Source organism: Felis catus, chromosome B1 (assembly GCF_018350175.1).
Source record: "Felis catus isolate Fca126 chromosome B1, F.catus_Fca126_mat1.0, whole genome shotgun sequence".
NCBI lineage: Eukaryota > Metazoa > Chordata > Mammalia > Carnivora > Felidae > Felis > Felis catus.
The window spans coordinates 57,892,655-58,175,069 of NC_058371.1; the positions used below are offsets into that span (position 1 = coordinate 57,892,655).

General features: G+C 37.2%; 2 long non-coding RNA genes and 1 pseudogene across 2 annotated transcripts; 1 reads left to right on the top strand and 2 right to left on the bottom strand.

Annotated features, from left to right (window-relative positions):
- Window positions 1-73,188: 73,188 nt before the first annotated feature.
- LOC123384878 lies at window positions 73,189-243,177 on the bottom strand. Its single transcript, XR_006596590.1, has 3 exons — window positions 243,032-243,177; window positions 78,357-78,456; window positions 73,189-73,546 (listed from the first exon to the last, which is right to left on the bottom strand). It is a non-coding gene; the product is annotated as an uncharacterized LOC123384878 (long non-coding RNA).
- LOC123384877 lies at window positions 187,642-188,465 on the top strand (annotated as a pseudogene).
- Window positions 243,178-266,978: 23,801 nt separating the features above from the next.
- On the bottom strand, window positions 266,979-277,729 carry LOC102901947. Its single transcript, XR_002741731.2, has 5 exons — window positions 277,328-277,729; window positions 276,794-276,977; window positions 273,137-273,322; window positions 272,909-273,035; window positions 266,979-267,248 (listed from the first exon to the last, which is right to left on the bottom strand). It is a non-coding gene; the product is annotated as an uncharacterized LOC102901947 (long non-coding RNA).
- Window positions 277,730-282,415: the final 4,686 nt, after the last annotated feature.

Genomic DNA, 282,415 nt, shown 5'->3' on the forward strand with positions numbered 1-282,415 from the left:
ACAGAAATAAGAGTTAAAAAAAAAAAGTAAAACAGAGATGAAGTATACAATAAATAAGATCGGAAGCAGCCTTCATGCAATGAAAACCAGGGTAGAAGAAGCAGAGGAACACATTAGTGACCTAGAAGACAAAATAATGGAAAATAATGAAGCTGACAAAAGAGAGAGAAAAATTATGCAACACGAGAATAGCTTCAGGGAACTCAGTGACTCCATCAAATGTAATAACATTCATATTATAGGAGGCCAAGAAGAAGAAGAGAGAGGAAAGGGGGCAGTAAGAATATTTCAAGAAATAATAGCAGAAAACTTCCCTAATCTGGGGAAGGAAACAGATATCCAGATACAGGAGGCACAGAAAACTCCCATCAAAATCAACAAAAGCGGCCAACACAAAGACATAATTAAATTTGCAAAATATAGGGATAAAGAAAAAAATCCTAAAAGCAACAAGATAAAAGACATCCCTAACTTACAAGGGGAGCCCCATCAGTCTACCTGCAGATCTCTCAACAGTAACTTGGCAGGCCAGAAGGGAGTAGCATGATATATTCAAAGTGCTGAATGGGGGAAACCTGCAGCCAAGAATACTCTATCCAGCAAGGCTATCATTCAGAATACAAGGAGACATAAAAAGTTTTCCAGACAAACAAAAACTAAAGGATTTCATGATCACTAACTCAGCCCTAAAAGAAATATCATAGGGGAATCTTTGAGTGCAAAGGAGAGATCAAAAGTGACAAAGAAAAGAAAGGATCAGAGAAAATCTCCAGAAACAACAAAAGAAGTAATAAAATAGTACTAAATTCCTATCAATAGTTACTTTAAATGTAAATACAAATGTATACAAATGTATACAAGTGTATACGGAATGTAAATACATTCTGACATAGAGTGTCAGAATGGATAAAAAACAAAAACAAACAAACAAAAGAACAAGATCCTGGGATATGCTGCTCATAAGAGACTCATTTTAGACCTAAAGATACCTGCAGGTTGAAAGTGAGGGGGCGGAGAAACATTTGTCATGCAAATAGATGTCAAAAGAAAGTCATGGTAGCAATATTTATATCAGACAAAATAGACTTTTTTGTTCTTGTACTGTTTTTATCCTGCTTTGGTACCAGGGTAATATTGGCCTTATGGAATGATTTTGAATGTGTTCCCTCTATTCCATTATTTGTAAGATTTTGATAAAAGTTGTCATTAACTTTTTTTTCTAATTTTGATAGAATTCATCAATGAAACAATGAGGTCTTGGGCTTTTCTGTGTTGGATTTTTGATTCCTAACTCAACTTCCATTCTTGTTACTGGTCTAAGAAGATTTCCTATTTCTTGGATTCAAGATCCATGATTCAATTTTGCTAACTTGTGACTTTTGGAAGAATTATCTTTTTCTCTAAGTTATCTGATTTGTTAATTTATAATTGTTTATAATAATCTGTTATCACACTATGTATTTCTGTGGTTATAGGTCATATTGTTTTCTCTTCCATTTCTTGTTTTGGTTTTTGAGTCTTCTTTCTTTTTTTCTTCTAAGTTAATGTAGTTAAAGCATTGCCAATTTTGTTTTTGTTTTTTTTAAACTGGTCATTATTCAGGGATGTACACTCTTGCCACTGTTATTCAACATAATATTGGAAGCCTTAGCCTCTGCAATCAGGAAGAAATAAAAGGTATCCAAATTGGCCAGGAGGAGGTCAAACTTTCACTCTTCGCAGATGACATGACACACTATATGGAAAACCCAAAATATTCCACCAAAAACTGCCTGGATTGATTCATGAATTCAGAAAAGTTGCAGGATATGAAATCAACGCACAGAAATTGGTTGCATTCTTATACATCAACAATGAAGCGACAGAAAGATAAATCAAGGAATCAATCCCATTTACAGTTGCACCAAAAACCATAAAATACTTAGGAATAAATCTAACCAAAGAGGTGAAAAATCTATACACTGAAAACTATAGAAAGCTTATGAAAGAAATTGAAGAAGACACAAAAAAAAAATGGAAAAAGATTCCATGCTTCTGGATAGGAAGAACAAACACTGTTAAAATGTCGACACTACCCAAAGCAATCTACATATTCAATGCAATCCCTATCAAAGTAACACCAGCATTCTTCACAGAGCTAGAACAAATAATCCTAAAATTTGTATGGAACCAGGAAAACCCCGAATAGCCAAAGCAATCTTGAAAAAGAAAACCAAAGCAGGAGGCGTCACAATCCCAGACTTCAAGCTATACTACAAAGCTGTAATCATCAAGACAGTATGGTACTGGCACAATAACAGACACTCAGATCAATGGAACAGAATAGAGAACTAAGAAATGGACCCAGAAACATATGGCTAACTAATCTTTGACAAAGCAGGAAAGAATATCCAATGGAATAAAGACAGTCTCTTCAGCAAGTGGTCCTGGGAAAACTGGACAGAGACATGCAGAAGAATGAACCTGGACCACTTTCTTACACCATACACAAAAGTAAACTCAAAATGGATGAAAGGCCTCAATGTAAGACAGGAAGCCATCAAAATCCTCAAGGAGAAAGCAGGCAAAAACCTCTTTGATCTTGGCCGCAGCAACTTCTTACTCAACAAGCCTCTGGAGGCAAGGGAAACAAAAGCAAAAATGAACTACTGGGACCTCATCAAAATAAAAAGCTTCTGCACAGTGAAGGAAACAATCAGCAAAACTAAAAGGCAACCAACAGAATGGGAGAAAATATTTGCAAATGATATATCAGATAAAGGGTTAGTATCCAAAATATATAAAGAATTTATCAACACCCAAAAAGCAAACAATCCAGTGAAGAAATGGGCAAAAGACATGAATAGACACTTCTCCAAAGAAGACATCCAAATGGCCAACTGATACATGAAAAATGCTCAACATTACTCATCATCAGGGAAATACGAATCAAAACCACAATGAGATACCAACTCACACCTGTCAGAATGGCTAACACTAACAACTCAGACAACAGATGTTGGTGAAGATGCAGAGAAAGAGGATCTCTTTTGCATTGTTGGTGGGAATGCAAGCTGGTGCAGCCACTCTGGAAAACAGTATGGAGGTTCCTCAAAAAATTAAAAATAAAACTACCCTATGACCCAGCATTTGTAATATTGGGCATTTATCCAAGGGATACAGGTATGCTGTTTTGAAAGGGGACATGCATCCCCATGTTTATAGCAGCACTATCAATAATAGCCAAAGTATTGAGAGAGCCCAAATGTCCATCAATGTGTGAATGGGTAAAAAAGAAGTAGTGTATATATATACAATGGAGTATTACTCGACAATCAAAAAGAATGAAATCTTGCCATTTGCAACAACTTGGATGGAACTGGAGGGTATTATGCTAAGTGAAATTAGAGAAAGACAAAAATCATATGACTTCACTTATATGAGGACTTTAAGAGACAAAACAGATGAACATAAGGGAAGGGAAACAAAAATAACATAAAAACAGGAAGGGGGACAAAACAGAAGAGACTCATAAATATGGAGAACAAACAGAGGGTTATTGGAGGGGTTGTAGGAGGGGGATGGGCTAAATGGGTAAGGGGCACTAAGGAATCTACTCCTGAAATCATTGTTGCACTATATGCTAACTAATTTGGATGTAAATTTTAAAAAATTTAAAATAAAATTTAAAAAAAAACAAAAAAAAGTCATTACTTTCAATGTTTTGCAATTGTTTATTCTGGCCTCTATTTTATTTATTTCTGATTTTTCTTTGTTATTTTCTTCTTATACTAAATTTCAACTAAGTTTTGTCTTTTTCTAGTTCCCTGTGGTATAATGTTGCTTGTTTAAAGTTTTTAAAACAATTTTTATGTTTATTTATTTTTGACAGAGAGACACAGAGTGTGAGCTGAGGAGGGGCAGAGAGAGAGGGAAGCATAGAATCCAAAGCAGGTTACAGGCTCTGAACTGTCAGCACAGAGCCAGTCACAGGACTCCAACCCATGAACCACGAGATCATGACCTGAGCTGAAGTTGGATGCTTAACCTACTGAGCCACCCATGTGCCCTAAACATTTTTTTTTTAAATACAAGCATTAATAGCATAAATTTCACTCTAATGTCTGCTTTTGCTGTATCCCATAGGTTTTAGAATATTATGTTTTCATTTTCTTTTGTTTTCAGTCATATTTCAATTTGTATTTGATTTCTTATTTGTCCCATTGCTTGCTCAGTAATGTGTTCTTTAATATTTTCATCTTAAATATTTCATATTTACATTGTAGACTTCCAGCTTTGTTTCATTGTTGATCTTTAGTTTTGTACCATTGTAGCTGAAAAATATACTTGGTATTATATGATTCTGGTCTTCTTAAATTTATGTTTGCTATATCTCTTTTTATGTGATTTAATCAGGGTATTCTGTGTGTACGTGAAGAAAATGTGTATTCTATATTTCTTGCATGGAATGCTTTTTATATATCTTTTAGGATCATGTATTCTGAAATAGGCTTCAAGTGAAAAATGTTCTTGTTGACAAAAAATTCAAAAAAACAAAACAAACAAACACAAAAACCCCCAAAAAGCACACACACAAAAAACAAAGTTGGGTATCTTTTTCCTATAACCATTGAACATTTGGGAGGCTTGGGAACAGTGAAAAATTTGGTCACTTTTAGTGCAAATCGTTTTTGCCTTTCAAAGTTTATATATATATACTATATATTATATATATTATATATATATACTATATATATACTATATATATAGTGTATATATATATATATACTATATATATATATATATATATACACTATATATATAGTATATATATAGTATATATATATAGTATATATATATATTATATATATAGTATATATATATATACTATTCCCCCACAAGAGGTGGTGCCATTTCTGGAGATAAGTCAGTTTCCGAAAACGAATTGAGTTTTCTATGCTGAAAGCATAAAAGGTATCACTCTAAATAATGGCAAAACATCTGGTCAACTCAACAAGAAAGTAACCAGTTCAGGGGCACCTGGGTGGCTCAGTAGGTTAAGCATCCGACTTCGGCTCAGGTCATGATCTCACAGTCCATGAGTTCGAGCCCCGCAACGGGCTCCGTGCTGACAGCTCAGAGCCTGGAGCCTGCTTCAGATTCTGTGTTTCCCTCTCTCTCTGACCCTCCCCTGTTCATGCTCTGTCTCTCTCTGTATCAAAAATAAGTAAACATTTTTTAATATTTTAATTAAAAAAAGAAAGTAACCAATTCATTCAAAATAATTTTTCTGATATTGTCCAGAGCAGGTAAGTCCATTTTCTGTTTCAAATTCTATCATTATTTGCAAAATTTGCACCACAAAGAAGATCCATTCCAAATCATCAATTGAAATACTACTATAATTTTTCAATATTGATTTTTCTAAGTTTTCTGATTGAAAGTCTGGGGGGAAAATAAGGTGAGAAGGCTACAGATAAGTAAAACATGTTGATTCTTTGCCAAGAGCCAAATGTAATAGATTTAGTAGCAGTATATTTACTTGCCTCCCTTTACCAGGTTAACTAACAGCAACACTAGGTTCAAACTGTTTTCTTAGAAGATGATTAAGTTTTACTGTGATCAGTAAGTCAATTTTCTTTTAGTCATATTTATTGTTTAAGCAAATTAGCATAGCTTAAAAATATCCCTTTATGAAACTTAATAGAATCAGAACAAAATGAAAAATATAGTGACATAGTATACTAATAAAATTTTAATAGCAACATAAAAATGATACTTAGGAAAATGTAACATAAATCTTTAAGCAGGGTATAATTACACAGATTAGGATAGACTGGAATATCATTTAAATGAATGGTCAGAAGGAAATTTTAATATCAAGTGTTAAAAATTAAAATTAAGTAAAAAAGTTTAAAATTATCTTTAAAAGGCCTCTAGCAATCTGGAATATATGGACCAAAATCCCTTAGCTTTTCTCATTTAGCTAAATAAATCAAGAAAATGAAAGTATTAGGAGCTGATGTGTCCTAAAAATGTAAATGTTAAAGAAAAAAAAAACCTTGCCTTCTCATTTTCATCTACAACACATGTAAAATTGAATATAGCAGGCAAGAGAACCTCAACACAGAATCCAAAAAACCCATGAATTTTAGCAAAAGTGTTTGCTGACCTCTGAAATTTACTAAATTTAGGTAAAGATGGACAAGACATTATTCAACTTAACTTTCATAATTATCTTTGGAGGTGGAACTATCCTGCTCTTATGTAACCTATATTTTTATCTGGGGAGATGCTATAGGGATATGGAAACTGAGCCAGGAAGGAGTGAAGTAGATTCAACTAGTTAATGGAAGAGCTGGGCTTCCAAGTGTTGAAACCTGACTCCAAAATCTTGGCATACAATGATAACACGATAACACGGCACTGAGCAGGAAAGCTAAGCAACAGTCTTTGACTTGGAGAGTTCAAAGTTTACAGATTAGTTTCTGCATATTGAATGTTTCCTTGAAAGCAGCGTAAGAGGTCAATTAGGAGACAGCCAGTGTCACGGCGACATTTTAGCAGGGAACATGAAGAAGCGCTTTGTCACCAACAGGTTCACCCAAACTGACAAGTTAAAGAAAAGATTGTTTCTAGAAATTCCTTAAATGTTCCTGTTGCTTTAATCCTTTAAAGCAAAACAAACAAAACCCAAAATAAACAAACAAAAACAACAACAACATCAATAAATCCTGTATATCAGAAAAAAGTTTTAAAAATAGACTATTATTGTAAGGGGGAAAAAAAAACCTAGGTGAATTGATTTCAGTGGATTATGTGACTATTCAGCATGTGTCCGATATTAGCTGGGCTTTCAACATCAGTATTACCACCCTTGATCCTAACTCTCTAGATGTTTCATCCGTGTTAACACTAATATTATGTTAATGACGATACTGTTAATATTAGCATTGTGTTAACATTAACACTATTTACTAACATGATTTATAGTACAGTGAAATTTGAATAGTATTTTCTTAAGTAAACATCCTTCAAATACAAAAAAAATTCTATTAGCAATGAAATGCCATATGCAAATGGTATTTTTCCTTTGCTGGTTTTTTTAAGGCAATTGCATTCTGCTGTAGAATTAAAAGAAATGGGATAGAAGACACTCTTGATAAATAGTAAGCATAGATAGTAAGTAAACTAGCAGCATATGGAATTTAAGTGAAGCTCATAGACTATGTCAAGAGACTGAGCAAACAAGTAAGTAATGAGCCATAGGAAGAATCTATCAGACATGTTAAATGTACGTAAATTAGTAACTTATGAAACATGTTAAAGGTAGACCACATAAACAGAAAGTATAGTGGAACAAACAAAAATATTACATATAAATAGGCAAGAATGAAAAGACCAAGTTATGATCAGGCCAACTCTAGTCTGACAGCTGTTAACTCTGATTCGTCATTCCGAGGAGGTGCCCGTTCTAGCCCCATGTATGTCTTGACCAGACCCAAAAATAAAACCCTTGGCTATTCAACAGTCTAAGTTGTGCCTGGCATTGAGGCCTCTGCTTTCCCTCACAGGCAAGTTTAGGTCACTGGCTCAGGACACCTTCCATTCATGGGCCTCATTGTTTAAACTTCCACTCTGGTGTCTGTAACCACACCATCAGCCAGGAAGGCTACATAAGGCAGAGGAAGAAAGAAGACTGAATACTGCATACTCCAAGAGTCAGGCTTCTACTGGCTTGTAGCCTATCCTAAGTGTTGTTAACCTATTCAATTTCTTTGTCCTTGCTTTTATTTTTCAAATTTTTATTTTCAACCTTCTATATAATTTCCATTCTTTTCATTGCTATAAAAGTACTAAAGTAGTGAAAAATTTGAAGATATTTTAAGATTTAATAAACAGTGCCATTCAAGCAATTTTATATTGTCTGTGAAATTTCCTTTCTGTGGTCTCAAATTACTTGCTGGGTAGTATCCTTTGAGGCTAAAAATTCATCAAGGAAACTTCCTATATGATCCAAAATTTCTTTAATAAAATTAAAATGGCTTGCTGCATATCGATAAAAAAATTGACACATTAGAAAAATGTGAGAAAAAAGATACAAAACTCCTAGTTTAATTGTCCAAATAGAGTAGAATCTCAAAGCTATTTAAACAATTTGAAGAAAGAACATAATACCAATATCACAAACTCTCAAATGTATAAGCTTTAGGGAAAAAAGAGAAGACAATAAAAAACATAAAGAAAGCATTATAGGTCAAAAATATATTTTAAAATTATCTTTCTTTCTTGCAACTTTCAAAACTTCCTAACTTGCATTTTTAAGTGTTTGTGTAAAAATCTGAAAGTTCCCAACAATGGCAATAAAATTTGTCTAAATGTGGTTTTATAAGTGAGCAGTCATTTAGAAGCAAGCTCCATTGAACTGATGCTGCTCTTCCATACTTGCACCCTGGAATCAGGTTGAAAACAAAGGCTCTTTAGTTTATTTATGTAACATCACCCAACCAGATGTCCATCAGCTGGTATCAATATAAATTCTAGCGGGAAATCTTATTCTATCTCATGCCTGACCCTTCTTCCAAATCGCTCATATTTAATCACTGGCTTCCCTAACAATAGTTGACTTTGGGTTATTAAGAAATTACCTCAATAAAAATGTCAACTTTCTTGGTAATTTGCCTTTGCTAAGCCTGGATAGGTACAAAAATCTTATCATGAACTTTCCTTCTTAATATGAAGTTTACCTGAAGTTGGGAACTTTATCAGATACTTTCTCACCTTGACAGTTTGGACAACACCCATGTAAGGAAACAAATGATAAGGGTTGAAAGAAAGGAAAGAAGGGAAGGACATATTATGGGAAAATTTTAATAAGTGTGCTGAGCATAGAAAATCCAGAACCCAACCAAGTTAACTAACTAAGCATAACCCAACCTGTAATACCTTTGTGTAGATGTCTGGTCCCTTCCTATAAGTGGTTTCTACTTCCTTGGCAGCAGGACATGAATTAATGCAGAGCAAGTCCTTTCTAGCCCTCCTCCTGTGTTACAGCAGTCCCTCCACCCACCATTTCTGGTTCCCAAATACCAAACCACATTCTAGCTTCAAAGTTTCAATGAAGGTAGTGGGAAAACCTCAGAGAAACAGAAAAAGTTAAGTAATATTGCCAAGTTAGAAAACAAAGCTAAATTTTTATGGTTTTACGTTTACAGAAGCAAAATACATTTCCACGTAAAAGATCTCTTCTAATGAATAGAGAACAGGTAAACACCTTAAAGAGCTACCTCAATCCAATAAGGAGTTTGTATTCAAAAAGCAAGAGCAAATGCAGCCTGTGAATAGACATAAGAGAGGAAGCTATGAAAATACGCTGGATATAAAGAAGACTCCCAACCGTCCAATGAGCAAGTTTTAAGAAGACTACCAAAACTACTTGATCGCCAAAAAAAAAAAAAAAAACAAAAACAAAAACAAAAACAAAAACACAGTATGAGAGGTTATCACTTTATTTATTTTTATTTTTTTTTAATCTTTATTTATTTTTGAGAGGGAGAGAGACAAGCAGAGCATGAGCAGGGGAGGGGCTGAGAGAGAGGGAGACACAGAATCCGAAGCTGGCTCCAGGCTCTGAGCTGTCAGCACAGAGCCCAGCACAGGGCTCGAACTCACGGACTGTGAGATCATGACCTGAGCTGAAGTCGGATGGTTAACTGACTGAGCCACCCAGGAGCCCCATGAGAGGTTATCACTTTAAAAAAAAAAAAAGCTTGCACAGTTTTTCCTCATTCCTTCATTAATTTACTAAAACCCACTTATTAACTTATTAAATTCATTCATATATTTATTAAATGTTTACTGAGCTCTAATTACATTCCAGGTTTACTGCTAGGCCCAGGAGACTCATTGGGAATATTGTTCTCACACTCAGGAATCTACGTACCTCAAATTTGTGCTTCACTTGTCCACAGATTTTCCCTTCATGTTTTTTTTTCAGTGTCCAATTGGAATTTTTCTCTATACTATAGTGAATGCTGTACAATAAAATCTTAGGGAGCAGTAACAAAAGCACTATAAGAAATATGAAATGTCATGAGTGATGGAATTCTTTACATTGTTGACCAAAGGAGAAAATTATGTTTGTCCAGTTTAGAGTGATACTTCTCGAACTTTAATGTGTTTAATGATCCCCTGGACACCTTGCTGAACTTCTCATTCTAACTTAGTAGGACTTGATTGGGCTCAAGACTGCATTTCTAACAAGTCCCAAGGTGAAGCTGAGATTGCTGGTCCATGGACCACACTTCTGGTAGGAAGGTTGTAGTCTATGGCATTTTGTATCTTTTGCTAAAACTGCCAGTTGATGTTGAGCATGCCCATAATCCTGTATTAGTGCATACTAACCTTGTCTCCAAATATATCTATTCAACAAAATCCTATAATCACTTTCCATGAACCATGCACTCTGTACTTTGCCAGACTGTGGCAAATACAGAAATAAGCATTTCATCCAGCTCTTTGTATTGAGGAAATCAGAGCCCAGCAATGGGACTGGAAGTACAAACAAATAGCTGTATTAAAGTATCATTGTTACAGGGTCGAAAAGTATTATTTTACTGTTCATACCCTGGCCCCTTCTGATCCCTTTTTAAGAATTTCTGAATTTCCTAGGTTTGCATACTCAGTAGCTAGACTTTGTTACCCTGATCAAAATAGTAGGCATAGAAAAAGAACAAGAGAAGGTAGATTCATATACATCATAAAGAATTAATCCTATGTAAACAATTAATAGGCGATAGAGTTCTAACATGCACTGAAGATCAGAGATATTTAACAAGGCGGCAGTCAATGAAAAGTGATTCTAGTGGAGCAGTTACGTTAGGAGAAAAAAAACATTAAAAAATAGAAAAATTTGAGTTAAAAAGAATGTAGATAGATCAAGAGCAAAATTGACACTGTGAAATACTCAATAATGCGATTCTCACATTCATATCCCCTTAAGCAATTTATATGTGGACTTAGATGGATTTCAAGAGTTTTTCCAGTTTATATGTTCACATTTTGAAGCTGACAGCACATTTTACCCCAATCACACAATTAAACAACTGAAGCTGGTACTGTCCTTCAGTTCAGGCTTTCAGGATGGCTATTCTTTTCTCTTTTTATTCTTTTTATTCTTTTTTCTCTTTCATTTATTTACTATCCATCTAAAATTGTCAGCTGCAATCAGATCTCCTCAGCCTGCTTTAAGATGTATTTTTCAGACATAAATGTATTCATTTTGAATCCTCCCTCACAAAAAAATAGTTATTCTGAGTTTTGAATAAATTTACAGTCATTTTAAGTATCATTCACCAATTTGAAACTCCTTAATTACACTCAATATTTAGAACCAAATATAGCAATGCTTGTGAGGATTTGTAAAACAGATGCATGATTTTCCTTGATTCAGAGCAAAGCTCACTACAAAACAACCTGATTTTTAAATGAGGCTTTACCTTTCCATATCTCTAGAAATCTCTAAGCTGTGGCCCTGAAGACACAATGCAGCAAGAAGAAAAAGGACGATTTTGTTCTGCCACTACGTGCTCAAGCACAGCAGTGGTGAGGTTGGGGGTGGGGGTTCTCTGAACTTACATGGACTACCAACTTCATGTTCTTTGCTAACGTGGAAGAGTGTACAACCTCTGCCGTGGCACTCCTATACCATGGCAAGTACACAAAAACATTTCATAGTGCTGTCTTGTGTCCAGCAGTTTCTCCTGCACTACCAGGTCTGTCCTAGGCTGCATAACCACATCTTTCTACTTTTAAATATTCACTGGAGGGGAGGGGTGCATTTTTGAGCCTCAGGAGCCAGAGAATATAGTCATCTGAAGCATCTTATTGTTCTCTTTTATATAAATCTTGGCAGTATGGTACAGAGGGAAAAAAAATACAATTTAAGTTTAAAATGTGTTGTCAGTTTCTAATCATGTGACGCCAAATTTCAGTTTTCTCACTTAGTCTGTGTCTAAAGCAACTCTAGACCAATGCTTCCCAAACTTTAACGTGCATAGATACCACCTGGAAATCATTTTGAGTGCATATTCTGTTTCAGTGTCAAGTGGCCAAGATTCTACATTTCTTGCAAGATCCCAGATAATGTCAATACTGCGGGTCTGAATAACACCCTCTATGTAACAGGATGTGAAACACTCATGTATAACTGTAGTTCTTTCAGGAAGCTATGAAATTTCTCATGAAATGAAAATTACAGGGGAAACTTCAGATGTTAGTATTAATTACCCTCAGAGATGAGTCAAGATGAAGATTGATATTGAGATTTTCAACAGCCAAAGAAAGGATTTAGGACTATAATGGCTTGTGATCAACCCCTGTAGATCTGATAGGATCCACCAGAGATTACGGTAGTGAGAAAGTAAGAGAATGATCTGGGTCTTTGTCACAGAAAAGTCATCATGGAGGGCTAATTTTGGGAGCCACTGCCAACAGAGAAGCTGCTACTGCTGCCAGAAGCAGCCCTATGAAGGAAAGTTTCTGAGAACCACACATGGGAAGCCACCAAAGAGATCAACCAGTAGGAAAAACACTTATAGTGTTGTTTGGGAAGGCCTGGTTTTTCAGAAGTATTGGCCTCATCTTATTGTACGTTACCCTTGAGAACCAAGAGGCCTCTGGGCATCTCAAAGCAGAGTGAGGAGTGCTGGTCTTCCATTAGAGGGCTAAATGACAGGACACCAGAATTTTCTTCTGTCAAACACTTGATGGAATTAGAAGCCCAGAAATTTCATATACCAATGAGAGTGCTTAAACTAATAATAGAGGATCCCAAAAAATCCCCAGCCTTTAGATTTTCAGTTGTAGAACACAGCCCGGTCCACGACGGTGACATCTAGCGCTACCTAAACTCTATGCAACCACCTGACTCTACCTCGGTTATTTCACTGTTCACTTACTGAGCTGCTTCTTTAGTTGAAACTACATATTTAGATTCTGATCTTGTTTTGGGGACCTACTCGTTCACCCATCCCTGTTGCCCATCTTCCTCAGAATCATAGACTACTATCTATGAGTCATCAGCAGATTGCACTGCTGGCACACTGTGAACCTATTGCTAAATTAGCAACATAAATCTTATTTAAAGTATTCCCGAACTCTGAGCCCATGGGAAACCTGCTTGTCAACTCTGCCCTAAAGAATTATTGTCCTTGTATGATTACCTTCTCTAGTTTGCCAGTTAGTCATCTATTTTAGCAATCCTATGCTAATGCCAGTATGTTGGGACTTATTCACAAGCTTTTTGAGAGACGCTTTATCAAAAGCATCGCTAAAATCAAGATAAATTATGCCTTTTCATAAATTAACTTAGTTACTTCATCAAAAAATTCAGATTAGCCTGACATAATTTATTTTTAGAGAATCCAGGCTAACACCTGCTCAACAACCCAGATAATTGATTTCGTTATTTTAGAAGAGATTTAACAGAGTAGCTCAGTTCTGAGGAAAAAGTCAAATAATTGACCAATCACCTTCTCTCGTGAGTCCACAAAAAACACAGAAAATGCTAGTTATTAATTGTATGCAAGAATAGAGTTTTGAATTATTTCCTAATTGCTATCTTTAGTAAACTTCAGATGATAGTACACATCTCAATTACTTTGAATATAGTGAAAATTTTTTACTCTCCCATCAAGAGGTAAGTGAGTCTAAGAGAAGAATCACTGTTTCTATATGTCTGCATGTCACTCATCATATTAGAACTAGTGGGCTATTTTGTGAAATCTTTTCAATTCCTGGGTCTTGAGGGAGTGAATATAGAGGGCAGAGCTGGAATTATTTATGAGTCAATTTGCATATGTTTCTGAGAGGCTGAAATTATGGCTGCACTGTGAATTTAAAATCAGAAAGAAAGGAAAAGAACCATATGATCCTGTCAATAGATGCAGAAAAAAGCATTTGACAAAATACAGCATCCTTTTTTTAATAAAAACCTCAAGAAAGTCATGATAGAAGGAACATACCTCAACGTCATAAAAGCCGTGTATGAAAAGCCCACAGATAATATCATCCTCAATGGGGAAAATCTGAGAGCTTTCCCCCTGAGATCAGAAAACAGCAAGGATGTCCACTCACACCACTGTTGTTTAATATAATGTTGGAAGGCCTAGCCTCAGCTATCAAAAAACAAAATGAAATAAAAGGCATCCAAATTGGCAAAGAAGAAGTCAAACTTTCACTTTTTGCAGATATCATGATACTCTACATGGAAAACCCAAAAGACTCCACAAAAAAAGCTGCTAGAACTGATACGTGAATTCAGCAAAGTTGCAGGATACAAAAACAATCTACCAAAATCAGTTGCATTTCTATACACCAATAATGAAGCAACAGAAAAAGAAATCAAGAAATCGATCCCATTTACAATTGCACCAAGAACCATAAAATATTAGTAATAAACCTAGCAAAAGACATGAAAGATTTATATGCTAAAAACTATAGAAAACTTATGCAGGAAATTGAAGAAGACACAAAGAAATGGAAAAATATCCCATGCTCATGGATTACAAGAACAAATATTGTTAAAATGTTAATACTACCCAAAGCAACCTAAACATTCAACACAATTATGGAACCACAAAATAACTCAAATAGCCAAAGTTATGTTGAAAAAGAAAACCAAGCGAGATGCATCACATACCCAGACTTTAGCCTGTATTATAAAGCTGTAATAATCGAGACAGTATGGTATTAGCACAAGAACAGACATATAGACCAATGGAATATAACAGAGAACCCTGATTTGGACCCACAAATGTATGGCCAAATAATCTTTGACAAAGCAGGAAAGAGTATCCAATGGGAAAAAGACAGTCTCTTTAACAAATGGTGCTAGGAGAAATGGACAGCAACATGCAGAAGAATGAAACTAGACCACTTTTTTATACCATACACAAAAATAAACTCAAAATGGATAAAAGACCAAGAAACCATCAAAACCCTAGAGGAGAAAGCAGGCAACAACCTCTTTGATCTCAGCTGCAGCAATTTCTTGCACAACACATCTCCAAAGGCAAGGGAAATAAGAGCGAAAATGAACTATTGGGACCTCATCAAGACAAAAAGCTTCTGCACTGCAAAGGAAACAATCAACAAAACTAAAAGACAACCGATGGAATGGGGGACAATAATTGCAAATGACATATCAGATAAAGGCTTAATATATGAAAATCTATAAAGAACTTACCAAACTCAACACCCAAAAAACAAATAATCCAGTGAAGAAATGGGCAGAAGACATGAATAGACATTTTTCCAAAGAAGACATCCAGATGGCCAACAGACACATGAAAAGATGCTCAACGTCACTCATCATCAGGGAAATGTAAATCAAAATCACGATGAGATACCACCTCACACAAGTCAGAGTGGCTAAAATTAACAACTCAGGAAACAGCACATCCTGGCAAGGATGTGGAGGAATGGGAACCCTCTTGCACTGTTGGTGGGAATGCAAACTGGTGCAGCCACTCTGGACAACAGTGTGGAGGTGCCTCAAAAAATTAAGAATAGAACTCCCCTACGACCCAACAATAGTACCACTATGAATTTATCCAAAGGATACAGGAGTGCTGATTCATAGGGACACATGTACCCCAATGTTTACAGCACCACTTTTAACAATAGCCAAATTACGGAAAGAGCCCAAATTTCTGTCAACTGATGAATGGATAAAGAAGATGTGGTTTATATATACAATGGAATACTACTTGGCAATGAGAAAGAATGAAACCCTTCTATTTGCGACAAAAAGGATGGAACTGGAGGGCATTATGCTAAGTGAAATAAGTCAGTCAGAGAAAGACAGATATCATATGTTTTCACTCATATGTGGAACTTGAAAAACCTAACAGAAGACCAAAGGGGAAGGGAAGGGGAAAAAAATAGTTTCAATCAGAGAGGGAGGCAAACCCTTAGAAACTCTTGAATGCAGAGAACAAACTGAGGGTTGATGGGGGGAAGGGGGAAAATGGGTGATGGGCATTTAAGGGGGCACGTGTTGGGATGAGCAATGGGTATTATATGTAAGCGATGAATCACGGGAACCTACCCCCAAAACCAAGAGCACACTGTATACACTGTATGTTAGCTAACTTGACAATAAATTTAAATAAATAATAAAATAAAATAAAACAATCAAAACTCTTAGTTGCAGGTGACAGAAATGTATGCCACTTTAGTTAGAAGGAGATGTTCTTGGCTAGGGTGCTGAAGTCTAAGAAGAGCCTGAGTGGACTCAACAACCTACAGATGACTAGAACCGCCAGAATGAGAAATACAAACACTAGCGGGATCTTCTCTTGTCTGATAACTTGTTTGCATTTCTCTCTAAAATCAGCTGCACTGTCTCAACCACACAGCTATAGACACGATCCCTTGCACCTCACAGACTCACATTAGCAGCTTCACTACAACTAAGACAGTGATTTGCTACTGTTTCCAGCTTTTACAAAAATGGAGGTTGTTATTGGGTCTAGTTTGAATCAAGATTCAATTGGGTCTAGTTTCAATTATCTCTAAGCCAATGAGTGGTAATTGTAGGGAAGGATTTCTAGAAAACTTGGAAACCAGGAGCTTTCAGCAAGTTCTCCCCATATTAGAAGCTTAACCATATACAGTAATTCTCAGGTAAACATTTCACCTGCCTCTCACCTTCTGCACAAAAAAGTTATCAGTAAAATAAACTATAAATAATTTCCATAGTCCATATCAAGAATAAACATGTTTAGGGTGGCTCAGTCAGTTGAGCATCTGACTCTTGATATGGCTCAGCTAATGATTTCATGGTTTGTGACTTTGCACTGGCAGCACAGAGCCTGCTTGGAATTCTGTCTTCCTCTCTCTCTCTGTCCCTCTGCACCCATTTTCTCTCTCTCTCTCTCTCTCTGCCTCAAAATAAATCAATAAAAACTTTTTTTTTAAAGAATAAACATGTTTAGACTCGTTCATGATAAAATGAGGATTTAAAAACACACATTTAAAATGGTTTCGTTTCCCAGATTCAGATTACATTGATAACAAATTAGCAAATTAACTCCCAATTTGAGATGGCAAAAAGAACACAAATCTCACTGAAATGAGACAACAAAAATAAATTTGGAATAATATTAAAAGAGTGAAGAAAGTCAAAGTCTGCATCATCAGGATTAAGGTCATTTGACAAATCTCCAAAGGCTAGAAGGTTGGTGGGATAGTTTTACCAGATGGAAACACACCTGAGAAAGCAAGCGACAGACGAGTACATACCCTGGGAGGGTTGTGGGCTGGAGGAGAAGTCCATCTAACGTAGCCTCTGACAAAGATACTCCAGGCTAGAACTCACTGACTAGAAATGAGGCTTGGAGTTAAAGCAAAGCCTGAAACAGGTGGCTTACTTGAAGATCTGTAATCTGAACACCTGATTCCTCTTTCTCACCCCTAATGCTGAGTGCAAACAACAGAGTTTAACTACAAGCAAAACATCAGACAGCTCATCCCTAATAAATTGAACACATAAGCTGGGAAGACTGAGGATTTCTTGTGAGGAGGGTGGTACAGCAGTATAAAATCCTCCTGATGCTTGCATTTGAGAAACCAGTGGCTTGATAATCCTGATCACCCTGTTGATCTAGCAATTTAAGAATAACACTACAGGAAGAGACTACAAGAGGCCTTAGAACAAATGTATATGGTTTACTCAAGTGTAAACAGGTGTGTGAGCAATAAAGGATGGCTAGACATAGGAGGAAAGCCATAAAAATGAAATAACTAGAGAGTTTTTTTTTAATTCTGAACTAGAGGTAATTCAAGAGAGAGAACCTTTTAAGTAAAATTCTACTCTGTGTATTCAATAGGTGTAAGAGGATATTTAATTCATAAAATAAAAATCAAATATTATCAGAAGTAATAGGCAGAGAACAGGTAACAAGTACTAAAAGTTGAAAAATATGCTTATGTGGGGCACCTGGGTGGCTCACTGAGTTAGGGATCTGACTTTGGCTCAGGTCTTGATCTCACAGTTCATGGGTTTGAGTCCCGTGTTGGGCTCTATGCTGACAGCTCAAAGCCTGAAGCCTGCTTCAGATTCTGTGCCTCCCTCTCTGTCCCTTCTCAGCTCATGCTGCCTCTGTGCCTCTCAAAAATTAATAAACGTTAAAAAAACGTTTTTTTAATATGCTTATGAAATGAAATAGTCAATAACCTCTCTAATAAATAGTCAATAAACTTTAAAAAATCTGGAATATATGGGGCGCCTGGGTGGCGCAGTCGGTTAAGCGTCCGACTTCAGCCAGGTCATGATCTCACGGTCTGTGAGTTCGAGCCCCGCGTCGGGCTCTGGGCTGATGGCTCAGAGCCTGGAGCCTATTTCCGATTCTGTGTCTCCCTCTCTCTCTGCCCCTCCCCCGTTCATGCTCTGTCTCTCTCTGTCCCAAAAATAAATAAATGTTGAAAAAAAATTTAAAAAAAAAAAAATCTGGAATATAGAAAACCAAAACCAAACATATGAAAACTATGAACTGCATCATTTTGCATAGTAAAAATTGATATGAGCTATTTATTAATTTTTAACATTCATAGCCAATATATAAATACAACATGAAGACTTAACTTACAATTTATGGAATATAGATGCTGACAACCTTGACAATGTAAAAAGGAAAAGGAAGTAAAATTACAGCTGTCAGAAAAATGAGTATGAAATATGGAGGGAAGAATAATGTGAAAATCGTCTTATATAAAATGATATCACTTGATCAAAATGATAGGAGCAAGAAATACAGAAATATTGTATGTTTACAGTTATAGAAGTAAACCAGAAAAGAATTAAAATGATAAATACAAGGATCAAGAACATAGAGAAGAAGGATGTGGAGCCAAGAAGATATGAACTGAATTCCCATCTTTCAGAATAGGAAACCATTAGCGTTTAAGGTGATTAAGTTCAGAAATGGTGGCATAAACATATTATCTAGAGTTATTAAGGCAGTCACCAAAAAGCTGAAAACAGAAGTGGTAGAAAATATTTGCCTCTGAGGAGTGGGAATGAGATTAGGAAGCATAAGGCAGGAGACTAGTCCTTTTTATCAAAAACCACTCATGCTATACTAATGGGTGTTTTGCCATGTGCCCATATTATTCTGATTTAAAATAATTACAGGTAAATATTGTCCACACAGATTATACATAAAGTCAATTAACTTTATGGAAGTTCAGCTTTAAATGCATTCAAGTGTTCAGTTCCGTAGCAAATTCATTTAGAGTGTGGAATCAAGAAGCAATAATTTAAGCAACCTTTAAGAAAGCAATAGAAAAATAGAGAAATGTCAACAATCTATGGGGGAGGTAACATATCATAATTTGCAAAAATAGAGTAATAAGATTTGTGAATTCTGGATACCTAGAAACACCCAGGAATACATTATTATTTATAATCCTAGGGCATTTCCAAAGGAGGAGGTCTGTCACTAAATACCTGATAACTACAAGGCAGACAATACTTGAGAAAACAAGATCCAGGAAAAGACAGAATGAGGCAGATTTGAGACATAAACATGGGACTACAACTCACAGAATATTATTATGGAGATATGCATGTGAGTCAGGCAACCCTGCACATAGGCCCTCTACTATTGGTTAGTGCACTACCCCTTCTCCGTTTACTGGTAACAAACGCCTCCTTTTGGCTGACTCCATCTCCAGCCACATGTGTAAGTACTAATTAGGGATCAGCCTGTAAGATGGAAACTTCCTTTATCACAGTATTGGTCTTTATACCAATAGACCTCCATTAGAATTACACTCCAGGTTCTCCTTGCCACCTAATTCACTCCTCCTGATGGGAAAGAGGGTGCCACTTACCTGAGTGGTCAAATCCAAAGGAAGAATTAGGGCATGGGTGGCCCTGACCCCTTCCTATCACATTGTGCATCAGAATTTGCCTGCTTGCAGAGAATGTGTGTATAGCCCTGCTCTATTTAGTGAGCTAATGTGGTCCCACCGCCACCAGAAACTCCCCTGGTTTTCCACACTGCCTGACTGGAGGGAAAGTTCTGCCTAATTCTGGAGGAAACTATTGGAAGGGCCATTGTTGTGAAATACTCCAGCCACATTGTCTAATAGCTCTGTTTGTAATAAATCTTCCATTTAAGGAAAGAAAGGATCAATATATATCAGTTATGCAAATACCAACCGGAGGAGAACTGACTTGGTAGCAAGGTATATCAAAAGGCTTTGGGATTTTAGTTGACCAAATATACACCAGCAGCTACAGACAAAATAACATTAGTTATATGGTATCAAAATCCCTCTCTAGGAATATAACCTACAAAAAAAAATGATAGAAACACGGTAATGAAGCTGGGGTACAACACTGTTTGCAGCAGAAAAAAATGTTGCCCTAACATTAAAGGAAAACAATATTGATCTGAAAATAATCACAAAAAGAAAAACTTTCACTTATTCAGTGGTTTTTAACTGAATCTCACAGAGCCCTGGGGGTCCTTGGTGCTGCCTCAGGATGCACGCAGGCAGCCAGTAGGGAGAACACAAGAAACCATGGTCCCAAGACCTCCATGCAGCTTCCCAGTCAGACTGTTTAGTAAAAGATTGCATTTGAAAAAGGCATAGCTTGTCTTTTTTATTATAGGTTTGCATGATCTGGCTCCTGACTCTGCCTGAATTCACCTTCTGTTTCACTCTGCTCACTAATACTACCCTTTGAATTTGAATTCCTTCCCTCCTTCTTGCTTCCTTCATTCCTTCCGTCCTTCCCTCCTTCCATCCATCCTTCCTTCCTTTCTCTCAGCAAGTGTTAAAACAGTTATCTCAGACAAAATAAAATCAATTCTAAAAATAATTATTAAATGCATATTAAAATAGCTAAGTTGAGGGGCACCTGGGTGGCTCAGTCGGTTAAGTGTCTGACTTAGGTTCAGGTCATGATCTCGCATGAGCCCCACATCAAGCTCTGTGCTGGAGTCTGCTTCAGATTCTGTGTCTCCCTCTCTCTCAGGCCCTCCCCTGCTCACACTCTGTCTCTCTCTCAAAAATAAATAAACATTAATTTTTTTTTAACGTTAGTATTTAGTTCCTCTCTAACTCATTTTGAGCATTCTCTTCTCAAAACCATTCAAGGCCACCATATTGCTTCTTTGTTACCAGGGTACCTTTGCTCCAGAGTCCCAATAGAACTCACATTTTGTGACTCCACTGTTGGCTTAACCACAGAAAATTAGTAGTACATTGTCTTATTCCCTCAGTGCTATTCTCATCAGCACACTTAAGCTAAATTATTGATAATATGATTTTTAAATGCACCCAAATAATATCATCATATTAAGAGCTAACTCTACTGTCTTGATCATGCAAATCTAGAATTTTAAGGAGTCCTTGGGAAGGAGAGATTTATAGACAAAGAAGTTTGGTTACTTTTCATATTATATCAATATGGGTGGTTGCCTAGTATTGTAATGCATTTCCCCTTTCCTACCCAGAAAGAAAAGCACTGAAAAACTGCGATGATACTGAGCTAGTTTGTGAAGAGCACCATAATATGCTTATTTCACAAATATTATATCCCATTTTTTTACCAAGAAGGAAGCCTTTTATTAATGAAATATGTAATAACTTCTAGCATCTAATTGGGTCTAGTTTAATCCTTTTTCATACCCCATAGCATGGCAAGTCTGAGGTAAATAGCAAGCTTGGCTTAATAAAACTGCTTTAGGAGAAAAAGGAATGTACAACTTCAAAGCAATAAAGTGTTCCAATTGATACTTCTTCTACTGCAGACACCTCAAGGAACTTTTGAATCGAAGTCCTTTCGGGGAAAAAAAATTTCAGAACTCTGACCTTGTGAATATACTACTTGCCTTTGATAAAGAAAGAAAAGAATATTTTATTACCATGCTCTCATCCTTCACTTATATCTTTCTGGTGAGGAGGTGAGCGGGGAGGAAGCAGAGGCAGCAGACTGAAAAAGCCATCCACAGAACAAAGAGAAAATGCGACTTTAGATAAGTTCACAGAAATGGAGGAAGCTGTCAGTACGACGGTTTCTGGCACTCTGTGACCAGAAGAGAGGGAAGAGCACTGAGAGAATGGGGGCAGGGAGGAGGCCGAAACTGAGCACACACAGCGTGGATCCCTTCTCCTGGCGCCCTGACCTTGTGAGTGCTGGAGAATACTCTAGATGCAGGCTGCCTGCAAATGTGAGTAAGCTGGAGTGGCACTTGTACTCTTCACGCACACTTCAGCCTAAAAAAAAAAGGGAAATACTTCAGCTGTGATGAATGCATGTCTGAATTTAGCTTGCCTTACACACAAATCAATTAAGGCAGGTTTAGTGACTCCGGGGACGTTTCAGATTTCTGCTGCATAATCAGAAAATATTAATAGCATTTTGAAAAAAAAAGTTATGAAATAAATGTACTCATGGGGGTTTGTATGTTGAATTGATGTGAGCTAATGAAATGATAGGCTTAAGGGGATATTTTGAAGAGAGAGGATAGCCTTGAATTGTAATAAAGTTTTTATTTCTTAGGTAATAATCAACATTGTAAAGACTTTCTTTTTAAAATGCATTGTTTGCAGAATGTTTCACATACGTGTGGATGAAGACAGAGTAAAAGTAGTGACATGTAAATATAGTTCCATGGCAGTATAAGCTAACCGTTCTAAATTTATGGTTAAATTAAAATGTGTATTTAAATCTCATTCCAATGTCTAAAATTAGAGCATGTCAACAATTCCTTCTTTTAAAAGCAAAAACATGTATGTATTTTTAAATATATAATCCAGGGGCACCTGCGTGGCTCAGTTGGTTGAGCAACCCACTCTCGATTGCAGCTCATGTCATGATCTCAGGGTCATGGGATCAAGCCCCATGTTGGGCTCCATGCTGAGCTTGGAGCCTGCTTAAGAGTCTCTCTCTCCCTCTGCCCCTCTCCCCCATTCATGTGCTCTCTCTGTAAAAATAAAATAAATCTTTAAAAAAAATAACAATAATAAAAATATAATCTAGGTGGCATTGCTCATTCAAAGAATATGATCATCTCTATACAGTTTTTATCTATAGGAAAATATATGTGCCCTTCAAGGTCAGCTCTTCTCTCCTAAAAGAAAGTGCAGAGGGAGTGAGGGTACAGGAGAGAAAGAAAGGTGCTTTCAAGTATGGGTGCTCTTGAAGGATCCTTTAGATGTATCATAGCAGAGATCCTTAGTCCAAATAAGTTTTTAAGTGTAAATTATGTTTTTATTTGTAATAAATAAACATGAAATCTAATTTTTACAAATTTTCCAAACCAGGTGAAAAAATTGCAAGATAGGAAGGATTTTCTTTTAAGAAATTAGTGAAATGCCGCATGTGTTTCAGTACAGCAACAATTCCCAGCTTGAATTACTTACATTCTTTTGAGCAATAATTTATAGATTCAGGGGAAAATATTTAGTGCCTACTACATCCTAAACATTTAGGAAACAACAATGACTGAAACATAAACATCCCTGCCCTCACGGGAGCTTAGTTTCCAGCAGGGGAACAGGAAATAAAAAATAACTACCATAAATGAGTACATCACATAGCGTGTAGAAGGTGATAAGTACTATGGAAATACATAGAGCGAGTAAGAAGATCAGTTATCAGAATGGGAAGGCATTTTGCAATTTTAGAGAGGACTTCCACTGTAGACATCATTTCAAAAGTGATAGTTGAGCAACAACAGGAAGTGAGCGAAAAGAGGGGGAGGGGGAAAGCCACAGTTTGAAAAGTCGGGTCTTAAATGGGAAGAAAACCATTCACTGTAATCACAGTTGTGAAGATAGAGTGTGTGGTTGCAGATGCTATTCAGTGACAGATGTGATGGTGGCAATCTGTGGAGCATCTTTAACATCTGGTTGCTTTAATCTCAGTGAAATAGGGAATGAAGTAATTGGCTGAAAAAAATACGGGGAAGGAAAGTCAAGAGTTTGAGGAGCAAGAAGGGATGCAATATCTGTCTCGGAGAGGGGACAAATGCATGGCCTAGGGAGATTGTCAGGTAGCAGAAAGTTCCATTGGGTCTCACCACGGCATACCCGACGTGTCTGTGCGGTCTTCAGCAGCCACCACCTGCAGCATGAGTTCTGGTACAAAGGAGACAGGGCTATGATTTTGCCAATGGAGTGTGATGAAACAATGGACTTCGGGGGTGAATGAAAAGAACTAATTTAGATAGATTACTAAGGAATTTATGTTCACTGAGAAGAGAGAACATGACAGGGTTACAGAGCAACAGAAAGCTGTGTGGTCAAAGGATTGAGATCTTGGTGGAGCCAAAGGACTGCCAGAGCCAGAGTAATTGTGGGAGTTACTTTTAAACTCAGGCAGTGGAGGTGAGATGGGGCTGGATAAAATTTAGACAGTGGAGGGAATGCAGTCCTTGGCAACGACAAGGTCCATGATACATGGCCATGGGAGTGCATGACTTCAGAAGATAAGACAAGAACAAAAATAAGTGAAGAGGCACTGAAGTAACTAAGAGGCCAGATTTTTTGAGAGATCATCCACATGTATTTCCAGGTATTTCCAGAATTAACACGGAAATTGTATCGGAGAGGACAGTGATCCAGGAATTAAAGTGTAAGGAAATGAGAGAGAATGACTCTGGGACCAGCAAACGACAGCCACAGTTAGGGATGGTGGATGACAAATTTCAAGGACAAGAAATCCAATGCTGGGAGTTTCAGGGCGGAGGGAGAGAGTGGTCTAGAAGCAGGAATGTAAAACAATAAGGTACCTACCCCACTTTTAGAACCAGGCTGGGAGGAGAAGGGCTAGAGTAGCTGCAGCGGAAGGACTCCTCTTGTTGGATGCTGGGCTGGGTCTGACTCACAGTTAAAATAAATATTTTCCATACTACAAACTTTATCCTGCCTAAGGGGCCAGATATGGTACATACAAATTGAGACCCCTAGAAAAAACAAGTTTCAATTCAACGACTTTTTCTTCTCTCTCTCTCCATGTGCCACAGTGTTAGAAATTCTTCCACAGTGGCCTTAGGAAACCACCTAGCATTAAATGCTGATGGCCAGAGAAAAATCATAGTCATTGGGAGGATACACCCATAGTCACAACCTAAAAGAGCACTCTCCCCTGTTCCGTACAAGCCTCATCATGCTGTGCTGCATATATATGGAGACATAAATTTCTCAGAGAATACCAACGGAACACATCGACACTAATAAAAATTAGCCATCAAAGTTCAAAAGTGTTTCAGGAAGCATATCAGAAATGGGCAAAAATAAAGTTCCCCCAGACTTGTATGGGCCTTGCACAAGATAAATCACCTTTCAGGAGCAGAAGTTTTATTTTTTCATATGGCAGAGAACAATCAGGGCCGCTCTGCCATTTTTTTAGAATTGGAACTTATTTATTTATTCCAAATTGCACGATCTTATGTAATATTTATGCTACTTTCAGTTTTCTTTACATGTGAAGAAAGGTTTAAATATCTCTCTTTAATTTCATTTCACTGATCAGTTAAATGAATACAAAAGTAACGAGAGACAGTCAAGAAATAAATACAATATTCATGTTGGAGAAGGCTGATTAAAATGTTGACAGTTTCTGTAAAAACAATATTTTTTCCATAGCTTCTTTTTGCTCATACAAGTGTATCTCCATAACAAAGAAAAAATAAATTTTCCATGCCTCCCAGTAAAATGATAAATTTCTCAGTATCTTCATAGCCTTAAGAGATTATCTTCCAGTAGCTCTACAATAAAAAATCCAATTGTACTTTCCTTTTAATGTCCCTACCACTTACTTAATACTCAATAAGGTAACTCTAGCTTATACAGTAACTAGATAGGTTTTTTACATTTCTGAAATGCTGAGCAACTTTCTTTAATCGAGTTACTATTATATATGAATTGATAATGAGATGATAGTAAGGATTTGTTCTAGAAATTCAACAGAGGTTCTCCCCTGTTAGCATTTGATTTTTTTTAAATATCTTCTTCTGTACCCTTCTTTTGCCATAATTTCAAAGCAGCTTTATTATATGCTTAAATATAAATAAATAAATAAATAAATAAATAAATAAATAACAACTTCACTTTTGAATTCCCAGTTTTTTATTCAAAACAATCACAATTGGTTTTATCTTGCTATTTGAGTTAATCTCCAGATTTTTACTATATCACTTAGAAGAGTTCCACATCTCTAATCTTGAACCCTGAACTTACATTTTGCAGATAAAACTTTATCTCTGCAACTCTCTCACAAGTAAGCTTTGTCCTCATTGAGACTGGAATTCTCAAGTTGGCAGAGTAGAGACACATTCAGCTCTTCTCTCTTCTATTTTCTTCATGCGCATTTGATTTTTAACACCTGTTTCTACCAAATTTAAAAAAAAACACTAATTTTTAATAGTCAGTGAATCACTATGATCAAATGAAAGATAAAGACCCACTCATAAACAATGAATAAGAGGTTTCCCATATATTATTCTTCTTAAATCATGACTTATCCCTAGAGTTACATATATAGAAATAGAAAAAACATCTTGATGGAAAACCAGTGTGAGAAATTGCTTAGTTTCTATTGAGCCAACTGAATTCAGTTTCAGCTTAAAATCTGTATAAGTTCTTGTGCCCTAATCATTAAAGCATTATTTTATTTTATTTTTATTTTTTTTAGAGAGAAAGCACGTTTGAGTGGGAGAGAGTGGGAGAGGGAGAAAGACAGAGAGACAGAGAGAGAAGGAGAATCTTAAGCAGGATCCACATTTGAGCACAGAGCCTGACCCAGGGCTCGATCCCATGACCCTGGGATCATGACCTGAGCCCAAATCAAGAGTCAGACACTCAACTGACTAAGCCACTCGGGTTCCCCTAAAGCATTAATCATTTGAACAGTTCTTTGTAACAAAATAATATTTATGTGATTATGAAACTCTATCAACATATTTGAAAAATATCTATAGAACAGTTGAATAGATATAGAACCAAGATATTTGTTCTACTACACTAGTAGAAAAAAACAATATGCTTATGATCTTTCCACATGAATACTGTTCATAATAAATAAGCCGAGCCCCAGTTTGCACATCTGTAAGCAAAATAAGAAGTATCTCTTTCTCACAGAATAATTGTGAGGATCAAATGAAATAATGCTCATAAAATGCATAGCAAATTGTGTCATACATATATTAATCAAATTAAACATTAGCTACATTAACCACAATTAAATGTTAGCTATTATTTCTACCTATATTATTACAAATGTGTCTTCCCAGTCCTAGCTTGCAAGATTGTTACAACTTATACCTGCGTGTGTTCCTCAGTATTCCATGGTATTCCTTCTCTACTTTAGCCCAGAGATAACTACCACTTCCTTGACTTTGTTTGTGCTGTTTGTTGATCTAAAATATTCTTCCTCACCCTGATCATTCCTATTTATGCCCATTCTTCTAGATCAACTCTTTCTATCTCTCTTAGTTGTCTATCACTGCACAAGGAACTATTACCCCAAAACCTGGTGGCTTGAAAGAACATTCATTGTTTTGTTAGTTTCTGAAGTTGCAGAATTCAGACATGGCTTATCTGGGTCCACTGCTTCAGGTTATCTTACAGGCTGCAATTAAGGGTTACCGGAGCTGTATCTCCTCTTGAGGCTCAAGCCGGTGAGGTTTCACATCCAGGGTCTCTCTGTGGTTGTTCACGGTATCCAGTTCCTCACAGGGCTGTTGATTTGACAGCTTAACCTCTTCAGTGTTTGTTGGTCAGATGCCACTCAGTTCTTTGACACCATGAGCATCTCTAAAATGGCAGTTGTTGTTTGTTTTTAATCCAACTGCACAAGCTGAGAAAAAATAGACAATGTCAGCAAGATCAAAGTCAGTCTTTTGTAATCTAAATAAACCGGTAAAATTTCATTACTTTGTCTTATGTTAGTTGCAAGCCACTAGTCCCGGCTCACACTCAGCAGAAGGGTGTGGTGACTAGGAAGTGGGCATGACGGAGGACCATCTGTCAAAGCTGTCTACTGTGTCATTTCACTTCCAACTACTTCCAACTACTCAGCTACTATAAAAGTTTATGAAAATAATTAGGGAATTCATGATTAATTCCCAGTGTCCAAATTCTAATCTTAACGGATCTTGTCCCCTTAGAACTCTGAAAGCACTAAGAGCTAGATTCAGTTTTTTTTATTCTTCATAAAAAAAATTCATGTTTTTTTTGAGTCTCAAGCTCTACTGACTGAGCTAGTGGGGCATTGCATGTTGGGTTTGTTTGGTTGTTTTTTCATCAATATGATACCTTGTCATGTGTTTCTATATCTCTGAGAGAGCTTAGGAAAAATGGTATATTAAATAAATATTAGTTGAAAGAACAAATATTTTTCACTGATAAACAATCTAGATGATGGAATCCTAATATACTCCTATGACAGATACTTATATCTCTGTAAAGAGAAAAACATATTTCTTTTTAATATAAAAATGCTACATTAAACTTGCTAATGCAAAAGCAGACTGGCCTATATTCCCTGGTCTTTGCAACACAATATGTTTTCCATAAAAACAAAACTATGTGACTTTGGGGCACCTGTGTGGCTCAGTTGTTTAAGTGTCCAGCTTCAGCTGAGGTCATGATCTCACAGTTTGTGAGTTCGAGCCCCGCATCAGGTTCTATGCTGACAGCTCGGAGCCTGGACCCTGCTTCAAATTCTGTGTCTCCTTTTCTCTCTGCCCTTCCCCCTCTCACACTCTGTCTCTGTCTCTGTCTCTGTCTCCTTCTCTCTCTCAAAAATGAGTGAAAACATTAAAAAATTAAAAACAAAACTGTGTGACTTCAGCTATATTATATATTATATATAATTTTATATATTATATGTATATATTATATTGTCATTGTTGAAAGAACAAGAGAACAAGGAAGATAAATGACTTTTAAAGATTTTAGAATTATTTTGTGATAATAAGGATGTAGATCTTCCTACAATTTTCCTTTTGTATTTACAGAAAAGAAAATTTAAATAAATCACCTTTAAACAGTATAAAAACCATGTATAATATATGTCACCTATAAGGATTATTTCTTCCAGATGATAAAAAAAAGATTAGCATGAATTACCACAGAGATTTTCCCTCTAAAACATTAATCTCCTATAAACATAGCTTTAAATAAACCTATAAATTAAAAGAAATTAGTCTTAAATTAAGGCTAAAATCTTTTTTATTTTAAATAGCCTAATGACCTACTTTTCTTCTAATAAGCAGATTTGGCAAGTAATACAAAAATCAGATGGATTGCTTCATATGAATCTAGGCTGGACCGTGTAATTGGAATTTGACTGATTAGAGAAGTAAAATCAATAAAATCCCTTGAGTCATACGTATAGACATATTAGGTTTTCAAAACTTTACCCTATTCATTTCTGATGACATTTATACTGGGATTAAGTAATCCACTTTAAATTCCTTTTATGTTGCTAAAAATTGGAATAGTGCTGTCAAACTCTTAATTAGTTCAGATGAATTCATGTAATCCCAAGGATGTTAGAGAATTATTATAATCTAAAAATATTTAGCAATAAAAGAGACTCTTATTAAAAAGAGCAAAATCAAAGCATTATTTGTCCTTTTTCTCAAGCCCAATGAAAATAAGAAAAGAAAAACATATATAAGGGTAGGGACCACCCTCAATGAAACACAAAATATACATCCCTCAAGCTGATATATCGTCCTCAAACCTCAAGTAAAATTAAAGTTTCATTAAAGTAATTTTTAAGAAACAATGAAACTCTCAGAAGAAAAGAGGGGTGAATAGCTTTGTGTCCTTGGAACGGGCAAAGATTTCTCAAAAAACACTAATAACCTAACTATAAAGAAAAATTTGATAAATGAACCACTCTAAAATCAAAGTGCTCTTTTCATCAAAAGTTACATTGTGATTTCCATGTCTATTTTCAGCAATGAAAAGCAGAAAAAAAAACTGTCACTCTTCAAACAAGAACAAGCTAACTACAAATTCATTTTTCAAACCCATTTGAGATCTGAGAATCCAAAGAAACATGCATTTAAACTTGAATTTGCTATAAGCTGAGGACAGGGAAAATATTAGAGAAAATCTTTCAGCAACCCCACTCAATACTAGGGAGAGGAAACATCTGGCTGAGAGAGAGGCAGATGAGCTGAGAGATACACCATCTATGAAACAGACATCATGTCTGTAGAAGTCTTAGGGTAAAGCAGTAGGCAATAAAACCCTCAGGCACTCTAGTCCCACACAGAGAAGGTCCTCATCCTAACTTCGTATTATTTGAATCCAACGGTGAACAATCTATCTAAAGTGACCAGAAAATCCAGCCCCATCTTGGCTACAAATTTAACTCAACTCCCCACACTAATACTCTTGACAAAAGGGGAATGCTCACTTCTGAGCATAAATATCATTTACTTCAGTTTCCACTGATCTTTAATATATGGTGGAGAATAAAATATTATGAGTCATACTAAGCAAGAAAATACAACAAATCAACAAGAGAATTATAGCACCAGACTGAGTCTTTGAAACTGCAATGATAAATATGTTAAAGAATCTATTGTAAATGTGGACAAGATGAATGAATAAATGTAAATTCTCAAAGAGAAATGGAAACAATGTAATAAAGCCCAATGGAAATGGCAAAATTAAAAAATATAATATCAGAGATGAAGAAACATTTCAATAAGTTTATCAGCAGTTTGGCACATTACAGAAAAAAGATCAGTTAATTTACACTGGGTTAGTAGAAGTTATCCATGCTGAAATACAATGAGCAAAGAATACTAGGAAAAAGAAGATAATAAAATATACAATATCTGTGGGAAAATATCAAATAAACTATCAAGTGTATAGTTGGAGTCAAAAAGAAAAGAGTTTAAAAATAAGACAAAAGAAACTTTTGAAAACATAATGGCCAAGGATTTTCCAAAACTGATGAAATACATCAAACCATACATCAAAATTCAGTAAAATATTAAGCAGAAGAAATAAATTAACCTAGGACCATCATAGTCAAAATGATGAACTCCAAAGATAAAGAGAAAATTTTTAAGTCAATCAGAAAACAAAAGATATATTACATTGTCACATACTACAACACAGATACAAAAATGACAGGTGACGTCTCAACAGAAACAATTGGGGCCAGGAGAAAATGACACAATTTCTTTATATTACTGAAAGAAAAATATTGTCAACCTAGATTCTATAATTAGTAAATTTCCTTTCAAAATAGAAGAAAATGAGAAGATTTTCAGATTAATAACTTTTAAAAATGATTTTTGTCACTTAAATAATTATAAAGAATATTTGTATTGATGTCTGTAAAATATGATGTCCATATTTATCTTGGGGCCATTACTCTGTAATGACTTCATTGTATCAGGAAAATCTTTTCACTTTTATACAAACCTGAGTTCTGCAGCATTTTCCACTGATAAAGTAAGATTCTGGAGAATGAATAAATTTTTTCCAATGTCCCCAAAAAAGTTGCACTAAAGAACAATAGAGAATCATGAAGAATGAGGGCATTTAATTGACTCAAGTTTTATTCCCTTGACTTTACAATAACTATACTATCATTGTTTATTTTGAATCTACTATTTAAATTCAGAAATACGTAACTCCACAGGATTTAGAAACATGAACTACATCTGAAGGGAGTCAACAATCACAGACTATTAAAACTTACGGTTAAAATAAATATATATATAGTTGATTCCAGTTTTAGGAGCCTATTCCATAACTAGGGATTCTCTAAATTGAATCTATGTAGAATACAATGTTAATTAAGTGATTAGTAATAAAAATGTAGTCATCTGACTGTTTAGCCACAGAAATTCTTTAGAAATTAGGCCAGCATATTTTTTTCTAACATTTTTTTAAACAACTTAGACAAATGTTGATAGAATTTTCATTCATTGCTTGATAGTACTCTAGGAATTTGAATCAGTCAATATAATTCATCATGTTAATAGTCTTAAGGGAAAATCAATTTTATTATTTCAATAGATGCTGAAAAAGCACTTAACAAAATTCAGAACCCACTTGTACTACACTCTCAGAAAACAGGGAAATGAAGGAAACTTCCTCAACCTGAAAACAGCCATCTACAAAAACCTATCAGTAACACCAAATGTTAATGGTAAAGACAGGATTTTTCCCCCTGGAATTACAAACAAGAAAGGCTAGTTCTTACCCCTTCAATTCAACTTACTGGGAGTTCTAGATAGTGGAATAACGTAAGAAAAAGAACTGTAAGTTATAGAGAGTGGAAAGGAGGAAATAAAAGTTTATTATTTACAAATGACATGATCACATTTACAGAAATCCTAAAAATCTACAAAAAAAAAAGCTGATATAACTAATAATAAGATTTAGCAAGTTCGTAAAAACTAAAAAAATCTTGAATAACTAACATGGCCTGATTACAGGGTTTATAATAAAGCTACAGTGATTAATACCATGTGGTATTGATATAAGGATAGACATGCAGATCAACAAAAGACAACATAGGGATCAGTAAACCGTGGCTCATGGGCTGAATGTGGCATGCTGACTTTTTTATAAATGAAATTTTATTGGAACACAGCAAAGTCCATTTGTTTACATATTATCTATGTGGCAGAGTTAAGTAATCGTAACAGAAACTGAATGGTCTGAAAAGTCTAAAATTCTTACTCTCTGTCCTTTTACAGAATAAGTTTGCCAATAGCTGCAATAAAGTTTTCATAAACATACTCACATATATACAGTCAAATGATTTTTGACAAAGATGCAAAGACAATTCAATGGGGAAGTGATATTATTTAAACAAATGGTCTTAGAATGTTTGTATATCCATATGTAGAAAAAAATAAATCTTGACACTTACTTCATCATATTATTTTGAAATTTCTTTGAAATTGAAATTGATCATAGGTCTAATTGAAAAAAACTAAAGGCATAAATTTCTAAGAAAAAGCAGTAGATACTGTTTGTGACTCTGGGTTATTTCTCTCATAAAAGACACACACACACACACACACACACACACACACAATCATGACATAAGTAATTAATAAATTAGACCTGGTCAAAATTAGAGATTTTTGCCTCTAAAATATACTCATGAGAGATTAAAAAGGCAAGCAAAGATTGGAAAAAATATTTGAAAGATACATATATGATAACTTGTATTCAGAAACGATAAATAATTCTTATAACTCCATAATAAAAAAAGAAACAATTCAGTTCAAAAAGATAAAAATATTTAAAGGCACTTCACCAAAAATTAATTAAAGGTCAAACACATAAAAGGATGCTTGGTATCATTAGTTATCAGGGCAATTCAAAGTAAAAGTACAATGAAATTCTATCATATATGTACCAACCCAACAAAATGTCCAAAATTAAAGACACTGTACTAAATGTTGACAAGAATGTGGGACAACTGGAACACTCCCACATTGCTATTGAGAGACAAAATGGCAGTCTCTTTGGAAAAGAGTATAGGAAATTCTAACAAGATTGAGCACATATTTACTTTATGACCCAGTAATCCTACCCCCAGGTATTTCCTCAAGACAAATGAAAACATATACATACAAAGTCTCCTATGTGAATGTCCCTATAAGCTTTATCCTCGGTAACATCTTAAATGTCCACTAACAAGTAAATAGATAAACCACAAGTGTCATGACCATTCCACGGGATAGTGTTCAGCAGTAGCAAAATAATAAGCTATTAGCACCTAGACAACATGGTTAGATCTCAAAAACATCACACTAACTGGAAGAAGCCAATATAAAGGAATACATATTGTATGATTTAATTTATATAAAATTTTAGAAAAACATGAATCAAATAAAGTAAACAAAGTATATATCAGTGGTTGCCTGGTTCTTGGAGCTAGGGTGATGGGGAAAGATTGATGGGGATGGAATACACACAGGTACTTTTTATGTTACAGACATGAGCTGTATTTTGGTTACAGTAATGAGCTACACAGAAATACATAAATTTGTTAAAACACATCAAATATATACTCAAAATGAGGGAATTTTATTGTATGTAACTATATCTCAATAAAGATGATTTTTAAAAAACGCCTGAAAAGCAATGAAATAAAGAATACCTCTCCTAATGAGAACCAGTGATACTTTTGTTTCCTTTTTATCTTTAAACACAGAGGAACATGAAAACTAGCTAAGTAGAAGGGAACTCTAGTATCTTTTTGGTTTCTTTTAGAATATTTGACATATTATTATGGTGGCGATATTGGCTAACTTTAATTGAGAGTGTGCTCATTGCCAGGCACTCGCCACATCCTATACTGGGGGGAAAAATTTCAGACCACCCCCCCGACACACACACATTATCTCTACCTGTTTTACACACAAGAAAACTAAGGTTCGAAAAAACATATTTTACTAGCCAAAGGGGAGACCCTGACATTAAATCCTGGACAGAGGATTTGATCATTTGATCTCAGGTTTGTCTAACTCCAAATCATATTCTTTATACTATATTGGCTCAGGGATGCCAGCATAGGTCATGAGCTGGTATAATGACAGTTAAAACTCTTGGTGAACATTAACTTTTATTACAGTAAAGTTCTAGTTTGTTTCTTTAAACATTGTGCAACTTATCAGTAGCTTTTAGTGTATAATTTCCCATCAAATTTCAAAATTAACCTACTTTTATAATCATTGTACCATATCTATAAAGGAAGGAGATATGTCTAAGTGTGCTCTAAGCTCTAAACTTTGAAGTTGGTTCTTTTAAATGCCATTATCAACCTAGTAGAACTATAAAAGAGTGGTTTTTTTTTTAATGATTATTTATTTGAGAGGAGAGAGAGAGAGCACAAGTGGGGAAGGGACAGAGAGAGAAGGAGAGAGAATTCCAAGCAGGCTCTTCTACGCTCAGCCCAGAGCCCGACATGGGGCTTGATCCCCTGATTGTGGGATCATGACCTGAGCTGAAATCAAGAGTCAGGTACTTAACTGACTGAGCCACCCAGGTGCCCCAAAGAATGTTTTAATACATGTCAGTTTAGAGGCGCCTGGGTGGCACAGTCGGTTAAGCGTCCGACTTCAGCCAGGTCACGATCTCGCGGTCGGTGAGTTCGAGCCCCGCATCAGGCTCTGGGCTGATGGCTCGGAGCCTGGAGCCTGTTTCTGATTCTGTGTCTCCCTCTCTCTCTGCCCCTCCCCCGTTCATGCTCTGTCTCTCTCTGTCCCAAAAATAAATAAAAAAACGTTGAAAAAAAAATTTTTAATACATGTCAGTTTACTGTGTCCCCTGTATGATGAAACCATCTAGGTTGATGAACCCTCCCCATATCACTTTAAAATAAGGAGAAATCATTTTTAGCCAACCTTATTCTGAAGCTTGTTATAGATTTTATAATCACTGCTAATTATTTTACACAAAAATAGAGGAGAAATTATTGCCACTGATTCAAGGAGTATTAACTGGGCTTTTAATGGGATGTCATTTTGCATAATTCAGTTACAGTTTGTTGACATTAGCAAATAATTTAACATTTTGTAGTCAGCTTTTATGGTCAGTTCAGGATCTTCACTTTAACATAGTACTTTGGGTACAATTTGACTTCTTTTCTCCACACGCTTTTTGTGCACTATTCATTTCCAATTAGTTCTTAATTGGACAGTATTCTTCAGGTGTTTTTTATTCTTTTTCTTTTTTGCCCTTAATTGAGATAAGTTGCCTTCTTGGGCTTGAGCATTCTCACTTGCCACATGCTTTTGCACTCACGTCAATTTATATTTTAATTAGTATTTGAGAGGGTTTTTTTTTTTGGCCTAAATTTATAGGAAGATTTGACAATAAGATGATGACGAATACTTTATATGAGAACAAAGTGAAATAAGTTACCAGAAATTAAGCCCAAGCAAAGCAGAACCTGTTAGAAATGAGACAGAGAATTGTACATTTGTAAGACTGCTATTAAATCACTATCTCAGATAAGAGATATCTGGGGCATAAAATAGAGAGATATATCAGAGTCTTCCTGGCTCTCTTTTGAGGAGCTCTAAGTTCCTAATGATTAACAGTGAGGAAAGATAACCAGTTGGTATATCTCAGTAATTACTTAATTCAACATTTGACACATTTCTACTAAAATGAAGACTGTTTCAAATGCTGGGGACACAGTATTAAATAAAACAGAAAAAGTTCTTGCTCTTAGGAATTTATGTTTAAGAGGAGAAGTCAGTAATAAACAAACACATGCACAAATATATATCTACTATTGTGGAGAATAAGCTTATAAATTTCCTGGGTTCACGCCAATGGGTTAACAAGGCATAAAGAAGTGCAAAGCCATAAGATGCTCACACCCAAGTTTCGGTAAACAAGATTAGGTAAATAAGTATACAGAAGGCAGGGCAGAAGCCCCAGTATAGAGAGGGAGGGCCAAAGGCCCCAATATAGAACATAGGTAGATGAAATAACCAAGATTAGGTATTCAGGCCAGAAGCGCCCCCCAATTTAGTACTACAGCAGAAAGCTGCTTTCACAGGAGGGAAGGACCAAGTTAGGTAAACAGGTAAATAGGGCTATAGACTGCTGCACTGCACTGTGGGTGAAGCAGCCCAGAGCAGGAGATGATTAACCAAAGAAAGGTGCCTTGGTAACCCTGAGCTCTCATGTCCTTTCTGTCTCATCCCCTAGGCTAGCTAAGAGAAACAGAGGTGGTGTCTCGTGTTCTTTGTAAACAACCTTCTACCTGGCTACCCGGAGTCAGGATTTTGTTTTGTATTAACCCAATTCCCTAAACCCCAAATATCTTCAAGACCCCCTTTCCCTCACATCCATGAGTTAATGTTCACAGATTTATTGTCTCTTTGTGCACGTTCACCACCATGTTTGTAAGCCTGCTGATTCTAATAAAAATGGGGCAAGGACCCTTATTCATGGCTCTTGTCATTTCCCAGACAGCCATCTCTCAGTTTTAATCCTGCGTCCCACTCTCTTGCTAGACAAGAGAGAACTCTAGACCCAGAGTCTACGACATACTATGCTAAGTGCTCTGAAGAAAAGTATAACATGGAAAACGAGAAGTCATTCTGAGGAGAGACGTGGACAAAACACAGTAAGCACAGGAAGGGTGGAGAAAGGTGAAGCTGGACCCATAACCAGGGATCAGATCATGTTTGCTTCGAAAGACATGGGAAGGATTTTGGATTTTGTCCTAAGTCAGATGGAAAACTATTGATTGAGAACAAATGAGTAGATTTCCTCTTCACTCCATTATACTTCACCTGTAAGTCTGTTTACATAAAGGCTATGTCTGAAACAAATTGATAGGCCTAAGCTAATCATGCTTACATTTTGGTTCTAAAGCTAAGTGAATGGTATCTTTTGCATCTCAAGTACATATCTGGCTAGATTTATTATATTCCCTGCCATATTAAATTATAATTAAGTTGGCATGTCTGTCTTTCTGCTAGATTATGAGCTACCTGAGCATAAAACCTTCAAATAATGCATTCCAGAACTCAGCAGAGGGCTTGGACATGTTTTTGAAATTGATGGGATGCCTTTGCCAAGATGCTTTGTCCCTCCTCAGGGCAACATGCCGGGCTTTTCTTTCACAATCTCTGCAGAAGGCCCTCCTGGCTGTCCAATGGAACTCATCTGGCCTTTTGCATGCTCCCCACGAAAACTGAACCAAACAACTCAAAATGAAAGTGAGACCCTCCAGGCTCAGGGATATCATCTATTCCTTATTTTGTTAATTCAAAGGGAAATAAGAGAATCATCCGACTGCCTATGATGGTGGTGTTTTCTAAAACAGGTCTCTCATTTACTTCTCAATAAACAAGCCGATCTCAAAAACCTATTATTGAAAGTGAAAGATGTCATTTATAGATATCAAATTAGATTAATTGACCTTTTCTAAAACACTAAAAGGCTGTTGTTTTTCTCACATTCAAATTTCTTAAATGTCAGACAAAAGCAAATGCCAAATGTGAAAAATTAAAAATAGTAGGGAAACATATGCTATTTATAATTCTTAAAGAACAAGTACTGTCTTTTATCAACTTGTTATGTAGTTAAAACCTCAGAAAATCATTTGTCATAGTTTTAAACACATGACACTATTTTATTTTTTAACATTTGTTAAATTCATTTATTTTATATTCTAGATACGCATATATCCCTGTTACCTTATTTCATGTTTAATTATTGTCTTTTCATTTAACCCACTGAGAAATACAAAGGATCTATAGTTAATAATTTTAAAAATGTGTGAAGGAAAATTCATCCCCAGAGCCTCCAGAAAGGAATACAGGTCTGCCATCAACTTGATTTTATTTTTGAGAAACTTTAAGCAGAGGATTCAGTTGAGCTGTGCTGTACCCAGGCTCCTGATTTTTCAGAAGTATAAGATTAAAAAAAATTACATATATATATATATATATACACACACACACACACATATATATACATATATTTACCATGAGAAGACAAAGGAGAACAAACATGCTTTTGTAAGTAATATAAAGAATATATTTTCTTACCATCTGACTATAAACATATACTTAAAATTAAAAAATAAACTCCCTTGTGTATTATATACTTAAATACCATATATTCAATTATATTTCCTTGATTATTCATCTCAAGTCCTTCTAAGCTTTTAAGTTATTAATTCAATCATGCAAAATACTAGTTGAGATTATCTACTGTGCCTTCTGCCACATACTGGGGAAAATAAACTTGAAGAGGTGAGTGAAATCTTATATCCCAGACTTTCAAATTACACAGAAATTATGTTTGAAAAATGTGTTGCTATTTTTCTCAAAATGGTAATGCTCATGATACAATTTGCAACTCAGAATATTCACCCCACAATATATAATTTAGCATTTAAACACTGAATAATGGAAAATTTACAGGATTGATTAACTTTTTCCTTACTGAAGTTAGGTGCCAAAGATCCATAAAATAATCCTTAACTTTTCAGGTACAAGAATAATGCTTTCTAGAAATATCCTTTTGTTGTTGAAATGAATATATCATTTTTAAAATGTCATGTTTTTTATGTCCTACTTAGAAATTTTTATATACTGCAAATTCACTAAGATTGTCTCCTATGTTTTCTTCTAAAAATTTTATAGTTTTATTGGTTACATAGGTCTTTGATCCATTTCAAATCAATTTGTATATATATAATATAAAGGTAAGTGATCATATTGTTTCACATAGATGTTCAATTTTTCCAGCACCTCTTGTGGGGAAAAAAAAAAAAACTATCATTTTTTCATTGACTTACCAGGACACCTTTGCTGAAAAGCAACTGGCAATATATTTGGTCCATTTTTGTAATTTTCATTCTGTTCCATTGATCCTTTATGTACAATCTTGTCTTGATTAATGTAGCTTTAAAAAAAATCTTGAAATCTGGTAATTGAATTCCCTTTGTTCTTCTTTATCAAGCTATTTTGGTTATTCCATGCCTTTTTTGCTTCTGTATAATCTTTAAAAAAGCTAATTTATATAGGGGAAAAAAAAAGATGGATGGGATTTTTTTTTTTTATTTTACTTTGGCGAGAGAATGAGCAGGGGAGAGGGGCAGAAGGAAAGAGAATCGTAAGCAGGTTCCACACTCAGCACAGAGCCCCATGCAGGGCTGGATCCCATAACCCTGGGATCATGACCTGAGTCAAAATCAAGAGTCAGATGTGAAATAGACTGAGCCACCCAGGCACCCAAGACTGATGGGATTTTTATCTGGCTTGCACTTAACTATAGATTGACTTTGGGATAATCAACTTCTTAATACTGTTGGGTTTCCTCATCTATCAGCATGGTATATATCTATTTTTTTAGGCCTTCTTTAATATATCTTAGCATTGATTTGTAGTTGTCAAAGTCTTACACATATTTTGTTAAATTTACCTCTAAGAATTTCATATTTTTAATACAAGTGTAAATGGTATTGCTGTCAATTGACTTTTCTTTTAATTTGGAATTAAGAAGAAAACTTTACCCACAGAGTTCTCATGCTGCAGAACAAGAACAACCCCAGACTCACTACTAGAACTTTTCTGTGTAGCCACAGAGGCAATAAAGCACATAGACACAACATTATCCTACAGAACTCTCCCAGCGTTTCTCTCTCAGACTCCTACCTTGGTGACTGTCTACACTTGGCGTCTTGAATTTCCTTGCAAGGTCCTGCAACTTGCCCCCTGTTTCTGTGTTTCAGGAAGATTGGTTAGTGGCTCTTTATCTGATCTTCTGACCCTCTTTATTCATTATTCATTATCCTTTCTGTGAAAGCCCTTATAAATTTTAAAACAACTCAAAACAATCTTAACCATGTGATCAAAATTAGTATCACCATTAATAGAACAAATGACATCATATGGATTCTTATATAGTGCACTGAGGTGGATAGAAGAACATTTCTAATGTATTCCTACCAAAAATGCATAATCTGAATCTAATCATGAGAAAAAATTCAACAAGCCCAAATTGAGGTACATTTTACAAATAACTGAACTCTGATATTAAAAATATATCACAGGGGCACCTGGATGGCTCAATCAGTTAAACGTCCACCTCTTGGTTTTGGCTCAGGTCATAATCTCATGGTTGTATGACTTCAAGCTCCACATCAGGCCCTGCACTGGCAGCACAGAGCCTGCCTGGGATTCTCTCTCCTCTCTTCCTGCCTCTCCCCGACTGGCACTCTCTGTCTCTGTCAAAATAAATAAACAAAAAAAATGCATCACAGTTATAAAACATAAAGAGAAGTTAATAAAGTGTTCCAAAGTAAACTAGAGACATCATAATTACATGTAATGTGTGGTCATGAATTAGACATTGAATAAAGGAAAAAGCCTCTTTCTATAATAGAGGGCATTAGTTGAACACTTAACAAATTTTATTTACCTATAAATTTAAGAATTGTTTCAAGGTTAATTTCCTAATTTTGATTATTGTAAAGTTCTAATATAAGAGAGTGCCATTGTTTTTAAATAATGCACAATGAAGTCTTTAGAGAAAAAAAAGGACATCTTGTCCGCAACTTTCTTTCAAATATTTCAAAAGAAAAAGTAATGCAAATGTGGTAAAATGTTAACATTTGGGGAATCTAAGTGAAGGGCATTTGAGAACTCTTTGTGCTATTTTTATAACTTTTCTGTGAGTCTGAAAATTTTTTCAAAAAAAAATTTAAAGAGACCTCTGGACCAGGACTGCAATGAGCATATGCTTTTATCTCCTCTTCCTGAGCTACGTTTAGAATGTAAGGAAAAAATATATATATAGGAAGGAATGAAGGAAGGAAGAAAAGAGGAAAAAACATGAATCTATAACAAGTTACAGACACACCTTTGCTTAGGAAGCTTTTTGAGGCTCTAGAAGAAATAAACCAAGGAAGAGGAAATGGGAACAGTGTACCCAATACAGAAGGGCAGTCACAGGGAATATCCTGCCCAGTTTGAAATAGGGAAGATGAAGAGATTGGAGGTAAGGTATTATAAAACACAAAGAATACAAATAAGTGAGAAGTTGAATAAAAATAGCCATCTGACCAAAGTCAAGAATACTTTATTTTTAATGTAAGTAAACCACAAGTTCCATAAAAACAAAAATTTTCACAAAAATAATTATCCACATGTGAGATAAATAGTCCAAATAAGAGAAAGTCAATGGAATTTAAGTAACAAATTAACTATAGCAAAAGATAGAATAAAGCTGAAGAATATTAAGGTATGGCAAGAAAGCATATATTTCTTTATCCATCCAAAATTTTAAATACAAAGCACGATCCAACACTTCAGCAAAAAAATAGTAAGCAGACCAACATACAAGAAACACATGCAATAAAGAAACAGACCTCATATATAACATTTTAATTGGAGTTTATCACAAACATCTATGAAAATAATATGAAGACATTCATGAGAATTATGACTATAGGAAAGTAGATACCTGTGTGTGAGGGACAAAAATAGATGTGATTAGGGTGATTACAAAAGTGTCTTTAATTTTTTGGTGATATTTAGAACTTTGGCTGGTTTATGGGGATCCCTTGTTCTGCTTGGCTATTCTGATTTTTATTATGTGTAATATTTCATAATAATTTTTACAGAATAAAATTGTCAAAACATAAAAGAAGACATTTGTGTGTCTTTGTTGGTCTCCATTTTCCCAACAAATATAAAAGCTATTGCCAAAGAGGAAGTAGTCTCCCTGGACTGAAAGATACTTGACCCATGCAGGTTGTATGTTGGAAAGACTTGCTTTCCTTGATAATGACACTGACACTAAATAAGAACTTGATTTGCTGATTTATCAAGTTAAAGCAAGGTGCTAATAAGACTAAATTTAACCATAGTCTGCTCTATATTTCATGAATCAGACTTTTTCCATTTGTGATATCTTTCCAAGGATATTTGAGTCCAATTTTATTATGACAGCTATATCCTTGATGTATCTTCTAACCTCCATCATTAACAGAATTTCTTAGGTGTGAGAACAATCCTTTTTTTAGGAGATAGTGTTAGTTAATAAAATATGTGCAGATAAATTTATACCCTAAGTGGGAATGACATTGTGTATCTGTTTTTCCCTCTACATTTTTTGTTCCTCAAAATGTCAGAAAAAGCCACAAGAGCATTTTTGTGTTGACTGTTTTCCATTATCAATCTCACTTTTGCAAAAGACTAAGCAAATCATAAAGAGCTCCTGACAATTATAAAAATGGACATAACACAATGGAAAAACTTTGCCCCCAGCAAAGTTTTGCTATCATTTATTTTTTCAATTTTGTTTTAATATTTACATTTATTTTTGAGACAGAGAGAGACAGAGCATGAGCGAGGGAGGGGCAGAGAGAGAGGGAGACACAGAATCCGAAGCAGGCTCCAGGTTCTGAGCTGTCAGCAGACAGGTGCCCCAGTTTTGATGTCATTTAAATAGCAAACTGGCAAGACAGCAACCATTGTGAAACCCTCAGCCCCTAGGTTAGGTTCCAAGTCTCCAATGGGAATTTTAAGAATAGAATTGAGTATTCCTGTCAATTTTCCACTGAGCACTGTGGTCCTGAGTGTGCTTCCCTCTTTTTTTTTTTTTTTTTTTTTGCTTTTTCAGCATTGCTTTTATTTTTTTTTTCTGATGAAAGATTTTTTTTTATATATGAAATTTATTGACAAATTGGTTTCCATACAACACCCAGTGCTCATCCCAAAAGGTGTCCTCCTCAATACCCATCACCCACCCTCTCCTCCCTCCCACCCCCCATCAACCCTCAGTTTGTTCTCAGTTTTTAACAGTCTCTTATGCTTTGGCTCTCTCCCACTCTAACCTCTTTTAGAGTGCTTCCCTCTTTGTTACTGAACTTGTAAGAATTATATCTAAGATAAAATAAAGGAAAAAATTTAAAAAGTATTGAAAATTATTGGAAAGAAAATGTAACACATTTCTATATGGTCAGATCAACATAGACAGGAAAATATGTCCCCTCCAAGTGTGGGTATTTTTTTTTTCTTTCTTTTATATGAATCAACTTATGAACTGAAGTTTAATTGAAATTGAGTTTATTGCCACTTGGTAAAAGCCATTCTGTCTCAGAATGAATGTGTTTTCAAGAGAAAAGATATCCTCTGTTTTTTATTCAATTTGCAATAATGTAAGAGAAAGGCCCTGTCTTGCATTTTTGCATATTTAAGTGCCAAGATCTAATCAAGCTTTACTTTATTTGGGGGGAAAATATCTTAGTATAATTTGGTATACACAATCTTGCCTTGACAAGTTGTAGATCTCTTAATGTGCTGTGAACATCACTCTAAATTTGTAACTCTTGAGAACTAAAATTAAATACTAGAGGACAATTCAGTAAAAACAGTTCAATACCTAAATAATGACTCTTAATTTTCTAGGTTATTCAAAGTTTATATTAAAAGATGTAAAGAAAGTGTACCCATACTCAGTTGGCTAGAGAATAAGGGTCTGGACAGATATTACCAGAAAACTTTATGTGGAGACAAAAGCTTAATGAATTTTATTCTTTTTGATCCTTTTTATTTCTTTTCTTCCTCATATAAATCTTCAGGTCAACTGGAGAATCTGTAGTGACAAAAAGGTCAATGTTTCATGCGTGGACAAAAGGTCAGTTGATCCTTTCCCTTCATCCCATTTAACCATAAAAAACATAGTTTTTTAGGCAAGTAATTTAAAAGTTTCTTTATTTTTCTTTGTTTGGATTAAGCTTAAATCAGGCTCTACTTTAAATGCTTTTGAATGTCAGATCTAGTTTTGGTTTAAATTGAGCCCTACCTTAAATCATCGACTTTTGAATTTTACATTTCATTTGGTTTAAATACACTAAGTATCCCTTCTGAATTGTAAATTAAGCAAGTGGAAAAACTCAGATTTTCAAGGGGACAACATGATAGTAAACAGTAGTCATGAAAAAGCCAGTTGTGCAAACACTGTAGAGTGTTTGAAGGCTGCTCAGGCCCAGAAAAGGTCTTTCCCAGGATACCTTTCTTTAAGTAAAGGGTAATTCTTTTGGAACTTATTCTTACAAATTAGAAATAATTTCCAGTTGAGAAATCTTTAACTTTAATTTTAAATTTAAAGTAGGTGAAATTCTATGTTAAAATCAAGGAAGTTTAATTTAAAATTTAGATAATTCTCCCAGTCTAGAAATGTCCTTTTAAGAAACTGAATTAAGAATAGTATCGTTATGGGGAGCCTAGGTGGCTCAGTCGGTTGAGCATCGGACTCTTGATTTCAGCTCAGGTCATGATCTTGTGGTTCATGACATCGAGTCCTAGGTGGAGCTCTGTGCTGACAGCAGGGAGCCTGTTTGAGATTCTCTCTCTCCCTCTCTCTCCCTCTCTGCCCCTCCCCTGCTTGCATACTCTCTCTTTCCCTCAAAATAAATAAACATTAGAAAAGAAGAATTACTACAGATTACAGTAAAAACATTCTCATTTTTCTAAGAATTTGGATATTTGCACAAAAGAGTTAATGAAAGAAAGTCTTCTGATGTCAAAGTAGTTTTGATTTATTTTGTTTTGTAGTCCTCATCACTAATAATTACTAAAATTACTACAGATGTGTCTACAACTAAATTAAGTAGTAATCTAAACAATTAGTAGTTTGTTTAAATTAATTTCTTTAAAAGTCAAATGATATATGTGGCATTTTATTAAATTTTGAGTACTTACACTAATAATAATTTTTGTATATTTCTAGATGTTTAAATATTTAAAAGTTTAAATCCAGACATTAGTATGTATGTAGATGGCAGTTATATCTGCAATTCTAACTAATAATATACAAAAGTTTAAAAATTTTACACAAGTCTGAAAATTTGTTTATATCCATCATTTTACTATTTAGTAATCATATGTGCTATCTAAACACAGTGTTATCTTCCCTAATGGATGTCTCAGGAAATTTAAGGACTTTCATTGGAATCACACTAACCAGGATATTTAAATAAATGTATATACCATGAATTTTATTTTAAGTTCTTAGATTAAAATAAAAATAAATATGAATACATAATTCCAGTACACAATTCACATTATCTGACTGTAAAGCAACAGTTTCTTTTAAGGTCTATTAATAATAATAATGATAATAAATGGTAAAATAATTTATTGAGAGTATTACATACTCAAATTTTAATATGTTTAAAATCTAGAATATTATTTAAAATTGCAAATTAAACATTTAATTTGTCATATATGTAAATAGAAATAATTCCTTATATATATATAAAGAGACACAGCCAAAAGCTAATATGTAACTTAAAATGGAATACTAAAATATATTCAAATATTCCAAAAGACAGAAAGAGGGAAAAGAGAAACAAGAGAACAGACAGAACAGAAAATAAATAGTAAAATTGGTTAATTATAGACCTAAATCCAACCATATCAATAATTATATCAGAAATCAGAGATTGACAGAATATATATATATATGTGTGTGTATATATACATGTATATATATATGTGTATATATATATACATATATATGTATATATATACATGTATATATATATGTGTATATATATATACATATATATATGTATATATATATACACATATATATATGTATATATGTATGTATATACACATATATATGATGCTAGTACAGGCTGCCTTTGAGAGATGCAGTTAAAAATATAAAGACAGGTAGGTTGGGGAAAAAAAACACAAATAGCAAAAAAATATGCAATGAAATAGTAAGCATAAGAAAGCTGGAGTAGATATTTTAATAGCTGGTAAAATAGAACTCAAAACAAAAAGTATTAACAAAAATAAAGGGGACATTTCACAAATATAAAGGACCAATTAATTAGGAAAGCATAACAATTATCAGTGTATATCTACTTTAAAGAAATTGTAATGTATTTAAAAATTAAGCTTCATGAAACTTTAAAGAATATAATTAAGATTTAATTTGGCAGGATAATATGTACATATATAACTTTACATAAAATCAGCAAGAAATCCTCTCTCTCCCTTAAAAAAAATTTTTTTTAAGTGGGGTGTGCCTGGGTGACTCATTCAGTTAAGCATTCAACTCTTAGATTTTGGCTGAGGTCATGATCTTGCAGTTGTGGGATCAAGCCCTGCATCAGGCTCCACATTGGATATGGAACTACTTTAGATTCTCTCTCACCCTCTCCCTCTCCCTCTGCCTCTCCCCTGCTTGTCTGTGTGTACACATGTGTGCACTCTCTCAAAAAAAAAAATCAAAGAAAATTTTTAAAAATACGTTAGGAAAAAAATCATGTATCATGATACGATGTGATAATTATATGATGAAATCATATATGACAGAGAATGAAAAAGCTGGTAACTGAAGAGGAAAGACTATTTTAAAGGTTTCTAATGTAGAAGAGATGAGAAAGGACAAAAAGTTAAAACAGATATATCCAAACTTTATTTTAACAACATATGAACAGTTACATTTTTGCTTAATCCTTAAACCTGGGACAAATTGCCTATGGTACTCCAAATTTATAATTAAACATCTAGAAGGTGACTTTTTAATGTATGTAGAATATAATAACAATAATAGTATCTTATAATAATCTGTTTAAAATAAATTAGGTGTATTCAATTAAGTATGTCTGTGACTAAAATCATATCATTTCTGGTGGACCAGAATGTGAATGAATAAAATCTTCCACATGGGTTTAAAAATAAACTGCTTATGTCTTTCATCTTTCTCTGAGTAGACTAGAAAAAAACAGACATCTCCTAAATCCCAGAAATTAGAAGCCTCCACAAAATAAAAACTTTCCATTGAAACACTATTACACATCATATAAACTTTCTTAAAAAGTCAATATAAAAATATGACAAGAATTTTATATAATAACCACTTAAACATTATTTCATATGACATTAGCAGCACGTTATTACTGAGATATATTCAAAGGATGGTCATCAAACAACTGTAGTAAGTGTTATTTACTCAATAAATTATATCGTTAGCTCAAGAAATAGAATCCTTTTGCATCAACTTTAATATTATTTTGTTAACTCATAAATGAATAATTATTTCAGTTCTCTTAGAAATTATTTCCAACAAAAAAAATTGTATAGAGGAACAATTCACCAGTGAAAAAGAGATTCAATTATAATTTTTTAAAAGTTACATATTTTTAGTAGGCAAAATAATATTAGAGCTAAAATGAAAATGTAACTATAATATTTGTAATTTTTTAATGTACAATTTCTAGTTTTACTAATGGTGTAACCTAAAAATATCGTTGCCCCAGCTCTGTGAGTCTAACATGGAGACTGGTGAACAGAATTTGATTTTTCAAATTATTTTCTTTATTGAAAGAAAGCAGAGTTTTTCTGAGGACAGGAAGTTTTGGAGCATAAGTCTAGGATATACTACTGTGTGGGTATTGCAGGGGTTCTGTGTTGATGCTAAATAACACAAGATCCAACATAAAAGGGTAACTACTGTTCAAACTGTGACCATTTAAGCATCTATGTGAAATAGGAATTGTAATTAATTACACTCTAAAGACTTTTGTATCCATGCTCTTACTATACATTTTTAAATTATTAGTAATATAATTACTATTAATTATTAGTAGTATAATTACTTAAAGATTGTTAGTGATATATTCAAGTTGTTTTAATCAGCTAAAATATCTTCTTGTGTTTAGTTATAGGTTTATTTTTAGAGCTGATCAAATCATTTATGTACCAAGCCTAACACAACTAGTATTAGAAAAAGACTTAGAACAACCTTAGCTATCTACAGAAATGAAGATACTATTTTTATCTGTGTAATTACAAAAAAATTCTATGTCAACTTATAGGTTCAATGAAGAAATTTTGAAAAATAAAGCATGCCAGGGAGCCTGGGTGGCTCAGTTGGTTAAGTTTCCAATTCTTGATTTAGGCTCAAGTCATGATCTCAGCATTGTGAGATCAAGCCCCATATCAGGCTCCAGCTGGGCATGGAGCCTCCTTAAGATTCCCTCTCTACCTCTCCCTCTGCCCCTCCACCATTCACACTCACTCATGCTATCCCTCTCAAAAAGAATAAAATAAAATAAAATAATAAAATAAAATAAAAGCATCCCAAATTTTGTACAGAAACATTACTTAAATATCCATATACTCTGCTTATTACCACTTTTAAATGTGTGTTATATACACAATGTTAATGGGGAAACCATAAGGCAATCCATCTATGCAAAGTTAGGTATAAAAGGATTCTTTAGTACTACATACAGATATACTATAATAGTACAAAGCATGAACCATAATTGTCAAGTTATTGCAGTCACAGATATGAAATGCCTTACCACTGTGTGCAAATGAACGATGTGGTTATCTACTGCCTAGAGATTTAATTCTTTCAAAAATTCATCAGAAAGACATCACAGAAACCACATATGAGCTCCTACTCCATACTACTCCAGTGACAAGATGTCAGGGTCTCCAGCCTTGAATATGTGCTTTCCACTGTGAGGAGACATCTGCCCTGGACATATAAGAGCTTTTAATGTGTCAATTACATTTTATAAAACAGATTTGTGTATATATTCTGTGAGCCTACAATTTACCTTGTAAAAAGTCAATTAGTATTAGCCCTCACAAGTGAACCTGAAACTGTTTGCCTTGCAAACAAAATTTTAGAACTACAAACTATACTTTAAAAACAACTTAAAATATAGGTAACCTCCCTTACACTAAATTTGATGTCTACCAGATAATAGCTTCAAATCATTATCATACCAATCACATTATTGCCATATTTTTACTCCTGAGTATTCTAACATAAGTAAAGATAAATATTTTGCCCTGTCAGAGGGAACAAGCCTGACAGAAATGGAAAAGGCAGGATCAGCTTTAAAAACACACACACACACACACACACACACACACACACACACACACACACACATAAAGCTTCAAAAGATGTTGTGTAGTTACTGTTATTACTTAATGGCTTCTCAAAAAGAGTCTGACTCCATTTTGATGTTTGACTTCTGACAGCTTTCAAGTTCCACCATTCCCATTTACCTTTCTGTTCCAAATTTGGGTAAACTGATAAGAAAGATTATCATGCTATTCTTTAGCACTGGAGACTGGACCTTTCCAAGTTCAAACCACACAAGTAACCAGCCTCTATACAAATCCTTGCTCTAGCTCTATCTCTTACATACCACACAACCCCAGGCCAGTCTCCTCTACCTGCCTTCTTGAACCATTTTTGGACCTGCTCGGAAACATTCTCTGCCCTCCCAGAAAGCCTCATTCCATGATTAATAAACCTTTCATAACATGTGTGGCATCACCAGTCTCTACCTCCAAAACCAGATTTTGAAGGTAACCATATTGACTCCATACCCTTGATTGAGTTCATTTTCTACATGATTCCAATGAAGAAACAGTGCTTTCAATGAGAAAGCCACTGCTCATACATTCCAAATTATTTAGGGTTTATTCAAAACTTATTAAGAAAATTAATACATTTATACAAGATAAATGGGACAGAGGGAGTTTTAAAAAGCAACAAAGGGGAAAAGGATTGAATTTAATGATGTGTTGAGAAATTATATACCTGAATATGTCTTTTACTCTCAAATTTCATTGATAATTTGACTATATAATTCTAAATTGGAATTATTTCTCTTTCAGGATTTGAGACCATCAGTATATTCCTTCTAACTTCTAGTATTGTTCTTCATAATGTTTTAGCTAACTTTTTCAGTACGGGATTAAATAGTAAACATTATTCTTTGCAGGTCATAATTTGTCAGAACTACTCAACTGTCATTGTAAAACAAAAGTAGCCATAGACAGTAAGCCCATGGGCCATAGTTTCCTAATCCCTGATCTAAATCAGAAATCTGTCATTCTGATTTTTATCATTTGTATAAAAAGTTGCATTCCTTTTGGAAATTTGTCTTCAAGTTTCTTATCTGTTTTAATTCTCTAAAATGTTATAATTAAGTGCCCTGGTGTGGATATGTTCTTACTTATTGTCTTGGATTTTTGGTGAGCCCTTCCAATCTGGAAACTCATGTCATTCAGTTCTGGAAATTATTCTTGGATTATGTCTTTGATGACGTCGTTTCCCCTATTTGCTCTTTTCTCTCTGTCTTTGGACTCTTAGTATTCATATATTGGAATCTCTCTTATATTTTACATTTCTTTGTAATTTTCCATTACATGCCACTTGATATTTATTGATTTCTTCAACTTTAACTTTCAGTCCTTCCATCAAATCTTTTCATTTCTATTTCTACTTAATTTTTAATTTAATGATTCTAATTTTTTCTTCTTTAGCAAATGACTAGAAGATGTGTTCCAATATAAAGAGGAAATTAATGAAGGAAAATAACAACTCAATGCCTAAAACTGGGGGAAGAAAGGAAGTAAAAATGTAACAATGATATATGGTGGCAAATAGCAGAAGAATTAACTATAGAAGTGACACAGCAAAAATAAAAAAAAATATGTGTGTGTGTGTGTGTGTGTGTGTGTGTTAACTACTCTTGTGGTGAGCAGAGTATAGCATAACTCATGGAGATGTTGACTCACTATGATGTACAACTGAAAGTAATGTAACATTATATGTCAACTGTACTCAAATTAAAAAGAAAATTAAAAAGAAGTGATGTAGCATCATGACTGTGTGAGTTGTTCTTTTTTTTTCCCCTCCCTTTTTATTAACACCAATTGGTCATTCACAACCAAAGACAAGTGCCACTGCACATTATACAAGAATGCCCAGGAGATTTCTAACAACCTGTGTTTGGAAAGTAGGTGGATAGTACCTAGTCTACCCCACCCCCACTTGCCACAACTGGGAAAAAGTAAAATTGAAGCATGCAAAACGAGATGAACTTGCAAGGGAGACAGAGAATTTGTGGAGGTCCAGCCAACCTGATGGGAGAACCAGGCAGGCATTGGAGTAGGATAGAGGAGAATTTGGAGGCAGAAGAGAAGGAAGAGTATAAGAAGTCAGCCTTCCTCCCCAGGTGACATTGTAACATGCTGAGCTCTTGCTGCAGTGACAAGGACAACCTCCTTCACAGAGTAGGTGGAAAGTGAAAGCAGTGAATTACTGACTGCCTGTCTGAGTAAGTTGGAGGAACCAGTTTCTCTCTAGTGGCAGGAATTTTTGATGGGGTACATTCACAGGAAGGAGAAAAAAGGGAAAGAGGCAGACAAGAATAACAAAGAGCATTCAAGACAGTCTTGCTGTCTGCTTTAGTATTTCAGCAGTAGGTCCATGTATGGGCCTCTTGGAGTACCCCCACCCAATGATCCCCCTACTGACCATGGGCACCCACAAAGCTCCTGGTGCTTTTCCCACTCTACTCTACTCTCAGCTTTTTCTACACCAGCTTTCTTTACAGAGCTTCCAGAGTGCAAGCCTAGAGCCAGACCAGTTAAAGAGAAACCACAAACTTGATCTATGGCACCATTTTCTAGAAAACGAACAAATAAAAATCCTTCTAATTGACAGTATTTAACTGTGAAGATCAAAGTAAGCAATTAAGAGAGGTAAGTGTTGCTTCAAAGGCAACACCGAAGCATACATCACCAAAGACCATGAAGAATCACTGTAACATAGTATCACAAGAAGAAAACTATAATTCTCCAGCAACCAAACCCAAAGGCACAAAATATTGAGAACTCGGTGATAAAGAATTCAAAATAGCTGGTATGAAGAGATTCAACAAGTTACAAGAACACACAGAAAGCAATTTGATAAACTCAGGAATAAAATTGTGGAACAAGAGTTCCTTACCAAAGAGAATGAAATTTTAAAAAAGAACTAGAGAAATTCCAGAGCTAAAGAACTCAATAAATGAGATGAGGAATACATTCAAGAGCTTCGGAAATAGAACAGATCACATTGAAGAAATAATTGGTGATTTAAAGGACAGAAATTCATAAATGACTCAGAAGAAAGAACTAAGATTTTTAAGAAGTGAAGAAAACATATGGTAGCTATCAAATATAATGAAAAATACAAATAACAAAATATAATTGGTCTACCAGAAGGAAAAGAAAGAGAGAAGGGAGCAAAGAGTGTATTTAGAAAAATAATAGCTGAGAACTTCTCTAATTTGGGGAAGGAATTAGACAAGACCAAGAAGCTAATAGAACACCTTATTATCTCTTTTTCTTCTTTTCAAATTTTTATTTAAGTTATAATTAGTTAAAATACAGTGTAATATTGGTTTCAGGAGTAGAATTCAGTGATTCATCACTTACATATAACAGCCAGTACTCCTTATGGCATGTTCCCTCCTTAATACCCATCACTTATCTAGCCCATCCCCCACCCCCTCCCTCCATCAACCTTCTATTTGTTCTCTATCAGTGAGTCTCTTATGACTTGTTTCCCTCCCTCTTTTTTCACCCTTCCCATATTTTCATGTTTTGTTTCATAAAATTCCACATATGAGGAATACCCTCTTATCTCAATGCAAAATGACCTTCTCCAAGACACATTGTAATAAAATTGTCAAAAATTAATGATAAAGGATCTTAAAGGCAGCCAAGGAAAAAAAAGAAAGCAACCCACAAAGGAATCTCCATTATGTAGTCTGCTGATTTCTCAGCAGAAACTCTACAGATGAGAAGAGAATGAAATGACATGTTCAAAATGCTGAAGATACCCACCAACACTGCTGGTAGGAAAGCAAACGGGTGCAGCCACTCTGGAAAACAGTGTAAAGATGGGGGTTCCTCAAAAAGTTAAAAATAGAACTACCCTAGGGGCACCTGGGTGGTTCAGTTGGTTAAGCATCCAACTTCAGCTCAGGTCATGATCTCATAGCTCGTGGGTTCAAGCCCCACTTTGGGCTCTGTGCTGACAGCTCAGAGCCTGGAGCCTGCTTTGGATTCTGTGTCTCCCTCTCTCTCTGCCCCTCCCCTACTCGTGCTCGCTTGCTCTCTCTCTCTCTCTCAGAAATAAACATTAAAAAAATTTTTTAAATAAAAATACCCTACAATCCAGTAATTGCACTACAAGGTATTTACCCAAAAGAAGCAAAAATACAAATTCAAAAGGATACATGCACCCCAATGTTTATAACAGCATTGTTAACAATAGCCAAATTATGGAGAGAGCTCAAATGTCCATCAGCTGTTGATAGAATAAAGAACTTGTGGAATATTACATAATGGAATATTATACAGCCATAAAATGAATAAAATCTTGCCATTTGCAACAACATGGATGGAGCTAGAGAGCATTATGCTAAGCAAAATAGGTCAGAAAAAGACAAATACCATACGATTTCACTCATATGTGGAATTTAAGAAAAAATGAACATGGTGGGGAAAACAGAGAGGCAAACTAAGAAACAGAATCTAAACTATAGAAAACAAACTGATGGTTACCAGAGGGGAGTTGGGCAGGGGAATAAGTTAAATAGCTGATGGAGATTACAGGGGGCACTTGTTGTGATGAGCACTTAGTATTGTATGTATTGAATAACTAAATTCTACACCTGAAACTAATATTACCAGGTATGTTAGCTACCTGGAATTTAAATAAAAACTTTTTTTAATGCTAAAAGATATACACACCTAACATCAGAGCACCAAAACATATTAGGCAAATATTGACAGATCTAAGAGGAGAAATAGACAATAATACAGCAAAAGTAGAAGATCTCAATACCCTGCTGTCAGCAATGAACAGATCATCCCATTAGAAAATCAACAAGGAAACATTAGAATAAACCATACAGCCGAAAAAATGGACTTAGAGACATACAGAATATTCCATCTAGCAACAGCAGCATACACATTCTTCTCAAGTGCACATAGAACATGTTCCAGGATAGATCATATGATGGCCCATAACACAAATCTCAGAAAATTTAAGAAGACTGAAATCATGTGAACTATGTTTTCTGAGCACAATGGTATGAAACTAGAATACAATAAAAGGAAAGTTGAGAAACCTGAAAATATGTACAAACTAAACAAAACACTTTAGAGCAACCAATGGGACAAAAAAGAAGTCAAAGGAAAATTAAAAACAATCTCAAAACAAATGAAAATGGAAACATAACATATCAAATCTTATGGGATGCAGAAAAAGTAGTCTGAGACAAAAGTTTATACCAATATATATATATATATATATATATATATATATATATATATATACACACTAAAAAATAAAAGATCTCAAATAGACGACCTAAATTTATGCCTCAAGGAACTAGAAAAAGAAGAACAAATTAAACCCAAAGTTAGCAGAAGAAAGAAATAATAAATATCAGAGTAGAAACAAATGAAAGAGACCAAAAAAAAAAAAAAAAAAAAAAAACAAAGGATCAACTAAACTAAAAGCTGTCTCCACAAAAAGATAAACAAAATTTATATACAGTTAGCTAGACTAAGAAAATTAGAGTGAAGACTCAAATAAATAAAATTAAAAATTAAAAAGGAGACGCTACAACTGATACTACAGAAATATATATAACCATAAGAGTTTATTATGAACAATCATATGCCAACAAATTAGCTAACCTAGAAGAAATGGATAAATTTCTAAAAACACACAACCAACCAAGACTGAATGAGGAAGAAATGAAAACACTGAAAGGGCCAATAACTGGCAAAGAGATTAAACCAGTAATAAAAAATCTCCGAACACAGAAATCCCCAGGACCAGATAACTTTGCTGGCAAATCCACCAAAGCATTCAAAGAATTGATTACAATCCTTTTCAAACTCTTTCAAGCAATTGAAGAGGAAAGAATATTCCAGATTTATTCTATAAGGCCAGCATTACTCAGAAACCAAACCCAGATAAGGATACCACAAGAAAAGAAAAAATAGATCAATATCACTAAAATAGGTGTAAAAATTATCAACAAAATATTAGCAAACCAAATTCAAGAATACATAAAAAGAATTATACACCTGATTAAGTGGGATGTATCCCCACAATGCAAGGATGTTTCAACACAAACAAATCAATAAATGTAATACTTCATATTAATAAAATGAAATACAAAAATCACATGATCATCTTAATAGATGCAGAAAAAGCATTTGACAAAATTCAACATCCTTTGGTGATAAAAATCCTTGGCAAATTGGGTATAGAAGGAATGTACCTCAATATAACAAAGGCCACATATAACAAACCCACAGCTAACCTTATACTCAATCGAGAAAAATTGAAAGCTTTTCCTCTAAAATCAGGAAAAATACAGGATAGCCACTCTCACCACTCTTATTCAATACAATACTGGAAGTCCTAGCTAGAGCGATTGGACAAGACAACGAAACAAAAAGCATCCAAGTCGGGAAGGAAAAAGTAAAATTGTTCTTATTTGCAGATGATTGATTAGATGAACTAATCAATGATTTCAATAAAGTTGCAGGACATAATATCAACATACAGAAATCAGTTGCATTTCTATACACTAAGGATGAAACATCTGAAAAAGGAATAAATAAAACTATCCCATTCACAATAGCACCAAAAACAATAATTTATTTAGGGATAAATTTAACAAGAAAACAAAAGATCTATACAAGAAAAACTGTAACACTTTACTTAAAGAAATCAAAAAAGACACAAATGGAAAGACATCACATGTTCATAAATCATAAGAATTAATATTGGTAACATGTCCATATAAACCAAAGCCATCTATAGACATCTATAGATTTAAAGCAATCCCCATCAAAATACTAATGGCATTCTTCACAGAAATAGAAAAAATAATCCTAAACCCTGTATGGAGCCACAAAAGATCCCAAAGACCAAGAAATCCTGAGGAAAAAGAACAAAGCTGAAGGTATCATACCTCATGATTTCAAATTATATCACAAAGCTATAGTAATAAAAACAGTATGGTACTGGCACAAAAATAGACATATAAACCAATGGAAAAGAATAGAGAGCTTAGAATTAACCTCTGCTTATATGATCAACTAATATTTGAGAAGTGAGCTAAGAGTACTCAATAGGGAAAGTATAGTCTCTTCAATAAACAGTACTGAGAAAACTGGATAAACACATGCAGAGCAATGAAATTATCCTTACACCATTCCCAAAAATTAACTCAAAATGGATCAGAGTCTTAAACATAGACATGATACTGTAAAACTCATAGAAGTAAACATAGGGAAGAAGTTACTCAACATTGGTATTGACAATGATTTTTTTAGGTATGATCCCAAGAGTACACACACACACACACAAAATCAAAAACAAGTGAAACTGCATCAAACCAAAAAAAGCTTTTACACAGAGGTAATTAACAAAATTAAAAGGCAACCTACAGAACAGGAGAAAATTTTTGCAAACCATATATTATCATCAGTTAAAATCTAAAACATATAAAAGCTCATTAAACCAATAACAAAAAAATCTGATTAAAAATGGGTATAAGAGGGATGCCTAGGTGTCTCTGGCTAAACTTCGGACCCTTGATCTCAGCTCAGGTCTTGATCTTGGGAGTTGTGAGTTCAAGCCCTGCATTGGGTTTGGTACTGGATGGGAAGCCTTACTTAAAAAAAAATAAATGGGCAGAAGAACCAAACACACATTTTTCCAAAGACATCCAAATGGCCAACAGGTACATGAAATAATGTTCAACATCATTAATCATCAGGAAATGCAGATTAAAACTACAGTGAGTTATAACTTCACACCTGTTAGGATATTATCAAGAGACAAGACATAACAAGGATTAGCGAGGATATGGGGGAAAGGGGAACACTTGTGCACTATTGGTGGGAATGCACACTGGCACAGCCACTATGGAAAAGTATTAAGGTTCCTCAAGAAATTAAAAATAAAGCTACCATATAATCCAGCAATTATACTTCTGGGTATTTATCCAAAGAAAATGAGAACACTAACTCAAAAAAATATATACATAGCCATATTCAATGCAGCATTATTTATAACAGTCAAAATATAGAAACAACCTAAATGTCCATTAATGGATAAAGAAGATGTGAGATATATAGAGATAGATAGATAGATAGATAGATAGATAGATAGATAGATAGATAATCATAGATATGCCAGGACATGTAGCATGGGAAGATATATATAATATATATTCTATACGTATATGTGTGTGTGTGTGTGTGTATAATATATATATATTTTTTTCAGTCATGAGAAAGGAACACATCTTACCATTTGTGACAACATTGGTGGTCTTTGATCACATAATGCTAAGTGAGATAAGTCAGAGAAAGACAAGTACTGTATAATATCACTCATATGTGGAATTTTAAAAAGCCAAACTTGTAAAAACAGGGAATAAAATGGTGGTTACTGGGAGACTGGGTGTGGGGACACAGGACAGATATTATTTTTTTAAATAATTAGCTATGAAAATAATGGGGGGCACGTGGGTGGCTCAGTCGTTTAAACATCCAACTTCAGCTCAGGTCATGATCTCACCGTTCCTTGAGTTCAAGCCCTGTTTAGCACTCTGTGCTCACAGCTCAGAGCCTGGAGCCTGCTTTGAAATCTTTTCTCTCTCTCTCTTTCTCTATCTCTGCCTCTCCGCATTCACGCCCCCATGCACGCATGGTGCTCTCTCTGTCTCTCTCTCTCAAAAATAAACATTAAAAAATTTTTGAAAGAAAATAATGGAAAATTATTACATCTGAAGAGGTTAGAGGAAGTTTTATGCAGAGTATTGCAACATTTCATTACAAGTTTTATAAAACTATTAGACTTTTAAAAATAAGCATGGGTAAAATTTTGACAAAATAAAAACTAAATTAAAAAGCCATTAAACAAAACTTCTCTTTTTAAAAAATAGAAAGTGTTGAAGAAGAAACAGAGTCCACAAACAGCCAACCTATATATGGTCAACTGAATTTTAACAAAGATGGCAAGATAATTCAAAGAAGAAGCAAAATCATTTCAACAAACTGGTATTAAACTAGATATTCATGAAGGAAAAAAATGAACTTGAACCTTACCTCATGCTGTACATAAAATTTAAGTTGCAAAGGATCAAAATCTTAAATGTAAAATCTAAACTTATAAAATTTGCAAAAAAAATACATAGAAGAAAATCTTTGCAATATTTAAGTAAGCAAAGATTTCTTTATAAAAGACACACAAAACACAAAAGACACAAAAATGCACAAGCTCACTCTGAGCTAATAGTAAAACTAAAATTAAAGAATCTTGTTAACATAAATAATCAAATTAAATGGAGACCTCCGAAAGGCAAAATGTAAGTATGCTCTATTGTCCCAAATGGCAAAACTCATTAATTCTTTCTATTCATGGTAAGTACTTGTTCTCTTTCGTCTAAATTCATTAAAACAATTATATCTGCAAGATAGCCTTTAATTTGTAAGTTTGAAATAATTTCAAAGAGGTATGAAACAAATTTTTGTAAGAAAACTGGGTTAGTTCATGGAATATGTGCTTAGTGGGTAAATAACATCACTCATTGTTTTTTCCTTTTTTTGTTCTCCAAAATACTTCTGAAAAAAACAATTTTGGAGGGATAAAATGACTCTATGATTACTATTTCCCTTCACAAAGTTACTAAAGCAATTTGTGGTGAAGTTACTAAAAAAATATTAATTGCTTCTGATAATTTTCAAACATAGAAGTTTCTTTATGTTGTCACATAGCTATATTTAAAGTCATGAGCCTATATGAGATCATCCAAGGAACCACCCTTTGAAGCCATCCTTTGTAAGTCAGGTAGAGGAGAGGACAGGAAAAAAAAAAGGCTGAGAAACAGCATACAGAAGAGAGAAAAACAGGAAAGTGTGGCATTATGGAAGTCCAAATGAATAAAATATTTACAAAGGAGAGAAGAAACAACTGGATTTAATGCTCTTGAGAATCTAAGTTAATGGCTGAGATATGGCAAGATGTTGTTTGTGGGTAGCCTTGACAAAGAGGAATTTCAATAAAGCAATGGAGACTGAATCTTATTTGGACATTGTTTCAAAAAGAGAACAGAGAGTGTGAAGATAATTTGGGGTAGAGAAAATTAATGAATAGCTTTGCTAAGAAAAGCATTGAAATGGGGGTGTCTGGGTAGCTTAGTCAGTTAAGCGTTTGACTCTTGACTTGGGCTCAGGTCATGATCTCACAGTTCAGTGTGGAGCCTGCTTGGGATTCTCTCTCTCTCCCTCTCTCTCTCTGCCCCTCCCCTGCTCTCTCTCTCTCTTTCTCTCTCTCAAATAAATAAACTTAAAAATAAAAAGGAAAGAAAAGCATTGAAATGTGATAACAGAAGGATATGGGGTTGGGGATTCTTTTTTATGATAAGTGGTATGGGAGTGTTTGTACACCAATAAAATTTTTCCAGTAAAGAGCAAGAAACTTAGATCACCAGATGAAGGGGATATGAGCACATGTGAAGGGGTCAACATTTTACAGGAACAAAAACAAAGAATATGGGTGCACACACAGATATGCCAGGACACGTAGCAGTGGGAAGATAGGAAAGAACCTGTAGAAACTGCTTGTATTCTCTCAGAAAAGCATGAGGAAAATGTTATCAGCTGATCTTAAAGTGGTGGGTTGGAAATTTGAGAAGAAACGTGTAAAATGTTCATCTTTAGAGAGTGAGAAAACAAATTTACTAAGGAGATATAGTAGCATTTCCAGGCAGTGTCAATTGCTTATTTGAAGTTTGAGGTCACTGAAGTTGAAACAAATCAACTTGGTTGTCAATTTTCTCTAGCATTGCTCAACTGCTTGGGTATGGAGCATTGTTGTTAGAAATTAGGTTCATACAGGGTTCTGGCTTTGAGAAAAATTTTGACAGTAGTAAAGAAAACCAAGTTTGAAGGTAGTTTTTAAGAGTTTTTAAGGGCATGAACACATGAGGGGTATGGTATCTAAGATGCAAACAGGAAAGATGAATAAAAATGAAGCACTGAAGAACAAAAAGTGGAAGTAGCAATTGACTGAGAAGCCTCAATTCGTCAAACTATTGTTGAATTGAGAGTACTGCAAAATGTGGGAGAGAATAAGATGCTTAAATTTGGGAATTTGAAATGCGGTACCTTCCACATCTAAGATTCCATTACTGCGGTAGAAGAAAGTTTATTATTGACAAAAGGGTCAAGAATATGGGATGCCAAAAGTGTTCAATGAATCATTCATATAAATTTTTAAATTTCCAAAAATGATAAGAAAGTACTGGTGGGAAAGGAGTCCATATTAAAGTTATCATTGAGGGTAAGTGGGAGGGAGAGCACTAACAAGTTGAACTAGGTAATGTGGGCTAAGAGCATAAGCTTCAAAAGTAGTTGTGATTTTGTTAAAGAAGGAAAGGGGGAAAGTGGTTTGGAAACAGCACTGAAGAGCTAAGAAGATATTTACCTCAACATTAGGTCCTGTGGCACATGAAAAACAGGATATAAAACATCTTTCACTTGAGATGGCTGTTGGAGAAGTCATGTCCTCAAGAGGAACAGTCAAATTTCAGCTAGATGAAAAAAGTTGAGGGGTACCTGCGTGGCTCAGTTGGTTGAGCATCCAACTCTTGATTTCAGGTCAGGCCATGATCCCAGGTTCATGGGATGGAGCCCCATGTCCTCGGGCTCCATGGTGAGCATGGAGCCTACTTAACAGTCTCTCTCTCTCTCTCTCTCTCTCTCTCTCTCTCTCTCTCTCTCAGGAAACCTAGGTGGCTCAGTCAGTTGAGCATCCAACTTCTGCTCAGGTCATAGTCTCAGGGTTCATGGGTTCGAGCCCTGCATCAGGCTCTGTACTGACAGCTCAGAGTCTGGAGGCTGCTTCAGATTCTGTGTCTCCCTCTCTCTCTGCCCCTTCCCCAGATGTGCTCACTCTCTCTGTCTCTCTCTCTGTGTGTGTCTCTCTCTCTGTCTCTCTCTCTCAAAAATAAATAAATAAATATTTAAAAAATATATTCTCCCTCTCTCTCTTCCCCCCTCTGCCCCTCCCCTGTTCTTTCTCTCTCTCTCTCTTGAATTACAAAAAAAGAAAGAAAAAAGTTGAGAAGCTGAGGTTATAGGTTATAGTTGAGATTTTAGGTTGTATAGTTTACTCATGTTATAAAACTTCAAATCCAGAGGGCATAATGGAGGGCAGTGAAGAGTTGGGCATTAGAAATATGAACAGCATTGTGAGGCTAAGTATCTAGGTTATGATGGAAGAAGTAGAAGATGATGACTTCTGGTAGCAACTGAGGTGAACAGTCTCTTAGGGAGAGCTGAGCAAACAGTTCAAGATGGCCTCCAGAACTGCACTGCCCAGTGTGGTAGTCACTAACTACATGTGGCTATTTAAATTAAACTCAATTAAAATGAAATAAAATTGAAAACTCATTTTCTCAAACTAGCCACAGTCGAGTGCTGGCTATCATACTGGCCATTGGACAGATGTAGAACATTTCTATCATAGTAGAAAATCCTACTGGACAGTGTTTCTACAGAGTATTCAGTCAGAAACTATAAGTCACTGGAACATTTCTACAGCTTTGGCTGGAATGGCCAGCTAAGGAAAGGCTGTATAATGGGAACTAATAACACAGTACATGTCTTGAGGTAGCTGATGTACCAGGAACCTTTGATGGGTTAGTAGACACATTACTTAGTGACTCAATAGGGAATAATAGAAGCAAACTTACTAAACTTTAGTGCCTAGTGCAGTGTGAGAACATAGTGAGAGCAAAATCATAGTCTTAATATATATATCAAGACACCCATAAATATTTTCCCAGGAAGTGTTATTCAGGCATATTTAAATCAAGAATCCTCTACATGTATAGTCCTGTTTCCTCCATTTGTCATCATATTTAATTTACTCATTGTGAACTGGCATATAAAACACATCTAGTTTTTCTCCACAATATAATAGTCTCAAAAAATGCTATTTTCTGTGTAAAAGAAAAACATGTTACCGCAATGCTCTCATGAATTTATATATTTAACAATTAAGAGGAGAGCTAAATCACTATCATAGCCCAGAAAGTAATTTAATATAAAATGAGAATAGAGCAAAGGTTAGTACTGTGGCACAAGCTTGTATGGGATTGTGTAATAGGTTCAACTTTCCCAACAACAAGTAAATTGAATCTTGTGGCCCCAAATCTTTCAAACTCCATGTAGGGCAAAATAATATATGCCAAATAATTCAATGGCTCATACATACAAATTACTAACCTTAAACTTGTTTGAGTTTATTTGTGTTGACACCACACAGAAGTGAGGGACAAACAGGAAGAAGGTAATAAAAGAAAAAATGAAGCAACTGAAATATGATACAATGAGACTCAAATGTACACTGAGACAATAAAAATTTAAGTTTTGAATACCTCTTTTTTAACAGAAAACTTTACATTTTATATTTTAGTACCATGCATATTAATTCTTTGTGTATTTCATGATAGTTATTTCAAAGATAATGAATATTCCCACGGCGCAGTAGGCCCATATTCTTCAGAGTCCCATGGTTTCCCCAGATGCAAGTCAGTAAGGATTACTGATTACGACTATAATTCCTTTCAGAGAAAAAAACTTTTATTAATAGTCCATACTATTAGATCATACTAAATAGATCATTTTCCAGCAGATTTTAATTTAAATCCATGATTTCTCAATTCCCACCTTGCCAATGTTAATTGAAAGAAAGACAGAGATGGATCCATCTCTGGACAGAGAGCATCCATCGTTATGTAATAAGATTAGTCCCCAAATGTCTATGTGGTCCCACCATGCTCACCTTCAGTCTTCATGCCTAGGACCAAGCAGATTTCAGTGGATTTTACCACCATTAGCCAAGGGACCTCCTTCCCTCTTTCTTTCTGGGTTTATCAACTCCCAAACTTATTTTTCTGACAACAAAATGAGAAGAATCCATGGGAAACTACCAAGAAGAGGCTTGGCAATCTATATGTAATGTTTGAGGCTTCTGACTAGAGCCAACAGGCCTTGCAGAGGATGGACTCAACCTTGTTCAGTTAATCTGGGTCTATTCTTAGAAACAAGTCCTCAGCAGCTTTTTTTCTTTTCTCCAAGACTGGTAAATCTACAGGTAAAGATGTCAGTATCAGATGAGAATTGAAATGTCAATCAAATTCTAAGAAGCTTTCTTCATCAAGAATCTGTGAGTCTCTTTTTTTCCATCAAATATGTCATAGAAAATGTACTACACAATGTATCTACTCTACTGGGACTTGTACCAAGGAGCGATGGGGGCAGGGTGGCAGTGTGATAGGAATAATCATATTTCCTCACCCAGGATACCTAGTGGAGAATAGAGTAGACAAAGACCAGACTTGAGTCAAGAAGATCTGTTAAGAGGCTGTTTTACAGTCTTCTTAAGACAAGTGGTAATTTGGATTAGAGATAAAGATGGAAAATAGTGGTTAGATTGGGAGATATTTAGGAGCTAAACTGAGAGCACTTGATGAAGGGTTAGACATAGAGACCATAGTAAATAACAGCATCATATCCTAGTTTTTCATATAACAAATAATTATTTAATATTTACTACATGTTGAACATTATTCTAGGTGTTAGGAATATAGCAGTAAATAAAAAAAGAAAGACAAAAAACTACCTTGCCATCATGAAGCTCACAACAGGATGCTTTTCTGAATAAGAATTATTTGGGAAAATGCTCAGTGACTTTACACCAATTTCAGGATGTGTAGACTGTGAGTGGCAAACTTGGGTGCCTATAGATTGCAAACTCAGATGTTAAATGGATGTAAAGAATTCATTTTTATCTTAACTGCAGGATGAGGGCAACAGTACTAGTACAGAGGTAAATGACAGTGACACTTAGCCTCAATACCAAGGACCAACGGGAAGGGGTAGGAACCACTGAAAATTGCTTATATTCAGCCACATAATCCATGTGGGCATGCAGGTCAGTGTCTAAAAAAGAAGAGTCCAATAATCCATATATATATATATATATATATATATATATATATATATATATAATCTACTAACTTAATAGTTTGATGTTGGCAATCAATTAATAGTAGACATTTTCAAAGCAAGGTATGATCCAATACTGTGCAAGCCAAACAAATATCTGCTAGCCCACAACAGGCACATGGGCTCCCCAGTTTCCAAAGTCTGTCTAGAAGTCCTGGAAGGGAATTAGATTTTTCCAGGGCTAAATGGAAATCATCATATATAAATGGTGAAGAATTAGCATGCTCGTATCTAGCAGCATATTTATATGCTGAATAAATATTTAAAAGTATCACCAAGACTCAGCCTCCATTCAGTGACTGATGAACCAAATGTTTGGAGATACGAGGAGATGCTAATTAATTTAATCATCATAACTGTATGTGGAAAACCTTTGAACATGATTTTCATCTCTTTAAGCCGTAAGAGCTCTTTGTATATGCTGGTGGTGTCTTTTCTTTACCCTTCAAAGTGTTTTTTTCTTTGCCATTGTAAACACTTCAAAGAGAGACTAGAAGTTATATCCAGTTTTGCTGGCCAAACACTAGTTTAAAAAAAGACAAAGGATTTTAATAGACATTGCACCAAAGAAGATGAAAAGATGCTCAACTTCATTAGTCATTAGGGAAATACAACTTAAAATCACAAAATAACTTATCACATCCACTAGAATAGCTATAATTTTTAAAAAAACAGACAAGAATAAATGTTCCCAATAATGTATAGAAATTGAAATCCCCATACATTTCTAGTAGAAACATAAAATGATACAACCACTCGTAGGACTGAATTGTATCCCCTCGAAATTCATATGTTGAAGCCCTAAACCCCAGGACCTCAAAATGCAACTATATTTGGAAGCATGACCTTTAAAGCAATGATTAAGTGAAAATGAGACTGTTGGGAGGGGGACCTAATCCAGTATGATTGGTGTCAATAAAAAGAAGAAATTCAGACACAGAGAAATACCAGGAACACACACACACACAGAAAAGTCCATGTGAGGACACAGCAAGAAGGCACAATCTGCAAGCCAAGGAAAGAGATGTTAAAGGAAACCAATTCCGTCAGCACCTTGATCTTAGACTTCCAGCCTCCACAACTGAGAGAAAACAAATTTCTGTTGTTTAAGCTATCTAGTCTGTAGCATTTTGTTATGGCACCATAGCAAACTAGTACAGCAAGTTTGGAAAATAATTTGGAAGCTAATCAAAATGATAAATGGAAATTTACTACATGACCCAGGAATTCTCTTCCTAAGGCATCTACTCAATAGAATTGAAAGCATGTATCTACAAAAAAAAAAAAAAAAACTTGCACCCAACATTTCTTAGCAGCATAATTCATAATAGCCAAAAATTGGAAATAATCTAAATGTCTACCAATTGATGAATTGATAAATATGATATATCCATACAACAGGATGCTATTTGGAAATAGAAAGCAATGAAGGACTGATACAAGCCAAGGTACAGATAAAACTCTCAAAAGCATTCCTAAGTAAAAGAAGCCTGACACAGAGACCATATATTGTATGAGTCTATTTATATAAAATGTTCAGAAAAGACAAATCCATAGAGATGGAAAGTAGATCACTAGTTGCCTGGAGTAAAGGCAAAGGGCAAATACAAGAGCATGAGAGATCTTATTGGCTGATGGAAATATTTGGAAAACTGATTTACATGATGGGCAAACATCACACGATCAGTTTACTAAAAATACTGAATTCTACACTTGTGTTTGTCAATGATAAAGCTATAAAACATTATAACTTATTTTAAAAGTTATAAAGTCATGTCTCAGAGCCTGGAGCCTGTTTCCGATTCTGTGTCTCCCTCTCTCTCTGCCCCTCCCCCGTTCATGCTCTGTCTCTCTCTGTCCCAAAAATAAATAAACGTTGAAAAAAAAAAATTAAAAAAAAAAGTTATAAAGTCATGCCTCAATAAACTTATGTTTTTAAAGTGCCTTAATAAAGTTATTTTTTAAAATATTGTTTCCAGAATGAAAAAATGAAAAGAGAGGCAGACAGCTTGTAGGGAACAAAACTAAAGATCACTCGTATGAGAATTTCAAATAAAAAGAAAAATTATTAGCGGTTGGCGGGGAATTAATTGAGGAAAAACTATGTTTAATTGCTTTAAGGCTAAAGAGTAGCATTTTTTTAATGTCCCAAGATAAGTGAAAGATGTAGTTTGTGACACCAAGCCTCTTTCCTCTGTGTAACTTCTAAAGAATCAAAAATAAAATTTGAAAAGATAGATTTTGAGTTGTATTTGACCAGCATAACTGAATATATCTCTCCTAATCTATTTCTAGAAAAATTAGGGAGAAATTCTGAAAAAATAATAAATTATTGGGGCTCAGTCAGTTAAGCGTCCAACTCTTGATTGCACCTCAGATCACGATCTCACGGTTTGTTAGTTCAAGCCCTGTGTCAGGCTCTGCACTGACAGCACAGAGTCTGCTTGGAATTCTCCCTCTCTCCCTCTCTCTCTCTCTAATTAAACACAAACATTTTTTTAAAAACTAATAAATTACTACATGTCTATATCTGTCATCAGCTGCAGTACCCTATGGCAGAGTTTGTAATTTTCTCCAGACATCTCTTTATTCTGAAATAGCATTATCCTTTGCAGCTAAATGTGGCCATTAGGCTAATTTCTGGCTAGTGAAACATTAGTGGATACATCCTATGCAGCTTCTAAGAGCCTTCCTTAAAGGAAATCTGGTACATACCCTTTTCTTTCTTCTTCCTTTTCTCCAACCTTCTTAAAATGCAAATGCCACCATCTTGGACCATGAGGGAAATTGCGACACCCTAGGAATGGTAGAATAGAGAGCTGGAAAGAGCATGGCCTTATGGAGCAGCCGTTGTTCACGTACCTGCAGACTTTTACATGAGAGAAAGAATTTTCATTCTTGGTTAAATTAAACCGAAACACACTTTTATGTTCCATAACTGAGCTCATTCTGCTGTAGCATAGGCTCTAGGAGGGTTACTCAGAGAGACTTCTGGGTCTGCCATTTAAAAATAAGTCTGTCTTCTTAGGAGAAATTCAGTCTCTATAGGGGAGATGCTCAGTTTTCATGGCTCCTTTCTCACTCCCTTTTCATTCTCCCAAAATGACATCTCCTCCAAAAGCAAATAATTGTCTTCATAGAAATGGAATAAGGGGGCTCTGTTCTATGTGCTTCCTTCTGGATTCTGGGTGTCCTTTGGGTCACTGTGTTTACACTCATGGTCTCCCCCAATATTGAGATGTCTATCCACCACTATTACTTGTTGAGGGCAAACACTGCCATTGCACCTCCGTGTTCTCTTTGTCCTAACCCCAGGCCTCTGCCAGTCCCTCAGGACTCTGTCCACCTCTGTTCCTTGTGAGGCTCCTGGATTTCCTGAACACTCTTCATAGGCATGGAAAATCAGCAACTTTCATTTATTACAGACCTCCTCCCTCCACTGATAACTGTTCTGCCTGGTGATGCATTATCAAATGTGCAGTGAGTAAGCCAACTACCATCCCAGATGTTCTCAATTCTCCCTCAACACATGAGGGTTTCTACTGATCATAACCTAGGCAGGTGTTTTCAAAACGCATCTGCCCCACTTATTACAGCAAATTGCTCTGACCTCCTGGCCTTCCTCTGTTTTTCCAGCATTCATCCTCTCAGAGGACTTCTCTGGCTTCTTGCTAGTCACTTTCTCATGCCCTGAATGTAAAGTAAAGCTCTTTAGTCTGATTCTAGCATGAAGTCTCTTGATATATTCAGGGAGAAATTGTAATTGAGATACAACTTTTTTCTCTCTTTACGAAGTCTAACTCTCAAGACTATTGTCCTAAATCAGCGCTGAGATATAGACTGATGGCTGGCTTCTCAAAACCTCTCTGTTTCAGGCGGTATCTGTCCTCTCCTTCCCTGGGAGGCAATAAGCCTTCTTGGTGGTTTAATAATTTCACACCATTAGATTCATTTACAATTGAACCGCAGGCCAACGGATACACATCGATGTGGAAATGAAGGAGACAGAATCCCAAGAAGCAAGATACTAGAAAAATCCAAATTGAGAGGTTTGAGATATTGCAGACAACTCTACTCAGAAGCTACCTGAATTGTGCTCGGAATCTTGGGCACATCTTTAATTCATTTGCTCTTTCACTTGGTATTTGTAATCATGGATGTTTTATCACAGGCTCCAAGCTTGGTACTAAATAAAGAAAAAAGTCCTCTGACAGCTGCACAAGGAGCTTAATTAGGAACCTCTTTAAGTTTACTTTAAAATGCATAATTGATGTAGAAACGTGTGAAGCAAATAGCACCCCCTTAACATCTCCACAATATTTTCAAAGTTGCTGATTGTCACATTTGTTTCATATCGTTTAGAAGATGTCATTTTCTCACTCCTTTTTATCTTAATCCAGGGCCACGTTTTGGTTTAATAATTCATTAGCAGCTCTTTGGAACTTATTGCCTGCTGAGTTTACTGAAGACTGATTAGCAATTTTATCATTTCTAAGTTTTTGTATATATTTTCATAAGTGTCACCTCCTGCTGATTCTAATACTTTCTTATTTGAAACATCTTTTTTCTCATTTTTTCTGCTTTGCTGCTGTGCATCTATCAATCATTTCTGTCCCCCTAGAGTACACATCACTGAAGTCTGAGATCCTGTTGGTCATTCCACATCATTGCGCAAACCTGTTTTCATATTTCATATTTATATTTCAGATGAGCTTTATTCTGTCTTTTATCCAACAATCACCAATCTAAATCAGGTATGCACACAGTTACATAAGGCATAGTTGGGCAAAACGTGAGCACCAGAGTAAAACCTACCTGGAATTTGAAGTTTGCCTCTATCACTTTCTATATGATTAACTGTAAACCAATTTTTTTTCATTTAACTTTTCTAAATTTCCATATATTTGTCTGAAAAATTGTAACAGTAACTCTTCTTAGTGTTATTATCACAAAGAGGTGAGACTATACATGTAAAATATACAATAATATCCCTGGAAAATAATGGATATTGTATTAAAATGTTATTTATTTATACTCTTCCTTTTTCTTCTCACTCTGTTTTAATCAAGCTAACATTAACAAAGTCTTCTTCACTGGTTTCATTCTAACATACATGGCTATTGAGACTCTGAAATAGTTCTCACTTTAAGCCCTAGGTATTCCCAATTTTGTTGGGCCATGTCAATCTTGTTTCTGTTACATTGAGAGAATTTTATTTTTTAAAAAGAACTGCTTAATAAGGGTGCTTCATGGCTCAGTTGGTTAAGTGATCAACTCTAGATTTTGGCTCAGGTTACGATCTCACCGTTCGTGGGATTCAGCCCCACATCAGGCTCTACGTTGATAACTGACAGCAAGGATTCTTCTTGGGATTCTCTCCCTCTCCCTCTCCCTCCCTCCCTCTCTCTCTCTCTCTCTCTCTCTCTCTCTCTCTCTCTCTCTCTCTCCCCCTCCCCTGCTTGCATGCACACTTCCTCTCTCTCTCAAAATAAATAAATAAATAAGATTTAAAAAAAGAGAACTCCTTGGGGTGCCTAGGTAGCTCAGTCAGTTAAGTATCAGCTCTTGGTTTCAGCTCAGGTCATGATCTCAGGGTTCATGAATTTGAGCCCCACATCGGGCTCTGTGCTGACATCGAGGAGCCTCCTTGAGATTCTCTGTCTCCTTCTCACTGCTCCTCCCTCCCTCTCTGTCTCTCTTAAAATAAATAAGTAAACATTGAAGGAAAACAAAAGAACTACTTAATAAAGCTAATGCTGATCTCTCCAAAGCTCTCTAAATTGCCATTTGCTCACTCATTACTCCACTAACATCTAAAAAGCAAAGAAAGAATGGGCAGGATTGACACATGTAAATCAGAACTCTTTGCAAAAGTATAGATAAACTATGCATTTGAATTGGAAGATCATTTATAAAAAATTTATGAACCTAGACTAACCCCACCACAATTGAACATTTGCATTTAACTGCTCTAATCTGATAGGATTTTGCACTATAGCTAATCAGAAAACTGATCATTTAAATCAGAAGATGTCAATCACACTTGTTTCTAGAGATTTCTGGTTGTTAGTACAGTGCTGCATAGTCCAGCTTTTGTTGTAATATTGATGTGCCATTTTTAAATTGTGAACACCACCCTTTAGGATTTTCTGGCTCTTCCTAATAAATGCACTACATGTTCATTTTTGCAAATTTAGAAAATTCAGGGAAATAACAAGAAGAAAGCAAAAACAAACAAACAAACAAACACCAAAAAACGGCTTGATGTCTTTTGCACTCAGATGTATTTCTGTTAAGGGCAGAGCTGGCCTTAGAAATTTCGTATTTTGGTTTGTGTGGGAGTTATAGCCATTCTTATTTAATGACCTCACCTCCTTATTTCTCAACTTACTCTCAAAGAGTGGCTTGCTCCCAAGGAAGAGTTCTGTGAGAGCACATATAAGAGAACAATGGTAAGAAATACTTACCTTGGGGGAAGTGCGTGTTTCCTAGGCCCATCCAGAGGACGAGCTCAGGACAAGACAATCCCCCTCAGAAGCAGGATGACTGTCTCAGAGATACATGCTAACATCCTATTTCAATGAAACAATAAAGTCAGACTTCCTCTGACGGAAATTATGTCTGATTTGTCAGATCTTTTGATGATGAGAAATGTGTTCAGAATATAGATCATCCAATAAATCTATTCCATAAGCTAAATGACCTACATATGCAGCTCCAACTGTTTTGAAAAAACACATTGAAAACATAATAAGGCAAAAGCATTTTGGTCAAAATGTCTTTCTGCAAACTACATTTACATGACAATACTTTTCTCAGTCTTTTCTAGATACAACAGGTTAAACGTGGTGTCTCCAAATGAATAAAATCTATCATGTATACACATTTGATATGTCTTGACAAAAACATTGTTATACTCAGAAACTGAGAAACTAAATGGCAGTAGTACTAGGCAGCAAATACTTTTGTAAGTCGGGTGGTTTGCAATTATTTGCCTTCAAGAATATTTAAGGGAGGCTTAATCAAGTTGCTAGCTAATAGATCATTCATTAAAAAATTTTTTTGATTACCCTAAATTGGTTGCAAAGAAATAGGATAATCTTTAAACAGAATAATGTAAAAATTACTCTGTGTGTACATGTGCATGTGTTTACATTATAAATTGCATTTCTGATAAGTTTTTTGTTTAATAATAATTTATCAAATTTTAATATATTTATGCTTTGATCCATTATGTAAATAAATGATGGCTATGATAGAATATTTTAATATCTAGAGTCTAATGATCAAAAATAAAACATTGAAAAATTCACACCTGTATATATGTATATGCATATAGTATATATGAATAATAGTATAAATAGATGAGATTATATGTACATTATGCATATATGTAAATTAAATTATGTATATATGTATAGAACTCAATATACATATAAAACATATATGTAATACATTATTATGCTTAGAATTTTTTTATTGATTATCCAATTTTTTTGCAACCAATATGTGATAACCAATAGCACATTTAATCAAAGCAATATATTAGTGTGAAGAAATTTTTGAAGGAAAAGAAATGAAACCATAATTTCAAGGAGAAAAAGGAACAAGGCAAAATTTCTGATTTAAAAAATGAGCTTATTGGGACACCTGGGTGGCTCATTCAGTTAAGTGTCTGACTTCAGCTTGCATCATGATCTCATGATTCATGAGTTCAAGCCCCATGTCAGGCTTTCTGCTGTCAGCACAGAGCCCTCTTCAGATCCTCTGTATCTCTCTCTCTCTGCCCCTACCCCACTCATGCATGGGCGCGCGCGCTCGCTCTCTCTCTCTCTCTCTCTCTCTCAAAATAAACACTTTTTTAAAATGAGTTTCTCTATGTATTTTTTAAATGAAAGATGATGGGTCATCAAATCAGTATGACATTTATATTCCATTGGTACATTTAAAGAATGTCAGTTTTATTTTAAATTGTCAAAAAGCACTGTAAATTACAGTCCTTAGAATTATTTTAAAGCATGATTAGAACTTTTAGATATCACCATTAAAATATAGAAGAGCATACAAAACTTCAAAATTCTGTTACAGGGTAAATAAACACAAATCTTGAAGTCTATTGCTATAGCATACTCCCCAATATTTATAATAAACAGGGCAATCTGGTGGTTTTCTAGAGATGACATTTCATTCTAAACAAATATTTTTGCTAGCATCTAAGTCCTAATCATTACACTAGGCCCTAACAATGCAACAGAGGTAGAGCGTTTTCTAAAGGGCTGTAATTCTAGCAGGGTAAATACAAGTAAAATAGAAAAATTTAACAGCAAGAACAAGTCCTACAAGAGGGACATATTTAGGATCCTGTAGAAATGTTTCCTGTGGGAGAGAGGAAGCTTCTTAGATAAGCTTACCTCTAATCTGATTCCTGAAGAACAAGTCAAGTTTATCCAGGTGAAGTGAGGAGAAAGTAAAAAATGAGATTCCCAAAAGAAGATACTGCATATGCAAAAAAACAAAATGGCAAAAAAAGAAGTAAATAGAGGAAGTGTGAAAGGAAAGAAGAGATGAATGAAGAAAAGAGGGAGAGAAGGAGGGAAGGAAGGAAAGAAAGGAGGAAGAAGATAGTCATTGAGGGAGAATGAAAGAGGGAGGAATGGCATTTATATAAAAAAATTTCACAAAGAATATTAAAAGTTATTATCATTTAATACATGAAAATATAAATAGATGAGGTCACAACAGAATGAGAACACACAGTCTGTGACACCTATTCCCATATTTCAGAGGTAGGACCTAGGATGATGATGCAGAATAGTGAGAGGAGCTGGTCAAAGAAACAATTTTGCACGTGTAGCCCCAAGTCACTTCAAAAGTATAAAAGGATCGAGGTTAAAGAGGTTCACTGTCTTAGCCTTGCTGCCATAAAAGATGAACCCAAAATTTTAGTGACTTACAAAAAAAGCCAGTGTGTATTCGTAGGAGTTCTCTTTCATCGAAAGACTCTAAGATTCAGGTTTCTTCCATCTTGAGCTATCAACACCTTAGCAGCAGGCCTTCAGGTGACCACCATAAGAGAAGAGAGATAAATGAGTAACTTGAAGCTTTTAGGGAGCAGTCATGGAAGGGTCTAAAGGAATTTCAGTCAACATTCCAAGGCTTGAACCCAGATACACAACTTTAATCCAGTTGTAAGGAAGACTGGGAAATGTATTCTTCCTACGTCCTCAGAAACAGGAAAACAAAGCTGGATTTTCCCATGAATGGGCTTCAGGGAGGCCCATCAGAGAGCTTAATATGTGTCTCCTAGAATTACAGGACTGAATGAGACTACAGCCTGAGTTTCCTCAGGCCCAAAAAGGATGAAGAGAGATGCAACTAAAAACCAATCTCCTCATGATGGAAATAACAAAAAGAGAAGTCAACTATGAGGTAAGTATTTTTCCCTAGCATGGAACAAATGCATGAGCTTCCTGGGGACAAATACACTCCATGGAAGATAAGCAAGTTAGAGAAATTTTGAAGGGAATCTTGATGGTGATGCTTGCCAGTAAGAGGTTAGTTAGTGTCCCAAGATGGCAGCCAAAGAAATATCACATATGATAGATTACTTTAACACGTGTGGGCTTGAGGGGCTCCTGTGTAGCTCAGTCAGTTAAGTGTCTGACTCTTGATTTCAGCTCAGGTTATGATCTCACAGTTCATGGGTGTGAGCTCTGTGTCAGGCTAGGCAGTGACAGTGTAGAGCCTGCTTGGGGTCCTCTCCCTGTCTCTCCACCCCTCCCCCATGCATTCTCTCTCTCTCTCCCCCTTTCTCTCTCTTTCTATCTTCACCCCCCCACCACCACCAAAAAAAAAAATAAAGTTAAAAAAAAGGTATGGGCTTGAAAAGTCAAGAGTAACCTTAAATGTTATTTAGGACAGGAAAAAAGTAGCCCCATTGCACAGGTCTGCAAAAACTATAAAGGAACACAGTGAAATTGCTTTATAATTGTACTCTGTTGATTTTTGCTCTTGAACATAAGCATCACATTGATATCAACTATTGTTTTGTTCTCCATATTTTGGGGCTTTAAACAAATCTGAGACAGAAAGATTGATTCAGTATAATATTTTATGATATCAACCACCTGCAGGAGATATCCAGCTTGCTGTAAATCCCATCCTTAAAAACAGATATTGCTTTTTCATACATCTTAAAATTCCTGTTAAAAGGATAGATTTTTAAACACTGATATTCATAACTTCCCCACAGCATGACTATCCTAACTTTTATATCATGTGCTTTAATATTTCCTTACACTGTTGAAGTAATCTTGCTCTATACTTGAAACAGTATGCTGCAAACAAGGGGAAAAAATACCACAGGCTAGCAAAAGGGCTAGGGGCCCAGTCCCTTCCTTTGTTTCTGTTTTCGTGGAGTCTTCTCTTGTTCATGAAGTGACTCGGGGGTTGGGCTGGTCTTTCCTTCCCTGGGTCCCAGCATTTCTGTAATCTCAGAGGTAAAACCAGGACCACAAGCAGAACAAGAAAGAGGACAACTAAAAAAACTGGCAAATACTGAGACTGTATTTTTAGGGTCACAGCTAGGAAGTTAGAGAGACAGACAGATAAGATCGTAAATAAATTGAAGTCCCAATGAACAAAGTCTTCAGTCAGGAACACAGGCTTCATAGGGGGACACAGAGACACAGCAAAGAAATGGGACAAGTAATAGATATTAGGAAAAAGGAGGCAGGTAAGAGTCCAGGGGTTTGTCTGGACAAACCTACTTGTTTGTTTCCACATAAACCAGGTTGGCTAATCTGACTAGCAGATTAGCAAACTGAGACAGGAACACAAGCAGATGTAAGAGTACAGTGATGAGGTCAGACACCAGGAAACAATGAAAACAAAGAATACAAATGCATCATCGGAGGAACTGAAATCTAAAGCCAAAGAGCTAGGTGAAAGATGAGAAATTGGAATTGCACCTGGAATTATATTAGAACTGTGTTCAGAAGAAAGGTGTTAACGATTGTTTGTTTGTTTTAATTTTTTTTTTCAACGTTTATTTATTTTTGGGACAGAGAGAGACAAAGCATGAACGGGGGAGGGGCAGAGAGAGAGGGAGACACAGAATCGGAAACAGGCTCCGGGCTCTGAGCCATCCGCCCAGAGCCCGACGCAGGGCTCGAACTCACGGACCGCGAAATCGTGACCTGGCTGAAGTCGGACGCTTAACCGACTGCGCCACCCAGGCGCCCCGTTAATGATTGTTTGTACCCCATTCCTCCTCAAGACCAACCCCAGTCCCCAGAAAAGCATGATTTAAAGAAACTTTGGGGCGCCTGGGTGGCTCAGTCGGTTAAACGGCCGACTTCGGCTCAGGTCACCATCTCGCGGTCCGTGAGTTCGAGCCCCGCGTTGGGCTCTGTGCTGACAGCTCAGAGCCTGGAGCCTGTTTCAGATTCTGTGTCTCCCTCTCTCTGACCCTCCCCCATTCATGTTCTGTCTCTCTCTGTCTCAAAAATAAATAAACGTTAAAATAAAATAAAATAAAATAAAATAAAATAAAATAAAATAAAATAAAATAAAATAAAATAAAATAAAATAAAATAAATAAAAAGAAACTTCAAGCCCCCTGTGAGGCAAAGGCTCCCAGGTTGGGTAGTCTTTGCAGAAGTCTCAGCTAAATGGTGGAGAAATTCAAGCAACAATGAAGTTCCAGACAACCAGAAAAGATTCTGAAAAGATAAATTCTGATTTTTTGTTAGTCAAAAAATCATACCAAACTGTTTGCCTTTTCCCCCTCTAGAGGAACAAATGTTATTTTCTCTTCGTGTGTCAAAATATCTTTACAGAGCAATTATATAATAAAAGATTGGAGACAACTTCACAAACGTTAAATTCCATAACATTATTCAGAATCTTATAGCATTGGTTTCAGACACCCCCAGCCCTGAGCAGCAGAATGATTTAAGAATTAAGGCATGCCCACTGTGAGATGTATCATCGATTATATGAGTCAGGTTTCTGAAAGTTAACTCTCTGCCTTTGACTCCGGAGTTGCAGCTCATCCTTGCTGCTAGAGAAGATAATATTTTGGAAGATAAGATGGCAGCAACCTCAGATACGGCAAAATTCATTTTCTAAAAGCCACATCTCTCGTAGATAGGTGAAGCAAAAGCCAGACAGGAAGGTTAGAAGGTGAGATTCTTTACACTTGCTTCTCTATTCCACCACATTTCTGAACTTGGTATTCGGTCACTGTGCAATGTGATCAAGGATACACTCAGACTCAGAGAATATGTATTCACTTTCCCTTTGGAAATTGGATCCTGCATGTCTCTCATTACCATGTCACTGACACTACTGGCAGAAGAAAGGGTCAGCTCCTCTTGGCTAAGATATCACATAATGTCTCAGTGCATTGTAGCTGGGATGAGTGGGGGCAGTGAATGGACTTTGTGTTCCATTCCACCACCACCCCCGAGAAAGGAGGGTTTTAAAAGGGAAGTACTTTAAAGAAAGTGCCAATTATAGTCTAAGGCTGGGATTATATGAGAGTCAGATTAGAGAAGGGATTCATCTGGTGGCAAGAAATATGAGGGGCAGCTCTCCCAGGGAGGAGGATGATTAATGTTAATGGATAACAAGACTACCAACAGGTCAGATTCCACAGAAGAAATAAGATTCTCAGCTGCAAAAGTGCTCAAAGAACTGAACAAAGGAGGAGATGAGCTGAGAATGCTGAATGACAGGGAAATTATCCAAAAAAGATCTGTATAAGGAGAATCCAAGTTTTACTTCTATACTCAAAACACTCCTTGTAGTGTTGCCTCTGAAAAAGTCCAAGAGGGGCCTCAGACTAATGATGGTGGTCAAAAGGAATGTTAATATAATCTTGAGCTATTTCTTGAAAGAAGAATATGTCTGTGTATAACTGGTAAAGTAAAAATAAAAAATAACACTGAAAGAACTAGTTAAAGGATGTTGCCAAATTGTTTTGAGTAGTTCAAAACTACACAAGATAGCCTGTTTTTTCTTAGTGGTTTTGAAAAAAGAATTTATTAATATCTTTTGACAAAAGGTCTGATGTTTTTTGTGAGTTCTGCAGCTCTCCCTAAGGGTCTTTGAGGGTCTTAAAGCGTCACCGTGGATTTAGGGGAAGCAGAGACAAGACGATTAAAGAGATCTCTGGGAACAATCTTGACACCTGACAGCTTCACCTTTGCTTTCATACTAAAAGGACAATGAGAAGGCTCCAAGAAAATATGGAACTTTATAGAACCCTACCAACAGGGGAGCTGGATCAATGCAGTTCATATCTATTTAAGAGGAAGGGCATGGTATGAAAGACTCAACTGTTTAACCAAATAATGTTTTTTATTACAGGTTTCCGGCAGCCCAGGTAGACAAAGAATTCTAGGACTATTTTGTCTCTGAAGTGCCAAAGTGTTTGTGCTTAAGTTCATCTGTGGACATGGTTCCCAATCAGGCTGAGAGTCTCAGGTGATCTTAAGACAGTATGTGATTTCAGATGCCTGCATATCAGGTGGCTGTATACACAGATCTCTGAGCCAGAAATATACATTTCTTGACTCCCAGGACCCGCACACCTTCAGCCTTCCCTAATATGTGAGTCAGATGAGGCTGAAGTCTATGGCAATAACAACTCCAAACTATCAAAAGTAGGTGCTTTGGTCCGGAAAGTATAAATATCACCTCAAATAGTTTATCAGCCCAAACTAGTTATATGGCCCTACTCAACCACAGAGGGCAGAAAGTTCAGTCTTCCTAGCAGCTAGGAGATAGGAGTCAGTGAGCAAAACCACTAACTACCACACCCAATGAGTTAATCTCAGCTAATTCCAAAGAGCTTACCTGGTATTAGAGAGAGGCCTTTTAAGGATGCTAACAAGCCTCTGAAGGGGAATACGAAGCCTCTTGATTGTTCCACTAGATGACCACCAGTTTGTTATTGCTTAAAAACAAAAAACATACATTACAGTGAGGCACTACATGGCAAAACAAAAATATTTGAAATAGCATAAAGGTCTTTGACAGCCAAGATCAAAATATAGGTGCAGGATACTGAATATGTTTCCATTTGTATATAAAAAGAACAAATGGCAAGCACATAATTGAGCATCCATGAGTAAACTGTCTCTGGGAAGATACATGAGAAGCTGGGAAGCCTGATTACCTCTGGGAAAGGAAAGGAGAAGTTGGGGAAGGAGGGGAATGGATTTGGGAGGAAGACAACTGTAGGCCCTTTCATAACTTTTGAAAATTGTGCTGTGGCTATAGCACCTTATCAATAAACAAAACTTTTTTTTTTTAAGTTATAGATAAGAATTTCTACACCCAAGGGTAATTTGACTCAGGAATTCTTAAGAAAAGAGGAGGTATTCTTAAGACAGGAATGAAAGTTTCAAGATAGCATGTTAGGCAAAAAGGTATTGGTCCTAGTCTCTCAGCTAACAAATCAGAATCAAGAATATGCAATGTAGCTTCAATTGCCACATTTAGATTGGAAGCTCATAAATTGTCACTTGTCACATAAATTGTACACCTACCATATTCCCAAGTTTTCCCATGTAACCAGCTTATTGAAGAGTCTTAACTCAGTGAGTTACAAATGTGTAATGATTTTGCTTGTTTACAATCATTAACCATGCTCTGTTGAACTTCCGTTTCTCATCCCCCTTAATGGCATCCTAAATAAGTCCTAAAGCTTCTCATTCACGTGTAGTTAGTAAAAGCTCCAACACAATTAATTACAGTTTAACACTTCATTATATCAACATTATATTTGATTTAATTTCCATCCTCTCCCCCTCTCCAGCATTACCCTGAGTTTAGCACAAAGGACTTGGAGGGGTGGGTGCCAAGGGTTGGATCATTTTTTACATTGTTCTTCTGCCAACAAAGTAGTCTAGATCCCTCCTTCTAGAGCCTTTCAGTCTTCATGAAGGATTCTCCCTTCTGCCCCTTCTCTTGGTGTGCTGGATAATCTCTGTCCCTCCAGCTCCACTCTCAGCTTCTCTGCTCTGGGCCCCCAGGAGGCTGACCTTTATATAGTGCTTCAGCGGGGCTCTTTTGTTTGCTGGCTCCTGGTTGGATTGGGCCAAAGAGTGACACTGGTAGGAGATCAGAGGTTGGAGAAAGGTACCGAGGTATTTATTTCTTTGACCCCTCCTCCTTGCTGGGCTCCAAATTGCCAGTGACTGTGGCCCTCTTCAAAAGGCCACAGGTCCTGGAAGGCTGCCTTCCTTTCTGCCTACAGCTGTGGGTTCTACTAACCATGTCCTCTCTTTGCCCCTCTGGGGTGGTGGTGATTCCCACTATGGTCATGTCTAGGATACTTCATGACGCCTTGTTGGCTCCCCTTGACACTATTCACCTTTGTAAGTTGTCCCTTCAATAATCTCTCTTCAATTGCCTTACTTGAATGTACCATCTGTTTACTGCCGGGATGTTGAATGGGAAAGGGACCAGCCAAAATGAAGGGACGGAAGGCCCCACCCAGCATCCCTCTGTGCTGAAGACTCATAATCTGAACGATGTCCTTCTTTGACCCTGTGCGTCCCCCTAAATTGTGTGCTTATTAAGAAGAGCATGGAGGCTTGTGATAAAGAAAGCAGGGCCCATTTTAAAACCCCATTATAAGCCTACAGGGAGTTTCACATTTTAAATGCAAGCAGCTTTCTTTAGAAAGTAGATCACTTTGTACTTCTTTGTCCTTAATTCAGCAATTTTCAATTCTGGGGCAACAGAAAATAGTCCATTCAACACGTTGAAAGACCCACATTTATCAGTTTACAGTAAAAACCCAAGATAAAAACAAATTATTATAAATTGAACTAATCTGCCAGGACTGCATAGATCTGTAAGTTTGGATCCTCACTATCTTGAATAATAAACAGTTAATGGATACTTGAGGATTTACCTTTATCTGTCTCATTACCTTCCCAAGAAAATAGCAAGTTATTCATACAGAATTCTAGCATTTGTTCTCTGAAGCCTTTTATTGTGTTTTTAACACACATCCAATGTCAAAACAGTACTCCCAGGACACTAATACAGAGATTCATCTAATGGCATATTTAACAAAATAGCTGCTTTGAGAAAGAACAAGAGCATGATCCTTTAGAGGCATTGTGCTGTGTGTTTCATTTAGTTGTAATAAAACACTACCTGAGAGCCATCTCCAGCTAACCTTATGCTTTATTTGCATTTTTTTAGCTTATTAAATGTGAAGGCATTCAGAGGTTGAGTGAAATTGCCAGCAAACTGTATTTCATGTTGAAGATCAGCAGGGGCCTTTTGGAGGGCTTCAATTTTTCTCTGAGTGTCAGGAAATCAAATTATTGCATCCAGCTGCAAGCTGTTTTGATTGAACTGAAAGTCTGATTTAATTTGGTACAAATGGCAAATTACTCCTCTATTTATCCTTGAACTACATGTACCCACAAAGTACTATATTTCAGGATGTTCTTAAAAGTTTACAGTGGAAGTGTGATTTTGAAAGTTTCCCTCCCCATGCCTGGACCGATATAAAATTCCAATATATGTTGAAGGTCCCAGCAAAGACAACATATATTTCTGCACTCCCTGTTGTCATGCTGTTTACAAAATATGTATATTGATTCAGTGGATATACGCATATTGTGAAAGATACATGAAGATTCTTTCGAAAATGGAAAAAAGCCTGGAGTTTATTTGTTAATACCACTTACAGGGGTTGTAAGATTATGGTATACTATGAGCAATTCTATTGAAAATGCTAAGCAGTGCTAAGAAAGAAAATCTTTAGAGTATGCCCTTTAAAGCGTAGTATTTTTAAAAGGAAGCAAAACAAGTGTTTGGTTTTGTTAAATCTTCTTGTACAGCACAACTTTCAAGAACCACTTCGTAGAGGAACACATGTAAAAGAAACCAAAAAACCTAAAAATTATTGTATTATTTCAAGACTACACTTCAGAAGCCATTCACAATATCTGAGGTTTCCCACTCAGAAAAAAATACAGCTTCAAAAACACACAGGTTAAGATATTTCAAGGTGGACCAAAGCAAATGTTTATGTGGAAACAGTAATATTCATTATGAAGTAAGAATAGTATAAAATGAACTGCTAGATGGTGTTCTTTTAAGATTTAAATAAGAAAAGTGAATGGGTTACATTTAGTCACATTTAAGGGCAACAATGATAATAAATTTTTCCCCATCGCTCTTTAAATTTTGTCCATTTAGCACAGTCATAAATATATTCAGAAATATAAAACCATAAAGTCTAGGCAGACAGCAAGTCACAATACAATCTTTAAGTCATGAGACTTCCTGTAACGTTTTCCTTTCTGATACTAAGTATGCTTCTGTGCTTCTTCCACTGGGCAATTTCCTTATCTTCCCTTTCTTCTTTTCAAATCATGTACATCTTCAACTCAGCTACTGTGTTTATTCAGGTGCCATCCCTGTACATAATGCTTACTTGATCTTAACAAATTGAGAATTTTAGATTAGATTCCTTATCTGAGCCAAGAATCACACAATACTATACACTTTTTACTATGCCTGTACCTTACCATCCAATTATATTATGAGGGTAAGAGCCAAACATTCTTTGCTTTTCACTCCCTCCCCAAATCTGTGATACTATCACACTTCATAAATGCCTACTGCATGAGAGTGGGTATGAGCTCTGTGATGTCTTCACAACCTTTTTTTTTTGTGCAATACCGAATTCAACAAATAAAACTTTTTTAAAAAATAAAAAGTATTTTGTTTATGTTCCAGAATCGTGGGTTCACATTTGGAAATTATCCTATATCTTCTTATGCTGTGTTTTAAAACATAAAATACAAAAAGTGATTTAAAATAAGATTATTCCCTAGAAAATACGGTTATCGTAGTTGTATAATACAGAATATATTATGTAATATAGAAATATGATGTCCAAAGATTTGTATTCTATCGAGCCACACTATAGTCTTTCTTTTACCTTATTTATTTTCAAACCTTATAATTTTTAAAGGACTCCTGGGAAAATAATGGGAATTACTGAGGCCAGCAATTCCTACTGAATACAGCATTTAATAATATGGTTACTACTCTGATATCTAAGAAAAGAATTAGATATGATTTTCTGTTAAGGGAATTTCAGGCTAATACATGCTAATAAATGCTGAACTGAACTTATTAAGATAAAATGTTCTTGTAAATCAAATGATAGTCATTTTCTTAAAAAATGATGATAGCAGGTGTTCCAATCTGAACCATTCATTTGCAGCATGATTTAAAATTAGCAAATGTCAACATGATGGAGGGTTCGTTTCCGAAAATACAGATTACACAGACCATGTTCAATGCATGCATTGAAGCATAAATAATAATCCTTCATGGTGCTTTTTGGTTTGCAGTATGCTTTCACATACATTAAGTTATTTGATGCTTATTACAACTTCGTAACATTGGAAACAAGAATATTTTTATTATCCCCATTTTTCAAATGGGGAAATCAGGGTTCAGAAAGATTTAATGACTTACCCAAGGTCACATAATTTATACATTGTAGACGATAGAGCAGAATTAAAAAGCAAGTCTTTGGACAAACAGTTCTATACTTATTTCAAAATATCATGAAAAATCTCCACCATTTTGAATGTCTACACAGAATAATGGATCTTAAATGCAGACAATAGGACAGACTTCATGTCTCCTGCATTGGAAGACACCCAGCATATGAAGTAGAGGCAGTGTAGAGAAAAAGATAATCCACACTATTTTCTATTCACTTCTCCTTCATTGTTTTCTCAATGATTGATATTTTTTAATTAAAAAAAATACATTTGGCCTGACTATGCATTCTAATTTTATTCTTCTAATTGTATTCTCTTGATTAATATTTTCATATACCTAGTTTTGTCAAAAGTGAATTCAAATATAGGAAAATCTGGATCAGTCTTATACCAGATACAAAAAAAAAAAAAAAAAGAAGAAGAAGAAGAAAGAAAGAAACTCCATTAAAAGCATAAATGAAAAGAACTGAAGGTGCGTAGTGGCTTTTTACTGTGGTTCAATGTATAATGGCCCACTTTGACAGATAAATGGCCAATATTTCACAAAATTGTCTATTTTCTCAGTGAAGCAAGATATCTCTTCTTTGCACATGGCTCAGGAATTACAAATCTGTTCTGATTGCTGGTAATGTTATAGACTGGATGATTAAAAGAACATTTGAATGATAATGCTTTTCCTTGTTGTAAACCGAAAAAGGAAGGAGAAAAATACACCCATGACTCAAGCCCTAAGTTTCTTTTCAGGAAATAGAGGTAACGTCAGACCGATGATTTTGGTATGAACAGCAGGAGATAAAATACAGGATTTAAAATGAATGATCACCTGTCACCCAAATAAGAGTCCAATCTAAAGTAGCTGGGCCTCCAACCCTACAGAGACCCTACAGAGTCTTCAGTGTAGACTGCCCAACGTGCAGCAAAGCTGGAAGGTCCAGAGGCACCAACATCAACTGTTTGTAACAATTTGAAATTTAGTATTTGAGAAACAGCATTGAAACAAATCATGTGAAAACTCAGAACACTTAGGATTTCTTACAAATTTTATGAGTTTACTTTGATTTTGTTTTAAGTTATAAATTAAGGGTTTGGGGCAACATAATATTTTCAGGGCTTATTGAGAACTCTGTAGGTCTCACCCAAACCATGCTTTTATTAACCTGCTGCATTTTTTGTCTTGAAGTGGAAACATTCTCTAACGAAAAAGGCCATCCAAAAGTCAGGGCCAAAACCTTAGCAAGTAAAAGAATGGGACTCTCAAATAGAACTCCAGTTCCTTATGTGTCACATTTCTGCAAAACAGGAATCAAGAGATGAAGGTGGCCAAGATGTCTTTACCATTTCCCTTGGCTCGACTAAAATTTAGACAGCCTTCTTCTTCCTGTCTCAAAGCCTCTGACCTCCTTTTTCTCATAGAATTTGTTTTTAAAAAATGTGTCATTATAAATTCCTTCTCTATCCTCTTGAGGTGTAAACTTTTTAAGAAGCCTGCTGCCAGGGTGCCTGGTGCCTGGGTGGCTCTGTTGGTTAAGCAGCTGACTCGATTTCAGCTCAGGTCATGATTTCAAGTTTCCTGGGATCCAGCCCTGAACCAAACTCCCTGCTCAGGATTCTCTCTCTTCCTCAGACTCTGCCCCTCCCCTGAATTCATTCTCTCTCTCTCTCTCTCTCTCTCTCTCTCTCTGTGTGTGTGTGTGTGTGTGTATCTCCCCTTTCTCTCTCTCATATAAATAAACATGAAAAAAATAAAAAATAAAATAAAAACCTCCTGCCAGTTTTACTTCCCAAGAATGTCTTTCTCAAGGACCTAGGGGCTATTCCTTGGAAATGTAATCATCAAGAAAGTTAGCACTCCTGTCACCCAGGCTCGCTTCCTAACTTCCAGTGGTGCCAATTAGCAAACAGCCCAGTCACAGAGAAACACATTTAGGAATAACAATGTGTCCAACATATCCCATCCATGAACCTCTCTCCTACCATTCTCCAGTACTTTTCAACTAGCTCAACCCAGCCCTTAAAACCCCTCCCAAGTTTTGTCTCGGCAGTTGGGTGGGTAAAAGGATTTGGAAAATATTGAGAAATGTTGAAGCTGGGTAAGTGGTAGGTACATAAGGTTTTGGTTTTTTTTTTCTTTATATAAGCAATTTTAGGTTAACAGAAAGTACTCTCATATACTCTCTCTACCCATATCCCAGATTCCCTGATTGTTAACTTCTTATATTAGGTAGTACATTTGTTACAATCGACAAGCCTATGTTGATACATTATCAAGTAAAGTCCTTGGTTTACATTAGGGTTCACTCTGTTTTGTGTCATTTTGACACATGCATAATGTCAAGATAATGGCATGTATCCACCATTACAGATCATACAGAATTGTCTTGCTACCTTAAAACCCACCATGTTCCACCTATTCATCCCTCTCCTTTCCATCAGTCTGCCTGACGACCATTGATTTAAAAAAAAAAATTAACGCTTATTTATTTTTGAGAGAGAGAGAAAGAGACAGCAGGAGCCGGGGAGGGGAGAGAGAGGAAGTCACAGAATCTGAAGCAGGCTCCAGGCTCTGAGCTGTCAGCACAGAGCCCAATGCAGGGCTGGAATCCATGAACTGAGAGATCATAACCTGAACCAAAGTCAGACATTTAACTAACTGAGCCTCCCAGGTTCCCTGATAACTGATTTGTTTTTTGTTGTTGTTGTTGTTGTTTTTTACTATGTCTAATTTTGCCTTTTCCAGAATGTCATTTAATTGGAATCATACACTATGCAGCCTTTTCAGACTAGCTCATTCACTCGGCATTATGCATCTAGGTTTCTCCCAGGTCTTTTTGTGGGTTGATAGCTCATATCTTTGCACTGCTGAATAATATTCCATTGTCTGGATATAACACAGTTTATCATTTCACCTACTGAAGGACAATAAGTGCTTCTGGTTTGGGGCAATTATGAACAATTGCATGCTAGTTTTGTGTAACATAAGTTTTCCAGTTGGGTCAATATCTAGAAGCGTAATTGCTTGATCACATGGTAAGACCATGTGCCTTTTAAGAGGCTGCCAAGCTGTCTTCCAAACTGGCTGCCTCATTTTGTGTTCCTACCAGCAGTGAGTTAGAGTTCCTATTGCCCTGCATCCTTGTATGCTCTGGGTTGATAAAATAAAGAAAATATTCAACTTTCAATGGGCTTGCTCGTGGGCTCTCAGGGATGCCATACTCTAACCTGAAACAGAATCAGCAAAACCTTGAAACATGTGCTCAATTTCTGCCCCCAGCACATATTGTGCATCTGTTTTGTTTATAAATAACAGAAAAGCCAGCATCCCAGGCAAAGATAAGAGAAAAAACAAAACAAAACAAACAAATAAACAAAACCTCCCTGCTTCCCGTAAGATTAAGGTCATATAGCCCTGTATGTACTAAAAGCTTAAGATAAGGTCTATAGCTATCTGAAATGTCTCTTGTCTAATGATTTATAACTTTTTATGTAAAAAAAAAAGCATATAACCCAACACCAAATGTTCCTTCCCTAGACCATTTTCCTATTTTAAAGATTGTGTAGCCCAGGCAGCTGTCCTAACTTGGACTTGAATAGAACTTTGTTCCTTTTTCTTTAATTTTTTTTTTAAGTTTTGTTCATTTGTGTCAAGAAGGTATTGTCTGGTTTTTTTGGATTTTAGCCATTGTGATAGATATAAAGTGGTATCTCTATTTTTTTTTCATTTCAATTCCCTAATGATAAATGATTTTGAAAATCTTTTCATAGGATCATTTGCCTTCTGTATCTATATGCTGAGGTATCCAGATTGTTTGCCCATATTTTAATTGAGCTGTTTGTTTTCTTATGGTTAAGTGTTAAGAGTTCTGGGAATCTTTTAGGGTGCCTGGGTGGCTCCGTCGGTTGAGCGTCCAACTTTGGCTCAGGTCATGATCTCACGGTTTGTGGGTTTGAGCCCCACGTCGGGCTCTGTGCTGACGGCTCAGAGCCTGGAGCCTGCTTCGGATTCTGTGTCTCCTTCTCTCTCAGCCCCTCCCCAACTTGTGCTCTGTCTCTCTCTGTCTCTCAAAAATAAATAAATGTAAAAAAAAATTTTTTTAAAGAGTTCTGGGAATCTTTTAGATATAAGTCCTTTAACAGACATGTGTTTTGCAAATACTTTCTTCCAATCTCTATCTTATCTTTTCATTCTCTTAATAGTGTCTTTTCAGAACAGAAGTTTTTAATTTTAGTAAAGTTCAGCTTATCATCTTTTTCTTTCCTGGATTGTGCTTTTGCTGTTGTATCTAGAAACTTATCATCAAACTCTAAGCTATCTAGATTTTTCTGTTTTCTTCCAAAAATTTTATAACTTTGCATTTTACGCTTAGATCTATGCTCCATCTTAACCTGATTTTGGTAAAATGTTTAAGGTCTATGGCTATATTTAACTTTTTGGGTACAGAAATCCAATTATTCCTGCACCATTTGTTTAAAAGTCTATCTTCTGTCCATTGACTTGCCTTTGCTCCTCTTAAAACACTAATTGACTATATGTGTATGGGGGTTATATTTCTGGGCTTTCTTTTTTCTTTCACTGATCTATAATTCTATTCTTTAACAAATACCATGTTGTTTTGAATACAGTAGCTTTATAATACTTCTTCAAGTCAAGTAGTATCACTCCAACAATGTTTTTCTTTCATAGTGTTTTGACTTTTGGGGGTTTTTTGCTCCCCCATACAAGCTTAACAGTATTGAGTCTTCCAGTCAATGAACATGGAACTATTCCTCCATTTATTGATATCTTCTTTGATTTCTTTCATAATTTTCCACATGTAGATTTTGTACCTAGATTTACCATACCTATTTCTGTGTGTGTGTGTGTGTGTGTGTGTGTGTGTGTGTGTGTGTGTGTTATTGTGAATGGTATGGTGTATTTACTTTCAAATTCCATTTGTTTACTGCTGTATAAAAGAAAGCAACTGACTTTGTCTATTAACCTTGTATCCTATGACATTGCTACAATCAGTTTTTGATTCCAGGAATTTTTGTTGTTGTTGTTGTTGATTCTTGGAGATTTTCTACTTAGACAATCATGTCATCTGCAAACAAATACAATTTTATTTCTTCCTTAAAAACCTGTATACCTTTCATTTCCTTTTCTTATGTTATTGCATTACTAGCACTTCTAGTACAGTGCTGGGTATGAGTGGTAAGAGGGAAAATTTTTGCCTTTCTAATGATTTTACTGGGAAACTGTTCAATTTTTCACCATTAAATATGTTAGCTGTAAATTTTTTGTAAATGTTCTTTATCAAGTTGAGGACGTTCTCTAAATGTAAACTTTTAAATATGCATCATTGTGCAAGGATATCATGAATATTTTCTTTTGGACTCTATGGTCTATATGATATATCATATGTATGGTAAAATGGTAATATCGAAAACAGAGTACTTTCAAATGTATTTAGGTTGTTTCCTGGACAACTATCCAGTATGAAAAAAATTTTTAACTTGCTACTATTTATTTTCATTTCTAAAATAACTACTTTTATATATTATTTATATTTTAAGGCAAGAACTTAAAAACTAAAAGTAACAACCAAAGTAACTACTTAGTGCATAAAACACAGCCATTGTTTCTTGATTCAGAGTGTGAATTTATAATAGAGAAGCAGTAAAATCTGAGGTTGTCATGTATCAAAAATATAAATAACAAATTAATTTCTAGGTACAAATGCAACTTTAGAAACCAAATATCTTGGAGTGACTGGGTGGCTCAGCTGGTTAAGTGTCTGACTTTGGCTTAGGTCATGATCTCACAGTTTGTGAGTTTGAGCCCTGAGTTGGACTCTGTGTTGACACCTCAGAGCCCAGAGCCGGCTTCAGATTCTGTGTCTCCCTCTCTCTGTTCCTCCCCTGCTCCCATTCTCTCTCTCTCTCTCTCTCCCTCTCTCAAAAATAAATAAACATTAAAAAAAATTTTAAACAACCCACATAACCATATCTGTTGGTGACATAAGGCATGAAACTAGATTCTAGAACTAGTACGCATTTCCTAAGAAATCCCTTTTTTGAGGAGTTAACACTCCTGATTCTCTATGGTGTCACATATGTTTAAGGTGTACAAATAGCTTTCTGCTTGAAGAATCCTGGCACTAAATTTGTACTAAACCAGAAGGAACTTAATTTTTATCACTAGGAAAATTTTTTATTTTCAAGTATATTTAATAAGAATAAACACATCTCTTAACTAAGGAATAGGGAAAAACATTAAATGAGTATGGATAGGGCACCTGGGTGGCTCAATCAGTTAAGCATACAACTCTTGGTATCAGCTCAGGTCATGATCTTACAATTTGCGAGTTCAAGCCCCGCACTGGGCTTCAGGCTGTCAGTGCACAGCCTGCTTGGGATTCTCTTTCTCTCTCTCTCTGGCCCTCCCCTTGTATTCCCCTTCTCCCTCAAAATAAATAAATAAATGTTAAAAAAATTAAGTGGGTATGGAAAAATAGAATAATCTGGGTTAAGGCAACTTCCAGACTTGCAGAGGTACTATAGTGCATGTTCAAAATCTTTATTCTTTACAATTTTCAAAGGAACCAAGCAAATAATCAAAATGTCCTATCCGGACATGCAAGTATGATCAGTATAAAACATCATAAGTTTGTTCATAGAACTAAAATTAAGACCAAATTATATTTAACCGAGGCCAAAGCAGTCAATGCTCTGAAGGATTAACAAAGTCCAGATTTTAAGATCCCTGGATTAAATGGACTAATGATGAAGATCCTTTAAATCCAGACTTGAAAAAAATTGAGATACCACTTCTCAAAAATTTGCAATGTATAGTGTCTTCTTGTTTGTGGAGTTAAATGGGAGAAGGGCAGAAAAGATGGAGACATGACAAGTGGCATAGGACAAAGAGTCAGATGGAAAGAGCTATACCTGATGGGTAACCAATGAGGACACACTTTTCCATGTGGGAACCAACTCACGAATTGAACAGTCCTACAAAGCTAGTCTGTTCTTTGCTCTCTTTTCAGAAAAAATTGCTGTAAAACACTTCAACAGCATTCATCCTTTCCTTTCCTTTCTTTTATTTCCCTTCCCTTCCCTTCCCTTCCCTTCCCTTCCCTTCCCTTCCCTTCCCTTCCCTTCCCTTCCCTTCCCTTTCCTTTCCTTTCCTTTCCTTTCCTTTCCTTTCCTTTCCTTTCCTTTCCTTTCCTTTCCTCAGATCTCCAGGGTATGACTCCATATAGCCTTTCTTGGTAGCTAGCATGTAGCCTAAGCCTTCACCTCTGTGACGTTGTATAAGACACCTTATCAGTCATGTGGTTTTTAATATTAAAAGGCTGCACATGACATTTTCAAAAGGTGAAAAGAAACAAAATGTGACTCACTAAAAAGAGAATTATATGTACCCTTCAAAGTGAACATGGGTATAAATTAGAATATTATGTCTTCTAGCACCTCATGACACTGAGAGCAAATAAAACTTTAAAAGAGTCACAAGCCTTTTTCTATTACATTCATGTAATAAAGAAGTAAAAAAATCATTCTGATGTTTAAATATCAGATACCTGAAATGTTTTAATGGACTTTAATCAATTACAGAATGGTACTTACTTGTGAAAAAGAAAGTGAGTCTCCTTTTGAAGCAAAATACAATAAACAGAACAAAAAGATTCTTTTATGCTGCTGTTTCATTGATGGCTTTTACATAGCCCACAAACTCTTTATAATGAACTATCAATAAAGTTCAGCTTCTAAATGTCTCCCAGCATGGGGATGGATGCTGAGCTATGTATGGGACCTGAAAAAAAAATTGATCAGATCTTGAGTTTCAAGGCAGGCTGTGTGGTAACCCTAGCTTGTAGGCTGCTGATCAGTCTGAAAGAGGATTTATTTGTATACTTCTGAATCTCTTACTGGCTATAAACAATGTCTGTGAATCTAGGACTCTCCATGCCTCGCAGGAAAATACACAACCATGGATTCTGTCTTACTAGTTTCCTGCATCAAGGGATCTTAGCTGCTTCTCTTGATCATGAGTTCATCCTTGCTTGAGTCTTTTTTGTTTCTAAATACCATGTAAACACCACACTGCTTAGCTATACTCCAGATCTATTTGATTATTAAGTATGACTGGAATAAATTTCCAGAATTCAACAGGCAGAAGGCTAAGGCAGCAAAAATTTCAGGGTGACTTTTAATCTTAGAAAAAGATTATTTTCCCTCTGCCAGATTTTAACCACCACTTTAGGCCTACTCTCGGGAGGAGATAATTTCTAATTTGTCTATGGATTGCAAGAGTACTGGTTTTCAATGTTACTCTGTAAAACTCACCACTAGGGTTTGATAAACATGCAGATCCCAGGCTCCACAGTTACAGATCCAATTCGATAGATCTGGAATGGACTCCAGGAAACTAGAAGCTGAACAAACTACTACAGGAGATTTGTAAACCATTTGGAGAAACATTGGGCAGTCCCTTAGGATACATGACTCACTTAGAAGATGTTTTGTAAATGCTTGCAGGTGAATGAGTATTAACATACCTATTATAACCATTTATCATTGCTCTCAGAAATTATTAAACAAGTAGGAAAGGCCAGTTTGCCACAAATATTTTTAAACAACTAGTTATTTAGCTAAACATTGCCCTTTTTGCAATTCTACAATCCAAATATAAATGAATTATTTTAAAAGTAAATACACTTAATATCCACGAGCCTAAACAATGCCTCAAAGATTTAATGTAGTCAGTTCAATGTATGCAGAATAACAATCACCAATAACAGGTTAAACATAACGAGCATGGAAACCACAAAAGACCCCAAATAGCCAAAGCAATCTTCATAAAGAACAAAAAAACTGGAAGTATCACAATTTCAGATTTTAAGTTATGCTACAAAGTACAGTAGTAATCAAGGCAGTATGGTACTGGCACAAAAAAATAAACCCACACTTATATGGTCAATCAATCTATGATAAAAGGAGCAAGAATATACAATGAGGATAAGAAAGTCTCTTCAATAAATGGTGCTGGTAAAACTGGACAGCTACATGCAAAAGAATAAAACTGGAATGCTTTCTTACACCATATAAAAAATAAACTCAAAATGTTTTAAAGACCTAAATGTGAGATCTGAAAGCATAAAAATCCTAGAATAAAACACAGGAAGTAATTTCTTTGACATTGACCATAGAAATATTTTTCTATATGTATCTCCTCTAGCAAGGGGGGGGGGGGTGGATGAAATAGACAAAGGGGATTAAGAGGTATAATCTTCCAGTTATAAAATAAACAAGTCGTGGAGATGAAAAGTACAGCATAGAGAATACAATCAATAAGATTGAAATAACATCATTTGGTGATAGATGGTGACTACACTTCTCATATTGAGGACTGATTAATGTATAGAATTGTTGAATCATTATGTTGTACACCTAAAGCTTATGTAACACTGTATGTTAGTTAAGCTTCAATAAAAAATAATATAAACAAGTAAACAGAATAATGAAAATGGAGGGAAGAAGTGCATAGAATATTTTTAGATTTCTTCAAACAACATGAACTGCTTTACAAGACCAATATAATCCAAATTCTAATCTAAGTGTGACAAAATTTGTGTGGGCATAAATAATTACTTTATAGAAAAACTGAGAAAAAATTGAGTGGAACTTATGGGAGAGAAAACTAATTTTTATTTCTTAAAGAAGCAACTTGAAATTTGGAACATTCTCTTCTCTTGCTCTTATAATACATTTGCATAAATCTCTTTCTAAATCATGGTTCCTAATACTTGCAAAAAGCAAAACTGCACTAAAATATTTTAGTTCTCCTAACAGAAGAATTATTTCTACTCAAGACAACCTCCTCAGTAGCACATACATTGTACACAGGATGAAAATTATTCCCTGGACCTCCTCCCCATGAGAGTGACCAAAAGCATATGAAAAGCTTATGTAATTCACCTCTGGAGCATTACTCTGGGATTCAGATAGCAAGTGATGCTGTGCTGTTCCAAGGGTCTCGCAGTATACACCAATATAGAGACCAGCATAATCAACTATAATGCATATCATTCACTTAACTGACCTTCACTAAATCAAATGACTAGATTAGTCCATGCTCTCTAGTCTTCTCATGAACTTAAGCAAGTGCTATCCACAACATGCTGCATCTTGTAACTAGAAGCATAATCTTTATATTCTTGTGCATTCATGCTCCCGTCTACTGAACCGAATAGTTGCCAGGAGTCAATTTTATTTGTTCCCAAACTTCTTCAGGCTAGTTTTATTTTACATTATAAGTATATAGATTAAATGTTACGTAAACTGATGAAATGAGAGTGTGAAAAGAAAATGGATTCTAAGAAAATGAATTTAAATGTTTTGGTTAATGCTTTTGTTAAAGATGAGTCACTAAAAATAATACAGTCTCATTTGAGGACAAGGTAGTGTGCAAGTTGGAAGAAAGTCGCACAATTTCAAAAGGATTCTGCACTCAGCCTGTCTGGCAAGTATATACACTTCTCCCCTCACTTTAAGAAAAGGGAAACTGGGAATGGAGGACAAAAAAACTATTCTTTTTCCTACATAGGAAAAAGAATCCAGCAATCCAGTCAGTAAACTTATATCCAGAAAAAAAGGCCATGCTGCAACCCAAACAGGTTGGTCAAGGACTTAATTTATATGTTCTAAGTTAACATAATATGTTTGACACATGCATCATTTTGTATTATTCTATGAATTTCATAACACAGGTCAATAGTCTGTTTTGATTTGCCACATTGACTGACTCTCCTAAGTAACTGACCAGCTACCAATGTTGATTAGGTCACAGGAAAGAAATCATACATCAACAACAACCAAAATCTCTCTAGGGCCAAGATTGCAAACTAATAGTGTAGCCTCCAGGAAAAATTCAGCCTGAGTGGGTGTGTAGTTTTCCCTGTCAAATTCTAGGGGAAAGAATATTGGTTATTTCACATAAAAATTCAAATCTCCATCTCACCTTGAAAAATTAGATCAGGCAACAGTAGACTTGAAATCCCATGCTGCAGCCAGAGGCACTGCTGAGAAGCAGCTGACTCCTTTGGAAAAGACAACAGCTCTCCAGTTAGATTGAGACTTCACCTCTCCAACCTGCCCAGTTCATTCTTTTATCTGATCTACCTGGTTTCCACAGTCATTCACAGTTCCTGACCATGTTTTCTAAGGCATTGCTTCTGACAAAGAAGCATTTCTGATTTGCCTAAGCTATTCAGCAAGAAAAAAACACCCTCCTTCTCAAATATGTAAGTTTATGCAATGCATTTTTCTCAAGCACCTAACACTATGAAGAAATGCAAAAATACATATTCATACACACAGAATATAACACCTGTCCTTTTAGAAGCTTAAAATATAATTAAAACAAATAAAAAAAGAAACACATACAATACATAAAAATATACCAGATACTTACGTTTTCGACTGTTGGAAATTTACAGACTGGAGCAGACAATTTAGCACTTAATTCTATATTTCCTTGCTATTTCAACTATACTAAAAGCCCCTTGAAGAAACCACATAATAAAGTACTTTTGAAATTTCCACAGCCCCACTATCTAACATAATATTTAACAAATTTAGCAGCATGAAAGAGTTAAGAGATCACTGATATTTGCTAGTTTTTCAAAATAATAAGAAAAGCAATGTCTGAGATGTGAGGTCACTTTGTATTGAAAGTAGATGTCATGATGTGTTTTATGAATAGCAAAAAAAAATTCACTTGGTGTGAATGAAGTGTTAGTTCTGTTCAATATTTGGGGAAATGTGTGTGAAAAGGTAGCAAATGACAGATTGTGATAGGCTTTGAGTGCTACACTAAAGGATTTGGATTTTATCTTGTATATAATAGGGAATGACTGAAAGTTTTAGAAACATAGTGATGACATGAATGTAGGTACTTAGAGAAATACATCTGCCAACAATATGCAGTATTAGTCTAATTGGGGAAAGAATATAAATAAGGAGATTAATTAAAAGGCAGTAGAAAGAGTGCCTGAATTAGAACAAGGCCTGAGGAGGAATAGTTTTTGCTGTTGTTGTTTAATTATTTGAGAGGCACTTGAATGTAAAATTGGCAGGGCTCGGTAACATTGGGTATAGGTAATGAGGAGAAAAAAAACCTCAAAGACAATTAATAGATAAGGTTTCAGAGGTTTCAAACTAGTGTCATTATGGACAAAAGGTACTTGAAAAGAGTTACTTTGGGGGGGGGGGGCAATGGTGAAATCAATTTTGAAGAATGAGGTCCTGTTAAAAATAGAAAGTTAACAGAACCCAGGAGCAAATAACCATATGATGACATAATTAACTATTACAAACACCAGTGAATGAAATTCCTAAAATCCCAGAAATAAGAAGTTAAAGAATGTAATAAGTTAACTATGGGTACATAAATTTCAGTGGCAGAACTAAAATTGAATTAGAGACTTGAGATCTACCATGATTTTTCAAAATATAAGCTTGAATGGGATTTTTCAGAAAGTTCGTGAGCTGATTTTAGTTACTTTTCAAGAACTTCTGAAAGTTGACTTTCAGAGTCAACTTCCAAGACAGAGTCAATAAAGTCCGATAATTACAACCTCCATTGTTATTTTCATTCCAATAAAGATTGGCCACAGCAAATGGGATTGACAAAATCAGTTGAGATACTGTAAAAATGAATTAAACTCCAGACAATCTCTGGTAAGAATTTCAGAATCTGAAGAAATTCACCTTTTACCTGTAGCTGAATCAAAAATTATATTGAGGGGCGCCTGGATGGCTCAGTTAGGTAAGTGTCTGACTTCAGCTCAGGTCATGATTCTCATGATTCGTGGTTTCAAACCTCGCCTTGGGCTCTGTGCTGACAGCTCGGAGCCTGGAGCCTGCTTCAAATTCTGTGTGTGTGTCTCTCTCTGCCCTTCCCCTGCTTGTGCTCTCTCAAAAATGAATAGACATGAAAAAAAAAATATTTTAATTATATTGAAGACTCGTTGGAGTACGTAGGAGTCAGGTTACCTACCACACAAATTTAATGTTGAGATTGGAAAGACTAGAATAAAATGTGTAGCTTAGATGCTCAGGACCTAAAGCTCATCATTTATGAATTACTTAATCAAACATGTCTCTATTAACAAAATCAGTATTTCCTGAAAAGAGTATATTTATGCCTTCAGTATTATATCCTCTTAAATGTAGACTGCAATGTCTACCTTATCTACACCAGAGATTAGAGATAAAACAGATTACCAGAAACAGGTCTCTAGAGGTTACAATGATTATAAACCAGGATGAGATATCTATCCTATTAAAATCCCTGCCCAAACTATCTGAAATAAAAGAACTAACTTTTTAAAATAGGCTTTTTTAGACCAGTTTTAGATTCATAGCAAAATTGAGCAGAAGATACAGAGATTTCCCATATACACCTTGTTCCCACAAATACATACCCCCCCATTATTAACATCCCCCACCAGAATGATCCAGTTTTTCCAATCGATGAACCTACATTGACACATCATTATCACTCAAAGCCTATTTTTGACATTAGGGTTCACTTGATGTTGTACATTCTGTGGGTTTGAACAAATGTATAATGACATGTAAAAAACCCCTGTGTGTCATCTATTCTAATATACTTTTTTTCAAGAGAATTCTTGTGAAAGCCAGAAAATTGTAAGTGTTCAATAGTACTTCTTTTTTTCCTCATCTGTTAAGACTTCCTAGTGTTGTTGGGTACTATGGATTTCATGGAGCATGGTTAGCTTGCCTTCTGTCCCCCTTCATCTCCAAAGCCACCTAAATTGAAAGGTTTCTCAGGAGGCAAGTAAAGGTTTGAAATACACATCATACACTACTCAATGGGATCTGAAGTGGCTACCACATTAAAAGCCCAAAGTAGACTAACATGAAATTCTAATAAATAATGCTAAAGCATATAAAATTAATACATAAACCTGTTAAAACCAAGGGCAAATAGATTTTCAATTTGATATTACTCAATATTTTTATGAGTAGAGGTTGGCATCTGGTCATCGGGGAAACAATAATTGCTTTGACGTACATATTGTTTTAAATATAATTGTGTCAATTAATGAGGTTTTAGTGCACTGACATGTAAATTAATTTAAAATATGCACCTGATTCTGGCCTTCATGGATAACTCTATGTAACTAAATCCTGCTTGAATTTCATGCATTTAGGGGTAGATTTATGGTAACATAGCCAACTCTTTGCCCTCTGTGCCATTCACTGAGGCATAAAATGTGTATCTCCTGTTTCAACATAAGAAATAGCTCATGCTTGGTCTTGGACTCCTGCTATGGAGCTTAAAAAAAAAAAAGAAATAGCTCATGCAAACAAAGCACAGTCTTCTCAGTTGTGCAGTTCAGTCGCTTTTTGAGACTGTTTCAGAACATTCAAAATGAGTGTCAGAAACAGAAGGAACACAAGAAATGTGCTTGCAGTGGCTTTGTGACTTCTGTGACTAAGTCTACAAATCAGCGTAACTCAGCTGATCTCAATGTCTGAGACACATTGGGTTATCACCTGACTGAGGTGGAGGAAGGGGAAAGACATCTAATTGGTAGAGGCTAGGGATGCTGATAAGCATCCTACAATGCACAGGACAGGTCAAGGAAAAAAAGAATTGTCCAACCCCAAATGTCAACAGTGCTGAGGTTCAGGAACCCTGTGTAAGTTCTCAAAGACCCTCCTGGATTCTTTCTATAGGCAGCAGTCAGTGCTCCACAAAGCAAGATGCGCAATGTGCTTCTCCGTCCCATGAAATAGGCCTGCCTGTTATCGCACAAATAAACGAGATGCATGCAGTAGGTGCTTCTCCTGTTCTAAGTTTGGGATAAAATGTAATTCACATTAAAGATATTGCAGTCTCATCCAATAAAAGTTCCCTTTATGAAAGTCTGAAAGCAGAGCTTCTTATTTTGCTACTTTCTTTACTGCTCACAAGAAGAGAAATCTATGTAAGGGTATGTCTTACAATAACCCAAGAGGTTTCATTTCTATCTGGCCAGCCAGGCCAAACAACACCTTGTTCTCAGTATGTCACGTCTCTCAGTTATGATGACCAGCGTGAAGTTCACATGCACTGACAGAAAAATCCATCTTTCTCAAGGGAAAAATTCTTTGAGGTAATCATTTCAATTTGTGTTTTTGCCTTAAATGAAAAAGCCTATCTTATTTTTAATAACTATCAATATCGGCAATATTCTAAGAAGTATAGATGTGAATTATTATCATCACTTTCCCTGTCTCCTCATTCTCCCTTGCCATTATATGATGGTTTAGAGTCAGACTTTAGAATATAAAAAACTTGGCATAGAAATTGCTCTCTTGGCACCTTCTATCTATGCAATCTTGGCCAAGACAATTCTCAAAACTAAGTTTCTCATACACAAAATGAGAATAATAATAGTACCTATCCCATGGGTCACTAGAAGTGTGCAGTGGGATAATGTATATAATAGTCTCAATATAATGCCAGTGATGAAAAAGCTATAAAAAATGTTAACTGATACTATTGTGATTACTATTATTTTTGCTGTGTTGTAAGAAGAATCAAAGTTTAAGTTTGAATAGCAATCTGAGGACTTGCTATTTGTAGCTATGCCCACAGTGGACACCAAACTCCCTGCTGTCCAGGACTGTCTCTTTTATCCCAATTTCTAGCAAAATGCCTGACACACAGCCAGGTCTCTCCAAATTCAAATGACCAGATGAATAAGCACCTACAAGCTAAGATCAAGAAAACTTAAGAAATATTCACCTTATACTGAAAGAAACATTTTAGGAACACTTCTGTTCATTAACATGACAAAATATTTTAATACAATCTCATTTCTAGAAAATGTCTAGGAAATGGAAAATGTCTGGATAATCAGATGTTCCACGAGGAGTGTACTCTTAAGCCATCCCATCTCTAACATGCATGTTGTTTGTGTATATAGTCACACATACATATTCCATATAGTATATACTATTAGAGTATAAAATAAATTTTCTGACGCTTAAAATTCATTTAAGATCTTTATTCTAAGAGCTCTCTGAGAAGTCATTTTACTGTTTCATGCAGGGCAGCAACATGGTAAGAATGCATTTTACAAGAATCACTATTGCTACACTGTGGAAGATGCACTGTGGTTAACAAGACAAAGAATAGAACTAGTCAGAAGGCAATTTTTGGTAGTCCAAGAAAAAAGATGATGGTGGTCAGGACAAGGTTAAGATTAGGAGACAGGATATACTTGGAAAGTCAATTAATTGACTAGTAGGGGTGGGAGATAGATCTGGAGCTTAGACAAGGGTGGAAGAACTGAAGGAAAGAGAGTAGCCAAGGGAGACAGCAGGGCTTTGGCGAAGCAATAATGTGGATAGCGGTATCATTTCCTCTGAGCAATAAGGGTGTGGGGGAGAATCAAGGCTCCTCATTACATTAGTCAATTGCTAATGATCCCCTCAGCCTAAAAATTCTTATTCTAATTTCTTCTTCCAAGAAGAAAAGCTGGATACTGTTGGTTTCTTTCACTTGGTGAAGTCTCTCTCTCTCTCTCTCTCTCTCTATCTCTTTAAATTTTTTGTTTTATTCCCTCTTGCCTCTTCTGCTTCTAGTTAGAGAGCTAAAGGTTCCCAAGAATATAAAAGAGAGATGTAGATTTTCCCATAAATACCCCTCTCTCGGGAAAAGGTCATTGAGCCCAAGAAGAAGAGGGAACAAACTACCTTGTAAAACTCATCATTAAACTCAGTTTACTTAGCCCCACTGCACTATTTATGACAAGTCACTAAAACGTCAGCCTATTCCTCAGTGAAATGAGTCATTCTGTTTTATAGTTAAGCTTTTCCTGAAAATGTTTCGGTGAGTGATGTATATTGGATACATAACAGCTTTATTTTCTCAGTACCCAAAGCATTTATAAAAACCCTGGATTATGCAAATAGTAGGTAAACAAGGATACTTTTTAAACAATCTCTTCATGGCTTGATTTTAAAACGTTCCTCCATAAACACACTAGGCAGGAAGCTTTGCGTTCATTTCCTGAGCAGTTACTCTAGGGTGCCCATTATTGGATGATGGGAGTGCTGAGTTAATGAGCCTTAGAATCACCTCTTGAACCAGACTAGCTAACTTAACCAGATGCTTTCTCAGCATCACTTCTAAAAAATACCTTCACAGCAAACATCAATAATAATGTCAAGGAAAAATAATAGAAATGCCTTATAATAAACCATTGAAGACACATCTGGTAGGCAATGATCTCAGCTAATCTTTGCTAAAAATAAATAAATAAAATAAAACAAAGCAACGTGAAATGGAACAAAATAGAATGAAAGGGAAAAAAATCCAAAATCAAACAAAAAAACTTGACTGCTGAATCATTTAAGAGCTGCTGAAGTATTTCTTCCGCGCACCTGCTTGGCCACTGTGGCAGAAGTTTTAGGCACTGGATGCTTAGATAAGACATGATATATGAAATGCTAAACAAGTGAAGTCCCCAGTGTAGAAAACTGCTCTAGGGTGAGACAGGTGACAGCACAGAGTGGATAATAAAAGGTGAAAATCACTTTCCCATTTTTCAGCTGAAAGGAGCAAGCGGAATGAGAACAGTCTCATTTTAACATGCACTGTTGGGACTTGATCAGCTACCCTGATGTAAGCACGGATTGAACCTTGTTATTACATTAGCTCCGTGGTGAAGACATGCCCATTTTCATCCTACCTGAGAGATGAGGTTTTCATGTCACCTGGGAACTCATTATAGGGCAAACATTGTGCAGTTACAGTTGCTGAATTAATTATAGGCACAGACCCTAACTCAGAGGGTAAAGAGAAGTTTGGGAATCAGATAACATGATGACACGGAGCTTTCCATAACCAAACCAATAAATCATCCAAATTATTAAAAACAAAGGAAAAACAAAAAACAAAAAACAAAGAGGCTTTGTGAGTGCGACATCGTGAAACAGTGTCGCAGTAAAGACCAAACAAGCCTTGGAACAGCTGAATCAAGCTTCAGGGAGTAGGGGAAGTACATCTACCCGGAATCTCCGTTTCCCTAAGAATGAAAGATTTATAGGATTCTTTCACGCCAAAACCTAAATAAAACTCTGCTTAAGAGAAAAATCAGGATAAGACATAAGTGTGCCAGCAGAGTGATTTTTTTTCCTATCTTACCATCTATTGGCTCATATTAATTTTATAGTCTTTTGTAGATTATTATTTCATCACTAATTCTCAAAACTTTGAAGTTGAATGTCATGCTACATCACCTTACTAGAGTGCAAAATGAGAAACAAGAAGGTCCCTCGGTCAATGTTTTATCTTTCTTCCTTGCAAATCCTTTACTTCTCTATAGCACTTATTAGTAAAATTTTCCCATATCTTACTCTAGATCTGGAATTCCTCTGATATCCTCACCCTTCTTCAACCTTTTCTTTGTCAGCATCCTGAGACTTTACCCAGACATGCCAACATTGGAGGCAGTCCAAAAGTGAGCAATAAATGTGATTAAGTGCTTGGGAAATAGGATGTATAAAGAAAGATGAAAGGCAGCATTTTAGATAAAATAGAAAGCTGCTATCAGAATATATTCAGTAGCAGTTTTCCAGGACAAAGTCTTGAATTTCAGTGACATTTTCTTAGGCTTAATTCAAAAAGAAAATGTAAGTAAAAATTATAAGAGCCAATCCTCCAAAATTCATTTGCCTGCTGTCTTCAACATTATTCACATCCTTTATCACATCTCTCGTATCATACGTTCCTCAGGCTACCTATCATATACACAGAATGCTGGATGCTTTCGTTTTCTATATTACAGTCTGGGAGTTATTTCTGACTGTAGTAAAGGATGTATAATATAGAACAGAGGTTCTCAGTCGCAGGGGATTTTGCCATGTCTGGAGATCATTTTAGTTGCCACAGTCAGGGGTGGGAATGCTACTGGCATCTAGTGCATAGAGGCCAGGAATGCTCCTAAACATTCCACAGAGTGTAGAATGGTCCCTAACCATGAAGCGTCAACCAGTCCGAAATGGTTTACTCCACGACAATTGCCAGATAATATAAGCACTGGCTATGCTCTAGGTCACTAAGAAATCTATGGCTCTTGAGGTAGGAAATTTTCACATGCCTCCTGATGGTGGTGAGAGTGGGAAGGCTGAGATGGAGGTTATCAGCCACAGTTGAACTGTCTGCCCAAGCTGCTCTCATAACACTTTTCTATGCAACTTTCCCCCTCTCTACACAGGATGAGAAGCCATCTCCCAAATGACCACAGCCCTGGCTTTGTTGTAGGCAATGCAGTGTGTGTGTGCATGTGTGTGTGTGTGTGTGTGTGTGTGTGTGTGTGTGTGTGTGTATGTATTCTGGACCCACTGAACTCAGATGTGTGAATCTGCAACTAGATTTTTTATAACTAAATATAGTTTCTAACTCAAGTTGCCATTATAACCATTTGCAGAAAGCTTTACTGTATTAATCAAGGGAAAATTCAGTCAATTTAAGATTGTTTTAATTTTATGTAAATGTATACAAGGCTCATCCCGCTGGCCTCTTTGAGGCTTATGTGGTAGCATGCTGGCATCAGGGTAGGCATCTGGTTCTTGGTCATTCTCGATCCCAACTGGCATCCACCAATGCATCCTCCCTCTCAGCAGAATCTGATTTGTTATCTATAGTCCTGCTGTCCCTACTCATTCCACTTGCCAGATCCCCTCAGGTCTATGTGACCTCTAACACATGTGCTCTCCTTCTCTCTCACTTGTTCCTCTCTCCTTCTCTTGCTCTCTCACTCCGTCTCTTTCTCACCATACTTCCAGGCCTTTCTCAAGAGCATGGAAAGTTTCAGCCACACAGCTTCAGAGCTGAGACACTTTGAGCAGAAAGTGTCTCCAAGACCAGACTTCCCTGATTTCCTCCTAGGCCATCTTCAGTTCACTGCCAACAGACAATGGAAGCAAAGATCCACCCAAGATGCCTGACAGCAAGCAACATGGTCCTTTCCTACTCTCAGGGTGGCCAGACTCTTTCTGATCCTCGAGTGCAGGGCATCCTTCGCAGAGACTCTCATTGGCAATGAACCCATTTAGGTCCACTGTAACTTTCTTCCTACCTCCTCAACAGGGTTGTTCCAAGCATATCGTTTAGGCCAGGCCTTTGGCCTTTGAAAGTAAAAAGGCTTTTGCTTTTCTTTGCATTATTGAAATGCTCTCTCCTCCTATGACATTAGAAGCCATGCTTTGGGGTGTGTGTGTGTGTGTGTGTGTGTGTGTGTGTGTGTGTGTGTCTAAGAGGGAACACAATAAGGTAAACAAAGGGATGTTTGGGACCAAACCACTTTGTTGATATAAAGTTATCTTGCTACTGAGAGCTAAAAGTTGAGTCATAATACATGATTAAGTTATTATTACCATTATAGCTCTTTTCAACTTATAATTTTTTTTTCTCAGAAGATCTATTTTATCATAGATTTAGATGGAAATTTAAGATTTATATACTTAAAATCATTGATTTTCCCATCATTTAAAATATCATAAGTAAATGTTTCTCTGAGTTCTGTGAGCCATTCTAGCAAATAAATCAAATCCAAGGACGGGATTGTAGAAACTCCCATTTACAGACAGTTAGTCAGAAGCACAGGTGACAATCTAGACTTGTGATTGTCATCCGAAGTGGTGGCTGTCTTATAGGACTGAGCCCTTAACCTGTGGGATCTGATGCCATCTCCAGGTAGGTAGTGTCTTAAGTAAATTACATTCACAGAACACCCAGTCAACATCCACTGAGATTCAGAATTGCTTGGTGGTGTTGGAAAAAAGATATATATCAGAACTATAAATTTACCACTTGACTAAAAGCTCCCTAAGAACCAAATGTTTTTCCCTGGCACCTCCTGCATGTATTTCCCAAGAACTTACTAAACCTTTGCCAATTCCAGATTCCTAGAGGTCCAGCATAGATGTGGTATAGAGGCAAAGCAGCCCTTAGCGAAAGTCCATCCACACCTGGAGAGTGCCTCTGACTTCCCTCTTCTCTGTGGTCCAGAAAAAGGAGTGGTCTTGAGTGTTTTGGAGGTATGTCTGCTGAGTGAGTTTCATCTCTTCCTATATAGAACCTCTAACCAGAAAATGTAATAAAAAATTTAAGTTTATCTACTGAACAGAATGGATCCCATAAATTTTATTTTGTTATATTAGGAACAAAACGTACTTTCCTAGAACAGTAAGTATGAGACTTCTTTTCTACCTGTTCTAAGTTGGAAATATAATAAAAATTTCACATTTGAGAGACACCTTGGTGGTTCAGTAAGTTATGCGTCTGACTCTTGATTTCAGCTCCAGTCACGATCTCACAGTTCGTGAGATGGAGCCCCACATCGGGCTCTGCACTGGGCATGAAGCCTGCTCGATATTCTCTCTTTCTCTCCCTCTGCCCCTCCCCCACTTGCACATACTCTCTTTCCCTCTCTTAAAAAAAAAATTACATTTGAGGTATTCATTGCCTCCTTCAGTCAAATACTCTCAATTTTATACAAATCCTTTCACAATCTGCATTCCACTTATTTTCTTTATTTTCTTCCTGGATCCTGTAAGCTTAGGATAGGGCACATTTGCCTTCATTACTTCAAACAGGTGACTGATATTTACATTTTTTGTCTTTTTGTGAGAATCTCTACTGATTGCTAAATATGTGGGCTCCCCTCTGGTGCTTCTCCCGAGGGACAAGCCCTTATATCAGCAAGAAGGCAAAACAACAGTAGCAGTTTCTTGGGCACTGCAGCAGGAGACAGCAGGTGGAAGAATATGGATTGATTTGGATTGAACAGCACAGCAAAACTTTTGTGCCAAAAACAGAGCCTGCAGTCACTGAAATAGATTTTTCATAGAAATAGATATAAAACTTTAAATAAAAAGTTCTCTAAAGATTCTTTATGTGAAAGTGACATCATGTTATGGCTGTAAAATCTGAGACTATAAAGACTTAAATAGATTAACTTGATTTTTAAAGATTAAAAAAAAAACTTATTTCCTCCAAGGGATTCCTCTACTATCATTACTGGCTTTGTAAACCCCCACAAAGACCCCAGTCTTACTTGGGAGAAAAATATACTGGCATTTCACTTAGAACAGAGAAAGTGGAGCTTCCAAAAGAACCCTACAAAGAGACAGAACATTCTAGCACACTCTACACTGCAGTCTCTTAAAATGTTCAGCTCTGTTAAGCTAGGTAATTCCCAAAGGTCATTTTGGCCACTTTAGTGTTATATTGATCATTTCCATACCAATATGACAGGGAAAAGATAGGATAAAATAGGCAGAGAGGGAAAGGTTAGGACCTGAGGTCCCTAGATGGAGAAAAACACATACTTTGGAAGAATGCTGGGAATGGCTGACCACAACAAACCCCCTCAGGCGTAAAGTTCCTCTTAAGAATGTAACAGACACCACCTACTCCCTCCCCCTCAGGTTCCCCTCAGGAATCTGACAATCAAAATATCTAACTAAAATAAGTAAACCATAAAACCATTCATGTCATATGGGAGACACTGTGACCATAGCCTGACTCCTCACACAATGGAATCGGGCCAATCAGGAATGGACAACCCAGGACCTGGAGTTATCAAGCCAATAAGGGTAGAACTTGAGAAGGAACAAGGGGGAAAGAAAAGGGGGCCAACCAGAACCTTATAAAACAAAGTCTCTTGCCTATAATAGGGGGCATTCACCTTCAAATGCCCTCTGTCTGCAAAGAGAGCTTTCATAGTATGCTTACTTTCTAATCTTATATTCCAATAAATTTTGCCTGCTGCTCATTTTTTTCTGTGTCCACCTCTTCATTCTTCAAAGCAGCAAGACAAGGAGCCCCGGGTATTGAGGTAAAGAATCCTGCAACACCAACTCTACCCACCTAAACCATTTTCTGGAAGAAAGTCTGGTACAGATTGAATATTTGTATACCACTCAAAATCATATGCTGAAACCTAATCCCCAAATGTGAGAGTATTTGGAGGTGGGGCCTTTGGGAGTTTATTAAGCCATGAAGGGAAGCCCTCAAGAATGGGATTAGTGCCTTTATAAAAGAGCCCTTAGAGAGCTCCCTTGTCCCTTTGCCATCTGAAGACAGAGTGAGACGATAGCTGTCTTCAAACCAGGAAGCCTGTGGTACTTTGTTATAGTGGCCTGAACAGACTAAGGGGTGTTGAAGAAAACCTGGTCCCACTAGACAGCAACCTGAGGACAACCTACCCTCAACAGGGAAATCTACACTTCTTCCCTTGCATCAGGAAACCCATGTATATTTCCATTGTCACAAGAGCTCTGCTGCATAGTTAAGATGGGTATTGTTAAGCAGCCCAGAGGCAATAGAATCATGTCCTTTTTTCTCAGCTAGAGACCTATTAACCCATTCTGTGCAGCTTCTGATTCACTGCATAGTTTACATAGTCACGTTAGAAAATTTATTATCATAATTTCCTTCTTTGTTATATAAGAAAAACCAATATGTGTCTTCAAAAGCCTAGGAATGGGAAGAAAAGTATGAAGGAAGTCAGAGAGTTAAGTCCTTGTAAAAGACAAAGTAAGAGAAGAACGGACAATTTCCAGCATACTCTACTAGGAAAAGGTCAACACTCACAATGATCTAACTAAATCTAAGCCCCTGTACCTACCAATGTGTAAAATTTCTAGCACTGAGTAGTTCAAGCAAAATTCTGCTGACTACAGTTTTATCCTTTGGCACAACCTTTATCTATTGACAACATAGTTAGCCCCAAATACCAATATCAGTGATATATATGCCTCACAGGGTTTTGGAACATTTTTAAATTCCTTAAATCCTTGGATAAGCTCTGTCAAATCTTCCTTGATATCTTTTGATCTACCATGACCTCACTATAGCCATCTTCAGGAACATGAGCAATTTGAGAACACTTCTTCTGCTATAGGTATCATTTTTGTAAGCTTTCAAAAGAAAATATCACTTTGACAAAGAAAAGTCTTTTAATAAAAATAAATATAATTCTATCACTCGTTCTACCTAAGCTGTATGTAAAACCATGAAACATGGTGAGGGCATTAAAATCTCATTAGATGTAGCAAAATACACAGAGTTCCAATAGTCTGATGCCAAGTTCTTCCTAAAAATTCTGATTCACCTTAAAACTCAATGAAAGACCCACGTGTCCCACCTGGGGAAAAAAAGAGTTAGAATTTGGAAGATTTGTAATATTTGGACTGTTATTTTCAAATTTATACAGTCACATGGTCTAGCAAAGGCTTTTAGCTTAGCATTTGTTTAGAAAATGTCAGGATATTTTAAAAGCTAATTTAATAATATATGATAAAACAATATTTTCTATAAGTTCCTAGAGAGCAATTTAAGAATATATGACAACTACCATTTTGGAAGGTACTTGGAGGACAAGAGAGGTAGGAAGACTCACAGGTCAGATAGATAGTCCTTTCTTGTAATGATATCCAACCTTCTCCTCCACCCACAGTAACTTGTGCCTTTCTTCAGACATCTGCAAAGACACTCCACTTTTATCAGTGTTTCTCTCACTGACCTCAAAGACAATGACTCCTATTCTTCAAGTCACACTTCGGTAGTTTTGCGCAATACTTGGACCCTTATCATCTCCTTAATTTCGTCTTACCTTAACAGTTTTTAAAATTTCATGTCTTTTTTGTGTGTTTCTCTTAAATTCAACTTTTACTTCCAACTACATTCACTTTATAGTTGTCTGTCTCCAAAGAACACTTCCACATTTGCTAAGATAGGAGTCCCAACTAGCACTAGGAAAATCAGAAGCAAGTACAAAGACCAAAAGACACAATCTGATTGAATCATATGTATTCCCCTCTCTCACTCCAGAGTAGGAGAAATCAGAATAGGAAGACTTTGTGGTTGGTTTATGTAACAACAGTGGAAACACAATGTGGAACACCACATAGAAATAGCATAATCAGTTTATGCATATTATTGATCCCACCACCAACAAAGATAAAATTCTTGTCTTAGTCAGACTTCTAACTATGACCCTGGAAGGAAATGAAGATGTACTCTGAACAGTAAGAAAAATAATGACCCCAAACTTAGCCAGAGCACATCAATTTACAATAGAGGTAAGAAGCTCCCCTTTGTCCATTATAACAAAGTAGATTGTGGTCATCAGTATTGAGCAGAAGACAAAGTCAGATAGGATGTGATCAAGAGGACATATAACTCACAAAGGGCTTAAGAAATCAGAACAGGGTAATATGTTCATCAAGACTGAGGCAGATGGCCTCATAACTAAGAATCCCAGTGCGAGATCAATGGACAAGGCAGAAAGAAGGTTAATCAACTGGCATAAATTAGAGTCTGAAGAGCATTTAAGGAAGGCTCTAAGGTTAGGGCCTAAGACAAATAGCAGAGATTTCTCGAACTGAGAGGGGCTGACCAGGGATAATTAAAGCAACTGGTCTCTTCTTATTTTGGATTGCTAAGGAATTTCTGGTCAGACCATCTAGAGACGTATATTATATGATGATTTATATTGGCCTATGAAGGCATGTTGTAGTCACTAAAGATGTGTCTGTCCTCATCTACTCAGGAGTCTTTGGTTATCAGGTTGAAAGCACGGTAGCTTCTGAAAATACTTGGGTATGTGGTGGGGGGAACAGTCCAATGGAATAAACTTTAGGGGTTTGGCATCACTGAAAACTAACCCATAATTCATACTAACTCTTGTTTCTTCTACTATCAAATCTGTTGCTCATTTTTTTTATTCTCTAAATGGGCACATTTTGTTTTCCAAATCATCATTAAGAAATTACATGTTACTCACTGGACCTGCCTCTCTGTTCTAGAATTCCATCCTTGAAACACATCTCTCCCCACTTGGTTTGTCTCCCAGACTCTCTTACCTGAATGCTACCACTGCTGTACTCCTGGGAAGACTGAAAAGGAGCAGGAGTCAGATAGATATGGATATTAGAACTTTGAGAGACCAATGGCAGATAGCAAAAGAGAAGACTAGAGAAGCTACATAAGACCAATGATTAAGTAGCCTAAGATCATCAAGAACAGGATAAGCAGCCTTAAAAACCTAACTATCCCATGGGAGCCTCATTATATTATAAACAAGAGTGTTCTGTTTTAAAAGCGATATCTCTAAGCATTTTAATTCCCAAGGGAAATAAACAGGTCAAAAGTAAATTTTGTTCTTCGTTCTCAACAATCCCTGACACATGTAGAAACTCAATAATGAATTTTGATTGAATGAACAATTAATGTCACATAAGCTGGGTGTCAAACATGATAAATAATTCTTGTTTCAAGTGTCTACACAAAACATCAGTATACTCATTAAAAAATCTTATCTATTTGAATGTTTCTAAATATTATTTTCTACCAAGAGGTAGAATCACTTTATAAGGCTATCTTTATCCAGTGCAGAATAATCTTGTAAGTGCTGTTTATAAAGGAGGCTATGTAAAATAAATAGAAAAGGGAAACTTCAAGCATATTAATAAGACAGCTGCAAAATTCCTTTGCGAGTTTTTAAAGTAAGTCAGCGTATCACACCGCATTATAGTTTTTGCCTTTGTTTGCTTGACCACAACAAGAAAGAATACAAAGGCAGAGAGTAAAGTACTGGGAAGATCAAATGGACACATTTCTCTGAAATGTTGTAAGTAGTCATTACTTTTTTGCTAAGTGGTGACTAATAGAAGTGAAGTCTCAAAAAAAATAAAATAAAATAAAATTATATATACATAGTGAAGTCTCCTACTGGAGGCAAAACATAACGCAGAGATGAATCTAAAAAGAGAATGTGAGTTCTATCAAGACTAGAATTTGTGTCCTGAAAGGTCAAGTAAAGAAATATCTCAAAGGGGAAAGGGAGAAATGGAAAGATGTTGGTCAAAGGGTACAAAGGATTGGTTATAAAGGATAAATAAGTCCTGGAGATCTAAGGTGCAGCATAGTGACTACAGTTAATAATTCTGTGCTGTAGACTTAAAATGTGCCAAAAGAGCTTATCTTATGTGTTCTCCCTATACACACACACAAAAATAGTAGCTCTGTGAAGTGGGGTTTTTTAAATTTTTATTTGACTGTAGTTGATGCCCAATGTTACCTGAATTCCAGTTATACAACGTAGTGATTCAACTTCTCTATACATCATGCTATGCTCGCAAGTGTAGCTACCTTCTGACACCATACAACACTATTACAATACCATTGACTCTATTCCCTATGCTGTGTGCCTTTCATCCCTGTGACTTATTCATTCCATAACTGGAGGCCTCCATCTAAAGTGATGGATACGTTAATTAGCTTGATTGTGGTAATCATTTCACTATATATATATATATATATATATATATATATATATATATATATATATCAAATCATCATATTCTACACCTTAAATATATACTATTTTAATTCGTCAGTTATACCCCAATAAATCTGAAAAAATAAACAAAACCAGAAAAAAACACAAAGAAATAGGAAACCCAAGATCCAGGAGAACTAATGTGCAATGGAACTAATGATCTAGACTGCTTCTGATTTCACCCCTCCACCCACCTACTACACCCACACATTTCCCACCTCATTTAATGGCAATTCTTTCCTTCCTGTTACTCAGAACAAAATCTTAGAAACTTCCCTGACTGCTCTCTCTCATACCCCACATGGAATCCCTCAACAAATCCTCATCTAACTTCAAAAGCACTTAAGTTCAGTACTGACCACTTGTCAGTAGCTTTATTGTTACCACTGTTACCCGTTCACTGATATCTCTTGCCTGGGTATCCATGAAAGCCTGCTAACCATGTCTCCCCTTTTACCCTTGCCAACCTGCAGTCTATTCTCAATCCACCAGCCAGTGTTATCTTTTAAAATTAGTTCCTGTCGGGGCGCCTGGATGGCGTAGTCTGTTAAGCGTCCGACTTCAGCCAGGTCACGATCTCGCGGTCTGGGAGTTCGAGCCCCGCGTCGGGCTCTGGGCTGATGGCTCAGAGCCTGGAGCCTGTTTCCGATTCTGTGTCTCCCTCTCTCTCTGACCCTCCCCCGTTCATGCTCTGTCTCTCTCTGTCTCTGTCCGAAAAATAAATAAACGTTGAAAAAAAAAATGTTTAAAATTAGTTCCTGTCATTCTGCCATTCAAAACCCTTTATCACTCACTCAAAGTAAAACCCTAAGGTGTTACAATGACCCATAAGGCTCTAAACAACCTGGCATCTCATATTTCTCTGACCTCATCCCCTATCATTCTTTGCACCACACTCCGTTCATGGTGTTCCAAAACCACCAACCTCCCAGGCACTGTGTCTCCCCAAATTCATATAGTGAAGTCCTAACTGCCAGTACCTCAGACTGTGAACCTCCTTTGAAACAGGGTCAATTAGTTAAGATGAGGTCATACTGGGGGTAGGGAAGGCTCCTAATCCTAACTGGTATCCTTATGAAAACAGGAGATTTGGGCAAAGACCTGCAACAAGGGAAAATGCCATGGGAACATGAAGGTGGAGGCTGAGGTGATGCATCTCCAAGTCAAGAAACACCAAAGATAATTGCCAGGAAACCACCAGAAGCTAGCAGATAAATCTGGAATACATTTGTGGATCCACAGGTGAGGCAGCTTCACTACAAAGACCTAGAGTCCAGGTGCTTGTAGGACCTGAGTTGTGTTTAAGTATTTTCTTTTTTAAATCATGTCTTTCATTTATAGTTAAGCACTATCCCCTTTGCACAGCTAAATATTTCCATTTGTTGGTATTCTGCTGTGCAACAATAAAAACAGAACAGAGGAAAAAAAAAAAAAAAAAGCAACATAGCCTCAGAGGAAGCCAAGCCTGCCAGCACCTTGACCTCAGATATCTAAACTCCAAACTTTGAGAAAATAAATTTCTGTTTAACCCATTCAGTTTAACCTACTCAGTTTGTGGTGCTTTGTTAAAAGCAGTCTTAGCAGCTTTGGGGCTGTTGGCCATGTTGTTCCTTCTGGCCAGACTCTCCTGAGAGGCCAGAATGTGGAAAGAGCTCCTGAGAGTCAGAGGTCTGACCGTCTTGCAGCTACTGGAATCTTTAATCCAGATGTTATCTTCCATGGCAGAGATTTCCTGCAGCTTCCTGGAGGTCAGAGAACCCTTCTCCTCCACACAAGGACAGCTACACAGCCTCCTCCATCTCTAAATGCGTCAAAAGCTTCTGCATTATTTGTCATCAAAGGAAACTTACATCCTTGAACTGTATTTCCAATTCTGTCAAGCACATCACTGTCCTGTATGACCCACTTACATTAGTTAAGTGAGCGATGTTCTTCATTTCGTTACAGTTAACACAAAATCATCACACATTACAGATATGATCAAAGTCTGGAGAGAAATATTTAAAGGTATAGTCTTCAAAGACAAGGGGAGAAAAATAGGAAAATCAAAAGGAAGAGATGAGCAATGAGTTAAGTTTAAAAATATAAAACCATACATATATTTGAAACTCTCAAATAATGACATTTTGTAACCTCTTTATTAATATTTTAATAATTAAATGTTTTAGACATATGTTAACATTTAAAAGTCAATATTTTGAAAAATTGCATTGCATACTTAGATATTTTTTAGAGGTCCATGGGTCTTCTAAGACTTTTTAATGCCAGATAAGCTACAAAGTATCTGAAACCTTCTAAAGCTTTTGAAACCTCATTTTTTTTTAAAAAAGGTTACAGATGAATGGCATATCACAATTTACAAAGGAGTTTCTTATATATTAAACCAATTAATCAGTCAAAAGTGGGCTATTTCTTTTATAGTACAAATTAAAATTGCTTTAATATTATATTACATTATTTTAGAAATAAATGTGAAATGTTCAGAATAATATTAATAAGGCTGTAATAGAGAAAACTAATTTCAATATAACATGCTATCTTTAAGAATAAAGTTCTACAGTTCCTGGGAAGATGGCGACGTAGGAGGACTCTGGGCTCACCGCGCGTCCTGCTGATCATTTAGATTCCACCTACACCTGCCTAAATAACCCAGAAAACTGCCAGATTAGCAGAACGAAGTCTCTGGAGCCAAGCGCAGACGAGAGGCCCATGGAAGAGGGTAGGAAGGGCGGAGAGGCGGTGCGCGCTACACGGATGGCGGGAGGGAGCCAGGGCGGAGGGGTGGCCCGCCTGCCAAGCAGAGACCTCGAGTCTGGCTGGCAAAAGTGGAGGGGCAGAAGGAGTGTGTTCAGACAGCAAGTGGGACTTAGCATCTGGGAGGTCATAAGTAAACAGCTCTGCTTGGAAAGCAGGAAGGCTGGAGGACAAAGGGAGGGAGAGTTGCTGAGCCCCTGACGACAGAGCTCAGCTCAGCGGGGAACAAAGGCGCTCGCCAGTGCCATCTCCCTCGCCCATGCCCCAGCCAAAATCCCAAAGGGAACCAGTTCCTGCCAGGGAACTTGCTTGCTTCAGGCAAACACCCAACGCTGTGCTTCTGCGGAGCCACCCCTCCAGCAGCAGGTCTGACACCCTCCCACTGCCACAGGGCCCCTCCTGAAGTGGATCACCTAAGGAGAAGCAAGCTAAGCCTGCCCCTCCTGCCCCCGTGCACCTTGCCTACCCACCCCAGCAGATCCCCAGCACCACAAGCCTGGCAGTATGCAAGTAGCCCAGATGGGCCACACCACCCCACAGTGAATCCCACCCCTAGGAGAGGGGAAGAGAAGGCACACACCAGTCTGACTGTGGCCCCAGCTGTGGGCTGGGGGCAGACATCAGGTCTGACTGCGGCCCTGCCCACCAACTCCAGTTATACACCACAGCACAGGGGAAGTGCCCCCCAGTCCCCCACCACTCCAGGGATTATCCAAAATGACAAAACGGAAGAATTCCCCTCAGAAAAACGTCCAGGAAAAAACAACAGCTAATGAACTGATCAAAAATGATTTAAACAATATAACAGAAAGTGAATTTTGAAAAATAGTCATAAAATTAATCGCTGGGCTTGAAAGCAGTATAGAGGACATCAGAGAATCTCTTGCTACAGAGATCAAGGGACTAAGGAACAGCCAGGAGGAGCTAAAAAGTGCTATCAATGAGCTGCAAAATAAAATGGAGACAACTACAGCTCAGATTGAAGAGGCAGAGGAGAGAATAGGTGAACTAGAAGATAAAATTATGGAAAAAGAAGCTGAGAAAGAGATACAAAAAATCCAGGAGTATGAGGGGAAAATTAGAGAACTAAGTGATGCACTAAAGAGCAATAATCTACGCATAATTGGTATTCCAGAGGAGGAAGAGAGAGGGAAAGGTGCTGAAGGGGTACTTGAAGAAATAATAGCTGAGACCTTCCCGGATCTGGGGAAGGAAAAAGGCATTGAAATCCAAGAGGCACAGAGAACTCCCTTCAGACCTAACGTGAATCGATCTTCTGCATGACATATCATAGTGAAACTGGCAAAATACAAGGATAAAGAGAAAATTCAGAAAGCAGCTAGAGATAAATGTGCTCTAACATATAAAGGGAGACCTATAAGACTCATGACCGATCTCTCTACTGAAACTTGGCAGGCCAGAAAGGAATGGCAGGAGATCTTCAATGTGATGAACAGAAAAAATATGCAGCCGAGAATCCTTTATCCAGCAAGTCTGTCATTTAGAATAGGAGAGATAAAGGTCTTCCCAAACAAACAAAACTGAAGGAATTCGTCACCACTAAACCAGCCCTACAAGAGATCCTAAGGGGGATCCTATGAGAGAAAGTACCAGAGACATCCTAACAAGCATGAAACCTATGGGCATTACAACGACTCTAAACCCATATCTTTCTATAATAACACTGAATGTAAATGGACTAAATGCACCAACCAAAAGACATAGGGTATCAGAATGGATAAAAAAACAAGACCCATCTATTTGCTGTCTACAAGAGACTCATTTTAGATCTGAGGACACCTTCAGAATGAGAGTGAGGGGATGGAGAACTATTTATCATGCCACTGGAAGTCAAAAGAAAGCTGGAGTAGCCATACTTATATCAGACAAACTAGACTTTAAGTTAAAGGCTGTAACAAGAGATGAAGAAGGGCATTATATAATAATCACAGGGTCTATCCATCAGGAAGAGCTAACAATTATAAATGTCTATGCGCCGAATACCGGAGCCCCCAAATATATAAAACAATTACAAACATATGCAACCTTATTGATAAGAATGTGGTAATTGCAGGGGACTTTAACACTCCACTTACAGAAATGGATAGATCACCTAGACACACGGTCAATAAAGAAATAAAGGCCCTGAATGATATATTGGATCAGATGGACTTGACAGATATATTTAGAACTCTGCATCCCAAAGCAACAGAATATACTTTCTTCTCGAGTGCACATGGAACATTCTACAAGATAGATCACATACTGGGTCACAAAACAGCCCTTCATAAGTATACAAGAATTGAAATCTTTCTTGTATACTTTCAGACCACAATGCTATGAAGCTTGAAATCAACCACAGAAAAAAGTCTGGAAAACTCGAAAAGCATGGAGGTTAAAGAACACCCTACTACAGAATGAGTGGGTCAACCAGGCAATTAGAGAAGAAATCAAAAAATATATGGAAACAAACGAAAATGAAAATACAACAATCCAAACGCTTTGGGACGCAGTGAAGGCAGTCCTGAGAGGAAAATACATTGCAATCCAGGCCTATCTCAAGAAACAAGAAAAATCCCAAATACAAAATCTAACAGCACACCTAAAGGAAATAGAAGCAGAACAGCAAAGACAGCCTAAACCCAGCAGAAGAAGAGAAATAATAAAGATCAGAGCAGATATAAACAATATAGAATCTAAAAAAGCTGTAGAGCAGATCAACGAAACCAAGAGTTGGTTTTTTGAAAAAATAAACAAAATTGACAAACCTCTAGCCAGGCTTCTCAAAAAGAAAAGGGAGATGACCCAAATAGATAAAATCATGAATGAAAATGGAATGATTACAACCAATCCCTCAGAGATACAAACAATTATCAGGGAATACTATGAAAAATTATATGCCAACAAACTGGACAACCTGGAAGAAATGGACAAATTCCTAAACACCCACACGCTTCCAAAACTCAATCAGGAGCAAATAAAAAGCCTGAACAGACCCATAACCAGCGAAGAAATTGAATCAGTCATCAAAAATCTCCCAACAAATAAGAGTCCAGGACCAGATGGCTTCCCAGAGGAGTTCTACCAGACGTTTAAAGCAGAGATAATACCTATCCTTCTCAAGCTATTACAAAAAAAAGAAAGGGAAGGAAAACTTCCAGACTCATTCTATGAAGCCACTATTACTTTGATTCCTAAACCAGACAGAGACCCAGTCAAAAAAGAGAACCACAGGCCAATATCCCTGATGAATATGGATGCAAAAATTCTCAATAAGATACAATAAATCAAATTCAATAGCATATAAAAAGAATTATTCATCATAATCAAGTGGGATTCATTCCTGGGATGCAGGGCTGGTTCAACATTCACAAATCAATCAATATGATACATCACATTAATAAAAGAAAAGATAAGAACCATATGATCCTGTCAATCGATGCAGAAAAGGCCTTTGATAAAATCCAGCACCCTTTCTTAATAAAAACCCTCGAGAGGGTCAGGATAGAAGGAACATACTTAAAAATCATAAAAGCCATTTATGATAAGCCCACAGCTAACATCATCCTCAATGGGGAAAAACTGAGAGCTTTTTCCCTGAGATCAGGAACACGACAGGGATGTCCACTCTCACCACTGTTGTTTAACATAGTGTTGGAAGTTCTAGCATCAGCAATCAGACAACAAAAGGAAATCAAAGGCATCAACATTGGCAAAGATGAAAGCAAGCTTTCACTTTTTGCAGATAACATGATATTATACATGGAAAATCCGATAGACTCCACCAAAAGTCTGCTAGAACATGAATTTAGCAAAGTTGCAGGATACAAAATCAATGTACAGAAATCAGTTGCATTCTTATACACTAATAATGAAGCTACAGAAAGACAAATAAAGAAACTGATCCCATTCACAATTGCACCAAGAACCATAAAATACCTAGGAATAAATCTAACCAAAGATGTACAAGATCTGTATGCTGAAAACTATAGAAAGCTTATGAAGGAAATTGAAGAAGATATAAAGAAAAGGAAAAACATTCTGTGCTCATGGATTGGAAGAATAAATTTTGTCAAAATGTCAATACTACCCAAAACTATCTACACATTCAATGCAATCCCAATCAAAATCACACCAGCATTCTTCTCGAAACTAGAACAAGCAATCCTAAAATTCATATGGAACCACAAAAGGCCGCAAATAGCCAAAGTAATTTTGAAGAAGAAGACCAAAGCAGGAGGCATCACAATCCCAGACTTTAGCCTCTACTACAAAGCTGTCATCATCAAGACAGCATGGTATTGGCACAAAAACAGACACATAGACCAATGGAATAGAATAGAAACCCCAGAACTAGACCCACAAATGTATGGCCAACTAATCTTTGACAAAGCAGGAAAGAATATCCAATGGAAAAAAGACAGTCTCTTTAACAAATGGTTCTGGGAGAACTGGACAGCAACATGCAGAAGCCTGAAACTAGACCACTTTCTTACACCATTCACAAAAATAAACTCAAAATGGATAAAGGACCTAAATGTGAGACAGGAAACCATCAAAACCCTAGAGGAGAAAGCAGGAAAAGACCTCTGACCTCAGCCGTAGGAATTTCTTACTTGACACATCCCCAAAGGCAAGGGAATTAAAAGCAAAAATGAACTACTGGGACCTTATGAAGATAAAAAGCTTCTGCACAGCAAAGGAAACAACCAACAAAACTAAAAGGCAACCAATGGAATGGGAAAAGACATTTGCAAATGACATATCAAAGGGCTAGTATCCAAAATCTATAAAGAGCTCCCCAAACTCCACACCTGAAAAACAAATAACCCAGTGAAGAAATGGGCAGAAAACATGAATAGACACTTCTCTAAAGAAGACATCCGGATGGCCAACAGGCACATGAAAAGATGTTCAACGTCGCTCCTCATCAGGGAAATACAAATCAAAACCACACTCAGATATCACCTCATGCCAGTCAGTGTGGCCACAATGAACAAATCAGGAGACTATAGATGCTGGAGAGGATGTGGAGAAATGGGTACCCTCTTGCACTGTTGGTGGGAATGCAAATTGGTGCAGCCACTCTGGAAAACAGTGTGGAGGTTCCTCAGAAAATTAAAAATAGACCTACCCTATGACCCAGCAATAGCACTGCTAGGAATTTATCCAAGGGATACAGGAGTACTGATGCATGGGGCACTTGTACCCCAATGTTTATAGCAGCACTCTCAACTATAGCCAAATTATGGAAAGAGCCTAAATGTCCATCAACTGATGAATGGATAAAGAAATTGTGGTTTATATACACAATGGAGTACTACATGGCAAAGAGAAAGAATGAAATATGGCCCTTTGTGACAACATGGATGGAAGTGGAGAGTGTGATGCTAAGTGAAATAAGCCATACAGAGAAAGACAGATACCATATGGTTTCACTCTTATGTGGATCTTGAGAAACTTAACAGAAACCCATGGGGGAGGGGAAGAAAAAAAAAGAGGTTAGAGTGGAAGAGAGCTAAAGCATTAGAGACTCTTAAAAACTGAGAACAAACTGAGGGTTGATGGGGAGTGGGAGGGAGGGGAGGGTGGGTGATGGGTATTGAGGTGGGCACCTTTTGGGATGAACACTGGGTGTTGTATGGAAACCAATTTGACAATAAACTTCATATATTGAAAAAAATAAAAATAAAAATAAAATGCCTATTTAAAATGAAAAAAAAGAATAAAGTTCTACATTAATTACTTTCATTACTTAAACAATCACCCTTGTCTTTTTAATAGTGTATATTCCTTATTTATTTCTAATATGATTGACAGTGGTCTGGTAGTTCAGACTATATTTAATTCCCTTAAAACATGATGCTTATTGAATTTAGCCATGAAAAATATTTTCATTTAATACAAACCACTATCTGTTCTTTTACAGTTCTCTCCATTAGGAGCTGTCATTTTCATCTGCTCCAAATAATAGGATAAAATAATGAATTATATAAACAAGCCGATGTTTTGCAATAATTTTCATTATTATATGTTCCAGGTGCAGTTCATACATCATGGCCCAAGGACCATTTCTCTTATATCTCCTCCAGCTTGTTTATATATCCTTGTCAGCAACTGACAGTTTCACAAACTGAGTTTGGAACTGCATTTTTTTCTGGATGCCTGTAAAGCCATATCATCATCACCCAGGTACCATCTAATGATGCTGACCTACTGATAAACTAATGTAAAAAAAATCGAAATGTAAAGATACTTATATTCTCTTTCTCTCTCTCTCTCTCTCTCTCTCTCTCTCTCTCTCTGTCTCTGTCTCTGTCTCTCAAGCAGCTCTTTTGCACAGTCTTGCCTGGAAACTGCAAACCAAAGAGACAGAAGTTAACAACACACCTCCTAATGATGGACACATGTCTAACGAGAATGTCTAAATATCCTCATGATTTTTGTTTCTGGAACTGATGCAGTTCAAAGTCACCTGTGTCAATGTGTTGTGCTGGTTTACCTATAACTGCCTGGGGCTATCCCTCATGGGGGACTTTCCACTGGAGGTGTAACCGGTTTTGCAATTATATATTTTTGTCTCTTTGGTTTGATTCATGGATGGTAAGGCACTACAGTGTACAGAAGATGATGGTACTTGTGACAGCCCTCGTTTGTATTCATACCTGAATCATAAACATCCATAAATCACCAAAATACCATAACCACCAACCTGATGAATTTAACCTTAAAGCAGCAATCTCCCCATTGCTAACTATGGATGATTAAGTAGTAAGACTATGTCATCTCCGAAACAGAAGAAAAAGAGACCAAATGGAGACATACTAACATGTAGGAAAGAAAATAAGGTAAGATACAAAAGGAGACAAAATCTTAAAGTTCTCTATTTTTCCTATATCTTAGAAAATATTATTAAAGGCCACATAATCTTCAGAGTATATTGCTTTTGAATGCTTCTAATCTTAATAACAAACTTATGTAAGTGAATTGCACCTGACAGCGTACAAAGGGCTTTTCACATTCTATGACACTTAATATTTTGTGATACATTAGGCTATTTTATGACATGAAGGAAAAACATTACAGTAAATGTCAGCAAATTTAGAAACAAATTGAAAATTATTTTTGTACAACGTTAAAGAGGCTACCACATAGATGGAAGTATTTTAAGTTTGTCTTATTTTTATATAAAGTAATTAGAATTATTTCACAAATTATTTAACATTTAATATTTAAACATGTAGGTGGCAACAGGAATATCCATGGGAAAGGAATATCCACTGGAAAGGAAGTTAGAAAATATGTAAACATATTTAAATTTTCATTTTTTTAATGTTTATTTATTTTTGAGAGAGAGGGAGAGGGAATAGGGGAGGGGCAGAGGGAGAGGAAAACACAGAATCAGCCTTCAGGCTCTGAGCTGTTCAGCACAGAGCCCCACTTGGGGCTCAAGCTCACACACTGTGAGATCATGACCTCAAAGTTGGACACTTAACCGACTGAGCCACCCAGGCGCCCCCATAGTTAAATTTTAAAGTACCTACAAGATTCTACGTACCAACAGTTACCCAGATTTACCCAGCCAGTTACAGGCAGCAGAGATCAATCACATGACATGAGGAGTAAACCAGAACGTGTTTCCAATAAACAAATATCATCCAAAAATAAGAGAGAAGAGACAGATCAGCTACCTGTGTTCAGGTCCTATTTCCAAAACTACCCATTAAAATTCCTCCCTCCACCTCCATCAGGGAAGAGCAGGAGCAGAGTCCAGAAGTGTCTGACTAATCAATATCCTTTCACTTGAGAGAAATCTCAGAAGTTGGTTGAAAAAAGTTCCCTCCCACACAAACAAGATTTATATAGGAAAACAGTATTAAGCCAGTTGGGCACCTTGAGTATCAGAACTTCATCATGTAAAAATGGATAGTCATTACGTTGAGTATACAGTGTGCCATTCTTATATTGTTTCATTTAATCTTTGATCATGTACATATACAGTGTCCTATACCATGACCTTGGAATGCATGGTTGAAGATACATGACCCTCATCCAAAAGGGGATTACAGGTAAGTGTAGGAAACAGATAAAAAAAATAACTATCATACCACATGAGAAATACTATCAGGTTTCAGAGATATAAAGTATAGTATAGTAGTATACACGTAGTATAAAATACGTGTATACCTTACCACCACATCCACAGGAGTCCAGTGTTAGTAGTAAGGTAGAATATGGGATGCAGTGGTCAAATCTGCCTGGAGAGGTCAGGGAGTCTACCAAGAAGCAAAGGTGAGCTAAAGATGAGCATGAAATCACCAGGGGAATAAAATCAAGGAAATACATTTCATAGAAAAGGAATAATGTAGATATAAACACAAATTGGGTGCAAAAGACTGGTGTAGACAGTGAACTGAAGAGGAAAGATATGGATGCGGGCAGGAACACCAACAAGGGGATGATTAAGATAGTTCAGGGATGCCTGGGTGGCTCAGTCGGTTAAGCATCCAACTTCGGCTCAGGTCATGATCTCACAGTTCGTAGGTTCGAGCCCTGCATCAGGCTCTGTGCTGACAGCTCAGAGCCTAGAGCCTGTTTCAGATTCTGTGTCTCCCTCTCTCTCTGCCCCTCCCCCACTCGCACTCTGTCTCCCTCTGTCTCAAAAATAAATAAACATTAAAAAAAATTTCTTTAAGATAGTTCAAACTTTGAGGGTGTAAGGGTTTGCCTAAGGGTGTAGGAGAGCAATTGTGGCAATGAATGAGAAATATTTTATGAACAAGGAATTAAAATTGAATTTGGAAAGAAGGAGAGAGCTTAAGAAACAAGAGGAGTGAAAATAACAGATTTTAAGCCTGGATGATGAAAGGGAAACATCCTTTGTCTAGAGAATAGATAGGCTTTCTAGATAAAATTTATTTAGAAATGGGTTTTATATACATGGCTAGTGGGAAATGGCTCAAAAATTAAAAGTGATAAATTGTTCTTTTGCATAAAACTAGCAAAGATTAGATAAATGTAAGCTGAGGTTCAGAGGAGTTAAAAGCATAGCAACTAGGACTTACAAATCAAGTTCAAAACTTACTTACACTTAATAGGGATTCAATAGCAAGATACATTAAAACCTTGGTTTGTGAGCATAATTTGTCCCAGAAACATGCTTGTAATCCAAAGCACTAAGATATCAAAGCGAATTTCCCCTAAGAAATAATGGAAACTCAGATGATTTGTTCCACAACCCCAAAATATTCATATAAAAATTATTACAATACTGTAATATAATACAAAATAATAAAATACAAAATATAAAGAAAAATAAACAAATTGACCTGCACTTAGGTATAATTTGTCCTATTTCTTTTAATTTTTTATCATGCACACAAATAAGCCAGTAAAATTAATTATTTCCATCTAAGTAACCTGTATAGAAGCTTTATAGCTGGTTCTGCTACCCTGTGTCATGCTCTTCCCAGAATAAAGGTTTTTCTAATCAAAAACAGTATTTACCACATCCAATTTCCAAACTTTGTCATGGGAAAGAATTGACATCGGTTGATCTGATACGATGTTCTAGACACACTGTCACCTCATTGATCCTAATAAAAATCCCAAATTCAGACTTCCGAGGCATGTGCTACTGCTTAATAGTTAAGGAACCAAGGTCAGAGAGGTTTAGCTACTTGATTAAGGTCACTTGGACAGCAAATATTAGAGGTGGGAACGGAACCCAGTCATGTGTGGTTTCTAAATTCTTGTTTTGTCTTGTTTTTCCACTCATAATAATATCCACAGGGTTCAGCTCCCCTTCAGGTAAGCACCTTTTCATAATATTCCTTTCGATAAATGTGCAATATATTCTCCTGTGTCCAAAATGCTCCTCTCGCTCAACCAATTTAAACACATGTTGCAATGTTCTCTTATCCCTCACCATAACCTCTTAAGAAGAGGAATATTTTTCCACACACATCAATATTCTTTTTCCTTTGTGCAAGTCTTCTCCTAGCGCAAGCATCATTCTTGCACATCTTCCAAGCCAGGGTTTCTCGGCTCATTACAACTGACCTCTGGGGCCCAAAGTCTTTGCTGGGAGGAGGTGGGGGAGCCGTCCTGTGCAATGTGGGATATGCAGAAGCAGCCCTGGTCTCTACCCACTAGACACGAGTAGTACAGTAGCACTTATCTCAATTCGTAAGAACCAAAAGTATCTCCAAGCATTGCCAATCATACTCTCAGGAGCAAAGCCACCTCAATTTGAAGACCACTGACCCAAACAAATATTGAATATATATAAAAAAAAAATGAGGCCTCTTGACTGGTGATCCTTGAGGAAAAACAAACAAAACTCATGGCCACCCGAATACCATGCTCAACGCCATCAGATGAAATGTTCCCAGGATAGGTACTGCCACATTTAACAGCTGAGAGAAGGCAGCTTAGAGAAAATAAGTATCTTGCTAGGCCTCCAAAATGATTATGCCCTGGAATGGAATTCCTGCTCAGATCTGACTCCAAATCCCATGTTCTTCTTGCTAGTTATACCGTGAGGCAGTAATGCTCTGTATCAGAACACTTCTCACCTTCATTAGGAAGAAAAGCCATTTTTAGCAGCGACATGGGTAGACAAATGTTAGAAGAAACTGTCATATAGCAGGCATATCAATCATTAGAGAACAAAAATACTGGCAAGTGTGAGAAGTTTCTCTCTATGCTTTGTTTTCTGAATTTTCATTATACAATTTCTGAAATATATTAAATTAGCTTTAGAGTTTTAATACAAAAACTTTAGTTTTTATGTGATCTTTTTCTTCTGGACTACATTTTCACCTGAAATCTGAAAGCTCGCTAATAATACCAGGTACCTCTGGAAACACCAGCATCCATCCATGTTTCATGGATAGAAATTCTTAACTCCTTCGTCTCAGTATGTAATAAAATACAAGAAATAAAATCAAAGGCAAGTGTTAGGTTGGCAATTGCAAAGAGTAGCCTACCACATTTTCCCTTAAATGACTCATTCTGAGTTGGCAGAAACTGGGGGAAATGAGTCCTCTCCAAATTGATACTTAATATGCTTATCCCAGGAGAAGATATTGAGGGCAATGACTCTGGAGGCATTTCCCACAGGATGCTCTATCTGGATGCTAGTTGTTTCCATCAGCTGCTCCTCATGTTGGCAGTCACCCCCGGGTGGCTTTTACCAGCTGCCTAAGACAGCTGTCACTGGGTCTCTGGTGCCTCATGTTAATCAGAGACCTGCTCCTCTACGACTGGGGAGTGAAGAGTCTCTCACACCTCTACTGGAAGACAGCACCTACAGACCTCTGCTGGGACCTCCAGGGACCACTGTAGTATACCAAGAAACATTATTTCAAATTATTCAAAGACTTCTAGATTGCACAGGGCAGCTAGTCTCTGTAACACATATAACTGACCCCTTAGCGCTCTTTTCTGCACAGACTTCATTCTGGTCCAGGGAAAGCTATCTTGTGTGTCCTTTAATGATCAGAGTGTGACAATTTAGAGCTCATTGGCTCTCCCTATTTCTAATGTCAGATATAATCTCAGGTATTTAGCAGACTTACTAACAACCCCCCAATTTTTTGTATTTTTCTTTTCTTTAAGTGTATTTATTTTGAGAGACAGTGCACACGCGCAGGCAGAGAGAAGGAGAGACAGACAGACAGAATCCCAAGCAGGTTCTGCACCATCAGTGCAGAGCCTGACATGGGCTTGAACTCCCAAACTGTGAGATTGTGACCTGAGCTGAAATCAAGAGCTGGACGCTTAACCAACTGAGCCACCCAGGCGTCCCTGTATATCTTTTCATAAAACACAATAACATGCATGTAAATGAAGCCATAAGAACATCCCTGGATAACTCACACGCTGTCAAGGAATAATATTCAACTCTTAAATTTACAGGAATCAGAAGTCTGTGGCGACCAACTCTTAACTTTCAGCCTGAAATTCTTGCTTGGGTAAAGCTAACTCTCTTTACCTGAGGGCAGCTAAACTAAATAGAGAAACTGGCAAAATCCCAAGTAACTAGAGCACTACCTTGTAATGAAAGTCAATAAAGTCAAATTCTGGCATATAACACTAAGATAAAACAAAACCTCTAATTATTCTAACCATTTGCTATTGCAGAACACATAAGAATGAGCTGAAGAAGTGTGATTATCTTGAAGACTCAGAAGAAATACAAAGCCAAACCCAAGTGTTTATAGCAAGCTGACCAAAATCCTTTTTTAAAATAGATGTAAAATAAATATATAATAAATCAAACCCAGTCACTCTAGAAAACGGTCTGGCAATTCCTCAAAATGCTAAACAAAGAAGTTGCATATGAGCCAAAAATTCCATTCCTAAGTATATATCTGAGAGAAAGGAAAACATATGTCTGCACAAAAACTCATACATGAAAAGTTCATAGCAGCCTAATTCATAAGAGCCAAAAGGTGGAAACAACCCAAATTTCCAACAAGTGAATGGATAAACAGAAAATGGTGCAACCATTTAATGAAATACTATTCAGCCATAAAAAGGAATGAAGTACCAATAAGTACAACATGGAAGAAACATGAAAACGTTATGCCAAGTGAAAAAAAACAAGTCACAAAAGATTACATATTATATGATTGCATTTACATGAAATGCCCAGAATAGAAAAATCTACAGAGACAGAAAAAAAAATTAGAGGTTGCTTAGGACTGGGGAGTGGGCAATGGCCGAGGAGACATGGGAAGTGACTACTCATGGGTAAGAGGCTCCTTTTTAGGGGTGATGAAAATGTTCGACAACTAATTGTGGTGATGGATGCACAACTTTATAGATATACCAAAAAACATCAACTTAAACAATGTAAATTGGTGAATTAAATGGTATGTCACGTATATCTCAATAAAGCCATTTTAAAAATAAATAAAAGCAAAGCAAATGAATAGAACAGCACGACATCCTCACCAAGTCCAGAGGCAAAAAAGACAGTAAACTCTGAAACTTACCATGACATTAGTACCATTGGCCTTTGTGGATAAATGTAATTGTCAAGAGCAACCTTGGCACACAAAGGAACAAAAGCTATAAATCCCTTTATGCTTGTCTTCTTTACAGCTCTTGAAAGTACAAAAAAAGGGGGGGAGGGGCATTGATTATGATCCCTTTTGTACTTTCACCATATGGGAAAGAAAATATATTTGATTTAAACAAGATTCAAGTAGTGTACCCCTAAGGTTTTAAATTAATGAAATGTTTATTTTTATCTAAATTATTTCCCAATAACTGTATCAATAACACTTGGTATACATGCTTACAACATCTGCATGTATTAAATGTTAATCTGCATGTTAAAATGTAAAAGTTCTTGTCTCACATGACTTACATTCTGCAGAAAAGCATGCAATGTTGAAGGTAAAAAGCAAGTATTTTTTATGAACACTTAAAAAGAACAGAAATATGGTGAAATGAGTAGCATATCATTATTTGTAGAATATAAAAAAGTATCAATTTATACAGCATAATCTCAGATTTTCTTGTTCTGAAATATATTATTAAACATGAGCTGTCCACTTGAGCCTACAGACATATTATTGAAATCAATTTTAAAAGCTCCCATCTATAATCAACTCCCTATAGTACATGCAAATATAAAAAGGATATTTCCAATTAACATAGTCAATCTCTATAAAGAATTCCCTTGTCTATATACAATATGCATGAATATGACTGTGTAAGTATTCCCTTCTAGAAGACATAAGAGAATATCTTATAGTCTAAGATTGACTATATATTAAAATAATAGACTTAAAATTAAAAGTTGACAAACTGGGGGGTGCCTGAGTGGCTCAGTTGGTTAAACATCCGACTTCAGCTCAGGTCATGATCTCACAGTTGGTAAGTTCAAGCTCTGCATCAGGGTCTCTGCTGTCAGCAGAGATCCTGCTTCAGATCCTCTGTCCCCCCTCTCTCTGCCCCTACCCCATTCTCTCTCTCACTCACTCTCTCTCTCTCAAAATTAAATAAACATTAAAAAAAATTTTAAGTTTACATATTAGGGCTTCATAGGAAATAAAAGTTCAAAACGCCAATAATAACATGAATACACAAACCACGGGATAGACGAAAACATTTGTAATACATATATCTGAAAAGAACTTGAATTTAGAACACCCAAGTAATTCCTATAACTTGAAAATAAGAACAACAAACTATTTTTTTTATGAATGAACAGAAAACTGGGACATTTCACAAAAGAAGGCATCTATAGGCCAAAAGAACACAAAACATTCTTCAGTATCATCAGTTATTAGAGAAATACAAACTAAAACCCCCATGAGATACCAATTCATACACATTAGAATGGCTAAAAGTAAAAGGACCAACGACAATACCAAATGTTGTTAACAAGATCGTGGGGGCCACCTGGGTGGCTCAGTCGGTTAAGTGTCCCACTTCAACTCAGGTCATGGTGTCACAGTTTGTGACTTTGAGGCCTGTATCTGGCTCCATGCTGACAGCACAGATCCTGCTTGGGATTCTCCCTCTCTCTTTCTTTTTGCCCTTCTCTTGCTCTATCTCTCAAAATAAATTTAAAAACTTAAAAATTATTAAAAAGAAAAAAAAAAGGTCCTGGAATGACTGGAACTCTTCATACGTTGCTGCTGAGCATGAAACGATGCAACCTCCTGGAAGATTTTTCCAGTTTCTTATAAACATCATCCTCTCCTATAATCTAGCAATTCTACTCTTAGGTATCTACTCAAGAAAAATCAACACATATGTCTGCACAAAGACTTTTACAAAAATGCTACAACCATTTCATTTCATAATAACCAAAAACCAAGAACAACCCAAATATTCATTGCTATGGTCTGAATGTCTGCATCCCCCCCATATGTTGAAACTTAACTCCCAAGGTAATAGTATTAGGAAGTATAATTACCTTTGGGAGGTGATTCGATCATGAGGGTAAACCTTCAGGAATAGGAGTAGCATCCTTACAAAAGCCACCCAAGAGCACTCCCTTGCTCCTTCTGCCATGTGAGGACATACCAAGAAGACAGCAGTTGGCAGTCCAGAAGAGGACTCTCACTGGAATCTGACCACCCTGGCTCCCTCATCTTGGACTTCCAGCCTCCAAGTGAGTAATAAATTCCTGCTGTTTATAAGCCACCCAGTCTATGATATTTTGTGATAGCAGCCCAAACCAACTGATGTCCATCAGTAGAATAGACAAATTGTTTCATACCTTGAAACGTGTCTTGCCACGATGTGGTACCACTTCCTTAGTGTCATCTTTCAATGACTAATTTTCTCTCTGAATGGGTCCCATCCAGTTTTATAAATCTGTTTTCCATTAGTGATTCTATTATTTATTTCTAGAATGTCTAACTTTTAATCTTACGTATTTATCTCTTCTATTTTTCCTCCGTGTTTCATAATTTCTTTCCCTTATATAAATGTCACCCCTTTATTTTTTTATTTTTATTTTTTTAAGTAGGCTTCATACCCAGCATAAAACATGACTCCGAGATCAAGACCTGAGCCAAGATCAAGAGTCAGATGCCCAACCAAGATAATCACGTGCCCCAACTCTTTATTTTTTATGATCTTGACCATCACATTCTAAAATTAGTAGCAAATTTTGGTTTTTTTTCATTTTCAGTTCCCTGTTGTGGACTTTGTTGGAAATATTCCTTAATATTAGCTTTTCTGATATGTTTTAGTAACTCAGCACACAGACTCCCTTGAAAGAGTGTCTTTCTTTCCCTTTCTCTTCCTCCTCCCTGTTTCTACGTGCTTCCTTATCTAAACGTTTGTAATCGTCTTTACCAGGTCTCTCCCTGAAGGCCCCAATTCAGGACAATGGCTTATATTTGAAGTACAGATATTGCACAGCCAGTGGACAGTTTAGATTTGGTTGAGGGGGCCTGTCCCTCATACCTTCTTTCTCCCTTTGTAGGTGTGAAGCTTTATAGAATCCACAGACTTTAAAAAAATGTTGCTGCCTTCTTTTTTAAACTTCCTCTTCTAAGGAAGGGTACCTCACCTCAGTCCCCTGTTTTAAGAAGAGATCAGGACTAACTGTCTACCTGAAAGGTGTCATTTTAATCCTGAAGAAGTTCAGACCTTAACAGACTTTAGTCTACTTGCCACTTTGTTTAACTGTTCCTGTCTACGAAGAGGTATACCTTGTTTAAATATACCTATATATTTTTTAATTTTCTTCTTTTTATTTTACATACCAATTGTGTTTGCAGTAGAATTTGTATAGAAAGTCTATTGGGTTTGTGCATTGGGAGGTTACTATTGGCCTTTGCTATTACAGCTTAAGTAGATAACTCATTTGGCAATCAGTCAACACAGGAATCCTCTTATAAAAAGCTCCTGCCCCTAGTGCATAGTATAGTGTTGGCTTAAATTAGATGTTTATTAATGTTTCATGAAAAAATGAATAAATGAGCAAATGAATAAGCTGTTATGGTCAGAGTTTTGAGATGAGATGGTAGACTTTTGAACCATTTTGAGAAAGAATTATCACCATCAAGGAAATTTGGCACATAGTGGACCTACAAAATTAGTATGGGTCCTTGTTTACTTCCTATAGGAAATCCAAACTTACTACAATATATAAGATCCATCATAATAAAACTCTCCTACTTCCCAAGCTTCACTTTCCCACACCACCCATACACACCCATATACAGTTCAAGAGTAGAGTCTCTCAAACCTCTGATTCTATAAATCATCTTCTCTGCCTGGAGGATCATTCCCTTATCCACTTGGAAAATTCTTCAATACCCTTCATCAGAGAATCTCTGTTAAGTCATCCCTCACCACCCTTTCTACTCCAATCTGCAAGCTCAGGCAACATTTATTTTTTTTATTTTTTTAAGAAATTTTATTTTATTTTATTTTATTTTTAATATATGAAATTTATTGTCAAATTGGTTTCCATACAACACCCAGTGTTCATCCCAAAAGGTGCCCTCCTCAATACCCATCACCCACCCTCCCCTCCCTCCCACCCCCCATCAACCCTCAGTTTGTTCTCAGTTTTTAACAGTCTCTTATGCTTTGGCTCTCTCCCACTCTAACCTCTTTTTTTTTCCTTCCCCTCCCCCATGGGTTTCAGTTAAGTTTCTCAGGATCCACATAAGAGTGAAACCATATGGTATCTGTCTTTCTCTGTATGGCTTATTTCACTTAGCATCACACTCTCCAGTTCCATCCACGTTGCTACAAAAGGCCATATTTCATTTTTTCTCATTGCCACGTAGTATTCCATTGTGTATATAAACCACAATTTCTTTATCCATTCATCAGTTGATGGACATTTAGGCTCTTTCCATAATTTGGTTATAGTTGAGAGTGCTGCTATAAACATTGGGGTACAAGTGCCCCTATGCGTCAGTACTCCTGTATCCCTTGGATAAATTCCTAGCAGTGCTATTGCTGGGTCATAGGGTAGGTCTATTTTTAATTTTCTGAGGAACCTCCACACTGCTTTCCAGAGCGGCTGCACCAATTTGCATTCCCACCAACAGTGCGAGAGGGTTCCCGTTTCTCCACATCCTCTCCAGCATCTATAGTCTCCTGATTTGTTCATTTTGGCCACTCTGACTGGCGTGAGGTGATATCTGAGTGTGGTTTTGATTTGTATTTCCCTGATAAGGAGCGACGTTGAACATCTTTCAGGCACCATTTAATACACTCTTTTCTGCACATCCATAGCACAGTATGTGTTGTTCTGTCATAGTTCACTATATAATGGTTTACATGTGTCTTTTCTCTGTTGGTCAGAGAGCTGTTGAGTCCTGAGATTAAATGTCACTCCTCTTGCATCTTTGGCAGGGGGGTTGAAATATTACAGATGTTTAATAGATATCTGATGACTGCTCAGTGAACAGGGTCATAGTACTTTGTTTGAGATACCCGGTGCTTGAGTAGATGCTTAAGGAATTTATAATTCTCCTGAAATTTGAAGTCAATTTAAGCAAAAGATACAATCCCTGCTTCCCAGTGCATTGAAACTTGGCTCCTTGGGGAAGTTCTTTATTCTGCTACTTGGCAAATGTTTATTGAATGGCAACCACCTGCCAAACCTTGGGGTGGGGAAGGGGGAGAATATTATGGAAGATCTTCCCCTGTGCTTCCAAATCATTGTACAATTACAAACCCCTGATGACAAATGAAATTGTTTCTGTATGTCACTCTAATAGATTTCTTACCTGGGAACAGAGAATTGCAGACAGCATAGAGACCAGAATATACAAAGAAATCACTAAATGCTGAACATCTAGTTTTACACGTGTATAGCTTGCATTTATATGGGAATTTGATACTTTAAATCCTCTAACACATGATGATGTTGTCTCATTAGGTAAAGCATTTTCTTGGGCCGTGTGAAGTGCCAATTGGATTCAATTAATAGAATACTACTTGGCAATGAGAAAGAATGAAATATGGCCTTTTGTAGTAACATGGATGGAACTGGAGAGTGTTACGCTAAGTGAAATAAGTCAGACGGAGAAAGAGAGATACCATTGTTTTCACTCTTATGTGGATCCTGAGAAACTTAACAGAAGAACACGGGGGAGGGGAAGGGGAAAAAAGTTACAGAGAGGGAAGGAGACAAACCATAGGAAACTCTTGAAAACTGAGAATAAACTGAGGGTTGATGGGGGTGGGAGGGAGGGGAAAGTGGGTGATGGGCATTGAGGAGGGCACCTGTTGGGATGAGCACTGGGTGTTGTATGGAAACCAGTTTGACAATAAATTTCATATTTAAATAAATATAATAAAAAGATGCTGCCTGTGAATTTCACTGGATAAAACCTATAACAATGCCAAAAGTATGACTGAAGCACTAGCAGCAGCATGAGTGCTGATTCAACTTTCATTATTTTAAATCTGTGATCAATGAATAATGATACTGGAGACTAAAACACCTTCAAAAAATTGATAAGTCCATCAAATATCTTCATACTAGATAAAGCAGTAACATTGTTAAGATCTTATATGATAAATTTCAGGTGCCTCTAGGCAGTCAAGAACATACCTTGCGAGTTTCAAAATATATTGAAATTCCTTCTCACTATGAATTCTAGGAATCAACCTGTCATCAAACTTGTCATTGAACCACCCTTAAAGCAACATTCAAAAGGAGACTACGTGCGGGGCGCCTGGGTGGCTCAGTCGGTTAAGCGTCCGACTTCAGCCAGGTCACGATCTCGCGGTCCGTGAGTTCGAGCCCCGCGTCAGGCTCTGGGCTGATGGCTCGGAGCCTGGAGCCTGTTTCCGATTCTGTGTCTCCCTCTCTCTCTGCCCCTTCCCCGTTCATGCTCTGTCTCTCTCTGTCCCAAAAATAAATAAAAACGTTGAAAAAAAATTTAAAAAAAACAAAAGGAGACTATGTGCAATTGCTTATCACGTGTTGATAAGTGTGATAAACCCACTTGAGAGTGGGTTTACACAGTCTAAACTTGTCTGGTTTCCTTCTTAATAAAATTGAGTACCCATCTTGATTTTCTGGACAGCAGTAAAAAAGGGTCCAACTGATCAGATGATTTTCAGTGAGAAGATTCTTAATTTGCAGAATTGTGCTAAACCTAAATCCAAATTAACCATATCATCTAAGAAAACTGAAACTCAAACCACTGAGTCTATGAAGTTTATAGCAGCATTATCGATGATAGCCAAATTATGGAAAGAGCCCAAATGCCCATTGAATAATGAATGGATAAAGAAGATGTGATGAATATATACAAGGGGATAGTACTCAGCTATAAAAAAGAATGAAATCTTGCTATTTGCAATGACATGGATGGAGCTAGAGTGTATTATGCTAAGCGAAATAAGTCAGTCTGAGAAAGACAAATACTGTAGGATTTTACTCATATGTGGAATTTAAGAAACAAAACAGATGAGCATATGGGAAGGAGGGGGAAAAAAAAGAGAGAGTGAGAGAAAGAGAGATGAAAACCATAAAAGAGACTCTGAACTATAGAGAACAAACTGATGGTTACCAGAGGGGAGGTGGGCAGGGGATGGGCTAAATGTGCAAGGGGCAATAAGCAGGACACCTATTAGAATGAGCACTGGGTGTTATATGTAATGATGAATCACTAAATTCTATTCTGGAAACTAATATTATATTGTATGTTAACTAATTGGAATTTGAATAAAAACTTGAAACTACACACACACACACAAAACCTGCTTTACTATAAATAAAAATAAGTAGTCAAGGTTTATTTTATAATGTAAAATAAAAATAAATAAGTTAAGATATTCATAGTTGCCTTTACAAAATATTTAGATTCTCAGGGTGCCTGGGTGGCTCAGGTAAGCAGCTGACTTCAGCTCAGGTCATGAACCCGTGGTTTGTGAGTTCAAGCCCTGCATGGGGCTCTGTGCTGACAGCTCAGAGCCTAGTCTGCTTCAGATTCCGTCTCCCTCTCTCTCTGTTCCTCCTTCACTTGCACTCTGTCTCTCTCTCTCTGTCTGTCTCTGTCTCTCTCTCTCTCTCTCTCTCTCTCTCTCAAAAATAAATAAAGATTAAAAATAATTTTAAAAAATATGTAGACTTATTTCACTTAGCATAGCACTCTCCAGTTCCATCCATATTGCTACAAAGGGCCATATTTCATTCTTTCTCATTGCCACATAGTACTCCATTGTGTATATAAACCACAATTTCTTTATCCTTTCATCAGGGTTGATGGGGGGTGGGAGGGAAGGGAGGGTGGGTGATGGGTATTGAGGAGGGCACCTCTTGGGATGAGCAATGGGTGTTGTATGGAAACCAGTTTGACAATAAATTTCATATATTGAATAAATAAATAAATAAACATTTAAAAATTTAAAAAAAAGAAGTCAAGAGAACCCCCCAAAAAGTATGTAGAATCTCATTCAGTGTTTCAAATGTAAACTATACAAAATATTTTGAAATAATAGGTTTTATTTTTTAAAGATTTTGTTTTATTTATATTCCAACAATGATATTTCTTTCTCTTTTAGCTAAAATACCCACCCACTAAGCCAAGATTAATAGCAATTGAAGATGAACCAACTAAACTGGTTCTCTTAGATTCCAAAGGGATTGATTAAATACATATAAATAAAATTTCTGTTTCAATGGTTATGACATTGATCCTCCAAAAAATGACATTTTCAAATTCAACAAATTTTATTCAAAATACACATTTTTTTCAAGACCGTGACCAGTAAATTTTTTTTTTTATTTCTTATTTTAAAACAGGAAGACCCCAATAGACATGTTTCAATAAACCTATATCAAGTTATTTCAGGGATTCCTTATGAAAATAGGCAATAATAATAATAGGAAATAAAGTATCTTCTTTAATTACTGACAGTCTGAGAATAATGATAAAATGTGTGTGTTTCAATAGAGTTATTCGAACACAGAGATGGGCACATTGCAAGCTAAGTGTCTTATCTTTGCTTCTGCTTGTGCTGGTGTGATGCTTGTTAATTCAATCAGTTCTCATCATTCCTTTAAACTTCAACTCATGAGCTCTCCATTCCACTCCAAGGGGTGTGTATTAAGATTTAAACAGCAGTCTGTTTCAACATCCATTGCAATGCAGTCACACAAGAGATCAAACAGACACAACTGCTTCATACTCTTAAGTGAAGGAAATAGACAAGGCTGTCCCGTTAGGAAAATACATGAATGATTTCAAAGTAGGAAAAAAAGCTCAGAGGAGAAAGATGAAAAGACTGCAAAAAGAAAACTTAGAAAATGTGGACATCTGTCATTCAAGTCTCATTGCTAGATGAGCAACCAAACCTGGATTTCCTTCATTCAACTTTATCCTGTTCGCTTGCATATCACCCAGAGAACACAGAGACATCAAGCCCTGGGCTGTGGCAACCACAGGGTTCTGGACGGTCTGGCATTGGAAGCATCAGAAAGAAATGACTTCTGCACAGAGGGTAGGTTTTTTTCAGGTCTTACTTAGTCTGGAAGCTGCTCTTTTGTCTGCCAAAAAGCCAAGGTTATCCATAACAACTTCTTAGTGCCAGTGAGAAAAAGAAGGAACAAAAAGCCAAGAGAGGATTTCAAAGAGACAGCAGAGCATACCTGGTAACTGGCAGTGCAACTGGCATTTTCAGAGCCTACACTAAGAGAGCACAAACTTTTTTTAACAAATCAGGAACACAGGTAGGTAGAGCTGTAACATGTAGTTGATAAAGTCTTTAGAATAATGAGTAGCAGGATGTTGCATACAGAGAGAATTAAAACGCTCTTCTGTCAGGAAAAATATCCTAATAGAAAAAGAAGGACACAAAGGAGTAAATAATATCAGATTCTGACTGGACTCTGCACACCAGAGCCCCAGGCTCAGTGAGGCCCCCGTGCCCCGCCAGGCAGGCTATAGTGAAAACGCCCACCTTAAGAATTGTGACAGTCATGACAGAGTGACAGTCAAAGGCCTTCTCCCATTTCCCTATTAACCTGTAATTTTGTAGATGCATATACAACTGGCGTCCGAAAGAGAACATTCACTAAAAATGTATCAATTTCTCACTAATTTGAAAGTGGCAGGAAGGGGAGGATTGGCTATTTAGTTATATTTACAGAAAAATAAATATATGGCTGTCCGCTTTTTCACCCAGTTATGTGTATAAAGTACAATTCATGGCGAGAGTGTAAGTAGCTAATTATTCAGTAAACTACACTGTCCATAGTATTTTTTTTGCTAATATGAGTTTAACCCTTCACAAATGTCTTTATAAATCCCAACCCTCCTTTGAAATAGTTTTTGAGGAGTAACTGAATCAGAAGACAAACTCAACAGATATTTCTTGTGCAGACAACCAGAGCTCCCTGAAGAAAAGTGCCCACGTGGGGCACCTGGGTGGCATAGTCGGTTGAGCGACTGACTTCGGCTCAGATCATGATCTCACGGTTCGTGGGTTCGAGCCCCACCTCAGGCTCTGTGCTGACAGCTCAGAGCCTGGAGCCTGCTTGGGTTTCTGTATCTCCCTCTCTCTCTGCCCCTCCCCCGCTCATTCATTCTCTCTCTCTCTCTCTCTCTCTCTCTCTCTCTCTCTCTTTCTCTCCTTCTCCCGTGTGACTCATACCATAAGATGAGGGACCCTAAACAGGTCCTTGCAGAGACTCTGGTGCCTTTGGTTTCCATCTGAACTTGGCCTGGTACACACCACACATTGACTTCCTTCTGTTACATCCCTAAGGCCTAAATTGTTTTAGACAAGTTATATTTGCTTTATGCTTTAAAATCCTATACTACAAACCAGGATCTTAAAATGAAATTTCTTACTGTTGTTATAAAAACAATAATAATAATAATAACAATATGCACATAATGTTTGCCACATATCTGGATTAACACAGGCTTTTTATAACTTCTTTAAGATGGCAAGGAATGGAACTCAGTGTGAACTCATGCTTATAACAGGAATCCAGGTCCAGGTGACATTTCTATGAATCCCAAGTTACCCATGTTCACAATAAAAACCTGCTGACTATTTTTTCCTTTTTTTTTCATCTAAACCACAAAAATATTATACAGCTGCAGTTAGACAGTACTTCGGGTTATGGCTAAATTTCTCTATGTGTTTCTAGCACTGCGTAAAGACAAGTTAAGTGGACTCTGAGGATTTGAGTGACTGTTGATTAATTCTTTGTATATCTTCCTGCTTTGGTCCTTACCCTGGAACACCAGTTCTTGTACGGACCTCGGGCTTTCAGATGTCCATGGTCTTTTTGGCTTCAATATCCAGGCCAGATACTTCTAATTAGTAAATGAAAGGGCCCAGTAAATATTTGTCATTTGTGGAATTAGACTCAGATGGGGTATAGGATTAATGGTTGAGGCAAATGATGACAAAGTCTCCATCAAAGCCCACTCTAATAATGTTTAAAGATACAAATAACATCTATATATGGGCCACACTTTTTTTATATCAGGAAACTAAGTCATTACTTTTTAATGTGTTCATAGTCAAGGTTTCACTATATATCAGACTTCATTTGTAATGCTCTATGTTATAATGGTAACATTAAATCAATAATTATCAAAGAGCTTGTGAAACAGACATGGTTTAATTATGTCAATGAGGTTAGAGACTACAGAATTCTTAATTATCTTATGTCTCCATTTGTTTCCTGTAAAAAAAAAGTCTCCCTTGACATTTTTCTAACATTCCTATGAACTAAGTACTGTTCTAAATGCTTTATACATATTATCTCATTTAATTCTCATGCCTCCTTAAATAAGCTCCACCATTAGCTCTGTTATTGGTGCAAAACTGAGGCATGGGGAAAGGCTAGTGATTTGCCAGATCACCCAGCCTAGAGCCTGGCAATAGAGAGCTGGGCTTCCAACGTAACCAATCCTCACCCTTAACTCACTCAACTTACACATACCCTTTCTATACAGTCTCTTTGACCATTAAATGAAGAGTTAACTCTCAAAACAGGATAGGCTTTGTTACTTCATTTTCTTTTTTTTTTTAATGTTTATTTTTGACAGAGAGAGAGAGACAGAGCATGAAGTAGGGGAGGGGCAGAGAGAGGGAGACACAGAATCCAAAGCAGGCTCCAGGCTCCAAGCTGTCAGCACAGAGCCCGATGCGGGGCTCAAACCCACGGACCACGAGATCATCACCTGAGCCAAAGTCGGACACTCAACCGACTGAGCCACCCAGGCGCCCCTACTTCATTTTCTATTGTAAGAAAATCCTGCTGCTCTCCACAGGAAACAGAAAACCACAGGAGAAATTTGTTAGCCCCCAAAACATCCCACGACAAGCTAAAAAGATACTTTAGAAGCCACCTTATCTTAGCCCAGTCCTTTTGAAATCATGTGGACTGCAATTCCCGAAGTTTGGTGTTTCTCTCCCCAGCTTTGCATAAGACCAAGATTTGTGACAGTGACTTAGAGAGTTGCTTCTCCACCAGAGGCATTTTTTGTCTCCCCTACCCCTTGGGAACATTTGTCAATGTCTAGAAGTCTTCTGATTGTCACAACTGGGTGGATCTACTGGGTAGAGGACAGAGAATGTGGCTAAGCATCCTTCAGTGCAGAGGATAACTCTCCAAAACAAAGACATATCCAGTCCAAAGTATCAATAGTGCCCCTTAGAGCATTCCATCCCCACAACCCATCTGGATTGGATGTAGTGCATAGTACTAGCAAAGTATATCTTGTCTACTGCTCAGTCTCCCAGCCACCTCACATAACTTTATGTGGCCATGGTGAGTTACAGGACTTAGGAGTCTAAAAACTTTGGAAACTCCTCAGGAAAAAAAACTGCTGTAATTATCACATAATTGTTGAATCATTTAAGAAGAAACGCTTTGACAAGGAAATGCTGTCAAATTAAGAAAAAAAAATCCATTTACCCCTTGTCAGGAAGAAAAAATAGAGATTTAGCAGCTATCAAAATGTCCAATTGTCACTTTCATCTATAAGTTCCTAAGAATAAAAAAGTTAAGGGAAACGAATTTGACTCACACGGTGATGCTGAACAGTTACTGACAGGGAAGGTATGAAAATAAACTCTATGCATTAATTTGAAGACGGTTACAAAAAGAATTTTGTCCCTGCAGATACAGACTGTTGTGTAAAACCATCCTTTCTGTAGACAATAACAGTAGAAATGTCCTTGATGACAAACACTTTCTTAGGTGTCTCCCATGTTTTGTATTATTTTCAAGTACTATTTTGTACTATTTCAAGTCAGAGAAATGGAAGTGAATCAAAACAATTTCTTTGAGACGCTATAATTCATATACAAAATGCTGCTACTAAAATACCAGCAGTATAATGGGTGATTTGCACCATATTTCTGTACTAAAGTTACCTAACAGCCAATATGTCACCAACTCACATTTTTGTACAAAGTCTTGAGTACTCTAGGGCTGGAGTTTCAAATGAAGAAAACTGACACCCACAGGAGAAGCCACATTTATTACTTCCTTGGTTTTATGTTGTAAGCAACGGTGCTCCCAGAACCATCTCCAAAATGTGACTCTAAATTCTACTTTCCATAATGTGCTAGCCTCAAAAAGAAGAAGGTAGACATTTATGGGCTAGTGGGTCACGGGTCAATGTGACACTGAGAAACGACATCTGAAACGTGCTTGGCAATAGGTGTTACCTATAATAGAGACAGAGTACAAACTATACTACTATCCTCAATCTAGAACATATAATTTACAGAAGCAATATAGCTATGGAGAAATGCTAACTAACACATCACAAGGCTTTTTCACACTTCAGAGATAGAAAAGAATGCAGGAAAATGAGCACAGACCCTACTGGCGATATGGCTCTAAAATATATGTCTTTTTCCCGTGCAAGAATAAGAAACAATATGGTTTTCTACAAAAAGGGATTGCATGATGGGAATTAGCATAAATAATATGTTCAGTAAGTTGTCTTCAAAAGGCAAATATTTGGGGAACCTGGATGGCTCAGTAAGTTAAGCGTCCGACTTCAGCTCAGGCCATGATCTCACAGGTCATGAATTCAAGCCCCACTGTGGGCTCTGTGCTGACAGCTCAGAGCCTGGACAGAGCCTGGAGCCTGCTTCAGATTCTGTGCCTCCCTCTCTCTCTGCCCCTCCCCTGCTCACACTCCGTCTCTCTCTCTCACTCTCTCAAAAATAAATAAACATTACAAAAAGGCAAATATTTTCAGAGCTTGAAAAATAATACTGGAAAGTCAAAACTGTACAGAATGAGAAACATAATGATAATTGTATGTGTCGATTTGGTAGGCCATGGTACCCAGATGCTTGGTTAGACACAAATCTGGATGTTGGTGTAAAAGGTATTTTTTAGATGAGAATAACATTTGAATCAGTAGACTTTGAGTAAAGCAGATTTACCTTCCATAATGTGGGTGGGCCTCATATAATCAGTTGAAGGCATTAAGAGCTAAAAGACTGACTCCCTTCAAGGAATAGAAGATTCAGCTCGCAGTTTGCCTTTGGACTTGAACTGCAACATCAGCCCTTCCCTAGGTCTCCTGTCTGCCAGTCTACCCTGCAAATTTTGGACTTTTCAGCCTCCACAGTCACATCAAGCAGTTCCTTAAAATTAATCCCTCTTTCTCTCCCTCTCTCTTTCTCTCTCTCTCTCTCTCTCTCTCTCTCTCTCTCTCTCTCTCTCTCACACACACACACACACACACACACACACACACACCTTGATTCTATTTCTCTGGAGAGCCCTAATTCAATAATGACATCACTTTGACATCATTAAAGGAGAAACAAAGAATGTGGACTGGGGCTCCACCTAGCTCCCAGCAGCACGTAATGTCTACATGTCTGCCTTAAAGCACTAACCCAGTGGGCACTCAGCTTCCAAGTTGAGCACCACATTTCTCCACAATGTCTTGACACAGTTACCACAAAGTGATGCAGTCCCTGTGTGCTGCATAGAGTACTTGTCCAAGCCTCTGCTCTCAACCCTCATCTATACTGTCTACTCACTGGAGTCCAGGCAGCTCTGGCTAGATGCTTATCTTTGCCAATAACAACATCCCCCCATCTGGAAGAGGAGCATCTAGAGCCAAAGCAGAGGAACCTTGAGGGAAAATGCTACCACAGTTCCAATATTCAGAGGGAGTGGGTTTGGGGAAATAAAGGCTCTAACTCAAACTCCTCCCCTTTGTCTTCTAGGCACAGATATAAGACCCCAAGGGTGGGATGGGGGGGACATGTAAGCCCCCTAGAAGGAAGGAGGGAAGGAAGGAAGGAAGGAAATAAAGGAAGAAGGAAGAGAGGAAGGAAGGAAGGGTCTGTTGCAGCAGGGATGTGAAAATTTTCATGTTTTCTTTTTCTAGTTTGGTAGGTGCAGATGGTTAGTGAGCAAAAAGGGAGCCAGGAGGTTGTTAAAAGAATAAGGGGGGGGGGGGTGTCTAGGTGGCTCATTTGGTTAAGCGTCTGACTTCAGCTCAGGTCATGATTTCACAGTTCATGTGTTCAAGCCCCACATCGGGCTCATGCTGACCGCTTGGAGCCTGGAGCCTGCTTCCAATTCTATGTCTCCCTCTCTCTGCCCCTCCCATGCTTGTGTTCTGTCTGTCTCTCTCTCTCTCTTAAAAATAAATAAACATTAAAAAAAAAAGAATAAGGAGAATCTACTACGCCCAGAATCAGGAAGAGACACTGCACTAAAATTTCACTCAGGCAAGGAATGAGCTCCTCTCACTCTTCCACTTTTCAGTGCCTTCTCAACCCTAGCTTGCAACCCTCTGAGGTTCACAGGCTGGTGGGAAATAGAGTAGCTGAACCTTGTGAACAAGATTCTGAGCAAGATTTTGAACAAGATTAGAATTCTGAGGCTTGGCACAACACGGTGCCTAGGACCTCAGCTTGCTCTCAAGGGGGTAAGTGTGACCTATATGTGCCTCATTCTCCTGAAGCTATTTTTCCACTTTCAGAAGCAGGCAGGGCAAAGCCTAGGACTGTGGTATTGGAGACATCTGGCCCTGAGGGATCCTGGCACTACTGATTTGGGTCTCATACTCCATCTAGGGTGCTGAGGGAGCATTAGGTCCTAAGTCCAGCCAAAACAGCTGGTAGAGACTTTTTGGCCATTAAAAACCCCTTCAGCTTTTGATTTACCTCTTCCAACCACCACCCAACAAACAAAACACTTCCAGCACAGGGAATCCATTTCTTGCTCCACATGTAAGTGAGAAGATGGGGCAACCTGGTTGTTTCTCCTCCTTAGAAAAAAAATGGCATTTCTAATAGTTCCCTCTGTTCCCTACCGGTAATTCCAAGCTTAATAAAATAGCAGTCAGTGAGTACAAGTGATCAAGTGGGAAGATGCTGAATGACCAGTCATGAAGAAAACACATCTCAGTCATAAAGAATAGAAGGGCTGTTAAGTGACTTTCTAAATCAGGTTACAGCATCACTTTGGAACAGGAGCAGTAGGTTACGTATGATCACTTCATAGTTGTAGACAGGAACAGCAATACTGAAAACAGAAAAGTTTGTGATCATCATTGCTGTTGTTAGGCATTTTGCTCTGTCAACTCTGATCAAATATCTTTCTCTGCAGGACACAAGACAGGAATTTAGGATAACCTCGTACAAAGCATTATCAGGTTAAAACTGAAATACAAATTTTAAATCTCCTGATTTTTAAAAGAATAAAACAGTTAAACAGGTCTCTAGAGAATGAACATAGAAATGTGCCCCAGGAGTCTTGTTAACTCTCAGGGTTTGTCATCAGCATTCACACCCTCCTTCCCCCCACATTAACAGCCTTTCAGTCCAGGTGAGGGGATTATTTCTTTGCCTGTTCATCAGCATCTACTCTAAGCATATTGAGTATTTTGGACACTGGGAGGAGAGAACTTCAAAGTAGAAGGAAGAAGGAGAGCCCTGGAGAATGTATATTTGAGCTTCAGGAAAGAACAGTAACAATCAGGTTGACGAGTGTCCTAAGGTATGTTAGAATGGGGTTAGAGGCCCCAACTATGGAGAAGCTGTGGAGATTACTCAGAGGTTTGCCAAAACAGAGAGAGAGATAAGTAGAAGGAGGAGGAGGAGAAGGAGGAGGAGGAGGAGGAGGAGGAGGAGGAGGAGGAGGAGGAGGAGGAGAAGGGGAGGAAACAAATTTCAAAAAAGTTCAGATTTTTTCCATTTGGACAAAACACGGGTTTGAAACAATCAGCCTGGGTAGAAAAATTACAAGCAGAATTGAAATGTTCTACCTTCATTGGCTTCTTCATTCCAGAATAAGTGCTGATCCTTCCCCATCCCTCTATTCCTTGCCAATTAAGGTCTGGGTGTGGTACACTAAACTGTCCAGCCATCTGACTTTGGGGCCAGGTTGCCCAATGAGCAAACCCAGTGAGGCTTATTGAACCAAATCCAAGTCCTCAAAGCACCTCAAATACTGTGGCCCTGTTTCCTTAGCCTATACCTGCGTGGCTTCACATGGCTACAAAGGAGCATACCAGTGACAACAGACTCAGTGTTAACAATGGTAATATGAGTGACCTCAAATCCAAATACTGACAAATGAGAGGAAAATTCACTTCCAATCACACAGATAGATTGTGGCAGAACTAACGTCAGAATTCACTTTTTTATTTCCCCTTAAGTTTATTTATTTATTTTGAGAGAGAGAGAGAGAGAGAGAGAGAGAGAGAGAGAGAGAGAGAGAGAGAGCGCACATGAGCAAGGAAGGGACAGAGAGAGTGAGAGAGAGAAAATCCCAAGCAGGCTCTACAATGTCAGTATAGATCCTGACAAGGGGCTCAAACCCACAAAACTGTGAGATCATGACCTGAGCGAAAGAAAACCAAGATCTGGACGCTTAACTGACTGAGCCACCCAGGTGTCCCAGAACACACTTTTTAAAAACCCCAATTAGAAATTGTTTATCTTTGCTATTTTCATCTACCTATCACCTGGTAGGAGGTATTTTCTTTAATTAGACCCAATATCAGCATCCTTTTTGTGTCTGTAAATTTTGCTACTACATCCCAATGAAGTAAATCTGAAAAATAAAGTTAACTTTGTTAAAAAAAAAAAAAGCATAAAACAAACAACAAACATCTACAAAAACAAGGTCTGAAGGTCTCAGATCAAAATACTTAAGAGGTAATCAAAGAAAAGTGTTTAGAGTTCTCAACTTCATAGCTGGCTTTCCGCCTACTCAATCTCAAATAAATGCTTCCAGTTGACAAGCGTAACCCTTTACATAGAACTGTTGGTCAGGTCCTAAAAATTATTGAATTTCACACTTACAATAGACAGTTTTTATGGTATATAAATTACACCTCAATTAAAGCTGTTGTAAGAGGGAAACAGACTTGGTACAGCCACTGTGGAAAACAGTATGGAGGTTTCTCAAAACATTAAAAATAGAACTACCCTTTGGGTATTTACCCAAAGAATGTGAAAACACTAATTTCAAGGGATTTATGCACTGCTATGATTACTGCAGCATTAAGTACAATAGTCAAACTATGGAAGCAGCCCAAATGTCCATTAACAGATGAATGAATAAAGAAGATGTGGTATATGTATATATATACCACATATGTATATATGTATATGTATATGTATACATATGTGTGTATATATATCACATACGTATGTGTGTATATATACACACGTACACACAATGGAATATTATCCAGCCATAGCAAGAATGAAATCTTGCCACTTGCAACAACATGGATCTAGAGGGTATTATGCTAAGTAATATAAGTCAATCAGAGAAAGGCAAATACCACACGATTTCAGTCATATGTGGATTTTAAGAAACAAAACAGAGGCGCCTGGTTGGCTTAGTCACTTGAGCATCCGACTCTTGATTTCAGTTCAGGTGAAGATCCCAGGGTCATGGGATCAAGCCCTGCATAGGCTCCGTGTTGAGCTTGGAGCTTGCTCTCTCCCTCCCTCTGTCCCTCTCCCTGGCTTGTGCATTCTCTCTAAATAAATAACAAATAATAAATAAATAAATAAATAAACAAACAAAACAAAACAAAAAACTATAGACAACAAACATGGTTACCTGATGGGAGGTGGGTGGAGGATGGGTGAAATAGATGAAGAGGATTAAGAATACACTGATCGTGATGAGCATGGAATAGTGTATAGAATTATTGAATCACTATATTGTACACCTGAAACTAATATAACATTGTATGTTAACTATACTGGGAAATAAATAAATAAATAGATAGATAAATAAATAAATAAATAATTTTTTAAACAAAATACAATTTTGTTTAATAAAAAGGCAGTAGATTGATTAAAAACAAGCATCAAAACAAAAATTGCACCAAAGATTTTATTCAAGGCTATTGCAATGGGGGAAAGAGGCCAGAACTCATTCTGAACTCAACTCCACTGAAAGAAAGGTTGAGGGGGGTTTTAAGAGCTGGGAAGATCAAGGCCGTCTGTGTTTGCTAATTGGACTTACCAAAAGGAAAATAAGCTTTCTCATATCTTCAGGATAGGAGGCACTTTTACTATTTGGCGCAAGATAACCACCTAAAGTTAAGCTCCTAACCAACTACAGCCTAGGGGTTAGGAACACTATCTTCTTTGATTAATACCTTTCAAAAGATGGTTCCCAGTTTCCTAAGAAAGACACATCTAGGTGGTAAAGCTGGCAAGAGGCTTTTAAAATTATTTACATCCCAAAGAGGCAGAAAAGAATTTACAATTTTAAATTTTCTAATGCTCTAAAAAGAAAAGGGAGGTCAGGAGCCTAGAGGCAGAAAGAAGTCTGTCTCAAGTTTACTCAAGCTGAAGGGAAAGTAAGCCAACAAAAGAAACCATTGGCCTAAGGGAAGAAAAATACAGGGAAACAAGAAGGCAAAGAATGTTAACTATCTAAAAGTTTTTAAATTAATTTTTGCAGAAAGATTCATTAAAATATTGCTTTCCTACAACAAGAACTGAAAAAAAATCAGAATACAATAGTCATCCCCTGGCCAAAATGAAAATAATAATAAACAAATCTATTAAGTTGTATAACTTAATAAAAGAGAACAATATGATAGAAAATATTACTCTATTATTTATTTGGACCCTTCAAATCCCCAAAAGCTATAAACACAAAATGTGCTGAAAAGCAAGACACAGAAACCAAATTCCATTACTAAGGAAAACTCAGGTAGTAAAAATTGTCAGTGTACATTATATCACTTTGTTTTTCACAATACTTTCTACCAAAAAAAACACAAAAAAAACAAGAAACAACCATCTTGTTTTCCTATGTTGGGTCAAGGAATAATTTGGAAAGAATAGATATTACCGACAATTGGGATAAATTTACTTTTTAAGAAATGGGAAACTACAGAGAAAAACTTGAGCTTTATTTTAGACATTTACATTTTCGTGTGTGAATTACTAACACCCGAATATTTTTTCATTACACTTTACCTGTGACTTGGCCTCTAAAAATAATGATCACAATGTAGTTCTGTCAAATATAACAGAAAGACTAAAATAAGGCTTTAAAAAATCAGTTTATTAAATACTTTGCTTAAGTTTTATATCACTTTTGTGTCATGTTATTTCACTTTTAACATTCTTTTCCCTTTTGCTTTTGATTTCCTGTTTTTTAACTAAGAAATGTAATGAAAATAATTCATTACATTACGTTAAAAGGAAATAACAAAATAATCAAGAATTTCTAATATAAAATTCCGTATTAATTTTGTTGCTGTTAGAAATCTGAATATTTCCCTTACATTATGCAGGCGGAAGACAGAAATTATGATTTAACATACATTGTAAACATATGTCATATCAGGTTTGAAAACTTGATCAACAATGATGCAAAACAAACAAAAACAAACAAGCAAACAAAACAATGATAATGATGCCAAAGTTGATAGTTGTCAGAAAACTTGCTTCCCTACTGGATCAGTTTTGGGTGGCCAAGAGACACCATATTTATGAATCTAGTTAATACGTGGGTGTTGGGGGTGCCTGGGTGGCTCAGTCAGTTGAGCATCTGACTCTTGGTTTCAGTTGGATCTCGCAGTTTGTGGGTTCAAGCCCCGTATCAGGCTCACACTGGCAGTGCAGAGACTCAGGATTCTCTCTCTCTCTCCTTCTCTCTCTGTCCCTCCCCCACTCACTCTCTCTCAAAATAAATAAATTAGCTTTAAAACAAAATAAGAGGGTGTTAGAGGGGAGAAAGACATGAATGATAGAAGTTTTTCAGGGTAGTGGAATGCAAGACACATCAAGACTATAAATCTAGTTTAAAAGGTCGGAAATGAGGATGGGAAGAAAATCTTACAGGTATGCAAGGTCTGTAAGAACAATCAAGCCGGAGACAAGAGCAATAATTGGTTTCCAATTAGTCTCAGCACTCTGGGACCAAGAGGCAGAGAGAAGTATGAACCAAGGCATGGGGTCCTGGCATTAAGGAAGTAGCATTAGAACCCAGGTGAAAATCTAGGCACTTGATGAAAGGGACCAAGGGAGAAAAGAGCATACTTAATACTTGTACATATTTAGACATACTTACACTCTGAGACACAGGCTCCTCACTCCTTATCCCGGGCAGCATAAGGCCAAACCATAGGCTGACTTAAAGCATAGGTAGGAACTGATAGATCAACCTGACTAGAGTATATGAACACACAGCAGCGAAAGCAATAAATTTGTCAGCCTGTATTTCTCATGTGTTTAGATGAGGCATTCATTCCACAAGAAAATCAGAATAAAACTTCATATTCCACAAACTGGCATATGCATTAGTAGAGGCCAAAACAATATAAGTATTTTAATATATCAGTTAAACAAGTAGCTTGAGAATATGGAAGATAGGAAGACAAATTCGCACATTCCTTATCTGAATAATTTTGTAGATTAAATGGATATGCTGAGCTATAAAACTACTGGGATGGAGATCTTTAATATGCTTGCCAAGAAATGTAGCTTCACGTCTTTCAGCCTAAGTGTTTTCAACAAAATTTAGCCTGAGTTAAGGTAATGACCAACTCACCTCACGACATTATTTTTTCAGTCCTTGCCTAGAGAAATTATAGAGTCTCACACTAACCTCTGATTTACTTGAATTTCTCTTTAGTGAACCTATCTAGCCTACTAAGTAAGATCGTACATCACAATTTTTATCGTCTTACATTCAACGGATTTCTTTGCCAATGTTCTACCTGTGTGTTTGCTGACAAGCTCTTCCTAAGTCTTTCGCCTCCGTGTGGGAATTAGGCGGAAGCATTGGCTACAGCTCTCTTCATACTTCATGAAACAACACAGCGAAGAAGAAAAAGTGGACCATGTTTTGTATCTGCTCTGTCATTAGATCTGAGGGAACCTAATTATTAACCATATTTTAACCCTGGCTGCACATTGGAATTACGTGTCCTCCATCTGAAATCCATTAATAATTTTAAGATGTATTATCTGGACAAGGAAACAGTCCTAAAATATCTCAGGTGATTCTCCTGAGGTTTGTATTCAAATCTGTGTTCATCCTCCTAGAATTTCTTTGATGTTTAAGCAAGTCACTTCACCTATCTAAACCTGTTTCTTTACCTGTAAAAAAAATATCTACTTTTCAGGGTGGATGTAGGGGTTAAATGAGATCATCTATTTAGGCTCTGGAGCCTGGAGCACTGCAAGTTCTCAATAAATGACAGTTGGACTTTGGTTTTAGGTGGAATCTAAAAACTCATATTAATATTAGTATTATTAGTCAACTCTTTGATGATATTGAACAGTAGTACGCAGTTGTATTTCTACGAAAACAACATCAACATACCTCCCCCTATAGAAGAGGAAATATATCTTCTTCCTCTATCCTTCTAAGCTCTTGACTGGGACTCCTGTAGCAAAAGACAGATTAACAGGAGAAAAGCATACAAAGGTATTTAATGTAAGTTTTATGTGACATGAGAGCCTTCACAAGGAAATAAAGACCTGAAGAAAATAGTTACACCCGGGTGTTTTTGTGCTAGGTTTGATGAGACTGGAAAGTCGTGGAAAGATAGGATAGGACAAAGATTATGAGCTAGCGTAGTAACAGGGAAACTCGGCAAAGGCTGATTCCCCTCTGTGCCCCTTTATCTTTAGAGATAAGGCTGCTCCTTTCATCAGGCATAGAGAGGGCATCTCTCACTGGAGGGTCATATGACCTGCTTCAGGGGAAGGTCAGAAAGTCCTTCCTGCACATACCATTTGTCAAATTCCTTCAGCTTGCAAAAATCAAGATGCCAAGGTGCCCAATTTTGAACCACATCACTCCAAAATAAATGTATTTTCTCATTTCAATTGACCTTTTTGGTAAGAATAAGTTTACATGCTAAGGAAATGGAAGGAGGTACCTGAAGAGGAGAGAGGCATATTCCAATATACACTTAGGTATACCAGAATTTCACTATTCACCAAAGATGAAGTAAAATTTAAAAAAGCTTAAAGAGACCTAAAGAAGAATTCAATGCCTGCCTCCAGAGAAAAGAGTATTTACCACATAAGATGTTTTCTACTGTCTTTTATAATGAAACTTATCATCTTTCCAGTTATAATGGATAACTTTACGTATCTTAGAATCCAATGTGATTACTAAAGCTCTTTTACATAGTTTTGACAAAATCATCAATAAATAAGACGAGAAGCACTCTTAGACTTCAGTTGGCATATCAGAAGTTGAGGTAAAAATTTCACCCAGAGACAATAGGCAGCAGATTTCCTTATGCAGTGTTGACATTCAGGCTCTTTTTCTTCCTTTTGACTATCGAGAGATCACTAACGTTCCCCCCTGGGCTGAAATGGAAAAGTCAGCTATGGATGAATTAATGTTCAAATCCCCTAAGAGGACTCTGCTATTCATGTAATATATGTCAACAGAACGCAGCAAAAAAACATTCTCTCTGCAGTCTGTGTTTGGACAAAAGTCATTAAATATCTACTGTGCTCCAGCTATAGCATATAATGCCTATCCTTTGTAGATAGGGCTTTCCTTCTTACACAGCAGTGCCCAATGCATTGTCTCACTTAATCCCAAAGCGAAACTGTCACATGGGACAAGAAGTTGTTACCATTTTGATCCACTGACAGTTGTTACGCTGAGATAGTCACACCAGTAATGCTGAAACTTAGAATTCTCCTGACTCTTGCCATTGCAGAAACATCAATAAAGAGTCTGCCATTGAGGAGTTAATAATCTAAGAATAAATTCCAGATTTACATTCAGGAAGAATCACCTACCATCCATGTCATTCCATTTTAAACTCGAAAGGGTCTACATTCCTGTGGAACAATTGTTTCCTGTTGAAGAACTCTCTATTCCACATGAGATTTATTTTATTTGGATTTTGAAAGATACATCACTTCTCGGCCTTTTGGCTAAGATCAAGTGTGGATTTTGAAAAATACAAACCAAAACCTTAGCAGTGACTTATCATCAGCCCAATTAACAGGAATAAATTCTATTTCAAAGAATTTTTTTTTCATTCTATACCTTCTCATTTCATGATTCTGACAATTTTTTGAACCAAAACAATTATCCTCAATTTGTTCTTGTTGCTCACCATTCTAAAAGTCCTCTTGGGGCACCTGAGTGGCTCAGTCACCTGGGTGTCTGACTATTGGTTTTGGCTCAGGTCATGGCTCACGGTTTGTGGATTCAAGCCCTGTGTGGGGTTCTGCGCTGGCAGCAGAGGGCCTGCTTGGGATTTTCTCTCTCTCCCTCTCTCTCAGCCCACCCCTGCTCATGTGTGTTCTCTCTCTCAAAATAAATAAAGTCTTCTTAATGTGTATGGGCAAAGTTACTAGTTATGTAATAAATTTTAAAAATTAGTTTAAAAAGGAATCAAAAGTAGATATATTTTCATTTCTTTGTCTAAAAACACATATGTTTGCCAATATACTGATATAGAACCAAGGCCTTCTCTTTTTGTTTTAATTGTAGTTGACACTCAATGTTATGTTATTTTGGTACCAAGGCCTTTTCTTTAAGAATCTGGGAATGGAAATCCTAAAATATCTTTCTGGCAGTAACCCATGAGTCCCAGTATGCATTTTATTGAAATAGGGTGAAAATATAAACACTACTACAATAATAAATTTGCACGCAAATGCTTTTGGAAATTCAGGATCTTCCTCAATCTTTCGTATATAAAAGATTGTCTTGCCCATATACAGTTCAATAGGATTATTTTTTATTTACCTTTATCAACATTGTAAAGTGTTGAACTTAGTCTTTTAGAAACAATGCCTTTTTTATCCACACTCAATATCATTAGTTTCTATAATATTTAGTTATCATATATAATTACAAAAATATATACAACTGTCATAAATATGTGGGGGGGAACCAAAAACTCATTCTTGACAAGAAAACGATTCAACTTGTATAGGAAAATGCTTGCAGGCCTGGTAAAGAATAACCTACTACTTGTGGGGCACCTGGGTGGCTCAGTCGTTTGAGCGTCCGACTCTTGATTTTGGCTCAGGTCATGTTCTCACAGTTCAAGAGTTCAAGACCCGCATCTGTTTGGAATTCCCTCTCTCTCTCTCTCCTTCTCTCTGCCCCTCTCCTGCTTGCTCTCTTTCTTGAAATAAATAAACTTTAAAAAAATAATAATAATCTACTAGTTGTGAGCACTCAGCCTATCCTGACCATAGTTACTACATGTTTCAAAGGGAATGGAGAATGTAGAAAATTTCAGTGAATCAGTCTAGCAGATGTTAATTTAAAGAATATCTACTCTATTTCATGAATATCTTAGTGTCAATTAAATAATCACCTGCCTCTCTTAACTTGCCTCTCTTAACTTGCTAATAAACTCCATGGGGACTGAGCTCCCTAAGGAATTTAACACTTATACATACACCTCATTAACCAAGCCAAGACATCCAGACTAATTTTAGTAAAATGTATTTTTTTATTTTAATTCCAGTGTAGTCAATATACAGTGTTATACTAGCTTCAGGGGTACAATATAGTGAATTCAACAGTTCCATATATTAGTGCTCATCAAGATAAGTGTCCTCTTAACCTCCTTCACCTATTCCACCCACCTCCCCTCTAGTAGCCATATGTTTGTTCTTTGTATCTAAAAATCCGTTTGGGGGGGGGGGGATCTGTCTTTTAATTTGTCACTTTTCTTGCTGTTTTCGTAAAATCCACTTATTAGTGAAATCATATGGCATTTGTCTTTCTCTGATACACTTACTTCTCTGAAAGAGTTAGCATTATGCTCTCTAGATCCATCCATGATGTTGCAAATGGATGATTTCATTCTTTTCATGGCTGAATAATATTCCACTATATATATATATATATGTGTGTGTGTGTGTGTGTGTGTGTATATGTATATATGTATATGTATATATATATATACATATATGTATATATATACATACACACACCACATCTTCTTCATTCATTCCTCTATTGATGGATACTTGGGCTGTTTGCACAATTTGGCTATTGTAAATAACACTGCAATAAACATAGGAATGCATATATCTATTTGAATTAGTGTTTTCATATTCTTTGGGTAAATACCCAGTAGTGAAATTACTGGATCATTGGATAGTTCTATTTTTAATTTTTTGAAGATTCTCCATACTGTCTTCCATAGTGGCTACACTAGTTTGCATTCCCACCGACAGCGTATAAGCATTCTTTTTTCTGGACATCCTCCCTAACACTTGTTGTTTCTTGAGCTTTTTATTTTAGCCATTATGACAGATGTGAGGTGATGTCACATTGTAGTTTTGATTTGCATTTCCCTGTAGATGAGTGATATTGAGCATCTTTTAATGTGTCTGTTAACCGTCTGTATATCTTCTTTGGATAAATGTCTGTTCATACCTTTTCCAAACTGTTAATGGAATTATTTTTTTGGTGGTGAGTTGTATAAATAAGTTTTTATATATTGTATACTAATACTTTATCAGTTATGTCATTTGCAAATATCTTCTCCAACTATACATTGTCATTCAGTGTTGTTGGTTGTTTCCTTTGCTATACAGAAGATTTTTATTTTAATGTAGTCCCAATAATTTATTTTGCTTTAGTTTTCCTTGCCTCAGGAGACATATGGAAAGATGTTGCAATAGCCCATGACAGAGAAAGTATTGCCTGTGCTCTCTTCTAGGATTTTTAAAGCTTCAGATCTCACATTTATGCCTTTAATCTATTTTGAGTTTATTTTTGCACATGGTGTAAGAACATGGTCCAGTTTCCCCAACACCATTTGTTGAAGAGACTTTTTTTTCCCATTGTACATTTTTGCCTCCTTTATGAAAGAGTAGTTGACCATATAATTGTGGGTTTGTTTCTGGGCTTTCTATTCGGTTTCATTGATCTATGTGTCTATTTTTGTGCCAGGACCATCATGTTTTGATCACTACGGCTTCACAATATAATTTGAAGTCTAGGAATTGTGATACTTCCAGCTTTGCTTTGCTTTTTTAAAGACTGCTTTGGCTATTTCAAGTCTATTGTAGTTCCATACAAATTTTAAATTGTTCTAGTTCTGTCAAAAATGCTATTGGTATTTTGATAGGGATTGACTTAAATATATAGATTGCTTTGGGTAATATAGGCATTTTAACATTTGTTCTTTCAATTCATGAGCATGGGATTTCTTTCTATTTCTTTGTGTTGTCTTCAATTTCTTTCCTCAGTGTTTTATAGTTTACAGAGTATAGGTCTTTCACCTCTTCAGTTAGGCTTATACCTCGGTATCTTATTTTTTGGATGCTATTATAAATGGGATTTTTTTCTTAATTTCTCTTTCTGCTTCTTCACTATTAATGTATAGATATGTTAAAGATTTCTGTACTTTGTAATGTATCCTGCAACTTTACTAAATTTATCTATTACTTCTAGTAGTTTTTTGGTGGAATCTTTAGGGTCTTCTATGTATAGTATCATGTTATCTGCAAATAGTTAGAGTTTTACTTCTTCCTTAACTATTTGGATGCCTTTTATTCCTTTTTGTTCCCTGATTGGTGTGGCTAAGGACTTCCAGTACTATGTTGAATAAAAGTGGTGAGAGTTGGCATCCTTATCTTCTTTCTGACCTTAGGAGGCAAGTTCTCAGTTTTTCTCCTTTGAGTATGATGTGTTAGCTGTGGGGTTTTCATGTAAGGCCTTTATTATGTTCCCTCTAAACCTTGTCCAATTTGTTGGCATATAATTTTTCATAATATTCTCTTAAAATGCTTTATGTTTCTGTAGTGTCACTTGTTATTTCTTCTTTTTCATTTGTGATCTTGTTGGAGTCCTTTTTATGAATCTGGCTAGAAGTTTATCGATTCTTTTCAAAGAACCAGCACTTGGTTTTATTGATCTGTTCTATTGTCTATTTAGTTTGTATATCATTTATTTCTGCTCTGATCTTTATTATCTCCTTTTTTCTGCTGGTTTTAGGTTTTGTTTGTTCTTCCTTTTCTATCCCCTTTAGGTGTAAGGTTAGGGTGTTTGAGATTTTTCTTCTTGAGTTAGACCTATATTGCTATAAACTTCCTTCTTACAACCACATTTGCTACATCCCAAAGATTTCAACTCTTGTGTTTTCATTTGTATTTTTCTCCATGTAATTTGTGATATTTTCTTGAATTTCCTGGTTGACCCATTCATTGTTTAGTAACATGTTATTTAACCTTCATGTATTTGTGCTCTTTCCAGATTTTTTCTTGTGGCTGATTTCTAGTTTTCAGTGTTGTGGTCAGAAAAAGATGCATGGTATGACTTGATCTTTTTGAATTTGTTAACACTTTTTTGTGGCCTAATATGTGATACATTCTGGAGAATGTTTTGTGTGCACTTGGAACATGTATTCTGCTGTTTTAGGGTGGAATGTTCTGAATATATCTGTTAAATTTATCTGGTTTAACATGTCATTCAAAGCCACTATTTCCTTATTGATTTTCCGTTTAGATGATCTGTCCATTGAAGTCAGTGGGGTGTTAAAGTCCCCACTATTACTGTATTACTATTGACTAGTAACCAATGTATGTTTGTTATTAACTATTTTATGTATTTGGGTTATTTCATGTTGGGTGTGTAAATATTTACAATTGTTATATCTTCTTGTTAGATTGTACCCTTTATTATTATAGAATGTCCTTCTTTATCTCTTGTTACAGTCCTTGTTTTAAAGTCTATTTTGTCCAATATAAGTATTGCTACCTCAGCTTTGACATCCATTTGCATGATAAATATTTCTCTATCCCCTCACTCTTAATCTCCAGGTGTCGTTAGGTCTGAAACGACTCTCTTGTAAGCAGCAGATAGATGAGTCTCACTTTTTTATACATCCTGTCACCTTATGTCTTGATTAGAGTGTTTAGTCCATTTATATTCAAAGTAATTATTGATAAGTATGTATTTACAGCCAGCAGGCTTGCTGGCTTTCTTTGGTAATATACTTGGATGCCTTTCTCTTTATTTTTTTCATATCTAATACTGGTTTTTGATTTGTGGTTACCATTTGTATATAACATCTTCTGGAGGTAGCAGTCTATATTAGGTATACCATTTGTGGTATACCATTTGTATATATCTTATGCATGTAGCAGTCTATACTAGGTGTACCATTTGTGGTATACCACTTGTATATAACATCTTCTGCTTGTAGCAGTCTATATTAAGTTGATAGTAGCTTAAGTTTGAGCCCATTCTTTACTCCTCTCCTCTACCCATGTTTTTGCTTTATAGTGTCATACTTTACATGCTTTTATTTTGTGAGTGCCTTTATTGATTTTTACAGACATACTTATTTTTCCTGCTTTTGTGATTTCTACTTTTCTTACTCCTACTTATGGTATTTCCTTTCCACTCATATAGTTCCCTTTAACATTTCTTGTAAAGTTGGTTTTGTGGTCATGAGCTGTTTTAGCTTTTGTTTGTCTGGGGAATTCCTTCCATTCTGAATGATAGCCTTGCTGGAGAGAGTATTCTTGGCTGCAGATTGTTTTTTTTTTTTTTTTTTTTGGTCACCACTTTAAATATGTTATGCCACTCTCTCCTAGCCTGCAAAGTTTCTGCTGAAAAATCTGCTGATCAGCTTATGAAGTCTCCCTTGTATATTACTCTTTTCTCTTGCTTCTTTTAAAATCTTCTCTTTATCACTACTTTTTTGCCATTTTAATTGCTACATGTCTTCGTGTTGTCCTCCCTGGGTTATTTTTATTGGGACTTCTTGTGTCTCCAGGATCTGGATATCTATCTGTTTCCTTTCCCAGATTAGGCAAGTTTTTAGCTATTATTTCTTCAAGTAAATTTTTTGTCACTTTCTCCCTCTCTCTCTTTCTTCTGGGATCCCTATAATGCAAATGTTATTACATTTTATGGAGTTGCTGAGTTCCCTAAATCTCGTCTTATTTTGTATATTTTTTCTCACTTGTAGAACTTGATTACTTTCAATTACTCTGTCCTCCATATCACTAATTTTTTTCTTTTGCTTCCTCTAGCCTGCTATTCTTTTCATCTAGTGTATTTTTAATTTCATTTATTGTGTTCTCCATCTCTTAATTTTTCTTTTCATGTTTTCTCTTTGTCAAGGGTCTCACTGAGATCCTCCACTCTTTTCTCAAGTCCAGTGAATATCTTTTTGATCATTTTGATTTTCTACGAGGCACATTACTTATCTCTCTTCACTTATGTCTCTTGATGTGGTTTTGTCCTGTTCTTTCATTTGAGACATATTTTCCTCTGTCTCTTCATTTTGTCTAATTCTCTGTGTCTATTTTTCTATGTTAGGGAGGTCAGCTATGTCTCCTCTTAAAAGTAATGGCCCTGTGAAAAAGAAGGCCTGGAGTGCCCTACAGGGCAGTGCCCCATGTTCACCAGAACCTGGCTTCAGGGGCATATCTATGTGTGTTGCGTGCCCAGATGTTGTGTACTGGGAAATTTTTCCTTCAGTCCCCTCATCTGCAGAGGCTCTCTTTTCCTGATGTGGGCAGTATCTGGTCCCTGGTCAGGGTGGGACCAACTCTTTTCACAAGGTACACACTGGTCTGCTTGCAAAATGAGACCTGCCAACACAATAGGGCTGTATGGGCAGGGTATGCACTTTTAACAAGGTCAGCCTCAGACTCCACAGGGCTTGCTGCTGTCACTGCTGCCAGGACGAAGACCCTATTAAACACATGGGTCAGGAGATGAGGTGATGATAAGGTTTATGCTGGTCTTCTGGGGGAGAGGACGCCAGTGCCTAGACTGAGGCAAAGTTGATTCAGAAGGGCAGATACACAGAAGTAGATGGGGGTGGGGCTTGGTGCAAGCAAGTTAGGTAGTAAATGTGGGCATCACCTGGATTCCCACAGGTGGCCATATGTTTATGCTGGGGTCTGGAGAAGGGAGATGGTACCTGCAAGCTTCTTTGTTCCTGGGAGAAGTTCTTCTGTGAATCTTGCCCCTCCAGGATATGCTCTGAGATGCATAAAAAACTTTCCCTCCCATGTGCCCTGGGTGTTTTTCAAACTGCTTCTTCTACACCGTAATGGAAAGGGTTATTTGTTCTGCTGTCTTTTTTTTTTTTTTAATTTTTTTTCAACGTTTATTTATTTTTGGGACAGAGAGAGACAGAGCATGAACGGGGGAGGGGCAGAGAGAGAGGGAGACACAGAATCAGAAACAGGCTCCGAGCCATCAGCCCAGAGCCTGATGCGAGGCTCAAACTCACGGACTGCGAGATCGTGACCTGGCTGAAGTCGGATGCTTAACCGACTGCGCCACCCAGGCGCCCCGTGTTCTGCTGTCTCTTTAAGGGCAGAGACTCAGCCTCCTATTGCCTGGGGGCTCTTCCAGAGCCACACCCTCTAATTTGTAAAATTCAGGCTTTAAGTAGCCCCTGGTTGTAAGAACATGGAATTTGGGCCCTCTAGTTTTCAAAGCCAAATGTTATGGGGATTCATCTTCTTCATTGTGATAGTCTGTTTCTTGCCCTTCTCCACATCGGTGGCTCCTTCACCCCACCTTGGCTCCCTCCCCCCAACCCCTGGGGCTCCTGTCCATTTCACTCCCCACCCCATTTTTTCCTTTCCTACTCTTTTTCATGTGGTCACCTCTCTATTTTTAGTTGTGGAGTTTGTTCTGCCAGGCTTTTGTTCATTTTCTGGGTTATTTATGCTAATGTAAGTGTTATCTAGTTGTATCTCTGGGATGGAGTGAGCTTAGGATCCTCTTAATCTGCCATCTTAGTCAAATGTATTTTAAAAAAGTGAAACCATCAGTAAATCATTTATATAGTGAGCCTATATGACTGCAAAGCTGCAGGTTTCTACTTTCAAAATTATTTTACATCTTTGTTTTTAAAATCCAAATGATATTATGTTTAAATATGCTTTAAATGTATTAATAATAAGCTTAGACTGTAACTGAAAGTAGATTGAAGCAAATGTAGGTTTGTAAATGATCTGGAAACCTTTTAGGACCATTGCTAAGGGAACCAGCAGAGCAGTGTTTAATGAGTAAGCCATATCTTTATTTTTAATTTAGCAATAACACACTAACTATGGTAAAAGAAGATTGAAATGAAACTGCAGGGAAACTGGTGACTGTGGTGATAAAAATCATAAGAGGATTCACACAGACCAATCTATGCAACTGTTTCTTCCTCTTTCTATTGTTTCAAAGGAAAAAGAGTTTGCATGAAGAGAGCAGAAATGTTCCAGAAACTGATCAGGAATACTAACATAACTGAGAAGACCTAGCCTCTGCCAGACAACAGCCTAGAAGAGTAAATAAGGCATTTATGGGGGCGCCTGGGTGGCTCAGTCAGTTAAGCAGCCAACTTCAGCTCAGGTCATGATCTCGCGGTCTGTGAGTTCGAGCCCCGCATCAGGCTCTGTGCTGACAGCTCAGAGCCTGGAGCCTGTTTCAGATTCTGTGTCTCCCTCTCTCTGACCCTCCCCTGTTCATGCTCTGTCTCTCCCTGTCTCAAAAGTACATAAAACATTTTAAAAAATTTAAAAAAAAATAAGGCATTTATGACTGCAATTGGAAAGCAGCTGCCAGCTATAGTCCCTGGAAAGATGGGACCTAAAAGTAAGACACTCTCAGAGTGAGTTATCCTACTCAAATCTGAACAGAAGTATACAAATAAGAGACATATAAGACAAGTAAGAGAGACACAGGCAAAATTTAACGTTTTCTTACTAATTTTCAACTAGTGTTCCTGGTTCTTTGAATCTTGAATTTTATTGTTTATCAAGATTTCTAAGGTTTATGTATCAATTATTGACTTTATTAGTCAACAGGTCTATTTTGCATGACAAAAATCCAAGTAGAAATGTGGGCTCTTCTCTGTATCACAGTTCAAGTTGGGATCCTGACTTTGCAAAGCCATAACTGAACTTTGACCATTATCCAGTAAAAAGATTACCCTAGTTCCAGACAAAATTATGGAAGTGAACAGCTTCTGAAGTTGTAAGTTAAGATAAAAACATGAAAGAACCATCACACAGATCTTTTAGTGATTCATTAAAATTTTTACTTTCAGCTCTCCAAAAACTTCTAGTTTAATTAAACAAAAATATTTCTCATTTAGAACACACTCTAATCCTATTTGTTGTATCTAAATGGAATATGCAGTGCTCACTTTGGCATCACATATACTAAATAGAATGGGCAGATCTTCTAATACTCCTATTTCACATTCACCTCCCTAACCACACACACACACACACACACACATCACACACACACACACACACACACACATCACACACACAAATACACACTTCTTTTCTTCAAATTAAATACTTCCAACGTCCCCTAAAGTTCTTCTGTGGCATAGCACCATCTCCTTCTTGGTCACTCTTTTTAAATGTCCTTGACTTGAACATGTTCTCCCTAAACTGTGGCACGTAGCCTACAAGTAATCAGAAAAGAGTGGTCTGACACCCAGAAAAGAGAAGGGCAATGCCTCCTTCATTCTACATTTCTATTAATTTAGCCAAAGTTGTAGTAGCCTCCATGATAATCGTATCAGACAGATGATTCATATCAAATGTATTACCAACCAAAAATCTCTGTTCCTTGCAAAAGCAAGTTCTATACCTCACAGGGTTTGAGAGCACAAATGTGGGATCTTACTTTCATCTTCAATAAAGTAATCTTATTGTACTTAAGACAGTATTGCAATGTGATCATTTTAAAATGGATCCGTATGTCACTGTGTATAATAAGCTCACTTTTCTTCCAGGCTTGACATCATATTTCTTTTAAAAATTTAGAGTGTTTCTATACATGCATTACATGCATTAATTTTTTTTCAATATTGTAGAGGAACAAGGACACAGCTATACCTTAGATGATTCTTTTCTTCTTGTTGACAATAGCTTATTAATAGGCAAACTACAAATGGAGTCATTTGATAATTAATCTATGTAGGGATACTGGCACCTAACTTATATTCCTATAATGTATCCACAAATAGATCAGAGATAACTTGCAAAATATATTGATGAAATCAAGATCCTAAGTGTATATATTTTGTTCTGACCTATCAGTGTAGCTGTCACATCAAAGAAAATAATGAGGTAAGTCCATCAACTACTATTCATGAAACCACAAGTAATTACCAGTTTCTCCGCGGGGGAGGTTGGGTTACAATTAGCAAGATACTGAATACCTGAAATGAAATATGGAGGTGGTACTTAGGAGTGAAAAAAACAAAAAAAGAAACAGAAATAAACAGGAGTAATGGAAGGTAACCTCATCTACTTTACCTTTTCACTACAATTAGTCCCATTTACCTGCCCACTCCCATATGGGCAAACAGAACCCTATGCATAAGGAGAGTTCTGCCCTGAAATATTAACAACATCCAAAGTTTAGTAAGAATGTTAAAATTTTTCAGGAATTGATAATTTGTATGAATTATGAAGATAATTTTTAACAAGGATAATGTCAACATAAAAGTGTTGTCAGCTTCACCATTTCGCATGCACATATACACACATTTAAATAGTTCTCTTATCTCTAAATGCAAATAATAAAAAATCTGGGCTAATCTTTTGAGAACTTTAATCAAATAACATGATATCTTTTTAGTAATAGAACAACATTCATGCAGTAAAAGTAATAAAGACTTCAGTTGGGGAGTTTATCTTTCCCTTTTTAAAACCTAAGCCAATAAAAATGAAATAATAAAGAAACAAACTTTTAATAGCCTATAGATAATGACACCCCTGCTAAGATACCAGTTTAGTATCCTGCAGTTTAAACAGCTGCCATTTGTCAGATAATTGCTTAGGTTATTTCCCATCTTTGCATTAAAGCAGAATGCTATATTTGCATTTTTGACCCACTTTGTTTTCATAAGCAAAGTTGGTATATAAGAATCATTGAGATACCCTATCCAATTATACTCACTAGTTGAAAGGCTGGAAAAGAAGTCTAAAGAAAACTCAACATCATAAAATGAGATTTATTGCATATATAACCTAATTTTCCATCTTACCTTTTGAAAAATAACTCATCTCCTTCAATGCACAGGAGGATAATTAACTCCATGCTCCATTCTCATCTCAGGATCCCATTTACACTTTTAGTTGGCACAGCTAATTATTCTGCCCCAAATAACTTTCACTTTTATGCCTTTTAAAAGATCTTTTGGCCTAGACTTCAGCCCAGCAGAATATCCCTCAAATATTCACTCCATGCATGCAGAGTTCAAGGAAAGAATATAAGCTTTCTGCCCAAATTTTCAAAATCTCCAGTCACTGAGAATGAATACATAGCACTGTGGCCTATTTCACTTTATACTGGATGCTCTGTTGGCTATAGTTCTATGTGGTCATCTTTCGGTATGATTATAAGCCTACCCTATGCTGAAGAATAAGTGTAGTGGACAAGTTAAATAAGTAAGGAAGACTTTATTTAAGAGGATACAAGAGGAGTCAAGCCTATAGCAATAGGGATCCAGACTGTTACAACAGGAAAGAGATTGAATTCAACTCTACAGAAGGTGGGAGAGTTTTTAAACCTGGGGTGAGCTAGTGGAAAAGTACTGGAAGACATGAGGGAGGGTAGAGAAAAGGTTGGTCAATGTGATTAGACCATGTGTATTGCTAACTGGCACTTGTTGAAGTTAGGATCCTACCCTCCCACAGAGCCTGGGAGATAGGGGCTAGGAGTACTATATTTCTTGCTGATTACATTTCAAAAGAATGACTCTCAGGTCCTTGAGAAAGACAGTCCTGGATTGTAAAATGGGCAAGAGGCTTTTTAAAATATTTACTTTTCAAAAGAGCAGAGAAAGAATTTATAATTGCAAGTTTTCTAAAGTAAATGTTCTCAGAAAAGAGAAATCAGGATCCCAGAATCAAGAAAAAAGTTGACTGGCAAAGGCCCAGCTCCAGCAGACTGCACAACTCATCTCCTGATACAGAGGATCCCAAAGACTTGGTGAAATGGTAGAGCACAAGGTGGAAAAAGCTTGGATCTCTTAACCACCATGTGGAAGCTTATCTACTGACATATACCACATCCTAGCAGAAATCTATAGGGGAAAATAATATGAAACTGGGACAAAAAGCAAGATGAAACTACTAAAATAAGATCAAGACTAAAGTACCAGGGAGGGAGTCAACATGGTGGAGGAGTAGGGAGACCTGACATTCCCTTGTCCCTCAAACACAGCAGTATTGAGGCCTGAAGACTTGGAATTCCAGGAATTCTGGCTATAGAGTGACAGAAATATCTCCAGGAGCCCACAGGGACAACTTAATGGGCCATAGGTGCATGATTGTGAATTGGGAGAATTAAAATGGGTGGCGTAGCCATAGAGGGGAGGGATCCCCTTCTGTGGAGAGATAAAAGGAAGATAAAGAGGCTGTAGAGTGTGGGATTGTATTTGGACAAAGAGAAAAGCCTCTCTGGACCATGGACTGGGGAACAGAAAGAACGGATAAAGAAACAATTTCTAACATGATCCAGGGTTGTGGGGCTTTCTCCAGACTGGGGCCTGCTACCCTGTACGTGTGCCTGGGGAGGAGGGGAGCCAGCCCCGGGCTTAGTAGCAAGCTCAGAGTTTCAGTCAGAGAAAGAAGTCCCCTCTGTTGAGTACTGTGGGAAGAAGGCATATAACCAACCCTGCAGGTGCCTGCCAGCCAGAGGCACTTTGTCAGCTTGTTAGGCAGAGTGGCACTACCCCAGAACTGGGGCATGCAGAGCAAGACTGTTAAGTCCTCATGGTTGAATCCAAGCCAAGAGCCTAGGAGGCACAGGAGACTGTGGAAGGGGACAAACTGGCCCACTTGTGCCCATGCAGCACTGTGAGGATGGTCTGAACAGAGTGGGTGGGTCACCTGGTCTGGGGAGGAGAGACTGGGATGTCACCATTTTGCTCCTTATCATCAAAAATGTGGGGCTTCAGGGAATGGACAATGGGCCTACAGTGGAGGTGAGACCCACGTTCACAAAACCATGCCCCTCCCTGCCTGAAAACTGTGTATCCAATGGAATACTACTTGGCAATGAGAAAGAATGAAATATGGCCTTTTGTAGCAACATGGATGGAACTGGAGAGTGTTATACTATGTGAAATAAATCATACAGAGAAAGATACCATATGTTTCACTCTTATGTGGATCCTGAGAAACTTAACAGAAGACCATGGGGGAGGGGAAGGAAAAAAAAAAGTTAGAGAGGGAGGGAGCCAAACCATGAGACTCTTAAAAACTGAGAATAAACTGAGGGTTGATGGGGGGTGGAGGGGAGGGGAAAGTGGGTGATGGGCATTGAGGAGGGCACCTGTTGGGATGAGCACTGGATGTTGTATGGAAACCAATTTGACAATAAATTTCATAATAAAAAAATGATACAAAACAGATGACTATAAGGGAAGGGAAGCAAGAATAATATAAAAACAGGGAGGGGGACAAAACATAAGAGACTCTTAAATATGGAAAACAAACAGGGTTACTGGAGGGGTTGAGGGAGGGGGGATGGGCTAAATGGGTAAAAGAAAACAAAAAGAAAACTGTGTATCTACTGGAACAAGACTGACACTGACTGAACCAGATGGCCCCTCCTCCAGACCATCACAGCCCACTGGTTCCAAGGCACCTGAGATATCGGGCTAGCAGGTTTGTATTTTCTGATTTGATTTTGGTCAATTCTTATTTTATGAATATATCTTGTTTTCTTTCTTTTCTTCCTCCTATTTCTTCCCTTTTCTATTCTGGTTATTCATTTGTTTAAGTAGACATTTTTAATCTATTCTTTTTATACCTCTTCAGTATCTCCTTCTTAATTTTCCTCTCTCTCTCTCTCTCTGGATTAAGCCATAGTTTCTCTGATTCTCTGCCTGGTCATTTTTGTTTCTTTTTTTCTTCTTTTCTTTTCCCCCCACCCCTGTCATTTCTGTCTTTGTATGAGATAAGGCTTCTTCCACCATGCCCCCCCTTTTTAAAGTTTCTCCAGGGTTACTTCAACAAACAAATCAAAGCACACCTGGTGGAAGGTCCAAGCCACCACTATGAGTAGGGAGATAAAGCAACTAGAGCCACAACAACAGAGAGCATGCAACACACTCCAAAAACAACTCCTGAAGGTCCAGGCTCTGAATAGTGTATGACCCCTTTTTTATATAGTGATGCTCACAGGTGCAGGACACATAACAAGTTATTAAAATACATAAAGGACAGAAAACTAAGCCAAAATGATGAAACAGAAAAATTCTCAAAATAATTTACAGGAAGAAATGACAAATAATTGCTCGGAACAGATATAAACTATATATCTGAGCAAGAGTTTAGAATAATAGTCATAAGATTAATAGCTGGCTTGGAAAAAGCATAAAAAAAAAACAAAGAATCTATTGCTGCAGAGATCAAGGAACTAAGAAATAGTCATGGTGAATTAAGAAACATTGTACAAGAGGTGCAAAATATCAGATGCAGTGACAGCAAGGATGGAAGAAGCAGAGGGTATAATAAGTGAAATAGCAGATAAAATTATGGAAAATTTTGAAGGTGAGGAACAGAGAGATAAGAAAATACTAGACCACAAGGGAAGAATTAGAGAACTAAGTGATTCAATGAAGCATAATAATATCCATATCATAGGAGTTCCAGAAGAAGAGAGAGAGAAAGGGGCAGAAGGTGTACATGAACAAATTATAGCTGATGACTTCCCTAATCTAGGGAAGGAGGCAGACATCCAAATCTGGGAGGCACAGAGAACTCCTTTCAGATTCAACAAGAATAGTCCTTCTCCCTGGCATATTACAGTGAAACTGGCAAAAAACAAAGATAAAAAGAGAATTCTGAAAGTAGCTAGGGACAAACAGGCCTTAACCTATAAGGGTAGACACATAAAAGTAGTAGCAGACCTGTCCACTGAAACATGGGAGGCCAAAAGGGGGTGGCAGGAAATATTCAATGTGCTGAATAGGAAAAATATGCAGTCAAGAATCCTTTATCCAGCAAGGTTGTAATTCAGAGTAGAAGGAGAGATAAAGGTTTTCCCAGACAAACAAAAACTGAAGGAATTCATGACCACTACCCAGCCCTGCAAGAGATCCTAAGGGGGACTCTGTGGGTGGCATGCTGAAGAGACTACAAAGGACCATGGACATCACAAGCATGAAACCTACAGATAACTCATTGACACTAAATTCATATCTTTCAATAATAACACTGAATGTAAATGGATTAAATGCCCCAATCAAAAGGCATAGAGTATCATAATGGATAAAAAAGAAGAAGAAGAAGAAGAAGAAGAAGAAGAAGAAGAAGAAGAAGAAGAAGAAGAAGAAAGAAACAAGATCCATCTATATGCTTTCTATAATAGACTCATTTAGACAGAAGGACACCTTCAGATTGAAAGTAAGGGGATGAAGAACCATCTATCATGCTACTGGAAGTCTAAAGAAAGCTGGAATAGCCATACTTATATAAGACAAACTAGAGTTTAAACTAAAGGTTGTAACAAGAGATGAATAAGGGCATTATATCATAATTACAGGGTATCCATCAAGAAGATGTAACAATTGTAAATGTTTATGCCCAATTTGGAGCCCCCAAATATACAAATCAATTAATCACAAGCATAAGCAATCTTATTGATAAGAATACAGTAATTGCAGGAGACTTTAATACTCTACTTGTAACAATGGACAGATTGCCTAGGCAGAAAATCAATAAAGGAACAATTGCCTTGAATGATATACTGGACCAGACAAATATATTCAGAACTTCTCATCCAGAAGCACCAGAATACACCTTCTTCTTGAGTGCACATGGAACATTCTCCAGAAAAGATCACATACTGAGCCACAAATCAGCCCTCACTAAATATAAAATAATTGAGATCATACCATGCATATTTTCAGATCACAATGCTATGAAACTTGAAATCAACCACAAGAAAAAATTTAGAAAGCCTCCAAATGCATGGAGGTTAAAGAATATCCTACCAAAGAATGAATATGTCAACCAGGAAATTAAAGAAGAAACTTAAAAATATATGGAAGCAAATGAAAATGAGAACATGACAGTCCAAACCCTTTGGGATGCAGCAAAGACAGTCATAAGAGGAAAATACATTATAATGCAGGCCTATCACAAGAAACAAGAAAAATCCCAAATACAAACCTAACTGCACACCTAAAAGAACTAGAAGCAGAACTGCAAAGAAACTCCAAGGCCAGAAGAAGAAGAGAAATAATACAGATTAGAGCAGAAATAAACAATATAGAATCCAAAAACAAAACAAAACTAAACAAACAGTAGAACAGATCAATGAAACTAAGAGCTAGTTTTTTGAAAAAATAAAATTGACAAACCCCAGCCAGAATTCTCAAAAATAAAAGAGAGGACCCAAATAGATAAATCATGAATGAAAGAGGAGAGATCACAACCAACACCAGAGAAATACAAACAATTATTAGAGAATACTATGAAAAATTATATACCAACAAACTGGACAACCTGGAAGAAATGGACAAATTCCTAGATACTCACACCCTATCAAAACTCAAATGGGAAGAAATATAAAATTTGAACAGACCCATAACGAGCAAAGAAATTAAATCACTTATTAAAACTCTCCCAGAAAATAAGAGTCCTGGGCCAAATGGCTTCCCAGGGGAATTCTGTGAGAAATGTAAGGAAGAGTTAATACTTATTCTTCTAAAACTGTTCCCAAAAATGGAAATGGAAGGAAAGCTCCAAAACTCATCCTATGAATCCATCATTACCTTGATTCCAAAGTGAGACAAACACTTTCTAAAAAAGGAGAATTACAGACCAATATCCCTGATGAACTGGATGTAAAAATTCTCAACAAGATACTGGCAAATTGAATTCAACAGTATATTAAAAGAATTATCCACCATGATTAAATGGGATTTATTCCTGGGCTGCAGGGCTGGTTCAATATTTCCAAATCAATCAATGTGATACATCACATTAATAAAATAAAGGATTAGAACCATATGATCCTGTTAATATATGCAGAAAAAGCATTTGACAAAATACAGCACACTTTCATAATAAAAACCCTCAAGAAAGTTGGGATAGAAGGAACATACCTCAACATCACAAAAGCCATATATGAAAAGCCCACAACTAATATCTTCAATGGAGAAAAACTGAAAGCTTTCTTCCTGAGATCAGAAACATGCCAAGGATGTTCACTCTCACCACTCTTGTTTAACGTAGTGTTGGAAGCCCTGGCCTCAGCAATCAGACAACAAGATGAAATAAAAGGCATTCAATTGGCAAAGAGGATATTAAACTTTCACTTTTCGCAGATAACATGACACTTTACGTGGAAAACCCAAGAGTCCAGTAAAAAGCTGCCAGAACGGATACATGATTTCAGCAAAGTCACAGGATATAAAATCAATGTACAGAAATCAGTTGCATTTCTATACACGAATAATGAAGCAATGGAAAGAGAAATCAAGAAATTGATCCCATTTACAATTGCACCAAGAACCATAAAATACCTAGGAAGAAACCTAAAAGATCTGTAAGCTGAAAACTATAGAAAACGTATGAAATAAATTGAAGACACAAAGAAATGGAAAAACATTCCATGCTCGTGGATCATAAGAACAAATATTGTTAAAATGTCAATACTACTCAAAGCAATCTACACATTCAATGCAATCCCAATCAAAGTGCACCAGCATTCTTCTCAAAACTAGAACAAACAATCCTAAAATTTGTGTGGAACCACAAAAGACCCTGAATATCCAAAGTAATGTTGAAAAAGAAAACTAAAGCAGGAGGCATCACAATCCCAGACTTTAGTCTCTACTACAAAGTTGTAATCGTCAACACAGTATGGTACTGGCACAAAAACAGACACATAAACCAATGGAATAGAATAGAGAACCAGAATTGGACCTACAAACATATGGTCAACTAATCTTTGACAAAGCAGGAAAGAGTATCCAACAGAAAAAGACAGTCTCTTTAGCAAATGGTGCTGGGAAAACTGGACAGCAACATGCAGAAAAATGAAACTGGACCGCTTTCTTACACCATACACAAAAATAAACTCAAAATGGATGAAATACATAAATCTGAGACAGGAAACCATCAAAACCCTAGAGGAGAAAACAAGCAACAACCTCTTTGACCTCAGGTGCAGCGACTTCTTACTTGACATGTCTCTGAGGGCAAGAGAAGTTAAAGCAAAAAGAATTATTGGGACCTCATCTCGATAAAAAGCTTCTGCATAGTGAAGGAAACAATCAGCAAAACTAAAAGGCAACCTACAAAATGAGAGAAGATATTTGCAAATAACATATTGAATAAACAGTTAGTATCAAAAATCTATAAAGAACTTACCAAACTCAACACCTGAAAACCAAATAATCCAGTGAAGAAATGGGCAGAATACATGAATAGACACTTTTCCAAAGAAGACATCCAAATGGCAGACACATGAAAGATGCTCAACATCGCTTATCATCAGGGAAATACAAATCAAAACCACATTGGGATACCACCTCAAACCTGTCAGAGTGTCTAAAATTAACTCAGGCAACAGATGTTAGCGAGAATGTGGAGAAAGGGGAGCCCTCTTGCACTGTTGGTGGGAATGCAAACTGGTACAGCCTCTCTGGAAAACAGTATGGAGGTTCCTCAAAAAATTAAAATTAGAACTACCCTATGACCCAGCAATAGCACTCCTAGGAATTTATCCAAACAATATAGGGTGCTGATTCATAGGGCCACATATACCCCAATGTTTATAGCAGCGTTGTCAACAATAGCCAAATTATGGAAAGAGCCCAAGTATCCATCAACTGATGAATAGACAAAGAAGGTGTGGTATAAATGCACAATGGAATACTACTTGGTGATGAAAAAGAATGAAATCTTGCCATTTACAATAACATGGATGGAACTGGAAGGTATTATGCTAAGTTAAATAAGTCAGAGAAAGACAGATATATGTTTTCACTCATATGTGGAATTTGAGAAACTTAACAGAAGACCACGGGGGAAGGGAAGGGGAAAAATGTTTCAAACAGAGATGCAGGCAAACCATAAGAGACTCTTAAATACAGAGAACAAACTGAGGGTTTATTGGTTGGAGGAGAGGGGAAAATGGGTGATGGGCATGAGGAGGGCACTTGTTGGGATGAGCACTGTGTGTTGTATGTAAGCGATGAACCATGGGACTTTACTCCCAAGCCAAGAGCACACTGTATACACTGTATGTTAGCTAACTTCATAATAAATTATATTTTAAAAAGACTAAATTACTGTTTTAGCCCTCAGAATGGCCATTGTGTGTGCTGTGTGCAAAATATAGGATTTAATTAAAGTGATATCAGGAAGAAGTTGAAGGAGGAGAAGGAGATGGAGGAGAAGGAGCAGAAGGAGCAGGAGGAGGAAGAGGAGGAGGAGGAAGAGGAGGAGGAGGAGGAGGAGGAGGAGGAGGAGGAGGAGGAGGAGGAGGAGAAGAAGAAGAAGAAGAAGAAGAAGAAGAAGAAGAAGAAGAAGAAGAAACAACAACAACCTAAGATTTCATCAAGCTGACAGGAAACCTAGGCCATCATGGTTATCTATCACAATTAGATGTGCATATCTGATCTGCCCTGGAGTTAACCTAAAAGTCAGAAAGTAATGAGCAATCAGGCCATATGATAACCAAGAACAGAAAACTACCATCTACTCTTACCCACATGAAACTACCATCTAGCTTACCCACATGCCTGGCCATCACAAATAAGATCACCTCTTCATGGAAATAAGGGCTTTTTTCTTATCATTTTTTAATTTAATAACCATTATATGTAATCATTAAATAATTTATAAAATGACAGCATATAATTGAATACATTGTTTCTCTTACCCCTGCTAAAACCACATCCTCCTCACAGGCAGAAAAATACAACTAAAAAAATTCCATCTCATCAGCAATTACTATAGTTTTATAAAACTTATGCAAAAAGCAAACAGTCAAATTTCTGGATTTTCCAGTACATTGTCAGAGCTACTAGAGGCTGTCACCTGGGTGTCTGATGCTAATCTATACACACATCACAACCCGTAAAGCCACCAGCCACATAGCAGAGAAAGGTATATAAAAAGGTAATATTCAGAAAATTAGTTCTCAGGTCTGCCTTCAACTCACTCATATACCAAGTTTACCTCCCATCAACTTATTTTAACCTTTGTTTTATGACCTGCTCTTCCACCTAGGCAACTCATGTTATGGGACACTCAGCTCTCCACTCATCTGATTCACTCTGGTTTATGACTGGTCAGGGTTGTCTTGAGATACAAGCTCCCTGGAAGTATCAAGCTGTTTGATAACTGAGCCATTCTATTGCCAGAATCCTTTCATTCCCCTTCACCTGGCCGACATGAACTTGCATTTCCAAAATTAAAGCTCAAATTTCACATTTTCACAGAGTTTTCCCTGGCCTTCCTTTCTGAATAAATGCCCCTCCTCTCCAATCCTCCAGTAATGTGACATACTTCTATTATAGCACCTGCCTTACTGGACTCTAATTATAGATCCATTCATTTTTTTCTCCCTCTGGATTGTCTTCTCATAGAGAAATAATGCAATTTATTCATTTATCCTTGATTCCATAAAGGCACTCAAACATCTGTTGAATTAATTGAAAATGCATTTTAAACACCCCCATGTGTATAACTTCGTGAACAGCCCTAACTAGGTGTAACTCAATACCCTGGGGCCTTCTTCCTTCCTGGATCTGGACATAGTGGGTAGACCAATTTCTAGAGGTTATTATATTTTTCTCTTTTCAAGAGAGTATATACTGAGTACCCTCTTAAACATAAAAAGAAGAAATAGTGCTATAGTTAATACATTCTAATTAACATGTTCTGTAGAACTAACAAGTCCTGTATCATTTAAACTCATCTTTCCTTTCAGAACAAATATTTTTAAACATAGACACAGAGACTTGGACAATTAGGACTTATAATAACCATTAAGCAAATAAAAAGACATAAAATTAGCAAGCTATCAAATACAACAGTTTAATTTTTATGAAAAAAATCAACCTAGGTATTTTATCCCCTCAATTTGATTTAAGCATTTGAGGTTAGCATTTATTCTATTTAAAGCACTATAGACTTCTTCTACTCAGGAAAGGTTCCCTAATACACCCTGATATTCATTCCATGATACCTTTTTTTCTATTCTATTTAGGCTTTTGTGGAAAAATGAAAGAGCAAAGAAATAGGGAGGTAGTTCCTCATGCCTTTAAAGTAAAGCACATTTTATAGAATCTAAAAATTAGAAGAAATCTTATCAGATGATTTATCCAAGTCTATCCCATCAGGTCCTGTTTGAACATTTCCAGTAATGACTGTGCTTTCCTTCAGGAGGCTCTACTGCCTGGTGCTGCACAGTTTGGCTGCTTTGAAAGTCACCAATATTGAAGTGAAGGCAGGCTGCATTGACTTTCAGGTTGAACTGATTATATGAACTCATCTATCACATTCCAATTCAGTCCTCCTTTGTCAGCTACATTTCCTGCCCAACATGGATTCTGGATGCATCTCCATTCTGTCAGCCTTTTCCTGGACATCCCCAATCTCCTGTTTTGTTGTTTGGTTCTTTGGGTTTGTTGGTTAAAATTTGTCTTTTTTTTTTAATGCTTATTTATTTTCAGAGAGAGAGAGAGAGAGAGAGAGAGAGAGAGAACATGAGCAGGGAGGAGCAGAGAAAAAGGGAGAAAGAGGAACTGAAGTGGGCTTTGCACTGAGAGCAGAGAGCCCAACGCAGGGGTTGAACTCACAAATCCTGAGGTCATTACCGAGCTGAAGTTGACCCACTCAGGCACCCTGGTTAAAACTGGTTTTTAAACTGGTTCCAATAATGAAATCTTTACTCAAACAACTATTAATCAAGTTAAAATCTTTTGAATCCTCACTTATAAATTTACAGAAAGATTTTCAGAATAAGAGGAAAGAATTAATAGATAGTGATATCTAGCTAAATTCAGGGATTCAATTAAAATGAATAACAAAGTGATGGTTGCCAAAGGGGAGTAGGTTGGGGAAGGGGAAACATGGGTGAGGGGGAGTGGGAGATAAAGTTTTCCAGTTATGGAACGAATAAGTCATGGCAATAAAAGGTACAGCACAGGAAACACAGTCTATGGTATTGTAATAGCATCATATGGTGACAGACGGTAGCTATATTTGTGGTGAGCATAACATAACACCTAGAGAGGACGTTGAATCACTATGTTGTACACCAGAAACTAATGTAACATTCTGTGTCAACCATCATTCAATTTTAAAAAAGAGAAAAGAAATAGATTGGGTTACCAAAAATAATTAATTAAAAATGAGTAACTCAAGACACTATTTATACCTTAGGATATATTTCTTTACTTTTTCTCTGCTATCATTTTTGCAGCTTATTCTCAATTTTTTAAAAAATCTTAATTTCAAAATGAAATTAGCCCTCTGGTCAATAGCTAGCTACTTATTTTGTCAGGTGCTCAAGAATGTGATCCACGAACATGGTTTTAGAAATTTGTCAACCCTTCTGCGCTTGTTACTTATATCCTTTCTTTCCTTTCCTTCTTTTTCTTTTCTCAGTTTTCTTTAAGAAATAAAGCAATTCATAAGTTGTTAGTATGTCTACTACCACTTGACAGCTTCTGGTAATTAGCAAGGTTTAATGTTGGATCTCTGAGGGTTAATAGCCCCAACTGACAGTTCTTTCATTCAACAAACATCTATTGACAACGCACTGAGAACAAGAAAACCAATCTTTGCAACCTTTTCATTTATAAAGTGCTCTGCTCAAGATTTGGCCAGAGCATCATGGAAATACAGAGCAAGGGTCTCAAAATCAACCGGGCAATCTAGAAGACTGTCTGGAGCCTGTTGATCTTGAACAGTTTTGAGGATGTGAGAGAGAGAAAAACATGGGAAAGGGATGTTCCAGAATGGGCAAAGTGCTTTTATAAGGCCCACCTCCCTGAGGAAGTGATTTGATTTTCAGTTTAAGCAAGTCCCCTTCTGTCCGATGCATACATTTTTCAAATCAAACAGTGATTCTGCCTATTGTCTATCAGGGATTTACAGCACAGAAATTTATCAGCCCTTCTTTACTACAGCAGAGGATTTTGACACTCATCACAGAAATCAACCATAATTCCCACAATGTTGATAAATAAATAGCTTCTAAGATAAATGAGCTTAAAAATAGAGAATAATGAATGTATTTACTACTTATTCTCCTGGATATCATGATATCATCATGTCAATGTCTTATATTGTTAAATCAACAAAAAGGAATATATGTAGACTTTAATATCTTATCTTTCTTCAGCATAATGTCAAGTGAGTTAATATTTAATGGTATTCCCTTCCTTTTATAGAGGATCAAATAAGGAAAATGTAAATTTGAACAACATGTCTTTAAAACATGATTATTGAAGACTCACTGCATAATTCATGGACTCACACCAAGAACATATATTCCAAAAAGTGTATATATTCCACACACAAATATATGTATACAAATATATACACAATATATATTCTACACAAAAATCTGGGTATTTTATATTACCAGGCAAAAAAAAAAAAAGTATAGAGCCCATTATGTTTTTTCCCTATACCTATCATAGCTAACTGCACTATCCAACTTCAGGAAGGGGCAGGATAAAACTTAATCTTTTACTAATTTTAATACATTTGGTGTTTTTATTTTTATTATTACATATTTTTACTATGTAAAGAACTCTTTACGTGAGATCTACCCTCTTAACAAAATTTTAAGTGTATGGTATATTATTTGTTGACTATAAGGACAACGATATAAATAGATCTCGAAAGCTCGACAGATCTTGCTTGACAAAGATTTTATGCCTGTTTATTAGTAACTCCCCATTCCTCCCTCTCCAATCCCAGCACCTGGCAACCAACTTTCCAGTCTTTGATTCTACGAATTTGACTATTTTAGATACTTACATAAGTGGGATCATGAAATATTTATCTATGATTGGCTTATTTCACTTAGAATATTCACAAGGTTCATCCATGTTGTTGCATATTGCAAAATAACTTTTCTATAAGATTTTAATGAGGTATATTATATATTTTTAAAAGTACGTAAATGATCTATGCAGAGCATGATTAATTATACAAAGTGATCACAAAGTGAACAAATAACCACATAGCCCAAGAAGTGAAATATGACCAGCAATAAGCCCCCCAAGGTCCCCCCACTCTCAATCATTACCATCTATTATAATAAAGTTAACTACAATAAAAAGAATTAAAATGTAGTATTCTCTCTCTCCTTTCTCTTCACCCCTTCCCAATGGTCACTCTGGTAAAATTCTGGGACGCTTTAATGAAAATGAAGATCCCAAACAGAAATGTCAATGCTTTGAGGAAGTCATTTAAGATAGTGTTTGCATTATGTAATTTTTTGTTCAATTTATTCTTTAATCTTAAATGTTGTGTCTGGATTTCTTGTCTTCAATTATTTTTTTGTATTTATTTTTGCTCTTTTTTGGGAAAGATATACAGAGAAGTTGAAACAGCACAGCAACATGAAAGGCAGTGTTAGGTTGAAGAAAAGAAGACAAAAACACTTTTAAGTGTGAAATGGACTCTATGTCCTTCAACAATGGGAACATTTCATAGAACAGGTTAATGGGATACTCTGTGGTGCCTGGGGTGCTGCAGTTCATAAGAACTGCTTCATCCTGAAAAGGATGTACCTTGTTTCCTTGATATTTTCTATCTGCCTTCATCATGCATTTCAATGCAACTTTTCAGCAACAAATGCTATCTTTGTTATAAAGAAAATAATATACACACTTGTGTCAATAAAGGGACCAATGCAGGTACATTTTGTTGTCTTTGGATAGCAAATATTATGGATTTAAATCTTCAAAGAATAAAATAATATATATATTGCAATGTAAGTTAGTATATAAACAAAAATAATTGGCATATTTAATAAAGTGATATACTTGATTTTAAAAAAATGTTTGCATATTTATCTTTTTCTTCTTTTCATCAATCAATACTGAGCATTTACTATGTACCAGGTACTGATCTGAGTACTTTACAAGGATTATTTTATTTCTTACAACAATCCCCAGAGATATGTACTATTTATCATCATGTCTTTCCTACATTAGCACTGAAAACTCATCTACTACACAATTAATTGGCTCATACAAGAACTTACATTCCAAATACATAAATATCCACCCATAAACTTGGGTATATTATTTTGCAGATTATAAGAAGTATGTAACCTATTATGTTTCTTTTTCCCATAGTTATCATAACCTAACTGCACTCTGCTACAAGAAGGCCCAGTTTTCACAGAAGTCCAATAACTTGCCCAAAGTCTCATGTTAGAAGGTAGAGTAACCAATAATTAATTGGGACTCCAGAACCTGTGTTAACTGCTAAGCTATAATGTATTTTAGAAGACTTTACTAATCATCACATATTCCTCCAAAATTTCTTAAAACACTTCCTCATGCGTGCACTTGTGTGTATTATATACATGTTTTAGGTCTCTAAATATATTAACAGTTTTGCAGATATATATTGACTCAGATTTTAATTCTGAACTTTCAGAAATATCAATTGCACAAGCTTCAGAAATATAAACTATGCAATAGGACCAGTAATGGGAAAACCTCAGGATACTCCCCAGAAATCTGCCACACTACATGAAATTTTGTTACTGGAGACCAACTTCTGCGGATGAGTAAGCAACTTTTTTAACACCCAAATATCTCAAGAAGGCTTAATACGTTATCCGTCCATTTAATAAATATTTATCAAGGACTGTACTAGGCACTTGGTATACATCAGTGAATAAATATTCTACCCTCATGTAGCTTTTTGGTAGAGAGAGAAAAATAAGAAAATCCTGATAAATAATAAGCAAATGATGGAATTTGAGATGACATGTGCTTTGGGAGAAAAAAGTAGAGCACAATAAGGAAGATTTGGAATAATGGGGTGTGGTGGATAGGGAACAGATCATAATCTTCAATACTGTGGCCAAGACAGACCTCAGTGAAATGTGAGGTTTGAACAAAGATTTGATAGCAGAGGTGAGGGGATTAACCAAGAGGATATGGGGGGAGAAGGAGAAATAGACAGGGGTTCTGACAGAAGTACTAGCCAGACTGAAGGCCCTGGGGACAGAGAATGCCTAGTAGCCTAGTGTGTTACAGAAGAGGCAAGTATTTGGCTGGAAATCATGAGAGGAGAAAAGTCATAAGAGAGCTGATCAAATGGGAAACGAGATGAAGACTCTGATCATACAGACCCTTGAAGAGCATGGTATGAATATTGGCTTTTACTCTAAGTGAAGTGGAGAGCCCCTACAGGGTTTTGAGTAGTGTCAATCAGCATTTTAAAAAGATCGTTCTGGTGTTTGTGCTGAGAATACTCACAGATGGATGAAAATTGAAGCAGGAGACCCTATTGGGATGTTTATTGCCTAATCCAATAATCTAGTAAGAAGTTGTTTGTTGTTGTTTTTTTTAAGTTTTTTGGCAAGATGGTAGCTGTTAGAAATATTTTTTAAAAAATCAGATTCTGGATACAGATTGAAGTTTTAGACATGAAAATTGCCTGATGATTGGATGTAGGATGGGAGATAAAGAGGTGTTGAAGACATACCCCAAGGTTTTTGGACAGAGTGATTAGTAGAATAAAGTTCCTATCATATAAGATTAGTAAATAGTTGTTCATTAAATAGGTTTGGATGGAAGAAAATATCAGAGGTTAAGTTTGGACATGACAAGATTGAAGTAATTATTCATCCAAGAAAAGATTTCAGTAGAAACATGGAGTGTGTACATTTAGAATTTGGCAGAGAAGTCCAGGTTAGGCATACACATTTGTTGTTAAATACTGATCATTCCTATACGTGTAAAGGCAAAGTAACCAGGACAGAAAATATTTCCCCAATAGGTGACTGAGTAAGGTTGGCAATTTCGATAGAGTTTTGGGTGCAGAAGGGAGGGAAGTTAAGGTGGTATAATTTTAGCCTATTCAAAGACCCCTGAGGCTCACTAGAGGGCAAAGCACCTTCAAGTACCTTTATCTCAACACTAACTGGCACATATTATTAACATTACTACTCTTCTGTGGTGCAGGTCAAAAGGTGCAAAGGTGTGAGATGGAATGAAAAAAGTTGCACAGTGAGAGATTTAGCCAGGACTTGGATCTGGCTATTCATATTTCTCCCCAGTATTGTTTCCTGCCTCCATTCAAGCACCAGGAAACTAGAAGGCAAAGTGCAGGGGTTCTAGAAGAGACAAACAGGAAATGAAAGGAGGCTTTGGCCAAATGTACATTTCTCAGTAACTTGCCTAGCACCAACCTTTATGCATTATGGTGTATCATTGAATTAGAGTGCAAAGTCTCCTTTCTGCATAGACTGATATGAAAGATATCTGTCTAAATCAGTTTAGGCCAGTCTTAAAAAGAGGTGAGAAAAATGTCTAAATAACTTGTAAAAGTTGTTTCTCATCTATGTATCAATTAAAACTTACTGTTTAATTAACACTAATTTATGTTTCCAACCAGAAAACTGTCAAGTTTTTTTCATTCTTTTGTTTATATTAACTATTTTTATTCAATTTGTTTAAACTAAGAAAAAAACATTCACCCATTTTTCTCTCAGCCCACCCCCACCTCTGGCAACAAATAATTTGCTCCCTGTAGCTATAAGCTTTTTTTCCCCTCACATAAAAAAATCTAAAAAAGAAAGATCATATGCCATTTGTCTTTCTCTGTCTAACCTATTTCACTTAATATAATGTCCTTGAGGTCCATCCATATTCTCACAATTGGCAAGATTACTTTCTTTTTTATGTCTGAGTAATGTTCCATTATATCTATACCACAATTCATCCATTCACTCACCAATGGGCATTTTGATGTTGCTTTCATGCCTTGGCTATTATAAATAATGCTGCAATTAACATGGGGGTACATATATTTTTTCAAGTAAGTGTTTTCCTTTTCCTCAGATAAATACTAAGAAATGGAATTGTTGGATCATATGGTAGTTCTATTTTTAATTTTTTGATGAAACTATACTGTTTTCCATAGTGACTGCACCATTTGGCATTTTCACCAACAGTGCACAAGGGTTTCCTTTGCTCGACATCCTTGCCAACACTTATTATTTCTTATCTTTTCAATCATAGCCATTCTAATAAATGTGAGGTAGAATCTCATCGTGGTTTTGATTTGCATTTCTCTAATGATTAATGACGTTGAACATTTTTTCATGTACCTGTTGGTACATGTCTTCTTTGGGAAAATGTCTATGCAGATCTTCTGCCCATTTTTAAATGAGAGTTTTGTTTTTTTGTAATTGAGTTGTAGGAGTTTTTAATATATTTTGGATATTAGTCCCTTATCAGATATATGATATGCAAATATTTCCTCCCATTCAGTATATTGTCTTTTCATTTTGCTGATGGTTTTCTTTGGTGTGCAGAAGATTTTTAATTTGATGTAATCCCACTTGTTTATTTTTGTTTTTTACTGCTTTTGCTTTTTGGTGATTCAAAAATTATCACCAGGACCTATGTCAAGGAGTTTATTGCTTTTGTTTTCTTCCAGGAGTTTTATGACTTCAGGTCTTACATTCAAGTCTTAATCCATTTTGAGTTAATATTTGTGTTATGGTGTAAGGTACATGGTCCAATTTCATTCTTTTGCATGTGGTTGTCCAATTTTCCCAACACCATTTACTGAAGAGACTGTCCTTTCCCCATCCTATATTCTTGGCCTCTTTGTTGTAAATTAATTGACCATTCATGCATCAATTACAGGTGGGAAATAGAGGTGGGAAATGTCTAGATAATTTATAGAAGTTGTTACTCATCTGTGAAACAATGGAAACTTGTATAGCTTCCTTAATTTATATTTCCAACCAGAATATAGCCAAGTTTTTAAATTGCTTATGTAAGCATTTTTTTAACAAAGAAAATAATGCTAGTGGGAAAATCATTTTGCTTGGATAATGTAGGATCTATGAATTTCAATGATATATGCACTACAGATTCTTTCACATTTCTATATATTTTCAAACAAAGCCAATTCAAACTACACACTAACCAAATATATTTTAAGAATAATGTTATATGTCATGTTTCCATATATTATTTTCTGGGAGTCAGTTTTTACTGAACATAATTTTTTGGTACATTACAGCCTTTGATATTTCATTTATGTTATCCAACATAGCAAGAGGGAAAATAAATTTTTTTTCATTTTAAGGGGGAAAAAAGCCAGTTAGGGCTTACTAGAGGGCACCCTGATTTTGTATATATATTATGACTGAAGGAAAACAATATTTAAAACAGGAAAAAATTGTGTTAAATTATGAAATTGTCTTACTTAATATTTCTATTGTCAAGTAAAATTGTTTGTACATATTCTGGCAAAATTAAAACCATTCGTATCTGGAAACTTATTATGTTTAACTTTACCACTAGATTTAATTTAAATATATTTTTCAAGTTGATAGCAGAGGACTCATTCAATACCTTCAAGTGCTAACTTATGCAAACCAACCATAAATGAACAAATCACTTTCCTGCCCATAGAAACATAAGTTGAACACTGAGCTATTATTTCTGTTTTTCATTACCAAGGCTATCAGCTGGTATTCAAACAATAACATATGTAACAAAAACTTATTACTGAAAGTGATTGCAAAACAGAAAAAAAATAAACTATAAAAAAATATGGTTAAGACCCAGGAGAGCAAATAATTTCTGCAAAATCGTATATAAAAGAAGTCAGGTCCATATGGCTACCATAGAGATGTTTCCATCTGCTTAAAACTGGCCCCAAGACTTCCTAAAATTAACATTTAGTCCTTTGCTTTTGGGTTCAGCAAATCATTGAAGACTATAATAACAGAGGAAAAAAACTTTAAAAAATAGAAAAAGCATCAGATGAATAGGGAAGTCCAGACAAGGAGACTATTATTCCAGAGGATTGAATATAAAGTCATAGAACCAGAAGGAATTTTGGTAGTTCCCTCTAAATGGACTATACTTTCAGTAACAATAATTCAGAATCTCATAATTAAAACTCATCAGGGAGTTTCTCCAGCAGTCCCTATTAGTGCTTAAATGTCTTCCTTTTAGTTAAAACCAATTACATTCTTAGAGACTCTTGGAATAAAAGTATTCCCAGATAAACAATTTTCTTCCATGACCTTCAGTATAAACCAAACAGACTCTGCCAATAGCAGGTAGTCAATAAATATTTGTTGAATGGCTAAGTGAATTAATACATTTGCTCAAATAATAAGCAAAATGGTATCAATTTTGAAAAAATAAATATACTAAAATATACAAGTTTACTAAGTGAAAGAAAAAATTTAATAGGTATCATTACAACTCAAGAAGAGGATATTATAAAAATAAACCTACCAAAAATGGGCATTTTTGTTCTAACAGAGATGTTAGCAATAGCTAAATTGTATTCAGTATTCATTTTTTTTTCTGATCTATCTGGTAATATATGATACTTTCATAAATCAATTAACTGAGAACTTATGTTTTCTAAATTTTAAGACAATAGTTACTATTGTCAAGTTAAGGGACACCTGAGTGACTCAGTCAGCTGAGCCTCTGACTCTTGATATCGGCTCAGGTCATGATCTCTAAGCCCCTAAGCATGGAGCCTGCTTAAGATATTCTCTCTCTCTCTCTCTCTCTCTCTCTCTCTCTCTCTCTCTCTCCCTCCCTCCCTCCCTCCCTCCCTCCCTCTACCCTTCTCCCCGTCTTGTGTGCTCTCTCTCTCTCAAAATAAGAAAATTAGGTAAAATAAAAATAATAAAAATATTGTCGACTTAATTGTGTACTTCTAAGGCCTTCCATTTAGTTTCATTGTACTCTTCTTGAGTCAAAAATGTTATAAAAATGTTATATTTTCTACTATACAAAACTACAATCATTGCATATCAGGGGTCTTCTGTTTAAAACTGTGAATCTTTATACATGCATACGTGTAAGAAATTTCTAAATAAACTTATTTATGTTGAGAAGTTTTGTAAACACAAAAAATCATTAAAAAGACATTACTATTTTCAAAGAAACACTCATTTATCCTCAAAAGTAAGTGCAGTGCATTTTCTTCAGTAATGCATATGAGCCCTCCCCATGAGTCAGATCTTTGCTAGGCACATAAGATGCAAAGTCAGAATCAAGGTCATTTTCTGTTCATGACTTCACGGCAGCCTTCATGTCTGGATAATTTTTTTTCATACTGTTCCTAAGCCAAAATTAATTGAACAGGTCCCTTCATTAAATAATTAGGTCCAGGGGTGCCAGGGTGACTCAGTCTGTTAAGCGTCCAACTTCAGCTCAGGTCACGATCTCGCGGTCCGGGAGTTCGAGCCCCGCCAGGCTCTGGGCTGATGGCTCAGAGCCTGGAGCCTGCTTAGGATTCTGTGTCTCCCTCTCTCTCTGCCCCTCCTCCGTTCATGCTCTGTCTCTCTCTGTCTCAAAAATAAATAAACTTAAAAAAAAGTATTAAATAATTAGGTCCAAATAACCTAAAAAATATTCACATCTACAACAGATTCTTAGTTTTAAAAATCAATATGTATGAATTAGAAAAAAATATCTATTTCATTTTTAAATAAACACAATTACTTACTTACAGGGTGTACAGGTCTTTTGGGTCCTGCGCTACTTCTCAAACCTTCTCAAACTTAACGACTTCAAACAATTCTCAAGTCTTGGAATCAAACCTTGGACACCACCGCCCTCATTCTTTGTTTCACACTGATATTTATGTGGCGTCTGTTCTTATAACTGCAGTTGCAGAAAACCCAGCTTCACAAAGACATAACATCATCGAAAGAAATGTAACTTGATCTATTATTAAAATTGTGAAATATCCTGAGCTAGTAGTTCACACAGTTTCTGACAAATGTCATGTGTTTTCCTCAAAAATTTAAAATGCCCTTAAGTGCCCCTATGAATTCACTGTGGTGCCACAGTTTAGGAACTGTGGGTCTAGGCTAATAAGCAGTTCAGAGTGTCCAGAGCCAGATACAACACAGAAAAAAATAATGACAATCCAATAAGGGATGTGCTACTTTATAAGAAGATAGTGGTAAGAAGAGAAATAGGGAAAATCAAACCATATTTTATAATATATTAGGTAAATGGCATATTAAGGCATTCTACCTTTTCTTTATCAGCTCAAGAGGTTTATAGACAAGGAGAACAGATCAAACACCAATTGGGGGTAAGAAAGGAATGGGTTCTAAAAGGAGGACAAAAATATGATCATCTGGTCATTCAATAATAGCTAAGCATCCCTGCATGGCTAGCAGACTCTAGATGTCACCAAAAAATAAAAGAGAAGCATTCAACTACAAAGGTACTCCACCTCTTAAAACCTCTTACATGTCCCTTGGGCATAGTGATTCTGTGGTGGCCCTGAAACTAGAATGGTGTCTGGCATGTAATAGGTGCCTTATAAATGATTATATGTTAATTAGAAGAGATAGAACACATGAGAATAATTTAAGAAGTCACATATACAAGACATCAACAGGTGCATATACACTTAGTTATATTTGTATTCCTCTTTTGGAAGCATACAGTAAGATGCCTCACATATTCGGTTGAGGGCAGAAGATCAAAAGCTTTACAGTTGGAAGAAATAAAACAAATGTATTCAATAAAAACTTAACACAAATATTTGGAATGGAAATTCTCTGAAGTGATTTTTTTAAGAATATTAAAATCCCCAGGGGCGCCTGGGTGGCTCAGTCGGTTGAGCGTCCAACTTCGCTCAGGTCACGATCTCACCATCCGTGAGTTCTAGCCCCGCATCAGGCTCTGTGCTGACAGCTCAGAGCCTGGAGCCTGCTTCAGATTCCGTGTCTCCCTCTCTCTCTGGCCCTCCCCCTGTTCATGCTCTGTCTCTCTCTGTCTCAAAAATAAATAAATGTTAAAAAAAAATTAAGAATATTAAAATCCTTAACAGATCAGAATCTTATCTACATTACCTACATTGGGAAAGATGGGAACGATTTCATGTGCCATCACCCACAGTGAGGTGAATGTGTATCTGAAAGAAGGGGACGTTATTTTCCTTGTGTACCTGAGCTGAGTTACAATTCCATACAGCAGTGGGTATATCTGGCAGTAATTTGCCAAAATGTATCTCCCCATCCACTCATACCATTTGAGGTCATTTACTTAGTCAAGGCTCTGTCTAGAAGAAAAAGTCTACTCTCCACGATTCATTGATGGGAGAAGAGCTTGGGAATTGTATTGACAAAAGCCAGATTTGTAAGAGAAAAGATAAACGGAATCATATATACAAGGAGTCCACAGAAAAATGCAACCTCAAATGGTGGTTAGAATTTGGGGCTTATATACCATCTTAATAGGGGGAGAGTAAGGGAGAAAGGCACTTATAGAAAAACAAATGACTTTTTGGAAAGATAAATGGGCCCTTGGAGATGAGATGAGATATGACAGGAGCCTTTTCAGTTCGTTGCATTCATGAATCTTCTTCTTATCCTGAGTCTGAACTCATTCACTACATCAACTCAAGAATGAAATACCCTCCCCCAACACACACATACACAGCTGTATGCATAATGGACATCAATGAAAGGATAGAGAGAATGAGCCACAGAGAAACACAAAAAATGATTAGCCCTCCCTCCTGAACGAGCACCCTGAAACCCTCGCACTGGAGATTTTCCATGTATTAAGGCATCTCCCAGGTGCTGCTTTGCTGTCTTGCTGCCTTTCCTGTCCCTACTCACCTCCACTCTACCAGATTCCTCCCCGGAATTACTGTTCTTTTTCTTGTGTACAATCAGATTCATCCACCATCCCAGCCCCTACTCCCAAACTCAGATCCAAACTCATGCTTGGTAACAACAAAACCCAACAGCATATTCAACTGAACCAAAAGTGACTTTTATATAATCAACAACACAAAAAATTGACAAAGTCCCATTTTAAAGGCCGTTCATATTTTAATATCAATTTCCTTTATGCCCACTCACCTGAGTTCAGTATATTAACTTTTCTGAAGTCCTGGTTTCGTTCAAATGTTAATGTCCTTTCACCCTTGTCTGTGACCATTTTCCACCCTGCCCTGTTTCTCAGGTCGTCCCCTCACCCCTGGGGGATCCTCAAGGAATAAAACTCTGAATGCTCAGCCTTTCTCCACCTCAACACTCTGCAAATTCTAGCCTTGCTTTTGTAAAGGAAAGAAAAAAAAGTGAAGCAGGATTAGAAAAAACAAATAATCATCAGTTGCTGAGAACACTAACTTGTAATCTACTTCCTTTTCCAGGAGTGAAGAGGTGTTGGATTGTCTAAGTGAAAATAATCAGAATTGCAATTCAATGGATTCCATGTCAGCACATGAAATTATTCTAAAATTCATTTTAATGAGAAGCTGTCCATCTCTAAAACACTCTATATGCAACATAATTGTCTGCTTAGTTTATTTCTTAATCAGAATGCACAAATAATTCCCTCTACTCCCATACTTCTGAATTAATAAAGATGCTTCTTCATCCGCAGTAAAGGTCCCACAAGATAAGGTAAGTATTAAATGCATGCAAGCTGATACCTGCAAACCTGACAGAAGAAAGGTGAGCCTTTTAAGAAGTAAGAAAGAAAGGAGATTGCCCGGAAATCCTCAGTTTGCAGATAGGTGAGTTAATGGTCACTTTTGATCTCAGCTGGAACCAGCTAGTACTTGCAGTTTATAATGCAGGCAATTATCAGTAATAAGAAGTTGCACCAGAAACACAGTAACTGCTTTCCAAGACTATGTTAAATTATAACAGCAATAGTTACCTGTCAGGAAATTACTAATAGATGAGTGGCAACAGGAATATATTAACAAGCAGAATTTAAGAAGAGAATTTTATAAAGTTCTTTCTTCGTTACATTCTCGGAAAAAAATCAATACACGGTGCAAAAAGAGACAAATGGATCAACAACGGTGATTATGGTGCTTGCTGTTCTGACTCGCATGTTATTAATCCATAGATTTATTAGTGTGATTTGAAATACCATCCCTCCCCTTGCAAGAAATGGTTTCGTTACAAGGCCAGAGTACAGGAAATACCTCCAAGTTGTTTGCTTTCCAGTACAATACTGCCCTCCTATGGAAACAGACACAAGCCCCCTTCCCTTGGAGCGTGACTTTCCCTTGTTTCAGGCTTATCACTTAAGAGTTCAGGAAAGTAAAAGAGTTTTAGAGAATTATGAGAAAACAAATATCAGATACTTCAACATCATCCCTGAGATGTATCTTAGCTTAAAACTTAGTAGAGAATGCCATTTACATTTATAAAAAATGTACAATCACCAGAGTTCTGAAACATGCCAGGACTATTACCACTCTTGAGTATGTCTCTAGAACTAGACTATCCTCAACACAAAAAGGCTTTCCAGTATGTTTCTAATGCTTTTTTGCAATGAGGTGAATTGAAATATTACACTATTCTTACCAGATCAATTTCAGAGAGTGTGAAGCGGAAAGCCCATCCCAGTAGACTTCCAAACAGCAATATTTAGAATTGAAATATGTAAGATTGCAGGCAAATAGTCAAGTATGTACATCATGTACAGTTTATATGGATAAAAAAATCATAATGAGAATAGAGATGAGTGCATTAGAGGACATATCTGTTTCAGTTCTTGTGGCATGATATATGCACTTATTATTGTAAGCCATAAGATGCAATGAATACATCAATCACCTAAGCAGCTTAGACATCACACACAAAGTGCTAGCTTGTGCTATAAAATAAAATAAAGCTATTAATTTTGTTGCCTCAGCCAATGAGCCAAAACCATGAAAATGAATTGTCATTGTAAACACTTGCTAATATCGCTCCTCTAATATTTATTAAAATATGTGAGTATGGCAAGGCTAAACATACGAACCCTTGATTTTCCTTGCACAGCAGTTGGCCCCAGTTGATTCCCCTTCAATGAGTTTTTTTTTGTTTTGTTTTTTCTTTGCCATAAATTCTAACCAGGGAAGTTTAACTCCAGGAAAAAAAAAAAAAAGCTAAAGTCCAGTGCCGCTATTTATGATGTTATAAATCCAACTCATTCCAGCATCACTTGTTCATATAAGATGAAGAGTAAGTTCTATTGATTCCCGCAATTCTAACTTGGTGATATTTCCCTTAGGATCTAATGAAACCCAGGCACTTTCCTGCATTATGATGACTGTCTCCTCAATAGTCATGCATTCGTTGCTGAATCTCGCAAGCCTACTAAAGTTTATGGCTATGATAAATATTTGGTATCGTTTACAAATTATAATTTTACCTTCTGCTCTACATAATTATAATCACTTCTTGTAGGAATGCAGGCAAGCCTTTTGTCCATTTGCTACTCCCTATTAGTTTCAAATGAAGCAATAAACAGTTTTGAGATAAAGGACTTTAAAGATAGAGTTTTTAAATCACCAATGTGAACAGGCTGAAAATAGCAGCAGGACTCAAAACATAGAGAAATACAGATGGATCCTCAGATGTCTGTGTATCTGTATGTTTTAAAGAAAGTAAGCTTAGCGTATACTCAGGTATAGATTTATATCAAACAGTTTTATTAAAAATATATTTCAGGGCTTAAAGTTCAACAACACAGTTAAGAGTTGCTGATAGCAATTGTGTCTGTCCATTCCAGACTATTAGGAACTTGATAACATTACCACAATTAATCCTCAACCCCATGAGGCAAATGTTGTTACCGTCCTCACGTTCTAGATAAAGAAAATAAAACCTAGCAAGTTGGTTTTGAGAATGACAGATTGATATCATAGGGAGGGGCAATTGTAATTATCAGTCAGACTGTTCTCTTCAGTTTCTGTAGATTTGTATCTATCCCTTAGAAAGAGGGAATCATAATAAAGGAGTAGAAGTTAACATCCAAAATATCTGTAAGACACCAAAGGTATATGGCCACATATCTTGAAGCCTCTAAAAGAAGATTATAGTCCAGTTTGGATAGAGAGCACTATTGGAGCATGAAAACTAATAGATTGGACTCTACTCCAGATATCCTACATCTAGATTGGAGAAGGTAGGATAACATGGGCATACATGAGCACCTCTCAGATGAACCTATCAACTACCTCAACCTCAAGCTCTGCAGAGTCAGAATAAGAGAGGAAGAAAATATCAGCCAACTTGGGCCACTGATAGGACTTCTTGGGAAACCATGTGATGTAATTTATAGAAGTGCTCTCAGAATTCAGGGGAAGAAATTGAGGGTGTCGGATTGCTCATGGAACAGAGGACATAAAGCCAAAAATATGTACAATGTTTCTTTTTTTGTGATTTTATCAGTTAGTACTATTGAAAAAACAAATCACCCCAACCTTTTGGCCAGAACCTCTATCTTCCAGTAATTTGTCAAAATGACAAACAGAAAGGAAAAAGAAGCATTTTGCTATATATTCTCTAAACCTTTCCAAGTACATGAAATTGTTCCTTTAGCCACATATATGTGATTCTACAAGAAAGGTGATATCATAGACATCAAGGGAATGGACACTGTTCAAAAAGGAATGTCTCACAACTGTTACCATAGCAAAATTGAAAGAATCTATCATGTTCCCCAATAAGCTGTTGGCATTGTTGTAAATAAACAGGTTAAGGGCAAGATTCTTGCCAACGGAATTAATGTATATACTTAAAATATTACACCAAGAGAATTAATGTACATATTGAAAATATCACACGGGATGCCTGGGTGGCTCCGTCGATTAAGCGTCCGACCTCAGCTCAGGTCATGATCTCGTGGTTTGTGGGTTCGAGGCCCCCCATCGGGCTCTGTGCTGACAGCTCAGAGCCTGGAGCCTGCCTCAGATTCTCTGTCTCCTTCTCTCTCTGTCCCTCCTCTGCTCATGCACGCTCTCTCTCTCTCTCTCTCTCTCTCTCTCTCTCTCTCTCTCTCTCTCAAAAAAGAAACATTAAAAATAATTTTTAAAAAAGAAAGAAAACATCACACACTATAGCTAAGATAATTACCTGAAATGTGTGAAGGAAAATGGTCAGAAAAAGAAGAAAGCCAAAAAGAAAGATACCTGGGTTCAACTAAAGAGTCAACTGGTTCCACCCAGAAAAGTACTTTGTGAGAACCAGTGAAAAGGAACTTGAGCTGCCAGAGCCTACTTCCTATGAATTCATAGCATAATAGGTATTTAAAACAAAGATTTCTAGATGGAAAGAAAAAAAAATCACCCAGGGCACCTGGATAGCTCAGTCGGTTGAGTGTTGGACTTTGGCTCAGTCATGATCTCATGGTTCAGGAGTTCAAGCCCTGCATCGCGCTCTCTGCTGTCTGCACAGAGCCTGCTTCGGATACTCTGTCTCCCTCTCTCTCTTCCCCTCCCCAGCTTGTTCTCTCTCTCTTTCAAAATAAATAAACTTTAAAACATATTTATTTTTAAAAATCACCCCAAAATTTATTGGCTTAAAACAACAAAAATCCCGTTATCTTTTATGGTTGTTATACATTAGGAATTTGGAAATGACTAGACTGGATGGTTCTGGCTTTGGATCCATTATGCAGGTACAATCAGATAGCTAGAGCTGGAAAACAGAGGGTGGGGCTGGAGCAGCTGGAGACTAGCCAGGCACTTCTCTGTTCATGTAGTCTCAGGCCTTCTCCATATGGCCCCACCATGTGGGCTAGTGTAGATTTCTTCATAATATGACAACCTCAGCGCAGACAGATTGCTTGGATAGCAGCCGAAGACTTCAAGAGTGAATGTTCCAGGAAGAAAGATGGAAGCTGCCTCATTTTTTATGACTTAGCCTCAGAAGCCATTCAATGACAATTCTGTCACTTTGTATTGATACAAGCCAGTCACCACCTAAACCAGGTTCAATAGAAGGGTATTCAGACTTCCTTTTGGTGGGAGAGAGATAAGGTTCTGGAAGAGTCTGAGAGATGAGAGTTATTGCTGCTGCTATCTTTGAAAAATATGATCTGACACAGGATATTACTATTACCATTACAATTGTGGTGGTCAAAGATAAAGGAGCAATAAACAAATAAATAAGCTACAGAACATGTTCCTATGATTTTCTCAATAACTGCCCTCTTCTCCCCATTATTTCCCCCCTTTTTTCCACCATATTATATAGTTGGTGCTATGTAGGACATAGCTGATAATAAATTTTACTGATTCAGGGGTACCTAGGTGGCTCAGTTGGCTGAGCATCCAACTCTTGATTTCGGCTCAGGTCATGATCTCATGGTTCATGGGTTTAAGCCCCACATAGGGTTCTGTTCTGACAGCTATCTACATTTATCTATCTACATTTATCTGCATTTATCTATCTGTATATAACGAATATAGATATATATAAATTTTCCTGATTCATCTTTTATCCAACTTCTATCACTTCCCTTCTTCCTCTATATTCTAAGTCTGGAAATCCCTTCAATCCCAGATTTTTTCCTCGTTCTATCCACTCCCTACTCTACACTCCTTTTGAAATTTTATTCACATTTTTTCTTCCATGGCTTTAAATACCAGTTTTATACAGCTGACACCAAAATCTATATTACTACCTCTAACCTTTCTCCTAAACCCAATATACATATTTCAAACCAGATTTTGAATATTTCTAACCAAATGTCCAATCAATATTTAACATTCAGTATCTCCCCCTAGTAAGGTTCTTCTGGCTTTCCTTCCTTATTGATGTCACTATTATTATAATAATTCAGAAATATATACTCCAAAATCTTATCTAAGGCATCTAATCTACTTTGCCTCCAAAATCTCATTTAGTCAATTTAAGCATTAGCATTGCTTCCTCTCCAACTATTCATACATTTATCCTCCACTGGTCATTTCTGTGGTAACCAGAATAAATCATTTCCTCCTTTCTAATATCTGAACAATTGTAATTTGCTTTCCAATGGTTTGCCACTATTGGGTTTTCCCTATCCAATTCATCCTACACATTGCAATCAGTTTAAAACATTTAAAAGCACTATATTCATTGGGTGACATTACTTGTCAAAATCTTTTAATGGCCTACCTTGTCTCCAGAGTAAAGTAAACTCTTTGGTATAACCCTTGTCCTATAGACCCACCTTTACCTTTCACTTCTCCATACCATCTAGGTTCAACACAAATTATAATTTTATGTTACCTGAATTTATTCCAAATTCTCTAACCACTATACACTTCTCTAATCACTTTTTCAACCTTTTTTGCTACTCCAAAACTTCAATGAAAATCCAACCAATACTACTTACCTCCATTTCAACTGCCACCTTCTCTGTGACTACTTCCTTGAAATAGCTAAATCCAAGTACTATTTTTAACGAACTCATTATTCTCTTATCTGTGTATTCATTCAACAAATATTTAGTTGAGGGCTTAGTCTGTGCCAGCCATTATTCTAGTACTGGATATAATCCTAGAAAAAGAGTCAAAATTTTGCTTCTTAGAGCTGACATTCTAGCTTGGGATAGACAGAAGAAAGAAATGGACCACAAAACAAACAAATTAATAAACAACATAATTCCCAATACAAAAGGCTATAACAGAACAAGGTGATGTGAGAGTGACTAAGGTTGTTCAAGGAACCACTTTAGGGAGACCAAGGAAGACTTCTCAGCTGAGACTACATTTGTTTAGAAACAAGAAGAACCCAACTGATGAAAGATGATGGTGCTAATGACTCTAGGCAGAGAGAACAACCAATGTGGTGATGACCCTTTACCTGGATTAACTTCACTGTGCTGAACGGAGAAAACAAATGATACAATTAGAGAGTAGTGGTTAATAAGAAGAGAATTATAAAGATAAGTTAGAGGCATAGGTATGTGAATTCATTTGCTAAGGCTGCCATAACAAATTACCTCAGACTGAATGACTTCAACAACAACAATTTATATTCTCATAGTTCTGGAGGCTGAAAGTCTGAGATCAAGGTGTAGCAGGGTTGTTTCTTCTGAGGCCTCTCTCTCTGGCTTGTAGAGGTTGTCTTCTTGCATCTTCATGTGGTCTTTCCTCTGCGTATTTCTCTATCCTAATCTCCTCTTCTTATAAAGACACCAGCCATATTGGATTAGGGCCCACTCTAAGGATGCCATGTTAACTGAATTACCTCTTTAAAGGCCCTGTCACCAAATATAGTCACATTCTGAGGTACAGGGTTGCGACTTCAACATATATACAAGGAGATGGGAAGCAAACATAATTTAGCTTGTAATAGATTTGTACATGGATTTGTAGGACTCTGTAAGGAGTTTGGATTATATGTTAAAGGCAAGGAAGACACTTTTTTTTAAGGAATACTCTGGCCTCTGTGTAAGAAATGGATTCTAGAGAGGCAAAAAATAAAGTATGAAGACTAGTTAGTAGTCTACCGCAGGCATCCACATGAAAATTGATACAGGCTAATTTGCCTCAAAATTTACCTTTGCTGACATAATTATATAATGCTAGCAAAACAGCAGAGACACAAACCAAGTAGCATTTCTTTACAAAGGTTTTTTTCTTAACAGTTTTCAAAAAAACTGCTACTTTTTCAAATGTATTTCAAATTTCAAATTTCAAGATCATGTAAACAATGGGTACTTTAATAAGCATATAACATTATAGTTTTTCTGATAACCATGTCTCTACAACTTTGAAAAGGAGATATTTAAATTAAATGAATCAAAATGTTCTTTCCAGTTCTAAAATTATACATTTGAAGCAGTAAAATAAATAATAATAATAATTCTTGGAATGTTAAATCCAAAACTAAGATGCAGTCTGTGAATATTTTAATCAGTTCCATATCCAATCTGGAAGTATTAGGCCAGGAATTCAGAGATATCTTGAATTAAAATGAATACCTTTCCAGAAATCTGTAGATAATCAATAAACCATTGTTTCAACCTCCCAGAAAAGAGGCTTTTTAAGGCTTTTTAGTTTATCATTGTTCACCTACTGAATCTGAAATAGGCCCATCAATTTTATCTCTCAACATATCAAAGGTTGCCTGCTTTTAGACTTACTTCCTGTCCAAACCATTGAAATCATATTCACAATCACAGGCTTGAAATCATGACTAGTCACACATCTCTTAAAACCCTTCATAAAGAACAAATTTCATCCTTCTTCCCAACTTAACACTTCCGTCCACTAATAGTGCTGTGTTCTGAGAAAGCCTGCCCATTCTCAAATGACAAAACTCTTCCTTACTTTTATGACTTCTCTATTTCTCATTTCATCAGCAAACAAAATTAAAAGTTTTGCAAGAGGTTTATCAAATACAATTAATACTAGAAAAAACTGAAGTTTTCTTGTCATTGGCCTAAAGAAAGCCTCCGCCCAGAAAGTAGCTCTAAACTGAGGAAAAAGCAAAGAATTACTAATTCCCACATCCCCAGATGCATCAGCCGTTCCCCAAAGCCAGAGTACAAGAGTACCAATCTCATTAGTGCACAGAAGTGTCCTGAGTAATAACCTATCTCACACCTGTGTCCCAAAGATTTGGCTGATTAGGCAACCCCTTTCTACAAGAAAAAAAAATACAGCTAGTCATATATCCCTTTATTTTTCAACCCATTTATCTCTTTTAGGTATAGTGACAATATAAGGTTTTTAGTTAACATAAGCTTTTGTCCCTTTTGAGCCTGTTGTATGCAGTGAGATTCCTCATGCTGTCCCCCACCATCAGTCATTGTTATGCTTTTTGGAGAGCTACAACCCAGAACAGTCTCCTACTGTATGCATAACTCAATTCCCAGTCTGAATTGCCACCCTGCCTCTTCTTCCAATCTGGTCAATTGTACTAGTCTCCCTACATGAACTTCTTAAGCCCTATAGCAGGTTCTAAGCATCCAGCACCCTTCTCATCCTCTGAGTCCTAACTTTTATTGGTAGCCCTGCAGCATTAGAAATATCTCCTAAAAGAAAAAAGAGCCCTCAAAAATCAATGAGAACGTAAGAAAGAAGGAGACTCTTAACCAAAACTTTTTACAATGCACCATCATGTCCTCATATCACGCCTCCCAATTTCTATAACTCCTCACTTTTTCCAGGGATTCATCCTTACTCATGCTTATGATACTGACATTTGAAAAGGGAAAAGGAGAAGGAAAGGGAAAGAATTTCAGCTTCCTCTCCTCATCGCATATATACAAAAGGATAGGACACTTGTATGCTTTCCCTGCATTTTCCAGTTTCTATTGATAGACATTTTCACATTTATGCATGCTGTATTTAACCTTTATGTACGTGGCTTCTTACCACGTTCATTGTACCTTTTTTACTACATATTTTCAGTGTCTATTAAGTCTTCTCCCTGAGCATATTGAAATGTGTATGGTGAACATAGGAACAATGTGCCCAAATCCTTTAAAGACTTGTGTCTAGAAAGCTCAAGAACCATAAATTCTACTCATTATGAAGGAACTGCTTAATTCACTGGAGAGGGAAGATACTCATCTAACCAGTTGTTTAGCATAATGAATTAGTGGGATGGGAATATATGATGAAGACAAGGACATCATCATTTACTGAGTACTTCTCATGAGCTGGAAACTGGGATCAGTTTTTATCATGTTATCTTATTTTATCTTCAAAAAATGCTATGAAATAGGGATTCCTTCATCCCCATTTTACAAATGAAAATAAGCTTTAGAGAGACTAAGGAACTTGCCCAAGCTCACATAACTAATAAGGAACAGAGATGAGTAATTAAACTCAGGTAGCTTTGTTGCAAATTTGTATGTCAAAGCAGTGTCTGACAAATAGTGAAAGGCATACATTAATATTTTAGAAGAACCCAAAGAGAACTTTTCTGACTGTATTTCCTTGTCTCAGTCTTCTATCTGCCTGCCAATATTAGTGCACATTCCTTAATAAGCCCCAGTCAGAATGAGCTAAGATTAACTGAATCCAGCCTCCCTAAGACATGAAAAAACCTGCCTAAATATAGGATATCACTGAGATAAAAAGAGTAATTAGTGAGTTCTTTCCTCAGTATAAGTTTGCTGAATACATGAATGAGTCAACTGAATGAAACTGATTGGGATTCTCTGGAACAGTTAATGTACATAATGAAAAGTATTCTTTGAATCAAAGAAAAATATTCTCCTCCTCATATCTATACTTCCTTTCATAGCTTCTTCTCCTCTTCCAAAAATTAGTGAGGGAAGCCTTCTCCTTTCCTCCAAGGCAGACAGACAAAGCACTAGATTATGGCTTGTCAACACTCCTGCTACTTTCTTTGATGTCTGAGGGTCTTACTCATTCATGCTCTAGAGATAACTCTCCAAGTATTGCACCGAGGGTCATGTTTGTCATGAAGAGATGTTTTGGTAGTGGAGTTCAAGAAAAAGTTTTAGATAATGCTATAACAAGATTCCTTTCGTGTTTTAGAAAACCTGTCTTGACCACGATGATTTTAGAGGGAAAAAAAATGAAAACAGAAAAGCCATATCTGACCTTAACAGATCAGGACTTACATGTATATATAGGTTACATTGGGAAGCAATCCCAAGGAATAGGAACAAGGCCAATGGAAATGGTGAAACAGGAAAAGAGGAATAACCAATATTCAATATGTATCATTGAGTAGATTACCACAGTGTACTACTGTGATCCAATGCTACTGGAGGTTCTGAGTTATTGGTCAGCCTCTCCTGAGCAATGTTAAGTCCTTCATACTCCAAGTTTATTTATGAGCCAGCATGGGTTGACTATACTCCTGCAGGAATTCCAAATAGCAGCACCAGGGAAGTCTCAAGGTGGTAAATAAAAGATATATGGCATAATTGAGGTGAAAAGCTGTCAGACTACACCTGCATGCAGCTAGTTGCCTCAGAGATGATAGGAGCAAACACTTGGGCAGAATGGGTATAAAATCAGCACTTAAAAAAAATGGTCAACACCGTCTGCCCCTTGTATTCCTTATAACTGCTTGGGCCCTACATTAAGTCCAGTTTATCTCAGAGTCTTAAAGTTGGTATGACCACAGTCTCCACAAAAGATTCTGCAAGAAGGCTTTGTGGAACAATCTCTAATGCTTCAACATAGAGCCAGCTGCACACCATCCATTGCTAATGTCCTCACACACAGGCAACACTTCAACCAGCACTGTGTCTTCAAGAAGGTGAGGACCACAATTACTTTACACTTAACTATAGTAGCTGCAATTGACCATATTCAACTATCACTGCGTGTGGAGGAAAAAAAAACACTACAGTGAATCCTATAGTTGCTAAAGAAAATCTTTTTTTTTTTTTTGCTCCCACTATAGAAGCCAATCCTAAATCCTCATGCTAATCAGGATCACCTTCTGTCTTCATCTGTGAAAAACCCAGCTGATAATTGTAAATTCTGGTTCAGCAGAACCCTTATCACTACCCTAAAATGAACAAATGGTAATCATACTTCAGGTTCAATGAAATTGCAACAGCCACTAGTAACCAGGGTTTCTGATCCAGGAGAATTTAAGATTGTAGGGACCCAAATGGTAAATTCAGAAAGTTTGTCACTGTAAGTAATGGTTAAGAATTCAAAACCTATTTCAGCCCCTTGGATCCTGGACAGAGCACCATATATCAGAGATACAACAGAATGAAAGATTGCTTTTCCAACACTGTATGGAATTGTTTTTGACCTGGCACTCTAAGGCTTTGATAAACCATTCCATTATTTTATTAGGCCAGCTGCTCTAAGTGATACTGTATATGGTTGGGTTAATGCATCTTATGATTATGTACACGTTGTTGTACCTCTTTCAGTGCAAAAGAGGCCTGAAGCAATATTATATTGGATCCCATACCAATAAATCCAGCATTCTGTACGTCCTTGGATGACATTGCTTACAGAGACACTTCAGAAAAGGAAGATAAATTCCAGTGAAAACAAAATGCTGACTTCTCCAGTGGCTAATTGGTCAACCTCAAGGAAAGGTATAGATGGAGAGCTCAGTGCCAGTCTCCACTACAGGCAAAATGGACATTCACTAGTGGCATAGGTTATATATTGTCACATACAATCATGGACCCCATCACTGCCACCATTCCATTCATGGTACCACTGCCAGAGCACTGGAATAGCTGAGGAGAGAGGCTGACTGAAATTCACAAAATGAATCACCCTATTGTATTTTCTGTCTGATTGTTGAGTACTTCCTCTGTGACAGATGTATTATTTGCCCGATATTATAAGTGGATTGGAAGTTATCCAAATGATGGACAACTCTAGTTTCATATTCATTTGATGTCCCATGGTCAGGTGGTCAGTCTACTAGAGCTCAGCAGGATGTTAAGGGATGTTTTTCAATATCAGGTAGTAGCTCTTGGCCGCAGAAAGTATGGTCCTTTAAAATCTTTTCTCTCCAAAAATGTGTTTCTATCTATACTTACTTTCCAAGAATCATTTTGGTGAACAGAAAATCCATGCCTCAGATTTCTTTTGGAGGCCCCAAAAGGATTCCCAAGTATACTTCAGCTGCATTATAATAGTAATATAAATTAATGATGAATTGACACTATCCTTTATGCCAGAAAAAGAGTAAAAGAAAATCTGAAAATGTTAAAACTGGGTAATAAACAGCATTGGAAGAAGAAACTTTAATCGTGCAGTTGTGAAAATTATAAGTTGCTTTCTGTGCGTAGTAGAGAAGAACTGAGCCAAGAGACCCAGTAGCTTGTTTTAACAATGTTCCAGGAAAGTTTACTTTACTCCCTAGTCAACCATGAGCTTATTTCTTATGAGAGGGTTGGAAATAAACTTTCTGAGTAATCTGGAAGTGCTCTTACCAATTTCCTTCAAATCCAACAAATTCAAACCACTGGAGATAGTGACAGAAAGACTCAAAGTCCTACACAATTATCTCAGAAACTGTAGAAATCATAAATAATCAAAATCTAGTCTTTCCCCTAAAACACTGGTGATTTATAACAGTTTTATCAAGCTTTCTATATTAAAGCCAGCTATCATTCCAACTTCTGAAGAAATATTGCTACAACACAATAACAATAGCATTTTTAGTAAATTGCAGGATACATCTTGACCTTCCACAAAAGATTTGAGACGAGTAAAGGAAGACTTGTTTTCTGTATTCTATTTCATGTCAAGTGCCAATTATTTTTAACTACAAAAATGCATAAAGAAAGCAAATACTAAAAAAAAAAAAGTAAAGCAAATAGTTTTCCTATATATCTATGCTTTTTTTCTACCAGCTTTCCCAATGATCACTAAGAAAGAGACCCAATACTGCTAGGTAAAACACCATGAATAATTATTATTTATTATATTTATGATAATCCCAAAGCACATTTAATAATCTAATTTTATTCTCCAATATTCATTATAGAGATACAAAATTCTGTTATACAATTTCTATAATCAACACAAAGGATATAACTCATAAAACTGGAAAAGTCCAAAATGAATGCCTTCAAATTTAAGACATAAGGATATTGTGATGTGGCGTCACCTCATAGTTGACAAGCCAATCCCTGCATAAACTAATTAGTCCTAGGCACCATGCCTAACGCTTATAGTTAGGCTACAAGGAAGACTGCCTGAAATTTTGCATACTGGTCAATTATCTAGGTGTTCCTTATATAACTCAATCTTAGGACATTAGCTCATAATTCACTCAGAAAATGCCTTTTGTAAAAAGAAAACAAGATTTGTTTCACTAAATACTAATTTTTAATATGAAGCTAAATGAATTTAAGAAAATTTGCTACTGTAGGAATGAAAAGATAAAAGTGAAAGTACAATAAAACCTTGGTTTATGAGCATAATTCATTCCAGAAACATGCTTGTAATCCAAAGCACTTGGATATCAAAGTGAATTTCCCCATAAGAAATAATGGAAACTCACATGATTTGTTCCACAACCCAAAAATATTCATATAAAAATGATTGCAAGGGGCTCCTGGGTGGCTCAGTCAGTTAAGCATCTGACTTTGGCTCAGGTCATGATCTCATGGTTCATGGGTTCGAGCCCCACGTCAGGTTCTGTGCTAACAGCTCAGAGCCTGGAGCCTGCTTCAGATTCTGTGTCTCCCTCTCTCTCTGCTCCTCCCCCACTCATGCTGTCTCTCTCTCAAAAATAAATAAACATTAAAAAAATTTAATTATTACAATACTGTACTATAATACAAAATAATAAAGAAAATACAAAATATAAAGAAAAATAAACAAATTAACCTGCACTTACCTTTGAAAATCATCATGGCTGGTGTGAGGGAGACAAGAGAGAAGAGGGTTATTGTGTAGGATAACTCTCACTATCACTAACGGAATCACTGCTATCTATTGGCTCAATGGAATCTTTTCTTTTCTTGCAACTTTAACAAGGAACCTATCCAATGACACTTGCTGTTGCCTCCTTTTGAGGATTTTGCGGAAATATGACATTGCATTGTCATTAACCAGATTCATCACTCACACTGCTACAGCTTTATTCAGGTGGTGCTCTTCTACAAAATTTTACGCTGTTTCCCACATTTCCCTAATCTCACTTGAAGTGAGGGATTCCCCCACCTTTTCTCCTCCTCCTCTGCAGACGAGATCTCCTCTATAACCTCTTGCTGTTGCTCATGATGCAGGTCCACCAATTCATCAGTGGTCAGTTCCTGGCCATGTTCCTCCACCAGCTTTTGAATGTTGTCCTTATTCACCTCCAGTCCCATGGCCTTCCCCAAGAACACAATTTCATCAACAACTGGCAGCTCCTGTTCATGAGCAAGCCCCTCTAAGGCAAGTCCAAGAACAAAATTAGGCCACAGCTTTCTTCAAGCAAAATTGAGGCCTCTCTTGGTGACCGCATCCCAGGCTTTCTCGATGATGTTGGGGCAGTTCACAACATGGAAATGATTTTTCCAAAACTTTCAGGGGGTAAAGTTTGTTCCTTCGGTCACCTCGAAGTATCACTGAAATAGTGCTTTGGAGAAAAACTTTTTAAGGTTTGAAAACCTTGACCAGCCGATCTATGAGCTGGAGGATTGGAGTGGTGTTGGGAGGAAGAAACTTGACCTTAATGAACTTAAATTCATCCAGTAAGTCGTCCTCAAAGCCTAGAGGATGAGCAGGAGCATTATCTATAATCAGCAAGGCTTCGAGTGGCAGATACTTTTCTAAAAGGTATTTCTTCACTACAGGACTGAAGACCTCATTGATCCACTCAACAAACAAGATACAAGAGACCCAAGCCTTGCTGTTGGACCTCCATATGATGTTTAACTGGATCCTCTGCACCCTGCATTTCTTGAAGGCTCCTAGATTTTTGGACTTATACACAAACAGGGGCTTTAAGGGGCTTGTGACCGGGCATTGCATTCTCTCCCTCTGTAATGTAGGTTCTCTTTGGCATCTTTTTACAAAGAAGCCCCCTCTCATCACATTTAAAAACTTGCTCTAGCAGGTAACACATGGAAACCATTTGCTTCTGGAACTCAGTAGTGAATGCCTCAGCTACCTTAGTGTCTGAACTCACAGCTTCTCTATGCCTCATAACACTATGGATGCCATTTCTCCGCTTAAAGTTATCAAACCATCCCCTGCTTGCCTTGAAGCATTCTTCATTTTCTGTTAATGTACCTGGCAGTTTACTTACAAGGTTGGTGGTGTACAAGGCCTTTGCCTTCTCACAGATAAAGTTCTCGCTCATAGTATCGCCTGTCAGTTGTTTCTTGCTTATCCAAACCAGAAACAACTTTTCTACATCTTCCAGAACACGTGGCCATTGCTTTGATATTCTCACGACTTCTTTTGCTGCATCTAACTCCCTAATTTCTTCTTTCCTCTTTAATATTGTACAAATGGTAGATGTAAACTTCTTATAAAATCTTGCCATTTCAATCACTCACATATCTCATTCATACTTTTGGATGATTCCTTCTTGACTTCCACCATAATCATCTCCTTCTTACTGCCATTCTTTTCAACCTTTTTCTACATGGGGCCATTGTATACACTCACATGGAGGTTGACTACAGTACAGTATTGATAAACTCTTGTCATATACTAGCAATAATGTAACTAGCAATAAGACATCAGAGAAAAGGGTCTATATCTGCAGGTAACCTGACCTAGAATGAAGCAAAGCATTCCTAAACTTAACTCTTGTATGGAGAAGCAAAGGACTGCCCATAGGTGCTTTGAAGTGACAAAAAATACACTAATGCCAGTTTGGACGCCTTTCAACATTCTGGAAAATCACTGATTTCTGCCAAACACCACAGCCTGAGACCAAACATCTGAGCATGAGAGATGATCACCTACAATCCCCCAGTGAAAAACAGAGAAAAAAGAACATTTGGCATCACGTACTATTCATATCGCGAGACATCACTCGTTTGTCAAGTTAAAATCTATTGGAAATTATTGTTCTTCTTGTGGAACACTCTCAGAACAAATTACTCACAATCCAAGGTTTTATTGTATTTCTGTTCACTCAGAGTTTCACCTAAGGTCCCCAAAACTCACAAAAATGAATAAGCATCTCTATGCTCTAAAGAGAGCTACCAACTCTATAGCTGTAAGTCTTACCTACTATAAAAAAACCATACCTTTGTCTGAGTTCCTGCAAAAGGAAATCTGAGAAAAGGACTGGCATTGAGGTAGCCCACTAATAATTTATACAAAAGACAGGAGTAAAAGGACAAGCAAATGAGGCAGAAAAGGTGGCAAAGCCAACTCACAATACATTATTGAGATTGTCACCATGGGTAACAGGGGCTTTATTCTGCAGGGACATCTGAGGAACACACAGAACACCTTCTAGGATAGTCCACCCAAAAGAAGAGAGTCTGGGGCACTTATCCATTGGCTTACCCATTGGTTGAGGATTTCTTGCAGCATTAACCTCATAGCATTTTGGGACTGAATCTACAACTGGACCAAGGGGATTTCTGTTGCTTTAGAGAAGGTCCTGAGGCAATTGGGAAGATCCATTGCAGATGCTGAGGTTAAAATGGTATCCATGGGCTTAGTACTGTCCACCAGAGCCAACGCTGAAATAAAAACTGAATCAATAGGATGAGATGCAGGGTACCACAGCAGCATCGGCTACATTGCCCCACCCCAACCCCACCTTTCTTTTTTATTTTTTTTAATTTTTTTCAACGTTTTTTTATTTATTTTTGGGACAGAGAGAGACAGAGCATGAACGGGGGAGGGGCAGAGAGAGAGGGAGACACAGAATCGGAAACAGGCTCCAGGCTCTGAGCCATCAGCCCAGAGCCCGACGCGGGGCTCGAACTCACAGACCGCGAGATCGTGACCTGGCTGAAGTCGGACGCTCAACCGACTGCGCCACCCAGGCGCCCCCCCACCCTTCTTTTTATGAGATATTTGAAATTGATCAAAGGGAATAATTCCTTAAAGCAAAAAAACTCAAAAGCACTGTGGCATTTCCCTGACTCTTCCCATAGAGGTGAGTATAGAGTTGCTTTTTATCCTCTAAGCAAATGAGTAAGCTTAAAATGAAGAATCCCCTAAGTGCCTCGGAGATGTTTGCAAGAGGGGTGTCTTGCATCTCACTGCCATCAGACATCATTGTCCTCACCTGAAAGAAGTGCCTAAGCTTACCTTTGTGGCAAGCAAAATAGATAACCAAAGAGATTCTAGATATTAACATAGATTCCCCTTAAACTGGTCTTTCTGAAGTAGCCCACGCATGAAAAGCAAGAAGAGAATACAGTTATGAGATCAACATACCCTTCTACTTTGTAATGCAACAAGGTTATGTGAGTTCCCATTGTTTGGGTGGACACCTTGCATTATAGACTAGGATGATCTTGGAAAGAATATTGGCCATGACAGCTGTCTTTAGGATGAGGAACCACAGCAGAAAGGGGTTATGTGGGATGCACCACTGCAGGGCAGCAACTGAAAGAAGGTCATAAACAGTCAGCCAAATAGTACATTTTTTGGGTTGAGATGGCATGCTGCCAGTGGTTCCCACAAATTTCCTCTCCCTTTTGCTAGACTTATGGCTTCCAAGCTACAAATGTTATTTCCCAGCCTCTTTCCACTAAAAGTAACCACATGACTACATTACCATGATACAAAGTTAGTTGAAATAATGGGTATAACTTCAGCCTCACTCGCCAAAATGAAATTCTTTGCCCTGGATTCCCCTCTTTCCTCTTTCCTCTGTCTAAAAAACTGACATGTTTCTGACAGCTTTTTGATCCTGCAGACCAGGGTAACATACTAGGTGATGGTGGAACAGTAAGATGGAAGGTACTTGAGTCCCTAAATGACCTTATGAGGCAGAGATGGACTGTTCAGAGAGAGAATAATAAATGTCTTTTTTATTTAAGCCAGTGTTGCTCAACATTTTTTTATTATTGCCCCTCTAAGAAGAAAAAATAAATTTAACTAAATTTTTAATTTAACTTAATTTCTTCCTAACAAGAGAGAGTAAATACTAAGAAATGAGATTTTTTTGGAGCTTTTGAAGGCCACAAACCATTTTAATAACTTAAACCTTTTTTTCATTTCCCTCTCTCCCAAGAACCAATTTTCACTGCTATTGAGAATGCATGATTTAAGCTATTATATGTTTGGTCTCTTGTTAGAACTACTTAACCTTTGCCCTCACTAATATATTAGGGGAACTAAATAAGGTGGAAGTGCCTTCTGGTCCTCCTATGAACCCACTATTTCTAGCCCATGACAGAAGCCTTGCCATAAAAAAGGTCATTAGAGAATCAAGGTAGAACTATAACCACCAGATAAAACACCAGGTAAGGAAAATTGGTACTGTGGACTGAATGTTTGTGTCCCAAAACATACATTGAAGCCCTAACTCCCAATGTTACTGTCTTTGGAGATAGGCCTGCAAGAGAGTGATAAAGATTAAATGAGACATATAAGGATGAGGCTCTAAGACAATAGTGCTGTTCCCCTTATAGGAAGAGCAAGGGACACCAGAGCTCTGTCTCTGCCATGTGAGGACATAGCAAGAAGGCAGACCTCTGCAAGCCAGGAAGGGAGTTCCCACCAGGAAATGAACCAACCAGTACCTTGATCTTGAACTTCCCAGCCTCCAGAACCATAAGAAAATAAATTTCTGTTGTTTAAGCCATTCAGTCTGGGATACTTTATTACAGCAGCGGAGCAGTCTAATACAATGGGCTTGGCCACATTTTCTCTTATTTTTCTTTTTTCCCTGGCCCACTTGGGGACCTAGAAGCAATGGGCAGTGGAGCAGGGAAGTGAAACAAGGAGTTTATCAAAACATAATAGGCCTTACTTCCCTTAAGTGAAGAAAAAAGGTGGAGACGGTTTGAGTTGGAGAAGAAAACAAGATTTGGATTTAGATTGGCCTGGACGTTTAAAATTTTTTAGAGGAATTAAAAACTGTACGTTTCATACAAGATGTCACCCGGAGTTGACAGTTGACAATGGATATCCACAAAGACAGTAAGAACAACAACAACAACAACAACAAACAACAACAAACTGCTTCCTAATTGTATCCTGCCAAGTTCAGTACATCCAATAAACCTAGCTATCTAATATCCAATAAGTAAAATATGTAGACTGAAAATATTTAGTAACAGAATATTCTCCCACTAATCTTTAGCAGTCATCAAACCCAGCTAACCTCATTGCAATTGCCCTTACCTTATTTTAAGTATAGCTCTGCCTTCCCTTCATAGATGCCTACTAGAATTCTAAAGCCTCTTTATGGAGCCAAATGACTTAATAAACCAATTGCCCCTGTGAAACTACTAAAAAAAAATTCAGAATCCTTTACTACAGGGATCTCATTCTGCCAGTCAGAGATTTTTGTCACTCAATCACTAATAATGAGATTTATATGACTAACATAGAATAATTAACATCTCTTCCTTATGTATTGAACACCAAATACCTCAACATGACAACAGATATGCACAGCATCTTTTAGAACAATACTCACATGCTCAAATGTAGGTATTTTTTTTTTCAACGTTTATTTACTTTTGGGACAGAGAGAGACAGAGCATGAACGGGGGAGGGGCAGAGAGAGAGGGAGACACAGAATCGGAAACAGGCTCCAGGCTCCGAGCCATCAGCCCAGAGCCTGACGCGGGGCTCGAACTCACGGACCGCGAGATCGTGACCTGGCTGAAGTCCGGCGCTTAACCGACTGCGCCACCCAGGCGCCCCTCAAATGTAGGTATTTAAAATATTGGTAAGGTTCCAACAAACAAGACAGCAGGCCACTGGATTCCCAGGGGAATTCTACCAAACATTTAAAGAAGAGTTAATACCTATTCTTTTGAAGCTGTTCCAAAAAATACAAACATAAGGAAAACCTCCAAACTCATTCTATGAGGCCAGCATTACCTTGATTCCAAAACCAGACAAAAACCCCACTAAAAAGTAAAATTACAAATCAATTTACTTCATGAACATGGATGCAAAAATTCTCAAGACACTAGCAAATTGAATTCCACAGTATGTTGAAAGAATTATTCACCATGATCAAGTGGGATTCATTCCTGGGCTGCAGGGCTGGTTCAATATCCACAAATCAATCAACATAATATATCACATTAATAAAAGAAAGGATAAGAACCATATGATCCTCTCAATAGATGCACAGAAAGCATTTGACAAAATATAGCATCCTTTCTTGATAAAAACCCTCAAGAAGGTAGGGTTAGGAGGAACATACCTCAAGATAGTAAAGGCCATATACAAAAGACCCACAGCTAATATCATCCTCAATGGGGAAAAACAGAGTTTTCCCCATAAGATCAGGAACACAGCAGGGATGTCTACTCTCACCACTGTTGTTCAACATAGTATTGGAAGTCCTAGAACGGGAATCAAACAACAAAAAGATATAAAAGGGATTCAAATCAGTAAGAAAGAAGACAAGCTTTCACTCTTTGCAGAGGACATGATACTGTATGTGGAAAACCCAAAAGACTCCACCCAAAACTGCTAGAACTGATCCATGAATTCAGCAAAGTCACAGGATATAAAATCAATGTACAGAAATCAGTTGCATTTCTATACACCAATAATGAAGCATCAAAAAGAGAAATCAAGGAATAGATCCCATTCATAATTATACCCAAAACCATAAGATACCTAGGAATAAACTTAACCCAAGAGGTAAAAGCTCTGTATGCTGAAAACTATAGAAAGCTTATGAAAGAAATTGAAGAAGACACACAAAAAAATGGAAAGTATTCCATGCTCATGGATTGGAAGAACAAATATTGTTAAAATGTCAATACTACCCAAAGCAATCCCTGTCAATACCAGCATTCCTCACAGAGCTAGAACAAACAATCCTAAAATTTGTTGGAACCAGAAAAGACCCCAGATAGCCAATGCCATGTTGAAAAGAAAAGAAAAGCTTGGAGGCATCACAATTCCAGACCTCAAGTATATTACAAAGCTATAATCATCAAGACAGTATGGTTCTGGCACAAAAACAGACACATAAATCAGTGGAACAGAATACAGAACCCAGAAACGGACTGAAAAATGTACAGCCAACTAATCCTTCAACAAAGCAGGAAGGAATATTCAATGGAAAAAAAGACAGCCTCTTCAGTAAATGGTGCTGGGAGAACTGGACAGCAAAATGCAGAAAAATGAAACTGGACCACTTTCTTACACGATACACAAAAATAAACTCAAACTGGATGAAAAACCAAAAAGTAAGATAGGAAACCATCAAAATCCTAGAGGCGAAAATAGGTAGTACCCTCTATGACTTCAGCCACAGCAACTTCTTACTCAATACATCTCCAGAGGCAAGGGAAACAAAAGCAAAAGTGAATTATTGGGACTTCAACCAGATATAAAGCCTCCGAACAGCAAAGGAAATAATCAACAAAACTAAATTGCAACTGACAGAATGGGAGAAGATATCTGCAAATGACATATCAGATAAAGGGTTAGTATCCAAAATCTATAAAGAATTTACCAAACACCACACCCAAAATGCAAATAATCCAGTGCAGGAATGGGCAGAAGACATGAACAGATACTTTTCTAAAGAAGACATCCAGACGGCTAACAGACACATGAAAAGATGCTCAATATCACTCATCATCAGGGAAATACAAATTAAAGCCACAATGAGATACGACCTCATACCTGTCAGAATGGCAAAAATGAACAACTCAGGAAACATTAGATGTTGGCAAGGAGGTGGAAAAAGGGGAACCCTTTTGCACTGCTGGTAGGAATACAAACTGGTGCAGCCACTCTGGAAAATAGTATGCAGGTTCCTCAAAAAATTAAAAATAGAACCAGCTCCTACGATCCAGCATTTGCACTAGTAGGTATTTATTCAAAGGATACATGTATGCTGTTTAAAGGGGTACAGCACCCCAACGTTTATAGCAGCACTATTGACAATAGCCAAAGTATGGAAAGAGCCTAAATGTCCATCGATGGATGAATGGATAAAGAAGACGTGGTGTACATATACAATGGAATACTACTTGGCAATCAAAAAGAAGGAAATCTTGCCATTTGCAATAACGTGGATGAAACTAGAGTGTATCATGCTAAGCAAAGTAAGTCAGTCAGAGAAAGACAAATACCATATGCTTTCACTCCTATGCGTAATTTAAGAAACAAAACAGATGAATACAGGAGAAAGGAAGGAAAAATAAGGTAAAAACAGAGAGGGAGGCAAACCATAAGAGACTCTTCAACACAGAGAACAAGCTGAGGGTTGTTAGAGGGGAGTTGGGTAGGGGGATGGGTTAAATGGGTGATAGGCATTAAGGAGGGCACTTGTTGGGTTGAGCACTAGGTACCATATGTAGAAGATGAATCACCACGTTCTATTCCTGAAACCATTACTACACTGTATTTTAAATAACTTGGATTTAAATTTTAAAAATAATAATAAATAAAATAAAATATAAAATAAAATAAAATATTGGTAATATTTGTTTAATTTTTATTTTATGGAGATTTTTTATTTTTATAAGGCTTTGACCCAAAAACTGTTGTGATATGCTTCCCAACTGCAGAGGGAAGCAGGTTGCTTTTTGAAATGTATTTTTGGAGAACTTTTCTTTTTTAAGTTACACAGTGATTTTAAAAGCTGCCATTAGTCACAGAATAGGACACGTTTTCTTTCCTTAATTATTTCCCACAAAAAAATTAGTATTCTTATTGTATCACTGGAAAGTACAGCTGGTAAGGAGTAAGTAGAATAAAATATTTAAAGGAAGTTCTCTGCTTCTTTTTCTTTGGGTCCCACCCAAGTTCTTATAAACCTGAAGTCACCTCTAAATGTAAGGTATCTCCAGTTTTAAATGAGAGCAATGGAGAGCAAAGAAGGACAGTTTTACTTTTTTTTTTTTAATAAGGAGTCTTAAAAAAAAATACACCCAACTCAAAAATATCATAGATGAAACACTTAGCTCTTGAAAACTCACAACAGCAGCCAAAATGATGATCCATCAGCCTCCAATTCACCTGGGGTTTACATCCTCTTCAATATTCATATCAAAGCCTCCCACACTCTGAATGCTGCTCTCTCTGTCCCAAGATGAGATGTGCATCCTCCTATTGACTCTGTATTTCCTGTCTTGTGTTAGGAAATCCCAATTCCCATCTCCATAGGGGCTCATTCTGCTGATCCCCATAGCTTTCCCTAGTGTTGTTATCCCTGGTGCTGTCTCCAAGGACTCCTCTGTCAGAGGCTGAGGTGAGGGAGGGATAGGTACAAACACAACAGCCTAAAGAAGGCAGTAACTCCCCTTAGGCTGGAACTAAGTCTCATTCAATCCTGTGCTCCAAAGCCCCAGCCCAGCAAATACTAATTGGAGTTGTTTTGTTTTGGTTTTGCATTAATTGAATCACTGGATGAAGATAAGGGAAAGAAAATTTATCTTCTGCCAGTGACAGACCACGATCACAGCATGGATCCTAGATGTTCACAGTCAGGCAGTCAGATCCCTGGTGCGGAGGTTAAAATTCAAACTCTTTTCCTCCTTCACCCCCATAGCCTGGCTAGCTGCCAAACTGCTCCTCAGTTTAGCCATTTGGTTGACCTCAGGGGCTGCTGAGAAGCAGTTTCAAACCACCTAACTACTCCTTGCTCGATAATCTCTCCACATGGCTAGATACCACCAAGAAACTCTCTTGGGTCACTAGATAGACCTGCCATTTACAAACTAACAGCCTTCCAAAAAGCTCTCATTTAGATGAATGAAGTAATTTATAAGCAAGACAGGAAAGACAGAAAGAGAGATGGGATGAAGAGTGCAACTTCAGCCCTTTCCGTGAGGTCCAATCCCTGTACCAATAGCCAGGGGGGTCAAATACTCCCTACATTCACTCAGATAAGCTGTTATCCTGCACTGGAAACTACTGGAAGTTTTATTGGCCCATCGCCATTCATTACCAGGAAGAAAAATCACCTTCTTATTTGAAGTTCTTCTTTTCATCATGGCCCATTGGCCATGACTGATGTTGCTTTAAGTAAAGCAGTTAAAACTGCTTAACCTCAGAAAGCCTCATACATAGAAAGTGCTAGCTATAGTTAAGATAAAATCCAGAAGAGGCAGAACTGTGACAGGACTATAGGTGCTTTGTTCAAAATTCCCTTTACCACCTTCCTAATATCTAAAGATATAAGATACTGCTGTTAAGATGCAGTTTTTATAACTCTGATTACAACGTTTATTTATTTTTGGGACAGAGAGAGAGCACGAACGGGGGAGGGGCAGAGAGAGAGGGAGACACAGAATCGGAAACAGGCTCCAGGCTCTGAGCCATCAGCCCAGAGCCCGACGCGGGGCTCGAACTCACGGACCGCGAGATCGTGACCTGGCTAAAGTCGGACGCTTAACCGACTGCACCACCCAGGCGCCCCTATAACTCTGATTACAAAGTCTGGGAAATAAGGACAGTACTCTCATATACCCTAAACATTGCATAATACTGCTGATGTCAATCACCTTATACATTAGATCGTACCAAAGGATGAGGATATGGAACTTATATCCAACTTAAATAATAAATACACTATTTTACATTTCATTTGTCAGATCTCTCATTAAAATATTTTTAATCCAATGCTATCACTTTACATGTCAATTCCTTTTTCAATACCGTTTCAATTATTCTTTAAATAATTAGAATATGGTTCACTAGTTCCCTCAGCAACTAAATCCCTTCAACAATCTTTTTTTTTTCCCCGCAGTGCATCTTGTGTTTTTTATCTTAAGATAATAGCTTCCAATATAACAGAGTCACTATTTCTCTCAGAATACTTAAACTTCATGTAAAGATGCAGCCAGTGAGAGGAAGAATGCTCTCTGCACTTTATTAACATTTAGCAAGTTAAACATCATTCATAAGATGGTTACCTGGCATATTCTATTAGTCCAGTTACCACAATTGCAAGGGTTAGGATACACATAAAAAAATTTTTTTTTTAATTTTAAGGGAGATTTACTTAAAAATTAGGCCAACATGCATGAAGTAAACAATTTTTAAAATCCATAAATAGACAGCTAGCTAATAGTTATTACATTCAATAATTTAGCATGATATGCATGATGGTTTTGACCTCCAAAATAATTTAGCGCCTTGAGCTGAGATTAAATGCAGAACATTAATTTTTCCCTCTGGTTGTCAAGCCAACCAAGAGACCCGTCAAATCCATTTAAATAAAGCCTGCATCATGTAATAATATTAAAGGGAATAAAATATTAATATGGGCCTGTGGTAGAACATTGGCCAAAATAACTGCAGTGAGGTGCCTTTAATTTATTACCCTGACAATCTGTCTTTGTACTGAAACCAGGAGTTAAAGCACCATCTAAGAATTATTTTTCGTGCTAAAAGATGGTCCCATTTAAGAAAGGTTACAGGTCCTCCAAATGCTGAGAATTTTTAGTATCTCCAAGAAAAGAAACTCATGAGTTCCATTTTAATGGTATTAATTTGAAGATCTAAGAAAGCAAAAATGCTAGGGATTTGTTGTAATGAAAATGAAATATTGAAAGAAAAAGGGAGGGACTCCTAGGGGGCTCAGTCGGTTAAGCAGCCTACTTCAGCTCAGGACATGATCTCACAGGTTCGTGTGTTCGACGTTTGTGTGGGTCTCTGTGCTGACAGCTCAGGGCCTGGAGCCTGCTTTGGATTCTCTCTCTCTCTCTCTCTCTCTCTCTCTCTCTCTCTCTCTTTCTCTCTCTTTCTCTCTCTCTGTCCCTCCCCAGCTCATGGGCTGGTTCTCTCTCTTTCTCCCTACCTCTCTCTCTCTCTCTTTCAAAAATGAATAAACATTAAAAACAAATTAAAAAAAAAAAGAAAAAGGGAGACACTAATTCATTAAGTAAGGTTTGATGAGCTTTCCTCAATAATAAAAGTGGATATAAATCAATGTATTATTTACATGCCACATACACCAATTGGTGTTTCTTCTATCAAACCTTCTGATTTTTATCTCTGAAGATGGTTTTCTGGATCATTTTCCAATGAGTTTCCTTTCTGAAGAGTGGCAGGTTTAAGTACCTTTTCTTAAGTACTATATTCCCATTCTGAAGATGTTATCCCTATAAGGACCACACTTATTCCATGTAAAATTTTGGATTTGAGTGTATGGAGGTTATAGAAATAAACTGGGCAAGAAATATATGTACATGCCTTTATTTTATTCAAGTAGTTGCTTTATTGATGTGAATACTCAGTAGTCATTCATTTTAGTAACTGAGAAATTTGTATGAAATTTTCTTAAGAACAAGTTTTAAAATTTATTTTAGGGGCGCCTGGGTGGCTCAGTCGGTTAAGTGTCTGACTTTGGCTCAAGTCATGATCTCATGGTTTGTGGGCTCAAGCCCAGCATCGGGCTCTGTGCTGACAGCTCAGAGCCTGGAGCCTGCTTTAGATTCTGTGTCTCCCTCTCTCTGCTCCTCCCACACTTATGCTCTATTTCTCTCAAAATAAATAAACAATTAAACAAAACAAACAAAAAATTTTTTTAATATTTATTTAAAATAAATATTTAAATATTTAAAATAAAATAATTATAAAATTTCTTTTAAACTCACCAAATACACTCTTGACTGCTAATCATGTTATTTTTTCCAGTTAGGTCACAAACAAATTGAAAACCAGGGGCTGCATGTTTGCTTCCCCATCACTCACCCCACAGAGCAGTGTATCCCTCTTTAAGCTGAGCTTCCAATGACTTCAAAGATTCCTTCCTGTGTGAAGGAACCAGGCATAAGACATAGGAAGGAACAGAAATCTGGCCACAGGAAAAGAACATTTAAACATTCTAATCAAAGCATTAAATTCTCCAATCAAGGCAATTGCTCAGTAACAATCAGATCAGACATGAAATCACAAACATTGAACTGAAGTGTAAAGGAAAAACAGGACAGCTGTGACACAAAATCTCACAGCAATTACAGGGACAGACTCAGACAAATGCAGATCGCTCAGGCTGACCCAGCATCACTTGATAAAATGCAACACCATTCTGATGTCTCAAAGGGTGGTTGTAATCTTTTAGGGCATAGAAAGTCACTTGTATTCAAAGAATCAAAGGGTCAGCTCCTCATTTCTGAACTTACTACTTTCACTCATGCTTTTCTTTCTATGAAGTAAGTTCCCCAAATTAACTGATGAGCCACATTTATAACAGAACAGCGTTTTCGCTAATTACACACGCTCTGAAGGAAACCTAATTTTTAGTTCGTGTTCACCCCCTATTCACCTACCTGAGCCCCAGGAGGTGTTGTTATTGTACTGTTTCTTTGGCCTCTTGCCTCACAAGCTAAATGATTATAGTGACAATCATCTCTGTGAAGTGTTACTCTTCTTCACCAAAGCCCCATAAGAAAGGTCACAACCCAAGAGAAAAGACAAAGAAAGATGTATGTAGTTTAAATTATTTGCCCAGATGAAAGTAGAAAACCATAGAACAATGCAAAACAGTAGCTCTATCTCTAAAGCATCATTAATTCATCTCCTGGAGCAAAGACAAACAGAAACTGGTTTCTAGGTGACCGTCTTTCTGGGGTGGCATCCAGTACAATTACCAAGGTGAGTATATGCACCTTATGGTACAGCGTCCCTTACAAACTTTCAGAAATCACGATCTGAGTTGGGTTGGACACTTAACCAACTGAGCCACCCGGACACTCCCTAACACTGCTCTTTGCACAATAACTCCTAATTTCAGACATCTTACAATCTAAAGTGGAATAGACAGACAAAATACAGAATACTCAGTTAAATTTTAATTTCAAATAAAAATGAGTTGTTTTTCAATATAAGTATATCCCAAATATTTCATAGGACATTCTTAGACTAAAACTTATTTAGTAGCTGAAATTCAAAGTTAACTAGACATCCTGTATTTTTATTTGCTTAATTTGGCATTCCTAAGAGGGAACAGTGATGAGAAAGGGAAAAAATGACACAAAACTGCGGGCTTAAACAGGAATAATACCATTTATGAGATACCTATCTGTGCCAAGAACTAAATTTAAACTTACAAAAGAAATGTGTATGCAGTGTGTATGGGAAAATGTGTTTAATCAAGACTTACTAAAAATCCAAATAAATTATTTTAAAAGAATAAAGCAGTAGATAGGTGATTTATATGTGACTTTATTAAATAATTAAGTTGTCATTTATCTAACAGTAGTATGTGTAACTGATATAATGTTGCTTAATCATTAAAAATTCCTTCTCACCAATAACCCAGTATATACTTTTCACCAGGTTGTTAGAGTACCTTTAAAAGGGATATCTATGTGGGGCACCTGGGTGGCTCAGTCAGTTGAGCATCAGACTTCAGCTCAGGTCATGATGTCACAGTTCATGGGTTCCAGCCCGTCAGGATTTATACTGACAGGGCAGACCTGCTTCAGATTCTCTCTGCCCCTCCCCTGCTCGCTCATGCGCTCTCTCTCTCTCTCTCTCTCTCTCTCTCTCTCTCTAAAATAAATAAACATTTTTAAAAAAGGAATCTATGCATAGATAGGTAGATTGATAGATGGATAGATGAGACAGGTGGTTTCTAGAAGCACACACGAGAAGCAGGTAATAGTGAAGAACCTGAGGAGGCAATATGAAGAATTGGGGGATAAAGCGTGAGTCTGACAGGGTGGGCAGAGGGCCTGAAATGGGGAGAATCAAGACCAGCTTCATGGACACATGACGTGTGCAGTCACACAGGACCCAGAGCTTAGAAGTTCCTGCACTTGGTTCAATGCTCTTTTGTCATTGTCTTGAACTTCTTAATAATTTTGAATAAGGGTCCCCATATTTTCATTTTGCTCTGGGGTCCATAAATTAATTATGTAGCTGGTCCTGGGAGGAAGCTTCTATGTTCTCCAGAAAATATAGCCTGAGGCAAAAGCATGCGTGCTATCACTTCATTGAGGAATGTACTCCAGAGACTCACAGGTGAGTGAAAAGGGGGAATGATAAAGGAAGGAGGACGAGAGCATAGGGGAGATGTCACAGCGCTGGCCTCTACTTAGCAGCAAGTACAGCTGATGCCTTAATTTCCCAGTGTGTCTTGTGAGAGGTCACATGAGAACCACATCTCACACATACGTGTGTATTGGTGGCTGGAAGAATAAAGAATTTATCTTCAGTTTCTTCCTCTTGTGCATCTTCCCTCAGTCAAAATCCACTAGGATGAGATGTAAACTCTTTGCCCCAGTAGCTGAGTCAGGAGTTTGTCCAGTAGCAGCCTGAGAAGGCAGAGTCTGGCGGGGCATCATTGCAGCAGCCCCCTCACAAGCCAGCCAGCACGGAGGGCTTCTCCTCTGGAATGGCACCAACCAACCAGTCAGTGTTGTTAAGGTAATGTGGCTAGAAGGCCAGGCCAGGACACACAAGTCTGGATTGTGCAGAAACTGAGTCCCATACGAGCCCACATGTCTGTGAGCTATAGAACGAATACACTGTGAGATTCCTACAATGGATCAGTAGAAAGCAATGCAAATGAGTCCTGCAGCACTCCAACAATATGAGCGTAGCTCATCAACACAATGTTGAATAAAAGGAGCCTGACACAAATTAATACCTTGTGTATGACCTCACTAATGAAGCTCAAAAAACAGGTAAAATTCAAGTATAATTTTTAAGAGTACATGGTGGGATGGAAGAGCCATAAGAGAAGCTACCAAGTGATTACCATAAAAGTTGGGATACCGGCTCATTTGAGAAGGGAAATGACAATGGTTGGCAGAGAGCACTGGGGCCGCTTCTGGGCCTAGTGAGGATTTTCTTGTGGTGTCCCAGGGCCAAAGTGAAGAAGGCAAGATAGAGGAAGGTCAACGGTTTCAAATGCTGCTGACAAGTAAAGCAAGATACACCTGACTCATGTAACTATTGGATTTGGCACCGTGGAGGTCAGTGGTTATCCAAGACTATGTGGAGTGGAGTCAAGAAGAAATGGGAAAGATGGGGCGCGTGGATGGCTCAGTTGCTTAAGCGTCAGACTTCGGCTCAGGTCATGATCTCACGGTCCATGAGTTCGAGCCCCGCGTCGGGCTCTGTGCTGACAGCTCAGAGCCTGGAGCCCGTTTCAGATTCTGTGTCTCCCTCTCTCTCTGCCCCTCCCCTGTTTATGCTCTGTCTCTCTCTGTCTCAAAAATAAATAAACGTTAAAAAAATTTAAATTAAAAAAAAGAGGAAATGGGAAAGAAATAGGAGACAGCTAGTATAGAAAACTCTTTTAAGAGGTTGAGTTGTAAAGGAAAGGATAAATGTGGGGCTATAACTGGAGAGAGTAAAGGTTTTGTTTAGGGAGTTTGAAAGGCCTGATGTGAGAAGAATGATTCTCCCTGTATATGTATAGGCATTATCTAATGGGATAACACTGATAAAACACTGTCTTTGAGGAAGCTAGAGATGACAGGATCTTATATAGAAGCAGAGGGGTAGAAGGAACATGGACACTTCATGCACAGTTGCAGAAGAGAAGGTAGAGCATAAGTGTCCAGATGCAGGTAAGTGGGTAGCTGGGGTCACGGAATGTGGTAGAAGTTCTCTCCTGACTAGAAAAGTGAAAGCTGAAGATGGTAAAGAGAATGGGGAGAAAGGTGTTAAGAGCTGGAAAAACAGAATGTATGAAATAGTCATCTAGGAGAGAAGAATTAAAGTACTAGAGAAAAACAGACGGCACCTGGGTGGCTCAGTCGATTAAGTGTCTGACTTCTGCTTAGGTCATGATCTCACAGCTTAAGAGTTGCAGCCCCACGTCAGGCTCTGTGCTGCTCAGAGCCTGGAGTGTGCTTCAGATTCTGCGTCTCCCTCTTTCTCTGCCCCTCCCCTGCTTGCACTGTGTGTGTGTGTGTGTGTGTGTGTGTCTGTCAAAAATAAAAATAATAAATAAATAAATAAATAAATAAATAAATAAATAAATAAATAAATAAATAAAGTACTAGAGAAAAACAGTATGATTGCTGAGAGCATTAAGGGCCCACTTGAGATTAGTTATCATGAATGTGAATTAAACACAGAGAGCATGGCTGTGTATAATGTTTCTCCAGCAATTAGCAGATGCAAACAGAAGTCAGAAAGGAAAAACAGGAAAAACAGATGACCTCTGAAAAAGTAGAAAATTGTACATAAGTGACTCCTTTCCAGAACAGTCCCAATTTAGGAATGGAAGTTTGGATTCAATGAGTAGTACTTAAATATAAAAACAAGAAAATAAATTACCTCCTAAGTGAATATAAACCAGACCAATAAATATGCATAACTTGACACTGATCAGTTTTATATTTTTGTCAAATGTATGTAATTATGTTCAGATATTAATGCAAAATATTTCCTAATAGGAATTAAGAGCTCTAGAAAAAATTCTGGGATCTAAGAGTACAGCACATCAGGTCTCTTGTTGATTTAATCAATGGTTTTCAACATCTAAGGAAAGGATTTCCTTCCCACCTGTAAAATAGAAAACTAGGAAATTTGTTCTTATTTAGGTAATTAAGTGAACAAATAAGAAAATATTTAGCAGTTTGTATTTCCTGGAATATCATTACAAGGGCTATATTTAATTTTAAAAAAGAACATGCATTGTTAAAAGCACATGTTTATGATAAATATTTTAATAAATTTCAGTAGTTGCCACACTTACTAACGGTAGTAAATTTTAAAATGCTCAAAGTCCTTTTCTGCACAGAAAAATAATTTCTAGTTTTATAAGCAAATCTTATGTTATATAACATGTTTTCAAAAGTAATGCAGTTGTTCCTGCTGACACATGAAATGTACTACATCCAACATGAAGAAATAGTCTATACTTAAAAAGAAAATATAATCTGGATCAAACTATTTTCCAAAAACATTTACTGGATATGTTTAATTTCATTGAAAATGTTTCTATTTCATGTAAAAATGGACAATGTTTCTTGAATTTACATCATGTGACTTTTAGTGAAACATACTCTTGATTTACCTTTTTTTTTTGGTACAGAAACATAGAGACAATGAATATTTTCTTTAAAATATTTCATATAAAATAATTATATCACTTAAAGAAGGAATATAAAATACTTCATTTTAGCACTTATATGGTCCTGATTTAACTATTGAGAATCTGTTTTTAAAAGCCCACTTAGAATTTAAGACTCACAAATTGCATTCCTTGTATTAGAGGTGAAGTTTACAGTATCCACTGTCAAATGTTTTGATCTAGTACTCGGGTAATCTAAAAAAAAACAAAAGCAAAACTGTTTTGGCTGTGTGTGTGTGTATGTCTATGGGCTCTTTAAATAAGGACAAAACACAGCTACTGGCTGAAATAATGTATAGAGAACCATGCACTTCCCCAACAACTAAATGTATTTGCACTAACAATTGCAGAACTGGGTCATTTCACTGAGGAGCAAAATATCATTATTCCAAAAACAGTGTTTATATAAAATGTAGGAAAACTAACACATAAACTTATTCAAAAAGAATGGAAATTTCTATTTTAAACCGGTTTGATTACAATAAACCCTGAGAAGAGAAAGCTAGTTGGTATCTAGAGCACTATTATATATATATATATATATATATATATATATATATATATACATATACATATACATATATATATATACATATATATATACATATATATTTATATACTTATTTTTTACTTCAGAGAAAGAGCACACAAGCAGGGGAGAGGGGCAGAGGGAGAGACAGAGAGAATCTTAAGCAGGCCACATACTCAGCACAGAGCCCCATGAGGGACTTGATCTCATGACCATGGGATCATGACCTGAGCCAAAATCAAGAGTCAGATGCTCAAACACCTGAGCCTTGCGGGAGCCCCTAGAGCACTATTATTTTTTTTAATTAAAATATGATAGACTTACGTTGCTGATAAATAATTGCAAGATAGTTAAAAATGAACTTTCACTGAATGAGTATATTTGCTTTTATGTAATTCCTACTTTGAATAGTTATCTGCCTTATAAAGTATAGTATGAAGTCGTAGCCCAGCCTTTTGGGTTCTGGCAATTTTAAAAAGGAGTAAGCAAAAGAAAACAGTCTCAGATTCACTAGCAGAAAGTAAACAAAGGGAAGGGAGTAGCTTTTCTCTATATAAACTGGACAATGGAAACATAGAAAGGAAAATAAAGTAGAAATTTAGAACTTTTCTGAATTTTAAAAATATAGGCATAAACTGTATACTGCCTTACACCATTTCAGACATTACACCATTTCAGACATTTCAGACAGAGTCACATAATCAAAAGTATTAATATATCCACAGAAAACCTATGAATATTTATAATATATATGATAAATAAAGACTATAAACAGTATGTGGTACAAGACTCCAAACAGATCCCCATTCTCCAAAAACATTACTAAGGAAAGAAAATGGGTTGAAAAAATCCTATAAATGCTACTAATATCCTCCAATTTGAAGAAAAGCAAACTAAAAAGGTGAGTAGGCAGCTATATAAAAAAAACAGGGGAAGATTTTTCCATATTAAAAGCCCCTACACAATCCTGAGGGATTTCAAAGAGTCCAGAATAGACACTAGGGCTTATCATCTTCACTTGGAGAAGATAACCAAAATTAATGGAAGTAGGCACTGGTAGGAGACATTTGTAGGACTTTAGAGAGAAAGCCAAGCCTGAGTTATCCCGAATGAGGGTTAAATATCTCCTTGCCCTACCCTTGAACTTTCAGGCTTCCAAACGATGGACAGAATTAATAACCAGTCTTCAAAATACAGCACCTACATTAGCAAATCAATCAACTCTCCAAAAGAAAGGAAATATGGCAAAGCTAATTTACCCACACTATGTAATTAAAAAAAACTTCCAGGGGCGCCTGGGTGGCTCAGTCGGTTAAGCGTCCGACTTCGGCTCAGGTCACGATCTCGCGGTCCGTGAGTTCGAGCCCCGCATCGGGCTCTGTGCTGGCAGCTCAGAGCCTGGAGCCTGCTTCCGATTCTGTGTCTCCCTCTCTCTCTGCCCTTCCCCCATTCATGCTCTGTCTCTCTCTGTCTCAAAAATAAATAAACGTTTAAAAAAAAAAAAAAAACTTCCAAACAGAGTTCCCTGTCAACCATGAACTAGATAAAAACACGTGTTACAGAAATAATGCAGACTAGAGTTTAAAAAAATCTTAGCATGTGAATGACACATGAAGTATCTAGTCATAAAGAAAACAACAAAATTGAGTTAGGCACACAAAGACAAAAACCATATGATTTCACTTATATGTGAATCTAAAAAACAAAACAAACACACACACACACCAAAAATCAAAAAACAAAACAAAAACAAAAAATAGAGATAGACTCACAAAAACAGAGAGGAAATTGGTAATTGCCAGAGGGTGAGAAGGCAGGGAGATGAGTAAAACAGGTGAAAGGGATTAAGAGGTACAAAATTCTAGTTACAAAATAAATAACTCATGGGAAATAAATATATTCCCATGCTGTACTGAAAAGTATAGCATGGGAATATAGTCAATAAGATTGTAATAACATTGTAGGGTGACAGATGGTGACGGCACTTATCATGATGAGCATGAGGGATAGAATTGCCAAATCACTATGCTGTACACCTGAAACTAATATAACATTGGTGACAAATATACTTCAATATTAAAAATAAAAAATAAATAAAAATAAATATACAAAATTAATTTCCCTCAAGTATTTTATACAGTAGGAGACTTTAAAATTGTGCCTGGATGGCTCAGTCGGTTAAGCAACCAATTTAGGCTCAGGTCATAATCTTGTGGTTCGTGAGTTCCAGCCCCGCATCAGGCTCTGTGCTGACAGCTCAGAGCCTGGAGCCTGCTTTGGATTCTCTGTCTCCTTCTCTCTCTGACCCTCCCCCACCTGTGCTCTGTCTCTCTCTCTTCCTCTCAAAAATAAACATTAAAAAAACATTTTTTTAAGAACTTTAAAGAAAATGCCTGTTTCCGATTCTGTGTCTCCCTCTCTCTCTGCCCCTCCCCCGTTCATGCTCTGTCTCTCTCTGTCCCAAAAATAAATAAACATTGAAGAAAAAAATTAAAAAAAAAAAAAAGGGGCGCCTGGGTGGCGCAGTCGGTTGAGCGTCCGACTTCAGCCAGGTCACGATCTCGCGGTCCGTGAGTTCGAGCCCCGCGTCAGGCTCTGGGCTGATGGTTCGGAGCCTGGAGCCTGTTTCCGATTCTGTGTCTCCCTCTCTCTCTGCCCCTCCCCCGTTCATGCTCTGTCTCTGTCCCAAAAATAAATAAACGTTGAAAAAAAAATTTTTTTAAAGAACTTTAAAGAAAATGAATTCAATAAAATGAGAGCTCAAAGACAAAATGATAAAACAGAAAGGGTAGCTGAAGAGCTAAAGATGAAAAGTGAGAACACAAATATTTTCATCATTATAGATCTAATCAGTAAATTAGAAATAGAAATAAAAAAACTTAAAAATTGAAAACAATAGCATGGAGAATGTCTTTAAGTGCCTAGAAAAGCAAAGAGGGCAAAATATGGCAACAGACTTATAGCAAATTGAAAGAAATTAAATGTAAAGGACAGATAAATGACATCTTTCATTAAAAAAAAAACAACAGAAAAGGTACACAGAGAAATAATACAGAAGCATTTCTCTAAATGTAGAACAAAACTGAAATAAAAAATGTAAAATATGCCTTCAACATGAAAAAAGTTTGAAGAATAAACAAGACTCATATTCTCGTTAAGTTACTAAATTTCAAAGATAAAGTTAGAATTCTTGAAGCATCCTAGCAGGAAATATAAGTTGACATTTAAGAAGAAAAAGAAATCAAGTTGGCTTCACACTCAACAGTTACTCAATGTTACTCAATAGTAACATTCAAAAGCTAGAAGTAATGGAAAATGTCCCCAGAAAAATCCAGGGGGAAAAATCATGACCCAAAATCATAATTGTGACCCAATGGTTACTCAAATAGAGGAGCAAATAGCAGACTTTCCCAAGCACACAAGATCCCTGGGCTTTCTTGAACATACTATTGAAACATTGATGAGCAAAGGAAAAACCAAATACAAAAATCTCAGAAGGAAGAAGTTGGCTTGAAAGGATTAAGAATTAACATTGACTATAAAATATAGAGTTGAAACAGAATGGCTGGGAGATGATGGTTCTGAAATATAATAAAAACCTTCTAATATTTCTAAGAAAGTAAAAATAGCATAAATCTAAATCAGGAGATTCAAGAGAAAGAGATGCGACAAAGAATCACTGTATTAATCACTCTAACTTTCAAAACAGAGTCAGTCTTTACCATCAGTTTAAAACCATGTTATATGATTAAGAAAAAAAATGATTCAAATGTCTTAATGGATTTCCTAATCTGTTTTAGTTAACATTAGAATAGTGTTCCTAGAGTGTATTATGCTAAGCGAAATAAGTCAGCCCGAGAAAGACAAATGCCATAGGATTTCACTCATGTGGAATTTAAGAAACAAAACAGATGAACAGAGAGGAAGGGAAGAAAAAATAAGATAAAAAACAGAAAGGGAGGCAAACCATAAGAGACTCAACTATAGAGAACAGAGGGTTGATGGAAAGGGAGGTGGGTGGGGACATGGGCTAGATGGGGAATGGGCTTTAAGAGGGGAACTTGCTGGGATGAGCACTGGCTTTATATGTAAGTGATGAATCACTAAATTCTACTCCTGAAACTAATATTGCATTGTATGTTAACTAACTTGAACTGAAATAAAATCTTTGAAGAAAAAAAAGAATAGTGTTAGGGGCTAATAACTCTTCTGATAAAGAAACCTTATCCTTTATCTGAAATTTGTTGATTCCAGCAATTCCACTTCAACTTCTTGTTTCAATTAAGTACAATTGTATACATTTTACTTTAAAAGAGCATTATTTTTAGTGTTATTAAATTATTCTATGGCTCTTATGTGAAATACATATATATATATATACATATATATACATGTATATGTATATATATACACACACATACACATTCTTGAGACATGGAGAGAGAAAAGTATACATTTGTCTGTCTGCATATATATTTAGTAAGATGTCTAAAACAATGATGACTCAAGGTTAAAATTCAATTATTTTGAGTCGTGAAATTTAGGATATTTTTTTTGAACTTTGAACCTATCTGCTTTTTTTGTACATCTTATAATGAGCTTTATCACATTTATAATACCAGTATAAGTATTTGCTTCAAAAATTTTTTAACTAAAGTGAACTAAACTAGGAATTCAGTCAGTATTATGAAAAATACATGAAGAAAAATACTTGCAAATCACCTAAGAGATTGTTATACCCAGTAATTATAATGAATTTGAACTGAGTATTCTTAAATCTTTTGTTGTGCTTCTTGTAAGTATTATAAATTGGTTAATTTAATGACCAAGGATAAGGTGCCCAGTTTTTTGGGATTTTTCTTAGCAACAACTAAATGAAAATTCCCTTATATTGATAAGGTAATTGAAACCACATTTTCATTTTGATTAAGATCTTTTTTTTAATGTTTATTTTTGAGAGAAGGACAGAGAGTGAGCGGGGGAGGAGTAGAAGGAGAGAGAGACACACACAGAATCTGAAGCAGGCTCCAGGCTCTGAGTTATCAGCACAGAGCCCAGTGTGGGACTCCAACTCGAGAACTGCGAAATCATGACCTGAGCCGAAGTCGGACATTTAACCAACTGAGCCACCTAGGTGTCCCATCATTTTGATTAAGATCTTGACCAACAAAGATACCATTTGTTGAGCAACTATTTTGTGTTTGACTGCATAGCATGTCAATGACCCTGATGTTTCATATCCTTCATTATTAATCCTTACCAAATCACTAAAAATTTGTACTAGTATTCTCATTCTGAAATTTTAAAATCAGTAAAACTGGACTTAGAAGATCCTAAGGTCACACAGATAAGAAATCGTTAAACCAAGAGTTAAAACCACCATCTATTTGTCGCAATTACCATCCTCAGCTGCAATCTTGAGAATTTCATTTCTATATTCTACGGTGTAATTACTTACTTTACCAAATACAATCTCTGAACATTAGTAACTTTGCAAAAACCTATTTTATGCTGCATGTGGTGACACATATCTTCAAAATGAATTCTGTTGTAGTCTCTGCATCTTCAAGTGACTGAAGTCTGATTCAAATCGTGGTTTATTGAATGTGATCAGCAAAGCATAAGTCACATGCCTACATCTTCCTCATAAAGAATTATATGGCTATCATTTTTATTGGATGAGAAGTCTACATTTTAAAGTGTGATTCTATAATCTTTAGAAGAGGCTCAGATTTTAGCCAGCCAAAAATAATAACTGCCCAGTATATACCCCTCCTTTGACTTTCCATAATTAAATTTTTACCAGTATTTTTCAAAAGTAGTGCTAGAGAACATTTCAGAAAGGATGATTCTTTAAATAAATAGTTCTGGATTCATTAGATATGCATATACAAATAAATCAACTTGTCCTCTGAATCCTCTCTCTCTCTCTCTCTCTCTCTCTCACACACACACACACACACACACACACACACACGTGCGCGCATGTGCTCGATTCCAGGTGAATTTTAAGTTTAAATTTGAATGCTAGATGATAAGTTTATAGAGACAGGATAGAATAATATGTTCAGGTCCTTGGGGTAGACAGATAATTTTTTAAAGTATCCAAAGTCACTAGCCATAGACTAAAGGACAAAAAGGAAAATACCTTACAATTTTGGCAAATCAGAAGACATTATAAAGTCACAAAGTATAAGAAGATTTTTTTTATAGTAGTGCATGCAAAAAGGGTTCTTATCCAAAGTATATAATGAATTCCTAAAACCCAATAAGTAAAGAACACTCACACAAATAGAAACATGAGCAAGAAACCTAGACACTTCACAAATATAGAGATCCAAGTGACCAATAAACAAAAAGTGCTCAATCATATTAGTCATGAGGGAAGTACAAATTTTCTTTTTAAATTAAGACTACCACACACACCTAGGAGAATGTGCTAAAATTAAAAAGACTGATAATACCAATTATTGATGTGAAAGTGAAGCAACTGGGATTCCCACATATTGCTAATGAAAGGTAAATTTGCAAAATCTCTCTGAAAAACTAGCCAGCAGTGTTAATTAAGGCTGAACATATACATATTCTATGACCCAGCAACTCTAGTATATACAAAACAGAAGTGTGTCTGTGTGTGTGTGTGTGTGTGTATTCACAAAAAGAAAAATATAAGAATGTGAATAACAGCATTATTTTTAATAACCAAACCTAGAAACAATCCACAAGTCTATCAATAATAGAAAAGAGAAGTAAGGTTTAAAAATAAAAAATTGGGAGGTTCTAGGAAGATGGCGGCGTAGGAGGATGCTGGGCTCACCGTGAGTCCTGCTGATCATTTAGATTCCAACTACACCTGCCTAAATAACCCAGAAAACCGCCAGAGGATTAGCAGAACGGAGTCTCCGGAGCCAAGCGCAGATGAGAGGCCCACGGAAGAGGGTAGGAAGGGCGGCGAGGCGGTCCGCGCTCCACGGACTGGCAGGAGGGAGCCGGGGCAGAGGAGCGGCCCGCCGGTCAAGCAGAGACCCCAAGTCTGGCTTGCAAAAGCAGAGGGGCCAGACCCAGTGTGTTCTGACAGCAAGCAGGACTTGGCATCTGGGAGGTCATAAGTTAACAGCTCTGCTCAGAAAGCGGGAAGGCTGGAGGACAAAAGGAGGGAGAGTTGCTGAGCCCCCGGAAGACACAGCTCAGTTTGTTGGGGAACAAAGGTGCTAGCCAGTGCGATCTCCCTCGCCCATCCTCCAGCCAAAATCCCAAAGGGAACCAGTTCCTGCCAGGGAACTTGCTTGCTCTGCGCAAACACCCAACGCTGTGCTTCTGCACAGCCAACCCTCCAGCAGCGGGTCTGACTCCCTCCCGCTGCCACAGGGCCCCTCCTGAAGTGGATCACCTAAGGAGAAGCGAGCTAAGCCTGCCCCTCCTGCCCCCATGCACCTTGCCTACCCATCCCAGCAGATCCCCAGCACCACAAGCCTGGCAGTGTGCAAGTAGCCCAGACGGGCCATGCCACCCCACAGTGAATCCCGCCCCTAGGATAGGGGAAGAGAAGGCACACACCGGTCTGACTGTGGCCCCAGCGGTGGGCTGGGGGCAGACATCAGGCCCGACTACGGCTCCGCCCACCAACTCCAGTTATACACCACAGCACAGGGGAAGTGCCCTGCAGGTCCACCGCACCACTCCAGGGACTATCCAAAATGACAAAACGGAAGAATTCCCCTCAGAAGAATCTCCAGGAAATAACAATAGCTAATGAACTGATCAAAAAGGATTTAAATAATATAACAGAAAGTGAATTTAGAATAATAGTCATAAAATTAATCGCTGGGCTTGAAAACAGTATAGAGGACAGCAGAGAATCTCTTGCTACAGAGATCAAGGGACTAAGGAACAGTCACGAGGAGCTGAAAAACTCTTTAAATGAAATGCAAAACAAAATGGAAACCACAACGGCTCGGATGGAAGAGGCAGAGGAGAGAATAGGTGAACTAGAGGATAAAGTTATGGAAAAAGAGGAAGCTGAGAAAAAGAGAGATAAAAAAAAATCCGGGAGTATGAGGGGAAATTAGAGAACTAAGTGATACACTAAAAAGAAACAATATACCCATAATTGGTATCCCAGAGGAGGAAGAGAGAGGGAAAGGTGCTGAAGGTGTACTTGAAGAAATAATAGCTGAGAACTTCTCTGAACTGGGGAAGGAAAAAGGCATTGAAATCCAAGAGGCACAGAGAACTCCTTTCAAACATAACTTGAATCGATCTTCTGCACAACATATCATAGTGAAACTGGCAAAATACAAGGATAAAGAGAAAATTCTGGAAGCAGCAAGGGATAAACGTGCCCTAACATATAAAGGGAGACCTATAAGACTCGTGACTGATCTCTCTACTGAAACTTGGCAGGCCAGAAAGGATTGGCATGAGATCTTCAATGTGTTGAACAGAAAAATATGCAGCTGAGAATCCTTTATCCAGCAAGTCTGTCATTTAGAATAGAAGGAGAGATAAAGGTCTTCCCAAACAAACGAAAACTGAAGGAATTTGTCACCACTAAACCAGCCCTACAAGAGATCCTAAGGGGGATCCTGTGAGACAAAGTACCAGAGACATCCTTACAAGCATAAAACATTAAGACATCACAATGACTCTAAATCCGTATCTTTCTATAACAACACTGAATGTAAATGGACTAAATGCGCCAACCAAAAGACACAGGGTATCAGAATGGATAAAAAAACAAGACCCATCTATTTGCTGTCTACAAGAGACTCATTTTAGATCTGAGGACACCTTCAGATTGAGAGTGAGGGGATGGAGAACTATTTATCATGCTACTGGAAGCCAAAAGAAAGCTGGAGTAGCCACACTTATATCAGACAAACTAGACTTTAAATTAAAGTCTGTAACAAGAGATGAAGAAGGGCATTATATAATAATTACAGGGTCTATCCATCAGGAAGAGCTAACAATTATAAATGTCTATGCACCAAATACCAGAACCCCCAAATATATAAAACAATTACTCATAAACATAAGCAACCTTATTGATAAGAATGTGGTAATTGCAGGGGACTTTAACACCCCACTTACAGAAATGGATAGATCATCTAGACACACGGTCAATAAAGAAACAAGGGCCCTGAATGACACATTGGATCAGATGGACTTGACAGATATATTTAGAACTCTGCATCCCAAAGCAACAGAATATACTTTCTTCTCGAGTGCACATGGAACATTCTCCAAGATAGATCACATACTGGGTCACAAAACAGCCCTTCATAAGTATACAAGAATTGAAATTATACCATGCATACTTTCAGACCACAATGCTATGAAGCTTGAAATCAACAACAGGAAAAAGTCTGGAAAACTCGAAAAGCATGGAGGTTAAAGAACACCCTACTAACGAATGAGTGGGTCAACCAGGCAATTAGAGAAGAAATCAAAAAATATATGGAAACAAACGAAAATGAAAATACAACAATCCAAATGCTTTGGGACGCAGTGAAGGCAGTCCTGAGAGGAAAATACATTGCAATCCAGGCCTATCTCAAGAAACAAGAAAAATCCCAAATACAAAATCTAACAGCACACCTAAAGGAAATAGAAGCAGAACAGCAAAGGCAGCCTAAACCCAGCAGAAGAAGAGAAATAATAAAGATCAGAGCAGATATAAACAATATAGAATCTAAAAAACCTGTAGAGCAGATCAACGAAACCAAGAGTTGGTTTTTTGAAAAAATAAACAAAATTGACAAACCTCTAGCCAGGCTTCTCAAAAAGAAAAGGGAGATGACCCAAATAGATAAAATCATGAATGAAAATGGAATGATTACAACCAATCCCTCAGAGATACAAACAATTATCAGGGAATACTATGAAAAATTATATGCCAACAAATTGGACAACCTGGAAGAAATGGACAAATTCCTGAACACCCACACGCTTCCAAAACTCAATCAGGAGGAAGTAGAAAGCTTGAACAGACCCATAACCAGCGAATAAACTGAATCGGTTATCAAAAATCTCCCAACAAATAAGAGTCCAGGACCAGATGGCTTCCCAGGGGAGTTCTACCAGACGTCTACAGCAGAGATAATACCTATCCTTCTCAAGCTATTCCAAGAAATAGAAAGGGAAGGAAAACTTCCAGACTCATTCTAGGAAGCCAGTAATACTTTGATTCCTAAACCAGACAGAGACCCAGTAAAAAAAAGAGAACCACAGGCCAATATCCATGATGAATATGGATGCAAAAATTCTCAATAAGATACTAGCAAATCGAATTCAACAGCATATAAAAAGAATTATTCACCATGATCAAGTGGGATTCATTCCTGGGATGCAGGGCTGGTTCAACATTCGCAAATCAATCAACGTGATACATCACATTAATAAAAGAAAAGATAAGAACCATATGATCCTGTCAATCGATGCAGAAAAGGCCTTTGACAAAATCCAGCACCGTTTCTTAATAAAAACCCTTGAGAAAGTCGGGATAGAAGGAATATACTTAAACATCATAAAAGCCATTTATGAAAAGCCCACAGCTAACATCGTCCTCAACGGGGAAAAACTGAGAGCTTTTTCCCTGAGATCAGGAACAAGACAGGGATGCCCACTCTCACCGCTGTTGTTTAACATAGTGTTGGAAGTTCTGGCATCAGCAATCAGACAACAAAAGGAAATCAAAGGCATCAAAATTGGCAAAGATGAAGTTAAGCTTTCGCTTTTTGCAGATGACATGATATTATACATGGAAAATCCGATAGACTCCACCAAAAGTCTGCTAGAAGTGATACATGAATTCAGCAAAGTTGCAGGATACAATATCAATGTACAGAAATCAGTTGCATTCTTATACACTAACAATGAAGCAACAGAAAGACAAATAAAGAAACTGATCCCATTCACAACTGCACCAAGAAGCATAAAATACCTAGGAATAAATCTAACCAAAGATGTAAAAGATCTGTATGCTGAAAACTATAGAAAGCTTATGAGGGTAATTGAAGAAGATATAAAGAAATGGAAAGACATTCCCTGCTCATGGATTGGAAGAATAAATATTGTTAAAATGTCAATACTACCCAAAGCCATCTACACATTCAATGCAATCCCAATCAAAATTGAACCAGCATTCTTCTCGAAATTAGAACAAGCAATTCTAAAATTCATATGGAACCACAAAAGGCCCCGAATAGCCAAAGGAATTTTGAAGAAGAAGACCAAAGCAGGAGGCATCACAATCCCAGACTTTAGCCTCTACTACAAAGCTGTCATCATCAAGACAGCATGGTATTGGCACAAAAACAGACACATAGACCAATGGAATGCAATAGAAACCCCAGAACTAGACCCACAAACGTATGGCCAACTCATCTTTGACAAAGCAGGAAAGAACATCCAATGGAAAAAAGACAGTCTCTTTAACAAATGGTGCTGGGAGAACTGGAAAGCAACATGCAGAAGCCTGAAACTAGACCACTTTCTCACACCATTCACAAAAATAAACTCAAAATGGATAAAGGACCTAAATGTGAGACAGGAAACCATCAAAACCCTAGAGGAGAAAGCAGGAAAAGACCTCTCTGACCTCAGCCGTGGCAATCTCTTACTGGACACATCCCCAAAGGCAAGGGAATTAAAAGCAAAAATGAATTTCTGGGACCTTATGAAGATAAAAAGCTTCTGCACAGCAAAGGAAACAACCAACAAAACTAAAAGGCAACCAATGGAATGGGAAAAGATATTTGCAAATGACATATCGGACAAAGGGCTAGTATCCAAAATCTATAAAGAGCTCACCAGACTCCACACCTGAAAAACAAATAACCCAGTGAAGAAATGGGCAGAAAACATGAATAGACACTTCTCTAAAGAAGACATCCCGATGGCCAACAGGCACATGAAAAGATGCTCAACGTCGCTCCTCATCAGGGAAATACAAATCAAAACCACACTCAGATATCACCTCACACCAGTCAGAGTGGCCAAAATGAACAAATCAAGAGACTATAGATGCTGGAGAGGATGTGAAGAAACGGGAACCCTCTTGCACTGTTGGTGGGAATGCAAATTGGTGCAGCCACTCTGGAAAACAGTCTGGAGGTTCCTCAGAAAATTAAAAATAGACCTACCCTATGACCCAGCAATAGCACTGCTAGGAATTTACCCAAGGGATACAGGAATACTGATGCATAGGGGCACTTGTACCCCAATGTTCATAGCAGCACTCTCAACAATAGCCAAATTATGGAAAGAGCCTAAATGTCCATCAACTGATGAATGGATAAAGAAATTGTGGATTATATACACAATGGAGTACTATGTGCCAATGAGAAAGAATGAAATATGGCCCTTTGTAGCAACATGGATGGAACTGGAGAGCATTATGCTAAGTGAAATAAGCCATACAGAGAAAGACAGATACCATATGGTTTCACTCTTATGTGGATCCTGAGAAACTTAACAGGAACCCATGGGGGAGGGGAAGGAAAAAAAAAAAGAGGTTAGAGTGGGAGAGAGCCAAAGCATAAGAGACTGTTAAAAACTGAAAACAAACTGAGGGTTGATGGGGGGTGGGAGGGAGGGGAGGGTGGGTGATGGGTATTGAGGAGGGCACCTTTTGGGATGAGCACTGGGTGTTGTATGGAAACCAATTTGACAATAAATTTCATATATTGAAAAAAAAAAAAAGAAAAGAGAAGTAAGCTGTGAGGTATTCATCTGATGGAATATAATGCAGCAAAGCTGTGACTATGTACAGCCACCACAGAAAAATCTCACAAACATAAAGTTAAGCAAAGGAAGCCAAACACAGAAGAGTACATATTGTATAATTCCATATATATATATATATATATATATATATATATATAAAACATATACATATTATATATATTTCACATATATATACATATTATATATGTTATATATATGTTATATATAACATATATAACATATATGTTATATGTGTTATATATAACATACATATGTATACATATATGTTATATATAGCATCTGTAACATGTACAACATATATGTAACATATATGTACACATATATGTTATATATGTTCTATGACATATATGTGTATACATATATGTTATATATGCGTATGTTATATATGTATGCATATATGTATATATAACATATATACATATATAACATATATGTATATATGTTATATAACATATGTATACATATATGTTATATATATGTTATATAACATGTGTCTATATATCTGTTATATATGTTATATATAACATATATGTGTATATATACATTTATGTATTTATGTTATATATAACATATATGTGTATATATACATTTATGTATATATGTTATATATAACATAATATATTTTATGTATTGTATATTATATATATATTCTATATTATAGATATTATATATATTTCAAAACAAGCAAAACTAACCAATGGGGTCAGAAGACAGAATAGGGAAGTACTTTCAGGTAAGGTAAACAAGAGTAATGGACAAAGGGGCACTTCTGGGGTATAGATAATAATCTACTTCTCTTTTTTTTAAGTTTATTTATTTAGTTTGAAAGAGAAAGCGAGTGGGGTAGGGGCAGAGAGAGAGAGATAGGAGAGCCCATTGTCAGTGCAGAGCCTAATGTGGGGCTCCAACCCAAACTGTGAAATCTGACCTGAGCCAATACAAGAGCTGGATGCTTAACTGACTGAGGCATCCAGGTGCCCCAATAATAAACTACTTCTTAAGCTGGATGCTGGCTACACAGATGTTTTTATCTTATTAAAATTCATCTAACTGTATTTTTATGACTGCACATTTCTATAAGCATGCCACATTTGAAAAAAAGGTTTACTTTTTTTCAAAGTCTGAGAATATTAAGCATGATAAGGTTTTGTGCCATCTGAAACTCTCATGCACTCCTGACGGCAATGGAAATGGGTATAATTATTTTGGAAGACCATCTGGCAGTAACCGCTAACATTGAATATACACATGTTCTTTAACTCAGCAATTCCACTCTTAGATTTATGACCAAAAAAAATATTATATTTGTATACAAAAAAAACATGTACAAAAATGCACATAGTAACATTATTACTAAGAACTATAAGAACCAAGAGGTACATGAGAAAGTGTCCAATATCACTCATCATCAGGGAAATTCAAATCAAAACCACAATGAGAGGGAAGCCTGGGTGGCTCAGTCGTTTAAGCATCTGACTCTTGATTTTGGCTGGGGTCATGATCTCACAGTTCATGAGTTCAAGCCCCACACTGGGCTCTGCGCTGACAGTGTGGAGCCTGCTTGGGATTCTCCCTCTCTCTCTCTCTCTCTCTCTCTCTCTCTCTCTCTCTCTCTCAACCCCTCCTCCTCCTCCTCCTCCTCCTCCTCCTCCTCCTCCTTCTCCTCCTCCTCCTCCTCTGCCGCTTGTGCTCTCTCTCTCAAAATAAATAAATGAACTTAAAAAAAAAAACACAATGAGACATCACCTCACACCTGTTAGAATGTTATCAAAAAGGCAAGCAATAACAAGTGTTGGTGAGTATGTGGCAAAAAGGGGAACCCTTTTGTATTATTGGTGGGACTGTATATTTGTGCAGCCACTATAGAAAACAATATGAAATTTCCTCAAAAAATTAAAAGTAGAACTATCATGTGATCCAGCAATTCCACTTTAGGGTATTTACCTGCAGGAAACAAAATCACTAATTCAAAAACATGTATGTATCATCATGTTCACAACTGCATTATTTATAAAAGCCAAGACATGAAAACAACTTAAATGTCCATCAGAAGATAAATGGGGGTGCCTGGGTGGCTCAATCAGCTAAGGATAAGACTCTTCATTTCAGCTCTGGTCATGATCTCATGGTAGGGAGATCAAGCCCTGAGTCGGGCTCCTCACTGGGCATGAAGCCTGCTTAAGATTCCCTTTCTCTCTTTCTTTCTTTCTCTCTTTCTCTCTCTCTCTCTCTCTCTCTCTCTCTCTCTCTCTCTCTCTCTCTCTCTTTCTCCCTTTCAAAAAAGAAAAAAATGGATAAAGATGTGGTATATAGATATGATGGAATATTATTCAACCATAAAAAGAAGGATATTGCCATTTGTGACAAGATAGATAGACTTTGAAATCTTTATGCTAAGTGAAAAAAATCAGATAAAGAAATAGTGTGTGATCTCACTTATGTGTGAAATCTAAAAAAAAAAAAAAAAAGCTGTAGACACAGAAAACAGGTTGGTGGTTGTCAGATGTGGGGCATGCAGGATGCACAAAATGAGTGAAGGTTGAGTCAAGAGGTACAAACTTCCAGTTACAAAATAAGTAAATTATGGGGGATGTAAATACAACATGGCAAATATAGTTAACAATACTGTTTTGTATATTTGAAAGTTGATAAGAAAGTAGATCTTATAAGTTCTCATAATAAGAAAAAATATGTTGTACCTTTGTGTGGTTATGGATATTAACTAAACATACGTGGTAATTATTTCTCAGTATATACCTGCATCAAGTCATGCTGTATCCCTAAAACTAATACTATGTTAAATTTCAATTATATCTCAATTTTTAAAAAAAGTAAGGAGGAAATATGTATAATAACAGTTTCTAAAAAATGAATAAAAGGGGGGAATAAATAATTTTAGATTGTACTAAATTTATCAATATGAGTATACTTGTCAGAGTTTCTCAATTAATTTTTGAGAAAATTACATAGGTACTGTTTTCTTGGTTGGCTGACTGAAATTCACACTTTCTTAATAAAAACCCTCAAGAAAGTCAGGCTAGAAGAAATATACTTAAACATCATAAAGGCCATATATGAAAAGCCCACAGCTAATATCATCCTCAATGGGGAAAAACTGAGAGCTTTCCTCCTGAGATCAGGAACACGACAGGGATGTCCACTCTCACCACTGTTGTTTAACATAGTGTTGGAAGTCCTAGCATCAGCAATCAGACAACAAAATGAAATAAAAGGCATCAAAATTGGCAAAGAAGAAGTCAAACTTTCACTTTTCACAGATGACATGATACTCTACATGGAAAACCCAAAAGACTCCATCAAAAGACTCCTAGAACTGATACATGAATCCAGCAAAGTTGCAGGGTACAAAATCAATGTACAGAAATCAGTTGCATTTTTATATACCAATAATGAAGCAACAGAAAGAGAAATAAAGAAACTGATCTCATTTACAACTGCACCAAGAAGCATAAAATACCTAGGAATAAACCTAACCAAAGATGTAAAAGACCTGTATGCCAAAAACTATAGAAAGCTTATTGAAGGAAATTGAAGAAGACACAAAGAAATGGAAAAAAAATCCACTCTCATGGATTGGAAGAATAAATATTGTTCAAATGTCAGTATTACCCAAAGCAATCTACACATTCAATGCAATCCCAATCAAAATTGCACCAACATTCTTCTCAAAGCTAGAAAAAACAATCCTAAAATTTGTATGGAACCACAAAAGGCCCCGAATAGCCAAAGTAGTATTGAACAAGAATACCAAAGTGGGAGGCATAACAATGCCAGACTTTAGCCTCTACTACAAAACTGTAGTCATCAAGACAGTATGGTACTGGCACAAAAACAGACACATAGGTCAATGGAATAGAGAACCCAGAATTGGGCCCACAAATGTATGGCCAACTAATCTTGGACAAAGCAGGAAAGAATATCCAATGGAAAAAAGACAGTCTCTTTAGCAAATGGTGCTGAGAGAACTGGACAGCAACATGCAGAAGAATGAAACTTGACCACTTTCTTACACCATACACAAAAATAAACTCAAAATGGATGAAAGACCTAAATGTGAGACAGGAAACCATCAAAACCCTAGAGAAGAAAGCAGGCAACAACCTCTTTGCACCAGCAATTTCTTTTTTTTTTTTAATGTTTATTTATTTTTGACAGAGAGAGAGAGCATGAGCAGGGGAGGGGCAGAGAGAGAGGGAGACACAGAATCCGAAGCAGGATCCAGGCTCTGAGCTGTCAGCACAGAGCCCAACGCGGGGCTCGAGTTCACAGACCACGAGATCATGACCTGAACCAAAGTCAGACTCTCAACTGACTGAGCCACCCAGCCACCCCAACCACAGCAATTTCTTACTCGACACATCCCCAAAGGCAAGGGAATTAAAAGCAAAAATGAACTATTGGGACCTCATCTCAATAAAAAGCTTCTGCACTGCAAAGGAAACAATCAACAAAACTAAAAGGCAACCAATGGAATCGGAAAAGATATTTGAGAATGACATATTGGATAAAGGGCTAGTATCCAAAATCTATAAAGAATTTATCAAACTCAACACCCAAAAAACAAATAATCCAGTGAAAAAATGGGCAAAAGACATGAAGAGACACTTTTCCAAAGAAGACATCCAGATGGCCAACAGACACATGAAAAGATGTTCAATGTCACTCATCATCAAGGAAATACAAATCAAAGCCACACTGAGATACCACCTCACACTGGTCAGAATGGCTAAAATGAAAAAATCAGAAAACTACAGACAGATGTTGGTGAGGATGTGGAGAAACGGGAACCTCTTGCACTGTTGGTGGGAATGCAAACCGGTGCAGCCACTCTGGAAAACAGTATGGAGGTTCCCCAAAAAACTAAAAATAGAACTATCCTATGACCCAGCAATAGCACTACTAGGAATTTACCCAAGGGATATGGGAGTGCTGATGCATAGGGACACGTGTACCCCAATGTTTATAGCAGCACTTTCAACAACAGCCAAATTATGGAAAGAGCCTAAATGCCCAACAACTGATGAATGGACAAAGAAGATGTGGTTTATATATACAATGGAATACTACTTGGCAATGAGAAAGAAGGAAGTCATGCCATTTGTAGCAGCGTGGGTGGAACTGGAAGGTATAATGCTGAGTAAAATAAGTCAGTCGGAGAAGGACAGATATCATATGTTTTCACTCATATGTGGAACTTAGAAACTTAACAGAAGACAATGGGGAAGGGAAGGGGAAAAAATAATTACAAACAGAGAGGGAGGGAGGCAAACCACAAGAGACTCTTAAATACAGAGAACAAACTGAGGGTCGATGGGGGTGGGGACAGGGGAAAATGTGTGATGGGCATTGAGCAGGGCACTTTTTGATATGAGCACTGGGTGTTGTATGTAAGCCAATTTGACAATAAATTATATTCATAAAAAAATTTAAAAAGTTAAAAAAGGAAGCAGGAAATATATATAATAATAGATTCTAAGAGATGGAAAAAAGGGGAAAATGAATAATTTAGATTGGACTACATTTATCAATATGAGTACACTTGTCAGAGTTTCTCAATGAATGTTTGAGAAAATTACATAGGCATTGTTTGCTTGGTTGGCTGATGGAAACCCAGACTCAGCAGTGACTGCTATGAATGCTCACTAAATGCTCCTCTGATGATCTCCTGGAGCAGAGAAATAAGATGACCCATCCTGAAGCCACCAGACAACCTATTTCCTCTTCTGGTCCAGGGCTTACTCAATGGGCTTATGAAAAACATAACCTACTCAGTCAGATTCTGTTGCTTGAAACTGACAAATCTAATACAACATATATCTTTAATTTTAAAAATTAAACGCCAGGTTTATTAGCAGGGTTTTCTAAAAACAGAACCACTAGGATATGTATATACATAGAAAGGTATTAATTTTTTAAATTTGGCTTATGTAATTATGGTAATTACATAAGTAATTACCAAAATCCGCAGGGGTGCCAAGAGACGGGAGACCAAGGAAGAAGCAGTGTTATAGTTGAAGTGAAAAAAAAAATCTACAAGAAAATCCAACTAGCAAGCATAAAATGGAATACTCTACAGCAAAGAAAATAAGAGAACACTGCTACATTCATTAAAATTCTACACATTATGCAGAAATGAAAATGAACACATTACTGTTATATGCAACAAATCTCACAAACATAATATTGAGCAAAGGAAATGAGACACAAAATAATTAAAAACAGTATGATTCTATTAATAAAGAGTTCAGAAACAAGCAAACTAATTTATGCATTTAGAAGACAAGATGGTGGTTAAATTTGGAGACAGTGGCGGTGTTGCTCATTGGGAGTATTTACAAGAGAAGTTTCTGAGATAGTGGCAATGTTGTATTTCTTGACTTTGGTGGTATTTACTGAAGTGTGGTGATTCAAGAATCATATGAATCAAGAAACAAACTCTTTTTTAATGTTTATTTTTGAGAGAGAGAGAGACAGAGGGAAAGAGGAAGAGCGCATACACATGAGCGTGAGCGAGGGAGGGGCAGACAGAGAGGGAGACCCAGAATCCCAAGACGGGTCCAGGCTCTGAGCTGTCAGCACAGAACCCACCATAGGCTCGAACCCATGAAGCGCAAGAGCATGACCTGAGCCAGAAGTCAGATGCTTAACCTTAAACGACTAAGCCAACCAGGCGCCCCAAGAAACAAACTCTTCATTATAAAAAATAAATTGATGGTTACCAAAGGGAGGGTGGTTGCGGGATGGGTGAAACAGGTGATGAGGATTAAGGAGTACACTTGTGATGAGTTCCAGGTGTTGTATGGAAGTGTTGACTCACTATATTATACCTGAAACTAATATAACATTTAATTAGAATTAAAAATATTTTTTGGTGTTTACATATGGTTTTTCGGTTTTCCTGTATATATATCGCACTTTTATTTAAATAATTTATTAAAACAAAACATACTAAGATTTCTAAAAATCTTTTCTGCCTAGCATTAAGCATTATCCATTTCCTTATTAGACAAAAATACGTTTTACCCAGTCCCCAAAAGGAAGCAACACGAGGCCACAACTTCTGCATCCAGATCTAAATCCAGTATCTCTGGGTTTGTCTATTCCTTCAGTATTTATTTTACAACCCTGTCTCTATATTCTCCAATTTATAGTCTAACTGGTAACTACGTCACGTAAAGTTGTGTATGAAAGAAGACAAAGGAAAATAAGTTATATTTAGATTAAGTTTATAGTAACTTATAAACTTATAAATATATATGCTAACTATCAAAGAAAATAAGACTAGATGCTACAGTTCTTATTTCAGCAACTGGTCACGAAGCCATAGTTGATACTTATGACTTTCTTCCAGCACCATCTGTTACACATCCCCTCTGCTTTCAGCTAGCACCCAACTCATCAGGGTTCTCTACCCAAATTATTGACCTAAACCTTCATTTCTGACATATCTGAGCTCCTGGGTACTAGGTGTGTAAAGTCTTCTATTAAATTTTATCTCTGGACACAGCAGTACTAGGAGGCATCCCAGTGTGTACCCTTAATTCCATCCACATCCTGCCTGCCCCATTGTGTGAAAGAAATCCATTTCTCCTTGGTAGCCAGAATTCATTATCTAACTCTACACCATACATCTTTTTGTTCTGTTCACTCAGTGACATGAGAAGCCCCAAATGACCAGATGTTCTTATGAGCTTCTAATTAAAGGGATCTCTTTTTAATGTTTATTTTTTTTTAGAGAAAGAGAGAGAGCACACAGGTGCACACTCACACATGAGCAGGACAGGGGCAGAAAGAGAGAAATCCCAAGCTGTGCTGTTAGCACAGAGCCTGACATGAGGCTCTCACAAACCCGTGAGATCATGATGTGAACAAAAACCAAGAGTCAGACACTCAACCAACTGAGCCACTCAGGCATCCCTATAGGGATCTTTCTTAATGTCTCCTGATAGAAACATATCTCCCTTGAGTACTAAGAGCTCTAAACCAGAAGAATTCAAAATCATGGAAGAAGCAAAATTTTTGTAAGTGGGCAATTTATTGTAATAGTGAGAGGTGTCATTCATATTTAACACCCTCTGTCCCTATATCCATATGTCGTGACTAAGGGAGGAAACGCACTATTATTGATCACTAGTTGAGATCAGTAAGCGTATCCTATAGGGAACAGGCCAATTTCTTAAGGCTTTATCTCCTAACCTGTGCTTTACCAGGCTTTGCCATTACCTTCAAATCCGATGAGCATCATCCCCTTGCCCTACTTCTCTTGGTGTAAAGTGAGTTCCTTTGTCAGAGAAATCTGTGAAAGAACCTAATGCAAAGTCCATGTCAGTTAGGCTTTCAACTGCAATTAACAGAAGACTCAACAAAACTACAGTGTAAACAGAAAGGACATTTAATAATCTTAGGTGGTAAGTTTGTTTCAGAATTGGTTAATTGAACAGCCCATAAATCACTTAAGGTTCTCTCTCACTTTGTGTTTTACATCCCCTCATAGGAAAAAGCAAAATTCGTATTCAGAAAAGAAAAACATCATAGGATCAAATGATTTAAAACATGTAAAATGCATATATTGGTGCCAGGCATATAATAAGCACAGAGCAAATATTCACGAATATTTTTATCAGCATCATCATAAGCACCATCATATTAATGGCGCTAAACTACCAAGGAAAATGGGACCATCGTGATTGTTATAGAGCCCTAAGACCAGGAAGAGGTCTAGTCTTTTCCTAAAAACATGGCTGCCTGATACCTGTAAGAATCTTGGTGCCAAAAGTAAGGAACAAAGTCATATCTGGCACCGTTCTTTTATTATTATTTGGATGGCCACTAAACCACTCATATTCATTATTTGGTATATAATGTAGATAAGTTAACTTTTCTCCAATGTTAGAAGAGGAAGGTTAACGTTAACATTTTTAGGACAAAATGCCTGGAAAACAAGCACTCGGCATACAGCATAGTACCACACACTCAAGGGATGTGAGGTAAACAACCATAATAGTGATTGGGCAAGAAACTCAGACCTCATTTTCCCCACAAAGAAATCACTGACAGCTGTTTTAGAGTTGCATAGTATTTTGGAGTAGCACAAATTTCAAGTCTGTGTAAAATATTTTTCTAAAACACTATGAAGCTATGCATTTCTTATTAAAACTTTCCTTCCGGTTTGACCATCTGTTAAAGGAGTATACTACTCATTGTCTCACAGTGGTTTCAGGATAATTATTGATAGAACAAATATTTATACCTCCTGAGGTCATGTGTATGCAATAAATAACAATAGGCTGATAAAAAAAAATGATCTGATGTTTTGGATGATTTTAAAGATCCAGTTAGATCACTGGGAACAGTGATATTAATGGTTGTGCAGATTTCACAAAAAGCATCAGAATTTCAATTCACTGATCACCCAGGGGAATCTCCATGAGTCTGCTTTTGTGTTCTCTTCCCTGTTTCTTCATAGATGATATGTTTTATCCCCTGATTACTTAGTTGAAGCTAAATGTCAATAAAAATAACAGTATATGTCAATAGCAGTGCACTAGCATTAAGTTCTTGCTATGTGTCATTCCCTGTTTTAATTACTTTATACCATCTCACTTTAATATGGTCAATAAACCATAAAGTAGATACTATTATTGGCCCATTCAGTGCCTTACTCAAAATCACTCTGCAGGTTAGAGTTTAAAACCGCAAGTAGGGCCTCCTTTTTTATCCATGTCTCTGAAACAAGGACAGCTACCATGGTATAAATTGATCGTGTTTACTGTACTATACAGTCCTAACCCCAAGCTTAAGACACATGGTTGTGAGGCCTAAATATTAGTAAACTGACAATGGTCCAGAAAATTCCTCCCCTGATCCACAAAAGCTTAATATTATTAATGAAAGAGGCATTTGCAAACAATGGTCAGTTTTCTATCACTTATACATAATAGATGCAAACTGTACCATTTATATAACAGCTACTTTAAATGCCTAAGTAGAGAAAGAATATGCAGCAAGATCTGAGGCAGGAGAGAGATCCCTGTCTCTAAAGGCAACCAGTGTATTTGGAATGTGTTGACAAAGCACATGTATAAGCATAACTGAGTTAACAACAGCAATATATACAATTATTCTAACTAGACTTTTCTTCGTTCTTCTGATTATTCTATTTATCTGTATTCTTACTGCTGATATGAGTCAGTCACTATGCTCCAATCTCCTGAACAGACGCTAACTTAGGAATACTATTCCACATCACACATATATTGTAAATTCACCATAAACAAGATAATATGTTAGCCACTCCGGATGCAAAGATGAATATGATTTTGCACCAGCCCTTGTGAAGATCAAGTGGCATCTATACTAAAAAGCCAAAGAAGACAGGCTTGAGTGACAAGTGTTCAGGGTACACGATTGTTCAGAGTAAGGCCATAAAATGATGGAGCACTGAGTGACAAGGGTCATTTTCCTTTCTGAGTAATACATCAAGGAGATTTCCAGTGTTTTTCTTTTTGATTCACTATAACCTAACTTAAGAGCACTGGTTGTCTCTGCCTACAAGTTCCAACTCATTTTGCAAAGAGGAATCTGTCAGCACGCATGCTGACACACAGGCTTCTAGTGTGATCTCTGATAGGGTTGAAAATCTTCTAAACAAATCTTGGCATCTCTTGCTCTCATAGTTTTAGCAAGTTAATTACTCTTCCATAAGATGTGATTTCCTGGGATTCAGTGAGCTGACATTGCTTCGTGTTAATTTATTCAAGGCTGAACAGTTACATTGATTAGACAACTCCACAGCACCAGGTTTCAATGCTTCTGGAGTTGCTCTCTTTGAATTTCAATGCAGTTAATGACAGAGGAGGGAGGCTGGTATGTCTTCTGTTATCACCTCTGTGGAAAGTTCAATAGACTTTTTTAGGGCTCGTGTTAGGAATAGGTATTGTCTTTGTGTAGTACTTATTAAGAGGACTCACTCTCTTAATAAGTTTCAGCAGTACCAAAGGTTAGGTGAAACAAGCTTGCCGTGTGGTGCAACCTGTGACCTTTCAGGATCAGGGTCCTGGGTATAATGAAGAGTATACCATTAGAAATGGCATTTTGAAGAATGATGATAGCATGGTGTGCACCCAGCAACGGACACGGGAAAAGTGCCAAGGTGAATTACTGACATTTCTACATGGGCTGCAAACACAGTGGTGTAATATATGCAGGCAAACTATAGGACAGCACAAAGCACAGTAGAACTGATGTTAAGGCTGTTGACTGGTAAGCATCTCACCCTGCCATACTGTAGAAGTATTTTAGCATAGTGACTACCTTTTGGAACTCTTCATTTCTTTCATCTCAGATTATTCCCCAAAACAGTTTTTACCATTATAAAATATACCTTTGAAAAGTACAGAATGCTTCGAAACCCCATTCCAGAAAATATTTGCTAGGATTTTTGACTCCAAGTGTTCTCGGTAGAACAGATAAGGTGTTTAAAAGATACTGAAAGAAACAATGACTTTTCAGGACTCTAATATCTTATGTTCCATTTCCAGTAATGGCTTGCAGTAATTTTTGCTGTTATTCCCCTCCATTGCCTCAAACCTTCCTTAAAAAGCTGCAGTTCTCATCAACCATGGTTAGTGATGCATTCAAGGGATAGAGGAAGTTAGGAAATTGGTGTCCAGTGTACAGAATAGGGAAAGCAGTTAGCAGAAGGAGAAAAAGAATTCAGTGGAAGAAATCCAGGCAAACCGTCCAGAAAATGTAATTCCCAAGAATACGCAGAGACATTAGGGTGGCTAAATTTAATGCAAGGGATGGACGTTTGAGTCATTTTATCAAGATGTTGAAGGAAAGGGGACTCAAGAAAGTAGGAGGACTTAGGGTCACTCAGGTTGCAAACAACTAGTTTATATAAGTGCATAGTGTACACATTTTAGTCCATCTACTCGAGTGTGTGATTATTTTCTCTTATAACTGAACTAAGTTTCTGTTGTAAGCTTTTGCTCTGTGGTGGAAAGTTCATCATAACTGCTGGCCAGAAGTTGTGTAGGAATTCCAGGTGAATATATAATACCCATGAGAGAGGGGGAAACCACCTGGCCTTTTTTCATCCTTTTTTCGTGCTGGCTGCAAATGAAGAAACTCTTATTCTCTCCTGGCCTCTTTCATGGAAGGAACTCAATTCTGTTGCAGTAGCCCTTCTGTCTGGCCCATCTGAGTTGGTAATTTATCGCCTTCTGCAAATGTACTGCTGCTTCCTCCCCTGTGGTGGAATATGCAGGACCTCTGTGAGGCCAAACAACACAGCTACATGTATTCTGTAACTTGTAACACTCTAGAGTACAATGGTCCTTTCTTTCCCCAACCCTGGAAAGGCAGAAAAGAATGTGGATAGGAAGACTTACTCTTGTATCATCAATGTTTCCTTTGGGACCTATTTTTTTGCCAGTAAAAGCCAATTCTTTAGAAATCCAAAAACCTTTCTCTGCTTTTCTGCAACATCATGAGTCCTCTGAGACAAGGATTGATAACCAACTCAAAAGGCATATGGAAAGGATGGAAGAAACATAAGAAAACATTTGACATTTTTTAAAAAATAGTATCCTTTAAGTGATGCCACCAGGATGGCAACATGGGTCATTCCCAACTTTGCTCCCCTTCACAAAATGAAGAACAACTATTCATGGATAAGACACCACTAAGAAAATCCTAGAACATGGGGAGAGGCTGAAGCACCCCCTGTATCACTGAGACCAAGACAGATTGCATCAGAAGGCTAAGAGGAGCAGCTACACACTGACCATAGGCTGGCACCACACCATCTGAGATCTCCCCTGAACCCATTGTTTTCCAGCAGGAAAAGAGCCCAGGCTGGACATCCAGCTCCCCCAGTGCTGAGTGGCTTCTTAGGAGGCCCCACTCTGGCCTCACCTCATGGAGGATGTGGGACAGTCTGTGAGGCTTGACCACTAGAAATCTCATTGTGACAAGCAGGCCGAGCTTGCAACAACCAGTGCTCATATCTCGGCAGACCAAGTTCCTACCTGCAGTGTCCAAGTGGTAGTTCCAACTGGCAGTTTTGCTCATCTGCAGAGCCAAGATGGTGGTGCAGTTCACCAGGGAACTAGGCAGAGCACAGTTCAGCCAGATTAGGGTCCTCAAATGAAGAGCCTTGCCGGTGCTGGGCCCTGGTCCAACCACCCACCCCACCCCACCCCACCCCACCCCACCCCGGACAGGGGAACTGTCATAGCACAGTCCAGGGCTGAGTGTAGCTCCCAGCCCTGCCAGATCAGAAAGGCTAGCAAGAACACCTGGAAGCTGCTGAGCTCAGCAGCGCTCAAGCAAAGAGCACAGCAGACATAGCTAATCATCCACAGAGCAAAGCCAGTGGCACCATTTGGCCAGGGAACTTGGGGTATAGGGTGGCCTGAGTCAAAACCACAAAGATTCTTGCCGGACATGGAGCTATTTTTCCACTCCCCCCCCCCAGGCAGGGGAGCTAATTCACAGCCCCATCCACTGCTGAGTATAGCTCCTGGCCCCGTCTAACCAGAAGGCATAACTGGGAATACTTTGGAAGCTGCTTGGAGCTGGCTTTCCTGTGTTACCTGGTCAGGGGAGCTAATTAACAGCCCTGCATCTATTAAGTGTAGCTCACAGCCCCACCTGATCAGAAAGCCTGACCAGCAACACCTGAGGCTGATTGGTTAGCTTTCCTGCTTGGCCCAGGCAAGGGAGCTAATTAATAGCCCTGCATCTACTGAGCATAGCCCCCAGCCACACCTGATGAGAAAACCTGGCCAGAACACCTGGAAAGCTACATAGCCCAGCAACAGTTAAGCATAGAGTCCAGTGGTCAGAACTGATCACACACAGAGCAAAGTCAGTGGCACCATTTGGTCAGGCAACATGGAGCACACGTCAGTAAAGACCACAAAGAGCCTTGCCGTACTCAGAGTCAGTTCTCCTGCTCTGCTCAGAGATAACAATTCATAGCTCCTACCATTGATGGATAGGGCCTTCAGCCCACCCAACCAGGGAACTTAATGAGAGCACATGGGAAGCTGCACAGCCCTTCTAACAACCCTGCTTACAGTGGCACTTAAAAAGAGCACAACCTGGACTTGCTCAGTCTGCGGAGCAAAACCAGTGACCCCATCTGGTTAGGAAATCAGTGCACAGTCTTGCCTGATTCAGGTACTCAAAACTGAGCCATGCGAGTCTCGGGGCCTGTTCTGCTGCCCCACTAGGGCAGAGACACTAATTCATAGCACCACCCACGTATGAGTACAGTACCCATCCTCATCATCTAGGAAGGCCGATCAAGGAACCCAGGCAACCATGAATCCCATTCTATAGCATCTCTTGGGCAGGGAACCAGCCAGCAGTCCTATCCAACAGTTCTTAGACAGTGGCACACCCCCACCTCAGAGCTCAGGCAACAGCCTTGCCCAAAAATAGAACCTCATAGTAAACTCCATCTGCCAGCAGACACATCCAGAACACTAAGCTGACTAGTAAATAACTGTCTCTGCCAAAGCAAATTAAAGTCTACAAGAGGAGACAACATACTCAAATATACAGATAACAATGTAAGGAATCCAGGCTCATGAAGAATCAGGTAAACTTGACCCTGCCAAAGGAAACTAATAAAGTTCCAATAACCCTAAAGATCTATGAATTGTTATATAAAGAATTTAGAATAATTCTCTTAAAGAAGTTTAGTGGGGAAAGAGGAATTAAGATGGCGGAGAAGTAAGTTACCCTGGGCTTTCCTCATCCCCCAAACCTAGCTGTGTTGAGGTCAGATCACTTGGGACCCTCAGGAAATTGATCTGCTGAGTGTCAGAAGAATCTCCACAGCTGGAGGGAGGGAGTGTGGCAAGTAAGAAGTGTGTGGAAGTGAATTGAGGGAGAGAAAAATGGCGGTGCGATGAAGGGGAGGGAACCCTTTCCGTGGAGAGACAAAAGGGAGAAGATGAAAGAGTGGTTGAGAAATGGCAGCACCCGGTTCACACAAGAGGAAAACCTCTCTGGACCATGAACTGAGGAGCAAGAAGTACTAAGCGTCTCAGGTCCATGGAGTTTTTTTTCAAACAGTGTCTGGAGCTCAAACTCTGCAGTTTTGGAAGTGCAAAACTTACCTAGAAGTGGGGCTGTAGCACGCGCTCCTGGGGTGAAGGGAACTGGCCCTGGAATGCATAGCATGGTGTCTGATGAGCACTGGGAGAGAACATTCCTGTTCCTTGAGTACTTTTGGAAGAGGATATATTGCCTCCCCAAGGACAAAAGATCCTGCAGGCACCAGCCAAAGGCCCTTCATCGGAAGGAGATAGAGGCACACCCAGAGGGAATATAAACTTTGCCACTTCTAGTGGTGCTACGACTATATATTCCTGGCACTGTGCAGGTATGGGACTGTTTTTCAGGGACTTCAGACACAGTGTGTAGAGGCTCTACTCCAGAGGAAAGGAGGGAACTGTGTGGTGCTAAGTCCTTTAAGACTTCAGATTGAAATTCAGATTTTGAATTCCGGCCAAGGGTCAAAGAAAACACGCAGTTGAGCTGTGGCACAGGACAAGCTGAATGCCCTCGCTATTTTGTGAGATCCCAACAGCAGGGGGTGTGAAATTCCCCAGTCAGGGAATGGGAGATTAGGGTGGCACCATTTTCCCCCAAAACCAACACAGTGGGACTTCAGAGAGCAACACAGCAGCCTCCATTAGAGGCGGGACCTGCTCACGCAAAACCATGATCCCCACCCCCTCCCCTGTGCCTGGGAACAGCTTATTTACTGGAATAAGACTGACGCTGAGCCACTGCAGTGAACCTTTCCTTCAGGAGACCTGCATAGACAGCACCCCTCATGCACCAAGTACACTGAAATTTGAGTGCTTCAAAACGACAACTGCAGTTCTTTTTCCTTTTTTTTTTTTCTTCTTTTTCTTTTGGAATTCGGCTCATAGTTTCTTGTTTGTTTGTTTGTTTGTTTTTCTTTTTTCATTTCCTTCTCTCTTTTTTTCTGGATCCAGTTTTTTTATGCTTCTCTTTCTTTCTTTTTTCTTTTCTTCATTTTTTTTCCTTTCTTTTCCTATGGAAGCAGCCTTATAGTTTTTCGATTCTCTGAATTTTTTTGTTCCCTTTCTTTTTCTCTTTTTTTGGGATCAGGCTTCCCCCGCTTTTTCCAGGATAACTTCAACAAACAAATCAAAGCACACCTAGTTAAAGGTCCAAACACTCTCCACTGCAAGAAAGGAGGAGCTGTACAATGGACTGACCCAAAAATTGCAACAGCAGAGGGTACACAGCATACATCAGAAACACTTCCTGAAGTGCCAGTCCCTGGACAATGTATGACCACTTTTTAATATAGCATTACTCTCAGATGCAGGAAACATAACAATCTACTAAGACACAAAAGACAGAAATGTAGCCAAAATGACAAGACAGAGGAATTCTCCCCAAAAGAAATGTCAAGGAGAAATCACAGCCAGGGACTTGCTCAAAACAGATGTAAGCAATATACCTGAACAAGAATTTAGAACAACAGTCATCAGACTACTAGCTGAGTTTTATAAAAAGCATAGAAGACACTAGAGAAACTCTTGCTACAGAGATCAAAAACCTAGAAACTAATCAGGCTGAAGTAAAAAATGATATAACTGACATGGAAAACAACTGGATACAATCACACTGAGGATTGAAGAAACAGCAGAGAATAGGTGACATAGAAGATAAAATTATGGAAAATAATGAAGCTGAGAAAGCGAGGGAAAGGAAATTATTAGATCATAAGAGGAGAATTAGAGAACTTAGTGATTCCATAAAATGAAACAATATCCATATCACAGGAGTCCCAGAACAAGAAGAGCAGGAAAAGGGGGGCAGAAGGTTTATTTGAACAAATTATAGCTGAGAACTTCCCTAATCTGGGGAAGGAAACAGGCATTCAAGTTCAAGAAGCACAGAGAACTCCCTTCAAAATCAACAAAAACAGGTCAACACCATGACATATCATAGTGAAACTGGAAAAATACAAAGATAAAGAGAAAATTCAGAAAGCAGCCAAGGACAAAGGCCCTTAACCTACAAAGGTAGACACATGAGGTTAGCAGCAGATCTGTCCACTGAAATTTGGCAGACAAGAGGGAGTGGCAGGAAATTTTCAATGTGCTGAATGGGAAAAATATGGAGCCAAGAAATCATTATCCAGTAAGGCTATCATTCAGAATAGAAGGAAAGATAAAGACTTTCCCAGACAAACAAAAACTAAAGGAGTTTGTGACCACTAAACCAACCCTGTAAGAAATTTTAAGGGAGACTCTGAATGGAGAAAAAAAAAAGAAGACTAAAGGAACAAAGATTACAAAGGACCAGAGAACGTCATCAGAAATACCAACTTTACAGGTAACACAATGGCACTTAATTCAAATCTTTCAATAATCTGAATATAAATGGACTAAAAGTTCCAGTCAAAAGACAGAGAGTATCATAATGGATTAAAAAAAGCAAGACCCATCTATATACTGCCTACAAGAGATTCATTTTGGACCTAAAGACACCTGCATATTGAAAGTAAGGGGATACAGAACCATCTATCATGGCAATGGATGTCAAAAGAAAGCCGGAGTAGCCATACTCATATTGGAAAAACTAGATTTTAAAACAAAGACTGTAATAAGAGATTAAGAAAGGCACTATATCATTCTCTGTATGGCTTATTTCACTTAGCATCACACTCTCCAGTTCCATCCACGTTGCTACAAAGGGCCATATTTCGTTCTTTCTCATTGCCACGTAGTACTCCATTGTGTATATAAACCACAATTTCTTTATCCATTCATCAGTTGATGGACATTAAGGCTTTTTCCATAATTTGGCTATTGTTGAGAGTGCTGCTATGAACATTGGGGTACAAGTGGCCCTATGCATCAGTACTCCTGTATCCCTTGGGTAAATTCCTAGCAGTGCTATTGCTGGGTCATAGGGTAGGTCTATTTTTAATTTTCTGAGGAACCTCCAGACTGTTTTCCAGAGTGGCTGCACCAATTTGCATTCCCACCAACCGTGCAAGAGGTTCCCGTTTCTCCACATAATTAAAGGTCTATCCATTAGGAAGATCAAAAAATGTTGAATATGTCCCCAAATTGGAGGCACCCAAATATATAAATCAATTAATCACAAACATAAAGAAACTCACTGATAATAACACCATAATAGTAGGAGACTTTGATACCCCACTTACATCAAAATACAGATCATCTAAGGAGAAAATCAACAAGGAAACTATGGCTTTGAATGAAACACTGGACCAGAAGGATTTAACAGATATATTCAGAACATTTCATCCTAAAGCACCAGAATACACATTCTTCCTGAGTGCACATGGAATATTCTCCAGAATAGATCACATACTGGGTCACAAATCAGCCCTCAACACATACAAAAAGATTGAGATCATACCATGCATATTTTCAGATCACAATGTTATGAAATGTGAAATAAGCCACAAGAAAAAAATTGGAAATCCCTCAAATACATGGAGGTTAAAGAACATCCTATTAAGGAATGAATGGGTTAACCAAGAAATTAAATAAGAAATAAAAAAAAATACATGGAAGCCAATTAAAATGAAAACATGACAGTCAAACCCTTTGGGATGCAGCAAAGGCAGTACTAAGAGGACTATCTCAAGAAGCAAGAAAGGTTCCAAATACACAACCTAAACTTACATCTAAGGAGCTAAAAAGTAGCAGCAAATAAAACTTAAAGCCAGAAATAGATGGGAAATAATAAAGATTAGAGCAGAAATAAATAATACAGAAATAAACAAACAACAACAAAGAAAAATAAACAATAGAACAGATTGATGAAACTAAATGCTGGTTCTTTGAAAGAATAAACAAAATTGATAAACCCCTAGCAAGAATTCTCAAAAAGAAAAGAGAGAGAACCCAAATAGATAAAATCATGAATGAAAGAGGAGAGATCACAACCAACACAACAAAAATGCAAACCATTATAAGAGAGAATACTATAAAAATTATATGCCAACAAACTAAACTCTCTGGAAGAAATGGACAAATTCCTAGAAATTCACACACTACCAAAACTGAAACAAGAAGAAATAGGAAATTTGAACAGACCCATTACCAGCAAGTAAATTGAATCAGCAATCAAAAATCTCCCAACAAATAAGAGTCCTGGGCCAGATGGCTTCCCAGGGGAATTCTACCAGAAATTTAAACAAGAGTTAATACTTATTCTTCTAAAACTGTTCCCAAAAATGGAAATGGAAGGAAAGCTTCAAAACTCATTCTATGAATCCAGCATTACCTTGATTCCAAAATGAGACAAACATCCCCTAAAAAAGGAGAATTACAGACCAATATCCCTGATGAAACTGGATGTAAAAATTCACAACAAGATACTAGAAAATCAAATTCAACAGTATATTAAAAGAATTATTCACCATGATCAAGTGGGATTTATTCCTGGGCTGCAGGGCTGGTTCAATATTTGCAAATCAATAATGTGATATACCACATTAAAAAAGAAAGGATAAGAAACATATGATCTCAATAGATGCAGAAAATGCATTCAATAAAACAGCATCCTTTCTTGATAAAAACACTTAAGAAAGTGGGAATAGAAGGAACATACCTCAACATCATAAAGGCCATATATGAAAGACCCACAACTATTATCATCCTCAATTTCCCCATAAGGTCAGGAACATGACAGGGATGTCCACTCTCATCAATTTTGTTCAACACAGTATTGGGAGTCCTAGCTTCTGCAATCAAACAACAAAAAGAAATAAAATGTATTCAAATCAGCAAGGAAGAAGCCAAACTTTCATTCTTCATGGACGACATGATACTCTATGTGGAAAACCTGATAGACTCCACCAAAAAACTTCTAGAACTGATACATGAATTCATCAAAGTCTCAGGATATAAAATCAATGTACAGAAATCAGTTGCATTTCTATACAATAATGAAGCAGCAGATAGAGAAATCAAGGAATCGATCCAATTTATAATTGTACCAAAAATCATAAGATACCTAGGAATAAACCTAACTAAATTAGTAAAATATCTGTACACTTAAAATGATAGAAAGCTTATGAAAGAAATTAAAGAAGACACAAAGAAATGGAGAAACATTCCATGCACATAGATTTGAAGAACAATTATTGTTAAAATGTCTATACAACCCAAAGCAATTTACACATTCAATGCAATCCCTACCAAAATAACATGAGCATTCTTCAAAGAGCAAGAACAAACAATTCTAAAAATGTTATGGAACCACAAAAGATCTCAAATAGTCAAAATAATGTTGAAAAAGAAAACCAAAGCTGGAAGCATCACAATTCCAGACTTTAGGCTGTATTACAAAGCTGTAATCATCAAGACAGTGTGGTACTGGCACAAAAACAGACACATAGATCAATGGAACAAAATAGAGAACCCAGAAATGGACCCACAAATGTATGGCCAACTAATCTTCAACAAACAGGAAAGAATATCCAATGGAAAAAAGACAGTCTTTATAGCAAATGGTGATGGGAATATTGGACCGCAACACGCAGAAGAATGAAACTAGACCACTTTCTTACACCATACACAAAAATAAATTCAAAATGGATGAAAGACCTAAATGTGGGATAGGAAACCAGGAGAAAACAGGCAGCAACCTCCAAGACCTTGGCTGCAGCAACTTCTTTCTAAACACATCTCCCGAGGCAAGGGAAAGAAAAGCAAAAACTATTGGAACCTCAATAAGATAATAAAGCTTCTGCACAGTGAAGGAAACAATCAACAAATCTAAAAGCCAACTGGCAGAATGGGAAAAAATATTTGCAAATGACATATCATTTAAAGGCTTAGTATCCAAAATCTATAAAGAACTTGCCAAACTCCACACCCAAACAACAAATAATCCAGTGAAGAAATGGGCAAAAGACATGAAGAGACACTTTTCCAAAAAAAGACATCCAGATGGCTAACAGACACATAAAATGATGCTCAACATCACTCATCATCAGAGAAATACAAATCAAAACCACCATGAGACACCATCTCACACCAATCAAAATGTCTAAAATGAACAACTCAGGAAACAACAGAATTTGGTGAGGATGTGGAGAAAAGGGAACATTTGTGCACTGTTGATGGGAATGCAAACTGGTGCAGCCACTCTGGAAAACAGTATGAAGTTTCCTCAAAAAGTTAAAAATGGAACTACCACATGACTTAGCAATTCCATTACTAGGTATTTATCCAAGGGATACAAAACTGCCAATTTGAAGGCAACATGCACCCCAATGTTTCTAGCAGTGCTATCAATAATAGCCAAATTATGCAAAGAGCCAAAATGTCCATCGACTGATAAATGGATAAAGAAGAGATGGTGTGTGTGTGTGTGTGTGTGTGTGTGTGTGTGTGTGTGTGTATCATGGTATATTACTCAGTGATCAAAAAGAATGAAATCTTGCCATTTGCAACAACGTGGATGCAACTAGAGTGTATTATGCTAAACAAAATAAGTTAGAGAAATACAAATATCATATGCTTTCACTCATATGTGGAATTTAAGAAACACAACAGATGAACACAGTTACCCTATGGGAAGGAAATATAAGATAAAAACAGAGAGGGAGGCAAACCATAAGAGACTCTTTAATACAGAAAACAAAGTGAGGGTTGCTGGAGGGGAGGTTCATGGGGAGATGGACTAAATGGGTGATGGGCATTAAGAAGGGCACTCATTTTAATGAGTACTGGGTGTTATATATAAGTGATGAATCACTGGGTTCTACTCTTGAAAACAATACTACACTGTATGTTAACTAACTGGAATTTAAATAAAAAAATAAATATAATAAAATAAAATAAATCCCAGAAAAAGGAGTTTCATGAACTACAAGAACACACAGACAACTAAACATAATTAGGAAAATAGTGCATGAACAAAATGAGAAGTTCAGCAAAGCAATAGAAGCCATCAAACAAACACTAATCCTAGAGCTAAAAAATGCAGTGACTGAATTGAATAATTCAATAGAGAGCTTCAAAAGCAGACTTGACCATACAGAAGAAAGAATCAAAGATCTAGAACAGGAAACATTTGAAATTATCTGGACAAAGGAGAAAAAATAAAATAAGAATGAAAAAAAAAGAAAAAGCCTACAAGAATTGGAGGACACAACCAAAAGAAAGAATATCTGCATCATGGGAATTCCAGGAGGATAAGAGAAAGAAAAGACAGAAAATATTTAAAGCAATAATGACTGAAAACTTCCCAAACCTTAGAAGATAAATGAACATCCATATCTATGAGGCCCAAAAGATCCCAAATAGAGCTACAATAAGGCATACTACAATTAAACTGTCAAAATTCAGAGACATGAGATAAAGAATTTTGAAAGTAGCAAGACGAGAAGAAACAAGTTGCACATCAGGGAACCCCCATAAGACCATCAGCCGATTTCTTAAAAGAAACTTAGACCAGGAGAGAATGAGATGATATATTCAAGATACTGAAAGGAAAAAAGCTATGCTTCAGAGATGAAGAAAAGATAAAGACTTTCCCAAACAAACAAAAATTTCATTACCACTAAGACTGCCTTACAAGAAATGCTAAAGGAAGTCCTTTGAGCAGAAGGATGCCAATTACAATCATAAAACAAAAAAATGTAGTGTAAAAGTCAACTGTAACATCAGTAACCTAAAATGTGAGGTGAAGGGAAAGTAAAAGTGTGAAGTTTAGGAATGCTATCAAAGCTAAATTTTTATCAGTTTAAAATCAGGTGTTATAATTTTAATATGTTTTATATAAGCTTTGTGGTAACCACACAGGGAAAATTGGTGGTAATTACACAAAAGAACATGATTTTAAGAAGTCAAAGGATACTGATATTAAAAGATATCAAAACACAAAGAAGATAGTAGGATAAGAAGCAAGGAACCATAGATCTAAAAAACAAGGCAGAAAACAATGAATAAAATGACAGTAGTAAGTTCTTACCTATTAATAAATTTTATATTTGAATGGATTAAATTACATTTGAAAAGATTAATAAAAACAAGATTCAACATACTGCCTACAAGAGACTCACATTAGCCTTAAAGGTACATAGGACACACATATACTGAGAGTAAAGAAACAGAAAAAGACATTTCAAGAAAATTATAACCAAAAAAAGGGGGGGAGGGGAGGCAGGGATACCTATTCTTTTATCAGGCAAAATAGACTTTAAACTAAAAAGGGTAAAAAGAGACAAAGAAGAACATTATATAATGATAAATGGGTCAATCTATCAAGAAGAAATAACAATTATCAATATTTATGTACCCCCCTGTGGAGTCCCTAAATATATAAAACAAAACCTAACAAAATCAGAGGAAAAATAAATAGCAATACAATCATAGGTAGGGACTTTAATACCCCACTCTCAACAATGGATATATTACCCAGAGAAAGGCAAGAAAGAAACAATGAATTTGAATACTATCACCAAGTGGACTTAGCAGATAAACAGAATATGTTACCCAACAACAGCAGAACATACACTCTCCTCGAGCACACCTGGGACATTTTCTATGATAGAACATATGTTAGGTCACATAACAAGTCATACCCAATTCAAGAAGACTGAAATCATACCAAGTATCTTCTTTAAACACAATGGAATGAAACTAGAAGATAGTAACAGGAGGAAAACTGGAAAACTTAGAGATACCTGGAAAGTAAACAATGCTCTCCTGAACAACCAAGGGATTAAAGAAGAAATTAAAGGGAAAATGTAAAAAAAGTATCTTGAGACAACCAGAAATGGAAACACAAATGATAACCAAAACTTATGTGATACAGCAAAACAGTTCTAAAAGAAATGTCCATAAGAATAAATGCTTACATTAACAAATAAGAAAGATTGCAAATAAACAACCTAACTCTGTACCCCAAGGAACTAGAAAGAGAAGAACAAACTAAGCCAAAGTTAGCAGAAGGAAGAAAATAATAAAGATCAGAACAAAAATAAATGAAATTGAGAACAGGAAAACAACACAAAAGATTAACATAACCAAGAGTTTGTTTTCTGAAAAGGTAAAATTGACAAACTTTAAGCTAAACTAATCAAGAAAAAAAAGAGACTCTAATCAACAAAATTATAAATGAAAAAGAAGACATTACAACTTATACCACAGAAATACAAGGGATCATAAGAAGCTACCATGAACAACTATATGCCAGCAAGCTATACAACCTAGAAAAAAATGGAAAAACTCTTAGAAACCTACATCTTACCAGCACTAATTATAAAGGAACAGAAAATCTGAACTGACCAGTTACTAGAAATGAAATTGAATCAGTAATCAAAACTCTCCCAGTAAAGAAAATCCCAGGACCAGAGAGCTTCACTGGTGAATTTAACCAAACTCTTAAAGAAAAATTAACATCAAACCTACTGAAATTCTTCCAAAAATTGAAGAGGAGGTAACACTTCAAAAGTTCAAAACTCATTTAATGAGGTCAGCATTACCCCGATATAGTGCCAGAAAAGGAAACTACAAGAAAAATAAAACTACAGGCCAATATCCCAAATGAATATCATTGAAAAAATTCTCAATAAAATACTAACAAAATGAATTCAGAAAGACATGAAAGGATGATTCACAATGATCAAGTGGTATCTATCCCTGGGATGCAAGAATGGTTCAAAATACACAAACCAATACATGTGATATATCGCATCAATAGGATGAACAACAACAACAAAAATCATATGATCACAAAAGATTCAGAAAAAAAAACCATTTCACAAAACTCAACATCCATTCATGATAAAAACTCTTAACAAATTAGGTAGAGAAGGAAAATAAATACTTTAACACAATAAAGGTATATATTACAAGCCCATGGCTAACATTATACTCAATGATACAAGACTGAAAGCTTTTCCTCTAAGACCAGGAAGAAGACAAGGTTGCCCACTGTCACCAATCCTATTCAACATAGTACTAGAAGTTCTGGCTAGAGAAATCAAGCAAGAAAAAGAAATAAAAGATATAAGAATTGAAAAAAAAAGAAGTAAAATTGGCTCTACTTGTAAATGATGATTTTAGAGATAGAAAATCTTAAAGATTCACCAGAAAACTGTTAATCAATAAATTTAGTAAAGCTACAGGATATAAAATTAGCATACAAAAATCAGTACTGTGCTTATACACTATAAATTATCTGAAAAAAGAAATAAAGAAAGTGATACCATTTACAATAGCAGCAAAACAATAAAATACTTAGGATAAATTTAACCAAGGAGGTAAAATATCTCCACACCGAAAACTACAAGCCACTGATGAAAGAAATCAAAGAAGACACAAATAAATGGACAGGTACCTTGTGTTCATGGATTGAAAGAATCAATATGGTTAAAATGTTCATACTACCCAAAGCCATTTATTGATTCATAACAAACCCTGTCAAGATTACAATGGCAGTTTTTACAGGAGTAGAAAAAAACAATTCTAAACTTATATGGAACCACAAAAACCCTGGATAGCCAAAACAAACCTGAGGAAGAACAAAGCAAGAGTCATCACATTCCCTGATTTCAAACTATACTATATAGCTATAGTAATCAAAACAGTGTGGCACTGGCATAAAAACAGACATAAAAAACAGACATATAGACAATGGAACAGAATTGGGAACCCAGAAATAAACTCATGTATATACAGTCAACTAGTATTTGACAAGGGTACCAAGAACACTCAATGGAGAAAAGACAGTCTCTTAAATAAATAGTGCTGGGAAGAGTGGATTTTCACATGGTAAAAGATTCTTATACCATTCATAAAACTAACTCATAGTGGATTAAAAACTAAAGGTAAGCCTGTAAACCATAGAACTCTTAGGTAAAAACATAGGAAAAAACTCCTTGACACGGGTCTTGGTAATGATTTGTTGAATCTGACATCTAATGAACAAGCAACAAAATAAAAAACAAGTAGAATTACATGAAACTAAAAAGTGTTGCACAGCAAAATAAACAGCAAAACAGAAAGACAACCTACAGAATGGGAAAAATATTTGCAAACCACAAATCTGAAAAGGGGTTTATATCCAAAATATATTTAGAACTCCTACAACTCAATAGCAAAATAATAATAATAATCCAATTTTTAAAGTGGCAAAGGACCTGAATAGATGTTTTTCTAAAGATTATAAAAAAATGGCCAACACATACATGAAAACATGCTCAACATCACTAATCATTTGGGAAATACAAATTAAAACTCTAAGGGAATATCAACTCATACTTGTTAAAATGGCCATCATCAAAAAGACAAAAGATAACAAATGCTGACAGGGATATGGAACAAAAAGAACCCTTGTGCACGGTTGGTGAGATTGTAAATTTGTACAGCCATTATGGAAAATAGTAAGGAGTTTCCTCAAAAAGGTAAATATAGATCTACCATATGATCTGCAATTCTACTTCTGGGAATACGTCCAAAGGAAATGAAAATACTATGTTGAAGAAATATATTCACCCCCATGTTCATAGCAGCATTATTTACAACAGCAGAGACATGGAAACAACCCAAGGGTCCATCAGTGGATAAATGGATAAAGATATTGTGATATGTATATATATATATATATGTGTGTATATATATATATATACACATATACATATATATATAGTGATATGTATATATATACATATATATGTATATATATATATATACACACACACATATATATACAGTGAGAAAGAGAGAGAGAGATTATTCAATCATAAAAAAAAAAGGAAATCCTGCTATTTGTGAGAACAAGGAGAAATCTTAGGGGCATTATGTTATGCAAAATAGTTCAGAGAAAGACAGATACTGTATAATCTCACTTATATATGGAATATTAAAAGAAAAAACACAGTCATATAAAAATATCAGATTTGTGGTTACAAGAGGCAGGGCTGAGGAGTGGGGAATTAATTGGATAAAAGTGGTCAAAAGGTACATACTTCCAGTTATAAGATAAATAAGTACTGGGGATGTAAAGGACACAAGACACTATAGTTCACACTGCTGGGTTATATATTTGAAAATTAAAACGGTAGATTCTTAGAGTTCTCATAACAAGTAAAAGAAACTTTTTTTCTTTGTGTGTGTGTGTGTGTGTGTGTGTGTTTCTATATGAGATGGTAGATGTTAGCTAAATTTATTGTGGTAATCATTTCACAAAAATTTGTAAGCCAACCCATTATGATCTGCACCTTCAATTTACACAGAATACATGTCAATTGTATCTTGACAAAACTTTTTAAAAAGTAGTCTCCTTCTATATAAGATAAACAATTTTTTGTTATTCATTAGACGGCTAGATTGCCACACAGTATAGACAGTATCCTATCATTTCATCAAAGTCTTCTGCTTCTTCCAGCACACTGAGAAAGCATGCCAATAGCCAATAGTCTGTTAATCTGATTGTGTCTTAGTTCTGGCCCACTCAGAGCCTGTGAAATTTACCTTCTTGGAGCATTCTGTCTTCCAAGTACTTAACAAGGTTCTTTAAACACTATAGTTCCGGGGGCGCCTGAGTGGCTCAGTTGGTTAAGCATCTGATTCTTTTTTTTTTTTTAATTTTTTTTTTTCAGCGTTTATTTATTTTTGGGACAGAGAGAGACAGAGCATGAATGGGGGAGGGGCAGAGAGAGAGGGAGACACAGAATCGGAAACAGGCTCCAGGCTCTGAGCCATCAGCCCAGAGCCTGACGCGGGGCTCGAACTCACGGACTGCGAGATCGTGACCTGGCTGAAGTCGGACGCTTAACCGACTGCGCCACCCAGGCGCCCCAAGCATCTGACTCTTGATCCCAGCTTAGGTCATGATCTTTCAGTTCTTGAGATCAAACCCCACATTGGGCTCTGCGCACAGAGCAGAGTCTGCTTGGGATTTTCTCTTTCTCTCTCCTCTCTCTCTACTCCTCCCCTGCTCACCCTCTCACACAAAATAAATAAATAACCCTTAAAAAATTATAATGCCTGAATAAGCATTTGTTAAAAATGAAATTATTTTGCGAGTTTTAATATTCACTCAAATATTTGTTGGGCATCCACTCTGTGCAATGTCTGAAGTGCTGAGGAAATAGTAGTGAACAAAACAAAGCTCTTGTCCATAAGGGGCATACATTACAGCGAAAAGGCCAGACAATATATAAACAAAGAAGTCAACACATGGTGCCTGCTATGGAGGAAAGCAGAGATGGTAAAGAGGCAAGTGGGCCAGGTGGGTGTGGGGAGAAGAGGGCTGCTCTTCTATTTAGGGGGATGAGGAAAGGCCTTGCTGAGAAGAGAACATTTGAACACACAGCCATCGAACACACAGCAAGAGATACAAGCAAGAGTTGATCATGGTCACAGGAGAGCAGAGAAGCCAATGTGACTGAAGCAAAGTGCCCTTGCAAGGAGCAACAGGAGATGAAATCAAGAAGCGACCGAGGGCCAGACCACACGGGCTGTGTAGGTCATTGCAGGACTGTTTTGTTTTGTTTCGTTTTGTTTTGTTTCTGAGTGTAATGGGAACTGTGGCAGGGTTCTGAGCAGAGAAGGGACATAATTTGACTTTGTGCTAACAGGATTTCCCTAACTGTTGTGGGAGCAGAGAGACAAGTCAAGGGGCTTTGCAATAATCAAAGTGGCCAGGTGGCTTGTTTCCGAGGAACAACAGGGGCAATGGTGAGATCAGTCAGATTCTGGATATGTTTTGAAGGTAGTACCCACAGGATCAGCTGTTGATACAAACCATCTGGGCATCACTGCCTCATGGACATGTGACTGCACCTTCTCCTCGTCTAGTTAATGTCTCTACCCAATCACAGCTGAGCTCTTAACCCACTAGGTGGATTTTCAATTAGCATTAATTAGAGTCTGCCACATTTTAAGCAAGCTGACTTTAGTAAGAACAACCTTCCAGGATGTTCCTGACAGCGACATGCCAAATATTTCCTCACCTCCCTTCCCATCTTCACCTTCTACAGTCTAATTGCTTCTCACTTTACACAGAGGCCTTGGGGTGGCATTGCAGGGATTACTCACAGTGTTCTCCAAAAGAGAACATCTGTCCCAGAAATTATATGGCTAGCTGTCTTTCTAAGAAAGGCAGAACATGCAACTGACTCCTAATTCTTTTTGGTAATAAAATTCCTGATCTATGCAATGCCTTTTTCCCATTTCTCAAAACTACGTGTTAACAAAAGGTCACAAGCTGGCTCCAGTTCCCTGTGTACTTTGCAAGGTAATATAGTTCTGAAAAGAAAAGCTTAACTTAAAGGTCAAGATACAAAATCTATTTTTTCTGACTATAAAATATTGAACATTTCCTTAGATTCATGAACCATGCTTTAAGTAGCCTGGATGATATCAACATTCCTTTACAGAAATGAGAAGTTTTAAGTATCAAAAGACCGGAGGGAAAAAGAGACAAAGCAAAAATACACAGAGGGCACTAAAACCCTTATGAACACAAGTCTTGGAAGCTTACTTACAGGCTCATTCCACTTTATAGAGACATAGTGACACATGGAACAAAACACATTTTACATGGCTTTGCTCAATGACAGTAACAGTAACAACCGTTTTAAGATTTTCTAACAAAGATGACTCTAAATTTCAATACACTGAATTATAATATCAAAAATGAATTCCATTTTAAAATGTGAGTATGGGGCGCCTGGGTGGCGCAGTCGGTTAAGCGTCCGACTTCAGCCAGGTCACGATCTCGCAGTCCGTGAGTTCGAGCCCCACGTCGGGCTCTGGGCTGACGGCTCGGAGCCTGGAGCCTGTTTCCGATTCTGTGTCTCCCTCTCTCTCTGCCCCTCCCCCGTTCATGCTCTGTCTCTCTCTGTCCCAAAAATAAATAAAACGTTGGAAAAAAAAAATTTTTTTTAATAAATAAATAAATAAATAAATAAATAAAATGTGAGTATGTTCCCTTTAAGGAAAAAAAGTCCCCAAGGAAGCCGGGGTGAAAGCTTTCAAGGAGAATGACACAAGGGGGCACTCTGTCCGACACCTTGGACACCACGGCCAGCACTCTGGTGGCCCCAGTCAGCCCTATAGGCTCCACAACTCTTGAAGAATGCAGACCACTTCCCAAGGGTTGGGGGGCTCCCTCAGCTACCCAGAACTAAAAGCTTTCCTATTGCCTGGAAATTCCCTGACTCACCTTCCAAACTTGTATGATGTTCTTCCCTTTTTCTCTTTCATCAGGCTAGTTCACCTTCTGCTCATGCCACCAGCCACATTTCTTCAATAGGTCACCACTATTCAGCACCCAGCAAATACTTTCCTTACTTTTTTCTAAGTTAAAAATTAAGGATATTTCATTTCTTCAGGTCTTAATTAATCATGAAAAGACATGGCAAAAAGCAGCCGAAGGGATGAAATGTTAATCTTCTTTCTTAACTTTTTTTTCTTAATTTTTTTTACATTTATTTATTTTTGAGACAGAGCACAAGTGGGGGAGGGGCAGAGAGAGAAGGAGACACAGAATCCAAAGCAGGCTCCAGGCTCTGGGCTGTCAGCACAGAGCCCGACACGGGGCTCAAACCCACAAACTGCGAGACCATGACCTGAGCTGAAGCCGGACACTCAACTGACTGAGCCACCCAGGTGCCCCTCTTCTTTCTGAACTTTTACCATTTGGGGCAGGAATCATGATAAAGAAGGCACAAGAGAAATATGAATCTTGACAACATGAAATAAAGACAATAGAACTACTGAGATGTATATGACGGTTTCTCTCTAGGGAAGCAGAGCCCTCTCGTGTTGAAGTACCTCACTTACAAATTTACAGTTGATCTTTGAGCAACGTGGGTTTTAAATTGTGTCAGTCCACCTATAAGTGGATTCTTTTCAATAAATACAGTACAGGACTGTAAATGTATTTTCTCTTCCTTATGGTTTTCTTAATAACATTTTCTTTTCCTTAGTTTACCTTATTGTAAGAATACAGTATATAATATATAGAACATAAAATCTGTGTTAGTTGACTGTTTATGCTATCGGTCTGGCTTCTGGTCAACAATAGGCTATTAGTAGTTATATTTGGGGGGGAATCAAAGTTATAGGCAGATTCAATCCCCATGTTGTTCAAGGATCAACTGTAATTTCACAGGTTGATTTGTTGTTGTTGTTGTTGCTGTAATTGTTGTTCTGTCCTGTCTTGTTTTGTATTGACAAGTATTGGGATGCTGTAAACCTCCCTACTCCTCGGTTCTCACAACCTTCAAAAAATGGTGTGGGGGGCACCTCGGTGGCTCAGTCAGTTAACCCTCCAACTCTTGATTTCAGCTCAGGCCATGATCTCACGGTACCTGAGATTGATCCCTGCATGGGGGTTGCACTGGGAATGGAGCTTGCTTGAGATTCTCTCTCCCTTCTCTCTCTCTGCCCCTCCCCAACTCATGCACTCCCCAACAAACTAATCCAGAGGCTTTCATTTTGCAAGAAAGGAGGAAGGACAGATTGAAAGGCAGCCAGGAAAGAAAACTGTTCATTGTTTTCTCAATTTTTCATCATTGTTTTGACTCCTGGTTGTATTTGGTGATAGCCTAAATATTATATGAGCCTAGGGGTAAGATCCTAAATACCTTAGATTTTGCAACAAATATTACCTGTTTCTACTGGTTGATACATAGGGTCATTAAGCTTCTAAGAACTCAAAAACTCCACGAAGGAGCAGTACAATGAAGCAATTTTAACTTACGGAAGTATAAGCTTAAGAATCCACTACTAAACCAGTCTAGGTATTTATGCAAGGCAGATATTAAACCCACATGGTTTTAAATTTTCCTTAAAAACAAAATTTATCTTTCATCAGGTACATTTTTTCTAGGAATTATATATTTCATCAACAGATTTAAAAAATAACAATTATTACTTTTATAAAGGACAAGTTTAACTAGGAAGTTTTCATTCTGATATTTCAAAAACCTATTGTAATTTAAATTATGCAGAAAATAGTTGCCTTAGAAACTATTTCAGCAATAACCTGATGATGGTTAAATGTGTTCCACTGTACAATTGAGATAGCTGTATTCTATGTCCTTTGAAATTCTTTTAAGAGAAAGGTGGAGTACTGTGGAATAAAAGAAGTTGGAAACCAAAGCAAGCATTGCTTTCAAAATGCTGACAAAAATGCAACTGATCATGAAAAGAAGAGAACTTTGTATCAGAAAAACAATGACTAGATATTGTTAATTGCTCCTTTCAAATGGACAAAAGCAGTATTTACAAAATGAATGAGGGGCGCCTGGGTGGCTCAGTCAGTTAAGTGTCTGACTTCAGGTCATGATCTCTGGTTGGTGTGTTTGAGACCTGCATTTGGCTCTGCGCTGACAGCTCAGAGCCTGGAGCCTGCTTCGGTTTCTGTCTCTCTCACTCTCTCTCTCTTTCTCTTTCATGCTCTCTCTCTGTCCCCCCCCCCCTCATGCTCTGTCTCTTAAAAATAAATAAACATTAAAAAAATTTTTTTAAATGAATGAGTTGGGGAATATGTTTTTTAAATCAGTAAATAAATCTATCATAATTTTTACTGTGAAGATGTATACTTATTGTATAATGAAGGCTTGACTTTTGATAAACAACATACATAATAACAAAACTGGATACATTTTTAAAAAGTGCTCTTTGGGCAAGGTGCACTGTTCTGTGCCATCGGAGAATTAATGGAGATATATTCAACTATTTTGTTTAGGTGGGGAGGTCAGGTTCTGTTTTAAGTGCTTTAGATATGTTATCTCTTATGGTCCACACCATAGCACCATGAAATAGTTAATGCTATCTCCATGTTAAAAGAAGTATTTTTTTGATGCTATAATTTTAAAATAACTTGGTAATTAAAACATTCCTAAAAGAGTTTTCTCAGAGTGGGAAAAAAAGGCAAATCACAGAGGATTATGTATTTGTTTGTTAACTTCTACCCCTTCTCAAAAGTAATCTGAAACATACAAAACATGGGTTCAAAAGGTTAATAAGCTGCAGTTGTATTTCAGAACCATGAAAATAAAATGTAACCAGATAAATCATAGTAAGTTCCTATATCAGAAAGAAAGGTATTTAGCAATGAGTTTCTCAGGGGAGACAAGTTTTTTTTTCTTGGAACCAAATTCTAAAAGAATGTCTCATATGAGGATTTATATAGGTCACATTAAATAATGTAATAGACGGTGTCAGAGTAAATGAAGGAGCAAATTTCTTATGCCTCTTTCTTGTTGCGACCTCCATAAAAACTGAGAAAATCCCATTACATTGCAGCACAGGGAGGGCGTCTGGAAAGGGCAAAGCTGATGGCCAAGTACATTGCTTTTCAGCCATAGAATCCAACTCAAGGGCACAACTTAAAGCCTGCTGAGGAGTCGATGTCAATTATTTCCCTGAGATGGTCTTTTCTTATGGACACTTCTTTCAAATGGGCATTTTTAAAAGGCTAGAATAGGGCAATTTAGGGTCATATTCCTGGATGAAAACCTAGTAAATTCCTTTGTCTGGAATTAAGGGTAGACCTGCATACTGTAGATACCACAAGAAGCTTTACTAGTGTTTTAACCCTAAGAGTGCCCACCTCACATGGGGCAGCGACACAGGTAAACCAGCTTTCCAGGACTTTTCTCACGTGGTCACTTTTGATTCACTCCTGGAGAGATTATATTTAGTGCAAGAATAAAAACCAATGCTTATAAGCACTAGCAAAACAATTTTAGTTCACCAAAATGCTTCATTCTCAGAATTTCTTTGCATTCAAAAACGTAAAGGTTAACTAAAATGTTTATAGTAACAAGAACCAATCCTTTCCCAGAGATTCTTTGGAGAGTTAGGGTTAGGGTTAGAAAAAGAATTACGATTACTTCCGAGGGTAGACATTAGGATTATTTTTAAACCATATTCCAGTTTATTTCTGTTCCTACTTTTATGTCTAAGATTTTTTATCCTATTTTGAATAAGCCATATCATTTCAACTCTATATTAAATAGTTCACTAGCATACGGAAGTTTATAAATTCAGGCAAAAGGAGATTGGGGTTTAAATAATTCAAAATGATGACATTACCCTGTGATTTCATTTTCTACATTTTTGGGTAGAAAAAGAGACATTTCATCTCAGCTGCAAGAATTTTACAGGCTGGGAAAGATGCAGACAGCAAAACAATACAGACTTTGAAATCCCCAAAGCAGTAGAAGTTTCCTGTCATAGGCTTAGCTGTTCTGCTAGGAAAGTCTCAAAGGAGGCAAAGGCACTTTCTGAAAACTACAAAGCGGTGACTGAAGGCATGGCAGTCAGTAGCCCCGTGCCATTGAACAAGTTTTTCTTCTGCAACAAGACTCAATTTGTATTATCTGATACTCCTAAAATTACACATAGCTGTATTTGCTTACTTCAGCAAAATCTTCCTAAAATTCAGAAAGTCCTTTCTTCTTACTGCCTTTAAAGTAAATAAAGTCAAGATAAGCTGGTTTACCTACTATGTGTTGCTTGATTTTTTTTTAACCAAGGCAGTTAACTGCTAAGCTGAACATTCAAGACCCTTAGGACTCAATCAGGAAATAACTTTATTCTTTGCCCTATGCCATTTAAGCTTACACTGTGAGACTAGTTCTTTCCCTACCCCTGTAAGAAATCACTGATAAAGTCCATAGCGTCTTCAATCACTATTCGAGAATAAGAGGACCTCCGTTCAATTTCAAGCATAAGAATAGTAATAAATGTATCCAGCCTAGTGCAATTTTCTAAAAGTCTGAACTTTTACTTAAAGCATCTTGCCCCTCCTGGGTTCAACAAGCTCAGGAGGCTATAATGGAACTATATTCAACTTCTTTTCTATTTCCCTCCCTCACTACCTCTTCTCCCAGCTGGTTTTCCAACTCTGACTTGTGTCCCTCTGGGTTTGGAGCAGAGGAAAGAAAGGTAAGAGGCAGAACAAGTGCCATCTGGTGCTGGTTTCTAGAGGCAGGTGTCTGTGGTGACCCCTCACTGGGGAGGGCGGAGGCGGGGAATAAACCTGATTCCTTTCCTTGGCTGGCATGTGGTACTTCAGTTTAGCCTGAGAACAACTGTCTACACTTACAGAAACAGCAGCAATAAACGTTTCTCCGGCAGGCACGTTTGGTCTTCTCTCTCTGTAAATTCAGGAGTCCACCCCCTGTTTCAGAGTCCTCTTGAACAGGATTTAAAGCGGCTCCAGTACTGCTCTCTCTCCTAGGGACTCATATCTGATCGGCAGTCCCCATCTCTCCGGCACAGAAGGATCAGAACCAAGACCTCTTGCCTGTGGAATCCTCAGACAGGGCTTCTCCTATTTATTTCCCCCCACCCACACCGGGACTTAAGGAAGGCTGGCTAATATTCTTTATCTGATCCTCTAGCGCCCTCTTCTGGATCTTCGCTTCCTCAACATCTGTGCTGTTGTGGAAGACCCCTGAATTCAGAGCACTTAACAGTGGCTCTGCTTTCCTGACTGCACCCTCACTGTTTTCGGCTATGCTGAGCAGCAGCAAAGATATGTTATGCTCTGTAATTTGTCCCTGGAGTTAGATGCAAAAGAAGTGAGGTTCCTTATCGTATGCCCCTGACCCATCCAAAAGTAGGGATGGATGGGCCTCTAAGATATCTGCCATAGCATCACAATTAAAGGGAAATTCCAGTGGCATCTCTCCTAGTATCCTGGAGTTATGTCACTGGAATACTGTGTACTAGCTCCAACATCTCTTCTGTTGAAGGGGAAATATCCTCAATTTCTTTTTTAGAGTTCAGTAAACCGATCAGGTCAGCGGTCTTCTTGGGGAGCACTCCAGTTACCACCACAAAGACCAGGTGAGCCACTTCCTAAGGCCATTGGTTCTCACTGAAAGATCTCCTTCAGGGTGCAGGACGACATAGTGCTATCTATCAGCCCAAGGCATAAATTTGTGCATGGTGGTGGATAATATTCATCACTACAGATATATCCCCTAGATTCCATCCACTGAGTTCCAGTTATTTCCAACAACTCCAGAGCCCTATGGTTGTGTATGATCTCGAGAAAAAAGTGGCCATTCCACTAGGTTTAGAATGCACATGCTCACATTTGGAATGGCATCTCCTGCTCTCTTGGGCCAAAAGTTATTCATCACCAAGGGGAAGGAAAATCTGATATTTTGCACAGCATGCTCTGAGAGCAACCTGCTTCAAAATTGCCTGTGGTGCTTGGTAAATATGATGGTTTCCATACCTGCTCCAAAGATACCAACCCAGAATATCTACAGTTTGAATGCTAGAAATTACATATTGAAGAAACACTCCAGCTAATTCGTATACACACACAGCAAAGTTTGAGGGCTCTGAGGTAGACAATGAAAGAAGTAAAAGCCAGAGAAAACACACCTGTTCTAAACATTTTTTTTTCCAACGTTTATTTATTTTTGGGACAGAGAGAGACAGAGCATGAACGGGGGAGGGACAGAGAGAGAGGGAGACACAGAATCAGAAACAGGCTCCAGGCTCTGAGCCATCAGCCCAGAGCCTGACGCGGGGCTCGAACTCCCGGACCGCGAGATCCTGACCTGGCTGAAGTCGGACGCTTAACCGACTGTGCCACCCAGGCGCCCCGAAAACACACCTGTTCTAAAAAGTCGTATTTTCTTTAAACCTTTGTTCCTGACTTCTTTGCCTGATGACCTCCTCCTCTGCCTTTTTGTGTATGAGGTTGACTTTAACAAGAGGGGAAAAAAGATATAAAAATAAGAATTACAAAGGTTAAATTCCCATTTATAAGGCAGAGTGTTAAGAGACGCCATCTATAGCTGTTGAAACAATAAATAAAAGCGTAAGCATATTATTTTAGATGATAAAGGTCATCTCAAGGATCTAAAAGCAGTGAACAAAAGTGTATATTGGCAGGACCAGCAACAGTATGAAACAGGCTAAATCTATAGTGTGATTTTTTAATACAGATAGGTATTATTTTATTGTACTGCTTAATATACTTTTCAAAATAAATTTTATTAAACATGCTGATAAACAATAAATTCTGACTTTTAGTGTGGCTTATATGAGCTCTTCCTCTCTTAGGTTCAAAGGGATTTATTCCAGCAGGTTGGAAGCCTCTTCTGAACATTCTCTTTTTCTTTGGAGTCTGGAATGCTTTTGAGATGTCTGCTTTTGTGCTCTTATTAGCTATTTCATTGGTGAAATCAGCATCCTCCTGCTGTCAAAAAGGGAAGAGAAGAAGAAAATTAAACTTTTTTTTTTTTTAGAAAGTGAGTTAGAATGAACTTCCTGTTCCCACAGAGCAATGATGCTGCCCATGTTACACTATTAAACATCCCCTGTTAACAGTAGCACAGAACATAACAGTTAAATCATTTCATGCCCAGCGTAGCAGGAGTTGTGTGTCCCTGGAGCACTGATAGGATGAAGACAACACCCGACCATTGATCATAAGCCTTTATTTCCACTGGATACTTTCCAGTGTTGCCAATGATACATGTGCTGTGGGAGCTCTATCCCTGAGAGGGCCATGTGTGAAAGATGGACAGTTGCCTTAATTTTAATGTAAAATAGGAAGAATGTAAGAGAGGAAACATTTATTGAGTTCTGACAGTAGGCTCAATATTTTAAATTACTTTATTTCATTTCATTTTCACCCTGTGAAGTAGATTATCAATTTCACTAATTTATTAGATTGGGGAGACTGGTATTCAGAAAGGTTAAGTAGTTTGACCAAGATCCATTTAGAAAGCAGTGAAGTAAGATTCAACCCTCACTCTGTCTAAAAATCGATTCAGAGCTACTGGCTACTGGTAGATGTGCCGAGGGGACTCCATCCCATTATGGGACTCTTTCAAGGATTAAGTATTGTATAATGAATATAAAGGCTTCTAGTCAAAATACAGTAAATGTTAGTTCCCTTCTTTAAAAACAAGGCCTCCAGCCAGAGTCTCTTGGGTTAAATGAGAAGAAATTGTATATGTACATCCCCAACTTTAATTCAGACTCCGTGCAGGCAGGAGATCTTGTGTTCATCATGTATCCATAATGCTTAGAAGGTGCACATGGCAGATGTTCACAATTTATCTCCTGAATATTAAACGATTAAACAACGAGATGAAAGATGGATAAAAGATTTGATTCCTCATCCAAAAGATCAAAGAAATAACTGACGTCCGGAAAACAGCAAAAAGGACAAAGATGGACATTTTGACATAATCAGCTTGAGGCACTCCTGTTAACACTGCCTAGTCAGTCATGTCAAAATGAAAGGCACTGATTTCTTCTCTCTTTTTTTTAACCAAGTAATGTATGACATAGAAGTCTCCAACATCTGGGGCACCTGGATGGGGCCGTTGGTTAATGTCCAGCTCTTGATCTTGGCTCAGGTCATGATCTCACAGTTCATGAGCTCGAGCCCCACATCAGGCTGTGTGCTGACAGTGCAGAGACCACTTGGGATTCTCTCTCTCCTTCTCTCTGTCCTTCCCCTGCTTGTCCACTCACTTGCTCTCTCTCAAAATAAATAAATAAACTTTACAAATTTCTTTAAAAATAAAAAAAAAAAGAAATCACTACCTTCTCTCTCCTCTGCTTCCTAGGGCCTGATCACAGGTGTTTTACTTCCTAACCCCTGCTCCCCTGTTCATGAATCTGGCATCATGTCTAAAACCTACAGGGTAATAGCCAGCCCACTTGTACATACTGGTGAATTTCCAAGGGTCCTTGTAACTATTGGAGTGCTATGATAATGGTCATAAATAGTGTTTATGAACTTCAAGGAATGTTTAGGCTTTGAGTTATGTATGTTTCAGGATCCAGCCTGAGCTCTGTGCTTAGCTCCATGGACTCCAAGAACCCTAGTAGATAACTGTAAAACCCTCCGAACTGATCAATATGTCCATTATATACCTAATAGCCCTGCTTAACTTGAAATTCACATTCACAAGTCCACATTTTCTTTACACACACTACCACACACATGTACAAATGCATACACACAACAACAAATGAAGGCGGCTGGTCAGTGAGGCAGGAAAAAAATATCAAAATACATTAAACCTAAGATTATCTACAAAAAATCAGTTGTTTAAAATGGAACATTCACACAATGATGAATATTACTTCTGCCCTTCAGTCTTTAATCAAACAAGACATTCTTCACCTCAGGTTTTAAAAGTATCAGTCAGCTATTTCTGATGGCTTTTTCTACACCGAAAATTAATCCAAAGTCTCTGCTATGACTAACAACTTCCATTATAAACAGCAGCATCTAGCTATTGATTTATTATCTACTCCCACTTGGCATAACACACCTTGGGTCCTTTTAAAAAACCTTGTGAGATTCACCTCGGTCCCACATGGCTAAGTGATAGAATCAAACCCACCATGGTCACAGAATCCAGGTGCAATTTTACTTGTCATCTTGAAAAAGCTCAGACCTTGCTTCCAGATTCAACTTTCTCTTGAACTTGGATGGCTGTTTTGCCTGGTTTGCTCTTCCGCAAGTTATCATTTCTCTTACTTTAATGCACACCCTGCAAAATGCCAACATAGCTGGACTTTTTACTGACTACATCTGAACAGAGGTCTGTTTTACTACCCTTTTGACTAGCTCAATTTGTCTTCATGACAGTAAGTTAAATAAGAGCACTAATTTCATACAGAGAAGAGGGTTTCCCTAATGAAAAATGAGCAATGTTAAATCTACAAAGGATTGTGGGCAGTGAGTCCATTTTTGTTTCTCTGAATTTTAAACACTGGGAACTTCACTCTTTGAATCAGTGGAGACCCATCTGAGTGTTTGGAGAGCACTCACTGTACTCTCCAAGGTAGATGAAACAATTAAAGCTGTAGAAGATCTCTTGGACCATATAATCCACTCCCTGATAGGACAAGATGTCTGTTCTGTAAGTAACAGATGTTGGACTGGTTTGTGGTATCAGGACGTTCATGTGAAAATAGATTATATAACTTCCCTTGAGGAAATGATAATATAGACACCTTAATAGCATTTCCTCCTTAATTTCCATATTATGTGTTAATAAATATCATTGCATAAGCGATCTGATCTAAGTATCTACCTAATCTCCATTCTTCACCTCCCACTTAATTTCTTTCTTATGACATAGAATGTGATTTTCTCATTATCAAAGCATAAATAAAAAGTTACCTATCTCCCCAAGAGAAGAAACATTTTGATTAAGGAAGAAAAAGAAGGCAAGTAAGAAGAGAACTTGGACTACTTAACCATATCCACTCTAAGGTGCACCCTCAGGAGCTGGCAGATCATTGTAAAACAGACCTGTCATGTGCCCTGTGTGTTTCCTGTATTATAATGTGATCTACATTCATAAAAAAGATAATCCTTCCCCTCAAAATTAGAGTGAAAAGGAAGAAAACGAATCGCTCCTTCCTACATAACCACTCATTGTTCTGCTTCCATTCTAGGGGTTCTTAACCTGAGACCCATAGATAGAATGAGACAGTCCATGAACTTGGATTCGAAAAAATACATCTTTATTATTTTAAATGACTTTAGGTGAAATTTAGTAATGCATTCAATTTTAAATGTAGGAAAGAAGTATCAGTGATGCCTGTCATTTTGTCACAAATAACGGACATATTTTCATATCACACTATGGCAGTCACAGATACCTCAAAATATTATTTATGCTCATGCCTAATTTGATATCATGATAGTTATTAAACCACTTCCAGACTGCACCCAACTTTCCTGTTTAAAGATGCTTGTGCCCTTGCTGTGATGAGCACCGGGTATTGGATGGAAGTGTTGCATCACTATATTGTACACCTGAAACTAATATTACACTATATATATGTTAACTAGCTGGAATTTAAACAAAAAAACTTTAAAAAATAATAAATAAAGATGCTCACGCAACATAGCTGGCCAAACTACTGGATAATTCCTCATCTCAGAGTTACTCAGTTAATAGCGAAATCTAGTATTTGCATAGATACCCAGACAATGACTGTGTTTTCCAGTGTTCTGCATCTGCACTTGTTTGTTGACCAAGTGTGGAAAAAGATGAAAACTTATATGGTGACGTTTTTCATATCTAGGTAGATCAAATTTCAATTCCTAACCCTCTATAGGACAGCACAGCTTGTGGAACATAAAGAGGTCATGGTCCACGAGTAGTTAGCCTTCACACTGACAAATATTTAAAAGATAACATTGAGCTTTAACTTGTCTATATTTTAAATTGTTTATCTGGTCAATTAATACATGAATATCGAAGCACATATATTACTATATCACAAACTTGTTTAATCCTATGGCAAAAGCATTTTAATACAATTGGTTTCCTTTTTAATCCTACATGTTTTATTTTATGCATTTTAAAATATTATCCTGGGGCACCTGGCTCGCTCAGTCGGTTAATCATTCAACTTCAGCTCAGGTCATGATCTCATGGTTGGTGAGTTGGAGCCTCGCGTTGGGGTCTGTGCTGACAGCTCAGAGCCTGGAGCCTGCTTCAGATACTGTGTCTCCCTCTCTCTGCTCCTACCCCACCCCTCTCAAAAATAAGTAACCATTTGGGGCACCTGGGTGGCTCAGTCGATTAAGCAACTGGCTTCGGCTCAGGTCATGATCTCACGGTTCGTGAGTTGGAGCCCCATGTCGGGCTCTGTGCTGACAGCTCAGAACCTGGAGCCTGCTTTGTATGCGGTGTCTCTTTCTCTCTCTGCCCGTCTCCTGCTTGTGTTCTGTCTCTCCCTCAAAAATAAAAAAAAAATATTTAAAAAAAAATTAATAAACATTTAAAAAATATTAAAAAAATAAAATAAAATAAAATATTATCCTAAAAAGGGATTTACAGGTTTCACCAGACTGCCCAAAGTGTCCCATTTGCTGCTGTTACAAATTACCACAAATTTAGAGGCTTAAAACAACACGGGTTTATTATTTTATAGATCTGGAGGGCATAAGTCAAAAATGGAGGGTCATGAAGCTAAAACCAAAGTGTCAGCAGAGTGTGCCCTTTCTGGATGCTGCCAGGGGGATCTGTTTTCTCACCTTTTCCAGCTCTAGAGAGGAACACACGTCTTGTCTCATTGCACCCAGCCTGCAATTACATCTCTCCAGTCCCTGCTTCCATCATGGTGGCTCTTTCTCTGACCACCCAGTCTCCTTCTTTCACTTACAAGGAAACTTGTCATTAACACTGGGCCCACCCAGGTAATCCAGGATAATCATAATCACATCTGGAAAGTCCTCTTTGCCATGTAAAGTAATATAGTCACACGTTCTAGGCATTAGGATATGGATATCTTTAAGAGACTACTGTTCTGCCTACTATCCTGTCCATAACACACACACACACACACACACACACACACACACACACAAGTTAAGAACCCCTGTTGTATTTCCTACCACTCTTTCTGATATTACAAAGATATCAAGTAACACCCTTCATAACTCAAAGTAATGTGCCATGCTCTTTAATTTTGTTCAAAATCTTATTTAGCTAATAACTACTCTTGAGATTCACGTTCATGTTCTGGAGAATAGGGTAACATTATAATCACAAAATCTGTAACGTAACGCCAAAAACTCAGTGAAAATTGATGATATACACACATCTAAGAAGTTGACATCTATACAAAATTGATACAATGTATTGAATAAAGCAAAAGGATTTCAATGAGCGTATCTATCGTATATCCCTCTGATTTACAAAGTAAAACCTTCAGCGAACAAATTCAGAAGTGTATTTTTTCCAATAAGAGGACACCTAACAATCTCTCTTTAATCAAGGTCAAAGTTGGTTAACAATAGCAGCATTATAAATAGTAGTTAGAAGAGTTAAGTGTTATTCCCTTTTAATTTTATTAAATGTCCCTCACCTTGCCATGCGATGCTGGTAAACTTATGCAGAGTTTATTCTCTCCATGCACATACATACTCTCCCTCTCTCTTCTTTGCCAGGTAAGTACTGATAAATTTACCTGGTATTCTTAGATGTTTAAAAACCTAAAACAGAATGTATAAGCACAGTATCAAGTGTTTGTAACTACTGATCAACTTAAGCTCTCACTCAGTCTGCTCTCCCCCACCTCCTCTCCCCTTCCTACCTGAAAAAGGAGATTAGGACGTCAGCGATGTTTCAAGAGCCTCCCTGATTTTATGGCATGAAATCTTTCCTATTTCTCCAACGTTGAACTGATGTCTCTGCTGTGTTCTTTTTGAAAAGATCTGATACTGCAATTGTTTACAACTATAAGGTACCTCGCATCTTCTTAGAGATTATTGGTGACCACCTTCAATAATAAGCATTAACATGAATTATTTTAACCATGTAATTTGTTTACATGATTTTAAAGCCCCAAAGTATCTATGTGAATCTGATCATAATTTTGCTACTTTATAACACTATAATGTTTTATTTCTATTGCCACATGTACAGACACACACACATCACATATGTGTATATCATTTCAAAAGTCAGATTTAAAAAAAGAACAAATTGGCAGAAATGTCTCTACCCCCTAATATAATACGATGATACAAGGCTATGTATAATTCAAGTAGGCAAAGTTGCCAGACACTTTTCACCTTGTTGCTTTTTTATTACAAAGCTGCCCTAGGATTCATTTTACTCTAGAATAAAAATCTCATTATTCTCAAAATAAAATAATTTAATAGGAAAAAAATTCTTCAGATATTTTAAACGCTTTTGTAAAGTCATGGTTTCTTAATCAAACTTGAAGCTTTCTAGAATCCAAAGGACTTTAATAGCCAATTTTTGCCCTTTCCCTCATTTACATACAAATTCTTTTCTCCTACTTAAATGCCATCAAGTTACCTTAAATTAGTGATGAGGTGGGAAAACAGAAAAAGCAGACTATCCTAGGAGACAGAATAATTATTGCTTTTGCAGTCCAGCACAGCCAATTATCTTTGGTGCTGTGATATTTAACAAGGGAATCTCAGAAGGGACACTCTGTCTACCTGTCTGCATGCACAGGAATGCTATGGCCATCCCAAGTAATTCACCTGTAATTCTCTCCTGCATAATTTTCTACCATTAGCATCACATCAGGATTATTACATTGGACCATGTGGCTCCACTTGATTAAATACGTAACATTTTGAGTTTGCTTATTTGTGTACTTGTTTTCATTATTCTTTGCTAGGAGGAAAGTTAAAAGAAATGTGGAGAGCTAGTGTGGCATAATGGGGGTCAGGAAACGTGAGTCTTGGTCTTAGGTGAACAACTACCACCATTCACCAGTTGTGGCACCTTGAGTGAATCAGGAATCTCTTTAAGCTCTCAACATCCCCCACCTCCTATGCCTTACCATGCTCCATGCTTCTTGGCAAACTTAACATATAGATTACACTTTTTGACTCTAGTTATCAGCTATATTGCTTCACAAATATTTTAATAAATCTTCAAACAAAAATTGGAGACCATGCTTTTTGTTTAAGATAACAAAAAACTATATAGTAAGATGAGAAATGCAATTCTATTAACAGGTGGAAAGGTTTCCTCATTGGAGGGAAATGTGCTCTGAGAATACTGGTAAGATTCCAACAGATAACGTTTTAGGTGAAACTGAGCTTTGTTAGATAGAGAGACAAATTTGCCAGATACTCTAGACAGGGAAAGAGTCAGGTAGAAAAGCGAAAAGAAAGAATGGAGTGTGGATCCAAGAAAAAAGAAAAGGAATGTGTCGGCAGTGTAACTTCTCTCCGAATCATAATCATAATAATTACTGAAATTATTAAAGCATGGATGGGAGTGAATCTCTGTGGGAATACTGAAAGACTGGTCTTTGCTTCTGCACCAGAGATCAGCAAACTTTCTTCTAACAGGGCCAAATAGCAGGTACTTCAAGCTTTGCAGGTCATATGGTCTGTGTCACAGCAACTCAACTCTGCCCTTGTATCATGCCATAAACAATATGTGAATGAATAGGTATGGCTCGTATCTGTCCTAATAAAACTTTATTTTTGAACATTGACATTTGAATTGCATATAATTTGCATGTTTCACAAAATATTGTACTTCTCATTTTTTCAACCATATACAAATGTAACATCCACTCTTAATTAAAGCGGGATTACAAAGATAGTCAGTAGGCCAGATTCAACCTGCAGGTCATTGTCATAGTTGGCCAACCCTTGCTCTAGACCAGAGTAAGAAGCAGAAGAAACAAAGCAGCCTTATCTAGGTAATGAGGAAGGGATCCCAGACATCCAGAAATTGTAGGAAGAGTTCTAGACTATCACCGGCTGGGGAAGTAGGTTTGATTAATTGTAATCAGATCCCTAAAAAATAGCCTGGGTCCCAAATGACATTTAGATTACCGGTTGAAAAGATCGGAAGTGTTGGCCAGATATATTCATTGTAACTCTGCAAATAACTCAAAGTAACTTAGACCAATATGAGGCGGGGGGGAGGGGGTGCGGAATAGGAAGGTAGAATTAGAATAAGGCTCAAGGGTATCTCACTGAACACAAGTAGAAGATAGTATGAAGTAAACCACTAAATTTCCAAAAGAGACCATAGTCCTTTGAAGGTAAAATGACAAAAGCCTTGAGAGATTAATCAAATCCGAAAATCTAAAAAGGATTCCAGGAAGGAGGAACAGCTTGACTGATGGCGCAGAGGCAAGAATAAGTCACTGTGAATTACTGCAGAGAAATTAGGCTGTGCGAAAGGAAATACAGTTGTGGCCCACCTGTCCCATCTCCTGCCCATGGAAAGCCAGTGCTTTGAACTCCTTCTCCAGCTTCAAGGCAGCACCACATCTGAGACCAGAATGTAGGAGCAGAAGGCAGGCGTGCCCAGGAGCACTCAGCTTCTCCCAGGGAATCCTGACACATAGGACCCACCCAGGAACCAAGAGCCCAGGGAAGGGCCTGAGGTGTTATCAGCTGAGGTCATGAAACCCCAAAAGAAGGAGGGGGCCAGGCCTGTGTCAAAGGCTGGTGTATGCACCCAAACAGGAAAACATGGAATCATTTGAATTGTATTGACTGGAATGAGTGACTTCCAGAAATAGGTAGATGCTTCTTTTTCTCTCACCTCATCCACCTCCAAGGAGAAAGAGAAGTTCTAATAGTAGTCAAGGTAGAAAGGGCTCCAAGGACACAACTAGAGCACTGCAGAAGGGAGTGGATTATTTCAGAGTACAGAGAAAACAAAAGGAAGTTCTGAGTTAAGGCATCATTTGGCCTCTGGCCTTTCTATACCCTCTTAGGTGGCTTCTCCCTCTGGGAGCTGGTCTCCGTGTGGTGGAAACAAGGAGATCATCCCTGGGTTGCTCTTTGCAGGGGAGGAGCCCCCAGCCAGGCAGGACTTTTCATGGGTTTATCTTTCCATGCCCTTCCTCATCTCCAGGTGACAGAATGTGCCATGTCAGGATCAGAGGCCCTAGTTCTCTCAGAAGCAGAGGCTTAGACAAGAGGCAAGAGGAACCATGCCAGCATTTGTGAGGTTTCCTCATGAGGATGACAAAGGTGTGTAGCCAAAGTCTTTTATTACTTATTTTAAGCTTTTTTATTTGTTTTGAGAGAGACAGAGACAGCGTGAGTAGGGGAGAGGCAGAGAGAGAGAGAGAGAGAGAGAGAGAGAGAGAGAGAGAATCCCAAGCAGGCTCCACACTGTCAGCACAGAGCCTGATGTGGGGCTTGAACTCACAAAACCATGAGATCATGGCCTGAGCCAAAACCGAGAGATGCTTAACCAAATGAGCCACCCAATCGACCCACCAAAGTCTTACCTGGTGGTAAAGAGGCTTCCTTTGCTGGAGTGTCCTCAAAGCATTTTCTCTCCTTCTGAGTCAAATCCCTTTCCATCAGAAACTAATTTGTTTCCATGCTGGGAGTCAGGTTGGCATTCTGTGCCTGAACCAGGAAGAGGGCCTGGGCAGGGGCAGGACACAGAGTGGCAGCAGGTCCAGGGGCCTGGCAGTGAAGGAGGGCACAGAATTCACTTGAGGGGAGGAAATACAGTGGAGAAATGGAGCTCACTCTGTTCAAAAGAGTTATTTTCCTTTTGAAAGACTCCATAGGTAATCTTGGTGCAGTACTTGAAGGTCTGGGAAGAAAGAAAAACTTCCCAGATTGGTCCTCAGAAAACAGTCCAAGTCTGTTTCTGTCATGTGCCTTAGGGAGAGACCTCTCCGGACACCTACCAGAATGAGCACAGCATCTGTGCTCACACCAATAAGGAAAAAATAACCAGGACCTTCAACCTGCCTCCCTTAGATCATAAACTGATCATTAGTTGGAGAGAAGGAGCAGTTTTTGCCCACCTGGGATTATGCAATTAGAAACAGTCTGGAAGGTTTTATGTTTTCCTCCAAGGCAGCCACAGGGATGAAGAGCAGAGAAATGAGAAGGAGTGACAAGGGACAGCTCCCTGCTGGATCTGACGTCTTCATGCTCTGACACATTTAGAATGCATGGAGTTACTGGGCCTCATGGCATATGACTCCCAAGAGGAGGTTGCCTTCCTTGCTTACATAGGCATGGATCCTGTGGTGGTCAGAGCCCCCAGGGAATGTAACAACCCTGACTGGTATTCCTGAAGAAAAAAAAAAAAAAAAAATACTGGTGCAGCTTATGCTTCAGAAGAGAGACTATCAATGCTCAGATTTCCCTATTGTGTGACATTTGGCTTAGAATAGAAAAGAAAATGTGAGGGGCGCCTGGGTGGCGCAGTCGGTTAAGCGTCCGACTTCAGCCAGGTCACGATCTCGCGGTCCGTGAGTTCGAGCCCCGCGTCGGGCTCTGGGCTGATGGCTCAGAGCCTGGAGCCTGTTTCCGATGCTGTGTCTCCCTCTCTCTCTGCCCCTCCCCCCGTTCATGCTCTGTCTCTCTCTGTCCCAAAAATAAATAAACGTTGAAAAAAAAAAAAAAAGAAAGAAAGAAAATGTGAAAGGAAAAGACATTGAGAGTCTTCTGCATCTTTGATTTGCTCACCAGGGGAACAAAGAATAGTTAATAGACGATCTCTAACTTTGGTCTGCCAGTTTGAATATACCATGTTATTCTCAGACTGAAATGATAGAAAACAAGCTTTACCAATGGTATCCTCCTGAACAGCTTTGAAAGTCGTTGGTTCAAGAGCTATATTAAGAAATAATGATGCTTCCTGAAACCAATGAAATGTAGTATTTGCTTCTGAAGATAGACTGCATACAATCACTATTCAATGGCCACCTATTTTCTCCCCTACACTCAGCATGTATATAGTACATATATATTACACAAATATCCTCTATTGGACATAAATGCTGCAACACACATACACATCAACACACACATACAAAGACTCGGTTCCTTTGTTCAAGGAGTTTACAAGTGGTTGGTAATTACTATTACAATTATTCCTCACCACAGTATACCACATGCCATTTCCAAAGTTATTTTTATAGTCAAAGCTCTTAAAAGCTGATTTTAGAGATAAAAAACACTTTTTCAGGAAAAAAATCATTGGGAATTGCTAAAAACACAGAAAGATAATGTGCAAGTAACAGAATGGAGTCAAGAAGCAACAAAAATTCTTAAACCTTCCCTGCACCCCTTCTCATCACCACTATAAACTTTGAAATTAGTCACTTTGGGCTACAGAACAATTAGGCTAAAACTGATGATGAAGTCAAACTTTTAATTATCAAACAAAATTATAAATTCAAAAATCTTTCCTTAAATACTCTACTAATAAAGAACTGCTTCTATATGTAACCTAGTTTACTATCTTAAGCATGACTCTATTTTAGAAGGGCTACATGTTTTGTTGAAAACCAATCTTTTCCTAATATTACATAACTGAATATTTCTTTTTTCAATGTGTTGCTATAGCATTCAGCCAAACAATAAAATTAATTTAGTTGAAGGACCTGTGATAAACTCCAAGCCTTTGCAGAAGTGATTAATCATAATATGAAGAAAAACAAAGCTAGCTTTAGAAAGACTGAAAATAAGAAATCTAGAATACTCTTAACCATGTTGGAAATAGTTTCCAATCTTTTCTGCCTCCAGCGTGCAAATGTATCTTCCAACGTAGGTAGAGAAAAATAACGGTCAAATATTCAAGGTTAACATTTTTTTTTCTTTGAAGCATTTGGTAGAGAACTGGAAAAAAGACATAAGAGCAGGGGAATGGTAAAAATGACACAACATTTCACTCAACATTTATTCAGTGTAATGTTCATGCCAATCACTGTGCGAGAGGCTGAGAACACATAAGTAAACAAAACTTGGACTTGCCTTCCCAAGGAGTGACCATTTGCTTATATTGGAGAAGACATTTCCTAGTAAGATGATCGTCTCCTCTATCTTTCATCTTGGCCACATCCCTAAATCCTACCTGCTAGTCAAAAATTAATTAGCAGAGAAATGACTTAATAGTCTTCAAACTCAATACTTCCAAACCTCAACAATTTTCTGTAACTCCACGTGTCCTGCACACCTCACCCATCATTGTTCCTGGTCCCACAAGCTAGAACACTCTGGGCTAGCTTCAGCTCTTCACCTTTTCTCTTACCTCTGTTATGTGTCATGCCAGCCTATTCGACCACAGAAATAGCTCTTCAGATCTTCTTCCCATCCATCTTATGCCCTCTTCCTAATTTAAGACCTTGTGATCTTGGCAGTGAACTAATGAAAAGGCACATCCAGTGCCTCTTCCAAGCTCCTCCCTCTCCCTTAAGTCCTTTGCACCAACACAAGGGCTATCTTTCCAAAACACATGAAGATCTGATCATGTCTCACTGTCCTACTTGAAAACTTCAGCTGAGAAATATTACCAAGTTCTTTCAAGTGGCACTAAAGCCCCTAAATATGGCACAGCTTACCATTTAGAGGCCACTGCATGGTATGCATCCACACACCTCGTGCCATGCTAAACTATATCCTCTTCTTCCAAAAACAATCCAGATATTCATACTTGCAAACCTTTCTCCCACCGGTTCATGTGCAGAGAGTGCTCTCTTGCTTACCACCATATCTCCAGACTACACAGATTTGCAGTCTCTGGTTAGAAGCCAGAAAGAGAGTAGAGACTTGTGGAAAACTAGTCCTTGAGGCAAAAGCAGGTGGGTGGGCATGATTTGGTCAGATACTGGCAAAGTTTAAGACTAAAATGAGAAATCTGAATATATAGGGACCTTGAAATCTGAAGGAGGAAAATCCAAGTACAAAGCTGGCAAAATTTAATAAGGAAAAAGGCATGCTTTGTCTACCGGGCATTTGATGTATCTGTAAAATGGTCATGAACAGCGATTCTTGACTTGATGCTTCTTTAGAGGACCCAGGACTCCACTACCGCGCTCTCCTGGGTTTTCTCGTGAACACAGACCTCTACAAGGCTAAAGACTGACAGAACGTAACATCGCAGCCCAATTCACATAGCAGCAGAGTATTAGGCAACATTGCTCCCATAATGAAGAACTATTTCTCTGAGGTTGACTAACAGGTGGGTTTCAAGAATTTTTGATAGCACTTATTTCATAGTGTTCTCTCCTTGGCATACTTCCTAGCTCTAAGATTTTTGTTTAATGAAAAAAAATTGCTGCCATGCAAAGGAGAGCTAAAAACAGCATATGCAATTTTATATAACCAGGCTTATCCTAGCATGTCAGGTCACCTTAATCCCTCAGTGAATAAGCACTAGTTGAACTACTGAGATATTTCCATCCATTATAGTCTCATTTCTTGAATGTCCGAGGCATCTGTAACCAAGAGCCAATTACCACTGTAGTTCATTAATCATCAGTGTTGCTTAATGCCAAGAACTGGAGGGAAGCTGCCTACATTGTTTTACTTAAGTTTCTCTACAAGAAATGCATAAATGAATAGCTGGTCCTACAAGAGTAGGCTAGTCTTGTGTAGGCTCTGGATAAACTGCACATGAAGTCTCATAAGAAGTTTCTTACGGGGCTCTTGGGTGGCTCAATTGGTTATGCACCTGACTCTTGATTTTGGTTCAGGTCCTGATCCCAGGGTCATGAGATCGAGTCCCCTGTTGGGCTCTGTGCTGAGCATGGAGCCTGCCTGAGATTTTTTTCTCTCCCTGTGACCCTCCCCGGATCGTGCTTGCTCTCTCTCTCTCTCTCTCTCTCTCTCTCTCTCTCTCTCTTTCTCTCTAAACAAAACAAAACAAAAAAGTTTCTTCCCACAAAATGTGGTGTTTCATGTAGTTTCTGTGTAAGTTTTAGCAATAAACCATAAATTCACATATCACATGTAATATTTTTATATTTTATAAAATGCCTATTGGACTATCAAAACCTATTCAAAGGTTTTACTGTATCTAGAGATCAGTTATAGGAGTATTGTTACAAATCTATGTTATCAAAAACTGCAGCCTATTATGTACCCAATGAGCTTAAATGTGAAACCTAAGCCATATCAAGTATATTGTTTTTCCAAAATGAATACAACTTCCCATACGAAGAATGTTTGTACTTTTAAGAAAACTATTTGTAGTCAAATACATACAGAATTTAAATACTTTCATAGAGCCCTAGAAGACAGGTACCACTGCAAAGGGGATGCTATTTGTTCTAAATGGACCCCACAGATTAGGAAAACTAATTTTATCCATAAATGGGTAAAAATTCCACAGGATGGATTTTGGCTCCCTAATGAAAGCATGTCATGATAGTCAGATGCTCTAAGATAGAAAGCCATACTTTGGCAAAGAGAAAAATGTAGGACCAAGGAAATGTTGGGGACACTGAAGCTTGAGCACATGAAACCATAACTTCCCAGGGCAGAAAATAATGACTTTTAAGAAAACAGATACTTAAAATTTTTAATTTAGCTGTTGTTCTGTAACTTAATTTTTTATGTGTTGTCATAGCCTCCACTATCCCAAATCTCCAACAAAGGCAGTTACACACAGAAATTCAGGGAGAGACAATCTGAACCATACCCACCAGGCCAGTAGGGAATAGAAAATGGGAAAGCGCAACACAGAATGGGAGTGGGCAATTCAGAGGAATAGCCATTCAGAGCCAAGAGAAATTAAAAAGAAATGTAAGTTTCCCAGAACTCACAAGAGGTATTAGGTGCTAAACAGAAAATGGAAGATGGAAGCCAATTTTGCTTTCGATTTCAGAAGACAATATGAGCCCAGAATGTATCTGGGTTATTACCATTTATTTATCCAAATTGATTCAGCACCTACTATGTGCCAGCTACTAATCCAGGCTTTGGACATAAAGGTACAGTAGGTGGAGCAGAGAGAGTAGAGGCAAGTAGTAGGAGATGAGGCTGAGAGCCAACAGGGCAGACTACAGGGGCTGGTAGGCTGTGATAAGGACTTCCATGATGAGGTGGTCTCTGAGCGAGATGGGAAGCCACTGGAGAGCTCTGAATGGAGGAGTAACTCA